This window comes from Mobula hypostoma, chromosome 21 (genome assembly GCF_963921235.1).
Source record: "Mobula hypostoma chromosome 21, sMobHyp1.1, whole genome shotgun sequence".
NCBI classification, from domain to species: Eukaryota; Metazoa; Chordata; class Chondrichthyes; order Myliobatiformes; family Myliobatidae; genus Mobula; species Mobula hypostoma.
In genome coordinates this window covers 47,636,745-47,916,415 of record NC_086117.1, presented here as the reverse complement: position 1 = coordinate 47,916,415, position 279,671 = coordinate 47,636,745, and the positions used below count along the sequence as shown (strand labels likewise).

The window sequence follows — 279,671 nt, the reverse complement described above, 5'->3', positions numbered from 1 at the left end:
GGCAAGTCTTAGTCACTGAAGTTGAAAAGAAACTGGCTCTGTGTCCAAGACTTTCCTTTGTCTTAGTCACTGACCTCAAAAGCCATGAGATGGCCTGCTTTCCTTCCTTTTATTTCTTCTGACCACTGAAGGATGGGAGTTGGAGGGGCTGCTTATCGGGTTGAACATGTGAGAACATCAATGCAGATTGGAGAACCTGGCATTGGAATCGGAACCATTACCTGCTTGTAAAAGAATAGGGGTTGTCATTAGAACAGCAGATTAGGAAAAGAAATGTGCTAATAATCTTGGTTCATAAGTGGAAATGAGCTAATATGAATCCATTATATTTGGTTTTGGATAATTGTTATTGTAAATTCATTAGCAAATTGTCGATGCTTACTTTTTCTGGAGTAGACATATAAGCGATCCAGGAGGCATTCAATCCAGTGCTTACCTTACTGGTCTTGTTGCAACAAATTATTGAAAGCTCTTCTAAACCACTGGATTGGGAAATATTCCAATATTTAACTGAAAGGGGTGACTTTAAACACTTTTAGGCTAATTCAGTGAATCCAACCCACTGGAATAGTGACAAAGTTGAAACATCATACTGGGGTCCCGAACACCTTTTCAATTCTACAAAAATAAAGAGTGATCAAGTTCTGTTAAGGATCTACTGCTTTTTCAATGAACAAAGTAGATACCTGTAGCCTTTGGTGCCATCTCCATGGCAACCTTGAGTTTCCAATATTCTTTGTGTGGAAAAATCAATTTGGCAGGGAGAGGAATAGTGGTAAATACATTTCCATAAAAACAGACAGAAAGGTGCAGGAACAATTGTAAACACACAGTGGGCTATGTAAAATTCAGAGGAAGAGGGTTTCAGGTTGGTGACCTTCAGAAATGATTCATTTGAATTGTCATCTATGTGAGATATTAAATCTTTCTGTCTTCACAGATTTTACCGCATCTGCTAAGTCTTCCCGGCTTTTCATATCCCAATCTTCATGTACTGTATGTCAAAGTAAAAACTTCCATTTTGTTTAGAAACTTGAGCATGAACTGTTATGAGCTGTAAATAGTGGATCACTCTCTACATTAGCAGGCAGATGGGAAACATAAAGCCAAAGGTCCTTCAGTTGCTAAGGGGCAAGGAATCATTAGGGTCATTTTTCAAAGTAAGAGACTTTTAGCGCCTTTCATTGCGGAAAGCTAATTTGCAGCTTTATAAAACACTGTCCAGGCCTCATCTGGATTCAGTTCTGGTCACCCCCATTCCAGGAGGGATGGTGAAGGCTCTGGAGAGGGTGCAGAGGAGGTTTACTAGGATGCCGCCTGAATTAGGGGGCATGTGCTGTCAGGAGCGGATGGACAAGCTGGGGTTCCTTTCTCTGGAGTGGCAGTGACTGAGGGGAAACCTGGCTGAAATTCATAAAATTATGAGAGGCATAGATTGTGTAGAAAGTCAGCTTCTTTTTCCCAGGGCTGAAATATCTACCATTAGAGGGAATGCATTTACTGTAAAGTGGGGAGGGGGTAAATTCAAAGGAGAAGTGTGGGTTAAGTCATTTTACACAGTGGTGGGTGCCTGGAAAGCACTAAAGAGATGGTGGTGGAGGTAGTTACCATAGAGACACTTAAGAGGCCCATGGATAGGCACACAGCTATAGAAATTGGAGGGATATGGACTATGTACTGGCTGAAAGGTTTAGGGATCTGTAGTTTAATTAATTCAGCAGAGCTGAAGAGCCTGTTCCTGTGCTGAACTGTTCCATGTCCTATTGCTCCCAACTTCCTCAGTTGCTGTATATGTTTGTTCAACTTCATACCATTCGGTTGCTTCTGGAATCCACTCTCAGCAACTCATACAAAGTAGTTTACTTCACTGTGGCTAGATTCGCAAGAATCAGATTGACACAACAACACAAAATATTGTAACCATGGATTTACTTGTTCATTAATATGTTAAAGCAAAGCTTGGTATCACACCAACAAGAGTCTAAGCAAATCAGCCCTGTATGGCACAGAAGATTTCTGCTGAGGCTCGCTCAATGGTTCAGTGCTAAATCCAAATCTGCATAATGTTTCTGTGAAACATCACACTTGGGATAGGTCTAAGAGTCTTGCTGTATGTGTGTTTATTCTGAACAGAGAAAGCTTGTGCATTATCAGGCCCAAATGAAACAATTCTAGAAGTGCTGATTAAAAACTCGAGCAAGTTTGAAAAGATTAATGGAGTTAAGTGAAAACACGAGGTTTACCAATTTCTGCTGACAGTGAATCATATTACTTAACAATTTCCACAAACTCATACTCAAATGGGAAGGTGATTCCATGGAGAGTCTTTGTAAGATTCAAAAGTTTTACCTGGGGCACTTTTCAGCTTATTAATGAACTCTATTGCCAAAGCAATGAACAGCTTACATCCTTAAACTCTGTATTCAAATGTAAAAAACTGTGAACCCAGGTAGGATTTTGGGCAAATCAGTATGCTAAGTTAGTTCTCCAAATCTGACCTCAACAGAAGTCTAACAGAAGCTCATATGCCATCTATAAATTTGCTGATGATGCAGCCATTGTTGGCAGAACCTCAGATGGTGATGGGGGCGCACAGGAGCGAGATATACCAGCTGGTTGAGTGGTGTAGCAGCAACGGCCTTCCAATCAATGTCAGTGAGAACAAAGAGCTGATTGTGGACTTCAGAGAGGGTAAGATTGGGGAACTCACATCAGTTCTCATAGAGGGATCAGAAGTGGAGAGAATGAGCAGTTTCAAGTTCCTGGGTGTCAATATCTCTGGGGACCTAAGCTGGATCCAACATAGCGATACTGCTATGAAGAAGGCGAGACGGTGGCTTAGGAGTGAGGGGACGTTTGGTCTGTCACCAAAAACACTCTCAGATTTCTACAGGTGTACTGTGGAGAGCATTCTAACTGCCTGCATCGCTGTCTGGTATGGGTGGGGTATGGGAGGCGGGATTCTACTGCGCAGGATTGAAGTAAGCTGCAGAGAGTTGTAAAATTAGTCAGCTCCATCATGGGTACTAGCCTCCATAGTATCCAGGACGTCTTCAAGGAATGGTGCTTCAAGAAGGTGGTGTCCATCATTAAAGACCTCCATCACCCAGGACACACCCTCTTCTCATCAGGTAGGAGGTACAGAAGCCTGAAGGCACACACTCAGCAATTCAGGAACAGCTTCTTTCCCTCCGCCATCCGATTTCTGAATGGACATTGAACCCATGAACACTACCTCACTACTTTGTTACTTCCTTTTTATTGCACTACTTACTTAAATTAACTATTTTATATAGATACATACTTACTGTAGTTCTCAGTTTTCTTTTTTCTCTATATTATCATTTATTGCATGGTACTGCTGCCACAAAGTTTAAAATTTCACAACATATGCCGATGATGCTAAACCTGATGCTGATTCTAGATAATTATGACAGTAACTCCCAAGGCCCACTGAGAAAGAATAAGTTATAACAGTCTTAAAAACACCACTATTATTCCCTTCCAGTGACACACACACAGCCTGTTCTGATTTGGAGATAAATGATTGTTCTTTCTTCATGGCTGGGTATAATTTCATCCAACAGCTCTACGGAAGTACATTCTGCAGAAGGCCTGCTCTAATTCAAGGCCAAATTCATAAATCACCATATTCTCAAAGGTAATAACTGTTGGTCTGTCAGCCATGCCTACATCCAGTAGATTAATAAAGATCACAACCATAGAGGTACATTGACAGTATTGAAAACTGCTGTGAATTTACAACAGCTGAAGAAATAGTGTGTTTGCGTTATAGGATGGAGTAGTAACCCAGTGCTGTGATCCTCCAATTTAAATCCAAACTACCTCATGAGGGTGAAAATCCCTTCCCTTCATTTGGCTATCATGACTGGATTAAAGCTCATAAATTCTTCAGAAAGCTAGAGAGAATCAATAGGGACCCAGCGCATAGATGCAATCTGAAACCACGATCATAACGCATAGGAGCAGAATTAGTCTGTTCAGCACACTGCGTCCGCTCTGCCATTCCACAATGGCTGATCTATTTTCCCTCTCAACTCCATTTTCCTGCCTCCTCCCTGTAACCTATGACACCCTTGTTAATTAAGCACTTAAAAACCTCTGCTTTAAATATACCCAAAGATTCGGCCTCCACAGCAATGAATTCCACAGATTAACCACCCTCTGGCTAAAGAAATTCCCCCTCATCTCTGTTCTAAAGGCTTGACCTTCTACTTTGAGACTTTCCCCTCTGGTCCTAGGCTCTCCCACTACTGGAAACATCTTCTCCACATCTACTCTCTCAGCCTTTCATTATTTGGCAGGCTTCAATGAGATCCCCTTGCAGTTTTCTAAATTCCAGCGAGTACAGGCTCAAAGCCTTCAAACGTTCCTCAGGCGTTAACCCTTTCACTCTCGGGATCAATCTCGTAATCTCTTCTGGATCCTCTCCAATGCCAGCACATCCTTTCTTTGATATGGGGCCCAAAACTGCTCACAATACTCCAAATGTGACCTGAGAAATGCCTTATAAAGCTTCAGCTTCATATTCTAGTCCTCTTGAAATGAATGCTAACATTGCATTTGCCTTATTTACTGCTGAGAACGTGCAAGTGAAATTTTAGGAATTCCTGGATGAGGACTCCCAAGTCCCTTTGCTCATCGGATTTCAGAATTTGCTCCACATTCAGAAAATAGTCTGTGCCTTTATTCCTTCTACCAAAGTGCATGACAACACACTTCCCTACGTTGTATGTTCTCATCTTAAGGAAAGTGTGTCAGCCTCTTTAATTTCTTTGGTAGCTCAGGAGTTTTGACTTGGCACCAAATATTTGAATAAACTTTAAGAGGTGTGCTCTTTCAGAAGTGTCCTGACTGATTAGATCAGGGTTTGAGATGGCAATTCAAATGCACAGGAATGTGAGAAGCTTCAGGAGGTAGTGGCCTCTGGTCAATAAGTCCTAGGCACATTCCAAGCCATCAGAATTCAGAATCAGGTTTATTATCACCGGCATGTGACGTGTTATTTGTTAACTTAGCAGCAGCAGTTCAATGCAATAAATAATCTAACAGAGAGAAAAAAAATACAGTAATAAATAAAATAAAACATAATAATAAATAAACAAGTAAATCAATTACGTATATTGAATAGATTACTAAAAAATATGCAAATACAGAAATACTGTATATTAAAAAAGTGAGGCAGTGTCCAAAGCTTCAAAGTGAATTTAGGAATCAGATGGCAGAGGGGAAGAAGCTGTTCCTGAATCGCTGAGTGTGTTCCTTCAGGCTTCTGTATCTCCTACCTGATGGTAACTGTGAGAAAAGTGCATGCACTGGGTGCTGGAGGTCCATAATAATGGACGCTGCCTTCCTGAGACACCGCTTCCTAAAGATGTCCTGGGTACTTTGTAGGCTAGTGCCCAAGATGGAGCTGACTAGTTTTACAACCTTCTGCAGCTTCTTTTGGTCCTGTGCAGTAGCCCCTCCATACCAGACAGTGATGCAGCCTGTCAGAATGCTCTCCATGGTACAACTATAGAAGTTTTTGAGTGTATTTGTTGACATGCCAAATCACTTCAAGCTCCTAATAAAGTATAGCCACTGTCTTGCCTTCTTTATGACTACATCAATATGTTGGGACCAGGTTAGATCCTCAGAGACCTTGACACCCAGGAACTTGAAGCTGCTCACTCTCTCACTTCTGATCCCTCTATGAGGATTGGTATGTGTTCCTTCATCTTACTCTTCCTGAAGTCCACAATCAGCTCTTTCATCTTACTGACGTTGAGTGCCAGGTTGTTGCTGCAGCACCATTCCACTAGTTGACATATCTCACTCCTGTACACCCTCTCGTCACCACCTGAGATTCCACCAACAATGGTTGTATCGTCAGCAAATTTATAGATGGTATTTGAGCTATGCCTAGCCACACAGTCATGTGTATACAGAGAGTAGAGCAGTGGGCTAAGCACACACCCCTGAGGTGCGCCAGTGTTGATCATCAGCGAGGACGAATGTTATCACCAATCCACACAGACTGTAGTCTTTCGGTTAGGAAGTCGAGGATCCAATTACAGAGGGAGGTACAGAAGCCCAGGCTCTGCAATTTCTCAGTCAGGATTGTAGGAATGATGGTGTTAAATGCTGAGCTATAGTCGATGAACAGCATCCTGACGTAGGTGTTTGTGTTGTCTAGGTGGTCTAAAGCCGTGTGAAGAGCCATGGAGATTGCGTCTGCCATTGACCTATTGTGACGATAGGCAAACTGCAATGGGTCCAGGTCCTTGCTGAGGCAGGAGTTCAGTCTAGTCATGACCAACTTCTCAAAGCATTTCATCACTGTAGATGTGAGTGCTACTGGGCGATAGTCATTAAGGCAGCCCACATCATTCTTCTTAGGCACTTGTATAATTGTTGCCTTTTTAAAGCAAGTGGGAACTTCTGCCCATAGCAGTGAGAGGTTGAAAATGTCCTTGAATACTCCCGCTAGTTGGTTGGCATTGGTTTTCAGAGCCTTACCAGGTATCTCATCGGGACATTCTGCCTTGCGAGGCTTCACTCTCTTTAAAGTCAGTCTAACATCGGTCTCTGAGACAGAGATCATGGGGTCATCAGTTTCATCAGGGATCCTCACAGCTGTAGTTGTGTTCTCCCTTTCAAAGCGTGCATAGAATGCGTTGATTTCATCTGGTAGTGAAGCATCGCTGCCATTCATGCTGTTGGGTTTCGCTTTGTAGGAAGTAATGTCTTGCAGTCCCTGCCAGAGTTGCCGTGCATCTGATATCACCTCCAACCTCATTCAAAATTGTCCCTTCACCCTTGAAATAGCCCTTCGCAAGGTATTCATAGAACATTAGTTAAGGTACTTAGGTCCCAGATACCTCTGAACTTTGAGACGCTCTATTTGGGGCATGTATTGTTCCTTGAACAGAAGGAAGATATAAAGTTGCTGCAGGCCCTCTTAGCGGCAAGTAAGAAATCAATCACTAGAAAATGGCTAAATCCAATACCACCTACATTAGAAGATTGGTACGAAATTATCTTGGAAATATTTAAAATGGAAAAGTTGACTTACTCCCTGAGAACTCAAAAAGAAACATTTTATCAAATCTGGAATAAATGGATTGAATATATAACCCCAATGCGAGCAGACTTTAGATGACTCTCCTAATGATTTATATTGCTCTTCTCATCAACACAGTAATATTGCTAACGTAAACACCCCTAGTCTAAATGTTTGGTTTTTTTTGGAAAATAGAGAATTAACACAAGTAAAGGGAAAGATTTGGGAAAGGGATAAAAAAAAATGAAAAAATTAAGTAAATAAGTACATAGGGATTGGATAATTATGTCTGCGGGCAGGAACAAGCATGAACAAATTGGGATATAAACACCTACAATGGTTGGTATATAGGCTTGTATGCAACATTTTGGACCATGGAAATGGTCCAGAAGGGTTGTATGGAAACTATTATTACCATTTTTCTTAACAACTAATTTCATTACTTAGCCTAATAGGTTAGATTTACCACAGTACATAATTATCTATTTAAATGTTTATTTTCCTTTTATATCATCTCAATGTGTACTTAAGAATGTATAAATAATTGTAGTTTTATACATATAAAAAAATGGAAAAGGTTATACGTGTGAAAAAAGTACATGATAATTGTGAATTCCTTATCCAAATAAAAATAAAATTAAAAAAAAAAGAAATAGCCCTTCGCAAATCATACCTGGTTTTCTGGTACAGGGCTGGGCTGCCAGACTTGAATGTATCTACAGGAGGTGCTGTATCAAAAAGCCAAAGTCATTCTTCAAAGATCCCTATTATCCGGGCCATGACATCTTCTCACAGCTGCCATCAGGCAGGAGGAGACTGAACTCCCCACCACTGAGTTCAAGCACAGCTGCATCCCTTCAACTATCAGATCTCCTTTCACAATTTCAAGGGCTCAACCAAGCAGTGAAACCCTAATCATTACACGGTGACCATCTTGCACTAAAATATAATTCATTTTCTTGTAGATTAAATTCTGTTTTCTTGTAAAAATAGTGTGTAATTTATGTTTAATTTGTGTTTTTCTTGTGAATGCTGCTTACATGGTGTTATGTCCCTGCGATGCTGCTGCAAGTAAGTTTTTCATTGCACCTCTGCACATGGCAATAAACTCGACTTTCACTTTGAGAATCTCAGTAAAATAATTGGCCACCAGTGATATTTGAAAGAAGTGTGTTAATTGGGAAAGAGAATCATCCTTTACAACAAGGGTACCCTTCTACCATTGGGATAAGAGATTTCTTGAGCCACTCTGTAGTTTGAAGGGTGGCCTGGTGGCGTAGTGATCAGCATCAATGACCCAGCTTCAATTGCTCCCACTGTCTGTAAGGAGTGTGTACGTTCTCCCCGCGACCGCGACCGCATGGCTTTCCTGAGGTGCTCAGTTTCCTCCCGGACCCCAAAGATGTACGGGTTCGTGGGTTAACTGGTCACATGGGTGTAACTGGCTGGGGCAAGCTTGCTGGGCCAGAAGGCTGTTAATGTGCTGTATATCTAAACCTAAATCTAAAACCTTTATTGAGTCACTCAGCATTAGGACTGGCCCTTCAGCCCAACTTGTCCATGCTGAGCGAGATTTCTGTCTCAACTAGTCCCATTTGATCCAAGCTCCCCTAAACCTTTTCTATCCATGTACCTGTCCAAATACCTATTAAACATCATTATTGTACTTGTCTTAACCATGTCCTCTGGCAACATGTTCCATATACAGTCCGCACTACTGTGACGCGGCCCTAAATTACCCCTATGAACTGTGCTCGATTACCCCTATGAACTGTGCTTTTGAAAAGAGAGAGAGAGAGAGTTATTTAATACCAACATCTTATTTTTAAGAGAGAGAGAGAGATGAAGACTGCTTTGAGATCGTGTTGTGAACCCCTAAGGTTCATATTTCCTGTGGACTGTCACTTTAAGGCACGAGGAAGAACTGAGACTAACTTTTGGATTTCTGCTGAGTTCAGAGAGAGAGGGCACCGAGCAGCTCGTAAGTCGCTGTGGTGACCGAGGGCGGTGTTATTTGATGGACATTCGATGTTATGGTTTCTCTGGAGTGTGTTTATACTTCCCAAGGACATGGCCTGCTCGTGCATTCTTACACGGACAGAGGAGGGAGGAGTTATTTGAATGAAAGTTGGTACTCAGTACGGTGAGATAAATAGAAGCTCACATGGTAGACCTGCAACACATGTTTTTGGATACTGAATGAGCTTTGTTGTGCACACAGAAAAGGTAGGTTTTTTGGAGGATCGATCAGTGGCTCTCAAAGTGTGGACAGGGTGGGACCGGTGGGGAGTTGTTCATGTGTCCAACCCTCACCTGGGTTGATTGCTCCACCACAGAAGAACAGTCCCCTTTGTTGTGGTCACAGTCGGTGACTTTTAAAGGATTTCGGAGGACAACGGGAAGATCAACGGCATCAGTTCACTTGAAGATTCAAATCTCTCCCTCTCTCTCTCTCCATCACTACTCAACTCAATACCATGAACTGAACTGAATTACTCATCATCATAAGACTATCTATTTACCCCTAGACTTGAAGAAGATTGGTTTTCCTATATATTCCACACTTACTTATATATAATCATTGCTAATCTGTTTGATTTATCTGCATTTATATTACTGTATTGCGTGGTTACTAATAAATACCATTAGTTAATAGCAATACCAGACTCCAAAGTGTTTTCTATTTCTGCTGGTTCTTTAACCCGTCACGGGGTACATGACACTACCCACTGTGGTTTCTTTTAAATCTCTCTCACCTTAAACTAATGTCCTCTTCTTCTTGATTCTCCAGCACTGGGGAAAAAAAGACAGTACACATTCACCCTATCTGTACTTTCCATCATCTTATAGACCTTTAGCAGTTCACCCCTCCTTCTCTTGCACTCCAAGGAATTAAGTGTCAGATCTGGAATTGCTAACAGTTCCAAAACTCCTTTCTATTCCTCATTTTACTTGGCTGCCTGGAGAGCACAAACCCATTGTTGAAAGATTTAAAATTCAATGAGTGCCACTCAAATCATTTCAGATTTCAAGGGTCCATTTTGAATTGAATTAACCATAAAATAATTCAGCCAATTGAAAATGACACTGATGGTCTCATTATCAAGTTGCCTATAGCAACCATGTTCAGTGACCTGTGTCATAAGCTTTTAAAATATGATGGGCAAGATTCAAGCTGCTAGTCCTCACAGTCAATTATGAAGGTTAATTGAACCTTTTTATTACACCAACGTCATTGAGAATGATTGATGCACTTGGTATTGATCGGTGTCCCTCATAGATTAGAGTAGTAATACACAAATGGTAACATCAGACTGGCAAGACTCCAGTTACAATCTTCAGCAGAATATTTTTGTTCTCAGTCTGGTGAATTCTATCCCCTGCCCTGCTAGAATTTAGGCTTTGATTGAATTACATTGCAATGGTTAAAGGTATTGTCCATTTAGAAGGCATTTTGTTTAAACATTGACTAATGTTGAATGTACACCATCCACCGTAAAGCCTTACTAGAGTCCCGATAATTCTTTCTAACTTGGCTGTTTCCATGGACATTAGGGGGACAGGTGTAGAACAGAAGGTGGGACCATGATCAGGATCCAGGAGCATTGATCTGGAGTGGGTGGCTTGGACAACAAGATCAATTGGCTGAAGGTCAGCACCTTGCAGATGCGCAGGAGGAGATCAGTTTGACGTCACGTCAAGTCATGGGAAATTTGTACCGTTGTGGCCGGGAGCGGGGGTTGGGTTTGAGGATAGGAGAGCAGGAGGAGAGTTTTCCGTGATTGCTCTCAAAATGGAAACAGTGCTCTTCAAAATGACATAGTCTGACATCTCCTGCCGCACAGGAGCCTTGCCCGCTAAATGACGTCATTTGATATGAAAGACACATCAGCTACACAAATGTAAATCATAATTAGTATCACACAGCTGAATTTTCAGAATGGACAAACACAACTCCAAAATGGCCAAAATCATGTTGGCTGTGAGAAAAGTTCATTCCTAGTTGTGCATCACTGAACAGTTGCCAATCAGTTTAATTTCTGTGCCAAAGTCTTCCACAGAAATGTTTTATAAACTAGACTTGAAATACTTAAGAGTCATAAACTGGTGAGATTTTTGAAGATTAGTTTAATCATCAGAACTTATCAGAGCAGGAGTTTCACTGGAGCTTGTTTGTTCATTACGTGCCGTGTCATATGACAAAGATGATCGTGGTCCTTCTGTGACCATGATTACTCTTGGCAATTTTTTCTACAGAAAAAATTTGCTATTGCCTTCTTCTGGGCAGTGTCTTTTCAAGATGGGTGACCCCAGCCATGATCAATACTCTTCAGAAATTGTCTGCCCGGCATCAGTGGTTGCATAACCAGGACTCGTGATATGGACCAACTGCTCATATGACCATCCACCATCTGCTCCCATAGCTTCACGTGACCTTGAACGGGGCAAAGCAGATGCTACACCTTGCCCAAGGATGACCTGCAGGCTAGTGGAGGGACAGAGCGCCTTACACCTCCTTTGGTAGAGAAGTATCTCCACCCTGCCTCCCCGTGACAGCACACAGGGCCATTTCATAAATTAAGTACTTGTGATCTTAAAAAGAAAAGAAAATTATTTTATGGTATACAGAATCTACTGGTGCTTGTGCAAAGAAGAAAATGAGCATAATCTGGAGAGCCTTCCCAAATAAGCAGCTTCTTCCCCTCTGCCATCAGATTTTTGAAAGGCCCATGAACCCTTGGACATGATCTTGTTATTCCTCTTTTGTTCCACTTATTTATTTTGTCTCCAATTGTAACCTAATGTAATTTTTTACATCTTGCACTGTACTGTTGCCTCAGAACAACAAATTTCATGACCTATTTCAGTGCTAATTCTGATTCTGAGTCGGCCATTGTCCATTCCTGCTTGTGGTCCTGTAGATCTGTGCGGCTCGTGCAACCTGTACAGTCAGCTGTTAAAAGAGGTGAAGCGTAGTCTTCCAACTGTGGGTGAGTTTTGCTACTGGGTGACTAGACACAGCAGTGAAAGGAAGGGAAGACCTGAGGGAGGATCTCGGCCCAAATCTATTCATTTCCATAGATAATGCCTGACCTGCCGAGTTCCTCCAGCATTTTGTGTGTGCTGCAATGAAGGGAGGTGTTTGAGAGAGTGCTCCCAAAAGGACGGTGGGATCTCGACAGGGTAGGGAAGAATCATACCTGCAGGAGTCCTGCACCTTGTGTCGCTGGGCAGTCCTTCCTGGCAGCTGGCAGGACGTGTGAAGGTGTAAGTGCTGCCACCCAAGGAAAGCCAAGGTTGTTCATTAGTTGTGCTATTCACACATGAGGAGGGTTTTTACGTCACATTTGGAAAGAGAAAGTAGTGCACATAATTTGTAGAAATGAGCAGTAGTGGCAGTCTCTCCTTGGAGGAAGTCTAAGTTACATAATTAGCTTTAAGAATCAACGGCTTGAAGCGTGCAGCATCTGTTTTGAGACTGTAGCAACGCAGTGAAGGACTGTAGGAGAAAAGAAGCGATAGAGCAGTGGATGGATGTTACTCGGTGTACGGGGAAAGATCAAGCTCCACAGAGCAGTAAGCTGAACAGCACGGCTCTGCGGGGGAAATCCAGTACTCACCGGGCAACGCCACGTGCGCGAAATGGAACGGAAAGAAAGAGAGTCATCAGCACCAAACTCCATATCAACAAGGAGATATTTAAGATGGAAATTACAAGGTTGTTCATTAGTTGTGCTGTTCACACAGTGACAGAATGGGGAGCCTTGTGCTTACAGAGATTAATATAGTCTTGGTCACTGTGAAGTCTGAGTACTTTAGCACATTTATTTGTAACTAATCATACGTAGACATTGCTGAGCACTTTGTAAGCGATGGCTGCTTCCTTAACTGCCAAACCTGAGCTTCAGGGAACACTAATTATTGTTAAAATACACAGCATTTCTTATAAAGGGAAATGTGAAAACACAGAGCAATTATTGTCATTGTAATATTGATCGCAGAACCTTAGCTACACCTGTAACACTGAACAGATATCCTAGATGGGCCAGTAAACAGTATGCAATATCAGCTAGTGATGGCAGGTGTTCTGCAGAGAAAGGGAATCAGATTCATTCTACAAACAAGAGAAAATCTGCAGATGCTGGAAATCCAAGCAACACACCACAAAATGCTGCAGAAACTCAGCGCAGGCCAGGCAGCATCCCTGGAAAAGAGGACAGTCGACGTTTCAGGCCGAGACCTTTCAGCAGGACTGGAGGAAAAAAAGATGAGGAGTGAGGGGGTTTCAAGGTGGGGGGAGGGGAAGAAGAAACGCAAGGTGATGGGTGAAACTGGGAGGGGGACGGGTGAAGTAAAGAGCTGGGAAGTTGATTAGTGAAAGAAATACAGAGCTGGAGAAGGGGGGGGAATCTGATAGGAGAGGACAGAAGGTCATGGAAGAAAGAAAAGGGGGAGGAGCACCAGAGGGAGGTGATGGGCAGGTAAGGAGATAAGGTGAGAGCGGGAAATGGGAATGGGGATTAGAGAAGGTGGGGGGGCATTACCGGATGCTCAAGAAATTGATGTTCACACCTTCAGGTTGGAGGCTACCCAGCCGGAACATAAGGTGTTGCTCCTCCAATCTGAGTGTGGCCTCATTGTGACAGTAGAGATTCATAATGGACATGATGAACAAACAAATATGCAAGACTACTTCATGGTACAACTACAACCTCCCAGTACTTCTTATTTCTCCACAGAGATTTCTTCACTCAGCTTTACGTAATCTGGGAAATATTGTCCAGATCCTACATATTTATAAAGTCTAAGGATTTCATCATTGTATCTCAGATACCCAAATGTATTGCCTTCATGATCCAAGTTTAATTGTACATGTGGGTAAATTGATTTATTATCACATGAACCAAGGTACAATGAAATACTATTTTTTGCATAGAGATCATTCCATTACAACCGTGCATTGAGGCAGTACAAGTGAAAATGGTAACCGAATGCAAAATGATGTGTCACAGCTACAGAGAAAGCCTAGTGCAGGCAGACAATATGGTGCAGGATCATTATGGGATAAATTGTGAAGGCAAGAGGCCATCTTATCGTACTTGGGGAATGTTCAATAAGGCAGACACAATAAAGTGGATTCAATAGATATGCAGGTAATGGGTTTCGATTGGGGAAGACAATGGCTCATCAATTCGGCATCCAGATCCTGCAAAGTCAGAAAAGCTGTTGTTCACCATCCATGAATTGCTTGAGGTTGCTCTAATAATCATCACAAGGCTGGAAACGATAGTGTGTTCTGGTCTCCACAAACCGTGGAGCCACCCAATCACATTTTGGAGTTTGACCAATATGCTCTGTTGTCCAAGTTTAATTTACTGAACTAGTTCCCCATCTGAGCCCACGTGGTGCCACTGGAGATCTCCAGTAATGCTGCTGGACACCTGGTTTAAGGTGGGTATTGAGCCATTTAAAGCTGGTCTGTGAATCTGTGACCAGATCGGTTTGCTGCTCTCGTATTATTTAGATGGGGTTCCAGTGCTCACACAAAGTATCACATCAAAACTTGGTGATGAGGTGAACAGTGAAGAGGGTTATCTGTGATTGCAACAGGATCTAGATCAACTAATAAAGTGGGCCAAGGGATGGCAGATGGAATTTAACATGGATGCGGGAAAAGTGATGCAATTTGGAAAGTTAAACCAAGTAGGACTTCAGGGCTGTGAGGAAAGTTGTAGAACAGAGACCTGGGGATAGAAAGTCGCAATACAGGTGGGCACGGCAGTGAATTTGGCCTTTAGTGCACTTATCTTCACTGTTCAGGGCACCGAGTACAAGTATTGGGATGTCATTTCGCAACTATACAGGACATCAGTGCAACAGTATTGTGAGAAGTTCTGGTTGCCCAGTGGTAGGCTGAATGTCATTAAACTGGAAAAGCATGCAGGGAAGATTCACAAGGATGTTACTGGGACTAGCTGGCCTGAGTTGTGAGGACAGGTGGATAGGCTAGGGCGTTTCCTCTAGGCAGATAGTTTCCTCTAACCATTCCTTAGCTTGCACAGATGCTTGAGTTCAGTCCACTGAGATCCTCCAGTAGATTTTTTATACACCATTGTCCTGAACTTGTTTGTCCCACACTTGAGTCTCAGCTTGTGTCCCATTGCTTCCACACTTGGGGAAGTTACTTGATGCCCTTGAATACTTTGCTCCTTCGGGCCAGCCTGATTGTTTCTCAATCCAGCCTCCTTGTCTGTGGACTCCTGCTCTTGAATGCAGAAAGACGCCATTGGACTGTTTAATATTTTGGAAACACAGAGAAATCTAAAATGTGTGTCTTGTTTATCAAAAGTTTAGCTCAGACTGGGCACATATGCACATCGATACACTCGTGATCAAGCATATGCCATGCAGTGATAACCAGCTTATTCACAACCATGCTATTGGTTGCATGTCCCAGAGAACTGCTAACTAACTAACACTGATGTTAACTGAAAGGAGTGGAGGAGAGTTACAGTGGCAGTCACTCATCACACTCCACCCTCCGAACTACAGTACAGCAGCTGGGATCGTGCTCTTTGCCACTTCCACTGTGAAGGTTTAGTTTCCAATGTGGATCATGGGGTCCGAGTCCATAGGACACTCGGAGCTGCTACGCAGGTTGACTCTGTGGTTAAGAAGGCATACAGTGCACTGGCCTTCATCAATTGTGGGATTAAGTTTAGGAGCCGAGAAGTAATGTTGCAACTATATAGGACCCTGGTCAGACCCCACTTGGAGTACTGTGCTCAGTTCTGGTCGCCTCACTACAGAAAGGATGTGGAAACCATAGAAAGAGTGCAGAGGAGATTAACAAGGATGTTGCCTAGATTGGAGAGCATGCCTAATAAGAATAGGTTGAGTGAAATCGGCCTTTTTTCCTTGGAGCGAAGGAGGATGAGAGGTGACCTGATAAAGGTGTATAAGATGATGAGAGGCATTTATCGTGTGGATAGTCAGATGCTTTTTCCCAGGGCTGGAACGGCTAGCACGAGAGGGCACAGTTTTAAGGTGCTTGGAAGCAGGTACAGAGGAGATGTCAGGGGTAAGTTTTTTATGCAGAGAGTTGTGAGTGCGTGGAATGGGCTGCCGGCAATGGTGGTGGAGGCGGATACGATGGGGTCTTTTAAGAGATTCTTGGACAGGTACATGGAGCTCAGAAAAATAGAGGGCTAAGGGTAACTCTAGGTAATTTCTCAGGTAAGGAGATGTTCAGCACTGCTTTGTGGGCCGAAGGTCCTGTATTGTGCTGGAGATTTTCTATGTTTCTATGTTTCCTTTAAATGCTTTAAGTCTAGATGTGAAATATGGGGTCCCTGCTCCTTTCCATTCCACACTAAACTCCCAGACACCAGTTGTCTAAATCACAAGCTTCTGACTGCAGGAAACAAGGAGGCCCGAGGTGTTAGATGTAGAACAGGGGTTTCAGCCTTTTTTATGCCATGGACCTATACCATTAAACAAGGGGTCTGTGGACTCTAGGTTGGGAACCCCTGATGCGGAAGAACATGGAGATCTGGAGATTCACGGCCATCACTTACACAAACGACAAAACAAGACTGAACTAACACATTTCGTACATTAATGTCCAGGCTATGGAATAAAGGCATTTTCCTGATCACACGTCCTCTTTTAGAATAACAGGAATCAGGTCAATGAATTAATTGTATGGACCACAGAAAAATGCAGCAAAGCACAAATTTTCTATTCAGTTTTCTGAACTTATTAAAGATACACTTGAAAGTATTGTCAGCATAATTGCCAAGCCATTATACATAATTTTTGTCAGACAGAGATTCTGTGACGTGCTCATCAACATTAATTAATTGTAAAATAAATTGTGGCATATTTTACTCCAAGCAGTTTCTCCTAATTAACATTTTGCTGGCTGTACATGTTCTTGCAAAATCCTGCTCCTTAGTGTCAAAAGTTGTGTTATTATGTGCACTTTAACCCTCTTTCCCTGACCGAGTACTGACCATTTTCAGCATTTATTTTCTTATTTTTGTGGATTTAGGGTTTTCAACCTTATCAACATTAAAACCTGGTCGTGCAGCAGCTAGTACTGCTGACTTATCGCTGTTGGGAGCCAGGTCTGGTCCTGGCCTCTGGTGCTCTCTGTGTGGAATTTCGCACATGCACTCAGTTTTCCTTCCCCATCCCGGAGATGAACCAGTAGGTTATTGAGCTGCTGGGATTCACCCTTTATTATAGGTCAGTGGTAAAAATAATCAAAGGGAAATTGAAAGGTTGCAGTAGAAGAAGAAGATGAGGAGGTGGGAAATGAGACTGATGGGATTGTTCCCCAGGACCTGATGGGCTGAAGGGCCTTTCTCTGTGCTATAATTTTCTATGAATCTAGTAAACAATCATCACTACACATAAGGACACATGCGGAAAATACATCAGTCGGGGCAAATATTTTAGTGCACTGGAAAATTAAAATGGGGTCAGTGCTTTGCATCAAGGAGGTGGAAGTGGAGTGAAGGAAGGCTAGAAATGACAAAGGCCTGGGTAGATCTGGGTGAGAGGCTTTCCTCAGTCAGACACACCCTCTGCAGCTCAGCAGACCGTTTCCAGTTCATCGGAACAGACTTACTTGCTGATCAATTTCATTTACGAAACTGCTTTGGAAAGTCTGTGGGTGTGTGGATCTCTGGTGGTGCTGAAGGGCAGTATTGTACAGGGAAATATCTTGCAAAGCACGTTACAACAGTAAACAGTGGATAAGTGCAACAATGCCTCTTTCACGCTATTGAATACACTGCTCGCTACATATTTCTAAGCTTCATTAAACTTGCATTTTTTTATACCAGTACAGAATATACATCAGCCTGCAAAAATATCAGTAGAATTTTTGACTCAGCTAAATGGGATGATCTGGGAACTTAGTCCGAACAAAACAGAGATAGAGCGGACAAAGTATCCTTTACATAATGACCTCAGCGCTGGTGGAAATGATGCAGATACAATTCATTGATCAGAGTCACTCCGCACAGAACAAGAACTAGTCGCTTGGTTGTGCCTGTGGCAACCATGCACAGTGCTGCAAAAAATTCCCTTCTCAAGCACTCGTCAAGGTCCCGTTTGTAGCCTGCTCATAAACCTGCTTCTACTGCCCTTTCAGGAGGGACATCCTGCACCATAACTCTTCTTCGAGAAACCCTCCTCAGCACTTTACTGGTTCGTTGATTAAAGTATGCCCACTGGTAACAGAATATCCTCCAATACCCAAACAGGAGCAGTCCATTAAGACTCTTCATAATTTTGGTAAATTAGAAATGCTAATTTGGTAAATGGTTTTTGATTGTCGCATGTACCAAACTACAGTGAAAAACTCGTCTTGCATATTGTTCATACAGATCAGTTCATTACAACAGCCATCGGGGTAGTACAAGGTAAAACGATAACAGAACGCAGAATAAAGTGTGACAGTTCCAGGCTAAGTGCAGAGCAGGTAAACAATAAGGGTGCAAGATCATAACAGAGTCATAGACCACTGCTGCACAGAGACAAGCCCTTCAGCCTAGGTAGTCTGCGCCAACCTGTTTCTGTGCCTAGTGCCATCTGCCTGCGTCTGGACCAAAGCCCTCCATATCCCGCCCATTGATGTAGCTAACCCAAATTCTCTTGAACATCGCAATTGAACATGCTCCCACCTCTTCCACTGAAGGCTCATTCCACACTCACAACGCACTGAGTGAAAAAATTTCCCCTCAGCACCCCTTTAAATATTTCACCTTTCACCCTAAACATTTGACCCCCCACTCCCCCTGCCCCAGTTCTAGTCTCACCCGACTTCAGGGGAAAAAGTCTGCATGTGCATGTACTTACCCTATCTATAACCCTCATAATTTTGCATACCTCTGCAAGAGGTGATTGATAAGTTCATGGCCTAAGGTAGAAGGAGTCAATTTTAGAAAACCTAGCACATTTATTTTTCAACATAGTCCTTTCCTACATTTATGCATTTAGTCCAGCGGTCGTGGAGTATACGGGTCTTGGATCTCCAGAAAGTGTGCACAGGAGGGGTGATTGATAAGTTTGTGGCCTAAGGTAGAAGGATATGAGTTATACAGCTCTCGTTACATGCACATGCAGTTCAACTCTTTCAGTGATTATGCAGAAAGTTTGAAATTAATAACTCATCAGAGGTGGTTGATAAGTTCATGGCCTAAGGTAGGAGATGAGTTATTAACTTCAATCTTTCTGCATAATCACTGAAGGAGTTGAACTGCATGTGCACGTAACAGGAGCTGTATCACTCATCTCCTTCCACCTTAGGCCATGAACTTATCAATCACACATGCTGTGGACACTTTCTGGAGGTCCAAGATCCATATGCTCCATGATCGCTGGACTAAGTGTGTAAGAGTAGGAGGGGACTATGTTGAAAAATAAGTGTGCTAGGTTTTCTAAAATTGACTCCTTCTACCTTAGGCCATGAACTTATCAATCACCCTCTAAGATCTCCCTTTATTCTCCTTCACTCCAGGGATCAAAGTCCTAACCAATGCAATCTTTCCCTATAACTCAGGTCCTCAAGTCCCAGCAAAGTTCTTGTGAACTTTCTCTGTGCTCTTTCAAGCTTATTGATATCTTATTCAACTTCAACATACCAGCCTGTTCTCAATGCTTTGATTTACAAAGGCCAATGCGCCAGAAGCTCCCTGCCTGTGACACCGCTTTCAAGGAATTGTGGATCAGTATTCACAGATCCTTTGTTCTAACACAAACCTCAGTGCTCTACCGTCCACAGTGAAAGTCCTACCCTGGTTTTTCAAGCCGAAGTGCATCACCTCACACGTGTCTGCATTAAGTTCCATCTGCCATTTTCCAGCTGGTTTAGATCCCGCTGCAAGCTTTGGTAGTCTTCTTCATTGTCTGCTACGTCCCCTATCTTCCAGATCACACTGCAAGTCATGATAGCCTTCCTCGCTGTCTATACGCCCCCTATCTTGGTGTCATCCGCAAATTTGCTGATTCGGTTTACCACATTATCATCTTAAGTCATTAATATAGTTGATCATTATCATTTTAAGTCATTAACATAGTTGATAAAGAACATTGGATCCAGCACCAATCCCTGCGGATCACCACTAGTCACAGGCCCCTCTTCAGAGAGACAGCTTTCTGCATCTTCTCTGCCTTCTTCTGCAAAGCCAATGCTGAATCCAATTTATTACTTCATCCTAAATGACAAATGACTTAACTATCTGGACCAGCCTCTCATGCCTGACTTTGTCAAAAGCCTTGCTAAGTTCCACATAGACAACGTCCACTGCCTTCCCTTCATCATTAGTAATCTGTGAAAAGTCTGTTGGTTAGATATGAGCTACCATACACAAAGGCATGTAGATTATCCCTAATCAGGCCCCCTCTATCCAAATACATATATATCCATTCACTTGGAACACCTTCCAATAATTTAACCACAACTGACGTCAGGCTCACTGGCCTGTAATTTCCTGGTTTATTCATAGCCATAGACAGCAATGGAGCCCAAGTCGTTGTGTATCCTTAAAGCAGAGGTTGGTAGACTGGGCATCAAAGGTTATGGGGAGAAGGCAGGAGAATGGGGGTTGAGAAGGATAATAAATCAGGCACGATGGCTGAGCAGACTCGATGGGCTGAATGGCCTAATTCTGTTCCTATGTCTTATGGTCAATATTTTCATGAACAACAGAAGAACATAATGAAGTAGATGGTGAGGTCATTAGGAAGACATTTAATAGTCTTACAATATTTTAAGACTGCAAATAAAAATATATTTAGAATTTTTGACAGATATTTAAATCATATTGCCTTTATCAAGGATTGAAATTGGAGGCAGTGTATGCAAAAACATTAGCGTTTTCTGGACAGCATTGTCACAGCAGGTGCGGTAGGGTGATACACTCTGAGAAATGTTGAATTTCTGGAATGATTCAAAACTAGCCCAGAAGAAGTTGTGTTCATATTGCAAAGCACTGAAAGAAATAGTAAGGTGATTGCATTCCAATATGACCACCTTGCTTTAACTCTCTCTCCAAAGGTCCCATTTCAACAGCAGCCTCTTGACACTTGTGATACTCCTGAGAAAGAAGACAAACTTATCAGGAGGATAAGTTAGAGCATGGTGATTTTATTTGTAGATTGTTCTTACTCAGTGACCCAAGTGTGCATGCAGAGTCACATTGATGTTTCTGCTTGACTTCCGCTCTCAGTTTTCGGTTTCTTCTACATTCCGGCAGATTTTACAAATAATCAACTTTATCTTACATCTCAATCCGCTCGACGCTTCTTTTGCCACAGAGGTTCACCATGTGGTTTTGATCCTCAGCTTCCAAAACACAAAATGAAATAGTGCTCCTTCAGCATTTGTGGAGTCATACTTTGACATCTCTGTTCTTTCAAAGCTGCACTGATGGCGGAGACCCACTGTCACACAAGCAGCAGACTATTTTCATCCTCATCTGAGGATAAATGTAATCAGGGAACGGCATTTTATAAATGATTAGAGCACGACTGTTAATGCCTTTTCTTTCTGATAAACAAATTAAGTAGATGTTGAGTCCGCACATTGTTTTGTATAATTGAGCAGTATTTTGGGAAGATCAGCATCACATATCTAAGACAGAAGTGTGTGGTTATTGCCAAAGTGCAGAGGGGGAAATCGTGAAATAAATGAACAGTTCACTGACCTTTAGTAAGAACTGTGCAGAATTGAAGGAAATACTATTAATGCTTGACCAATAAGGTCATTAACTAAAGCTCTCAAACTGAAAGCTAACACTGACTTGATGGCTCAGAGTCAGTAACGTAGTACTAAATAAATACTGCTGTCTTACAGTGTCAATCTGAATAGTAGTCTTCTTTCCCAGAAGAAGGATAAATTTAGCAAGAAGTGTTGACTTTTCTGTGCTTTTGCTGACGATTTGACAAGACTGAAATGAGAATCACAATGGCACACCAGTTGGCTGGAACATGCTTCCTCAAGAGCATGGTTGCTGACTCCGTTCCACAACCCACCTGCAAGGGTGCTCAGACTCTGGGGCAGAGCCTGTGCTTGTGGTAGGCCCTGACCCCCCTCACCCCAGACGCAACCCCTGAGGCACCAGAGACCTGTGGCCACTGGAAGTCCAGGCTGAGAGACTCGTTCAGGATATCATGGGTTGGAACCCAAGAACGTTCCTCAGGGCCATATCCAACCTAATCCATGAGGTACTGGGCCCTGCCCCGCACCGGGCAAGATGCCAGGGGATGCTGCACAGAATAGACCAGGGACACATTCATCGTGGAGAGGTAATTGGAGCCAGGGAGGAGGAAGTCAGCCACTTCAGCTGGGAAACATGGAACACTGGATGTATCTTCATCGATGATGATGATATAGTGCAGTCTATATTAGACTCTGTTGACAGTCTTCTCCACTACAAAGGGTATCATGTTAGCGCCTGGCCAACTTGTGGCTCTCAACCTTCAAAGGAAGATCTCTAGATGCCAGCCGGACTTTCTTCCTTGGCTTGGAAGGCTTCGTATTTTGGCAGAGGCAATCAGCGTGCCGGGCATATTGCCTCTGAGCGCACAGGGGGAGGATGACTGGACGTTATTGTGGGCAGTTGCTGCCCAAACCAACTGTGAGCTCCAGGTCATGGAGTTGGAAGAGACAGCTGGAACACCAGGCAGGCCTACACTAGCAGTTGCAACAAGAGGGGATACCCTGAGGGGCTTGAGATGGACCCAGACATGCTGATCCCCTCTCAAATTGTTGGAAGGACGAGGCTGCAGGAAAACCTTGTTCTTGTAGAGCGTTTAACAGGCTGAACGGGAGCCCATCTAAGAGATTTACCATGTAAGCACGTCATCACTGAACTCACCCAGGCTGGGCTTGGAAAGTCAGCTCACACTGCGTAATGAAGTTCCTGCACCCGACGGGGTCACCAGAGCATCTGCCTGGTGAAGGGATACTCTGTTCTGATCTAGAAATTGCTGTGGGAATTGGGGCATTAGAGACTGAGGCTGATGAGACTGTTACGGAGGAGGATATGGGAGATGCTGGCAGTGGGACTGTCTGGGCTGAAGACCGCTGTTACTGTGGTGAGTGCTGACTCCCTTCCTTTGTGTTTGACCTGGGCTTGATGCTCCGAAAGTAATCCTTGCACTGTGTGAGCCATTTCTGCCGACCCAGACTCCACTGACTTTAACTTCTCCTCCTTCTCATCCCTAAGCTTCTAACCCTGACACAGAAGCAGTGAATTAATACTGAATAAATGCTGGTCCTTTACGATCTAAATGGTGGTCTTCTTTCCCAGAACAATGACCAAGGTAAGTAGGGAGAGTTGACATTGTTGAGCTTTTGGTGAAGATTCAGCAGGACTGAAATGAGAGGAAGGGAGTTGTTAACTAAAATCACAATGACAGACTAATTGGCTGGAACATGTAGACTCATGAGTATGTTGTCGACCCCGTTCTACAGCCCGCCTTGCGCGGGCACCCAGACTCTGCGGCAGAGTCCGTGGTTGTGACAATCTAAAAGGTGTAAACTCACACTGGAGCTTTAGCACAGGAGTGAGATACAAACTTTTCAAAGGGATCATTTCAATCTCATCGAGGTCCTCTCCAGACTGAAACATCCCAGAAGATGACCTTGCTAAAAATGATCAGAATTAAAATAAGAGAGTGATTTCTGGTGTCGGGACAAACATAACTTCACTCAAAAGAGATTGTACCAATTTTTGCCAACATTCTGCCATTTAAACTGCCCCTTGCCTTGGTATCCATGTGTTATGTGGGAATCAATGACAAGGCCCAGTCTTGCTGGAATTCCACAGAGTACATTGGGGAATTCATCACATAGTCTTGCTAGAGAGACGGGGCCTTTTGAATGCTGGGCTCATAGGGAGTACAGAGATCTGAGGATCCCTGATTGAGGCAACACAGGTAGATAAGGTGGTGAGGAAAACACCATGACAGTTTTCATTACCTGGGGCAAAGAATGCAAGAGTAGGGAGGATAAGGTACTATGTTATAAAACTTTGTTTACACCACAGCTAGAGTGCTACATGCAGTTCTGGTCAGCACTGTGGGATTTCACAGGGGAGGGTGCAAAGGTGACTCACCAAGACATTACCTGGGATCAACACAACACAATGTAAAAATACTTCATGTCATTAAACAGCTGTTCTATGGGTAACTTATACGTGGTTTCAGTATGAAACTTGCTAGAAGCTACCTCTGCAGAATGGATTCATCATAGTGAAAGGCTACTATCTGTAAACATAAAGTCAAAGAAAAGCACAGAAGCAAGCCATTCAGCCCATCTAGCCTATTTAAACTGCCTACTCCCATTGACTGCACCAGGACAATAGCCCTCCATAGCCCTACCATCCATGTACCTATCCAAACCGCTTGAATATTGAAATAGAGCTTTCATGCACCACTTGCACTTGCACTTCCACACTCTCTTGATCTTCTGAGTGAAGAAATTGCCTCTCATGTTCCCCTTAAACATTTTACCTTTTACCTTTAACCCATGACTTCTGATTGTAGTCTCACCTAACCTCAGTGGAAAAAGCCTGCTTCCATTTGCACCTATACCTCTCATAATGTTGTATACCTTGTTACGTACCCCGTAACTGGGTTGCCAAACCAGCAGAAATGGATCACTCAGTTGGAGTCTGGATTACTAGAACTAAGGAAGTTTTATTAAAGGATCAAGCAACACAGTACTCTAATCAAAAGGATAATAAATGCAACAGTTCAGCAATGATAAACACACATGTACACAGAATTAAGATAACAGGATTAATCAAGCTCTATCGTTGTCTAGGGGTAAATGACCAGTTTCAAAGTGACGCAAAGTTCAGATCAATTTAGTTCAGTTCAGTTCGCAGTAATCGCTGCCGTGGCAATGGACAGTGGGGGGGGGGGGAGGAGAGAGAGAGCAAAACGAATGAATATTCAAGGTTTCCAGACAGACCTTCGCAGTCAGCTTTCGGGCAAGCCCTTTGTGATGTCATCTGAGGTCACTGACCGTGACCCCTCCATTTCTAGATACAATCGTTTCCCTGCGCTGAACCTGGCACCCAGGCAAGGGTGGACACACACCAGGTTCCCGCCGATCGTGCCTTTCCACCCTGTGCGTTTACGGCCCGGTACTTCCCACCGACTTGTGAGAGACACACCGCTTCCAGGGTCTTGTTACCTCGGGTGTCGGGTGTGTCCTGCCTTAGCGAACCTGTCCCTTTTTATCACCCTGCTGGGGTATCGCCTGTCCATCACTTCAAACAGTTCAGGGTTCAAAGGGGGAGCTGCCTCTTGACAGCTCTCCTTCCTTCATTAACATCTCCACTTGCTGCTCCATTATTTTCCTTATCTCTCTCTCTCCTGAAGACAGGTGGCAGACCAACTGCTGATTCCACTGGTGCCAGCACAGGACAGCTGCATCGTAATCTATGTGTATTCTTGTCACAACCTCTATCAAATCTCATCTCAGTCTTCTGCACTCCAAGGAATAAAATGCTAACCCATTCAATCTTTCCTTATAACTCAGGTCCTCCAGTCCCAGCAACATCCTTGTAAATTTTCTCTGTACTTTTTCAACCTTATTTATATCTTTCCAGTGGGTAGGTGACCAAAACTGCAAAAAGCTGCTCCAAATTAGGCCTCACCAAATTTTATACAACTTGAACATAACATCCCATCTCCTGTACTCAATACATTGATTTATGAAGATCAATGTGCCAAAAGCTTTCTTTATGACCCTATCTACCTGTGATGCCACTTTCAGGGAATTATGATCCTGTATTTCCAGATCCCTTTGTTCTTCTGCACTTCTCAATTTCCCACAGTTCACTGTGTAAGACCTACCTTGGTTGGTCCTTCCAAAATGCAACACCTCACACTTGTCTACATTAAATTCTATCTGTCATTTTTCGGCCAATTTCACCAGCTGTTCCAGGTCCTGCTACAAGCTTTCATAGTCTCCCTTGCTGTCCATTACACCCCCAAAGTCGGTGTCATCTGCAAATTTTCAATACACAATACTCCAAACTGGGCCTTACCAACACCTTGTACAACTTCAGCATAATACAATTTCAACATAACATCCAGTCTCCTGTATTCTATACTTTGATTTATGAAGTCCAAGGTGTCAAAAGCATTTTTATGACTCTATCTACCTGTGATACCACTTCCAATGAATCATGGACCTATATCCCCAGATCCCTTTTTTCCATAGCACTCCTCAGTGCTCTACCATCCCACTTGTCTGCATTAAATTCCATCTGCCTTTTCGCAGTCCATTTTTTCAGCTGGTCCAGATCCTGCTGTAAGCACTGAGGGTCTTCATCGCTGTTCATTACACACTCATTCTTGGTGCCACCTGCAAGTTTGCTGATCCAGTTAACCACATTATCATCCAGATCAAGCAACAATGGACCCAGCACCTGTCCCTGTGGCATAGCACTAGTCACAGGCCTCCAGTCAAAGAGGCAACTATCCACTACTACTCTGACTTCGCTCGCAAGGACAATATCTAATCCAGTTTACCACCTCATCTTGAATGCTGAGCAACTGAGCCTTCTTGACCACCCTCCTATGTGGGTCCTTGTCAAATGCCTTGCTAAAGTCCATGTAGACAATATCCACTGCCTTCCCTTCATCAATGCTCCGGGTGACTTCCTCAAAAAACTGTATAAGTTTGGTTAAACATGATCTACCGTGCACGAAGCAATGCTGTCTACCTCTAATCAGTCCATGTCTATCCAATTACTCATATATCTGGTCCCTTAGAGTACCCTCCAATTTCTGTTTAATAAAGCACCAACAGACCTTTGTTTGTGGTTTAATAACATCTGGCAGAGGAAGGGGTCAAAGCAGATAAAATAACGACACTTAAAAGACACCTGGACAGGGGCAGGGTCAGGAATAGGAAAGAGATGGGCCAGATGCAGGCAAATTGGATGAGATCAGACAGGCATCTCTGTCAGCATGGAACTGTGAACTAAAGGACGGGTATTGCTCTTTGACTCTAATAGCTGGGTACTAGCCAGTACCTTAGAGAGTGCATCTTGAATCCTGTTACTTGGATCCTGCTCAGGGAAACAAATTTTCATGAGAAGCCTTCACGTTTTTTAATGGATAAATACGGATATGAGACTCTGCTTCAAATGGTACTTCAGGAACGTTCCCTGGGCAATGTGATGCAGTAGCACAGAGTCCATTGACTGGAAAAGGGAAGAGTGCTGTGTGTGAGAAGAACATGTTTAATATGCCTTGCATTTTAAAATTAATTATATTAGCTTTATTACTTTAATTATTTAAAAGACCTTCATGAGATTGATTTTTAAGTGGCTGATTATCTCAATTGAGTTTTGTAACTGTCAGAAACACTGAGAAACTTTACAAACCCTTGACAACTGACACAGCTGGCGGTGTGGCGTGCTGTCTGTCAATGCGTCTCCCATGGTTATGTGGCGTGAGAAGGGGGATTATTCTCTGCCAGATCATGCACAGATCCATGTCACGCACAGGTTTTGTTTCTGGACATTATCCGCAGCAGGCTGACCCAATGGATCTGGGAAACTGAAGTACCGAACTTGTCCACGTGACAGGAATGAGACAGCCAGGCCAACATTGTCAGCAGATTCTGGCCCATCACCACAAGCTGTATAATGCCACATGCGGAGGTTGCCATGGAGCTGTGGGTCAGGAGCATTCAGCCCACTGACTCTGAGGATTCCAGTGGCAGGTCTGAGGGAGAGCTGTACAGTCAGGAATGCCTCCTTGACGTGAATCTTCACACAGTACTGACCACAGATTTTCCAGGCAGCTGGGCTGCAGGGTGTATGCAGTTGTCTGTCATGTCCTACCCAATATTCAGCTTCCCATCAGTATCACCAAAACAGATATTTGATCACTCTACTCAGACCCCAGACCACAATGGTGGTTATGCTTCCAGAACAGTTTAATGGCTGTGCAACTGCGAATGTATCCTGAGATTTAAAATGTATTATCTAAATGTAACATACGAGGTTGTGTTTTTTGCATCAGTTGAGGAGTGTTGGGAGATGGTTTATCATGGACCATCTGCGATGAAAGGCCACTCTGTGAAAGAGTGTTGGGAGATGGTTAATAATGGACCATCTGGGTTGTTAGCCACTCTGCTGAGGAATGTTGGGAGAAGGTGTCATAGGGGCGGCTGGGAGCGGACCCAATTGCAAGACACAGATACTGAAGTACTAGGAACAGGACAGGACTAGAGTTAGGGGTGTGACTGGATGCAGACTAGGAGCTGGGAGAAGAACACAGACTTGGGCTAGGAATGCAAACAACAGAAATTCTGCAGATGCTGGAAATTCAAGCAACACACATAAAAGTTGCTGATGAACGCAGCAGGCCAGGCAGCATCTCTAGGGAGAAGTGCAGTCGACGTTTCAGGCCTAGACCCTTCGTCAGGACTAACTGAAGGAAGAGTGAGTAAGGGATTTGAAAGTTGGAGGGGGAGGGGGAGATCCAAAATGGATTCAAATCCCTTACTCACTCTTCCTTCAGTTAGTCCTTGGGCTAGGACATTGGTTAGGCAAGCGGGACCAGGACTAGGAACAGGGAACTAGGAGCCTTGGCTTGGTCTCTGAGCTGGAGACTGGACAAGGACCCAGAACCTGGGTCTTGACTCGGGCTCAGACCCCGGAACTAGGCAAGGACATGACATGGCTACAGGACTGGACATGGCTTGGGTTCGAACTCTGAGCCAGAGACTGGACAAGGACCCAGAACCTGGGTCTTGACTTGGACTCGGACTCCGGAACTAGGCGAAGACATGATGTGGTCTTGAGAGACAGGACTAGGCGAGGCTACAGGACAGGACATGGGAACTCCTGGACAGGATGAGAACATGAAGCCTTGACTTGGTACTCAGGAACAGCCAAGCCTTCGACTTGGGATGACAGGAACCTCAGAACCTTGGACTTGCGACAACAGGAACGCAGAACACAGAGCCTTGGTCTTGGGGAGGACAAGAACACAGAGCCTTGGTCTTGATCACAGGAACACGGAGCCTTGGACTTGAGAGATAGGAACATGGAACACAGAACCGGACCTCTCCTTGGGAACAGGACATAGGGCTGGGACTCATACACAGAATGCTGAACACAACGAGACCGTTCCCAACACTAGGTAGCAGCAAACAGCCGAACCTACCTGGCAAAGGCATGGACACAGAGACAGTTCCAACTCAACAATAGACAGTTCCTTATCTAGACACAGCAAGGCTCTGGTCTCACTCCAGTGATTGAACTTGACAAGGTTGCAGGCAAGGCTCCACACACAGGTTGCAGGCAAGGCTTCAGAAGGAAGGGGAAGAGAACAATCCAGCCTCAGGGTAACAGCAAAGACAGCCTGGCTCACCTAACAGAGGCAAGGACAGGAAGGGACAGATCCAACCACAGGGTAATGGCAAAGGCAGCCTGACTTACCCCACAGAGGCAAGGATGGGATAGAGTCACTTATATTCCCAGCCCCGAGACGAGCATCAGGTGCCTATGATTAAGCCCAACTGAAACAAGGGACAGTCGGAAGACCTGGAGTCCAGAGTCCACGGACCGGACCATGAATCGGACCATGGACTTCATGGACCGGACCAGGACAGAAGGTTATTAATAGACCACCTGGGATGTTAGCCACTCTGTTGAAGAGTATTGGGAGATGGTTAATAATGTACCATCTGGGATGAAAGGCCACTCTGATGAAAAGTGTGGGGAGAAGGTTTATTATAGACCATATGAGATGAAAAGCCCTCTGTGCTGAAAAGTGTTAGGAAAAGACTTATAATGGACCATCTGGGATGAAAGGCTGTGGAAGAGTGTTGGAAGATGTTTAATAATAGACCATCTGGGATGTTAGCCACTCTGTGGAAGAGTGTTGGGAGATGGTTAATAATGGACCATCTGGGATGAAAGGCCACTCTGTGGAAGAGTGTTGGGAGAAGGTGTATCATGGACCACTCTGTTGAACAGTGTTAGGAAAAGACTTATAATGGACAAATGGGATGAAAGGCTGTGGAAGAGTGTTGGGAGATGGTTAATAATGGTCCACCTGGGATGAAAGGCCACTCTGTGGAAGAGTGTTGGGAGATGGTTAATAATGGACCATCTGAGATGAAAGGCCACCCTATTGAAGAATGTTGGGAGAAGGTGTATCATGGAGCACCTGAGATGAAAGGCCCACTCTGTTGAACAGTGTCGGGAGAAGGTTAATAATTGACCACCAGGGATGAAAGCTCCACTGTTGCTGGGCTTTCCATGTCCATTGAGAACCTGTGGGACTCTCCTGGGGAGAAGGGAAGGATGAAACATAAAGTAGCTAAGAAACTCAGCGAGAACAGGCACACACGGCAGCTGAGTAAGTGGGTGAGGTGGAAACAGGAGGGATGTTACCCAGATGGTAGGAAGGAATGAGGTGAGGCATAAGAGGAGGATGAAACCCCACCAGCTGAACATCCTGGTTCTCCCTGTAGCCATAACCCTTCCTTCTGGTTCCCGGCATCTGAGAACTTCCAGGCACGGTGACCATTGGTACCTTCAGCAGCACTGAAAATAGTCACCTGCGTTAGGCAGAACATATATTATTCCTGATCTAATTGCTTTTTTCTGCTTTTATTTTTATCAAACAGAGTATAATCACTGTCATTAACATTCATGAAAATAAAACTTCAAAGATTCACTGTTTTAGTACCCTCCAAATTTATATGAATAGACTATAAAAACTGAAGGAAGAAAATAATAGAGTTTAAAAGATGTCTTTCAATGAATGTATTATGTTAATCATAGCCTAATTTATTTATAAAATGCATATAAGCCTTGTTAAACACAGCAGCCGGGTAAGTGATCAAAGGCTCTCTGAGGGCCCTATCCTTTCAATGATTTTGCTTCTGATTATGAACATAAAATGTTCATGTGAAGGTGTGACTGAAGTGTTAAACACAACTAGATGCAGTGCTAGAGATTCACAAGGACATTGCCCGGACCCAAGGGACTGAGTTATGGAGAGAGGCTGATCAGGTTGGAACTTTTCATCATTGTGGTGGTGAAGAATGAGGGGTGAACTTCAAGGTGAATAAAATCACAAGGGGTTTATACAGCATGAATGTGCAGTCTTTCCCAGGGTTGGAGAATCAAGAACTAGAGGGCATAGGTTTAAGGTGAGAAGGGAGAGATTTAATTGGGACCTGAGGGGCAACTTTTGCATCCAGATGGTGGCCAGTGTATGGCATGAACTGCTGGATAAAGTGCCTGAGGCAGGTTCAGAAACATCTAGAAGGTACTTGGATGGGTAGAGGGATTGCAAAGGGGTACAGGATGTGGGGCAAAAGTCATCAGATAGGACTAGCTTAGATGGGAATCTTGGTTAGCGTGGACCAGTTGGGTTGGAGGGCCTTTTTACATGTTATATGACTCTATGAAAATGAAAAAGAGCCCTTCTACACTTGCCTGGATGTGGCATTGTGGAGCATCCGAAAGGAGGATAAAGTAATTCTCTTGGGGGACTTCAAAGCCAGGATCGGTTGGAAAGTCAACCACTGGAAGGGTACCATGGGAAAGTAAGCCATTGGCAGCATCTAGTCTATTGGAATACAGGTTTTCCCCGCCATCTGAAGGTGGAGCGTTCCTATGAAATGTTTCATAAGCTGGAATGTCGTAAAGTGAAGAAGCAATTACCATTTATTTATATGGAAAAATTTTGTGAGCGTTCGCAGACCCTAAAAAAACCTAGCAAATCATGCCAAATAACACATAAAACCTAAAATAACAGTATCATATACAAAGTAGTAAAAGCAGGAATAATTTGATAAATACACAGTCTACATAAAGTAGAAATACTTTTCTACAATCATTGCCGCACTGTTCACGGTAGCGAAAATCTCACGCAAGTGCTCTCAGTGAAACACTCGGCACAAGTGCTCTTGGCAGAAACACTCTCTCCAATAACCCTGAAGCTATGAAGCTGCCAAATCATACCAAATAACGCATAAAAATACACAGCCTATATAAAGTAGAAATAATGTATGTACAGTGTAGTATCACTTACCGGAATCGGGACAGCACAGAGCAGACTGATGATGGTGTGTTAGGCTGAGTCATCAGAGGTTGGGATGGTGCAGTGGACCCCAACCTCCAGGCCGCCGACCGATACCGATCCGCGAAGAAATTGGCAATCGCCTCTGATCTGGGCTGACATTTACGTACCGGGCGGCACCTAATTAATTTGCCTGTTTATTTCAGCTTTTTTCTTAAAGATGTGCTGGGTGCATCCTGGCTACCGCTGCATTCTTCACGGCAATGTATCAGTCCGCGGCCCAGGGGTTGGGACCACTGGGTTGGTGGGACACTGGGGTGTCATCTCATCGTCATCTGTTTCCATTAGGGCAGGCAGATCATTTTCTTCTAAGTCTGCCTGCCTCGATGTCGAAGGTCAAGGTTCGTCATCTGCTGTGGCTGATGTGGAAGGCTTGAAATACGACAGTATGCTTGTCTGCTTAGCCTTGCGCCTTTTTCTATCATACAGTTCTTTGTAAGCACTCAAACCATCTTGCAAATATGCCCTAAACTGACGTACCCTTCAAAATTAAAGCCGTACTTTTCTGCAATTATTGCAGTGAAAATCTTATGCAGTTGCTTCACGTTCAGTTCCTGGACGACTTCACTTTCGGTCTGTTCGCTACTGCATTCAGTTTCGATTGTTATCCTTTCCTTTTCTAATTGCATCAGCTCTTTATCTATCAGTTCTTGGTCATGGGATGCCAAAACCTCTTCAATGTCATCTTTGTCAGCTTCCACAAGCCAAACTTACTTCGTTCACCACTTAATTATGTCTAGTTTTACGCTAAGTGTAACACCCTTACAAGATCTTTTAGGCTTTTCCGATACCTTAGAACTCATCTTGCTAACGGCTGCTCACAGGCACATGTTTAAGCAATGCCGGCTTGAATGCAGTTCCAAGGAAGAGCTTGGCTGCTCGGGGCACATGCTGCCTTTTATTGTGCGCTGCCTTTTTTCGTAACAGTGAAAGCACTTTCTGTCAGCGAAAACAGGTAACTAATTTAGGTCTTCTGTAATAGCAAGGTTTCGTAAAGCGAACTTTCGAAAAGCAGGGGACACCTGTACTACTTCTCACTATACTTTTACCGCTGTACCATTGAGAGAACGCTCATCAACTGCATCTCAGCGTGGTATGGCAATTGTCCCGTATTGGACCGCAAAGCACTCCAGCATGTGGTGAAAACTGCCCAGCGGACTATCGGCACTCAATTGCCCACCATTGAGAACATCTACCATAAACGCTGCCTGGGCAGGGTGAAAAGCATTATCAGGGATGCATCTCACCCTAACCATGGACTTTTTACTCTCCTCCCATCCGGTAGGCACTACAGGAGCCTCCACTCCCGCACCAGCAGACACAGGAAGAGCTTCTTCCCTGAGGCTGTGACCCTGCTGAACCTCACATCACAGCGCTAAGTAGTATTGCATCCCTATTGTACTGTCTCAGTACTTTTATATTTGTGTGCTGTAGTACTTTTTTTATTCGCAGTTATTTTGTAAGTAACACTATTCTTTGCATTTCTAGTCAGATGCTAAATGCATTTCATTGGCTTTGTATCTGTACTCGGCACAATGACAATAAAGTTGAATCTAATCTAATCTAATCTATATGTGCTGAGCATAATCTTATCATCATGAACACACTCAGCCATTTGAAAACAAGAAAGCCACTGGTCCTGTCAGGAAACCAGTGGAGATACTAAAGGAAGATGAACCTGCGATCTGGCACCACATACACACACTCCTCCCGAAGGTCTGGGGAAAGAAACAACTGCCCTCGGAGCTCTAATAGTGACCGTATTCAAGAAGGGAGACGAGGCAGATTGTGGCAATTACAGAGGCATCTCCTGCCCGTCAACAACAGGCAGAGGGCTTGTACATATTCTTGTCAACCAACTCCTTCCACTATCTGAATAAGTGCTCCCTAAATCACAGAGTAGTTTCTGCCTGACTAGAAGTACTGCAGACGTGATTGTCACAGCATGCCAATTACAAGAAAAATGCTGTGAACAAAGGTAACCCTTGTACTTGGCTTTCTTAGGTTTGACGAAGACATTTGATATAGTAGACCACCAAGCTCTCTGGCATATACTATCAAAACATGGGCTGCTCTGACAAGTACTTATTAATACTGAGGCTATTGCATAATGGCAGGTCAGCAAGAGTGGTGCTGAATCAGAACCCTTCACTGTGAAGACAGGAGTCGGACAGGTCTGTATCATCGCACCCACCCTATTTGCCATCTTTATTGCTGTCATCCTTCACCTCATTGGCCAAGAGCTGTCACAGGGAATCCCAATCGTGTACAGAATGGACAGCAGGCTTTTCATCCTCAACCGGTTCAAGGCCGAGAACCACCACCACGAACATAGAGCATCAGTATGTGGATGACAATGCCTTTGCAGTGCACTCTGAAGAACTCCAATGTGTCCTGAAGGTCTTTGCCAAGGGATGTAGGGCCCTGGATCTTCCTTAAATTATAAAATAGACTCAGATCTTATTTCAGCCACCGTCCAACCACTATTTATCCAGCCCTCCGTAAAAGCTGACAATATCACTCTTGAAAATGTCAACCACTTTCCCTACCTTTGGGGCATTCTCTCCTGAAGAGCAGACACTGACTCAGAGCTCAGCCACTGCCTGAGTAGTGTTAGTGGAGCTTAAGCAAGATTATGGAAAAGAGTCTTTGAAGATCGCAGCCTACAGGATCAAACAAAGCTTTTGGTCTATAGAGCGGTTGTCCTTCCCACGTTACTGTATGGAGCTAAATCATGGACCACCTACTGCAGACACCTGAAGGCCTTGGAGCAATACCAGCAAAGAACCTTACGATCGATTTTGAGGATCATCCAGAAGGACATACACAGTAACACAAGCGTACTGGAACAGGCCATTGTGAACAGCATCTCCACCATGATAAATCAACACCAGCTCCGAAGGATAGGTCATGACATTCGGATAGCTAGCTCACGTCTCTCCAAACAGATCCTTTACTTCGAGTTGATGGAAGGTTGGTGAGCCCCTGGGGTGCAAAGGAAATGCTTCAAAGTCAGCATCAAAATCAGTCTGAAGAAATTCAACATTACATCTAAAAGCTGGGAAGGCATTGCACTCAATAGGTACACACGGAGGAAATCTGTTCAAGAGGAGCCGTGCTACATCACAGCAGTCTGCAGTGCCCCAGAGAACAAGCAGCAGGTGCGAAAGGAGAGACCGAACACCCAAAAGACCCAACCGCGAACCACAGCCGCCACTTCCTCGTCCCTACACTGCACCACCATATATGGATCCCAGAATGGTCTCTACGCCACCAGTAGACCCCCTCTTAGGAGAACACCTTAGCTGACTCAAGCGATCTCGTTCCTATGATTCAGTGATTCTAATAACAGTCAGCAAGATAAACAGTGCACATTAATTAAAAATACACCACGAGTTATTTTATTCGTGATAAAGCTGCCAGTGCCAAGCCAAATCACCGCAACTGTGAAGCGCTTCAGTGCCTAGTGATACAGTGGTAGGGATCTCCAGAGACCCAGGCTCAATCCTGACCTCCAGTGGTGTCCATGTGGTTCCACGTGGGGTCCCCCAGGTGCTCCAGTTCCCCTACCTACCCGAAAGGTGTGCAGGTTGGTAGGTTAATTGCGCCTTCTGTGTGATTAAGTGGTTGAAGCTGGGGAGAATTGATGGAAAGGTGGGGACAATTGATGGAAAGGTGGGGAGAATAAAATGGGTCAGGGTATGATTAGTGTGAACATTGGCACTTGATAGTTTACATAGACCAGTGGTGTGAAGAGCCTGTTTCTATGGCTCTGAACAATCAGTCTTCAAAGTGAAAAGACAAGGAACAGAAATTCTCAACAGGAGAGGCGGCATCTGCAGAGACAGGAACTATTTTCATCATTCAGCCTGATAATCTTTCATCACATCGAGGGAAAGTTAAAAATCTAACATGTTTTAAGTTGCAAAGAAGAGGGAAGGTCAGAGGAAACAGAGGGCAGAGAGCCAAGGAGAAGGAACATTGCACATAGTGGTGGCGCTGGCTGAGAGAGGGTGGGGAAAGCTGGTTCATCACTTGGAGGCCATTCACCAGAATTAAAGAGGTTCTGAGCAGGGTGGAAGACAGCTACTGCAAATGGGATGAGGGATAATCCCCCATTGTTAGTTCTATCAGGTACTGGGAAGATGCATACATCACGATGCTCTTCATTGACTACAGAACAGCATGCAGAGTTATCATCCCCTCAAAACTAATCCATAAGCTTCAAGATTTTGGCCTCAGCACCTCTCCTTGTGCAACTTGATCCTCAAATTCCTCACTTGTCGACCCCAGTCTGTTCAGATTGGCAACAACATCAACCTCACAAGCAAGATTTTGGTGAATGATGTTTGCCACTTGATTGTGCCTGATTAAGTAATCAGATTGAGTTAAACTGCTACAAGATCCTGTGCTGTATTGGATTGCTTCTGGTTTTTCTCAGCATTTTCTACATTTATCATCTTGAATTTTTGGTCTTTTATTATATATTTTTGATAATTGTTTTTTGTGTTAACCACCTGGGCCTGTATTGCCACAAGGAATCCTTCTGTTTCGGCGAAGATGTCCCCAACTATGAGCCAGGCATTTGAAATCTAGTCTGCTTAGATCATGGGGATGTCATCCATGGAGGGTCATGCTCTTCCACTGGTTAACTTTTTCTTCAACAGTGACAATGCCTTTATTTTTATTGGGTTGCGTGTTCTCATTTAAGTTTAGTGGTGTATTCTTCTTATCAGAATTACATATGCTTGTGTGGAGTACAGATTCCTGTTTTCATTAATGAAAGTATATCCTTAGAGGTTTTATCTGACTCGTTGTGCAGATTTTTAATCTATGTTATTCCTCTGCCCCCTTCGGTCCTAGGTGGTGTTAATCTAAGTACATTTGAATGTGTTATGACATGCAACCATTGCGCCAGCTTCCGAACTTTAGGCGCTCTAATTCCCTGGAGTATGGATAGCTGGTGAGCCTCCTTTAAAGATTCAGGACAGTTCTGCTAATTGGCAACCATGTTTTGGCTGCCAAGGGTTGAGCATTTAAAGATCACCTGAACTGAGGTTTGGTGTTCAATCGTAATCCTACTTGTGATTTTATCTAGAGTCTGATTTGTGCTCAGATTTTTAATCTTTGCTGCAAGTTCTCTAGCATTTGGGTCCAAGCCATTCTTGTCAAGGACTCTCATCACAGTACGAATGAGACTGTATAGACCCAGCAGGGTATCAGAGTCTTCTATCTGCTGTGACCAGCCACAGCGAAGACATTTCCCAACAGAGCCTGGAGATACATGACCTTCAGGTAACTATGGGTCAACTTTTGTAAGGAGGAGGCCAGAGCTGCCTGGGAGAACCAGTCAGTCCTGCTCTGAGGCCAATACATCTTCCAACTGCGGAGAGAGTCGATGGTGATGTGAGTTCTTGCTGGGGTTTCCTTTTCCGGTGCTTATTAGTGGTTGAACTCCAGCCATCCTGGTTAGATAACCTTCATTATCTCTCTTCTGACTGGGAGAGCCCTGTCTTGGGCCACCGTGCATTGGGAATGCAGGTTGGAGGTTTGTTTGGACTCAGAGGAATTCATGGCCGCCATGAGGGAAGTGTTTCATCACCCCGCTGGAGCCTGGCGAGCCTCAGACTGCCTGATGAAGGTTTGACAGAGGGGTGGTCAGTGGCCAACTATGCTATCGAATTTCGGACTGTGGATCAGGAGAGTGGTTTGAAGGGTAAGACCTTGGGCACACTATACCACCACAGACTCCAAGAGCTAGCAGAGAACTTAGAGGGTCTCAGCGACCTGTCCATCTGTCTCAATAATCGTCTGGCAGAGTATAAGTGGGACTACATCATGAGGTCGAGGAGGGCTAACCTGAGCCTGGACTCAACACATCGCTGTTCCACTCCTCAACCTCAGACCATGACCAGCCCGTCTCCTGCTCGAGATCCAGCTGAGCCCATGCAGATCAGTTGTACAAGACTCTCTGCCAATGAGAGGTCCCAGCGCCGGAGTCAAGATTGCTGATTTTGCTGCAGGGAAAGGACAAATGTCTGAAGCTGCAGCCACCTGGGGAACTGCTAACACCATCCAGTGTTGGGAGGACTGTGACAGTAGCAGCCATTATGTCCAGCCCCACGGTCTCTGGTTTCATGTTGAAGGCAGAGTTTACCTGCGTAAGAACCTGAGGCAGGTAAAGGGGCTTTTGTGGACTCGGGGGCAGCAGGTAATTTTCTGGATTTAGAAACTGCCCATCTGCCGTGATAGTTGAGTCAGTTTTTAGCTGTAACTGTTTTGGACAGCCGCCCACTAATTTCTGGCAGATCCAGCAACAGACTGTGGTGTTGCAAATGAGGTTAGGGAATCATGCGGAAGGCATTAATTTTTACATCATTGACTCTCCACTCCAACCTGATTCTTGGGTACCCTTGTCTATCTCAGCATAACCCATCGGTGGACTGGAGGGAGGGGAGAATTACTGCTTGGTCCAGCCTTTGTATGAGGGTTTGTTTTCGGCTTGGTGTTCCGACCCCCAGACTCTCCCGAGACCAGGAGCCAATGAAGGGACAGACTTGCTCAGGGTAACCTGGAGCATTCAGAAACCGAATCCTACGTTCAAGGGAAGACAAGTCAGTTCCAGCCAATAGAGCCATGCGAGTCCTGATCCAGTCCAGTCAGGGGTGTGCTGGATGAGATCCCTAGTTCACGGGCAAACCCAGGAGTTGCCTGAGCAGTATGAAGCTCTAGCAGCTAAGCCAAGGGGCTCCAGTTGCCTGGTCCCACCTAAGGGTAAGGGTCTATGGAGGTCTTTGGAACCTAGTCCCTGGAGCACAAGGACAATTTGTCGCACCTTGCTGCCAATATCTGAGAAGACAGATGAGAATTTGGACTGTGATTTGGCTTCTATTACCACGAAAAACTCTTGTAAGCTTGTGGAGGAAACCCTGGGGTGTGCCAAATCACCCCGCTACCTAAGGAGCCTCAGGAGTCATCCTCTGAGGAAGGTTCGGAAGACATTGCAGCACCCAAGCCAGTAGAAGTTCCTTCCATTTACAAGGATTTGGAAGAGATCTTCAGTAAGCGAAAGGGCTCTTCACTATATCAACCATACGACTGTGCAATAGGTCTATTGCCAGGTACACGTCCTCTGTGGGGTCGATTATACGTGCTCTCAGGCCCAGAGAGAAGCGCTGCGGAGGAGTATATTAAGGAGACTCTTGCCCTGGGATTTTTTCAGCCCTCCACCTCACCAGCCAGCGCTGGTTTCTTCTCCGTACAGAAGAAGGACGGGAGTCTACGGCCTTGCATTGATTAATGAGGCTGAATCGCATAATGATCAAGAATTGTTACCCTCTTCCACTCAAGAACACTGCTTCTGAGATTCTCCAAGGGGCAAGAGTATTCTCGAAGCTGGACTTGTGGAGTGCATACAGTCTGATTCACATAAAGGAGGGTGACGAGTGGAAAATGGCATTCAAGACACTGACAGAGCATTGAGTACCTGGTCATGCCCTTTGGCCTTGTGAATGCACCAGCTCTTTTCCAGGCCTTTATAAATGACGTGCTCCCAGATGCTCTCCATAAGTATGCCTTTGTCTACTTGGATGACATCCTAATTTTCTTGAAGTCCATGGAGGAGGGCGTCGCTCATGTCAGAGATATCCTAAAGAGGCTTCTTGATCATGGACTTTACGTCAAGCTGGAGAAGTCCAAATTTCTTGTAACCACCACCATTTCATTTTTGAGCTCCACCATCATTTATGGCATTCTCAAGATGGACCCTAGTAAGATGCAGGCAGTAGGAGATTGGCCACCACCATACAGTGTGAAGCAGGTCCAATGATTCCTGGTCTCCTCAAGGGCTATATGGTAGGGAAATTCTAGGCAGTTTCTAGAGTTGGTTACATGGTCGGCAGAACGTTGTGGGCTGAAGGGCCTGTAATGTGTTGTAGATTTCTATGTTTTTTTTCCCCTGGGATTTTCCAACTTTTATTGAAAGTTTATCAGAAACTTCAGCTCAGGGGCAGATGGCACTAACCAAGAGATTCATGGGTCTTTAGTTTGGACTACCAAGGCAGAGGCTGCTTTCACAGGGCTCATGCATGGCTCACGGCAGCTCTAATTTTGATTGCACCCAACATGGAAATGGACATCGGAGTGGGTGCAGTGTTGTCTCAACAGGCACCTTCAGACAAGGTGACTATCCTTGGCAGAGGTGAATTATGGCTTTGGGAATAGAGAGCTGCTCACAGTGAAGTTGGACCTGGAGGAATGGCTTCATTGGCTCAAGGAAGCCAAAAACCATTTTATCATATGGACAGACCACAAGAACCTGACATATATTCAGGAGGCCATGAGACTGAATTCCAGGCAGGCCAGCTGGTCTTTTTTCTTTAACCTTCTTAATTTCATCCTGATCTATCGACCAGGATCTAAGGACCAGAAGCCAGATGCCTTGTCCTGTCAGTTCGATGACTCCGAACGAGAAAAGCAGCCAACTACCATTTTGCCCCGAGCCAAGGTGATAACGCCAATGTGTATGAGGAATCGACTCACTCGCTCGCAAGGCCCAAGTGAAAGGGGAGATTCCTCAGAATGGTCCTCTGGGTTGGCTGTTTGTTCCTAGTCCTGTCCAGTTCCTTCAATGAGGACATGCGCTGAGAATGACCGCTCACCCAGGGATTGCCAAGACCCTCGAGTTCATTAGCAGAAGATATTGGTGGCCTGGAATGGCGAGAGAGGTCTGTCAATATGTACAGGCATGCGAGGTATGTGTTCAGAACAAGGAGCCCCATGCCTAACCTCAAAGGCTCCTTCAACCTCTGCCTGTTCTGGAAGACCATAGGCTGATATCCCTTTGGATTTTGTCACGGGTCCTCCTCCTTCCAAGAGGAAGACTGTTATCATGGCAATTGTTGATATCTTTTTGAAGGCTTGCAAATTCATCACCTTGCTCAGACTTCCATCTGTGGTGGAGACAGCCAAGATTGCCCCACAGCTGGCCTTCAGTATCCATGGTTTTCCAGTGGGCATTGTGTCGGATCGCGGTCCGCAATTTGCATCACGATTCTGGAGGGTGCTGTGCAAACTGATTGAGGCAACAGAGAGTCTTTCCTCTGGATTTCATCCACAGTCCAACAGCCAGACGGAGCGGGTGAACCAGGATATGGGATGTGACCTAAGAGGCCTGGCCTCTGAAAGACCCAATGAATGGAGCGACTGTGACTTTGGCAGCGGTCGCCTACCACATTTTATGGCATTCAGCGCATGGGATATCTCCTTTAGAATGCTAATTTGGGTATTATCTGCCACTTTTCCCTGAGCAGGAGGCAGAAGTTGGGGTTCCTACGGCTGGGAGATGGACGATGGCAAGGGAGATTTTTGTTAGCTTCTACCCAGAAGGCTGAAGTAAAGACTGACTGCAAGAAAAGACAGGGACCAGTTTTGCAGCCTGGGCAACAGGTCTGGCTGTCAAATCAGGACTTACCTCTGTGGGTGGAGTCTTGGGAAGCTAAACCTGGTGGCCTATACCTTGCAGCTCCCTAAGACCAGCAAGATCAACCCCACTTTCCACGTTTCCAAGTTAAAGCCTCTGAACACCAACCTGTCAGCCCCGCCACCACCAGCCCCACCAGGTTTGTTGACGGGAAGCAGGTCTTCACCATGAGAAGAATTTTGGGCTCGCATACTGTTTGAGGTTTGAAGGGTTTTATAGGTACAATTTAATGTCAGAGAAATGTATACAATGTACATACTGAAATACTTTTTCTTCACAACCATCCACAAAAACAGAGGAGTGCCCCAAAGAATGAACAATAGTCAAATGTTAGGACCTCAAGTTCCCCCTCAGCTCCTGCCACCCACGTGTAAGCGGCAGCAAGCAACGATCCCCCCTCCCCCCACCAGCAAAAAAACCGTATCGGCCCCCACCACCGAAAACTCAAGTGTGAGCAAAGCAACAGTAAAGACACAGATTTGCAGTTACCCCAAAGACTATGTTTTTCACTCTGCATTCGACATACCACAGGTTCTCTCTCTCCCTAATCAGGGAGAAAATGAGTCTCTGTTTTCACTGCGAGTGGGGAGACCTAACAACCAACTTGCTGGTTTACGATGTTAAAAGTCGGCCATGTCGCTTCTTTCGAGCTCTGTGCCCAAAGATCCGGGCACACAGCCGTAGATATTCCAACTCCCCCGCCAACACATAGGTCTCCTGTCGTGATGCCAGCCCTGGATCCACCTGTCTCCAAAGGCCCGAGATCCTAGGCTTCCAAAGCAGAGCCGAATACTTAGGCCGAGCCCTCGGCACGCTGAACAACAGCCAGTACTGAAACCCCGAGAACGGGTTCCATTTCCGCAAAGAACTGTAGTCAGCCTGTAACTCTAGGTTAGGGTCTTTAAAAGAACCCTGAAAGGGAAAAATAAAGATGTTACAGATGGAAATAGAGCTGTTTCTGAAGTTGCAAGCAAATGAGTCGTCAGTTAGCGCTATCATCACTCTGCTCCACCTTCTTACAATATGTTCGACAATATCTTGTGGACTGGAAGTATTCAGATCGGAGGAGAGACATTGTAGTCCAGCTCTCATCCGTGACTACAATCATCGTCTCTCTGCGAATCATGGCCAACACAGGAGTCAGCTGTAGGGGAGGGGGTCCCTGTTATGACATGCACCCATCTGAATCAGCTTCCAAGGTTTAGATGCTCTAACCCTGGAGTATGGTTAGCTGGTGCGGCTCCTTTAAAGATTTAGGGCAGTCCTGCTAATTGGCAATCATGTTTTGGCCACCAAGGATTGAGCATTTAATGAGCACCTGAACTGAGGTCCGCTGTTCAATCGTCAGCCAACTCATCACTTCATCTAGTGTTTGTTTTGTGTTCTGATTCTTGATCCAGTTTGAAACCGTGTCTTGATCCTTGCCGTTGGTACTCCAGCATTTGGGTCCAAGTCGTTTTCATCCAGGACTCTCATCACAGAATGTACATAACGCTTTCTGAAATTTGTCATTTCAGTTCTTATTTTTCTTTGCAAATTTCTAGAACAGTTTTGGACCAAGATACATCTTGTCAAAAGAATACATTAATATGGGTATAACCAAAGTGTTTATTGCCTATGTTGTATTTTTTTTTGTTGAGCTGTGTATGGCAGATTTTCTTAAGCCTTGAAATAAATTCTGTCAAAAGTTTTTCCTTTATCACACTATGATCTATTTTCTTTCCTTGTTGATATCCCATATACTTATATGTTTCATATTCATCCATCAGTTGTACTGTATCCTGCTGCTCTGCTTTGTGTTCTACTATCTCTGTGGCACCTTTCTATTTATTGAATGTTCTGCACTTATCTAGTCCAAAGTTCATGTTTATATCTTTTGAAAATAGTTCCACTATTTGAATTCATTGCTTTAGTTTAACTGATGAAGGAGCATATAATTTCAGATCATCCATGTGTAGAAGGTGTGTTAAGGTACAGCTCATTTCATTGTGTCTGATTGGATACCCAAATTTTATATTATTATTTCTATTTTCTCATTTTGGATCTGCATGGTTTGTTGTCTCTTGCACATCGGTTGTGTGTCCATCCTGTTGGGTGCGGTCTTCAGTTGATTCCGTTGTCTTTCTTGTATTTGTCGTGAATGCCCACAAGAAAATGAATCTCAGGGCTGTATATGATGAGATATATATGTACTTTGATAGTAACTTTGAACTGATCTGCCTACAGCACATGTGAACCAAAGAAAATACATTGAACATCAAGAAGGGTTAAATGTTATGGGTATTTTCAATACTTCATGATTTTATTTTTGGATTCCAGGTTCTGTGCCTTTTTTTTTTGCTTTTTGATCCTTTTAAGCTGTCAGCATGATATGTCCTGACAGTCACAATTTTATTTATTTATTCAGGAAAATGTTTGGATTGAATTGTTCAGTTAACAGTCACCATAATGACGGGGACAAAAGTTAGAGGTGGTCCCTGTCTACAGATCTAAACTCCTTTCTATGTTGGCACGTCAGGGAGATTTACTCCCCATCTGCTCAGCTGAAACACCGAATGAACCTGATGCCAGCGTCCTGGGCTGGAGTCGTAAGTGATTTTTTTGCAGAGGGTAACATTTCAAACAGTTCCCTTTGAGATAGGAAGTTGCAACCAGATTCTGAAATATCAGCTACAGAATGCTGGAGGAACTCACTGTCAGGCAGCATCTATGCAGTGGAGTGAACAGTCTATGTTTCGGGCCGAGACCTTGATCAGGACTCTCAGCCCGAAGCAAGAACTATTTACTCCCCTCCATAAATGCTACTTGACCTTTTGAGTTCCTCCACATTTTGTGTACGTTGTACAAGATTTCCTGCATCTGTAGAATCTCGCGTTTCTGAAATATCAGGGTGTTTATCAGTGTACGATGTGTTTTTTTTTTGACTTCCTATCTAAATGCATCAAATTCAATGGATCTAGTTGTAACCTATTGTTTCAAGGCGTAGCAATCTGTGTTTTATCTGATGATGCCTTCCTTGCATGGGACACAGTATAAAACTGGCCACATTTATCTGCCTGATCTGAAAATCCTGATATCAACATGTACGTTCTTGGAAAATATGACATGACTTTACCACAATGAAGGACTTGTGTAGCTAAACAAAATAAAAAGATCCTAATCAATTAGAACTGTAACACATTTTCAAAATGTTTCCCACACCCATTCCGTGCCCAATGGAAAACAGATCGAGCAGTAAATCACACTTTGTTTTCACTATTCAATATTAAAGTTGCAAGCAAAGTGTAACAAATATCAGTTGTATTTGACCTTTTTGAGTAAGAAGGTTAACATCCCAAAGCCAGACTTGGTCTGGGCACAGCCTTTAGGCAGTGCTGCTAAAGTTTGTATACTTCAGAAAAAATGCTGCATTTATCGAGACTAGGTCTGCTTCTTTGAGTAATGTTCAAGGCAGTAAGTAAAGAAATTGTCCAATATTAAATTGGGAGAGTTGTAGAGTTATACAACATAGAAAAAGGACCTTTGGCCCAACTTGCCCATGTCAACCATAGTGTCCACTTCAGCTAATTGTATTTCGTTCATCCCTCCAAATCTTTCCTATCCATGAACCTGCCTGAAAGTTTTTTAAATGTTGTAATTGTACCTTCCTCTGCAACTTTTTCTGACAATTCATTTCATGTACTCCCCACTATCTGTGTAAAAACCTTTCCCAGAAGTCTCCTTTAAACCTTACGTCCACCCACACTACCCCTCAATGAGGCTGTAAGGTCCAGTTAAGGCCGGAGTAGTCCTATTGATGCTGTAAGGCCTAATCAAGGCTGCGGGGCCCCATCGAGGCTGGGAGGCCGTTTTGAGGTTGCTGGGCCTCATTGAGGCTGTAGGGTCCCATCAAGGCCCATGTGCACAATTTTCTGTTGTCTCATTGAATGCTGGGAAGGAGGTCAGACCTTGCTCCTTATCAGGCACAGACCTGCAATAGAAAAGACTGCCATGGAGATGAGGGAATTTTGGGGGTGTCAAGTGGCAAAAACACCCGGGCTAATGAGATGTAAAGACTGGTCAGTCTGACTGATATTGCTGAATTGGGTACTGAACTAATCACACTGAGATGGGCTCAGTGGCAATTTTAACACTTAATGTGGCAGCAACTCAATTCCTTAAAGCATGCAGACACAGTCAAGATTCCAGTTATTGTTCAGACCAAACATCAGATTGGGGAAGAAATGTGATCTAAATGACTTTGACTGTGGAACGATAGTTGGTGCCAGACAGGGTGGTTTGAGATCTCCTAGGGTTCTCATGCACAACAGTCTCTAGAGTTTACAGAGAGTGGTGTGAAAAACAAAAAAAAAAATCTAGTGAGTGACATTTCTGTCGGGGAAAATGATTTATTACTGAAATATGTAAGTCAGAGTAAAATGACCAGATTGGTTCAAGCTGACAGAAAGAGGACAGTAACTCAAATAACTATGTGTTGCAACAGTTCTGTGCAGAAGAGCATCACTGAATGCACATCACATTGAACATTGAAGTGGATGGATTACAGCAGCAGGAGACTACGGACATACACGCAGTGGCCATTTTATTAGGCACTGGAGGCAGCTGATAAAGTGGCCACTGGGTGTAATGCGATTATTGGGGAAGAGTACAGTGAAGCCCATGTTTGTGATTGAATGGCAGTCTGACTCCAGTGGTAGAGCCGTTGTCCCGCAGCCGTAGTGACCTCATCTTGGTTGCTGTCCATGTGGAGTCTTCACGTTCTCCTCGTCACCCCGTAGGCTTCGTCTGGAATGCTCCGGTTTCCTCCCACATCCCAGTAATGTGTCGGGTGGCTGGGTTACTTAGCCCCTGTAAAGTGTTCAGGCGAGTGATCGAATCCGGGGCAGGACGCGGAGAAAAGGTGAGTGGAGAACGGGATTGCTGTGTGAGATGGCATCCAATGATGGGCTGAGATGGTTTAAAGATTGAGCTTGGCAGAGGTGTTCAGGGGGACGGGGATGCCCATATCGGGTCGTCCTTATCTGCTGTAGGGAATCTTGTGGCAAATAATTGAAGAATTTGGTTTTCTAATTGCAGAAATAGTTACAATTAGCTGTGTGACAGATACCCGGCCAAATCCCAGCTGTGCTGGACCATGCCTGGAATGCCCAGAAATAATTGTCCGCTAAATGTCCTCAGTGAAAGGCTAATAGGATGCCTGTTGAGATAGGGATGGAGTCAACCCAATGCAAATATCTGCGTTACTTGCAAAGGACAAGAAACTGAACAAGAATAAAAAGAAGCACCCATTGTTGGGATTCTAACCCAACCAAAAGAAGTTCTGAGATTCCATTAGACCAGTGGTCCCCAACCTCCGGGCTGTGGACCGATACCGATCTGCAAAGCATGCAGGGGTGCAGTGGTAGCCAGAACGCACCCAGAACATCTTTACAAAAAAAGCCGAAATAAACAAGCTAATTAATTAGGTGCCACCCGGCACGTAAATGTCGGCCCAGATCAAAGGCGATGCAATCGGCAATCCCCTCTGAGCTGGGCCGACATTTACGTGCCGGGCAGCACCTAATTAATTAGCTTGTTTATTTCGGCTTTTTTCTTGAAGTTGTGCTGGGCGCGCTCCGGATACCACTGCACCGCTGCACGCTTCGCAGATCGGTATCGGTCCACGGTCCGGAGGTTGGGGACCACTGCATTAGACCACTGCAGGGATCCTAAACCACTAATGAAGATTCTGACCAAAAAAAAAATCATCAACCTGAAGCATGAATTCTGATGCTCTCCCCACAGATGCTGCCTGAGCTGCTGAGTGTTTCCAGCATTTTCTGTTTTTATTTCAGATTTCCAGCATCTTCGGTACATTTTTTTCTACCGCGGATCATTGGTTTGGGCCTCACGCTTCCCAGCAGTATGAATATTTATGGATGGGACAATGGCTGAATCAAGTTTGCTGCTGGCATCTTTTCATTTTGTGTTTACTTTCATTCTAAGGAGGAAAACGTATGAACAAGGATTGATTTAATTCTGTACCTACGGTGTGGCCTGATGTTTATTCTAAAAATATAAATACAATGAGAACAATTTCTTCCACTCCGCCAGCAGTGATCTGAACGGTCCATGAACCCATGAGCACTACCTCACTATTTGTTTTATTTTGCATAATTATTTATTTTTGTAACTTATTGTCATTTAAATGTCTCGCAGTAAAACAACAAATTTCACGACTTATCGGTGGTAATAAATCTGATTCTGGTTCTGACTGGAAAATCAATTTCAAAGAAAGAATACTTAAAAACTAAAGCTTCGAACTCAGCTTCTGCTAAGCATTCCCAATGTCACTTTGAACAGTCAGACATGGAGTGAACGTTCTTCCTTGCTGCAGTTTATGTCAACTTGTTCACTATTTGCCCCCTGAATGATAGATGATATGACCTATAAATATCTAGAGGAAGCAAGCCAATGAGGAAGTCTCAATAACACCCAGTGAGACCAAAAGTGATCTGTCTGCCATTCAAGTTAGCAAAAGGCTAAGTTCTTAAGTGCTTTTATTAGCTCTTTTTGTGTAGGAAGTGCCTCATAGACATACAGAAGCTAAATATTTGATAGGCTACTTGTGATAAATCATATTCCTCTTCCTGTGCTTACATATTGGATTGTAGACCCTACCATGAATTGATATTGAACTTGTTTTCCCAAATAGGAACTGCAGTTCAAATTCCACACATTAAGGTTTAAATTTAATGCTATCTTTATACTGACACTGATGAGCTGAGCACTATGGATTAATATCTTTAATTTTATGTTCGATTAGCAGTACAAATGAGATATTATCTTACACATATCAGTCTAGACATATTGACCCCTAGTGCATCTACTATTTAATCTACCTTTACGTTTCCAACATCGGGGTTTTGGCTGAACAGAACCTTACTGCCTTCACTTCCTGTATCTCAGGAGTACATTGAGGGACACTTGTAGGATATGCTAGAAATTCTTCCTGCTCTGCATCTCTTTCAGAAGTTACACTTGCTGAGAGCAGCTTTGGATTTCTTTGTGGGTTGACAAGGGTCAAGGGCTAAAACCTGTAAAGGTCGTGGACCACTTGAGAAACAGCAGCTGCCCAGGGGTATTCAGCTGCGTGAGAAACAATCTCTAGTCGAGCACGAGATCGAAGAGTGGCTGGAAACTGACCTGATGCCCGAGCAGAATAGGAAGCCCCAAAGGTGTGGTTTTCCAAACTTGGTTATAGTAATGGGTCTTGCCCAAAGCCCCAGTAAAATTCTCTATACATCTCAATTCTCCACACCCTTGGGGAGATCCAGACTGACAGCTGGAGCCAAATGCGGGTTTAGATCCAATGGTCAAGCAAGTACCTCAACCAACCATTTGAGATCCTGTCTCTGAAGACAAATATTGGGTATTTTCTGAAGTAAGCTGTGGGCCTCATCATTAGGGAATGTGTTAGGCTGTTGAGGTATGTTCCTCTGGTGAGTACACCATAGTTAGAGGAAAGAGTGAAAGTGGAAAGGTGTATCTCTGTGTAATGCTTTGTCATAGAAGCCTTTTCCAACACTGATGTGTGATTGTGTGCATCATCCAGCCTCCGGGGGCAGCACCAATCTGATGGAACAACTAAGCAAAACCAAGTCTGTTATACTTCAGTACTTCATTTTATGCAGATTCCACGTAACAGCTCTCTACCATTATGTGGGGTAGCCAATATCTTCTTAACATAGAACATAGAACAATACAGTGCAGAAACAGGCCCTGTAGCACACAGTATCTGTGCAAACCATGATGCTAATTTAAACTGTACATCTGTCTACACTGGTCTGAATCCCTCCATTCCCTGCCTGCCCATCTCCCCGTGTAAACTGCCTCATAAACAAAGCTAAATTAACTGTTTCCACCACCTCCCTTGGCTGCACTTTCCAGGCACCTATTATTCTGTGTAAAAAAAAAAGTCATGTAAATCTCTTTTGAACTTACCCTCCCTGTCACATTAAAATCCATGTCCTCCAGTAACTGCATCTCTACCCCAGGAAAAAGACTCCAACCAACTATCCTATCTATAATTCTCGTAATTTCCTAAACTCCTATCAGTTCTCTCGTAGGCCTCTAACACTCCAGACAAAACAATCCAAGTTTGTCCTACCCCCCCCCTTATAACTGATACTCTTCAATCTGGGCAACATCCTGGTGAACCTCCTCTGCAGCCTCTCCAAAGTCTCCACATCCATTCCTAACATGAGGAGCGGAGACAGGCTAGCCCCTATTGACATCAATGGGACTGTAGTTGTGAAGGTGAGTAGGTTCAAGTTCCTCGGTGTACACTTCACTGAGGATCTCACATATTGGCTGTGTGGTTTAAAAAAAGCACCACAGCGCCTCTTTCACCTCAGACAGTTAAGGAAGCTCGGCTTGAGTCCCCAGATCCTCAGGACTTTCTACAGGGGCACCATCGAGAGCATCCTGATTGGTTGTGTCACCGCCTGGTATGGGAACTGCACTACTCAATCGCAGGGCACCACGGGGAGTGGTGCAGACAGCTCAGTGCATCTGTGGATGGGTACCTTCTTCTATTTAAGACATTTACAGTAACAGGTGCGTAAAAAGGGCCAGAAGATCATCAGGGACTCCAACCACCCCAACTACAAACTGTTTCAGCTGCTACCATCTGACAAACAGTACTGCAGCATTAAGGCCTGGACTAACAGGCTCCAGGATAGCTTCTTTCACCAGGCCATCTGATTTACCAATACACATTGATCTGATTGCATATCTGACTATACATACATGTATACAAAACAATTATACATGCAATCTTAGTATTTGGGCAATGTCTTCCGGCATTTCCTCTCTTTATTGCTTGTACATAGCAACGGAGACGCAACATGAAGATTTTTATACCCTTGGATGTAAGAAATAAAATTATCTTATTTGTAATACAACAACTGTACACAACACTCCAAATGCGGCCTGTACTCCAAATGTCATGTACGACTGCAACATGACATCCCAATTTTTAAAATTAACAGTGTGACCAATGAAAGCGAGCTTGTCAGTGGATTACGACGTACTTTTGCTTCTGTAGGTAACTAATACAAGAGAGAATCATTTGTGTATCCATTGGGTTTGTGTTGCGTGATAACAGAAGGAAGGGAATGTCAATTTAACTCTCCTTGAATCCTGCTCTCTGTCCACCTGGGTCTCCCCCCATGACAGTATGATTGTGTCAGGAAGCTGTTGTCAAGCATGCTGCTGAAGGAAGGTTGCCAAACATGGCTGACCAGGGCCTCCGAACTGGGAACGCTGGACTGGGAGACGGGGGATGTCGCAGCCATTTTTCATGCTGTTCAGGGGAATTTGGAGGATTTGACTGAGGCAGTGTTGGTGGTACTCTTCTGATAGATGAGACTGGATATAGGACCGTTAGAAAATGATGTTGGAGAAATAATAACGGGGGCCAAGGAAATGGCTGAGGAACTAAATGAGTATTTTGCATCAATCTTCACTGTGGAAGACACTAGCAGTGTGCCAGGTGTTGAAGGGTGTGAGGGAAGAGATGTGAGTGCAGATTCTAATAAAGGGGAGAAGGTGCTCAAAAATCTGAAAGATATAAAGATGTGTAAGTCACCGGACCAGATGAACTAGACCCTAGGGTTCTAAAAGAGGTAGTGGTGGAGATTGTAGAAGCATTAGTAATGATCTTTCAAGAATCATTGGACTCTGGCATGGTTTCAGAGGATTGGAAAAGTGCAAATGTCACTCAGAAAGCAGGGAGGCAGCAGAAAGTAAATTATAGACCAGCTAGCCTGACCTCAGTGGTTGAGAAGGTGTTAGAGTCAATTGTTAAGGGTAAGGTTCTGGAGTACTTGGTGACACAGGACAAGATAGGACAAGGTCAGCATGGTTTCCTTAAGGGAAAATCATACCTGAGAAACCTGTTGGAATTCTTTGAGGAGATTACAAGTAGGATAGATAAAGGGGATGTAGCGGATGTTGTATATTTGGATTTTCAGAAGGCCTTTGACAAGGTGCCACACATGAAGCTGCTTAACAAGTTAAGAGCACGTATTACAGGAAAGTTAGAGAACTGGCTGATTGGTAGTTGGCAGTGAGTGGGAATAAAAGGATCCTTTTTGGTTGGCTGCCAGTGACTAATGGTATTCCACAGGAGTCAGTGCTGGGACTGCTTCTTTTTGTGCTGTATATCAATGATTTAGATCATGGAGTAGATGGCTTTGTTGTCAAGTTTGCAGGTGATTATAAAGATTGGCAGAGAGACAGCTAGTGTTGAGGAAACAGGTAGGCTGCAGAAGGACTTAGACAGATTAGGAGAATGGGCAAGAGAGTGGCAAATGAAATACAATGTTGGAAAATGTCTTGGTCATGCACTTTAGTAGAAGAAATAAAGTCCAGACTATTTTCTAAACAGGGAGAAAATCCAAAAATCTGAGATGCAAAGGAACTTGGGAGTCATTGTGCAGAACACCTTAAATGTTAACTTGCAGGTTAATTTGGTGGTGAAGGAAGGCAAATACAATGTTAGCATTCATTTCAAGAGGTCTAGAATATCAGAGCAGGGGTGTAATGCTGAGGATTCGTAAGGCACCGGTGAAGCCTCACCTTGAGTATTGTGAACAGTTTTGGGCTCTTATCTACGAAAAGATGTGCTGGCATTGGAGAGGGTTCAGAGGATTTTCACAAGGGGAAATTCTGGGAATGAAAGGGTTATCATATGAGGAATGATTGATAGCTCTGGGCCTGTGCTCGCCCGAATTTAGAAGGAAGAGGGGGGATCTCATTGAACCTTTCAAATGTTGAAAGGCTGAGACAGAGTAGATGTGAAGATGGCGGGGGAGTCTCGGACAAGAGGGTACAGTCTCAGAATAGAGGGGCATACATTTAAAGCAGAAATGCGGAGAAATTTCTTTAGCTAGAGCAGCGGTCCCCAACCACTGGGCCGCGGACCGGTACCGCGCCGCAAAGCATGCGCTACCGGGTCATGAGGAAGCGATATGATTTGGCGATAGGAGTCAGCTGCACCTTTCCTCATTGCTTGTCACGCCCACTGTTGAGCCATTACGCACGCGAGGTCATTCCTTGCGCGTCATCCATGTCAGCACGGGAAGAAGATCAACTCCTCAAGCTTGCAAATGACGGCGGGCTGGAAAGTCTGTTTGACATAACATCTCTGCCGGCATTCTGGATCAAAGTCAAGGCTAAATATCCTGAGATAGCCACGAAGGCACTGAAAATGTTGCTTTCATTTCCAACATATCTCTGCAATGAATGCAACGAAAACTAAATTGCGGAATAGACTGGACATAAGGAACCCCCTTCGAGTATCGCTGTCTCCCATCACCCCTCGATGGCACCGTCTTGTTGCAGGAAAACAAGCCCAGGGCTCCCACTGATTCAGTGATATTGGTGTGTTGCAATGATTTTATATGTTCATACGGCGAAAATATGCGCTGCGTGTTTAATATCCAAATGTTACTTAAAATATTATGATGCTATTGACTTATCTAACCATTTAACAATTACAGCATGGAAACAGGCCATCTCGGCCCTTCTAGTCCGTGCCGAACGCTACTCTCACGTGGTCCCACCGACCTGCACTCAGCCCATAACCCACCATTTCTTTCCTGTCCATATACCTATCCAATTTTTCTATAAATGATAATATCGAATGGCCTCTACCACTTCTACTGGAATTTCGTTCAAAACTTACTTCAAGCTCCCCTGACAATTGACTTATCACTGTATTCATGCGAGGAAAATATGCGGTGTGTTTAATATTAAATTCGTTAGATAAACCCTTTTGGAAAGGAAATTGAGTGTATTAGCCACTTATCACCGAAATTCCGGTCGTGATTAAGACCCCCCTCCCCCCCCCGATCAGAATCGCCAAAAATGATTTGTAGAAAAAACCCGTACATGCATGCGCGCTGGTGCCCACGCAAGGCTTCATGGTCATTGTAGTCTTTCTTGGGGTAAACCCAGCGTATTTGACTGCTACTCTCGTCTGTTGGCAACCCTACCGCCCCGCCCCGCCTCCGGTCGGCCGGTCCGCAAGAATATTGTCAATGTGAAACCGGTCCGCAGTGCGAGAAAGGTTGGGGACCCGTGAGCTAGAGGGTGGTGAATTTGTACAATTTGTTACTACAGGCAGCTGTGGAGGCCAGGTTATTGGGTATATTTAAGGTAGCGATTGATAGGTTCTTGATTGGCCACAGCATCAAAGGTTATAGGGAAATGGCGGAGCAGACTTGATGGGCCAAATGGTGGAATTCTGCTCCTTTGTCTTTTGGTCTTACGGTCTTATGATAATTGGCTATAGAGCATCTGCTTTGGGTGTCTGAAATCCACCAGTTTTATAACCTGTCTGCTCCAACGAAGTTATGTTTTCAGGACCATGGCTGCAATACTGGTAGTCTTTGCCCTATTGAGGACTTTCAGGTATGTGATACGGTCATGCCAGTGGATACCCATAATGGATCTCATGTGGAAGTGCTCCAGTAGTTTGAGTTGCTTTTGTATACAGTCCACGTTTCACAACCACACAGGAGGCTGGTGAGGAGAACAGCCTTGTACAAGTGGATCTTCATTGTCATCTGGATATTATGCTGCTTAGCACACGTGATCTCAGGCAGCCCAGGCTCTGACCAGCCTTGCAAATCCTGGCATTGATTTCTTTATCCAAGGAACCATCACTGGAGGTGACACTGCCGAGGCGTTTAAATTCCTTTACTGCCCTCAGTGTTTTGCCTTCGATAGTGATGGAAGGCAGCACAGCACTGCATCCAGGAGCAGGCTGAAATAAGGCCTCTGTTTTGTCCAGACTGATGGTGAGGCCAAGCAGACGTGAGGCTTCTGCAGACCTGTCAATGACCAGACTCCATGTGGGACATTGGAACACAGCTGTCCACATTGAATGCTTCAAGGATGGCCCTTTTAATTGTCTTAGATTTGGATTTTAGGTGACACAGATGAAACAATGATCCAACAAGTCTGTACAGTCAATACACCCCGCGTTCAAGGTCCCTGACTATGTGGTTGAGTACCCATGTTGTAAAGGGGTTTAACAGCACAGGGGCCAGCACACACTCTTGCTTCACGCCATTTGGGATATTGAACAGCTCTGAGGCCTCCCCATTTAGAAACATAGAAACATAGAAAATAGGTGCAGGAGTAGGCCATTCGGCCCTTCGAGCCTGCACCGCCATTCAGTATGATCATGGCTGATCATCCAACTCAGAACCCTGTACCAGCCTTCCCTCTATATCCCCGATCCCTTTAGCCACAAGGGTCATATCTAACTCCCTCTTAAATATAGCCAATGAACTGGCCTCAACTGTTTCCTGTGACAGAGAATTCCACAGATTCACCACTCTCTGTGTGAAGAAGTTTTTCCTAATCTCAGTCCTAAAAGGCTTCCCCTCTATCCTCAAACTGTGACCCCTCGTTCTGGACTTCCCCAACATCGGGAACGATCTTCCTGCATCTAGCCTGTCCAATCCCTTTAGGATTTTATTTGAGAGGACAAGGCCAGTCATATCATCGTGGAAGAGCTGAGTAAGACTGATGAACTTGCGTGAGCATCCCAACTTTGCCAAGATTGTCCAGAGCAGTTCTCTGTTAACTGTATCAAAAGCTTCAGTCAGATCGATGAGGAGAATGTACAGATCTAGGTTCCGCTCGATACATTTTTCTTGAACCTGATGGACGGCAAACATCATATCGATGGTGTTTCTTCCAGGATGGAACCCACACTGTATCTTTGGCAGGTTCTTCTCTGATATGGTGGTGATTAGGCGGTTGAGAGTGACAGGGGTTAGAAATAACGATCGACAGTATGAGTTTCCACTGTAGTTACCAGAGTCAGCTTTGCTGCCTTTGTTCTTGAAAAGTGGTACGATCAAAGCATCCCTGAATTCATTGGACATGTCTTTATCTTCCCGGATACTCATCAGAATGTCATGGGAGACCCTTAGTGCAATTGCACCCATGGACGTGAAGATCTTGGCAGGGATTCTGTCCTTCCCAGAGGCTTTTCCGGAATTTAAGTGAGCAATGGCTTATTTGACCTTATCCATTGTCGGACGGAGGTCGAGGCTGTTGGTAGTGGATTTCTGGGGGATGTGATAATGTGTAGCCTGGTCTATGGTAGAGGGCCTGTTGAACAATTTACTGACGTGCTCCCTGCACCCGTCATTAATGTTCTTTTTCTCTCTGAGCTGGACTATGCCATCTGCTGGTAGAAGTGGTGTGTTGCATGGTTTGTGTGGTCCACAGATTGCTTTGGTGGCACTGAGCAGCATCTAAAAGTTCTTGGTGTTTGCATAGCACTGGATTTCCTCTACCTTTCTCTCCCACCATTCAGTGCACATTCTGCATAGCACAGTCTGTACTTGCCTCTGAAGGTGTTTGAAGTGATTTGCGCTTCAGGATGGAAGGAATGTTGTTCCACCATGTGAGAAATGCCTTCTGCTTCCCTTCCAGTATCCTGGTGATATTTTCATCATTTTTGTCAAACCATTCCTGATGAGCTCTCCTTTATTTTGGTCGGAGTGCTGACATTGCTGATTTCATCACTAGCTTCTTGTATTGGCCCCACTCTGTGCTAGCTTCCTTTCAGGGGCCAATGCAACATCGAGACTGTTTGCAAATTGCTCTTGATATTTAAAGGTGCTGTATTTTAGACATAGACATAGACATAGAATAGTACAGCACAGTACAGGCCCTTCAGCCCACAATGTTGTGCCGACCCTCAAACCCTGCCTCCCATATAAGCTCCCACCTTAGATTCCTCCATATACCTGTCTAGTAGTCTCTAAAACTTCACTAGTGTATCTGCCTCTACCACTGACTCAGACAGTGCATTCCACGCACCAACCACTCTCTGAGTAAAAAACCTTCCTCTAATATCCCCCTTGAACTTCCCACCCCTTACCTTAAAGCCATGTCCTCTTGTATTGAGCAGTGGTGCCCTGGGGAAGAGGCGCTGGCTATCCACTCTATCTATTCCTCTTATTATCTTGTACACCTCTATCACGTCTCCTCTCATCCTCCTTCTCTCCAAAGAGTAAAGCCCTAGCTCCCTTAATCTCTGATCATAATGCATACTTTCTAAACCAGGCAGCATCCTGGTGAATCTCCTCTGTACATCTCTTGTCAGTATCAGGAGATTGCCAGGTTGCTTTTGGTTTCTTTCGGTACATTTGGACGATGTACAGTCAGAGAATTGATCTAATCAGGTGAAGATCAGTCCAGCACTCCCACACAAACAGGGGAAAATCTGCAAATGCTGCAAATCCAAACAACATGCACAAAATACTTGAGGAACTCAGCAGGCCAGGCAGCATCTGTGGAAAAAAGTACAGTCGACGTTTCAGGCTGAGACCCTTTGGCACTCCCACACAGATTCTTCTGTGCAGCTCATCATTACTCAAACTTACTAAGTCCTGCGGTGATGGGGAGGGGCAAAGCAACAGTTGATGGTAACCACAGGCAGTCGTAGTTCTAAACCTGCACGTTGGCGACCTGCGGACTCAGGTCAGTTGACTCTGACCCCAGGACAGCAGAGGAAGTCAGCACATTGCAGGTGACTGAGTAATCCCATTCAGGATCAGCAGTGCTCACCCTCGGGGGTTTAAGAGCATGAATCTCCATGGCATCTAATGAACAAATTAAGATCTCCTATCTTCTTGGAGTCTGGCCATGCAAAATAAACATAGATTCTGTCCCATTTCAGTCTGACATTGGCCCCACAAATTCTCTGTCTGGTGAGGAGCTTTGACTGGAGCCAGCAGCCTGTAGGTTACTGACCCCGAGGTCAGGGATAGATTCAGTGTGACGGAAGCCAATTCATTAAGTCATACAAGGTCGTAGAATCATATCACGTTGAAACAGGCCTATTGTTCTATAATGTCCACTGACAGACCCATCTGTTCTAACCCATTTGCCAGCACTTGATCCATAGCCTTTCATACTTTGGTAATTCAATACCCATCAATGTAATTGCTAATTGTTCTGAGAGAACCTATATCCACCAGCCCATTGGATGGTGTGTTCCAGCTTCTAACAGGTGAAAAATTCTTCCCCAAGTCTGTTCTAAATCTCCGACTCGCGACTGAAACTGACTTACTCAAGGCAATGACTTACTAGGGAAAGTCATCATAGCATTATGTCAGGGAGATGTCACAAATCTGAATGAGTTTGTGAGGAGGTGACGATGATGAGTAATGAGGGCCGAGCAGTAGATGTTATCCATGTGGACTTCAGCAAAGCATTTGAACAAAGTCCCTCATCATAGGCTGGTCCAGAAGACTAAGATATATGGGATTCAGTGCGAGCTGGTAAGTTGGATACAAAATTGTCTTGGTCATAGAAGACAAAGGATGGAAATTTTCTTGACTGGCCTTCTGTGACCAATGGTGCCCCACAAGGATAATTGCCAGGATCCGCGTTGTTTATGATCTGCTGTATAAATGATCTGGATGAAAATGTAGGCATTCTCTCTCATGTTTCTCTTTGCTCTTTGTATAATTATTGAATCTCTTGTGAATTTTTCTTACCTTACCTGTCAAAGCTATCTCATGTCCATTTTTGCTGTCCTGATCTCTCTCTTGTGTACTCCTCCATCGCCATATTCCTCAAGGGATTCCTTTAATCCCATCCGCCTATACCGGACATTCCTTCTTTATCCTGATGAGAACCTCAATATTCCGTATACAGCCAGTGTTGCCCTTCAGTCTATTTGGAACAGGCTGGTCCTGAACTCTCCCAACCTCACTTTTGAAAATCTCCCATTCACCACACTCCCTTTTACCTGAAAGAAACCTTTCCCAAACAACCTTTGCCTGTTCCCGTCTCTAGCCATCAGAAATAGTTCCACTCCAGTTTAAAGGCTTTAACTTGTGAATCAGTCCTATCATTTCCATAACTATTATAAAGGTGATAGAACTATGGTCATGGTCCCAAAGTACTACCCCGCTGACACTTCAGAGACGTACCCAGCCTCACTTCCCAAAAGGTCAGGTATTGCCCCCTCTTTAGTAGGGCCATCTACCTATTGTTTGACAAAATTCTCTTGCTCACACTTAACACTTAACAAATTCTACCCAATTCAATCCCAGTTAATATTAGAGAAGTTTAAATAATCTATTATTGCAACCCTATTATTGATGCACCTCCCTGCAGTTTTCCTATACAATTGCTTTTTTAAAATTTCCCATTCATATTTCTAATCTACACTCTTATAGCCTCTCTAGGCATATCACCAGGAATTTCCTCCCTAAACACTTCTCTGATATTCGCTCTAATCAAAAATGCAGCTCCTCTCCTCCCCTCTCTTACACCACCTTTTTCATACCTGTAGCATTCCTCCCCAAACACTGCTCTGACAATCACTCTAATCAAAATGAAGCTCCTCTCCTTTCTCACCACACCTCTTTCATACCTGTGGATATTGAACTACAGTCCTGCCCCTCCTTCAACCGTGTTTCGGTATTATCTCAGATCCATATACTTTTCCATGCTCTGAGTTCATCTGCCTTATCTGTCAGGCATCTTGCATTAAAATAAATCCAGTTTAGTTTCTCAGACCTTCCTCACTCCCTGTCCTGCTCCTGATTGTCCTCTCTACTGAACTCATAGAACACAGAACAGAGAACTTTGCAGGCCCTTCAACCTATAAAGTTGTGCTGAATTTTTAACCTACTCCAAGATCCATCCAACCCTTCCCTGCCACACATAGCCCTCCATTTTTCTTTCATCCGTGTGTCAGTCTAAGAGTCTCTTAAATGTCTGTAATGTACCTGCCTCTACCACCACTCCTGGCAGTTTGATCCATGCACCCACCACTCTCCGTGTATAAAAAGTATTCCTCACTTATACCTTCCCTCAATCATCTTATAGTTATATCCTTTTATATTACACCACCCCCCGCCCCCAAATCCAGGCAGCATCCTAGTAAATCTCCTCTCTAAAACTTCCACGTCCTCCCTAGATAAAGGCAACCAGAACTGAACACAATTATCCAAGTGTGGTCTAATCGGAGTTTTATAGATCTGCAACATTACCTCATGGTTCCTGAACTCAATGCCCCGATTCATGAAGGCCAACCCACCATATGCCTTGCTTTGATGCAATCTCACTGGTTCTCCACTCAGTCCTGGACGACCTGTATAACAGCAACGTCTACATCAGGCTGCTGTTTATTGATTACAGTTTAGCATTCAACACTATCCTACCCTCAGTACATAATCAAAAAGCTTCCAGACCTAGCCCTCTACATATCTCCTCCTTGCTGACAATCAACACAGATATACATCAAGGATGCACGCCCAGCCCACTGCTCTACTCTCTCTACACACAACTCAAACACTATTTATAAACTTACCAATAACATAACTGCTGTTGCCAGAATCTCAGATGGTGCAGAGGAAATGTACAGAAGTGAAATAGATCAACTCGTTAAGTGGTTTTATCACAACCTTGCACTCAGTGTAAGGAAGGTCAAGGAATTGATTGTGGACTTCAGGAAGGGGAAGATGAATGAACATACACTTGTCCTCATTGAGGGGTCAGTAGTGGAAAGGGTGAGCAGTTTCAAGTTCCTGAGTGTCATCTCTGGAGATCTTTCCTCGGCCCAACGTACTGATGCAATTACAAAGAAGGCACTTCAGCAGCTATATTTCATTAGGAGCTTGAAGCAATATAGGGTGTCACCAAACACTCGAGCAAATTTCTACAGATGATTCATGGAGAGCACTCTAACTAGTTGCATCACCATCTGGTATGGAGAGATGACTGCACAGGATTGACAAAAGCAGCAGAGAGTTGCAGACTCAGCCAACTCCACCATGGGCAGCAGCCTCCCTCGCACCGGGGACAGTTTCAAAACGGGATGCCTCAAAAAGGTGGCATCCGTCATTACAGACCCCCATCACCAAGGAAATACCCTCTTTTCTGGGAGGAGGTACAGGGGCTTGGAGACACACACTCAGCATTTTAGGAACAGCTTCTTCCCCTCCACGATCAGGTATCTGAAGGGACGATGAATCCCATGAACGCTACCACATTATTTTTGCTCTCTATTGGCACTGCTTATTTAATTTTTATACATTCGGCATATATTTCCTCTTGTAATTTATGGTTTGTTTGGTATATATTGCACTGTACTGCTGCCTCAAAACATTGAATTTCATGACATCTCAGTGATATTAAACCTGATTCTGATTCTGAGATGGTAGTGATGACCAAAGAGTACTTTTTTTTAGATTATGAGAACACTCAGTCCTCTTTTTGTTGTCATTTAGAAAAGCATACATGCATTAAGAAATGATACAATGTTTCTCCAGAGTGATATCACAGAAAACAGGACAAACCAAAGACTAACACTGACAGAACCACATAATTATAACATATAGTTACAGCAGTGCAAAGCAATACCATAATTTGATGAAGAACAAACCATAGGTGTGGTAAATAAAGTCTCAAAAGTCCCCGAGTCGATCGACTCCCGAGTCCCCGATAGCAGGTGGCAAAAAGGAGATACTCCCTGCCATAAACCTCCAGGCACTGTCAACTTGCCGATACCTTGGAAGCAGCCGACCACAGCCATCCATCCAAAAACTTCAAGCTTCCGACCGGCCTCTCCGATACAGCCTCCCGAGCGCCATCCTCTGCCGAGCGCCTTCGACCTCTTCCTGGCCGCTGAAACATGCAAAGCCGAGGATTTCGGGGCCTTCTGTTCCGGAGATTCCGGTTATCACACGGTAGCAGCGGCAGCGAAGCGGGCATTTCAGAAGTTTTCCAGATGTTCCTCCATACTCTCACGTCTGTCTTCATCAAATCAGAACTGTGCACGGTCCCCTACTTGACAGATAACAGACATCACCACCGAAGTGGCCGCGTGGGCTGCTGTCACGTCGCCATCTTCTCCTCCCTTGATACGTTTGTATGGATTTATTCTTATTTTGCTTTTTGGAAACGTTTTGGTAACCATAGAAAAATAAGGATTAATGTCTGGTTTGGGTTGTTATTCAGTGGAATAGCATGAGACTATAGTATTCTACGTTAGGTTCCACAGGCTGTATCTATTATTATGATGTGCTTTATACAGGAACAAATACCTGGACACAACCTCCACTCTGTGCACTGTTAATACTTTCTAATCAGCTTCTGAAACTAAGTTGTATTCAATTCAATGGAACTGATGTTTAGATTCAGATTCACAATCATTTATCAGATGTACATGGAAACATGCAGGGAAATGCATTGTGTGTGTTCATAACCAACTCCAAGGGTGTGCTGCAAACAGCTTGCAAGTGTTGCTGCACATTCTGCTGCCAACATTTTGCTGTTCAACACGGCAAAAACACACACAGCACAGAACGACACAACCAGCAACAATGACAGCAGCAGAACAGGACAACAACAAGCCCCTTTCCTTCCCTCCCTCCCACCTTCTCACCCACACGGGTCTCCAACCCCAGTACAGGCCTCAGTCCTTAGCCGCAGGCTCTCAGACTCGCAGATCTTGGGTCTCCAATCATCATTCTCTGGCTCAGACCTCAGACTTGCAGACATTGACCCTCCAATCTCCATTCTCTAGCTCAGACCCCCAGACTTTCAGACATTGGCCCTCCAACCTCCATTCTCTGTCCAGATTCCCAGACTTGCAGACATTGGCCCTCCAACCTCCTGTCTCCAGCCCAGACTTGCCCCTTACCTCCATTCTCACCAAGCTCTGGACTTCAACCTTTGGCCCTGCTCTCTAGACTTCACCGATCTCTGACTGTCAACCCCAAAACTCACCAATCACAGGCTTTACCTTCGGGCCTGGTCCCAAGGACTTGCCAATCATGGGTTTTACCTTCAGATCTTGACCAAACCGACCACCAGAATCATTGACCTTCGAGTGCAGAGTGTCTCGGGCCTTGACGTCTGGACTCGCACGGATTTCTGATCCCAGTGGCCTGGGGGGGGGGGGTGGCGGGGGAGATGCTCTATGGCCCTTGTGACTCCTACTTGTACGGACCTCCGACTCGGGAGTCGGTGATCTGGGAATGCAATATTTGCGCTCAATCCACATAGAACCATCTGCAGCATTGTCAGGGATATCATATAATATTGCTCTGAGATACACTCGTTGTTAAGTGTTCCCTGAACCAGTTTTTAATAAATCCTAGCTAGGACCTATAAGGGTCTCCTTGAGCAGGGCCGGCTCAATGCTGGGAACCCAACTTCCAGCTTAGTTGAGTGAAGCGAGATGCGGAAAGTTTAAGGGAAATCTATGAGACATTTTCACACTTTGCACAGAGAATGATAGCGCCTGGAACTAGCTGCCAAGAGTGGTGGTCAAGGTAGGTATGCTAGCAATCTTTACGTGGTACTTAGACAGACACATGAACAGGCGAGGAATGGTAGGACATCGGCCATGTGTAGGCAGAGGGGTTTGGTTTTGATTGGTATCATGGCTGGCATAGACCTGGCGAGCCAAAATGCCTGATCCTGTGCTGAACTCTTCTATGTCCCATGTGCAACTCTTCCTGTTGGATCCCGCAGCCTTCACCCAAACCCCCACATGAAGGATGGCGAGACTTGGCTCACAATCCCCACCACTGATCACTGGCAAAGATTGCCTTATTTTTCGCATGTACATCAAAACATGCAGTGAAATGCATCATTTGTGTCAACGACCAACATCGTGTGCTGTGGGCAGCCGCACGTACCACCATGCTTCTGGCACCAACATAGCACGCCCACAACTTACTATTTATTGTCAGAATGGAGGAGTGTTATGTTTTTGAATTCCAGAAACTAATTGAAAGAAAATTCATGGGAGCTTGGGGTTAATGTGTGTCTATTTCATTTCACTTTAGTAAAGTGCACACCTATGACATGGTGGTGTGCATAATGACGTATGTGGTTCACATACTTCTTACTTTTTTTTATAGGCATCCGTTAGTCTTGTGAGACCATGGATTTGCACCTTGGAAAGTTTCCAGGGCGCAGGTGTGGGCAAGGTTGTATGGAAGGCCGGCAGTTACCCATGCTGCAAGTCTCCCCTCTCCACGCCACTGATGTTGTCCAAGGGAAGGACATTAGGACCCATACAGCTTGGCACCAGTGTCGTCGCAGAGCAATGTGTGGTTGAGTGCCTTGCTCAAGGACACACACGTTGCCTCAACCAAGGCTCGAACTAGCGACCTTCAGATCACTAGACGAACGCCTTAACCACTTGGCCACGTGCCAATGCTTCTTACATATAACTAGTAATGAATTATGTAAACAAACAAAGAATGCTTAATCAAAGAATATACTTACAATATTATTCAAATATTACTGAAATATTTAATCCACAACAGAGAGTGAACTGGAGCACCTGAAGGAAACCAGGCAGTCCCAGGGAGAATATTCAAAGTCATTACAGGCAGTGGTGGCAATTGAAGTCCGATCTTTGAATTGATCGCTGGGGCTGTAAAGTGTTACGTTAAATGCTATGCTACAGTCCACCCTAGTTGGACCTATGACTGGTCTCCTACATTGCATGCCATGGTTTGACCTGACCCATCCATCTCGGACTTGATTGGACATCCAACACTGGATCTCCAGCCTGTCTCGTCTGCACCAACTTGGACTTAGCTACGACTCCTCTATCTGAGCTCGGAATGGCAGAGTAAGGAAAGGTAGATGTAAAAGGCCCTCATAGCAAAACTGCCACTGAATTCTGCTGCACCCATAACAACAGTGCATCAACCCTCTCCCAGGGTGACAATCTTGCCCTAAGCAATGAATAAATGGGAATCATTTACATTTTAAAAATATTTTTTCCCATTTGCAGAAAAGTCAATACCACTGTTGAGATTATGAATCTGAAATATCATCTCTTCCGTCCTCCACAGACATTAGGAAGGCAGAAGAGGCCATGAAATATCCTTGCAACACACATAGAAGTTGCTGGTGAACGCAGCAGGCCAGGCAGCATCTCTAGGAAGAGGTGCAGTTGACGTTTCAGGCCGAGACCCTTCGTCAGGACTAACTGAAGGAAGAGTGAGTAAGGGATATTGTTTGCGTTATGAAATATCCTTGGCAGTAAGTTTAGACCATAAGACTGTAAGACATAGGAACAGAATTAGGCCATTCAACTCATCGAGTCTGCTCTGCCATTCAACCATGGCGGACTTATTTTCCCTTTCGGCCCCATTTGCCTGCTTTATCCCCATAACCTGATCAAGAACCTATGTGCTTCAACTTAATATTTACTGCCATTTCTTCCTTACTGTTTTAAAGATTAATCCCAAAATATTTAATATATTTTGGGGCAAGACAGTGTCTTGAGAATGAGTTGATTCCACTAAGTATCAAAGGGGTAATTTATGTGCACAGGCGAGTGATGTGGATGAGGTTCTACATGATCAATCCTCATCTGTGCTCACCAAGAAGAAGGACATAGAAGATCAAGGGTTCAAAGGTTCAAATGTTCATTTATTATCAAAGCATGTACCTGTATACAACTCTGAAATTCGTCTTCTCCAGATAGCCACGAAACAAAGAAAGAATATGAAAGTCATTCAGAGAGAAACATCAAACCCCGCCTCCACCCGTACAGAAAAGAATGCTATCCCGATCATGAACCCCTCTTTCCACACACAACATGGAACAGGAACATTGACCCCCAAAGAGCAAACCCCCTCACTGCACAAAAAACTCACAGAACATCAACGCCAAACATCCTCGCCTCTAACAACAAAATGGAAAAGGAACAGGTGATAAAAAGGAACAGAGTATAAAAACCATAAGTCTGATAAATTCCACAGTCTATAAACGCAATAGTCCAATCCATAAAAGTAGAACTGCAATACCATCCTATGATATCAAAGGTTTCAAAGGTACGTTTAATGTCAGAGAAATGTATACAATATACATCCTGAAATGCTTTTCTCTATGCAAACATCCACGAAAACTGAGGAGCGCCCCTAAAAGAATGAATGGCATTTAAATGTTAGAACACCAATGTCTCCCCAGATCCCCTCCCTCCTGTGTGTAAGCGGCAGCAAGCAACGATCCCCCCTCCTCCCAATAGCAGAAAAAAGCATTGGCACCCACTACCGAGTACTCAAGTGTGCAGCAAAGATACAGACTTGTAGTACCCCAAAGACTACTCGTTCACCCGGTATTTGACATACCACAGGCTCTCTCTCTCCCTAAAAAGGGAGAAAGGGATGTCTCCATTTCACAGCGAGAAGAGAGACATAACAAACAACTCACTGGTTTATGGTGTTAAAAGTCCGTTGCGAGAAGAGAGACATAACAAACAACTCACTGGTTTATGGTGTTAAAAGTCCGTTGCTTCATCTTTTCCGAGCTCCATGCCCAAAAGATCTCATGTCTCTGGGCACACAGCCATAGATCTTTCGACTCCCACGACAAACTGATCTCCTGCCGTGACACCGACCTTCGATCCGCCTGTCTCCACAGCCATGAAATCTCGGACTTCCGAAGGCGAGCAAAGCTCTTAGGCTGCGCCCTTGGCATGTTGAATAAAGACCAGTCGTGAAACCCTGAGAGTGGGTCCCATTCCCGCAAAGAACCGAAGTCAGCGTGTAACGCTAGGTCAGGGTCTTCAAAAGAACCCTGGAAGGGAAAAATAGAGATATTAAAGATGGAAGTAGAGCTGTTTCCGAAGATCCAAGCAAAGGAGTCACCGTTAGCTGCTGTTGACTCTCCTAAGCTCCTCTCCTTAGTTCATTGAAAGAGAGGGAAAGCATGTGAGGCACAGAGACCTACCCACCTGCCACAGTGAGCCACACAGCCATAGGCTGCTCTCAGAATCCTTCTCCAGCAGTAATCAAAAGGAGGGCAGTCAGCACAGAAATTCTCACGTGCCTTCTGCGTTTGCCTTGATGTCTCAATCTTCCTCGATGCTTTAATTAGCGATTAATGGACTCTTTAAGAGGTGAAACGAAGTTGAAGATTGGCTTGCATGCCGTTTCGAAGTTCTTTCACATCAAGACCGTCCAGGTACACACTCGCTTCCCGAAATTTTCTCGGAGCCAGCAAAGCGCTGGATCACCCAAATGATCTCCAATCTGTAAAATCGCAGGCTCTAACAGTCCAGGGACACAGTTAAGGTGAGAAACAGATGTAAAAGAAGTGAAGAGGCTATTTTTGTGAGCTATCTGGAAGATGTTGACCGAGGGTGTGTTGCAGGCTGGTGCCATCTTGACCGAAGGTACAGAGTTAAGGGAAGGAAACATGGATAATCTGGGGTAGATCAGTATTAAGAAGAAACATGTGTTAGACGTCAGGGGATGTGTAAGGGTTGATAAATCCCAGGACCATGTGAGATCTGTCCCGAGAAAACCAAGGAAGAAGTAGCCGGAACTCTGAGCGGGAATTTTGTATCTTCCTTGGTCACAGGGGAGGTACCAGAAGGCTGAGAGATAGCTAGTGTTTTTCCTTTATTTAAGAGGAGATGTGACGATAAACCTGGTAACTACAGGCCAGTGTGTGTTGCGTTATTGGTAGGGGAATGAATGAAGAAAATCCTAATCCTCGGGTTTTGGATTTCTCTGTATTTGGAAAAGCAGAGACTGATCAGGGATAATCAGCATGCTTTCGTGCAATGGTGGTCCTGCCTCACTAATTTCCTTGGTCTTTTTTTTCACTTGAGGCAACTATAAAGATTGATGAAGACAGCTTGGTAGATGGTTTATGGACTTGAGTAAGGAATTTGACAAGGTCCCGCATGTTAGGCTGACCCAGAAGGTTAAGGCACATGGGATTCAAGGCAAGCTGGCTAATTGGATCCAAAATTGACTTGGTGACAGGAGGCAGAGTGTAATGGATGATGAAAGCCTTTCTGATTAGAAGTCTGTGACCAGCGATGTACCACAGGGATTGGTGCTGGGTCATTTGCTATTTGTTAATGACCTGGACGTGAACATAAGATAAATGATAGGCTTGCAGATGCATCCGAAACTGTTTGTGCTGTAGAGAGAGAGAGGAAGGTTGCTCAACGCTGCAGCAGCATATCTATCAGATGGAAATTTGGTTGGACGTTAATCCCTACAAGTACAAGGTGCTGCATTTTGGAAGCAAATAGGGATAGGGCATTTACAGTAAATGGTAGGTCACTAAGGAATGTGACAAACAGAGAGCCCAAGGACTTTAAGTCTATAGTTCCAAGGTCAAAGAGTACATTTATCATCGAAGTATATATACATTATAAGGATTTACATTGTACATTTATATGTACATTGTAAGGATTTGTCTCCTTACAAGCGGCCACAGAACAAGAAACCTAAAAGAACCCATGAAAAAAAAGACCAACAAACACCCGATGACCGGAGAGAGAGAGAGAGAGAGACAGAGAGAGAGAGAAATAAAAAACAAATTGTGCAAACAATAATAATAAGCAAATAGCATTTAGAATGACAATGAGTCTGCAGACAGGAAGCCTGGAGCAGGACGAGCAGGACATACCCTCAGTGCAGCGCAGAGTGAAGTAATCATCACGGAGCAGTGAGCAGAACTGGCCCAACGCCCTGCCGTTTCAATCCAGCTGGACCGGCGTTTAAATCATCCTAACTTTGGGTTGTTCCTCACTCTAGAACCCAACCCTGTCACTTTGATACACTCTGGGCGTGGACCCTGCCGCCATATTTCCACCCGTACCTGGCCTTTCTGAATCGGCCTGGCGTTTAGGTTGATCAAACGTTGCTCTTGGTTTCGGTGGATCTTCCTCTCCTCTGCTCCCACTTTGCTCCACTCGCCCTGACTTCGCTTCGTACCTGCACGCTCCTCGCCTTCACTCGCTTCTTCATTGTTTGCCGTGATCATTTACCATGATGTTTTACAAAAAGAGGTGTTATTACTGAAGCATTTAGTTGTAGTTCTTGCTTTGTTAACCGTCAGTAAGCTGTTGCCTTCCTTCAGTGGTGCCGTCTTAAACTGGGGGGAAAAAACCATATGCAGTAGTTCCCTAAAAGTTGCAAGGTAGGTTGATAGAGAGATGAGGGAGGAATATGGCTGCTGAAATCAGTCACAATCATAATATTTACGACACTGACAGGGAAGGCAATGAAGGATGTAGGTCTACCCTTGGTAAAAAGGATTAATACACGTTGGTATGGACATGGTGGCCTGTTTCTGTGCTGTACAACTCTGCAATTCTACTGCATAACCAACGTCTAAGACCCTGCTGACCCCGGGCACTCTCTCTTCTCCCACCTCCCACTGGGCAGAAGGTACAGAAACCTGAGTCAAGCTCCAGCAGGATTAATGACAGCTCCTCCTACACTGTTATAAGACAACTGAGGTGCTCCCTAGTACGAGAAGATAGACTCTTGACATCATCATGTACCTCGTTGTGATCTTGTACCTTGTTGCCTGCCTGTACAGTGCTTTCACAGAAGCTGTTGCACTTTATTCTGCGTGTGTTATTGTTTTTCCTTCTTCTGCCTCAGTGCACTGTGTAATGATTTGATGTGCATCAAACAGTGTGCAGGGCAAGTTTTTCACTGCACCTTGGTACAGGTGACAATAATAAACAGATTCCAGTTCCAGTATCTGCCATCCATGTCTTGATCATAAAATCAAAGTCGAGTTGTTGTCATCTGCACAAGAACGTGTATGTGGAGGAGCGATGAAAAACTTTCTGTGTATACAGCAACATCATAGGCACATCGCAATGTATAGCCAACGTTCACAAAAAAAACATCAAATAAGCATAAATTGTGTCCATGTGCCGGGCCCAGGACAGAACATCCAAAATGTCAACGATATCTTAATACTGCAACAGGTCTGCAGCAGATGTGATCTAACTGGGTCTCCACTCTGCTCTGGAGCGCGGAGACAACAGCAAAATATGCTTCAGGCTGCTGTTTATCTATTACTGCTTTGCATTTAACACCATCATTCCCTCAGTAATAATCAACGTTTCAAAACCTGGACCTCTGTACCTCTCTCTGCAGCTAGATCCTTGACTTCCTTGTTGGGAGACCACAGTGAGCACGAGTTGAAAATAATAGCTCATCCTGGCTGAGTATCAACACGAGTGCACCTTAAGACCAACTCTATATCTCTACTCCTTCTATACTCATGACTGCGTGACCAAGCACAGTTCAAACACCAACTATAAATTCACCGATGGCGCCACTGTTGGTAGAATCTCGGATGGCGATGAGGGGGCACACAGGAGTGAAGTACAGTCGACCGGCTGTTGGAGTGGTGCTGCAACAACAACCTTGCAATCAATGTCAGCAAGACCAAGGAACTGATTATGGACTTCAGGGAGGGGAAGGCAGGAGAACACAAAATCCTCACATGAGCCATCTGTTGTCGGCCCCCAACCAACACATATTCCACTCTCCCCTCCTACCCCTCCTCACAGTCCCCCACCCTGCTCTCATGACTATACCCCTTCCCCACACGAAACCACCACGGTGGGCTTCACGGCTGAACAGGTGAGAAGACAGCTGAAACGTCTCAACCCAAGCAAGGCTGCAGGACCGGATGGTGTCAGTACCAGGGTGCTCAAAGCCTGTGCCCCTCAGCTATGTGGAGTACTTCGCCATGTATTCAACCTGAGCCTGAGGCTCCGGAGGGTTCCTGTATTGTGGAAGACATCCTGCCTCGTCCCTGTGTCGAAGACGCCGTGCCCCAGCGGCCTCAATGACTACAGACCGGTGGCATTGACCTCCCACATCATGAAGACCCTGGAGAGACTTGTTCTGGAGCTGCTCCGGCCTATGGTCAGGGCACACTTAGATCCCCTCCAGTTCACCTACCAGCCTCGACTAGGAGTTGAGGATGCCATCGTCTTCCTGCTGAACTGTGCCTACGTCCACCTGGACAAGCCAGCAAGCAGTGTGAGGGTCATGTTTTTTGACTTCTCCAGTGCGTTCAACACCATCCGCCCTGCTCTGCTCGGGGAGAAACTGACAGCGATGCAGGTGGATGCTTCCCTGGTATCATGAATTCTTGATTACCTGACTGGCAGACCATAGTACGTGTGCTTGCAACACTGTGTGTCCGACAGAATGATCAGCAGCACTGGGGCTCCACAGGGAACTGTCTTGTCTCCCTTTCTCTTCACCATTTACACCTCGGACTTCAACTACTGCACAGAGTCTTGTCATCTTCAGAAGTTTTCAGATGACTCTGCCATAGTTGGATGCATCAGCAAGGGAGATGAGGCTGAGTACAGGGCTACAGTAGGAAACTTTGTCACATGGTGTGAGCAGAATTATCTGCAGCTTAATGTGAAAAAGACTAAGGAGCTGGTGATAGACCTGAGGAGAGCTAAGGTACCGGTGACCCCTGTTTCCATCCAGGGGGTCAGTGTGGACATGGTGGAGGATTACAAATACCTGGGGATACGAATTGACAACAAACTGGACTGGTCAAAGAACACGAAGGCTGTCTACAAGAAGGGCCAGAGCCGTCTCTATTTCCTGAGGAGACTGAGATCCTTTAACATCTCCCGGATGATGCTAAGGATGTTCTACAAGTCTGTGGTGGCCAGTGCTATCATGTTTGCTGTTGTGTGCTGGGGCAGCAGGCTGAGGGTGGCAGACACCAACAGAATCAACAAACTCATTCATAAGGCCAGTGATGTTGTGGGGATGGAACTGGACTCTCTGACGGTGGTGTCTGAAAAGAGGATGCTGTCCAAGTTGCATGCCATCTTGGTCAATGTCTCCCATCCACTACATAATGTACTGGGTGGGCACAGGAGTACATTCAGCCAGAGACTCATTCCACTGAGATGCAACACAGAGCGTCATAGGAAGTCATTCCTGCCTGTGGCCATCAAACTTTACAACTCCTCCCTTGGAGGGTCAGACACCCTGTGCCGATAGGCTGGTCCTGGACTTACTGGCATAATTTACATATTATTATTTACTGGCATAATTTACATATTATTTAACTATTTATGGTTCTATTACTATATTATTTATGGGGCAACTGTAACGAAAACCAGTTCCCCCGGGATTAATAAAGTATGACTATGACTATGATGGAAAGCATGAGCAGCTTTAGGTTCCTGGCTATCAGCATCTCAGAGGATCTCTCCTGGGCCCAACACATTGATGCAATCACAAAGAAGGCATGTCAGCAGCTGTACTTCAGTAGGAGCCTGAGGAGATTGGGTGTGTCACTAAACTTCTACAGATGTGTGGTGTAGAGCCTTCTGACTGGTTGCATCATAAGTGGGTATGGAGCCTCCAATGCACAGGAACGCAGAAGGCTGCAGAGGGTTGTGGACTTGACCAACTCAGGCTTTCCTGTCATCAAGGATATCTTCAAGAGGTGGGGCCTCAGGAAAGTGTCATCTTTTATTAAGGACCCTCACCATCGGGACATGCCCTCTTTATGTTACTGCAATCGGGGAGGGAGTACAGGAACCCCAAGGTCCCATTGTAAATGCTTCAGGAACAGCTCCTTCCCTTCTGTCATCATATTTCTGAATGGTTCATGGCCCCAGGAACACCACCTCATTATTTATTTTTTGCATCTTTTAAATTTTGTAACTTATATTTATGTCTTGCGCTCAATTGCTGCTGCAAAAGAACACGTTTCATGACGCATGTCGGTAATATAAACCTGATTCTGAACCTGACACACCACAAGAGATAGTCAGTATGAATTCTGTGTTGGGTAACTCACGTCCTAATTCCCCAAGGCCTGTTTTCCATCTGTACAGCTCCAGTCAGGAGTGTGGTGGAATCCTCTCTGCTTGCCTGGATGGCAAACGCTGCAGCTTCAACAACATGTAAGAAGCTCAACATTATCCTGGACAGAGCAACCCACCCTCCTGTCACCCTTCCCACAACCATTCACTCACTCCACCATTGACACACAGTAGCAGCAGTTTGTACTGTCTACAGAATGGACTGCAAGAACTCACCAAGTCTCCTCAAACAGCACCTTCCAAACCCACCACATCTCCCAGCTAGAAAGACAAGGTAAAGCATTGAAGACCACCACATGAAGTTACCCTCCAAGCCACACACAATCATACCAGTGCTCAAGAAACCAGGGTAAGCTGTCTTAATGACTTTCACCAGGTTGCGCTCATAGGTATGGTGATGAAATGCTTTGAGAGGTTGGTCATAGCTAGAATCAACGTCTGTCTCAGCAAGGACCTGGATCCACTGCAGTTCCCCTATCGTCACAATAGGTCTACAGCAGATGCGATCTCATTGGCTCTTCATGTGGCCTTAGGTCCCTGGAGAATACTAATACTGGTGTCTATTGACTACAGTTCAGCGTTTAACACAATCATTCTGACAGGTTGATCAAAAAGCATCAGAACCTGGGCCTCTGTACCTCCCTCTGCAATTGGATCCTTGGCTTCCTCACCATAAGACCACAGTCTGTGTGGATTGGAAATAACATCTCTGCTTTGCTGATAATCAACACAGGCACACCTCAAGGATGTGTGCTTCGCCCACTGCCTCACTCTCTCTACACCCATGACTGTGTGGCTAGCCACAGTTCAAAGGCCATCTATACATTTGCTGCTGACACAACTATTGTTGGCAGAATTTCAGATGGTGACGAGAGGTGTACAGGAGCAAGATAGATCAGCTGGTTGAGTGGTGTTGCAACAACAACCCTGCACTCAACGTCAGTAACACCAAAGAACTGATTGTAGACTTCAGAAATGGTAAGACGAGGAAACACGCACCAGTCCTCATAAATAAATCAAAAGTGAAAAGGGTGAGCAAATTTCAAATTCCTGGGTGTCAATATATTATATCTGAGGATCAATCCTGGGCCCAACAGGGCTCAGCTATGTTTCATTAGGTGCTTGAGGAGATTTGGTATGTCACCAAAGACACTCACAAATTTCTACAGATATACTGTGGAGAGCATTCTAAATAGCTGCATCACTGTCTGGTATGGTGGGGGGCAGAGCACTGCACAGGACTGGAATAAGCTGCAGAAAATTGTGAACTCAGTCAGCTCCATCATGGGCACTAGCCTCCCCAGTATCCTGGACATCTTCAAGGAGCGATGCCTCAAAAAGGCGGCATCCATCATTAAGGACGCCCATCACCCAGGACACGCCCTCTTCTCATTGCTACCGTCAGGGAAGAGGTACAGGAGCCTGAAGGCACACGCTCAGTGATTCAGGAATAGCTTCTTCCCCTCTGCCATCAGATCTGTGAATGGACATTAAACGCATGAACACTACTTCACTACTTTTCTTTAACCATGTCATTATCTCCAGTTTTGTATGTTTCCCCGTAGCCGTCAGTCTGTGGTTTTGTATTGCCATGTGCTCCTGTCCCCGTTCCTGCTCTACTCCGGCCCCTGTAATACCGAGTACTCCGTCTCTCACCTGTTTCCCATTATTACCTGTATTGCTGCCACCTGTGTCTCATTGTGCTCCACCTATCATCTGCCTCTCTGTTTATTGCTCAGTGTATTTCAGTCCTGTGTTTTCACCTGTTTGTTGCTGGATTGTGCTAGTGAATTTTCCTGAGCCTTTCTAGCATTTGTATCTGTACTCTGTCTGTCTGAATATTGACTCTGCCTGTTTCCCGATTCTGTTTTTCGGATTTCTCTAGATATTTAAATCTCTGTTTGAACTTTGATGCCAGCTTTGTTGCCTCCCCCCCCCCCCCCGGGGATTTGCTACTCAGTAAATATCACAGTGTGCACAGTACTTAGTCTGCAATTGGGTCCCTGATTCACCGTCCTGACAAACTATTATTTTATATATATACATATATAGTAATTCAGTTTTTATTAAGTACAGCTGCTGCATAACATTAAGCTTCACAACATATGCTGGTGATATTAAACTAGATTCTGATTTGGATTCTAGTGTGTAGGTGAGTGGTAGAATGAGGATGTTGATTGTAATTAGAGAGGATGAAAAATGAGATTAATGTAGGGTTATTGTAAGTGAATCAGTGTGGACTTGATGGACTGAGCAGTCTCTTTCTGGGTGCTACGTCTTTGTGACTTGATGACCCTATGACAAGACTGCAACTGGTCTAGAGTCCTAGCTGATGAGGGTACCAAGAGCCAGTGAATAAATCTTCACCTCTTCCTGCTCTGGCCCCCTTGGAGAAGGCTTTGTGCTCTCTCTCTGGTAGAGGGCAGTTTAACATGATACTCTGATGATATTCCGTCCATCTGCACACTCTTAAGATCCTTTGTATTTAAACTCAAAATGTATTTGAATATCTAAGAAAAACAACCTCAGGAGCAGATTGTGAGATTCTCCTTCATCCAAAAATACAGGTGTTCTTCTGTAGATAGGTGTTTTTGAAGGCCTCTGTACCTTGTGTTGTTACAAGGATTAGCTCTGTGAGCAGTGATATGCTGTGTCCTACAATTAATTTTGATGTTATCACCTCAGGTAGTCAGCATTTATTTGAAGCTGGTTGAATTGACACCAACTGGAACCAAACCAAGTTATTAATAACCACATGCTGTGCTGAAAGGAAAGATCTGTTCTCGCAGAAACTAGCTACACCTCTCCGAGCTCCCATCAAAACGCAGCAGCACAGTTTGGCCTTTGCATCAGTTCCCTGCGGTGATGTTGACATTACTTTATCTAAATCGTCAGAAAAAGCAATCACTGACTTCACAGGTTCCCAGCCTCACTCTCGCTGAGGGGTTGACTGTTTCCTTTCAGCTTGTTGAGACTATTGCAAAGTAAGTTTGTCTCTGACCTGGGCTCTTTCAGCAGTCTTGAGTTAAAGTATTATTAGTATGTCTCGGTGCAGTATTTGACTTAAAACTTGGCTTTTGACTCAATACTTTTCCCCATCAACAAGGTCAGTTCTTCCACCAATATGCATCTGAAAGCCTCACCCATGCCCTTTATCACCAAGTTCCCTGCCAGCCTATCAGAACCTAGAGGCTGTCATATTATTGAGTTCATCGTTATATGTAGAATGAGGGTTGTTTTATCTGGAAAGAATACCTGATGGAAGTTTATAAAATTATGGGAGGCATTGACAGAGTGTTCTACTGTGAATGCCGTAAGCAAATGAATCTTATGGTGACATATACAATACATAAGGCCGGCTGGTGTCACAGTGACATCAGCGCCGGACTCCGGAGCGAAGGTTCCGGAGTTCGAACCCAGTCGGGCCACTCCCTGGTGCGCTTTCCATCCGTGCCAGTTTCAGCGTTGAGCTCGCAGCTAGTACTCGTTTAAAAAAAAACGCGTTGTGAGAAGGATGTGGGGAACCACTCAGAGAATCTTTCCTCCAAAGACAACCACTTGAAAAAGTAGACACCAAGGCTCTGTCAGAGTATGGCACACAAAAAAAAATACATAATGTAATGCCCTTGACAAGATTTCTACTGCAATGCTCTAGGAATTTCATTTTAACAGTGTGAACTGCTGGAGGAATGTTTTGGTTTCAGCTGAAGATAAGAAGCCCGGCTGTTCAACTTAGGAAGGTTGTGTCAGCCAATCAGGATGGTGGAATCGGGAAAGAGCAGGGCGAAGAGAGATTTGTGATGGACAGAGTTGGGTTTGAGGCTTTTGGCGGGAACTGTGGAGAAGGGAAGATGCCACTGAACGCCGTTGGAAGGCAAGTCCCCATTTCATGAAGTGCTTCGTACAGATGAAGGGCTCTAAGGAGGAAGGGTCAATACGCCTGAGAGAGAGCCCGTTTGTTCGAGATGGATTTTGAGCAAAGTTTGGAATGTGATGTGTGTCCAGCATGTGAATAAAGACAATGCCAGGGTAACCTCCAACTTTATGTGCACTTTGGACTGGTCTAACTGTAATGGGTCCTTTCATTTTATTTCTCTTTTCTCTTTCCTATTTACTGTTTGATAAAGCTGAAATTTGTAAATATGCTTTCTTTATAATTTTATGCGGTGTACGATTTTAAGCCGAAGGACAATTGTGTATGGGCAGAATTTACGCAGTGTTCATTCAGATTGAAGTTTCTTTAATGGGAGCTTCTCAGCAATTCCATTTGGTGACGCCCCAAATCATACTGACCCTAGACATATATTGTTTATGAAAGGTGCCTTCTCACTGCGGAGTCCCATGGCTGTGAGCAGAGTCGGCTAATGGGCCAAGTTTGCATATGAGCCCGGTGAGGGGGTTACATACCTTGATAACAATTTACTTTGAACTTCAGATAGAGTAGGCAGCCTATATCTTTTTCCAAGGGTTGAATAGTGTAGTGCTAGAGAGCTTGCTTTTAATGTGAGAGTGGTTAAGTTCAGAGGAGGTGTGTGGGGTAGAGATATTACATAGAGAGTAGTGAGTGCCTCGAATATGTTGCCGGGGCGGTAGGTGGAGGCAGATATTATAGAGGTGTTTAAGAACTCTGAGACTGACACATGAATATGCAGAGAATGGAGTGATAGGGACGTTGTGTAGGTAGAAGGGATTATTGAATTGAATTGACTTTATTTCTTACATCTTTCACATACGTGAGGAGTAACAATCTTTAAGTTATGTCTCTGTCTAAATGTGCAATGTGCAATCATAGTAATTTATAATAATTTATAATAAATAGAACAGTCAATGTAACATAGAAGTACACTCAAATCAGCGTGAGTTAACCAGTCTGATGTCCTGGTGGAAGAAGCTGTCCTGGAGCCTGTTGGTCCTGGTTTTTATGCAGCGGTACCATTTTTACAGATGGTAGCAGCTGGAATCGATTGTGGTTAGGGTGACTCGGGTCCCCAATGATCCTTCGGGCCCTTTTTTCACACCTGTCTTTGTAAATGTCCTGAATCATGGGAAGTTCACAACTACAGATGTGCAGGCCTGTCCACACCACTCTCTACAGAGTCCTGTGATTAAGGGAGGTACAGTTCCCATACCAGGTAGTGATGCAGTCAGTCAGGATGCTCTCAATTGTACCCCTGTAGAAAGTTCTTAGAACCTGGGGGCCTGTACCAAACTTCCTCAACTGTCTGAGGTGAAAGAGGCACTGTTGTGCTTCTTTCACCACACAGCTAATGTGTACAGACCACGTGAGGTCCGCGGTGACGTGGATGCCAAAGAACTGTTTACCCTCTCAACCCCAGATCCATTGATGTCAATAGGGGTTAGCCCATCTCCATTCCTTCGGTAATCCACAACCAGCTCCTTCGTTTTTGCGACACTGAGGGAGAGGTTGTTTTCTTGACACCAGTGTGTCAGAGAGATGACTTCTTTCCTGTAGGCCACCTCATTATCGTTTCAGATTAGGTCAATCAATGTAGTGTCATCGGCAAATTTAAGTAGCAGATTGGAGCTGTGGATAGCAACACAGTCATGGGTATACAGGAAGTAAAGGAGGTCATTATCTGAAATTGTGTAGCACTACATCTAAGGCTGGTGGGCCTGTTTCTATGCTGTTCTGTTCGATGTTCTCACACTATAAATGCAGGAATGCATTTCCTCTCTAACTGTAACACTACATTCTGCTGGGAAACATACTCAAAATGCTGGAGGAACTCAGCAGGTCTGCAGCATCTATGGAAAAGTATAAATGTTCTCCGTTTCTGGCCAAGACAAAGGTCAATACTTACCCCATCACCATGGTCAGTTCTTCCACCAAAATGCATCTGAAAGCCTTGCCCATACCCTTTCACACCAAGTTCCCAGCCAGCCTACCTCAACCTGGAGGTTGTCTTATTGTTACATACACATACTTGTGCAACTAGGGTTGCTCTCTCTGGAGACAAGGATCTTGGCCAGGAATGTCGACTGTTTACTCTTTTCCATAGATGCTGCCTGACCTGCTGAGCTCCTCCAGCATTTTGTGTGTGTTGCTCTGGATTTCCAGCATCAGCAGAATTCCTTGTGTTTTCTATATTCTGCATTCAGTTATTACTTTTCTCTTACATTTCCTCAATGTAACAATGCAAAAATAAGTTTTTCACCTCTTCCTGGTACCTGTGACAGTAAAAAACTAATTCCAGTGTCAATTCCAAAAACATCCATCTCAGCCTCACCCTACCCCTTTGCCAACTGAGTTTTTTCAAGCCACCATCAGTTCCCTCCATGATTCCTCTTCTCTCTACCCCTAATTTTTTTACCACTTGTGAACTCCCTCCCTTCCTCAGACGTTGGTGTTTCCCAATCGCTTTATTATCAAGGGCAATGTCTTCTGCCTCTGGGGTCTCAAGCTTTTCTCCCTCCTCTCATCTCTTTCTTAATATTCTCTCTGAGCTCCGTGAAAATTTGTGCTTGAATCTTCATATTATTGGAAATTACAGAGTTTCTACCGATAGAAATTGCTAACTTTATTATTCACCCATTGCGAGTGACCATATCAAGTTTGAGCTTAATATTCAAGGATACACATTGTATCGCAAGGACAGAGGTAGGCAAAGGGGGAGGGGTGGCTCTGTTAGTAAAAATGAAATTGAGTCCTTTGAAAGAGGTGACATAGAGTTGAAAGACATAAATTCCTTGTGGGTAGAGTTAACAAACTACAAGGGTAAAAAGATCCTGATGTGAGTTGCATACAGGACTCTGAACAGTTGCTGGGATGTGGGCTACAAATTACAATGGTAGATTCAAAAGGCATAGAAAAAGGGGAATGCTGTGGGAATCATGGAGGATTTCAATATGCAGGTAAATTGGGAAAATCAGGCTAGTTCTAGATCTCAAGAAAGGGAATTGGTAGGATGCCTACGAGATGGCTTTTTAGAGCAGCTTGTAGTTAAGCCCACTAAGGGAACAGTAGTTCTGCATCGGGTATGATATAATGACCCAGATTTGATTAGGGAGCTTAATGTAAAGGAACCCTTGGAAGACAGTGATCATATGATAAAATTCACCCTGCAATTTGAGAGGGAGAAGCTAAAATCAGATGCATCAGTATTGCAATGAAGTAAATTACAGAGGAATAATAGAGGAGCTGGCCATAGCTGACTGGAAGAGGAAACTGTCAGTGATGATGACAGAACAACAATGGCTGGTGCTTCTGGGGGAAATTTGAAAAGTGCAGGAAAGATACATCCCAAAGATGAAGAAATATCCTAAAGGGAAGATGTGACAACCATAGCTGACAAAGAAAGTGAAAGACAGTGTAAAAGCAAAAGAGAGGGTATATCGTTTAGAAAAATTAATGGGAAATTAGAGGATTGAGAAGTTTTTAAGAACAAACAGAAGGCAACAAAAAAGCCACAAAGAGAGAAAAGACACAATATGAAGGTATTTAAAGTGAAAGAGAGATGAGGATAGACATTGGACTGCTGGAGAGGTGTAATAGGGTACAAAAAATGGTGAACAAACTTAATGAGTATTTATGTCAGTCTTCACTGTGGAAGACACTAGCAGAATGCCAGAAATGCGAGAGTGTCAGAGGGCAGAAGTGTTATTATTAAGGAAAACATGCTTGGGAAGCTGTAAAGACTAAAGGTAGATAAGTCATCTGGACCAGATGGGCTATGCCCCAGGGTTATGAAAAATGTAACTGAAGAGATTGTAGTGGCATTATTAATGATATTTCAAGAATCACTAGATTCTGGAATGGTTCTGGAGGACTGGAAAATTGTAAATGTCACTCCATTCATTAAAAAGGGAGGGAGGCAGAAGAAAGGAAATTGTAGGCCAGTTAGCCTGACTTCAGGGTTGGGAAAATGTTGGAGTCTACTATTAAGGATAAAGTTTTGGGTGTACTTGAAGGCACATAATAAAATAAGCCAAAGTCAGCATGTTTCCTAATGGAAAGATCTTGCCTGACAAAACTGCTAAGAACTTGTTGAGGAAATAACAGGCTGGATAGATAAAGGAGAGTCAGTGGATGTTGTTTATGTGGATTTTCAGAAGGCTTTTGACAAAGTGGTGTCCATGAGGCTGCTAAACAAGATAAAAACCCATGGTATTACAGGAAAGGTACTAGCATAGATATAAGATTGGCTGACTGGCAGGAAGCAAAGAGTAGGAATAAAGAGGGCCTCTTGTGCTTGGCTGCCAGTGACTAGTGGTGTTCTGCAGGGGTCAGTATTGGGACAGCTTATTTTCATGTTATGTGTCAATGATTTGGATGAAGAAATTGATGGCTTCATGGCCAAGTATGCGGATGATACAAAGATAGATGGAGGGGTAGGTAGTGTCGAGGAAACAGGGTGCCTGCAGAAGGATTGAGACAGATTGAGTTTCCTCCAGGTGCTCCTGTTTCCTCCCACTGTCCAAAGACATACTGGTTGGTGGGTTAATTGGTCATAGTAAATTGACCCATGATTAGGTTCAGGTTAAAATTGGCCAAGTATGTGGTATGACTCGAAAGGATGGAAAGGCCTATTCCATGTTGTATCTCAGTAATAAATAAATAAGCAAATACTGTTACTGCATTCTTCTGCCTTCTCTCCATAAGCTTTCACATCTTCACTAATCAGGAACCTATCAACCTCCACCTTCAGTATACCCAGTGACTGGCTTTCACAGCCATCTGTGGCAAAGAAGTTCCAGATTTACCATCCTCCGGTAAAGAAATTCCTCTTCATCCCTATTCTAAATGGATGTCCCTCTATTTTGAAGGCTGTGTCCTCTGGTCCTAAAGTCCCCCACCAAAGGAAACATCATCTTCACAACCACTGTGTCTAGGCCTCATGAACCTGTTCTGCACCGTCACCAATGTCATCACATTCTTTCCTAAATATGTGGCCCAAAACTGCTCGCAATAGTCCAAGTGAGACCTCATCAGTTCCTTATACAGTCTCAGCATTACATTCTTACTTTTAAGTTGTGGCCCTCTTGAAATGAATGCTAATATTACATTTGACTCCTTCACCACCAATTCAACTCACAAATGAATCTTCATTAATTCCTCAATCGCTTTTCACCTCAAAGTTTTGAATTTTCTCCCTGTTTAGAAAATATGCTATGTTTTTGTTCCTTCTACCAACACTGTATTCCATTTGCCACTTCTTTGTCCATTCTCCAAGTCTTTCTGTAGCCTCTCTACTTCCTCAACACTACTTGCCCCTTCACCGTTCTTCATAGCATCTGCAAGCTTGGCTACAAAGCCATCAATTTCATCATCCAAATCGCTGACATATAATGTAAAAAGAAGTGGTCCCAACACAGGTCCCTGTGGAACACCACTAGTCACCGGCAACTAATCCGAAAAGGAGCCCTTTATTCCCACTCTTTGCCTCCTGCCGATCAGCCAATGTTCTATCCATGCTAGTACCTTTCTTGTAATACCATGCTGGCTTTGGCCCATTTCATCATGTGCCTCCCCGTACCCCAAAATCACGTCCTTAACAATCGACTCCAACATCCTCCCAATGCTCAGGTCAGATGAACTGGCCTATAATTTATTTTCTTCTGCTTCCCTCCCTTCCTGAAGAGTGGAGTGATATGTGCTATTTTCCAGTCCTCTGGAACCGCGCAAGACTCTACTGATTCTTGAATGATCATCACTGATGCCTCTACAATCTCTTCAGCCACCTCTTTCAGAACCCTGGGGAGTATTTCATCATTAGGTCCAGGTGACTAATCTACATTCAGACCTTTCAATTTCTCAAGCACCGTCTCCCTAGTAATAGCAACCGCCATTTCTGCCCCTGTTGCTGATCCCCCCCCGTGGGCTCAACCACGAGCTACTCTGTAAAGCTAACTCAGAGGTATTCCACAACTTTTCTCACTTGGGATCCAGCATCAACTTGATTTTCCCAATCTAACTGCATATTGGAATCCCCCAAACTATCTTTTAGCCAGAGGGTGGGGAATCTATGGAATTCATTGCCACAGACGGCTATGCAGGTCAAGTCACTGGGTATATTTAAGATGGATTTTGATAGGCTCTTGTTAATCAGGGCATCAAAGGTTACAGGGAGTTAGCAGGAGAATGGGGTTGAGAGGGATAATAAATCAGCTATGGTGGAATGCTGGAGCAGATTTGATGGGATGATTGGTCTAATTCTGCTCCTATGTCTTATGGTCTCTTGGTAAAGTCACCTAGTGATGTTCATGTACCTGTACTTCACCGAGGCTAATCCCAAGGTCCTCAGCTCCCTCTGGTGGCAACTGCTGGTTTTGTCTTTAGCAACATTCATTTTCAGTCTCCTATATCTGCATAGGTTCTCTGTCTTTGCTTGCCCTCAATCCAACAAGTGAACAATCATGTTCAATTTTAGATCTAATAATGATGAAGCACATAGTGTGTGGCCCCAATTAACTGAATATTGTAGAAAAAATGTTAACATAAAATGTAAGCATTAAAATTCATGAATTACTCAAGTCTTAAGCCTTTGGGAGTTAGCAGGAATCTTTATTTTATTTAGAACAGGACCTTCTGGATCACCCAGCAACCCTTCTATTTAATCCTAGGCTAGCCTATTCGCAGGACAATCTACATTGACCAATTATTTCCCAACCGGTAAGCACCCAGAGGAAACCCATGCGTTCATGGGGAGAACGTACAAACTTTTTACAGGCGGCACCAAAATTGAACTCTGAACCCTGATGCCCTGATCTGCAATAGGGTTGTGCTAACTGCTACGCTGCCGTGGCAACCCGATCTTGCTGAAAATAAGCACGTAGTGAAGATCCCTCAGCTGTTCAGCGAAAAGCTTTGATGATGCAGTTCCAGAGACAGAGATCAATGAAAGAAACACAAAATACTCTGCAGATGCTTTGGTCAAAGCAACACTCACAACACACTGGAGGAACTCAGCAGGTCGGGCAGCATCCGTGGAAACGATCAGTCAACATTTCGGGCCGGAACCCTTTGTCAGGACTGAAGAGGGAAGGGGCAGAGGCCCCGTAAAGAAGGTTTTATTTACCTAGAACCTACCAGCCTTCTCCTTCCCACCCTCCCCCCACCTTCTTTATAGGGTCTGTGCCCCTTCCCCCTTCAGTCCTGATGAAGGGTTCCGGCCTGAAACGTTGACTGATCGTTTCCACGGATGCTGCCCGACCTGCAGAGTTCCTCCAGCGTGTTGTGAGTGATCAGTGAAAGAAATGGGCATTTTTATTGACGTACAATAGACGGCAGCCTATTCAAGATGCACCACAGTTAGATGTTGATAAGGTAACTGTGCTGCCCGAGACCACGAGAACCTGCAGAGAATTGTGGACAGAGTCCAGCACATCCCACTCCCCTCCATGGACTCTCCCTACACGTCTCTTTGCCTTTGCAAAGCATCCAGTATAATCAAAGACCCCACCCACCCTAGACGTTCTATTGTCTCCACTCTCCCATCGGGCGGAAGACACAAAAGCCTGAAAGCACACATCCCTAGTTTTAAGTACAACTTCTACCCCACTGTTATAAGACTTTTGAATAGTTCCCTCATATGATAGGATGGACTTGACCTCATTGTGATCTTGCACCTTACATCTAACTGCAGTGCACTCTGCCCGTACTGTTAAGACTTTATTCTGCACACTGTTCTTGTTTTCCCTTGTACTATTTCTTAGCTGTACCTCGATACGTGTGACAATAATAAACTGATTTACCACTTGAATTTACTTGAGCCAAGACTTTTTGCTTACTGTAAGACTTACGTCTTGCTTACATGATAAATTGAGGTGTGATGTCACAGTTGGTTGTGCCGCAGCCTTGGGATCGAGCTTCCATCCTGACCTCAGCTGTTGTCTGTGTGGAGTTTCCATATTCTCCCTGTTACCTTATGAGTTTCTACCGGATGCCCTGGTTTCCTGCCTCATCCCACAGACGTGCTGGTTGACCGGTGACTCTTAGTTACCGCTTAGGGCACAAAAATTAATGGGAAGTTGATAGGCACGTGTGTGGGGATGAAGCTGCAGGAAATGAGAGGAGAATGTGACTCTTCGTGTCTCTCTACTGAAAGCTAGTATTGGGTTGAATGGCCTCCTTCTGTGTCATAGTAAGCAAGATCAAACATGCAGGGAAAACTTTTGCATTAAATAAGAATTGTGGGCTACTTGTCATGTGCTGTTGAACTTGATATTCTGGATAGATGCAAATATATTTTAAAACTTCCAGAGGCATAGATGGGTTAGACAGTGAAGGTCAGCTTCCCAGGGTGATAAACAGAGTGGTATGTCTATGCATGAGAAACATGCTGCCAGGTGAGCTGGTGGAGGTCAATATAATAGCAACGGTTAAAGTCTAAAGTAAATGTAGGTCATCATATATCATGATGAGATTCCTTTTCTTGCGGGCATTCACAGTAGAACAAAGAAATAGAATAGAATCAACGTAAAGCTATACACAAAGATGGACAAACAACCAATTGTGCAAAGGAAGACAAACTGAGCAAATAATAATAACAGTAAATAAGCAATACTAAGACCATGATTTGTAGTGAGTCCACAAGTCTATCTTAAGTAAATCCATAGTTCGGAGTTGAGGAGAGTGAAGTTATCCTCGCTGGTTCAGAAGCCCAGTGATTGAAAGGTAATAACTGTTCCTGAACCTGCTTTCTTGCGGCAGTGTTCCTTGTAGATGTGCTAAATGTTGGAGAGGACTTTGCCGGTGATGGACTGACCTGATTCCATCACTTTTTGTAGCCCTTTCCATTCCTGGGCATTGGTGTGTCCATACCAGGCCATGATGCAACCAGTCAGGATGCTCTCTACTGTGCATCTATAGAAGTTTCTCAAGTTTTAGTTGATGTGCTGAATCTGCACGAACCTCGAAGAAGGTGGAGGCACTGCCATGCCTTTGTTATTATGGTGCCTGCTTGCTGGTCCCAGGACAGATCCTCAGAAATGATAACGCCAAGGAATTTAAAGTTACTGACCCTCTCCAGCTCCTATGCCCTGATGAGGACTGGCTCATGGACCGCCAGTTTCTTCCTCCTGTAGTCCATAACCAATTCTTTGGCTTTGCTCTTTGAGTGAGAAGTTGTTGCCTTGGCACTATTCAACCGGATTTTCAATTTGTCATCATCTCTGACTCAGCCAGCAACAGTGGTGTCATCAGCACACTTAAATATGGCATTGGAGCTGTAATTAGCCCCACAGTCATAGGTATAAAGTCAGCAGAGCAGGGGGCGAAGCACACAGCCTTTTGGTGCGCCTCTGGTGAGGGAGATTGTGGAGACTTTCAGGTAGCACATGAATATGCAGGGAATAGAGAGATGCAGACCATGGCTGGCAGCTGAGGTCATTTAGAATGGCATCCTGTTTGGCACTACAATTACAAAGTTTAAAAGACATTTAGACAGGAGAATGGACAGGAAAGGTTCAGAAGGGTGTAGACCAAACGTGGGCATAGTGGGTCCAGCTCAAGTAGGTTCATGGGTGAGTTGGGGCTGAAGGTCCTGTTATGTTCTGTATAAATCTACAATTCTGTTACTCTATTACTCAACATGTTTATTGATTATTTGATTTACATTGAAACTTCTGGCATAGTTTTTGTTGTGAACTAGATAATTCTTTGGATTACAGATTTACAATACTACATTTCTTGTTCACTCAACTGAATTACTTCTTTTGTCCTCAAATGCTGCCTCTTCTTAGGTTTTCCTGCACCAAACTCCCTGCAAAAATATCATCTCCACCATTTATGGAGTTGTATGTCACTTAAACAAGAAGTTAGCCAAACCTTGATTCTTTGTGAAGCTGGAGTAATATTGGGGCATTTGTGTCTTTGAGGAGTCTCTAAGTATTTGTACAGGTTTTTCTGGATGCAGAGAAATTAATAAGCTTGAATCTGTTATAAACTATAAATATCTGAAATAGCTGTGAAACAAATTATGGCTGCCGATTATCCAACCTAGCAGTGTTTCATACACCCTGTATAGGGCTTTCCTTGCAGTTAGCAAAGATCCATTACAATTCTAAAAGTTCATTCCACTTTTACGTCTGTCTTGGTGCTGAACATAAAGATATGCCACAAATCAGGAGGGATCTGTCAAAAGGGTCAAGTTGGCCATTGCATGGTTCTAGTAGTGTCCTGGATGAAATCGCTCTTGCCTTTCTGAGAAATTGCGAGCATGGAATCAATTTTTTCTCATTTGTTTTAATGTTTTGCTTAATACACAAATCTCCAGGCAACAGCTTTCGCATTGACAATTCCACTGCATTTGGAAAGCAATCATTTCTTTCCAGGGAGTGGTTGTAGTGATTTCATGTCCTTGTGAGAACTTAACCCTGCTATTACAGACTGTTAATTAATCTTCATTTGAACATATTGGTTCATTCTGTCAAAGCCCATTCATCGAGGGCTACACTTTGCTGTGTCACCCAGGTAAAATCAATGGATGTCACCAGTTTAAAAATTGCAGCGCAAAGATCAAACTTTCCCTTCAAGACAGGATGTGTGGAGCCTGGGAAGAACATGAGTTGAAGTTGTAAACATCTGCTTAGTCCCTAGGAGGGAAACAGGATCTTCTGCGCAAAAAGGCTGCAAAAACCTTCAACCACCCATTTGCACTCATCCCATTTTATTCCCTGCCGATCTGCATTACTGTTGGAATTGGAATTGATTTATTACTATTGCATGTACCGAGATACAGTGAAAAGATTGATTGCACACTGTTCATACAGATCAGATTATTACACAGTGCATTCAGGCAGTACAAGGTAAAATAAAAACAATGCAGAATGAACTACAACAACTACCGAGAAGACGCTGGGCAGGTAGAAAATAAGGTGTAACGAGGTAGGTAGATTGTGAGGTCAAGAGTTCAATTTATCATATTAAGGAACCATATTGTAGTCCTACAGCAGGGTAGCAGCTGTCCCTGAGCCTGTTGCTACAAGCTTTCATGCTTTTGTATCTTCTGCCTGATGGAAGGGGGTGGTGGAGAGCTACTCTTTCTGCATTCCTCGGTGCCTTGGTAAAGGAGACAATGTAATCAAAGATCTAAGACAACCTAGACATTCTCTCTTCTACACCCTACCACTCTGCAGAAGGTAAAAATGCACCAGGCCCAAGGATAGCTTCTGTACCACCATTATAAGCCAATGTATGATAAAATGGACCCTTGGCCTCACAGTCTACCTTGTTTTGGCCCAAGCATGAGAGATTCTGCAGATGCTGCAAATCCAGAGTAACAAACACAAAGTGCTGGGGGAGCTCAGCAGGTCAGGCAGCACCTATGGAAAGGAATAAAGAGTGGACGTTTCAGGCAAAGACCCTGGTGTCACCTGAACTGCTGGTTTCCGCCAGCATTTTGTGTGTATTATTTTGGACTTTCTCTGTAATCATAATATTTTATTCTGCACTCTGTTATTGTTTTACCTTGCACTACCTCAGGGCATTGATGGAGGAAATGACATGTACGGACGGATTGCAAAACAACCTTTTTCTCTGTGCCTCAGTACATGTGACAATAATAAATTAATTTACCTGCTTTATATTCTGTTTCTCACCAAAAATAGGAAGACATTCCAAATGCTTTTGCAATCACATTATAGGCCTGTTCTTCTACTTTCAAAAAATCATGGGCACTTGTCCCAAAGTTCTGCAGTTTCTTCTCAAATTCTTCCCCTTACATGGTTATATACAAATACAGCATCATAATAAACCACGGCACGTAAGTCAGGGATTTGGAAAGCATAGGCACCATTATATAAGACTTTATCAAAGTTTCCCCCTGCCTACTGCCCCATATTGCCACTGGTTATCAATGATCTCAGTCCGGGATGTCAGCCTCTCCATTTCGTGTGTCCACTCACTACATCACTTGTGCAACATGGTCGCAAGGCTTTCCATTTGCAAAATGCACTCTGATAAGTGACTAGCCAAAGCCAGAATGTCTAACTCCTGGAAGTTTGATGGGGAAACAAACCTGCAGGTTCCTTCTCAGATCAGGAACTATCCTAACTTGAGACTCATAATCCATATCCCGACATTGTTGCCAGGCGTAAATCCTGGAACCTCCTAAGTGAGCCACACTGTGGTAGTCACTTCACCACATCACCTGCAACTGGCCAAGAAGATAACGGACGATCAGCTTTGCAAAGCCATTTGAGGATAATCAATCAAGGGTTGTTTTGCTTGTTATGTCTATGAAACCAGGTGACCGTCAAATATCATTTTTTATTGTTAAAGTGCACTTATGTGTTCACCCTGGTAATGCTAAAATAGCTGCCTGTGCTTTTAAGAGAAAACGGTGATGTCATTGTGCACACGCAGAATAGAAAGTAGAGTTGCAAGGTTCAAGAAAGGGTGTTGAATGCTAGTCGTATGGTAAAGAAAGGTATTTAATAATAATCATGTAAATTTGTTTATACTTGTAAATCTAGAATATGGGTAATTTGACATGTTTTACATGTGGATGCTTTAGATTTTTGCAAGTAAGGTATCGGTGCTGGATAGCGAGATTGTGCAAAGTTCTTTATTGGCTTAGTAGGTTAGTCCTTTTAGCAATTTAAACTCCAAGGCAATATATTGTAAAAGTTTATTTTTGTCTTTCTTTATTGTTTCATGACCGAATGTGAATGTAACAAAGTAATGTGAATGTGTTAATCTCTGTGCAGTGTGAGTGAGGAGAACTCGTTTCAGGGTCTAACCTATATGTGTTTGAAAGTTAAGCATGTGTGTGTCAAAAGTTAAGATGAGATGTATTTATTCATATTTTTAATGTGATTCTAATATTGTTGCTATTGTTTTTTTCTAGAATTGCCACTACTATATTGGTTTTGTATATTTTGTTTTATTTACTTTCATACTGCATACGTAACAAGGGTGTGGATTGAAATTAAGCTGAAATTGTAACTGCAGGAACTGTGTTTTTTTAAGCAACACACATCAAAGTTGCTGGTGAACGCAGCAGGCCAGGCAGCATCTCTAGGAAGAGGTACAGTCGACGTTTCGGGCTGAGACCCTTTGTCGGGAACCCTGCTGCGTTCACCAGCAACTTTGATGTGTATTGCTTGAATTTCCAGCTTCCTTGTGTTGTGTTTTTTTAAAATTCATTTTGTCGTTTTTATTTTGATGCTCTCTTCTCCACTAAAACATCTGGAACAGATAAAGGAATTAAAGACCTGAAAAGGTATTTGTTGTCCTATGTGTGTATTTTTCCCCAGGCTACACATATATCAGAGTCACAGAGTTACACTATATGGAAATAGGCCATTCGGCCCAGCATGGTCATACTGACCTTTGTTTACCCATCAACACATCCACTGTAAGCACCTTGTCCCTTTATGCAAAATAGCAAACCTTTTCCTAGTGGGAAGCTTTGCTGGTGCTTCACGAGGTGGGGGTGGGGGAATGCGGGTGGTTGGTGGTTTGAACTAGAGTTGCAGTGGGGATGGGAACCAGAGTGCTAGAACAGATAGTGGAGAGGCTGTGGAGACAGGTTTTATTAAGGCCAAGTGCAAAGTCAGGAATCGAAAGGTGGAGCACAGCAGGACTAATGTTCTGAGCTGCATATATTTCAATGCAGTAAGTATTGTAGTAAAGGCGGATGAGCTCAGAGCATGGATCAGGATGTGGAATCGTAGCCACTGGTGAGACTTAAGGCTGATTTATACTTGTGCGTACGGGCTACGCTGTGGGCCTGATTTATACTTTTGCGTAGCTCTACGCCGTAGTGAGCATGCGTAGTTGTGTCTGCGTCGCTCTGCAGTTCACTGCCAAAACGCTAGTTGGCAGTGTGGTTTCAACGCCACTGTGTTGAGTTTCTTCGTGAGAGACATGGACAAGGAAATGCACTTCAAATATTTTCAGATGTCGGCAGGTAGATTTGACGATTTGGTTCATCCTCTCCAACGATTTATTTCACATCAGTGTACAGACATGGCGGAGAAAAGCAACCGGAAATGCGTAGGAGGAAATGCAATGCTACCAAGCGGACCAATCACAGTTGTTGAGGTCTGCGTCGCCGCGACGTGCGAGTTACATTTTTGGGGAGGTGCACGTCACCCTACGGCATAGGGTGCGTGGTACCTACAGCGTACATTTGACGCACAAGTATAAATCAGCCTTTAGTTGCAGAAAGGGCAGGACTGGCAGCTCAGTGTTCCAGGGTTCCATTGCTTTAGATGTGATAAAGCAGTAGAGATTAAAGGGGGTGTGGCATTACTAGTCAGGGGGAATGTTATGGGCAGTGCTCAGTCTGGACCGAGTGCAGAGTTTGTCCAGTGAGAACTGAGGAACAAGAAAGGTATGACCTTGTTATTCGGATTATATTACAGACCAGCCAACAGTCCATGGGATTTAAAGGAGCAAAGTTGTTGAGAGATTGCAGACTGTCGCAAGAAACATAAGGTTATTATAGTAGGTGATTTTAACTTTCCACATATTGACTGGGACTCTCATAGGAAGGGCTGAATAGGAAAGAGTTTGTCAAATGTGTACAGGAATGTTTCCTTCATCAGTCCATAGGAGTCCCAATGAGAGAATGCTATACTAAATCTCCTATTAGGGAATGTGACAGGACAGGTGACAGTCGTTTGAGTAGGAGAACATTTTGCATCTAGTGACCACAATGCGTTAGTTTCAAGGTAATTATTGAAAAGGGTAAATCTGGTCCTTGGGTTGAAGTTCTAAATTGGAGAAAGGCCAATTTTTATTGTATCAGGAAGGATCTGGCAAGTGTGGATTGGGACAGGCTGTTGGGATAGTCATGTCTTAATGACTTTGGAACTTATAAAACCATTATTAATGACACAGTATTCAAATGAATCTTGTGATTTCAGGTCCCCCAATCCATTTATAAATGGTGTTAAATCTATATACTACTAAAACCCTCATGTTCTGTCTGTCTGTTTGTCTGTTTGTGACCTCCAATTAGCGCAAACGGTGCATTACAGCGGCACTTTTATTGGCTAAATCGGATTAAAATGCTCTAACTTACAGAATGTAGGCAAAATTCAGGGTTATATATTCATATAAAATTGCTCATTCGCCAAAAATCAACAGGCTGGCTTTCACCCGAGACCCAATCGGCCATCATGGAAATCGGGACGCGACAGCCCGACCCATGCGCACGGCCAGCCTCAGCAGCGACACCTACTGGAGCAAAAGGGCAGGGCAGCTCTATTTCGAGGGGTCACGTTCTGCTAATCACCATCAGCATGTGCAGGATTGGGACAGATCTAACAGCCACCCATCAATAAAAGATAATTAAATCTTATTGTAATGACATACTTCGAGACACCCATAAAACCCTTTGCTGCAGTCAAAGGACAGTGGTGACTATTTCACGTCCATTTAGGAGAGTGCCAACCACATCATCAAGAATAATCAGCATCCTTTGGTGTTAGTGCTTCGTATCTTCTATCCAGCATTAGGGTAAAAAAAAATGGTCAGCCTAATTATGCCGTGTGGAAAGGAAAGGGGGACATTATGGTCAAGAGATGACGCCAAACGTCGCTGGGAAGCCGCAAGGAGAAGAAGAGAACAAGAATCGGATGAGGCCAAGGCCGCATTACTCCAGGATCAAAGAGTCAGGACAAAAAAAGATGAGAGAAGAAGAGACAGAGGAGGAGAGGCATGCACGTCTCCAGGATCAGAGACAAACAACAAACAGCAGAAGAGATGAAGAAACGGGGGATGAAAGGGCTGCACATCTCCAGAATGACAACGAGAGGCACGAGGGTGGCAGATAAACCAGAAATGATCCATCACAAGTGTCCTTCGTTAAATGAGGAGCAGCTATATTTGATTTGCTATGCGTCATTCTTCTTTAATAAACTGAGGTTTTCTACTTCAGTTTCCAAAGCAAAGCGACACCAATAGCATTCAGGAAAATTTAATGTTCATTCTGGTCACATCAGACTGCACTACCCTTCTCTCAAAGGGTGCCCCAACGGGTCACCCCGTTGGCTAGTATCTCACTATTGGGATGGACGGAACACTCTGTTTCCCCAGTGCATCGTATGCCAGCCTGTCTAGGGGTATCTTGACTCTCTGAGACTTTCTTATCTCATCATCAGCTCCTTCAGCCTCAGATACATCTTGTGAATCTTCCTGTTTACTAGAGGACGCCTCCTCCATCATTCACTCGTACCTCCTGGTGGCTCTGGTCCTCCATGACTGAACTTAGCTTCCTTCAATTTTAGCAGGTGCTGCCGAACATCTTCAAACTCTGCCAGTGCTAACTGGCAATTTCTCTCCGAAAGACATGTCCTTTGTCAATAATACTCAGTTTATTAAAGAAGTGAGAGACTGTTTCACTTCTGTTTACCCTGGAAAATTAGACACTACCTCACAGGAAAAAGATGGGCAATCAGCTTTCCACGTCTACGGGTAACATCTCTTCCTGAGTAGACCTGGTTGAAGTAGTCTCAGTTACTCCAACATCTGCTTCCGAAAACTCCAGTTTCAAAGACAAGTAACCATTGTACTCATCAGTACTAAATCTCAAGGGCACTAAGTGGCGTCAATGGTAAATGCGTCAAGCATTGGTTGTAAAAGGATCTATAAAGCAAAGTAACTTGAGAACCTGTGTCAAGTATGGCTCTAGCATAAACATCTTCAATCTGTATGGATACATCAGAGCTTGGTCCCACTAAACCTTCAGGAATAGTGTTTTTTCCTTGATGCACTGACTTGAACATATCCTCTCCAAGACGCCAGCCCGTTCCTTTACTGGGTCCCTCCATAGTTTTACTCTTTTCTTCTGTTTGATTAACTGCTGACTTACGTTTTGAAGATTTTCCCTGCGCTCGCAGTCTCACTTGAAATGTCCACCTTCTCCACATTTGTAACAGAAAATACCCGCCACCTCTCTAGGCAGGAGATCCTTTTCAGCAGTGCTCCTCTGTATTGTGAGTCCTACAGCCGGGTCGGGTTTCCCAACGGACGTGTCAAGTTGAGCTGAAACATTAACAGACATCCACTGAGGCAGCTCAGGTCTGCAGGTTTAGCTCTGTGGTACTCATCTCATCACATGGGTGAGTGAGACTGGGATTATTCTTGTTTAATTACTTCACTAGCGACTGTGTTGAAGTGGCTTTTAGGAAAACGTAAGCAGGGCACTTGTACAAGTAAGTAATTGAAGATTTCACAATCGCATTCTAACAGAGTTTGACTTTGGTTTTGTTTTCTCTCAGACATACCCCCACCGCACAATACTGCCATTGACCTCCCAATGATGTCCACTATATTAAAGGAGAAACTCTTTATTAAAAATAATCAAAGTTAGCCTTCACCAGGAGAAAATTCATGCATCTGGCAAGAGTTTGTTTTACATTATGGATTATGGATTTATATTATATTATGGCAGAGGGAGTTCAACCTGGAGAAGTGTGACGTGATTCATCTTGGAAGGTCAAATTTGAAGGCAGAATACAGGGTTAATGACATGATTATTAGCAATGTGGGGGAACAAAGCAATCCTTCGAAGTTGCCACACAAGTTGATAGAGTGGTTAATAATGTGTGCTGGCCTACATAAGTCAGGGGATTAAGTTCAAGAGCCATGAGGTAATGTTGCAGCTTTATAAAACGCTGTTGAGATCACACTTAGAGTACTGTGTTCGGTTCTGGTGGCTTCATTATAGGAAGAATGTGGAAGATTTAGAGAGGGTGCAGAGGAGATTCACCAGGATGCTGTCTGGGTTAGACGGCATGTCTTAGAGAGAGAGAGATAGGTTGAGCTTTTCTCAAGAGAGAGATATAGCTAGTGCTTTTCTCCTTAGAGTGAAGGAGGATGAGCGGTGACTTGATAGAAGTGTACAAGATGATAAGGGGCATAGATAGAGTGGATAGCCAGATTATTTCGCAGGATAGAAATGGATAGAGTAAGAGGGCATAATTTTAAGGTGATTGGGGGAGAGGATAGGGGCTGTCAGAGGTAAGTTATTTTTTAACAGAGTATGGTGAGTGTTCGGAGCGTCCTGCCAGGGGTGGTTGGTGGTCGAGGCAGATACATTAAAGACATTTAAGAAACTCTTAAATAGGCACATAGATGATAGAAAAATGGAGGTCTATGTGGAAGGAAAAGGTTAGATTGATTTTAGAGAAGGTTAAAAAGTCAGCACAACATCATGGGTCGAAGAGCCTGTATTGTGCTGTAGGATTCTGTCTCAACTTGAATTGTCGACTGTTTATTCCTCTCCATAGATACTGCCTGACCTGTTGAGTTCCTCCAATATTTTGTGTGTTGCTCTGGACTTCCTGCACCTGCAGAATCTCCTGTGTTTATTGTTTACTTAGTACTCAGTTGGTCATGGTCTAATCAGACAAATGGAACATTCAGACCTGTTATTTAATGTAATTGTTGATTTGTTCAAAGTTTAAAATTGAAAGTAAAATTTATTATCCAATTCGGTATATGATACCATATACTACCTTGAGTTTCATTTCCTTGCAGGCATTTATATGAAAAAGAAATACAATAGAATTTTATGGAAAACTCTGCATAAACAAAGACTGATAAACTGCCGATGTATAAAAAGCAAGCTGTGCAAATAAAATAGTACTGAGAACATAAGTTGTAAAGAGTCCTTGAAGTCTGTGGGTCATAGAACCAGTTCAGAGTAGTGGTAAGTGAAGTTATTTACACTGGTTTAGAGCCTGCTAATTGTAGGGGAATAATTGTTCCTGGACCTGGTATTGAGGTACCTAAGGTCTCTGTCCCTCATGCTCAATGGTAGTAGTGAGATTAGAGCATGGCCCGGATAGTGTGGGTCATTGATTATGGTTGGGAGCATGGCCTGGATGGTGTGGGTCATTGATGATGGTTGAGAGCATGGCCCGGATAGTGTGGGTCATTGATGATGGTTGAGAGCATGGCCTGGATAGTGTGGGTCATTGATTATGGTTGAGAGCATGGCCTGGATGGTGTGGGTCATTGATGATGGTTGAGAGCATGGCCCGGATAGTGTGGGTCATTGATGATGGTTGAGAGCATGGCCTGGATGGTGTGGGTCATTGATGATGGTTGAGAGCATGCCCTGGATGGTGTGGGTCATTGATGATGGTTGAGAGCATGGCGTGGATAGTGTGGGTCATTGATGATGGTTGAGAGCATGCCCTGGATAGTGTGGGTCATTGATGATGGTTGAGAGCATGGCCTGGATGGTGTGGGTCATTGATGATGGTTGAGAGCATGGCCTGGATGGTGTGGGTCATTGATGATGGTTGAGAGCATGGCCCTGGATAGTGTGAGTCATTGATGATGGTTGAGAGCATGGCCTGGATGGTGTGGGTCATTGATGATGGTTGAGAGCATGCCCTGGATAGTGTGGGTCATTGATGATGGTTGAGAGCATGGCCTGGATGGTGTGGGTCATTGATGATGGTTGAGAGCATGGCCCTGGATAGTGTGGGTCATTGATGATGGTTGAGAGCATGGCCTGGATGGTGTGGGTCATTGATGATGGTTGAGAGCATGGCCTGGATGATGTGGGTCATTGATGATGGTTGAGAGCATGGCCCGGATAGTGTGGGTCATTGATGATGGTTGAGAGCATGGCCCTGGATAGTGTGGGTCATTGATGATGGTTGAGAGCATGGCCCGGATAGTGTGGGTCATTGATGATGGTTGAGAGCATGGCCCGGATAGTGTGGGTCATTGATGATGGTTGAGAGCATGCCCTGGATGGTGTGGGTCATTGATGATGGTTGAGAGCATGGCGTGGATAGTGTGGGTCATTGATGATGGTTGAGAGCATGCCCTGGATAGTGTGGGTCATTGATGATGGTTGAGAGCATGGCCTGGATGGTGTGGGTCATTGATGACGGTTGAGAGCATGGCCTGGATGGTGTGGGTCATTGATGATGGTTGAGAACATGGCCCGGATAGTGTGGGTCATTGATGATGGTTGAGAGCATGGCCCGGATAGTGTGGGTCATTGATGATGGCTGAGAGTATGGCCCGGATAGTGTGGGTCATTGATGATGGTTGAGAGCATGGCCCGGATAGTGTGGGTCATTGATGATGGTTGAGAGCATGGCCCGGATAGTGTGGGTCATTGATGATGGTTGAGAGCATGGCCCGGATAGTGTGGGTCATTGATGATGGCTGAGAGTATGGCCCGGATAGTGTGGGTCATTGATGATGGTTGAGAGCATGGCCTGGATGGTGTGGGTCATTGATGATGGTTGAGAGCATGGCCTGGATAGTGTGGGTCATTGATGATGGTTGAGAGCATGGCCTGGATGGTGTGGGTCATTGATGATGGTTGAGAGCATGGCCTGGATGGTGTGGGTCATTGATGATGGTTGAGAGCATGGCCCGGATAGTGTGGGTCATTGATGATGGTTGAGAGCATGGCCCGGAGAGTGTGGGTCATTGATTATGGTTGAGAGCATGGCGTGGATGGTGTGGGTCATTGATGATGGTTGAGAGCATGGCCCAGATAGTGTGGGTCATTGATTATGGTTGAGAGCATGGCCTGGATGGTGTGGGTCATTGATGATGGTTGAGAACATGGACTGGATGGTGGTGGGTCATTGATGATGGTTGCTGCTTTCTTGTGCAGCACTCAGTTTGAAAGTCCTCAGTGGTATGGGGGTTCTTGCTTGTGAAGAGCTGGCTATATCCAACATTTTCTGTAGCCTCTTCCATTCCTGGCTGTTGGTGTTTCCATACCAAAGCATGATACAAGTTAGGATTCATTGTCAGTTGGTTGTTGTTCAGTCTCTAGTTTTAACTTCTCAAACATAATGTTCAAGGGGGAACAGGATTTTATGTCATTGAGTTTACTGTAGGTGGGAGTACTGGGATTTTCTGATACAAGCCTAGGGAATTCCCACTGCTGCACTACTTGTCCTTCATGAGGAGGTTCATCCAGACCAACACCTTTGACCACAAGTCCATCAGACAGTGGTCAGCATGGAATGTCCTGCAGGCACAGTGCGATGATTCCCTGAACAGACTGTCCAGACCATCTAGCAGATTGCCTCATCACCAGATCTCACCAACAGACACCAAGACCTTGCCTGGCTGGCGGTGAGAGGGGTACTCCCAGTCAACTCCTTACTGTACGCCTAGGACATCACTGCCACTATATGCTGCCTGTGAGATGAAAATAGTAGGGATGAGACTGTACACACCTCTTTGCAGACTGTAACTTTGTGAAGGGGGTGTGGAGAAAGATGCAAGGACCTGTATTAGATTAGATTAGATTTTGAGGACACGCAGTCCTCTTTTATTGTCATTTAGTAATGCATGCATTAAGAAATGATACAATATTCCTCCGGTGTGATATCACAGAAACACAGGACAGACCAAGACTGAAAAACTAACAAAAACCACATAATTATAACATATAGTTACAACAGTGCAGCAATACCATAACTTGATTAAGAACAGGCCATACACAGTAAAAAAGTTCAAAGTCTCTCAAAAGTCCCACATCTCACGCAGACGGGAGAAGGAAGAAAACTCTCCCTGCCATGCCCGACCACAGTCTGACTCTGAGTCGTCCGAAAACTTCAAGCTCTGATCAGCCCTCCGACACCAAGTACCAAGCACCATCTCTGCCGAACGCTTCGACCTCAGCCTCGGTCGCCAGCAGCAGGCAAAGCCAGGGATTTTGGGGCCTTCCCTCCGGAGATTCTCGATCGCACAGTAGCAGCAGCAGCAAACCGGGCATTTCAGAAATTTCTCCAGATGTTCCTCTGCTTCTCACGTCTGTCTTCATCAAATCAGAATTGTGCACGGCGTCCTACTTACAAATACGATATCATTTCACTGGAGAGGCTACGCATGCTGCGTCGCGTCGCCATCTTCTCCTCCCATCCTGAGCTGCCGCGCGACAGAGCTCTGATCTACGAGGGACATAGTGATGGACGTCAAGTGCTGCTGGAAGATAGCCAACTCTGTGAAAAATGCCCTTTGGTCTGTCTGAAAGCTGTTGGTCGGCCAACACATTGATACATGCGCAGTGAAATACGGCTGACTCCCTCAATCCAGGCTACAGGAGTAGGTGTTGAGGGACACACTGAAAATTGGTGCAGCCACAACAAGGGCTCAGTGGGGGATGACGGCATAGGGTTCTTCCGCTACTGGACAGGGAGAGGCTGGGTCGGGTGAGGAAGCCCCCCAGTTATAATAGTAGTGCACTACACTAGTAGTGTAGAATAGTAGTGTACCACGGGTCCACATGAGTGGCAACAGTGCAACAATCTAATTTAACACTAAATGCATGGTCTACAAATGTAAGAATGAAAAGGCATGACACATTTATTATTGTAAATATTATTTTATTATGAATGAAGTTTATTTTGGTTTAAAAAAATTGGAGCTATGCTGCTGCCACTTATGTGGACTGCAGCAAACTTTTTAATCATGTGCTCATTGACCCAAAGCTGCCCCTGTTCGATGCCATCTTCAGTCCAGTGCCTGCTTCACAAGCACCTGTCCTTGGCTGCTGATCCTCGCTGTGGATCCTGGTGCTCATCTGCCTCCATCTGACCTGCAAGGATGTCCTCATTTGACAAAGCTTTCATACCAAAACTTAAAGCTGTTGCAATCCCTTGTACTAATTTACTAATTGGCTTTGGAAACAGCTTGTACATCATTCCTGAGAAGGTAATAAACTGTAAGAGCACAAGACATAGGAGAAGATTTAGGCCATGTGTCCCGTCGAGTCTGCTCCACCATTCATTTACGGCTAATTTATTTTCCCTCTCAACAATATTATCCTGTCTTCTCCCCGTAACTTCTATCACCCTGACTAATCAAGAATCTTAATGTACACAATGACTTTGCTTCCACAGCTTCCTGTGGCAATGAATTTCACAGATTCACCCTCCTCTAGCAAAAAAAATCCTCTTTATCTTTGTTCTAAAGGAATGTCCTCTATTCTGAGCCTGTGCTCTCTAGTCCTAGATCCTCCCATCTCTGGAAACATCCTCTCCACATCCACTCTGTCTGGGCCTTTCAATATTCAGTAGGATTCAATGAGATTCTTCTTCATTCTTCAACACTAACAGCCTTCGAGTCATCAAGTGCTCCTCATATTCTTTAATTCCCTGAATCATTCTTGTAAACCTCTGGACCCTCTCCAAGACCAGCACATCCTTTCTTTGATACGGGGCTCAAAATAATTTGCTAAGATTCTAAATAATGCCACTAAATGTAGTTGTAAAATCTTACTAGTGAGAGGTTACATCACCTCAAATATTTCATTAAACTTTAATAATTTAATCATTTACTGCTTGAACAAAAACAATGAATTGTTATAAAGTCAACATTCTGAAGCTTTCCTTCACTAATAATTCTGCAATTTGTTTAGCAACATCCACAAAATGCTGACAAAAATCAGCAATTCAGGCAGCATTTATGGAGGAGAATAAATCGTTGATGTTTTGGGCCCAAACCCTTCCTCAGGACTGGAAAGGAAGGGGGCAGAATCCAGAATAAGGTGAGGGGAGTGGAACGAGTACAAACTGGCAGGTGATAGGTGAAGCCAGGGGAGGGTGGAGGTGGGTGGGTGAATGAGGGTGGATGAAGTAAGAAGCTGGGAGGTGAGAGGTGGAAGAGGTAAAGGACTGAAGAAGAAGGAATCTGATATGACTCGGTCCAAAACTTTGACTGTTTATTCCGTCCATTGATGCTGCCTGACTTGCTGAGTTCATCCACTATTCAAAGATTTCAAAGTACATTTATTATCAAAGAATTTGTAAATTATACACCTTGAGATTTGTTGGCAGCCACAAAGAAAGAAACCTGAAAGAAGCCAATTCATAAAAAAAAGACCAACACTTTATGTGCAGAGAAAGGGAGATAAAAACACAAATCATGTAAAAAATGGAAGCCAGCAACAACATTCTGAACCAAAAAGAATCCTTAGATCTGAAACCCGGAGCAGCCCAGAGTAGGCCCAAAGACTCGGTCTCAGTTAATCAAATTAGCAGGCACGAAGCACAGCAGCCGGGGCAGTCTTCATAGCCTCAGCGCCATTGAAAGAGGAGTGAACATCATAGGAGAGTGAACGTAATCGGTTCTTGCTGTTTGTGATGCCTGTCTTTCCAGTATATAATTTAAATTATCCAAACAGCGTATGGTACCTTCACCAGGACCTGGGCTCCTCTGCAGTGAAAGGTTCCGGGCCTACAGCACGCCACCCAGCAATACGCTCTGTGCCCAGATTTTCACCGCCCAGCTCAAAGCTGCTCTCAGTCTCTTCAAATCAGTTCATCGCCTGGCGCAATCTAGCCTCACACCTGGGCCGGTTGTATGGATATTGGAACTCCTCTGCCTCGACCTCTCCTCTCCGAATGGCTCGCTCCATCTGAGTTGATTCTGCAACATACCAGCACGACACATCTCTTGAATTTGCTTCACCTTCGCTCGCCTCCTTATTGTTTCTGGTGATAATTTACTATAATTTACTTCAGAAAAGGTGTTATTAGCAATGTTTTGAGTTCCTTCCTTTTGAGCAACCAGTGAGCCGTTACACGCATTCAGTAGCACCCGTCTTAAACCGGAAGTAGGTTTGTGTGTGCAGTATTTTATGTGTTACCAAAGATTTCTAGCTTCTCCAGTTTATTGGGGATGTCAAAAAATAAAATAAAATTCATAGAGTGGTGAAAAATTGCATAGTATTTACAGCAATAGGCCCTCTCATGTCAGCAGTCAAGGGGCTTCTGCAGCTTTGTTTCAGGCGGTCCAGGCATGGATACCATTACAGAGCCCTTTCCATGAATTGTTCCTTTCAACAAATGTTTGTGACACTCGTTTGCAGGAGTTGGTGTGCCTATAAGCATTGAGAGCCTGGTTGGTTGAGACTTCGCTCTTTGGATGCTGGGAAGTTGTTTTCCCACCTGAATGCTTGCTGAGGGTTTGCCTGCAGCTTGTCTGGTATCTGCAAGAGTTGCTCAGTATATCCTGGAAGAAGTAGGGAGAAGTAGGGAGTAAGAAGAAGTCTCTAGGGAGAGAACGAGAGCCGATGTTTCAGGTTAACAAACTATCTACTGCAGTGACTCAGCGAGATGAGCATCATCTGTGTGTGTGTGTGTGTGTGTGTGTGTGTGTCGGGATAGAAAATATAAACACTGGGGAGTGTTTACGACCCAAGATATCGACAATTCCTTCTGCAGATGCTGCTTGACCCGCTGACCTCCTCCAGCAATTGGTTTATTGACCCATATTCCAGCATCTGCAGTTACTGAGTCTCGATGTTGCAGGTCTCTGACCCTTCATTAATGAGGAGTATGTTGTTCTTTTGTTTTCTATCTCTATCTGCTGTTTTTTTTAAAGCATTTGTTACCTTGACAACTTTAGTGTGTGCCCCATCGCAAACTCTGAAAGTACCCTTTGCCTTGTGGTCTGGTGTGGTAACTCGATTGTACAGGAATGTAAGAAGCTGTAGGAAGTGGTGGACTCTGCCCAATACATCACGGGCACTTCCCTCCTCACATCGCTGGTATCCACAGGAAGCTGTGTGTAACCCAGGCTTACGGTCCAGTATGCTATAAAAGAGAAATTAAACTTTAATGAGAATAAATATATCTTAATGATACAAAAGTAAAGTTTTCTAATAATGCAGTCACATGATAACTGATAAAGTAACGAGAATAGCACTGCAGATATAAAATGACTAATTAAACACCAAGATATAATATTAAAGAGCTCCACCTAGTGGAGGGATGAAAACAAGACCTAGAGAATTTCAAAAAAAGAACTTGTGAGAATGAGATGTAATGCCAGAGAAGAGAGGACATAAAATCTGGCAAGAACCACAGCAAGCTATCTTCATCATCATCATCATCATCATCATCAGGTGCCGTGCCCAGTTTGAGCTTTGACTGCCATGGCCCACACACTCCTGTTTCGGGTCAAGTGGATCAATTCACTGGTATTCATTTCCAGTTCCCTGGCTGCTGTCTCCATCATCATTTGTCTTTGTCTTCCTCTTGCTTTCTTCCCTCCAATCTTTCCCATAATTACTGTGCATTCTAACTCCTCTTTCCTAATCATATGTCCAATGAAGTTATCAACAGGAATTCTGCAGATGCTGGAAATTCAAGCAACACACTTAAAAGTTGCTGGTGAACGCAGCAGGCCAGGCAGCATCTCCAGGAAGAGGTACGGTCGATGTTTCAGGCCGAGACCCTTCATCAGGACTAACTGAAGGAAGAGTTAGTAAGAGATTTGAAAGTGGGAGGGGGAGGGGGAGACCCACAATGATAGGAGAAGACAGGAGGGGGAGGGATGGAACCAAGAGCTGGACAGGTGATTGGCAAAGGGGATATGAGAGGATCATGGGACAGGAGGCCCAGGGAGAAAGACAAGGTGGGGGGGAGCCCAGAGGATGGGCAAGGGGTATAGTCAGAGGGACAGAGGGAGAAAAAGGAGAGTGAGAGAAAGAATGTGTGTATAAAAATAAATAACGGATGGGGTACGAGGGGGAGGTTGGGCATTAGCGGAAGTTAGAGAAATCAATGTTCATGCCATCAAGTTGGAGGCTACCCAGACGGAATATAAGGTGTTGTTCCTCCAACCTGAGTGTCACTTCACCTTTACAGTAGAGGAGGCCATGGATAGACATGTCAGAATGGGAATGGGATGTGGAATTAAAATGTGCGGCCACCGGGAGATCCTGCTTTCTCTGGCGGACAGAGCGTAGGTGTTCGGCAAAGTGCTCTCCCAGTCTGCGTCGGGTCTCGCCAATGTATAGAAGGCCACATCAGGAGCACCGGACGCAGTATATCACCCCAGTCGACTCACAGGTGAAGTGTTGCCTCACCTGGAAGGACTGTCTGGGGCCCTGAATGGTGGTAAGGGAGGAAGTGTAAGGGCATGTGTAGCACTTGTTCCCCTTACAAGGATAAGTGCCAGGAGGGAGATCAGTGGGGAGGGATGGTGGGGGGGGGGAACGAATGGACAAGGGAGTGGCATAGGGAGCGATCCCTGCGGAAAGCAGGGAGAGGTGGGGAGGGAAAGATGTGCTTAGTGGTGGGATCCCATTGGAGGTGGCGGAAGTTATGGAGAATAATATGTTGGACCCGGAGGCTGGTGGGGTGGTAGGTGAGGACCAGGGGAACCCTATTCCTAGTGGGGTGGCGGGAGGATGGAGTGAGAGCAGATGTGCGTGAAATGGGGGAGATGCGTTTGAGAGCAGAGTTGATGGTGGTGGAAGGGAAGCCCCTTTCTTTAAAAAAGGAAGCCATCTCCCTCGTCCTGGAATGAAAAGCCTCATCTTGAGAGCAGATGCGGCGGAGACGGAGGAATTGCGAGAAGGGGATGGCATTTTTGTAAGAGACAGGGTGAGAAGAGGAATAGTCCAGATAGCTGTGAGAGTCAGTAGGCTTATAGTAGACATCAGTGGATAAGCTGTCTCCAGAGATAGAGACAGAAAGATCTAGAAAAGGGAGGGAGGTGTCGGAAATGGACCAGGTAAACTTGAAGCCACTTTTCCTTCGCTACATCGACGACTGCATTGGCGTTGCTTCCTGCACGCATGCTGAGCTCCTTGACTTTATTAACTTTGCCTCCAACTTTCACCCTGCCATCAGTTATTTATTTTTATACACACATTCTTTCTCTCACTCTCCTTTTTCTCCCTCTGTCCCTCTGACTATACCCCTTGCCCATCCTCTGGGTTCCCCCCGCCTTGTCTTTCTCCCTGGGCCTCCTGTCCCATGATCCTCTCATATCCCCTTTGCCAATCACCTGTCCAGCTCTTGGCTCCATCCCTCCCCCTCCTGTCTTCTCCTATCATTTTGGATTTGGATCTCCCCCTCCCCCTCCCACTTTCAAATCTCTTACTAACTCTTCCTTCAGTTAGTCCTGACAAAGGGTCTTGGCCTGAAACGTCTACTGTACCTCTTCCTAGAGATGATGCCTGGCCTGCTGCGTTCACCAGCAACTTTGATGTGAGTTGTTCCAATGAAGTTATATTGCCTTTTCATGATCTCATACATTATTTCTCTTTTTGTGTTTGCTCTGTTCATGACATCCTCGTTGGATATACATTTTGTCCATGATATTCTTTGCATCCTCCCCAAAAACCACATCTCTGCTGCTACAATTCATTTCCTCATGTTACTAGATGTTGTCCAACATTCTGAGCTGTATAACATAACTGGATAAACATAACATTTCAGTACTCTGAGGCGGGTTGTCATGCCTAGTTTAGTATTGGTCAGTATACTTTTCATTCTTGCAAAGGTGTCTTTTGCCATCCCTATTCTTCTTCTGATGTCCATGTCACACCTGCCATCTGATGTCACCCAGCTTCCTAAGTAGAAAAAGTTCTTTACTTGTTTTATGTCTTCCCCATTTATTCTCAGCCTGCAGATAGGATTCTCCTTCTTTTTGGATATCACCATACAGTCTGTCTTTTTGCGATTGATAGATAGACCCATTTTTGCACTTTCTTAACAATTATATCAATTAAATTTTGTCGTTCTTCCTCTGTACTTGCAATTAAGAGTGTCATCTGCATATCTGAAATTATTGATGTTTTCACCACCAACTTTGATTCCCAAGATGTCTCTTATTTTTTGTAATATTGTTTCACTGTACACGTTAAATAAATCAGTGGAGAAAACACACCCTTGTCTAATGCCTCTCTTGATTTTCGTAAACTGACTCACTTCTCCATCTATTCTTACAGCGGCAGTTTGTTCCCAGTACAGATTTCTGATTAGGTGGAGATCTTTTGAATCTAGATCTGGAGATTTCTGTAATATTTCAAATAACTTATTGTGCTTCACTTTATCAAATGCTTTTGTGTAGTCAATAAAACAAACAAACAAATCTTTTTGCACTTGAATAGCTCATTCTGATAGTATCCCTAACATCAATATTGCGTTTCTTGTACCTTTGTCTTTCACAAAACCACATTGATTTTCACCTATTTCAGCTTGTATCTTACTTTTAGCTCTTGTCATCAACACTCTAAATTATAGGAACTAGTAAAAGATATAAATTGTTAAAGATGCAATTAGTAGTTGGTATGTTTGCCCTACTTGCTGGTATTCCTCAGGGTGAAACCCAAGAAGAGAGACTATATCGATAAAAGAGTTATTGAAGCTATGGATTTATCACCAGTTATAACGAGACAATATCGGCAGAGATGGAAGTCCAACACCTCTACCGTGTAACCACAAATCAGTTTTGTTTAATCATACCAAGGGATCTGGTCAGCTTTTTTTGCGTATGCAATATCTGAATTGACTTTCCGTAGATGACCCACCATTTCATCCAACGAACCAAGAAACAAGATGGTGAGCCACCCAAGACGAAACAACCAGTGTGGGAGCAGACTGTCTCACAACATGGAGGATTTAACATGGTTGGATGCATAATTTTATTTCTCATTCAAAGGATTTGAATTCGAACATCTGGAAGAACTGATTATTTTTGCAAGGATTCTGATAAGTGACTGAACGAGGTTTCCTTTGTTTAAAAGCGTGATGTTGGAGAACTTGTTGTGAAAGAAGTTAGGCTTTTTTTGGGGGGGGGGTTTGTATTTGAACTTGTAGACCTACTTATCTTAAATGGAAACTGAAGTTAACCAAAATACTTAAAAATAGGAATTAACCATCATAATTAGACTTAATACTTAAAAAAAGAGGAATTCAATTAACTTCCTTACTAAGTAGGGATAAATTAAAAGGCTAATGTTAAACTGTAAAACTTAAAATAGGGAATAAAACTAGATCTAATAAGTTAAAGAAATTAGAGTAATAAAAGTAATTTTAATAAATCCCACTGATTCTAACTAAAAAGGAATTTCATTTTGTTTTGATATCTGAGATTTGGAAACTTAGCAGAATGTTGAATTTTGAATTGTCCTTACTCATGTAAATATTTAGTTCATATTTCCACTTTCTCTTGTCCTATAAGCAAAACACCTTCAGAAATGTGTGTGTTTTCTATTCGCTGCCTCCTTCTGATACCTAAAGCTTTTGGTGGCCCACTAGCACCTGGTGTAGTACTATGTAATTTGATTTTCTCATAAAGAGTGCGGTGACCTGTCACACAAGATCAGATCAGCACTACACAGGGTTACATCTGCCTGAAGAGGGGGATATTTATAAGACCATAAGACATAGGAGCAGAATTAGGCCATTTGGTCCTTTGAGTTATCTGCGCCATTCTATTATGGCTGATTTATTACCCAATTCTCTGGCTTCCTCCTCTTAACCTTTGACGATCTAATCAAGCAGTGCAAACACTAATCCCCATGGCACACCACTAGTCACTCTTTGCCTCTTTCCAGTCAGCCAACTTTCTGTCCATGCTAGTATCTTTCCTGTTATACCATGAGCCCTTATCTTGGTAAGCAGCCTCATGTGTAGCACCTTGTCAAAGGCCTTCGGAAAATCCAAATAAACAACGCTCACTGACTCTCCTTTGTCTATCCTACCTGTTATTTCTCCAAAGAATTCCAACAGATTTGTCAGGCAAGATTCTCCCTTTAGAAATCCATGCTGACTTTGGCTGATTTTATCATGACCCTCCATGCACCCCAAAACCTCATTCTTCATAATAGACTCCAACATCCTTCCAACTGCTGAGGACAGGCTAACTGGCCTATAATTTCCTTTCTTCTGCCTCCCTCCCATCTTAAAGAGTGGAGTGACATTTGCAATTTTCCAGTCCTCAGGAATCATTCTAGACTCTAGTGATTCTTGAAAGATCATTACTAATGCCTCCACGATCTCTTCAGCCACCTCTTTCAGAACCCTGGAGTTTAGACTATCTGGTCTAGAGTGGTAAAGAGAGAGTAGTGAATCAGAGGAATGCTCGGCTACAGAGAGCAGTGGAGGCCAAGTCTGTGCATATCTTTAAGGTGGAAATTGATCGTTTCCTGATCGGTCAGGGCATCAAAGAATACAGCGAGAAGGCAGGTGTATGGGGTTGAGTGGGATCCGGGATCAGCCTTGATGTCTATGGAGCAGACTTGATGGGCTGAGTGGCCTAATTCTGCTCCAATGTCATATGGTCTCATGGCCTTATGGTCCAGGTAACTTAGCTACCTTCAGACCTTTCCATTTCCCAAGCACTTCCTTTGCAATAGCAAATTCACTCACTTCTACCCCCGACACTCTTGCATTTCTGTCATATTGCTAGAGCCTTCCACAGTGAAGACTAACACTAAATACTTATTAAGTTCATCCATATTTTCTTGCTCCTTATTACTTCCTCTCCAGCATCATTTTCCAGCATTCCAATATCCACTCTCATCTCTCCTTTACTCTTAAATATATCTGGAAAAAAACATTTGGTATCCTCTTTTATATATTGTCTAGCTTACCTTCATATTTAATCTTTTCTCTCTTCATGGCTTTTTCATTGCCTTCTGTTTGTTTTTAAAAAACTTGTCAATCCTCTACCTCCTCACTAATCTGTGTTTTATTATATGCCCTCTCTTTTGCTTTTATGCTGTCTTTGACTTCTCGTGTCAGCCACAGTTGCCCCATCCTCCTGACAGAATACTTCTTCTTCTTTGGGATGTATTTATCTTGCACCTTCCGAATTTCCCCCAGGAACATTAGCCATTGCTGTCCTGCCATCATCCCTGCTAGTGTCCCTTCCCATCAAATAATCATCGAAGCTCCCCACCATCTGGGCCATAGCATCTCCTTGCTGTTGCCATTGGGCAGAAGTGTAAAGTTCCACCACAACTGATTCACACCAGCTGCTTCATTCAACCAGTTACTTCTTGAAATACTTGGCAAAACCATAATTACTTTAATCTTCAACTTACTTGACCACTTAACACTAAAATGGACATTGTCTTCTTTGTTATAATTCTGTTTTCCTGTTTAAAAATGCATATAATTTATGTTTAGTTCATGTTGGTTTTGTGAAAGCTGCTTATATGATGCCATGTCCCTGAGAAGCTGCTGCAAATATGTTTGTTGTTGCACCTGTGCTTAGATGTGTAATGCCCCGGTTAAGATTTGTACTGCTATGCTGAAGGTATTTCATTTTAGTAGTTTTGTTAGAGCAGTCTGTGCTGCCTTCAGCTTGCTTGGGTTTGAGCTAAGATAAGGGGCTTTGTTGTTCAACTTACGAATGTGGTGTCAGCCAATCAGGATGGTGGAATTGGGAGAAGGTTCGAGAGAAAACGCTGGGCAGAGAGGTTCCTGTGACGGACACTGGTATGGGTTGAGGTCTTTTAGGCAGGAGCTGGGAGAAGACAGGAGGGAAGATGGCTGAGGACCCCATCCCTGTTGCACAAGGTGCTTTGTGCAGATGAATGTCTTCAAGGAGGAAGGACCTATACTCCCTTTGGGGAGCACATTTGTTCCAGATGGATTTCGAACAACGTTCTTCCACGCAGTGTGTGCTTTCACGCAGACTGTGGGTTCAGCCTGTGAGTTAAAGACAACGTCAAGATGAGCTCCATCTTGTGTGCACATTTGATTGTTTAATTATAATGGGCCCTTCTTGTTTTGTCTTTCTTTTTCTTAATAACAATTTGGTTTAGCTAATATTCATAAATATGCTTTCTTTATAATTGTATGCAGTGAACGATCTTTTATTTCTTACCAATGGATGATTGCAGAGCGCAGTAAATCACACAGCATTCACACAACTGGGGTTCAGGTGGGTGAGGCATCCAAACCTCATGGGTTTGGTGGGACCAAAGTTGTATAAACTCTAGATATACAGAGCCTGAGAAAGGTGGGTTTCTTGCCGCGGAGTCCAGTGGTTGTTAGCGAGGGGCTAACAAGCTGCATTTCCAGGGACACCCAGTAAAAATGGGTTTCATATAACATTGTACGTTTGGCAATAAACTTGAGTTTGTACTATGTTCTCTCTATTCCTCCCACTCCTAGACCTCATCACTGCAATATCTCTGTTTCCTTGTTATTCCAGTACTGACGTAGGACCTTTGACCCAAAGCATCACCTCTGTTTCTCTCCACCCCAATGTCACATAGAACATAGAACAGTACAGCACAGTAACAGGCCCTTTGGCCCACAATGTTGTCCCCTCTGCCTACACAATGTCCGTATCCTTTCATTTCCCTCACTTTCATGTGTCTATATAAGGTATCTAATATATCTGCCACCACCCCAGGCAGCATATTCCAGACACCTATCACTCCCTGTGTTAAAAAACATGTCCCCCACACCTCCATTAAAGGTACCCCCCTCACAAATACATGGCCTTTGGTATTAGACATTTCAACCCTTGCAGAAAGCTATTGTCTATCTCTGCCTCTCATAATCTTATAAACCTCCATCAGATCTCCCCTCAGCCTCCACCGCTCCAGAGAAAACAACCCAAGTTTGCCCAACCTCTCGTTACAGCACCTGCCCTCTAATCCAAGCAATGTCCTGGTAAACCTCTTCTTCGCCCGCTCCAATGCCTCGACATCCTTCCTATGATGGGGCGACCAGTACTGTATGTAATACTCCAAACGCAGCCTAACATGGGTTTTATAAATCTGCAACATAACTTACTGACTTTCCAACTCAATGCCTCGACTAATAAAGGCAAGTATGCATCTGCCTTCTTAACTATCCTATCAACTCGTGTAGCCACTTTCAACAAGCTATGAACTTGGACCCCAAGATCCCTCTGCTCCTCATCACTGTTAAGGATTTTGCATTTAACAGTGTACTGTCTCTTTGCATTTGACCTACTAAGGTGCAACACTTCATATTTGGTCAGGTTAAATTCCATTTGCCATTTCTCCAATCATATCTGCAATTGATCTATATCCTGTTGTATTCTTCGCCAGTCTTCTAAGCTATGCACAACACCGCTAATCATCTGCAAACTTAGTAACGCACCCATCTACATTTACATCCAAGTCAAATGCATCACAAACAGCAGAGGTCCCAGTACAGATCCCTGCAGAATACCATTAGAAAATGCCCCTTTGATTACACTCTGTATCTTCTGTGGGCAAGCCAGTTCTGAATTGAAAAGGCCAATTCACCATCGATCCCATGCATCTTAATTTTCTGGATGAGCCTCTCATGAGGGACCTTGTCAAACACCTTATTAAAATCAATGTAACAACATCCACAGTTCTACCTTCATCAATCACCCTCATCACCACTTGAAGAAACTCAATCAAGTTAGAAGGACACGACTTGCCCAGCGCAAAGCCATGCTGGTTCTCCCTAATTAGGCCATAGTTTTCCAAATGCTCATAAATCACATCCCTAAGAATTCACTCAAGTGACTTCGTTACCACTGACATACTTACTGTTCTATTGTTTCCAGGACTATCCCTGGTTCCCTTTTTGAATAATGGAACAACATTAGCTACTTGCCAGTTCTTTGGACCTCGCCTGTGGCTAGAGAGGACATGAAGATATTGGTCAAGGCCCCAGCAATCTCTCAGTAACCTGGGGAATATCCCATCAGGCCCTGGGGACTTATCCATCCTAATGTTCTTTAAGAGATCCAGCACTACCTTCTCCTTTACGTTGAAGTGCCCTAGCGTAACAGTACGCTCAGCACAGATCTCCCCATTTACTGAGTGGTGTAGTTCACTCTACCCAAAGCAGATTTTTATTCATGTAATGCAGAAACTGGTAGCCTGATGTACTCTACAAATATTAGTCTACCAGCGATGGTAAATAGTATCTCAAATCTAAGTGTAATATTAAGGCGATTAGTGTGACCAACTGCCTCTTAAAGTAGAACCCAACATCCCCATTGTGAGAGGTGGAAACAGGTAAGGTTGGCCAGCAGGGCTGTAGTGAAGCTGTAAAGGCTAATCCCCTGAACAGAGGATACAATGGATTACAGAAACATTGATGAACTCCAACCATACCAACGACTTTGGCAGAGCAGGCGACAAAGGAGAAGGGAGGTCATCACTGGGAGCTAAGGGCCCAACAAGAAGAAGTGGTATAAGACTCTTGATCAATATGATAGAATCTTGACCTACAATCCAGATAGTCATGGTCTTATGCCTGCATTGAACTTCTCTGTAACTACGTATAACACTTTATTTTGAATTCTGTTACTGTTTATCCCTTGTACTACCTCAAAGCACTGATGTGATGAAATGATCCGTATGGAAGGCATGTAGAACAACATTTTTACATTGCACCTTGGTCCATGAGGCAATAATAGACTAATTGCCAATTACCAATGTTAGTTGCTGTTTTCACATGGCCAGTCAGTGATTGATGTACCACAGGCAAAATTACGTTCTCCACTTCAACAAGAATTTAAAATTGATCTGTGTAATCATTGGTCTGATTTGTGGTCTCATTCTTCATGTTGCCTGGTGGCATCAGTTGGGGTTGTGAAACATTTCCAGCACTTAAGTGGGATCTTCCTGAGGAAACTGTGGGAAGAGCTGATTTAGAGCCACATTTTATTCTCCCTTGGTTGCCCTGACTCAGACACATAATATGATAATACTGTTTTCCCTTGCCTTGCCTTGTAAATAATCCTTGAAAGATGGAGAGTATCACCAGATTATTCATCGATGAATTGAATTGGCCTGTGAAGAATCTCCACAGTTGAAATGATGTACTAGCTCTCAGTGACGGAAATTCATATTTCCTTTTAATGCAGGAGTCCATTTAGCATATTGTCCATGCTGGCTTACTGAATGGATGATGCTCTCCCGGATCTCACCTATTTTCTTAGGCCAAGAAGTCTTGGCATGTGTTGCTAATCAATTCTGACACAAAAGCATGAGTAACAGCTGCTGAAGTTGGCCAACTATCTCCTTGACATGTTTTCACAATGAGTAAGATCAAAGCTGGTCTGATCTTAGAAAAGGTAAAAACCTGAAGAAGAATGGAGAATAGTGGCCTAATTTCTCTCAGGAAACTGCAAGTGATGACAGTCTATTTGGTATTTGGCTCTCTCTTTCCCTTAAAGGTACTGAAATACAAGTATCATTCATTAAAACACCATTACTTTATTTTAATTAAGGGTACACAAAAACAGACATTGCAATTATCCCTGTGAAAAACAATTGTTATTTTACAAATGTATACCATGGTCCATGTACTGTGTAACCTGGGTTTAGTGATCATGCCTCTCCACAGTTAGGGCTGCCTATAATCAGGAGAAAAGGAAATGCTTTGTTTTGGTTGTGAATACTTGAAAGAGTAAAAATATCACATTTTACATTTGTTTTGAAAATAGAATTTCCTGAAAAGTATGTCACTATTTTTCCCTTTTCCTTTCAGCACAGTAGCCATGGTATTTAAATAAAGTGAAGATGAATATTTAAACAATCCAAATGTAATCTTTGAGGAGATAATGACTCAAAAAGTTGCATTTAATTCTTTGTGTGTGATTCACAGGCAATTTGCTGAGATTTGTTTCTATTCAAAAGGGACAATTTATAAGAGGAAGGGCTCCTAGCTTTCCTTTGTATTTACATGACTGTGTTCTATTCTAAACAGAACCAACATGTGGTTGACTTTTAAAATACAACACCCTGAAATTGCTAATCAATGGCAAAAAAAAACAATTAATGCTTTCTCAAGTTACACCTCCCTTTCTGTAAAAGGTCACAAACGTCAAGCTCCATGTTCCCAAAGTAAAACTTCCACACTCACATTGAGACATTCAGCTTATACATCTGATAGTTAAACATGAAGCTTCTGTACATTAAACCTTTAAGGACAACTGGTCCGTTTGCTGCCATGGCAACACATCTCCAACATGATGAACGGAATATAGACAATACACTCTGATGACTGTGCAGGCGTAATGATGTACATACAAGGCCACCCCTGCCCTCTGAGCAATATATATAAAGCTATGACCCTAAAAGCAATAGCAACCTATGTTAATTATTGTCAAAATTATCTTTGGTGTTTAAACTGAGTGGAGCTAAACCCATGTAAGGTGAGAGAGCTTTTCTAGCGAGGCTCATACAACCCATTAACTCGAATGCGAGCTAAATTATTGGTGTTTCTGTACACTATGAACCTTTAATGTTTTCGGCTAGTTTGGTTATTTAGTGTTGTCGCTGTGCTCTCTTATTTCTCTGAAGGCCTCTGAAGGTATGTGGTCTCAGTTTCATTTCAACAAATTCAATTGAATACTCATGTCCCTTCCAGTGGTACCAGTTGACACCCTGTTGAAAAACGAATATGAAATTTAGTGCCAAAATAACACATCTTTAATATAACAACCAATCCAACATGGAGGCAAATATTTCACAATTAGGATAGGAAATATTGATAAAGTTAGGCCTAGGTTCGATTAATTCTCCCTTTTTTATATTGGTGGCCATGAAGAAGGCAAATGGAATGTTGACCTTCATTGCTAGAGGGATTGAATTTAAGAGCAGGGAGGTTATGCTGCAACTGTACAGGGTTCTGGTGAGGCCACACTTGGAGTACTGTGTGCTGTACTGGTCTCCTTACTTGAGGAAGGATATACTGGCCTTGGAGGTGGTGCAGAGGAGGTTCACCAGGTTGATTCCAGAGATGGGGGGTTAGACATTGAGAAGAGTTTGAGTTGTCTGGAACTGTACTTGCTGGAATTCAGAAGAATGAGAGATCTTATAGAAACATATAAAATTATGAAAGGGATAGATAAGATAGAGGCAGGATAGGTAAGATAAGGTAGGTGGGACTAGAACTAGGGGACATAGCCCCAAGATTCGGGGGAGTTTTAGGATGAAGATGAGGAGCAACTGCTTTTCCCAGAGGTTGGTGAATCTGTGAAGTTCTCTGCCCAATGAAGCAGTGGAGGCTATCTCAGTAAATATATTAAGACAAGATTGGATAGGTTTTTGCACAGTAGGGGAATTAAGGGTTATGGGGAAAAGGCAGGTAGGTGGAGATAAGTCCATCAGTTAAGCCATGATCTTATTGAATAGCAGAGCAGGCTCGACAGGCCAGACGACCTACTCCTGCTCCTATTGTTTATATTCTTATGAAGTACTGAAGAAGGGTTTCAGCCCAAAACGTTGACTATCTATTCATCTTTATAGATGCAGCCTGACCTGCTGAGCTCCTTCAGATTTGGATTTCCAGCATCTGCAGATGTTTGCATGTTTATTATTCAGTAAAATGATAGTTGTGTTGTGGACTGATGACACCAATTAATTAGATTAAAATTGGACTTGGCTTGGGAGAGCTTTGGGAACTGCAGCCTAGAAAGTTATCTCCTGTGGTTTTACTTTTCCTCTGAAATCCATTCCATTGAAGCTAATGCTGGTGCTAACATACAGCATATATTTTACTCGCCACCTTTAAAGTTTACCTGCTGTTCCTCTGTACGCTCTAAGAGAATTTGTCATAGGTTGCACTAGCAGTGTCCCCCTTGAACCTGGAGATCTACACAGACTGTTACCAACGGGCAATGGTGGTGGGGATGCCTCACTTGTGCAGAGTAGAAGGGGGAGCTGATGCCTCCCGGGTGAAGTGCAACAGGAGGCTTCTGATTCAATTCTGCAGCAGGAGGCAAGTCCTCAAAATCATGTTCAGGTTGATTTTTGAAAGGTCTACATACAAAAAAAAACTGATGGAAAGCTCTTCTTTCTGCATTAGCCAATGTTTAGGCTTTGGTATCAAAGAGTGAAAGAGAGGTGCCCAAACAGTACACTGTTCTAGCTTGGCTCTGTATCTCACATCTACTTTGGCTTTGACCTGGTAAGGAGCTGGATCAAATTGTAGCTACCCTTGATTTCACAGTTATCGCTGCCCTGTTACTAGGCTCCGTAATGACTCTGGGAATGACAGCATCAGCCCATGCACACTCACTTGCCCATAATTAACTCATATGTACCTGGCTGTGGTTTGCAACTCCATATTTCCCATTCAGGTTTACCCTGTGACAGTTCTTGTACCACCAGGCTCCCTTGTAGGACAGAGCACAGTTGGTCACAGCTACGTCATTGTCTCTATCCTTCGTAGAGAATGGCCGATCTTGGTGGTAGGACAGAGAGTCACCTGAGCAGCAAAATGGAGAAACAGTCATTGAATGTGCATGGATTACTCGTTCTTGACCAAAATGAACACTGATACTCATTTAGTTCAATATCTATCTTTTTCGCCACCTTTAAAGTTTACCTGCTGTTCCTCTGTATTCTCCAATATGCAATTTGTATCGACTTTTAGCGTCTGATATAAAGAATTTGTCATAGATTGCATAAGCAGTGTCCCCTTGATCCTGGAGATCTACCCGGAGCTCATAATGTCCTTCTGATGTAATCTTGTGAAGGTTCTCAAGGCCTGGGGAACAGAAATTACATCTATTTTATATTTAACCAAGATAAATTTCATTCCTCTGTCCACCAAAAGCTAATGGGATGGTTGTCAATGAAATTCTACGACTTATCAGAACTGTAACACCTGATAGTTGTCCAGTTTACTTTTCTTGCCATGATCCACTGTTTGATCACAGGAGTCGTGTGAGGGAGGCTCTCTGTTTTGTGGCCAGAAGTGAACAACGCACTGGTTAGAATTCAAACCATTTACAAAAGGGTTTTAATATTCAGAAGGAGGCTATTCAGCCCACTAAGTCTGTTCCAGTTCTCAGAACAAACCCACTAATTAATCACAGTATTTTGTTACATCCTCTTCTTTCATACAATATACCTACCCAGACTCTGCCCTCCCATGCAATGGGCTCAATTTATACTGGCTAATTAATCTACCATCCTCAATATCTTTGGGAATTGGGAGTAATCCAGACCGACTGGAGGAAGTCCGTGCTGTCACAGGGGAGAAGATACAAATTCCATGCAACACAGGATCCAAGGTCAAAATGGACCTGGGCTACTGGTGCTGTGACTGGCAACACATGCATCTGTGCAAACATGCTGCCCAAGAGGTGGACCTAACCTCTGGAGATAAAGTGTGTAAACAGTCTGACATCCATCATAACAGAAACATTGGCAGCTGGGAAGAAAGGGAGAAGCCAAATGCCCAAAGGATAGTAGCCGGTCATTTTTCTGACAGCTGGAGCAGATCGTGGGGCTGGTTACTGAATAATTTGCCATTCAGTAAGATCATGACTATTCTGATGTTTGTCTAATCCCTTTATTCCCTTGGAGTCTAAAAATATTCCATCTCATGCTTGACTCAATCTCTCAACTTCTTCTGACAGAGAGTTTGAACAGCTCCCAATCCCCTGGAGAAAAAAGTTCTTCCTCATTGGCCTCTTATTTAGGTGATCTGTTATTCTGAAAGTAGGTCCCCTAACTCTAGACTTGCCAATTAGGAGAAACCTTCCTAAGGGCATCTGCCTTTGTGAACCCCCTCAGAATCACTGAATCATGGAGTTATACAGCAGTGAAACAGGCCTTTCTGCCCAGCGTCCCCTGCCATCCAAGGAGCCTATCTATGCTAATACATACATTTGGCCTGTATCCCTCCTTTATGCTTTAATAAGGTTTCTCATTCTGCTCTGCATAAACCTCCATAAATGCCAGTAGATGCATCTTTATCATTTTATTCTATTTCATGTTGTCCTGCTCTTTCCCGGTTAATTTTTTTTTGTTATATGCTAACAAGAGGATAATCAGACACATTGAAGAAGAGTCTTTGGTTGCTCGTACCATATGCTAATATGGAAACCAGTGTTTGGAGGCTGTGCATAACAGCGGCCATTTGGCTCTCTCCCACTTGGCATCAACAATCAAATGCAGAATTCTCCTCCAGTAATCTGAAGCGGTGCCCATATCCTATCAACAGTCCGAACAGTATGAGCTGGAAGGCTGGGTTGTTCAGTGATCTGCACATGGTATTAACTTCTTTCAAAGAGGAATACAATAGCAATGTGTTAGGTCTCCTGCGTTTAATTTACTTGTACTGGTCTTTTCAATGCCAGCCTCACTAATATCTTAACTTCACTTCTGGAAGGTCACAATGGTCAGGCAAAAGGCCTCCCAGGCCCTCAGTCTCCAGCATCAGCACCACTATGCCCCAATGCAGCCCTCTCTTACCCTTTCCCTTCTCTTCCCAGGCCTGATCCAGTCCTTAGGCATCTCCTCCTGATAACAGAGAAGATCTGTACTGGATGTGAGGTTTTCATTTGGTGTGGAGCAATAGTTTCACAATGGGCTTTACCCAGTCAGAGGCTCCCAAACCCTTTAACCTTCAGTGTTACTGAATTTCCCAGCGGCAGTCCATGGCAATTTGCCATCCCCCGTTCATGCGAATAAATTTATCCGGGCATGTTTTTGCCAAGGGGCTTGGAGACTGCAAAGGTTTCCCCACATATTCCTGTTATTACTTTATTAAAGAAAACATGTGATCTAGTGCTGTGTTTGATAGAATTTTGGTTTTCTGTCCAGCAGCTTGTTTAAAAAATACACAGAAACTTTGGGACTGGGTTATCATAAGCTAACTCACAACATTGGAATCACTTAACTTTTAGGGGATTAATGGGTTTATAACAGGCTGTCCCGTTTGTATGAAGTGACCTCGCAGTCTCACTAAAGTCAGGCTGGTCTCTCACCTCCTGAATTTTCACAACAATGAAAAGGCAAAGGTGTGATGTATTGAGGTTAAGATGTATGAAGGCTTATTTATTGGGAAATAGTAAATTGGTTTAATGTTATCACATGTACTGAGATATAATAAAAGAACTTTGTTTTCCATACCTTCTATGCAGATAATTTCATCACATCATTGCTTTGAGATAGTACAAGGGAAAACAATAACAGAATGCAGAATGAAGTGTTACACTTAAAGAGAAAATGCAGGACAAGGAGGCAAAAATGTACAAGGTCACAATGAGGTAGAGTGGGAGGTCATGAGTTCATCTCATCATGCTAGAGGACATCGACTATGGGAATACAGATCCATAGTTCATTCAAAGTGGCATCAAAGGGTTGTAAAGCAAGCTTTTGGCACATTGGCCTTCATGAATCAAAGTATTGAGTACAGGGGTATTGTGTGCAGTTTTGGTCACCTTCTTAAGGGAAAGATGTCAATAAGATTGAAGGAGTGCAGAGCAAATTTACAAGGACGTTGCCAGGACTTGACGACCTGAGCAATAGGGAAAGGTTGAATAGGTTAAGACTTTTTTCTGTAGAACGTAGAAGATAGTATAGATAGGGTTGATGCAGGCAGGCTTTTTTCCACGAAGGTTGGGTGAGATTAGATCGAGGTCATTGGGGCGGGGGGGGGGGAACGTTGACTCAGACCATGACAGGCCTGCGTCAGGCATTTTCATGCCTTAAAAGGCGCAGATTGGAAGTCTGTGTGGGGCGCCACTCCTCGCACAGACACAAGAACAATGTGTGGTTAAGTGCCTTGGTCAAGAGCACAAACACGCTGCCACAGCTGAGGCTCGAACTAGCGACCTTGAGATAACTAGACGAACGCCTTAACCACTTGGCCACGTGTTAAGGTCATGGGTTAAGGTTTTAAGGGGAACATGAGGGGGAGCTTCTGCACTTGGAGTGTGATGAGGGTGTGGAATGAGCTGCCAGTGGATGCGGGTTCTATTTCTAGATTTAAGAGAAATTTGGCAGGTACGTGGATGGGAGGGGTATGGAGGGGTATGGTCTGGGTGTAGGTCGATGGGTCGATGGGACATCAGGATTGGATGGGCTGAAGGACCTGTTTCACTGCTGTGGTGTCCTTTGGTTCGGACCATTCAATTGTTTCATAATGGTGGATAGAAACTGCCCTTCAAAAAAACCTATCATAATATTCAAAATATTCAAAAAATATTATAGTGACTATAATATAAAAAGCATGCTAAATTTCTTCTGCCTCCTGAGGAAGTAGAAGCACTGGTGAGCTTTCATGGGCACGGTATCTGCATGGTTGGATCAGGGTTTGCTCTTGGTGATGTTCACTCCAAGATACTTGAAGCTCTGAACCCTGTTGACCTCAGCACCGTGAATATAGACAAGTCAGCGTGCACTGCACCCTCTCTGATTTTAATAGTCAGTGCTTTTGTTTTGCTGATCTTGAGGGAAAGGTTGTTGTCATGACACCATGTCACTAGGCCTTCTGTCTCCTTCCTAAGAAAGCAGGGTTTTTCTGTAGTTTTGACGTAAAATATACTACCTTCTACCATTGGTGAAGAAAGTAACATCAGTAAATTGTCCTCTTTAAAACAATGGTACAACAATCTGATAATTTATGCACACTTACCCAACCAGAACTCGCCTGAAGGATCACCAAATCCAGCGGCGTAATCCTTCCACTTTCTGAAGAAATCCACTTTGCCATTCTCACGCCTCTGAAACACCTGGAATTAATTTATTACTCAGTCAGTCTCAGTTTTTGATCAATTAATAATTGTTACTTTGGAAGCTGTAAAACAGAAAGGCTGTGTTGGTAATGTTACAGAAAGGCTGTCAGTATATACAATACATGTTCATTGTTTGTAAATCAGAATAGAATCAAAATCACAATCAGAATCAGGTTTATTATCTCCACATATGATGTGAAATTTGTTGTTTTGTGGCATCGCTGCAAAGACATAAAATAATTATAATATACAAAATAAATTGGTAGTGCAGAAGAAGGGAATAATGGGGTAGGTTTCATGAGTTCACAAGTCTGATAGTTGACAGGAAGAAGCTGTCCCTGCTCTTGTACCTCCTCCCCGATGGTAATAACAATAAAAGAGAATGTGAAAGGATAGATAGTGAGGGTCCTGAGTAATGGATGACACTTTCTCGAGGAATCACCTCTTGAAGATGTCCTCAGTGGTGAGAGGGTTGCGTTAACTCTTCCAAATTCCAGGTTAAAGTGCGAGGTTTGGAATATTTGGGATGCTAATGTCATGTGACTTCACTCTGTCAGAATGCATGTTGTCCATTGCACTGGGACAGATCTCAGCGACCTGGCATCACCCTCATGCTCTCTGTGCTCTCCCCTGCTGCACCAGTCCTCCCTCCCTTCCACCCATATTCCAGAATCATCATCTGCTGTCTATCCCTCCCATCCTCCATTTTGTGGCCAGAGTAGTGACTGTACCTGAGATCCAAATGCCAAGTGCTCCTGGCAGTCAGCAAGGCCACACAGGAGAAGGCCATGGGACAAATTTACTGGCTGCATAGGCTGTAATGAGTTTCAATCACTTTCACAACCAATGATCTCACTTTAAGGACTCTTCATCTCATTATCTCATGTTCTCTTTATTTATATTTGCATTTGCAAATTTTGTTGTCTTCTGTACTCTGGTTGGTCTTTCATTGATCCTGTTATAGTGACTATAATATAAATTTGCTGAGAATACCCACAAGAAAATGGATCTCAGGATTGTACATGGTGACATACATGTACTTTGACAATAAAATTTACTTTGCGTTACTTTGACACATTTATACCTGATGGGTAGGTTAACTGGACACTGTAAATTGCCCCTAGTGTGTAGAGGAGTAGTGGAGGGTGCAGTAGTTGCAGACTCGTTGAGGAATACAACATAGAAACAGGCCCTTCGGCCCAACTAGTCTGTGCTGACCACTGCTAGTCCCAGTTGCCTACATTTGGCCCATAACCTTCAAAGCCCCTCCCCTCCCAGTATCCATCCAAATACCTCTTAAATGTTGCGACTGTACCCGTCTCAGCCACTTCCTCTGGCAGCTCACACCAAGTACTCACTGCCCTCTGTGTAAAGAAGCTGTTGGGAGTGAAAGGAGTATAAACTGGCCGGTCTACATGGGCCGTGCAGACTCAGTGGTCTGAAGGGCCTGTTTCTGTGGAAGGAGAGACAACTGCTCTTTCAGATCCAATAAAGAGAGTTGAGCAGGTTAGTGGGGGAGGACTTTAGTGGGACAAAGATGATTTCTGTGACAGCACTTACCATCCAGCCCCCTCCATCCGTTGTCATGTCACAGTACACCTGAAGTGGCTGAGAGCGATTGCCATTCAAGAAAATGGTCTGGAGCCCATTGCTGGTCTCCCCATTCAGCAAGGTCTGAGAGCAATCCTTGGGGAATGGATACAAGTACCCAACTACAAAAAGAAGGGGAGGCAGAGTGTAGTGTCAGTAATCCCAGAATACTATTAAACAGGAAATAAAAGTCATATGATAAGGTCAAGACATAGTTGCAACATATTGGTATTTCAATTAATTATTGTGTGTGTACATGTGTTTGAGTACACATTGTTGATAAAATTCAATGGTATGATTTAATGTCAGAGAAAGGATACAGTATACAATCTGAAATCCTTACTCTTCACAGACATCCACGAAACAGAGAGGAAAAAACCCCAAAGAATGAATGACAGGAAAACATTAGAACCCCAAAGATCCCCTCCCCTCCCAGCAACAAAGCATTAACCCTCCGCCCTCCCCCTCCCCAACTTGTTCCAGCAAAGAGCATCAGCCCCACCCCATCACCCACCATGCAAGTAATAACAAGCCCCCAAAGACCATGATATATAAACATTTTATTGTGAAATAGATTGGAGAGCTTGAACTAAAATAAGAAAGGTCATTTGCCACTACCTCCTATGGTAAATATCCAGACATTAACTGGGGTACTTGATCATGCCCTCCTCTTACCTGTTTTGAAGTTGGTCTCTATGGTGCTGCTCCTTTCTGAGCCTGTGTAGGCCTGTAGCTTCACCTTGTAGCTTGTCGATGGATCCAGTTGCATCAGGCTGTATGACCTTTCCGTAGCTCCAAAATACTCCACTTTCTGTTGAAGTAAAGAGCTCAGTAAAAGCAAGGAATTCTTGTAAATGTAGAGGAGAATTGTGTGACATTTATAACTTAGCTGAGGTGCAACAACAATGGATCCAACAAATGCTCCCATTTGCCATCAGTTCTAAAGGGGGGATAGCTAGAACCTTTGTTAAACCAAAGCCGCACAGGCTCTCAGCTTCCTGGTGATCACTGCCACCGCATTGAAATCATGTCTGCTCCTTTGCTCTGGTAGTTGTCCCACTAGACTGCATGGGACCATCTTTCACAGTTGAATCCTCAATCAGCTGTAAGGACACAGATGCCTCCACTGGCAGACCCTCTCCAAGTCACTCAAGCAGCCTGCTTTGGAAGTAGAATGCCAGTTCTTCATTGTTGAAATCCTGGAACAGTCCTCTGGGAACACCACCATCAGAATGACTACAAGCAGTCCCTTCCCAAGGATTTTAGGGATGGGCCGTTAACACTGGCTGAACCAGTAACGAGCCATTCCCAGAAACTAATGACTAAATAAACACAACTTACCATTGGCTCAGGAAACAAAATCATACAAAGGAAAACTTGGAAGGACCAGTTATGTTAGTACAAAAAAGATTCAAAGTGACTAAGGTCAGCGTTAATTTTATTGCTGTGAAGTCAAGTTCAGCAGTTAAGAACTAGAACGACAGAAAAAGAATAAATGGGGTAATTTGGATCAAGACTCAGCTCACGTGAAGGGTTAATGTAGCCAGGGTGGGAAGGTGGTTAGTTTCAGAATTTCTATTTTTTTTACATTTGGAGACTGAGACCCTGATGATGAAAATTCTGCTTAATCGCTTCACTGTTCCAACACAAGGAAATCTGCAGTGCTGGAAATTCAAGCAACACACATAAAAGTTGCTGGTGAACGCAGCAGACCAGGCAGCATCTATTGGAAGAGGTGCAGAGGTATAGATACTGCCTGGCCTGCTGCGTTCACCAGCAACTTTTATGTGTACTGCTCCAACTGCAATGTTGTGCATTTTGACAGTTTGTGAAAGGTTGAGTGGGCTAGGGATTTTCTCTTTGGAGCAATGGAGCATGACAGGAGACTTTTTTATTGAGAAACAGAGCGGAATGGACCCTCCCAGCTCTTCGAGCCATGCTGCCTAGAAGTCCCTCAATTTTTAATCACTGGGCAATTTACAATGACCAAGTAACCTACCAACCAGTATATCTTTGCACTGTGAGAGGAAACCAGAGCACTTGGAGGAAACTCACACAGTCACAGGGAGAATGTACAAACTCCTTACAGCAGCAGTGGGAAGATAGGGGTGTATACAATTATAAGATGCATTGATAGAGTGGACAGCCAGCACCTTTTCTCTCAGGCAGCAATGGCCAATACAAGAGAATATCCATTTCAGGTAAATGGAGGAAAGTATAGAGGAGATGTCAGATATGGGTTTTTCACACTGAGAGAGGTGTGTGCATGGAATAGACTGCTGGGTTGGTGGTAGAGACTGATGCAACAGGGGACATTTAAGAGCCTCTTAAATAGATGAATTGTTGCATGAAAAATGGAGGGTTATGGGCTGTGTAGGAGGGAAGGGTTAGATTGATTATGGAGTAGGTTTATATAGGTCAGCACAACCCATGTTCTATATTATAATGATATAGATGCAAATGTATATAGACAGCCTATTTAGTAAGTCAGGGAATGCCACAAAAGCTGGTGAGGTTGTGGACAATGTGGAAGGTTTGTCCCTCAAAACTAACCAATAAGCTTCAAGACTTTGGCCTCAGTACTTCCCTGTGCAATTGGATCCTTGATTTCCTCACCTGCAGACCCCAGTCAGTTTGGATTGACAGCAACATCTCCTCCACAATCTCCAACAATCAGCACAGTTGCACCACAAAGCTGTGTGCTTAGTTCCCCGCTCTATTTGCTCTACACTTCTGTCTGTGAGGCTAAGCACAGCTCCAATATCATTTTTAAGTTTACTGATGACACCACTGTCATAGGTTGAATCGGAGGTGGTTACAAATCAGCTTTATCAGGGAAGTCAAAGTCAGCTTTAAAGCAAAAGAGGGGGCATACAATACAGCAAAACTTACTGAGAAGTTTGAAGGTTGGGATGCTTTTAAAAAACAACTGAAAGCAACTAATAAAAGATGAAATATGAGGGTAAGCTAGGCAAAAATATCAAGTGGATACAAAAAGTGTTTTCAAATGTATTGCATAAGGAGTAAAAGAGGGATGAGAGTTGATATTGAACTCCTGGAAAATGATGCTGGAGAGGTATGTAGCAATGGGGGACAAACATATGGCAGACTATGCATATGTATTTTGCATCAGTCTTCAGTGTGTAAGACTCTAGCAGTATGCCAGAAATTTGAGTGTCAGGGGCTGAAGTGAATGTCATTACTTTTACGAAGGAGAAGGTGTTTGGGAAGCTGAAAGGTCTGAAGGTAGGTAAGTTACTTGGACCAAATTGATTACACCCCAGGGTTCTGAAAGAAGTGGCTGAAGAGATTGTGCAGGAATTAGTAATGATCTTTTACTAGATTCTGGACTGGTTCTAGAGGATGGAAATTTGCGGACATCACTCCACTCTTTAAGAAGGGAGGGAGGCAGAAGAAAGGACATTGTAGGCCAGTTAGCCTGACTTCAGTGGTTGGGAAGATGTTGGAATCTAATATTAAGGATGAGGTTTCGGGGTACTTGGAGGCACATGATAAAGTAGGCTGCCGGTGACTAGTGATGTCCTGCAGAGGTCAGTATTGGGACCACTTCTTTGCACGTTACAAGTCAAAATTTGGATGATGGAGTTGATACTTTGTGCCCAAAACTCAGAAATCCGAGATGCAAAGGGTCTTGGGAGTTCTTGTGCAGATTCCCTAAAGGTTACCTTATGAATTGTGTTGGTAAGGCCCTGGTAAAGCCTCACTTGGAGTATCGTGAAGAGATTTGGGCCCCTTAATTAAGAAAAGATGTGCTGGCATTCAAGACGGTTCAGAGGAGGTTCACGAGAATGATTCCAGGAATGAAAGGGTTAATGTATGAGGAGTATTTGACGGTCTGGGACTGTACTCACTGGAGCCGAGAAGAATAAGACCGTAAGGTAACTCCCTCATCATTCCTGTGAACCTCCTCCAAAACCTTTCCATTTCCACACCATTTCTTTGATAAGGAGGCTCAAAACTGTTAATACTCCAAGTGAGGTCTTACCAGTGCTTTATAAAGCCTTATCACTGAATCCCTGCTTTTATATTTTAGTCCTCTTGAAATGAATGATAACATTGCATTTGCCTGCCTCACCATTGACTCAACCTGCAAATTAACCTTTTAGGGAATTCTGCACGAAGACTCCCAAGTCCCTTTGCACCTTGGAGTTTTGAATTTTCTTCTCCATTTAGAAAATAGTCTACGCTTTTATTTCTTTTACCAAAGTGCATGACCATACACTTCCTAACGCTGTATTCCATTTGCCAATACTTTGCCCATTCTCCTAATCCGTAGCCTCCTTGCTTCCTCAAAACTACTTGCGCCTCCAACAATCTTCATATCATCTGCAAACTTGGCCACAAAGTCTTCAATCCCATCATCCAAATCATTGACACATAACACAAAAAGAAGTGGTCCCAACAAAGAACCCTGTGGAACACCACTTGTCCACACCAGCAGCCCACCAGAAAAGGCTCCCTTCATTCCCATTCTTTTCCTCCTGCCGATCAGACAATGCTCTATCCATGCTAGTATCTCTCCTATAATGCCATGGGCTCTTAACTTGTTAAGCAGCCTCATGTGTGGCGCCTTGTGAAGGCTTTCTGAAAAGCCGAGTACACAACATCCACCGGTTCTCCTTTGCCTATCCTGTTTGTTATTTCTTGAAAGAATTCCAACAGATTTGTCAGGCAAGATTTTCCTTAAGAAAACCATGCAGACTATGGCCTATTTTACCCTGTGCCTCGAAGTTCCCCGAAATCACATCCTTAACAAATCAACTCCAACATCTTCCCAGCCACTGAGGTCAGATTAGCTGGCCTATAATTTCCTTTCTTCTGCTTCTCTCCCTTCTTGAAAAGTGAAGTGGTATTTGCAGTTTTCCAGTCACTTGAACCGTGTTAGATTCTTTTGATTCTTGAAAGATCATTACTAATGCCTCCACAATCTCTTCAGCCATCCCTTTCAGAACCCTGGGCTGTCGGCCATCTGGTCCATGTGATTTACTGCATCTATACACCTTCAGACCTTTCAGTTTCCTAAGCACATTCTCCCTGGTAATGGCAACTTCAGTCACATATGTTCCCTGACACTCTCGAACTTCTGGCTCACTGCTCGTGACTTCCACAGTGAAGAATGATTATTCAGTTCGTCTGCCATTTCCTCCCCACCCCCACTACCTCTCCAGCATCATTTTCCAGTCGTCCGATATCTACTCTCACCTCTTTTACTCTTTAAATATCTGAGTAAACTTTTGGTATTTCTAATGTTATTGGATAACTTACCTTTGAATTCCATCTTTTCCTTCATATCACTTTTTTAGTTGCCTTCTGTTTGTTTTTAAATGCTTCCAATCCTCTAACTTCTCACTAATTAATGCTCTATTATGTGTCCTCTCTCTGGCTTTTATGTTGGCTTTGACTTCCCTTGCCAGCCATGATTGCATCATCCAGCCTTTTGAATACATCTTCTTTTGGATGTATCTATCCTGACGCCTTCCGAATTGCTTCCAGAAATTCCAATCATTGCTGTTCTGTCATCAACCCTGATATTGTCTCTTTCCAATCAACTTTGGCCAGCTCCTCTTTCATGTCTCTGTAATTCCCTTTACTCCACTGTAATACTGACTTTTGCTTCTCCCTCTCAAATTGCAAGGTGAATTCTATCATATTATGATCACTGTTCCCTAAGGATTCCTTTACCGTAGCTCTCTAATCAATTCTGGTTTATTGCACAACACATAATCCAGAACAGCTGATCTCTTGGTGGGCTCAGCCATGAGCTGCTCTATAAAACCAACTTGGAGGCATTCTACAAATTCTCTCTCTTGGAATCCAGCATCAACCTGATTTTCCCTATCTACCTGCATATTGAATTCCCCATGACTTATAACATGCCCTTTTGGCAAGCCTTTTCTATCTCCTGTTGTAATTTGTACCCCACATCCTGGCTACACTTTGGAGGCCTGAATACAACTCCCATCGGGTGTTTTTACCCTTGGAGTTTCTCACCTCTACTCACAAAGACTCAACACCTTCTGATACTATGTCACCTCTTTCTAATGATTTGATTTCATTTTTTACCAATGGAGTCATCCCACCCCTTCTGCCTTCCTGCCTGCCGTTTTGATATAATCTATACCTTTGGGTGTTAAGCTCCCAGCTATAATCTCTGTCAGCTACAACTTTGTGACGCCCACAACATCATACCTGCCAATCACTAATTGTGCTACAAGTTAATCTGCTTTACTCTGTATACTGTGAGCATTCAAATATAACACCTCCAGTCCTTCATCAACCTTTTCGATTTTGTCCCCCTTTTACATTGCAACTCATCCCACTGACTGCAATCTTGCTCGATCGTCAGCCTGTCCTTGCTAGTCGTCTCACTACTCCTAGCCTCTGTCTGTAAACTAACTACTCCATCCTCAGCCCTTTAAGCTCCTCAGCATACACATCACCGAGGATCTCACATGGTCTGTATATACCAGCTATGTGGTGAAAAAAGCACAACAACGCTTCTTTCATGTCACACGGTTGCAGACATTTGGCATGAGACCCCAAATCCTAAGGACCTTCTACAGGGGCACAATTGAGAGCATCCTGACTGGCTGCATCACTGCCTGGAATGGGAACTGTACTTCCCTCAATCTCAGGGCTCTGTAGAGAGTGGTGCGGACAGCCCAGCGCATCTGTAGATGTGAACTTCCCACTATTCAAGATATTTACAGAGACAGGTGCATAAAAAGGGCCTGAAGGATCATTGGGGACCCGAGTCACCCCAACCACAAACTGTTCCAGCTGTTACCATCCAGGAAACAGTACTGCAGCATAAAAGCCAGGACCAACAGGCTCCGGGACAGCTTCTTCCACCAAGCTATCAGACTGATTAATTCATGCTGACACGACTGTATTTCTATGCTATAATGACTGTCTTGTTGTACATACTATTTATTACAAATGACTATAAATTGCACATCGCACATTTAGACAGAGATGTAACATAAAGATTTTTACTCCTTGTGTAAGTGAAGGATGTAGGAAGTAAAGTCAATTCAATTCAAATCCGGTTCCCATCCCCTGTCATATTAGTTTAAACCCTCTGAAACAGCTCTGACAAACCTGCCTTAAGGACATTGGTCCTCCGCGGGTTGGCGTGTAACCATCCCCTTTGTGCAGGTTTACCTTCCCCAGGAGGGATCTCAATATCCAGAAATCCGAACTCCTGCCCCCTGCACCAGCTCCTGAGCCTCACAGTTAGCTGCTAAATGCTCTTGCTCTTACCCTCACTGGCATGTGGCACAGGCAGCAATCCAGAGGTAATTACCCTGGAGATCCTGCTTTTCAGCTTTCTACCCAGCTCCCTAAAGCTCCCTTTAGCATCTCCTTGCCTCTCCTACCTATGTCATTGGTACCAATATTTACCAAGACTTCTGACTGATCAACCTCTTCCTTAAGAATGCAGTCCAAGACATCCCCAACCTTGGCAGCTGAGAGGCAAAATACCACCCGGGTGTCTGCGTCACATCCACAGAATCTCGTCCCTATTTCTCAAACTATGGACTCATCTATCACTCTGCAGTCCGCTTTCACCCCTCTTCTTTTCTGACCCACAGCGCCAGAGACCCGGTCACTGCAGCTCCGGTCTATCATTTCCTCAGTCTGCTGTAAAAGTCGAAGGTCACCGAGCTGCAGCTCCAGCTCTTTAATTCTGTCTGAGAAACTGCAGCTCTGTGCATTCTCTGCTGGTGTGGTCATCTGGGACGATGCACAGGAAGTCTCACAGAATTCCCACATCTTACACAAAGAACTTACCTGCCCCAGGAGTTATTCTCTCTGCTCTCACTATGCCCAGACAGATGAGGAATGAGGAATGGAGAAGAAACATCAGATACTTACCTTGCCCAAGCTTGATACAGCCAGATCCAGAGCCTCCCCACTCTAACACTGCCCACTCACACATTAGCTGCTCTGCTTGCCCTGTCTTATTTTTATTCGCCCTTGCTAATGAATCCCATTCACTGATTGGCCACAGCTCAATCTCCAAAAACGGCTGCAAAGCACTGCTTTTTTTAATCTGTGTGATGTTGCCTCTTCTCATGCTCCTGTTCACTGATAGGCTGTAAGTCAAGCTCAGAAAAATGCCGTGAAATTCTGATTTTTTAAAATCCTCAATTGGCAAAGGGGGTGGGGGGGGGGATCTCATTGAAACTTATCGAATTTTGAAAGGTCTAGGCAAAGTGGATGTGGAGAGGATGTTTCTTGTGGTAGGACCAGAGGGTATGGCCTCAGAATAGAGGAGTGTCCAATAGAACAGAGATGAGAAGGAATTTCTTCAGCCAGGGGGTGATGAGTCTGTGGAATTCATTGCCATGGATGGCTATGGAGGCCAAGTCATTGAGTATATTTAACTCAGAGGCTGATAGGTTCTTGATTAGTCAGAGCATCGAAGGTTATGGGGAGAAGGCAGGGGAATGTGGTTGAGGAATAAGAAGTAAGCCATGATGGAGCAAACTTGATGGGCCGAGTGGCCTAGTTATTAAGCAGATTATTGACTTCAGGAGCAGGTATCTGGAGACCCATGAGTCAGTCCTCATTGGGGGGATTAGAGGTGGAGAGGGTCAGTGACTTAAAATTCCACTATGTTTTCATTTCAGGGGATGTGCCCTGGGCCCAGCACATAAATGTCATTGCAAAGAAAGTACAGCAGCACCTCTACTTTTGTAGAAGCTTGTGAAGATTCAGCATGTCATCTAAAACTTGATCCTGTTTGACCCCATCTATTGCGTCCGGTGCTCCCGGTGCAGATCGGGGGACCGCTTCGTTGAGCACCTCCGCTCCGTCCGCCAAAACAGATAAGATCTCCCAGTAGCCACCCACTTCTACGCTGCTTCCCACTCCCATTCAGATATGTCCATACATGGCCTCCTCTACTGCCATGATGAGGCTAAATTCAGGTTGGAGGAGCACCAGCTCACATACCGTCTAGGTAGTCTCCAGCCCCTTGGTATGAACATAGAATTCTCCAACCTCCGGTAGTTCCCTCCCCCTCCCTGCTCCTAACTCTATTTCACTCTGCCCCCTCCCCCAGCTGCCTATCACCTCCCTCATGGTTCCACCTTCTTCTACTACCCATTGTGTTTTCCCCTATTCGTTCTTCACCTTTCCTGCCTATCACCTCCCTGTTTCCCCTCCCCCACCCCTTTATCTTTTCCCTTACTGGTTTTTCACCTGGAACCTACCAGCCTTCTCCTTCCCACCCTCCCCCCACCTTCTTTATAGGGCCTCTGCCCATTCTCTCTTCCGTCCTGACAAAGGGTTCTGGCCCGAAACGTTGACTGATCGTTTCGACGGATGCTGCCCGACCTGCTGAGTTCCTCTAGCGTGTTGTGAGTGTTGCTTTGAGTCTATTGTGTTTCTTGTATTTTACTGTGAATGCCCACTGGAAAATGAATCTCAGGATTGTATATGGTGACATATATATTTTTTGATAAATTTACTTTGAACCCTGAACTTTGAGGTTGTCAAAAAATGCAGCAGGGAATTCAACATTTAGAAATAAAGGGGATAGATTTTAACACAGACAAGTGTGTAGTTATGCATTTTGTGGGAAGTTAAGCATTCAAAGGAAAGTTTACAGTAAATGGCAGGATCTTTAGTAGCATTGATGTACAGAGGAATCTTGGGGTGCAAATCTATAGCTCCCTGACAGTGGCCACATAAGTAGATAGGATGGTATGGAAAGCATATCGCCTGCCTGCTTTCATCAGCTGAGACACTGAATATTGGGATGTCATGTGGCAGCTGCATTAAACTTTGTTTTGGCCACATTTGCAGTATTGAGTACAGTTTTAGTTGTCCCATTATAGGAAGGACGTGGAGGCTTTGGAGAGAGTGCAGAAGAGGTTCACCAAGATGTTGCCTACACTGGAGAGTGTTAGCTACAAGGAGAGGTTGGACATATGTGAATAGTTTTCTCTGGAGTATCAGAGGCTGAGGGAAGATCTGAGAGAATGAGAGTCAAAGCCTTTATCCTCGGGTAGAAATGTCAAATACTAGAGGGCATAGGTTGAATGAGAAAGGGAGAGTTTAAAAGAGGTTTGCGAATAAAATTTATACATGTGATTGGTAGGTATCTGGAATGTGCTGCTAGGAGAGGTGGTAGATAGCAGTGTTGAAGAGGGATTTATACAGACTCAGGAACGAGCAGGGAATAGAGGCTATGTGGGCAGATGGGATTAGTTAGATCGGCAACATGGTCAGCACGGATATGATGGGCCAGAGTGCTTGTTCCTGTGCTGTGCTGTTCCATGTTCGAAAGTCACCCCTTTGCCTATCAGAGTTCAGTTAGGTTCAGTTCATACCTGCACGCAGTCAAGAGTTCTGAAGGATGGGGATGTCACTGCCAATATTCCACTTGGTTGTTTCTCGCCACAAGGGACTTACCTGTGTTTTGCCATCTTCGGCTTCGATCGTCAGAATGTAGCCACTGATCTGAACACGGGGAGGATTCCATGAAATGAGGGCATCATTCATTGTAATGCCACTCACTGCTAAATCTCTGGGTGAATCAATGGCTTCAGGGAAAGAATAAAAACAGATGACCATCAATTAGAACAGTTGCTTGCACTTAATCCTTTTTTAACAGAAAACGATCCTTTTAAAATAACAATAAAAAAAGTGTCTAAGTAATTGAAATCTTTTATGTCCAAGAAAGCTTTTAGTACACTGTTTAACATTGTTTAAACTACTGACATCAAAGTTTCCCTAAGTAGTCATCTATGTCTTCGGTGTGTTTCCTCCAGTTACATTTATTAGGGATCTTATTTGTCATAACTTTCTGGTGTTCTTGGATGTATTGTAATTTTATTTTGAGTCTCCTGCACACTCTCCAGACGACTTTACTGTTTGATGAGAAATGCTCTGCAGTGCACTGTGTAAGGACTGCATTTCATAATAGTGAATGAAAAAAATGGTAAGGGAAGCTGGTGCCAGCTACCTGATGAGCAAGGCGAATGGATATATCCGTGGCAGAACAAGGTCAATGAGAGGTGTACTCTACAGCCCAGCCAGTTCACTGATGTCCTTCAGGGAATGGAAGGTGCTCCTGCCCCTGGTCTGGCCGGCATCTGGTTTTTGTATGTAATTATATTCTGACTCTCAATTAGTGCATTCAGGAGAACTTGGGATGGACCCCAAATACAGATTTGCCAGTGCTACCCTCACCAAACACAGACCACCTTGTGCTTCTCTCACTAAATACAAACCTCCCAGTAGCTCCCTCATCAAATATAGATATTTTAGTCTCTCCTTCACTAAATACACACTGCCTGTGTCTCCCTCACCAAATACAGATCACCCAGTGTCTCCCTTACCAAATACAGACCACTTTGAGACTTTTCCCCACGAAATCCAGACACTCAATTACTCCCCCACCAAATGCAGATCTTCCAGAGCTCTCTACACCAAATAAAGACCTCACAGTGCACGCGTCACCAGTTAAAGCCCACCCCCCCCCCACAGTGCCTCCCTCGTCAAATATAGGCAGCCCAGAGCTTCTCTCTACAAAGCTGCAAATGGAAAGAAGGGATGACGTGAGGCAGGCTGGTGACTTTTCCTCATGCAACAGCGAGTATGCTTGGTCATTCTAACTGTGAATGGTTCTCTGTATCACCATTGGCCAGTTCACATTTAGTTTCATGGACACCACGTGAAGATCTGCACTGGAGAGACGGAGAAGGACCTACCAGTGGTGAAGGAGGTTTCAGAGGTAGAACTTCTGAGAGAGTCTTTCATGGCATAGATCAACACTCTGTAGTGGGTCCCCGGCAACAGATGGCTGAGTTCCGACTGGATCAAATTTCCTGAAACCCTCTTTGTTACTGGTGACTCTGATGAGAAAGGATGAAAATCCTGCTTCAGGTGCAATTCAAAGCAGAGTCCATGGCCAATTTCTAAACAGGTTGTTTAAACAATTCTTTCTAGTTGTATAATAATAATTAAATGAAATGCACATGCCGCATTTTAATTTGCTTTGGCTCACCCCGCTTCATGTTGGAATAAGATATTAATGAAGATTTGTCAGGATAAGGAATGCCCCATTTTCATTGGTTGCACTTTCTAAATGGGAATTTGCGGGTCCGAAATTTTCTTGAGAAGGTTGCCCTGGTTTGATCCCTCCATCAGACCGAAGAGCAATAGCAAATAACCTGATTGCTCCACCATTCTCTCAAACTTCTTGCTGCTTTGACTGTTACTGAACACTCCACAAACTTTTACAGATGTACTGTTGGAAGCGTTGTGGCTGGTTACATCGTGATCTAGTTCAGCAACTTGGCAATTCGAATATGCAGGAATGTAAGAAGCTTCAGAGAGCCAGGGACCCATTCCAGTACATCATGTCACATCCCCCCCACCCCTCACCTACATGAGGCACTGCTTCAAGAAGGTAATATCTGAGATCTCAGATCCCCATCAGCCAGGTCACGCCATGTCAGTGATACTACCGGGCAGGAGATACAGAAGCTTGAAGTCCCACATCCGCAGGTCCAAAACAGTTACTTCCCTTTAAACATTTTGTTTATTTATTATTTTTGTGTATGAAGATACAGCATGGAAAAGGCCCTTCCGGCCTTTCGAGCCGAGCCGTCCAGCAACCCCATGGTTTAACCCGAACACAGGACAACTGTCCTAATCACAGGACAATTTAGGATGCCCAATTAACCTTCCAACAGGAAACCAAAGCACCCAGGGCAATCCCACACGGTCACGGGGAGACGTACAAACTCCTTACAGGCAGTGGCAGCAATTAAACCCCAGTCACCGGTATGTAAAGCACTGCGCTAACCGCTACGCCACCATGCTGCCCTTGAACCAACCTTCACAAGCTCAATCACGACCCCAGCATCATTTTGCTCCAGAATATACTTTGCTTTGTCTCATTCTAATTGTGTTCTTTCTTCTTTAATTTTGTATCATTTATGTTTAATCTATAATTTCCTTGTGAACTTAATTTTAGTAACTTAAGTTTTTCCTAGCCTCCCTGCACACATGTACAAATGCAAATGACAATAAATTCAGCTTTGATCTTGGCATTAATTTTGACTCGATCACGTCTACATCTTTTAACCCTCCTTTTACCACCTCACTGATCACTATATTAAAAAAACAGCTGTTTTATGAAGAAATACAGACCATGGGACGTGTTAATTGTCTCCTACAGTTCTTCATTATTCTTTTTCCATCCTTGCTAAATTAAAGCTTTGACCAGGAGTACAGCTTCCACCTTTTATCCTTACAAGTGCTGACCAACCTTATGCATTTTTCTAGTTTCTTCAATTTTTACTTCAAAACTAAATCTGAATGCACAAAACTTTTAAACAATATTCATGCCATTGATCATTGAGGTAATCTATAAAGCTAGAATGGTTTGCAAATGTTCAGGATGAAAGTACTTAGTAGGCTGTGAAACACTATCAGGTGGATTGAAGCTAAGATAGGCGCTATATAAATATAAGTCCTTCAGTCAGTTTTCAATGAAGGAGCCAGGAAATCAGATTAAAGAGCAAACACCATTGAGATAATGCATGCCACTGTTAGATTATTCCTGTCGAAGGTAGCCACTGGGTAGCATATCCAGCAGCCCCTGGTAGCGTAGTGGTTAGCACAACGCTTTACAGTACCAATGACCTGGGTTCCATCCCTACCGCTGCCTGTAAGGATGTTCTCTCCGTGACTACATGAGTTTCCTGTGGGTATTTCTGTCTCCTCCCACAGCCCAAAGACATACTGGCTGGTAGGTTAATCAGTCATTGTAAATTGCCCCGTGATTAGGCTAGGGTTAAGTTGGGGTTGCTGGGCAACACGGCTGGGAGGGCCTACTCCATGCTGTATCTCAATAAATAAATACCCCTTGAAATCATGGATAATTTGTCGGAGAAATCTTCAGGAAGGCAATTTGGATAATACCACAGACTATTTTAGGGGATTTATTGCATGAACCATTGTAAGTCAAAACAGGAATATCAGCATTTTTCCTTATAAGTTATCACTCCATCAGCCTCCATGCCAGGGGTACCAGAAACAGAGAATGCAGGTCAGGCATCATCTGTGGGACGAACATCAGAATTAATGCTTCAGGACAAAGACTGTTCACCTTCAACCTAAAGCAATAACTCTGTTTTTCTATCAACAGATGCTTGACATACTTCGTGCTTCCAGTGTGTTCTGTTTCTGTTCCAGATTTCCAGTATCAAATTCACACGCCAATTTGTAAAGACCCATCCTAAAGATGACTTACAGATAAACATGAACTAATATTGCTTCTTAATTACCTGTCCAGTGATTTGATTGATGTTTAATCACATTGTTTCTCTACAACAAGTGAGAGATTTGCACTTACCATCGTCAGCGCTGTAGGTGATGACATATTCATCAACTGCTACAATACTGGGCTTCCACGCCAGCAGGGCTCCAGACTCCGTTGCATTCAGAACTCTCAAGTCAGATGGACTGTCCAAGGCTGTTAGGGGAAAATTATGCCCAATATCACAAGATATTACTTTCAAATCCACTTTATCTACACTTTCGAAAGCAAAACTGGCTCTCAACTCCTGCCTTTAAGATCTGTTTTAACTTTAATCACATACTTTTTAAATACCTGCAGCCAAATTTGCTGCATGCCCTACCAACGCTTCTCAAGTCTTTTAAATAGTACTTCATCACTTTATATTCCAGAATTTAAAAAATGTTCATATTGCATTCTTTTTCATATCATCAGGATTTTTCACCCAAGAATATTTAGGTAAAGCATGATAATGGATTCTTATTCTACATTGGAAAGTCAGCCTCACCAGTTGTCACACACCCATTCTTCACCCCTGGGCTCTCATCCATCACTTTACGATTTTAAAGGTACAACAAAGGACACTTGACCTCACTTCAATTCAGTGAAGCTCAACTCACTGTCTCCACACTGGTTGAGAACCTCAATTACCAGCGTATTTTCAATCCAGGATATTATTACGGTAATGAGGATGCAGTCATTGTTTGGTTGTTTCTAAATTTTGATGAGCAAGGATACCTTCTTACACGGCTCTCACTTTGATATTCAACAGGGAGCTAGTCTCCATTGCTTGCTCCTTCGAAGATCAATGAGGGAAATAAACCAGCCTGATTTTTTCCACATTCAGACATCGAAACTGTCTCCCTGTACCTACCAAGGGCCAACAGCTTCATGAGTCAATGATAGTATGTTCTACAACTAGTAGTACAGCCAAAAGTAATGGAAAGAGATTGACCTTTCACTTCCCAGGATTGTTGTGGTATAAAAAATATTTTTGAAGATTATTGACACAACACAATCAGAAAATACAGGGGATTCATTGGATTCTGGACTTAAAATACATTGTCAGAGATTCTCTGTCTGATGGACCACAGTTTTCTTGTCATTTTTTTCAGATGGGTATATAACTAAGGAAATTGCTTTTTTTTTGTCAAACATTCCAATACCTCCACTTGTTTTACGCACATCAATCTATAAAGCTGTTGAGCAGAAAACACTATACAAGCACAAGACACAGTATGAAAGTCAGACTCTTGCTAATCCATAAGTATTCTGAAAACATGCTGTCTGTTTGGCAGTGCTGCATTGTTAGTTTTACCTGTCCTCACTGTGCCTGACGTTGGTTCACTGTCATCAAACCCTTTCACAGAGACGACTCTGACTTGATACTGAGTGGCTGGAGTCAGGTTGTGCAGTACAGTTTGAGACCTGCTGCCTTCAACAGTCACAGTGGTGCTTTCACCTGTGAAAATCAGCCCGGAAGGCGAAAATTACTCAGCATGGAGCTAACTTTAAAGGAGGTAATATTGCAAAGACTGGTGAAAACGATTGGACGTGTGCACGCTACTCTTGACGGAGAGTGAGAAAGAGGCCGAGTTGTCAGCTTACCTCCATCAGTGGGCTCATAAATGACCTTGAAATTGTCGACGTGGGCTCTGGGGAGGTCCCACCTGACTAGCACCGTGGTGTCAGTGACGTCTGAAAACTCTAGATGTTTAGGAGATCCCACCCCTGTGTGAGAAAGTTGGAAAAGGCAGACACGTTTTATTCCGTTCTTTAGCAAACGTAGGGGAACGGCTGCCACACTCCCATGTTGAAGAGAGACACTAAAGAGTGGGCATGAGGTCAACTGTTCAAATTCAAGGCAATAATCCTGTGATGCAACCTTTTATCAGAATGACGACTGGCTGAAACACTAATTTTCTCTACAGCTGCTGTCTGGGCCTTTTGAGCAAATCGATCGTTTTCTGTTTTATTTTAGATGTCAGAACTGCACTGCCTGCATTTACTTTCATGTCAATTCAGAAAATTAATTTTCAGCTGTAACACTGGATGAGTCAGAAAAACAGATATGGAGTAGATATGTGGGCAGCAATTCTCGGAACAATTCCTGGAAAAAAGTCATGCACACCAATTGAGGTAGACCTGATAACAGATAGACAACATTGTCAATTGAGGTAGACTGACAACAGACAGACAACATTGTCAATTGAGGTAGACCGACAACAGACAGACAACATTGTCAATTGAGGTAGTCCTGACAACATACAGAAAAAATGTCAATTGAGGTAGACCTGATAACAAATAGACAACATTGTCAATTGAGGTAGACTGACAACAGACAGATAACATTGTCAATTGAGGTAGACCGACAACAGACAGACAACATTGTCAATTGAGGTAGACCGACTACAGACAGCATTGTCAATTGCTTTAGCCTTGCTTCTGAACCATTTTGCTTTATTCTTAAAATCATCTCTTCACTTATATGGAAATGTTGGCTGACATTTTTTGTCCAAACATGAAATGTTAAAATGCAATTCTGCTTGTTAGCACTGTGAGAATATGATGTATATTACTCGGCTGTCCACCACTGCACAAATCAAAAATGTTTACTGGCACACTGCTTGCAGGTGATTATCTGTAAGTAACTTTGCTGGAAAATTCATGTCCAGTTGGCTGCTGTAGAAATGCTATATAGTCATATTTGCTTAAGACTGATGCTTTGGGCACTTGACCTGGAATGAAATTCTATTTCCATTATTTTTAGTTTGTCTTTATTGCGCAGCTTTGTTGTTGCACAGAGATGTACAATTTCATTCTTGGATGCCACATGTATGTTTAATTTCCCAGTTGTTCACTATACAAAGAGCAGGATATCACTAATAGAGGCTCGGTACAGAGCTGAAGTGCATGACAATGCTTTTCTAAATGAAACAAGATGGAAGATGCTTTCTGATTAAAGGTCATTGATGAGAAACATTAGCTCTTTCCCACTACCTGGATGCTGCCTGGCCTTCTGATGATTTCCAACATTTTCTGCTTTAATTTCCAAAACGCTCTAAAACTAGAAAAAAATATGGAGCCACTTGTCAAATGGGAATCTACCTGGTAGCCTTACCATTGGTCCTCCTACACTTACAGACACCACTGCAATTCCTCTGAAAACTCATACATGACATAACAGCAAGGGATGAAATTAAGATGTCAACAACACCATCCCCATCATAAATCTGTTCAGCAGAGTCTGCTTAAATGCCATATTAAACAAGACTAACAAACCTGACACCTCTGCTTAGTAGAGTGCAGGGATAATTATCAGTCAATTACCAAAAACTAACAGCAGTAAATGGGGAAAATGCAGAGGTTTTTGACCGAAAGCCAACAGGTCAGATATTGTAAAGTCCTTTCTATTTGGTGCTGTACTGAGGATCTGAGAAGAGCCACCATGATTCTTGGAGCTTGAGACTAGGTGGAAAGCTCCAGCATGTTTGTCTGACCTGTACTTCTACTCAAACATAGCTCACTATTCCCTCACCACATCATCGCTTCTATCTTCAGTTTCTCCCAAACAACAAATGAATGTTGGTTTAAAACTGCCAATCCTATCGTCCAATAGTTATCAGTCTTTAATTAAAGAGAAAGGGTAGAAATTCATCATCTGTTCTCTGTGTGATACAGTTCACTTCAGTGGAACTGAACATCAAAAGCAAAGTTTAATACTGGCATTGCTACTTCAAGGATTAGCTTCATACCACAGCGCCCAAAGAGTTGGAATGCTAACTGAGGACCTCTGCAACATAATTTGTCTCTTCTAACTCTAGCCACAAGACAACGCAAATACACACATGTTTGTGGTTGTTCCGGAGGCAGAGTGCAGCAGGGTGAGGAAGGACTAAGCTGATCATTGGTCAACACCAACATTTCCGATCCAAATCCCCTTCACCATAGAAATACTGGATAGAAATTAATGTCCTTTCTCTCATTATCTGCGTTTCCTGCTCCAGACAGAGTCTGTGTGCGTGTCCACCATAACTGCTCACCCCTCTGCCATGCACAGCAGAAACAACTCTGCTACAAGACGCCTCTATTTCAAAGAGACACTGCCTAGTCTGCCCCTGCCTTCTAGGTTGAGAGTGAAAACGATCCTAACGAGTTGAGAACAGAAGTGGAGATGTCTGTATGCAAAGTTTTGAAAATAGCTCACTGGAGGCCGGATGTGGTCTGCGTTAATTTATTCCCTTCAGAAGGAAATTTGTCTCATCCTGGGGGAAGAAAAATCATTGGTGAATCAGGTGCAAAAGAGAAAATAAAGGTAGAGGTTCTCAAGAAAATAGCAATACCTGTAGTTGCAATGGTAATTATCGACTGCGATCGTCGTTCCTCTGTAACACCAACTAAGGAAATATTATACTTAGTACCATCTTGCAGCCCTTGGATGTCAATGGTTCGCAGATCACCTGATAGTCTGTAGTCCAGAGGAGGAAATTCATCTTTGGAATCACTGACTGTAACATTAAAGTAATCAAAGGGATTGTCATCTGTTGTCCAAGAAAGTTTGAAGCCACTTGAGGTAACTTCAGAAACGTTTAGGTGATCCACTTCAGGCTCGGACTCTGAGAGAGAAATAAGTTTTGTAAGTTCTTGTCCTTCCTCTTAGGTCTAAATAATAATTCTTGTTAATGGTTCATTGCTAAAGAAGTCAAAGTTGCTTTGGTAAAAGAGAGTAAGGCTAATTAAAAATCTAAGGATGAAGTTTTCCAGTGTGAATAACAATTCAGAGAAGAATTAGGGTAATTTCTATAAATTAATGGGAATATCTGGCGACTTGGTAAACAATCTGAAATAAAAGAAAACGGCCATAAACCTAAAAGGGAAATCAGATAGCAATTGTTCAGGCAGCAGAAGTATGTCTCTAGGACTTCGAGAGATTTAGAAATTATGAACTCCCTATTCCATTTCCCCACTGAGAATGGACCTGCATTGATCTGGCTCCACACAAACCTATTGGTGTGCACAAAGCATCTCAGATCAATTCCCTGTGGAGGTCTTAAGTAGTTACATGTAGAAAACTAATCAATCCAAATGACAGGGCAGAGTGATGAGAAATAGACAAAGCAATTAGGAATGACAAAAGGCACAGATCTTGTAAAAACACAGTTCGAACACCATTGCAGGTTTGGTAAATGCAGCCAACATCAAGCCTGAAGGAAGCATCAAGTTGTACTTCAGACACACAAAGGCAATATTTTGATTGTTAACAACAAAAGGAATTGTAAAGGGATATCAGAGTGTAATCATGAGCAGTTACAATACAAACATGAAGATCAGAAGTCATAACAATTAGCATATCAATGATTAGATCAGGTTTCATTGACTAAAAATTTCTGAACACAGCACATTAAACACAAACAGCAGTTAACACTTTCAGTGTGAGTTCCGTGTTATGGGGATCGACGATCAATACATTTTGAGGAGACTGGTGAACAGGTTAGACATAATCTGACAACAGTTAAAATCATCCTTCTAATTTAACACAGATTTTCACGAGAACACTGAAGCTAGTGTCAAAATATTCACAACAGCCATGCACAAATACAATAGAACACTACATTTTTGACAGGAATTCAATCTGGTTCTTAGACAAGGTCCCTCACCCAGATACCAAGCTATCCCTGAATGTTACTTTTGTCTATTACAGGAGATTTTATTGGTAAGTAGTTTTTCTTATCAAGCAAAATATCCCTGGGAATTAAGTATGTTTATATCATTGGTCCTTATTAGCTTCAAACGTGCTCAGACAGATAAAATTCTCAAAGGCTGAGTAAAACTACCCCTATTGTGATCCAAGCCACTCTTATTTGCAGAATGTAAATGCGTTATTTCTACATTGCTATCCTAAGGCCACACATACGTGTGTTTAGGGATGGTCAATATGGCAATTGGATTGATAATCCCAACTTTCACATGTCAATTGTGCTTTATGTATGGAATTCTGTTCCTGCCCCAATGGAATGAACAAAGTGAAGTTTAAGTAGAATTTGATTGAAGCAATATGAATTGAAATCTACCTCAAATACAGTTTGAAGAACAAAGATTTTATAAAGCCAACTTCTAAAATATTTTATATTACGCTTTTAAATTAAATTCCAATGTCATTTTACTTGTTAATTGACATAATCCAAAACGACTTTCATCCATGGGCCCTTTCCTTAAGATTAATTTAAATTCTTTATTTCTGGAAAAAACACAGCACAATCATTAATGTGAAGACATTGCTGGATGTTCTCAACCTGAATAAAGCTTTCAGAGTGTTAATGCGTTATATAATACAGGACACAAAAACCTTGAGAACAAAGGCATACATAAACAAGTGACAGAGCCCTGAGTGATATATAAAAAAATACCTGTTGCAGTCCTAGTAAAGAGAGGCTTAGAGTGCTGCCCCTTGGCTACACCATATATATTAATATCATAATCAATTCCGGTGATCAGGCCTGTGATGGTAATGGAACGTTGATTGCCTGACACTCTGTGTTCCATTGGCTCCAATAACCTGCCAGAATCTCTAACCACTATTATAAAACTTTCATAGGCCCCGTCCGTGGCATTCCAAGAGACTTTGAATCCATAAGAGTTTATGTTTGAAACCACTAGGTTTTCCATTTTTGATTTTTCCTCTGGAGAAACAGGGAATTATTTTAGGAAGAGCATTAATTTTAAATGTCACAATCACAGTTTGCTTTTTTAATCAAACATCATTTCACAACTATTGCCATCATTCGCAATTTGCAAGTTAAAAGTTCAAATCTGTGTCTATGTACTAAACATTGTAGAGCAAGAAGTAATTAAGTGCAAAGTTAACAGTTGGAAAATAAAGTTGTATTAGCAGGGAGAACATCTCTGGAGCAAACTTTTGAGAAAGAATCAAGTTAGTTGCATGAAATGTGAGCATTTGGAGCAAAACTGACGTTTACAGATTCCTGAGGCCATCAGACAGCTGAATTAAGCCAGACCGACCAGTGAATAATACAACTGATCTCACTCTTCAGAAAGCAAGAGAGAAATCAAATTAAACATCTGGAGCTCTCAGTTTATATCCAAAGCATGTGAACTCGTGTGAATTTCAGGAAACATCAAACATGTGTGTTGGCTTCCATGGTTAATGAGCCAGCAGCACTTGGGTGCACGTCTGGTGCCTGGCCAAGTTCAAAGACCCAAGGGACCACATGTCAACACAAGTCACTTAATTTAGGAGAGGTGAGGTTGAGAAGCATAAATAAAGGTCATAGCTCTTGACCGTGCAAGAAATGGCATCCAAATGTCTAGGAAACAAGCCCACTGAAAGTACCAGATGTATGATGGCTTACTGATAGATACAGCCCGAGTGCCGTACAAAGCTAGTGACAATCTCATGATGCAGCATGCCGCTGTGACAAGTTAAACCCGAATTCAGAAAAAGCAAACTGTTGAAAACCGGTGGTACGGTCTGAAAGACAAGTATACAATTCTGTGCACCAATTAACCTCAAAATATCAACTGGAAGTTTAGCTTGAACATGAACACAAAGCAATTCCAATTGATTATCACCGCCAATAGAAGGCCATCATTGAGTCATCCATGCAGGACGTAATTACAATGTTATTGAAGACACACACAAGGTGGGGTCATAAAACAACTTGTGTAACTTAAAATGCTTCATCAGCATGCAAAATCATATCAGAACAGTAAGTATTGCATGCTTTTCTCTTCCTCTGTTGCAGATATCTAAGGAGACATCTAAAAGAAGTTCAGCATGTCTTTTATTCCCCTTCCCTATATGGCTTCTTACAGGTCTTTGCAATGCCTTTGCTGTAAGATTTGTTGACAGATAACTTATTTGTTCATCACTACACTTGGGAGCCTCAATAAATTCAAACTTTTTATGTATAATGAAGCTATTGGCCAAAAGAGCGAAGGCAGCTTAAATCAGTACATGTCATTTCACCGTTCAAGGTCAGCCTCCCTCGGTATATGTAGTATATTTAAAGTATCTAAATCTATTTAGATACATTTTTAAAGACCATAGTTTATTTTTCTGCTGTGCAGACTTGTGGTGTGCCAAATGACCTAATTCTACTGCTCAGCCTTATAGCACTATAAGACCATAAGATATAAGAGCAGAATTAGGCCAATTGGCAGAGCAAACTTGGTGGGCCAAATGGTTTAATTCTGCTCCTGAATCTTATGGTCTTATAAGACTTAGGAGCAGAATTAGTCCATTCAGCAAATCGTGTCTAAACAGCAAAAAATAAGTTAAATAGTCTGTGAGGTGACAAGCAAAACACTTTGTTTAGTCTACAAGGATAACAAAGAAAAAATCTGGAATATCCATTTATGAACAAAAATTGTTGAAATAAATCACTCTCATGTGCAAGTTCAAATATAATTGATTGAATTGAACAGATTTCCCTCTGAGTATGGAAGGCCAAATTTATGGAAGGCCACAAGAGCAGATTTTTGAATTTTGTATCTTCCAAGGATCACTACTGGATTCTGGAAGACTGGAAAATCGCAAATGTCACTCCACTCTGTTAGAAGGGATGGGAGACAAAAGACAGGGAATTATCAGCCAGTCAGCCTGATGTCAGTGGTTGGGAAGATGTTCGAATCCATTATCAAGGATGAGTTTTCAGGATATTTGGAGACATATAGTGAAATAGGCTGTAGTTAGCATGGTTTTCTTAAGGGGAAATCTTGCCTAACAAATCCGTTGGAATTCTTTGAGGAAGTAACAGGCAGGATAGACAAAGGAGAGTTAATGAATGTTGCTTACTTGGATTTTCAGAAGGTCTTTGACAAGGCGCCGCACGTGAGGCTACTAAACAAGATAAGAGACCATGGCAGTACAGGAAAGGTATGAGCATGGATAAGATTGGTTGATTGGCAGGAGGCAAAGAGTGGGAATAAAGTTAGCCATTTCTGGTTGGCTGCCGGTGACTAGTGATGTTCCTCAGGGATTGGTGTTGGGTCCGCGACTTTCATGTTATATATCAATGATCTGGATGACAGAATTGATGGCTTTGTGGCCAGTTTGCAGTTGAATGAATGATAGGTGGAGGGGCAGGCAGTGTTGAGGAAACATGGAGTCTGCAGAAGGACTTGCATTGATAAAGAGAATGGGCAAAAATTTGCCGATGGAATTCAGTGTAAGGAAGTATATGGTCATGCACTTCAGCAGAAGAAATAAAAGCATAGATTTTTTTCTAATTGGGGAGCAAATTCAGAAATTGGAGTTACAAAGGAACTTCGCAGTGCGGGTGCAGGATTCCCTAAAGGCCAACTTGCAAGTCGAGTCGGTAGTAAAGAGGCAAATGCAATGTTAGCATTCATTTCAAGTGGACTAGGAAAAGAAAGCAAGGATGTAATGCTGAGACTTTATAAGGCATTGGATAGACTACATCTGAAGTACTGTGAGTAGTTTTGAGCCCTATATCTGAGAAAGTCAGTGCCGCTGTTGAACGGGTCCAGAGGAGGTTCACGACAATGATCGCAGGAATGAAAGGGTTGATATATGAGGTGCATTTGATGATTCTAGAAATGTACTTACTGGAGTTTCAAAGAATGAGAGTGGATCTCATTGGAACCTACTGAATATTGAAAGGTCTAGATAGAGTGAATATGTAGAAAATGTTTCCTATAGAGGGGAGAATAAGACCAGAGGGCACATCCTTAGTATACAATAATGTCCCTTTAAAACAGAGACGAGGAGGAATTTGGTGGTGCCTTCAAAAATGGACTGGGAGGAAAGTCACCATCCTTTACCGATATCACTAGTGAGAGCTTTGCTTTAATCTGGGCGTACACCTGGACAGAGTTTGCCTTATTACTGATAGTAATAAACCTATTATATTATTAAAGCAGTAGATGGGAAGATCTTTTGACCTTCAGTCGAAAATGCTTGTGCACAGATATAAACACAATTTGACATTAATTCTACCAATCTGAAACCTGCTTCCGAGAATATATCTCACCCTGACATATTTGGCTTCTCTGGAGATGGTCGCTGTCTCTGTATGTTATACGCTCCTTGTGTCCCGTAACTGTATTAAGCCCAATCTACCCCACATCTCTGAGCTGAAGGTGTTTTCAGTATGTTAGTCAGGACACCTGAGAATAAGGAGAAACAGGAATAGAAAGAAGGAAAGCATGCAAAGGTAAGCGTGTGAGATTTTTCCAGGCGTATTGGGAGCCGTTAGTGCGGTTGCTAATGACAGTAATGCAGCAAGCAACAGTTACATTTTAAAAGGGGAGAATTATTCTTACAGTAAGTCTAAATAAACCATGAAACTGGGAGCCTGCGTTGCACCTGATGATATACCTGTAGCAGTGACCGCAGTGAGTGGTTGCGTGCGCCAGCCTTCAGTTACACCAGTAATGTTAATCTGGTATCCAGTGCCTTCTACTAGGCCTGAGATGTCAGTAGTTCGTGTTTTCCCTGATAAAACATGCTGTATTGGGTCAAACGAGTTTTCAGAATCTTTAACATCTATGATAAAATATTCAAATGCCCCGTCTTCAGCTGTCCAAGAGAGTGTGAATCCTTCTGAGGTAATCTCTGAAACAACTAGGCTGTCAAGTTCAGGTTCTTCTTCTGAGGGAAGGAAGATTTATGGAAATATTTATTTTAGTCACACTCTTTGATGCAAGATACCATTTTAGAGCAAATGTTCCTGAATTCTAATTTCAAAATGAAGACTGTGATAGCTCAGTACAAAACTCATGCACACAAACCAACAAGAGATAGTAACAGCTGTGAGTAAAAAATGCCAGGATTTAAGCTGGCCCCTCCCACAAAACATCTGTAATTGTCACCGGTCAAAATAAAACTTTAAGGCACGGTATTTGTAAACCATTTGTTTTGGCCTATAAAGATGCTAAACTGAATGACAGTAACAAAGACAAGTTCTCTCTTTTCTGTTTAGAAATTCAGCCTTGGATAGCAGTGCTCAACACAGTGTATAGTAGTGGCTGCATGTTCTGGACTGCTTCTCAAACTTTTGGAACCACATTTCGGGAGTAGCGATGAATTGCCAGCCAGCGCTACATAATGAGTGTCGTGCTGCTGACTGTGGGTCAATTTCTAGACACATGATTTTAGCCGCAAGCAGAAGGAAATGGTTAAGATGGAAAGAAAATTGCAAGTGCAAGTTTGAAAAGAATGAGTGAGCTTGTCCATGAGTCATGTTCTATAACAATGATGCTTGGCTTGCTAAGGCAATAATATTGAATTAGTTGTTTGGCAGAAGGTGGGAAACTCTCATTAGATGACAGGTCTGTCATTTTTACCAGACACAGTTAACTTGCTTCCACGTTTCTTAAATAATCCACAACTAACAGAAAGATGGCTTAATATTTCACAACCGTAAGTGCTCCACGGTGGTTTAAAGAAAATCCTGGAACAAGATTTTGACTCTTAATTTCCAATTATTTTCTATTTCAGTCACATCAACATCAATTCTGAAATCCAGTCCAAAAGGTCAATGTTTTTATTTGTATTTCTATTTATTGAGATACGATAGGCCCTTCTGGCTCCTTCGAGCCACGCTGCCTGGCAACCCCCCGATTCAGGATTGAAGGGCGCCCTTTCAGAACAGAAATGTGAAAAAATTTTTTTAGTCAGAGGGTGGTGAATCTATGGAATTTGTTGCCACGGGCAGCAGTGGAGGCCAAGTCATTGGGTGTATTTAAGGCAGAGATTGATAGGTATCTGAGTAGCCAGGGCATCAAAGGTTATGGTGAGAAGGCGGGGCAGTGGGACTAAATAGGATAAAATGGATCAGCTCATGATAAAATGGCGGAGCAGACTCGATGGGCCGAATGGCCTACTTCTGCTCCTTTGTCTTATGGTCTTAGGTCTTATGGTCTAATCCTAGCCTAATCATGGGACAATTTACAATGACTAGTTAACCTACCAACCAGTATGTGTTTGGAAACTGGAGTACCCGCAGGAAACACACGCGGTCACGGGGAAAACGTGAAACTCCTTACAGGCAGCAGCGGGAATAGAACTCAAGTCACCAGCTTTGTAAGGCATTGTGCTAACCACTACACTACTGTGCTGCCCCATGTTACTGGGGAAGAATTCTTTTTCAAATTGCATATTGAAATAAATATATCTTAGGTTCTAATATAAACTCTACTCTGTCCAAAAGAATACAAATGCAGCCTCAATAAATTTTACCATAATTAGAGGTTTAAGTACATAGATTAGATCTTTGCAGCTTGGTTTTAAGTATGTTTGTACCTCAAGTATGAGCCAGTTCTGCTTCAGTTACTAATGAGTTGTAAATGGGCACATACAGTCAGAATTGTAAATTATTCTTCTCTCCTCTGGGCACAACTGATTTGAAAATGCTGTTATTGGTTCAGGGTCATTAACACGTTTATTACAGCACAGTAGACAGTGATTCAGCCTTTCCTGCAGCAGAATAGTCGCATCAGTATCATTCCCCTTAGCTCCCTGACTATGTAATTCATTCTCACCATCTTCTCCTTTCGATGTTTTTATCACTTACCTAAACTAATGGGCAGCCTGCAGTAGGCAATTAACTGACCCACCTGCCTTAGAGATGTGGAAGGAAACCTGGACACCTGAAAGAAGCTCAGAGTGGCTCAAGCCGTGAGGAAATGGCACTACCTGCTACAACCTTGTGCCTCGCCTGACACAGTGGCACAGTCTGGTGGAGAATGAGGCTTGAAACATTAAGCCAGCTTTCGCTGTCAGATGCTGGACCACTTGTCTGGGTTTGCATGTATTTGTTCTTCCAATTTCTGCTATTTGTTGTTTTCCTTTTCATTTTCCTAAGAGTTGAATTTGCTTCACTCAGATTGACAAAGGGCCAGAAGATTTAATTAAAAATAGATTTTGGCAACTAGCTATGACAGTAGTTGTTACAAAGCTAATTACAATGTGTTGCCCTCAGCCAATACATCACATTTAAGTAAAGCATAGCAATACAGTAAAACACAGAGACACTTCTGCCGGTAGAAACTAGAGACTGTTGGAAGCAACATCCCAACTCTCCTTCAAGATGCATGGCATTCTAAATCTCCGCCCATGAATCACAGCTACTCATCACTGTGTGGAAGCAACATTCACAAAAAAGCAGATTCTGTGCTGCCAGACAGTATTGGCATCCTTTTGTTGGATGAATCTTCGCAGTCATTTGGATTACATGCATGCTGTGAGCAAATCCGATTTTCTACCTGTTTAATGCCAACACTATTAAATCACTCGGCTTCAGAAACTGCTGCAAATTTGGTGACAATTGAAACCTAAAGTAACTGTAATCTGGAAGTAATGAGATTTTGAGAAATCACTACTTAATTTGATTTCTCAATATCTACTTGCTTATAGGATTTATTAAGAAGCAGTTACTCAGTTTTAGCCCATGTCGCTTGGAATTTGCTTTCACTTCTGTGTAACTTCCATCATCATCTTGAGCTGGAAAGTTGCTGTGAGACAATAGTGTTGGCCAAGCAGAGTTAGTCATTCACAGGGAGTGTCTTTTTTATGTTGTGAAGTACCTGAGCACTCTATAATTGATACATGCTCCATTTAAGAGAAAGGGCCCAGATTCTGAATTTCAAATGTTCTGCAAAACGTGCACTGCCTCATTAGTAAAATAAGACTCCAGCCAATAGGGTGTTGTGGCAAAACTGAAGATAATGGACCAGAATTTGCTGGGAAAATTGTAGTGACTTAAATACTTTTGCTGATGGTAGACCATAAATTATTCAGCAAAATGTGTTGGGGAAGCTGTACCCCCACGAGGAGTGAAGGACTGACAAATTGTCAGACTCAAAGGTGTCAAAGGGACAGCGTTGCCTCTGTGTATCAATACTGATTAGTACTGATGGAAGAAAGGAGAAGAGAGAACGTCTGGGAAAGGTGCAGTTTTGATTACGCTGGCTGCTTCATTTTCCCCTCTAAGGACTCTGTCTACATGATATTTATTTATTTAGATACACAGCTTGGAACAGCCCCTTCCAGCCTAACAATGCACACTGCCTAGCAGCCCGCCAATTGAACCCTAGTCCAATCATAGGACAATTTACAATGATCAATTTACCTACTAACTGGTATGTCCTTGGACTGTTGGGAGGGAACTGGAGCACCCGGCGAAAACCCACACGGAATTGAACTCCAAACTCCAGAGTGACCCAAGCTGTAAGAGTGCTGCGCTAACCGCTGCTCTGCCACGTTATCCATTCTTGCTGCATCACGCAAAAACCTGAAAGCACGTAGCGCCAGGGTCAAGGACAGACTCTAATCTGTTGTTAGGACGAGCTGGACTTCTGACCTCACAACCTACATCGTTACGATCTTGCATCTTACTGTTTACTTGCACTACATTTTCTGGGCAGCTATTAGATTTTATTCTGCATTGATTTGACTTTATCTTTTCGACCTCAATACACAGTGTAATGATTTGATCTTTATGAACAGATTGCCAGACAAGCTTTTCACTACTATCTCGGTGCATAAGAACATAAACCGTACGACATAGGAGCAGAATTAGGCCATTCAGCCCATTGAGTCTGCTCCACCTTTCCAACATGGCTGATCCCACTCAACCCCATACACTTGCCTTCTTGCCATATCCTTTGATGCCCTGATCGATCAGGAAACGATCAACTTCCACTTTAAATATACCCATGGACTTGGCCTCCCCCATAGTTCTAAAAGTTCACAAGCTGCTCTAAAAAGCCATCTCGTAGGCATTCAACAAATTCCCTCTTTTGTGATCCTACACCAACTTGGTTTTCCAAATCCCCTTGCATTTTGAAATCCTGCATTTCAAGTGTGACATTCCTCTTATTACATGCCCTTTCAAGCTCCTTTTGAAATCTGAACCCCACATCTTGGCTACTATTTGGAGACCTATATATGATTCCTATAATGGTTTTTTTAACCCTTGCAGTTTCTTAACTCCACCCAGAAAGACTCAACATTCTCTGACCCTATGTCACCTCTTTCTAGAGATGTAATTCCAGCTCTTACCAACAGTGCCACACCACCCTCTATGCCCTTCTAACTGTCCTTTCGAGACTAAGTATATCCTTTGACGTTAAACTCCCAACTATGACCTTCTTTCACTCATGACTCAGTGATGCCCACAACGTCATACCAACCAATCTTTAACTGAGCCACGAGTGCGTCCACCTTATTCCCCGAACGCTACATGCATTTCAGTACAGCACCTTCAGTCCTGCATTCTTTGCCCTTTTGAAATTTGCCTCTGTGGTACAATTTAATGCGACAATAATAAACCAACACCAATTCTAAATCAATTTGCTGACACCAGGACTATATGACGTGTAATTATTTCATTCATCTTTTCCTTGGGCCTACCTTATGTTCTCTTGATCAAATCAATCTTCCCTTCCGTTTACTTCATAATCTCTTCCCTATTTCTTTCTATTTTCTACTCTGATGATCAGATTTTTCCGTTGGTCTTTATGTCTCATTCCTGATATTCCCCCGGTCCTGGCAATGCATGGATTAATTGACTTGGGGAACAACATTATTCATAATTATCAGAAATTTGCAGCAAAATTATTTTTCAGTTGAAAGGTGGTGGTACTGGGGGGTAGTATTGAGGATGAGGGAGCAGCTTACCTAATGCAGCACCCAGCATATTCTGAGCCATTATATTAAGACACAAATCACCAGAAAAAAGTATCTAAAATGTTAAGCTATTACTGACATTGAGCACAAACACATTAAGAGATTCCCTTTGTTAGAGTCACAAAGAGCATTTCGGTCGATGGAAAGAAATCCCATACATCAAAGGGGGCCAGATTCTGTGGAAACATTTGCTTGATGATATTTAGAGAAAACGGAGAGAGAGTAAAAATGATTTTGCGATGAAGTATCGATACCTGTCAATGCAACAGTGGTCACAGGGTTTGTGCGTCGGCCATTAGCAATGCCGTATAAATAAACCACATAATTAGTACCAGTAATGAGATTGGAGAGCTCAGTGTTTCGCATGCTTCCTGGTACCGTGTACTCCAGTGGATCTGAGAATCGGTCAGAATCTATAAGTTCTATAACAAAGCTTTCAAATGCCTCATCCTTTCCCGTCCAAGAGAGGCTGAAGCTGTTTGCAGTAATGTCTGAAACCACTAGGTTGCTGACTTCGGGGTCTGCTTCTATAGGGATTGTTTTGGAAATAAAACTTCAGCACTTTTAAAGCAATATAACAAAAGAATACAGATTAGCTTAATATCAGATAACACAGTCTAACATTCAAGTTGATGCTTACTACAATTACGAACAGATAATTCTAGATTATTCTGTATTGTCTGGTGAGATGCTAGAATCTGTGATCTCAGTGGAATTTCAGTTTAGCAGCTATTATTGATCAGGATGTTCAAAATAACCAACATTTTTGTATAGTTGCACCTGATTTATTTTATGATCCTGAAATGCCTTTAGTGCATTACATTAACGTATCAAGTTTCCCCTTGTGGCATTATTTCTGCAAGTTGTAATCTTAAGCAAAGTATTAGCTGTGATTTCTTGTTTACAAATTCTGTACGAATTTAGGGCTACACTGATTCGATATGATGTATGCAACCACCTTTGTTGCTGCTAATTGGACCTGTGGAGGAACAGAGGGATCTTGAAGTCCACATACATCCCTCAAAGTAGTGTAATGCCCTGGTTCATTTTTTTTTACTGTTATGCAGTTTTGTGTTTGATTTTTTTGCTGTTTTCTGCAGGCTGCTTGTTTGGGTTACTGTTGAAGATAAGAGATAGGAGAATAGTGTGTCATGCAATTAGGATGGCTGGACTAAGGGGAGACTTTTGTTAAGGAGATGAAGAGAGAAGAGGTCGTAGGTTCAAATTGGAGTGGGGCAGTGATTTGACAAAGCCCGGGGTGAGATCGAAGGAGGATAGGCAAAGGGGAAACCGTGAGCTCCAACTTGTGCACATTAGACTGTTCCATTAAAGTGGGCCCTTTTCTTTTTTTGTTCTTTCTTTGCTAACTCTTTAGTTAAATTAAGAATTATAAAGCTAAAGCTTTTAATTGTATGCGATATACTGCCTGTAATTTTGTGGCACTTATTTGTAGCAGGGTAACGAATCACACAGCATCCACACAAACGGGGGTTTTGGGGTGGGCTCGCTCTTCAATCTCACAAGTTTGGTGGGGCTGGAGATTGTCTTCCCTAGACTTACGCAGCCGAGGAAACCAGAGTGTTTCATTTGTCATGCAGGTTGATAGATGGTTAAGAAGGTGCACAGGGTGTTGGCCTTCATTAATCAGCAGATTGCGTTCAAGAGCCAAGAGGTAATGTGGCAACTGCATACATCTCTGGTCAGACCACACTTGGAGTACCATGTTGGGTTCAGGTCGTCTCATTATAAGAAGGATGCGGAAGCTTTGGAGAGGATGCTGCATGGATTAATGAACGTGCTTCATGTGGAAAGGTTGAGTGAGCTAAAGCTTCTTGTTTTGGAGCGAAGGAGGATGAGAGGCAGATTGATAGGGTGGCAATAATTAATACCGGGGGACATCCTTTCAAGGGGAGTGGAGGAAAGTTTAGAGGAGGTGTCAGGGACAGGGTATTTACATGGAAAGTGGTTATTGTCTGGGCTTGGTGGTTGAGGCTGATACATTGGGTGCATTCAAAAGACTCCTAGAAAGGTGGATGGGTGAAACAAAAATGGGGGGTTATGGGCTGTGTAGGAGAGAGGGATTAGTTTGATCATGGAGTAGGTTTATATTGGTCGACACAACAATGTGAGCTGAATGGTTCTCACTGAGCTATATTATTATATATTCTATACTCTATGAGCTATGGAGCTATGATGTTGTGGCCATTACAGAGACTTGGATGGCTCAGGGGCAGGAATAGTTACTTCAAGGTCCAGGCTTTAGATGTTTCAGAAAGGACAGGAAGGGAGGCAAAAGAGGTGGGGGCGTGGCACTGTTGATCAGAGATAGTGTCACGGCTGTAGAAAAGGAGGAAGACATGGAGGGATTGTCTACGGAGTCTCTGTGAGCGGAAGTGAGGAACAGGAAGGCGTCAATAACTGTACTGGGTGTTTTTTATAGACCACCCAATAGTAACAGGGACATCAAGGAGCTGATAGGGAGACAGATTCTGGAAAGGTATAATAATAATAGGGTTAACACGAGGAAATCTGCAGATGCTGGAATTTTTAAAGTTGCTGGTGAATGCAGCAGGCCAGGCAGCATCTCTAGGAAGAGGTACAGTCGACGTTTCGGGCCGAGACCCTTCGTCAGTACTAACTGAAAGAAGAGCTAGTAAGAGATTGTTATTGTGGTGGGAGATTTTAATTTCCCAAATATCGATTGGCATGTCCCTAGCGTGAGGGGCTTAGAATGGGGTGGAGTTTGGTAAGTGTGTTCAAGAAAGTTTCTTGACACAATATGTAGATAAGCCTAGAAGAGGAGAGGTTGTACTTGAAGTGGTATTGGGAAATGAACCTGGTCAGGTGTCAGATCTCTCAATGGAAGAGCATTTTGGAGATAGTGATCACTATTCTATCTCCTTTACCATAGCATTGGAGAGGGATAGGAACAGATAAGTTAGGAAAGTGTTTAATTAGAGTAAGGGAAAATATGAGGCTATCAGGCAAGAACTTAAAAGCATAAATTCGGAACAGATGTTCTCTGGGAAATGTGGCAAATGTTCAGCAGATATTTGCGTGGCGTTCTGCATAGGTACATTTCAATGAGACAGGAAAAGGATGGTGTACAAAGGCTGTTGTAAATCTAGTCAAGAAGAAAAGAAGAGTTTACGGAAGGTTCAAAAATCTAGGTAATGATAAAGATTTAGAAGATTATAAGGTTAATAGGAAAGAGCTTAAGAAAGAAATTAGGAGAGCCAGAAGGAGCCATGAGAAGGCCTTGGTGGACAGTGATAGAGATTTAGAAGATTATAAGGCTTGTAGGAAGAAGCTTATGAAAGAAATTAGGAGAGCCAGAAGGAGCCGTGAGAAGGCCTTGGTGGACAGGATTAAGGAAAACCTCAAGGCATTCTATATGTATGTGAAGAGCAAGAGATACAATGTAAGAGAATAGGACCAATCAAGTGTGACAGTGGAAAAGTGTGTATGGAACCAGGGGAGATAGCAGATGTACTTAATGAGTACATTGCATCAGTATTCACTACAGAAAAGGATCTTGGCGATTGTAGGGATGACTTGCAGTGGACTTGAGCATTTAGATATTAAGAAAGAGGATATGCTGGAGCTTTTGGAAAGCATCAAGTTGGATAAGTCACCGGGACCAGATGAGATGTACCCCAGGCTACTGTGGGAGGTGAGGGAGGAGATTACTGAGCCTTTGTCGATGATCTTTGCATCATCAATGGGGATGGGAGAGGTTCAGAGGATTAGAGGGTTGCAGATGTTGTTTCATTATTCAAGTAAAGGAGTAGAGATAGCCCAGGAAGTTATAGACCAGTGAGTCCTACTTCAGTGGTTGGTAAGTTGATGGAGAAGATTCTGAGAAGCAGGATTTATGAACATTTGGAGAGGCATAATATAATTAGGAATAGTCAGCATGGCTTTGTGAAAGGCAGGTCATGCCTTACGAGCCTGATTGAATTTTTCGAGGATGTGACTAAACACATTGATGAAGGTAGAGCAGTAGGTGTAGTGTATATGGATTTCAGCAAGACATTTGACAAGGTACACCATGCAAGGCTTATTGAGAAAGTAAGGATGCATGGGATCCATGGGGATCTTGCTTTGTGGATCCAGAACTTTCTTGCACACAGAAGGCAAAGAGTAGTTGTAGACGGGTCATATTCTGCATGGAGGTCAGTGACCAGTGGTGTACCTCAGGGATCTGTTCTGGAACCCCTACTCTTCATGATTTTTAAATGACCTAGATGAGGAAGTGGAGGGATGGGTTAGTAAATTTGCTGATGAGACAAAGGCTGGAGGTGTTGTGGATAGTGTGAAGGGCTGTCAGAAGTTACAGCGGGACATTGATAGGATGCAAAACTGGGCTGAGAGGTGGCAGATGGAGTTCAACCCAGATAAGTGTGAGGTGGTTCATTTTGGTAGGTCAAATATGATGTCAGTATATAATATTAATGGTAAGACTCTTGGCAGTGTGGAGGATCAGAGCGATCTTGGGGTCTCGAGTCCACAGGACACTCAAAGCTTCTGCGCAGGTTGACTCTGTGGTTAAGAAAGCATACGGAGCATTGGCCTTCATCAATCGTGGGATTGAGTTTAGGAGCCGAGAGGTAATGTTGCAACTATATAGGACCCTGGTCAGACCCCACTTGGAGTACTGTGCTCAGTTCTGGTCGCCTCACTACAGGAAGGATGTGGAAACCATAGAAAGGGTGCAGAGGAGACTTACAAGGATGTTGCTTGGATTGGGGAGCATGCCTTATGGGAATAGGTTGAGTGAACTCGGCCTTTTTTCCATGAAGCGACGGAGGATGAGAGGTGACCTGATAGAGGTGTATAAGATGATGAGAGACATTGGTCGTGTGGATAGTCAGAGGCTTTTTCCCAGGGTTGAAATGACTAGCACGAGAGGGTATAGTTTTAAGGTGCTTGGAGGTAGGTGCAGAGGAGATGTCAGGGGTAAGTTTTTTACGCAGAGAGTGGTGAGTGCGTGGAATGGGCACCCGGCGATGGTGGTGGAGGCAGATACGATAGGGTCTTTCAAGAGACTCCTGGACAGGTACATGGAGCTCAGAAAATTAGAGGGTATGGGTAACCCTAGGTAATTTCTAAGGTAAGGACAGGTACGGTACAGCTTTGTGGGCCAAAAGGCCTGTATTGTGTTGTAGGTTTTCTATGTTTCCATGTTTCTGTGTTTCTAAGAAAATGTGATTGAGTCTAATTGAAAAGAGCATCAGGATTTGTAAATAACATGTTTGTCAAAAATATACATATGAACCTTTAACAAACACTGAATATATAACACATGTTCATCTAACAGCTATAATCTGGTGTAAATGTATGCATAAATTATTTATAGCACACTGTTCTCTTAGTCTGTTAACTTGGAATACCAAACCCTTTCAATAATTCTTCCAAAATGCAAGGTTGATTTTGAAACTTTGAAAAGTCACCCATGGTGTTTAGAACACAAGGAAGAACAGCTGACAATCCTGAATCACGGCTGAGATTAATCGGAAGAAGTGCGGGTGACAGTTTAAATACTTACTAATTTCAATATGGTTAAATAAGCATATATGCTATCAAAAATTGGCTACTTGAAGAAAATTAAAGATGTAGAATGAAATGACAGCCAGAAATCTCCAGCAGCAACATAAATACCTGTTGTAGCAACAGCACTAAACGTGTGCATATGCTGTCCTTGATAAAGGCCAGTGAGGTAAATGACATAGTCAGTGCTGGCTGAGAGCTTTGTGATGTCAATAGAGCGCAGGTTCCCTGAGACATTGTGCTCCGAGGTCTCAAAGATCCTGTCAGGATCCGTGATGTCAACTACAAAGCTTTCAAAGGCGCCATTTGCTGTCCAAGAGACAGTGAAACCATCTGAGGTAAGATTGGTAATCATTAAGTTGCTAATTTCGGGTTTACTTGCTGAGGAAAGGAAATAATTGATTGGAAAAAATAATCAGTGCACAAGCAAATAACAACTCTTCCCCACATGCAAGATTGTGTCATTAACTTCATCATCTGAGCCTAAATCACCAAAGAATCAAGATCTGTAAAATCTCATAAGTTTCTGAACTACATCAACCATCATTGGTAAATACAAGCAGAATAGAAATGAGTTCATTGAAAGTGGTTCCATTGTGCTGATGATTCTCATAACTTTTGATATATTTATACATATCAGTTCATTACCACCTTCTTGAGGGCAACTAGGGATTGGCTGGCCTCGCTGGCAATGCCCACATCCCGTAAATGAAAAAATAAGTAATTATACAGTATATATAAAAACATATGTTCTTCTTTCTATATTTTAAAAGGTGAATCATATACAAAAAAAAAGATTAATTCAGAAAGGATTTTGTTATTTATAAAGTCAAAATTGCGGCCTTTTAAAAAAGATTTATGCTGCAAGCTTAATCAGTATGATATATTCTGAATTTCAGCATTTGGTCGTGCGGATAGCCAGAGGCTTTTTCTCAGGGCTGAAATGGCTAACACGAGGGGGCATAGTTTTAAAGTGCTTGGAAGTAGGTACAGAGGGGATGTCAGGGGTAAGTTTTTCACACAGAGAGTGGTGGGTGCGTGGAAATGCACTGCTGGCGAAGGTGGTGGAAGTGGATACAATAGGCTCTTTTAAGAGACTCTTAGATAGGTACATGGAACTTAGCAAAATAGAGGGAAATTCTAGGCAGTTTCTGGAGTAGGTTACATGGTCGGCACAACCCTGTGGGCTGAATGGCCTGTAATGTGCTGTCAATTTCTATGTTCTATTTGATAGACTGCGGTTATGGATAAACTACTTGTATGACTCACTCCTGGTCCTATGTGTTGTTAGGTCTGCATGGGTTCTGTCAGTTCTGGCAGTGAGCAGCTCTGTCATGCAGACCAGAGTGCATCTGGGGTTTAGTCCTGATCACTGTTTTTGGGATGAGTTGACTTCACGGGGAGTCAAGCAAAGAGCACCCCGCATCCTGAGACTTGGAGTACACTGGATTATGATTCCTGCTCTCCCTTGCTGACCCAGTGACCCATTCTGGAACAGCAGCAGCCGAAGCAGGGCAGCTTCATGTGCTTGGCTGTGACGTCTCAGTGACAGAACAGCCTAGAGGCATTTTCAGAGTGTCACGATGAGGAGCTACAAGGTGGCTAAAATCTGTGGAACTATAACTTACTGGGCAATGGCAGAAGAGCTTTAAACCTGCTAAGTGTCAGGTAATGCATTTGGGGGTGTGTGATAAGGGTAGGATATAACCATGAATGGTAGGGTCCCTAGGGAAGATTTAAGAACAAACAGGATTGTCCAAAGGGCTTTGAAGGTTGTGGTAGATGGTGACAAAGGCAAATAAGATACTTACATTCATTATCATGTACCCTCATGTGCCAAGTTCCAGAGGGTCCTGGCACAACATTATAGTACATTGGTTAGGCCACAGATGAAGCACTGTGTTCAGTTTTAGCTGTCACACTATAGGAAAGATATGACCGCACTGGTGAGAGTACTGAAGAGATTCACCAGATTGGTTCCTGGTTTGGAATGTGTTAGTTATGTCAAAATAACTGGTTGGCCTGTGCATCACCTCCTTGAATTAGTTAAGGTAGAAAGTGGGAGACTTTATGCCATGGAAGAAGGCCAGATGACATAGGCTTAAAGTGAGGAGAAAGAAATTTAGAGAGGATCTCGGGAAAAATGTTTTCATTTGGAGGGTGGTTGGAATCTGGACTCCAATGCCTGAGGGGTAGTTCTGGTAGAAACTTCATAGCTAAGTGGCATCTGAACAAACACTTGAATTACGAAGGTAAGGTGAGTGTTGGGGTCATATGCTGGTACATGGCGGCAGTATAGATTGATATCTGATATTAGCATAGACACGATGGGTCAAAGGGTCAGCTTCAATTTTGTGCGACTCTATCTCGTCACTACTCCACTAAAAGAGGCACGGAGAAGAAATCTCCAAAGCAGAACCTATCAGCTGGTCATCTGAAATGGCTACTGATATAGTCCTTAAAGGTTTCAAATGGGTAACGCTAGCACAATTAAGTGTTTTAGATGAGGAATCAAACAGACCTGAAACTTAACATTGTACTTTTTTTTGCACTACAGTCAATACTATTCAGTCAAATTACTTTATTTTATAAAAGCCATTTTACCTAATATTGTGCAAACATGATGCTTGTGAAGTGTCATTTATAAATGTAACTGCTTTGTTTAATCCTCGTTTCAACCACAAAACTGTTCGCATATTTAGGCGACACTCACTTGATGAGGATTGAATGTAATTATATTGTAGCATAAGACGCTTTTGATGTTAATTGATAACACGCACACACACACATTAAAGCAGATATTATAATCCATTGCTCCATTGCAGCAATGGTTTCGCACATCCCATGCAACCATGCGGCTTTGCAGTTTGCCTACAGGCTTGCAAACTGACTCACTTCTTATTTTTGTACGTATATTTTACTTCCATAACATAGGAAATGATAAATTCCTATATGAATTAGTGTTTTGGACAATGCCAAAGCTCTTGTTCCACAATGAACAGTTAGTAGGTATCCAAGGAACTGAATGTCACAACCACAACACTGACATTGATATGCTAATTATTAGAAGTAGAACATTGATGGTTAAGTAGTTATAACGATCTTCATCACCGGTAGGTTTGCCACCCTTCAAGTTTATTGACTGAGCTTCTCTAAAATTTTGACTGCAAAATAGCAGGACTAGTGTGTGAGTTTGAAAATAAGTCCACTTTTGCACTTTGTAAATTAATCCGATTTTCAGCGTTTTTCTGACGAACGAATAGCGGGAACCACAGTCAAATTCCACTCAACAAAAAATGGCAGTCCTACAATTGACAGAGGTTGTGAGTGTCCACGGATGGAAAGGGAAAGCAATGGCAAACAAGTCATGTCCTAGAAATAAAAATGTTTTGCCACTTTAATACAGGCAGAGAGGCACACTAAAGATCTGTCTAGGTGTCAAACCTTCAGGGGGAGAAAAGTCAACGTTGTTAGTACGGTACGGTGTTGCCACTGATGCAGAGTTTCTGATGCAGCTCCTGTTGTACAGAAATAGAAGAGCAAAACAACACTTAAAATCATGCAGTTTTAGGATGGTTGAGATGCATTCCAACATTTGAGCAGCCACTCAGCACAGACTAGTTTCTAAAAATCCCCTATGAAATTAGTGAATGATTTGAGGGAGGCGAGCGACATTCAGAACCTGCAATGAAAATAAACCCAGAAAGGCTGAAATGAAAAAGAAAGATAACAGAACCACTGCTTCATCTTTGTGTGAAGAATAAGAATTGAGAAATAAATATTGAAGTACCTGTGTGAGCTTCAGTGTAAAGTGGCTTTGTTGGCTGACCATGGATTATACCATGGAGGGAAATCTCATAGTCAGTAGCAGCAGGCAGGTCTGGGATATCCAGGGACCGCTGATCACCTGGCAGTGTGTATACTTGTGGATTGAACAACCCATCAGAGTCTTTAATTTCTACAACAAAGTTTTCATACGGGCCACCAGCTGTCCAGGAGAGTCTGAGACTGCCAGAGGTAACATCTGACACTGTTAAGTTGTCAAGTTCGGAGTCTGGTAAAGTAAAGAATTATATAAAATATTATTATCAGCTGCAAAAGAAAAATACCAAGAGAAGCAAGTTACCAATCACTAACACACCGCTGGAGAATAGTGAGAGATGGACGGAATGTCAATATTAGTGAAGGAAAAAAATAAGGCAGTAATTTATAATTGAAGTTACATATTTATAAATCACAAGAAGCAGACACAATAGAATTAATCTGAAAATTATCCAAATAATGAGGTAGGTCTGTAACAGTGGGTTAGTATAACATAGAATGATGTGTGAGAAGGCAGCAGATTCCATTCAGTGTCACTGTGATCAGAAATAGAAAATTAGTTAATTCATCTGTGAATTAATAAATATGAATAAGTGTATGTACATTTGATATTATTACACATTCATACTAACTGTGCCCTTCTCCACCAAGACGTAGTACTGGTGTCAATAGAAATGTCCAAAATAAGCATGCAGCAAGGAAGTGATCTGTTATTCTGTGTTTGCAACGGACTCCATCTATTTAAGACAATTTGTCGATGTTGCACCTTCATTCTAAAACATAAAATGGGTAACTTTACATCGCATTTCTCAAATATTCCCAAACTAAGTTTACTCAGAGTGCATGATTATTAATATAAAGAAGAGCTTCATTGAAAAGCAGATGGGGACAAGATTCTGGTGGGTCATCTTCTAGTGTAGAAATGAACTGAAGTGTTCGGGTGAGTGTCCCAGGGAGATCAGAATGCACCGACGTACTAGCGAGAACTAGAGTGGAAAGAAATTCTGCTGCTCAGTCTCCTTCATGCACAGGGTGTGTTCACTGCTGACCACTCTTAGACTTGTCTCTGATTGTGTCTTCCTTTTGCGCTGTCTTGTTTTCACAGTCTTTTCTTTTTCTCTCTCTTCTGGATCTTGTATAACTTGTGAATAAATTATATTCTGAGTGTGTCTGTACCTACGTATCTGCACTACTGTTCTTTCACTTTGTCTGCACCTCGCCACTAATTGTGCACATAGCAATGAACTAACTCAGCTTGACTCGGAAGTGACCATGATATCTGCTCTGCAGAGAATTAGACCTCAGCTCTCCTAGGATGGGCAAAGAGGGATAATTATCCAAGTAATTGATTTGGATGGAATGCTATCGAACTGCCTGGTGGGACAGGACCTTGAATTTGGAAGTGTGCACACAAGTTTCTGGCAGAGCAGGTTCCCCCACTGGAAGTCAGTGTTACCAATGCAATCTGACCAGTTTGTGCTTTCAGAATGGGAGGGAGCAGGAGGAAAAACTTCACACAACAGCAGGTACTTTGCGCAGTGAGTGACAGCGGTCTCTCTTAGCTTTGTCGTGTGAAGCATGAAGACTATTTTCCATGGGATGAAGACAGGAAGGGTGCTTTTAGTGACGCTCTCTCCCATGCCTTGTTAAATAGTCACAGACCAGCTCTCCTTGGTCTGCTAGTGATTCCAGTTTCATGAGGGGATATGGTAAAAGTGCATTTTTTCATATTTATCTTGTCAGCAATCAAATAATACTGGGAGATTTTTCTTTATGTCTAAACGAACAAAGTTTAGACAACTGCACAAATTTCCATTGAACCGGTGTTGTTAACTTCACTCACCTCAACACCGACCTATTCTACAACCTATGGACTCAACTTTCAAGGACTCTGCAACTCACGTTGTCAGTATTATTTATTTATTGTTTTGTAGTAATTGCACAGTTTGTTGTCTTGTGCATGTAGGTTGTTTGTCCGTCTCAGTCTGTGTGTAGCTTTTCAGTGGTTCTATTGTATTTCTGTGTTCTGTGAATGCTCGCAAGAAAAACATTCTCAGGGGTATATGGTGACATTCAGGACACTTACTTTGATAATAAATTTCCTCCGAATTTGAACTCAAGTTTGATCCTAGAACTACATTCTAAATAATAATGCTTTTGGAACTAACACTACATTGGATGTGTCTTGTGAATAGATCAAACATCAGAGTTACCCTGCTTGAAACAAAGGAATCTATGCTATAGACTATTCATCCAGACAACATGCATCAACCAATGACTGATACACTGGGACGGCTGGAAATGTGTCCTTGTTAGTTGCAGTTTCTTTGCTTCCACAACAGGACATGTTACTGCTCAGTGTTAGGGAATGACTAATCTAATGAGTGAACGTTAAGTTTGCTGAAGGCAGTCATGGGCGTGGTGGGGTACATAGGGGGCAATTCTTCCTCCCTGTCACAAGGCATCATGGAAAGTAGTGAAGAGTTGTGAGGAATACCTGTTCTTGCAATCTCAGTCAGTGGTCGTGACAGATGACCTTGAACAACTCCATATAGATCAACCTTGTAATCAGTACCAGGTACCAGCCCTTGGATATCAGCTGTATGTTGACCAGGCAGGCGGGAAATCTTCAAAGGCCTGCCCGATCCTTTAACATCCTTTACTATCAATAGAAAACTATCAAAGGCTCCAATGTGGGCGGCCCAGGATAGCCGGAAGCTGGTGGAGGTCACATTTGTTACCACAAGGTTTTCTGGTTTGGCGATGTCTGTGCTTGGAGAATGTGCAGTGGTGTTGTCAAGGGGTTCTGTAATAGACGTCTTTAGATTAGAATCAAGCAGTTAATCAGTTGGGATAACTTCCTTCACAAGATGACTACAGGATGTCAGTACATCCTCAGGTATTGCCTCCACCCAGGGTTACCATGTGTTGGTACATGCAAGGGGAATTATTTTTCTTGAACTGCTTCTGACCACACCTCCTCGCCAACAACCTCACACAGAAAAGTCACATTCAAGTTGCAAGCAACACACACAAAATGCTGGTAGAACACAGCAGGCCGGGCAGCACCTACAGGGAGGGGTACAGTTATTGTTTTTCTGATTTTTTGATCTTATGTTTTTGGAGCCAAGGGACATATTTTTGATTAAATAACCCTCTACAAAATTAACTAATGGTTGACTTTACTGAAGGAATATACCTTTGCATTTAATGTGTTAATCTCACCCACCCACTTTTGCCCCTGAAAATTATAATATTGTACATCCATCTTAAGTTTTTGGAACCTAGGAACACATTTTTTTTCTAAATAACTCTCTAAATCACGGGTTCCCAACCTTTTTTAATGCCATGGACCCCTACCGTTAACTGATGGGTCTGTGAACCCTAGAATGGGAACCACGGTCCACGGCATTCATTAATACGTTGACTTTTCTGAGGGAACATATCTTTACACTTATTACAAAGATTTAACACAAACTCACTAACAGAGCACAGTAGGACTGTGGTTACATTACTGAGTGATTACTTCAATACCTGGACTAGAGATCTGGAGATTTGAGTTCAGATCCCACCAGAGCAGCCAGAGTAATGAAATACAGCCATGAAGCACTGCTTTCGTTCTTTAAATTTTGTCTGGGACACTAATATCCTTCAAGGAAAGAAATCCACTGAATCCTTTGTTACTCCATGCCATAGTAACAATGATGATCAGCACTCTGGCAGGGCCTATCAGGCCCTCAGTTCTGGGTTGGTTATGGATGGCCCTGCTGTTGTTAGAAGAAAGTCTGCACTTGGGATTCCACTCTCCTGCACAAGGATTTCTTATTTTTTTTTAAATCCATCCCCCCTCTACTCCCTCCCTACTCTCCAGCTACCCCTGAATACATCTCCACAAAGAAATCTCTGTTGTTTACTTTTCTGTGCATCAGACTGCGGCCAAGTCCTGCTGGCCTGCAGTCAGGCCACAGAAGCATGTCACTACTTGAAGTGGCGCGGCCCAGTCATACTTTCCGCTGGACTTCACTGGAGAACAATTAAACGCGGGAAGCCTTGCTGATGTCCCGTTCCCCTCAATATCACACCACTGTAGCCAGCTACAGCACTTGCCTGTCACCCAGATTGTGATGTAACCGGATACAAACTGAACTGGCTTTCTCTGGGATTAACCAGGACATTGTATGGTCATAAACAACCAGCGCATTGTAACTGCTGGCCAATAATTAATGTGTCCATCTACTGAAAAGGCAGAATACAAATTAACCCTAGAACAATACGGCACAGAAACGAGCCCTTCAGCCCACGATATCTGTGCTGGCCACGGTGCTAACTCTAGAGAATCCCATCTGGCTGCATAGGTTCTATGTTGCAACATCAAATCCCTCAGTCCTACTATATTGATTAACTTGTTGCTTGTTCTCCTGATACTTTTGTTTGACAACTATTCAATTAAGGTCAAAAATTTCAGTCCAGTCTACAGCTGCCTTGCTCTTCAGCTCTCTCGTTCACTCTCTGAACTTCCCTGTCTCCTTGTCTCCTTAAAAGCATCGATCGCCTGGTCTCCCTTTGTAGTAGCCTATGTGTTAAAAGGAATTAAGGGATTGGACATGCTGGAGGCAGGAAGCATGTTCCCGCTGATGGGTGAGTCCAGAACCAGAGGCCACAGTTTAAGAATAAGGGGTAGATAATTTAGAACGGAGTTGAGGAAAAACTTTTTCACACAGAGGGTTGTGGTTCTGTGGAATGCTCTGCCTCAGAAGGCAGTGGAGGCCAATTCTCTGGATTCTTTCAAGAAAGAGTTAGCTAGAGCTCTTAAAGATAGTGGTGTGAAGGGATATGGGAAGAAGGCAGGAAAAGGGTACTGATTGTGGATGATCAGCCATGATCACAGTGAATGGCGGTGCTGGCTCGAAGGGCTGAATGGCCTACTCCTGCACCTATTGTCTATTGGCTATTGTCTAAAAGCTTGTTCATCCGCACTTCCAGCAAAGGTGCCAAATAATGCCATTGTTAAAGGAAATGCACATTTTAACTGACTTCTGCGGTAGATTGATATTGTTGCACGTTTAGACCAAAGTTTTATGATAATACTGACTTATTGCAGCTCTTCTTACCAGATGAAATATTTTCTCTTTACCCAAAGAACTCCAAGCCATTGATAAGATCACCCTTCAGTCAGTGAAATAAAAGCTGACTTCATGCATCTTTTCACCATTTAAATCCTGACATCATTCTGGCACAGCAGCATTGAATCTCCTCCAAAGCCAATATATCTTGCCTGAGCTTCAGAGAGCATAGTGCTCCAGATGGCAAGTGACCAAGGCTTTGTACAATTGCAACACTACCTCTTCCTGGCTTATTCTAACCCCTTGAGATCAAGACGAGCACTTCATTCGACTCCTAAACCAGTGTGTGTAGTTATGCACAAGTGTTAAGGAGCAGTGTGCAGAAATTTGTCCATACAAGAACATAAAAAGTAGGAAAAGGCTGGAACACTCAACCTTCCAAGCTTGCTGCACCGGTCAATATGATCATGGCCAATGAGACCTAGACCCCAACTCCTCCTCTGTGACAGTTCCTCTTTCCCCTCCATTCTCCAGTCATTTCAATATGTATCAATCCCCCCACCACCCATGATCTATCTCTGCAATCCTCCATGATTGGGAATTCCAGAAATTCACCACCCTCTTGAGTAGTAGTTCCTACACACCTCAGTTGTCGAATACAACTCTCTGATCTTGTAACTGTCCCTTGCTTGAGATCCTCCCACTAGTGAAAATATCTCAATGTTTGCCCTGTTATGTCCCTTCAGATTACACACACAATGCTGGAGGAACTTTGCAGGCAGGCATCTACGAAGGAAGATGAACAGCTGACGTTTCAGAAGGGTCTCTGCTTAAAACTTCGACAGTTCATTTCCCTCCATAGATGCTGCCTGACCTGCTGAGTTCCTCCAGTATTTTTTATTTGTGCCCAGAGCCTGAAGAATAGCTTGTGTACCCTCAGAATCATTTATGTTTCAATAAGGACAAGGTCACCTCTCATTTTTCTAATCTCCAAAGAATATAGACAGAGCTTCTGTAGATGTTGGGACAACCCTTTAAATCCAGGAATTAGCCAGGGGTCTTTTTGACCACTTCTAATGTCACTATATCCTTTCTTAAATAGTGGGACCAAAGATGAGCTCCATCTGTGGCCTCACTAACAGCCCACAGAACTGGAACAAAACCTTCTCATTTCTAAACTTCATCCCTCTTGCAATGAAGGTCAATGTACCATTTCCTTTCCTAAGCTTTTGGTGCACAAGAACACTTGCATCCCTCTGTCCATCACGATCTTTCTCCACTTAGATAACCGACTGCCTTTAGCTTCCTCTTCCCTAAGTGCATGGCCTGATACTTTCCGCCTTGAAAGGCTAATGTTCATATTACAATAGCAGAGTAACATGGATTAAATAGACTCAAAACGATGAAAGTACCGGGTTATCAGAAAAATTCTGCTTGTTCTCCGAATCTCTTTAAAGGAGTATAGTCCCCTGTCCCAACCCAGTCTTGCTATATGTGACTACAATCCACAGCGTTGTAAATGAATCTTCAGTGTACTTAATTCGAGGGCAAGGTAGTACAGCTTCACCCTCTTTTCGCTAAATGAAGTAATTTTGCCTCTCTTGGATCTGACGCATATAATCTCACATTCATCCTGGCATTGCCTATTGGGCTGAATCATGGTGGACCAGACCCATTTCGGGCTGCAGCCCCACCCTACCCCTGCTCTTGCTGGCTCATTGCCCATTGCTGGCTCCAGTCCTGCATGTCTCACCACCACGGCCACCCAGCGACGTGGAGTGATCAGTGGGCCGGGACTGGTGACCAGAACACAGGTAGTGGAAGCAAGGCCCTGATTGGTGAGGTGACTGTACTCAAATGCTCCTCTTTACCGATCACTGATCATCAGAGGCATTTAGGGCTAGTCAAATACAACATCTAACAATTAAAGAAACATTAATTGCAAATTTAAAAGTAAAAAAAAAACATCTGTTTGAAAGAGATTTATATTAATGAATCAACATATTAACATTGAGGCAAAACAGAACAAAACGCTAATCTTCTGATTGAAGTGGAAAAGGATCTAGTGCTTTCCCGGTGTATGTGATGAATTAACTCTTCTCGGGTATCGATTATAACCGATGTTTCGATGCATCATCCCTGATGAAGATGCCAGAGTCTGTCATCGAAACGTCGGTTCTAATTGATGCCTGTACCCAGCTGGAAGCCAGTCTGAGTGAAGGTTTGCAGCCTTATGAAGCTGAGGGGCCAGATGTGAAGAATATCCATCCCTTTAGCTCATTACATTACAGATCATTATTATCCAGCATTATCACCATCTGGGACATGCCTTCTTCGCATTATCACCATCAGGGAGGAGGTAAAGGAGCATCACTTCCCACACTCACTGTTTGACCAGCTTCCTCTGCTCCACCAACAGATTTCTGAATGGTCCAAGAACCCATGAACACCACCACATGGTCACTCTTCTGCAATATTTGCGTATTTACTTTTGTATCTTATGGCAATTTCTTTTATGCTTTGCATTTACTGCTGCTGCAAAACAGCACATTTCACAACACATGTCGGTGGTAGTAAACCTGATTGTGACTCCAATTCTGATCGGCCCAGATACAGCACTGTGTCCATGGGTGGAGATGGTGCAGATGCAGGGACACACATTACAGTGTCACCAGCCACTACTTTTCTAAGGAGCTGTCAGCTAGACATCAACACACACGAATTCGATAAATCCAACTGTATCCCTCTGGAATCTTCTTTTCCCTACAGTGCAACTAGTTGCATTCCCCAACTTGTCATCTATAAATCTGGATAAATAAAACTCTCCTCCCTGAAATGCAGAGTAAAAATCTAAGACCCCAACAGAGCTCCACAGGGAGTCACTACTTGTCATATTCTGCCACTTAAACCTTGTCCAATCATTCCTTCCCTACCTCACAAACCATTTCACAGATACACAGACTTTCTTTGTTGCTAATAACTTCTTGTGTGGCATTTGGCCAAAAGTAATGCATTTTAAACTATTAACAGCCACAACTTGAAGTATAAAATTAAAAGTAATATATTTGGTACTGATCATCTGAAGACTGGGAATGATTACTGTCAAAGCTCATTGCCTTATAGCTATTATGTGCAATAAATGCCAGATGATGGATTATATTTTGATGTATTTTTATTAGCATGGACTGTCATTTTCCCCTCATAGTTAGAATTTCCACTTATGAATTCACAGCAATAAGGCGGCAATTTGTAAAAGTATGAAACTTTAATCCTTGAATAAAAGGAATATCAAATGTTTTAACATTTAATGACTAACATTCCAATTAGCACTAAGAACCAATTCAGCATCTTTACCCTCCAATGACTGTTGTGTGGCAGTGTATATTTGCCTCATATATGAATTCTACAGCAATGCCATTTCAAATACAACAATTTAAAGTCCTTCAAGAAGCCTTCATGAATTTGATTTTTTACTAACACCAACCTCAATAAATACGAAATGTTGCTTTGGATGCTGACTGCTAAAGCACCATGACAAGAATACAATCCTGCAAATATGCTGTGCAACATTCCGTAACTTGGTCGAGAATCTCCTAACCAAAGAGCCTCTGCTACCTACAAGAACCCTCTCCATTCAGAAACTGACTGACATTCATATTTGCCAAAGTTCGCTCAGTTTCTCCTTTTATTGGAGCTATGGTAAGGTACTTAAATAGATAATGAGAGCAGAAATAATTGGGAATTTATAATGGAATAGCCAAAGTGGGAGGCAGAATTGCACCGTAAAATCTTGTGTTGTGCTTCAGCAACAAAAACGTTATTGAATGATGACTGAGGTACTGGGTTGGAAATATATTGCATGCAATAAGAATTATATCAATGGATTATATTAAGTCATCCTATCTCCCTGGAGTCTTGGAATATTGGTTCATTGGCAACCAACCAAACTTCATCCACAAGGAAATAAAATTCCGTGGAAGAGTCTCTTAGCTCAACTTGCTTTCCTTAAAAACCCTGTTACCAATTCAGTGTGGTCCATTCAACGTTTCTTAGTTATTGTCTTCCTCCCTTAAGCAGGATCATCTAATGGAAAGCGTGTGGATGTCTTTCCAAATGACTATTTGTGGGACATGAACTGGCTATCATATTTCCTTTGCATAACACCATCATAATACAATAAAAAGTAATTCGCATGAACTACCTCAAGATGTTTTGACGAATAAATGTTTGCAAATAAATACTGCTTGTCAAAACATTTGGGCGCCTTCCTAAAAAGTTAAAGGAATGACATATTTTAGAGTGAAAGATACACTTTGTCCTTTAGATTTAGAAGCTGCAGGGTAAAATTGCATGCCCAGATGTTAAATCTGTAAGTACCGCGGTTGGTCTTTCCCATGGGCATTGGGGAGCGCTTTGGTAAATGACTAAGCTATTCCAATTGGAAAGCTTTGGGCTGATCTCCTCTGTGTCTTGAGTGCTTGCATGAATTCAGCGCACATGCTCAGTGGCCATTTTGTCAGGTGTCTCCTGTACTTAAAAAAGCGGACACTGAGTATATATTCATGGTCTTCTGCTGCTGTAGCCCATCCATTTCAAGGTTCAGCGTGTTGTGAATTCAGAGATGCCATTCTGCACACCCTTGTTGTGATGTGTGGTTATTTGAGTTACTGTCACCTTCCTGTCATCTTGAATCAGTCTGGGCATTCTCCTCTGACCTCTCATTAACAAACTGTTCCACCCACAGAACTGCTGCTCACTGGATTTCTTTGTTTCTCGCACCATTCTCTGTTAGCTCCACAGGCTGCAGTGTGTGAAAATCCCAGGAGATCAGCAGTTTCTGAGATACCCAAACCACCCCGTCTGGCACCAACAACCATTCCATAGTCAAAGTCCCTTAGGTCACATTTTATCTCCATTCTGATGTATGGTCTGAACATCAACGGAACCTCTTGACCATGCCTGCATGCTCTCACTTCTACAGTCAGAAGTTCCCACCCGCTTTATAAAGGCAACATTTATACCAGTGCCCAAGAAGAGCAGCGTGAGCTGCTTTAATGACTATTGTCCAGTGGTGTTCACATCTACGGTGATGACATGCTTTGAGGGGTTGGTCATGGTAGAATGAACTCCTGTCTCAGCAAGAGCCTGGACCCACTGTAATTTGCCTATCGCCACAATAGGTCTACGGCAGATGCAATCTCAGTGGCTCTTCACGTGGCGTTAGATCGCCTGGACAATACGAACACAATATCTGGATGCTCTTTGTTGACTAAACCTCAGTGTTTTAACACCATCATTCCTACAGTGCTGATCGATAAGCTGCAGAACTTGGGCCTCTGTGCCTCCCACTGCAGTTGGATCCTCAACTTCCTAAGTGGAAGACCACAATCTGTGCGGTTTGGTGATAATATCTCCTCCTCTCTGACGATCAACACTGGCGCACCTCAGGGGTGTGTGCTTAGCCCACTGCTCTACTCTCTCTATCCCTATGATTGTGTGGCTAGTTATAGCCCAAATATCATCTATAAATCTGCTGTTTATACAACTGTTGTTGGTAGAATCTCAGATGGAGATGAGAGGGTGTACAGGAGTGAGGTATACCAACTAGCTGAGTGGTGTCACAGCAACAATCTTGCACTCATTGTCAATAAGACGAAATAGCTGATTATGGACTTCAGGAAGGGTAAGATGAGGGAACACAAACCAATCCTTATAGAAGGATCAGAAGTGGAGAGAGTGAGTAATTTCAAGTTCCTGGGTGTCAAGATCTCTGAGGACCTAACCTGGTCCCAACATATCGATGCAGCTATAAAGAAGGCAAGACAGTGGCTATATTTCATTAGGAGTCTGAAGCGATTTGGTTTGTCACCTAAAACACGTGAAAACGTCTATAGTTGTACCATGGAGAGCATTCTGACGGGCTGTTTCACTGTCTGATATTGGGGAGGAGGCAGGAGGGGGCTGCTACACAGGACTGAAAGAAGCTTCATAAAGTTGCAAGATTAGCCAGCTCCATCTTGAGTACCAGCCTCAAGACATCTTCAAGGAGCGGTGCCTCAGAACGATCATTATTAAGGACCCCCACCAACCACCACATGCCCTCTTCCCATTGTTACCTTCAGGAAGGAGGTACAGAAGCCTGAAGGCACACACTCAGCAACTCAGGAACAACTTCTTTCCCTCTGCCATCCAATTCCTAAATGGACATTGAACCCTTGAACACTAACTCACCTTTTATATATATATATATATAATTTCTGTTTTGCACAATTTTTAATCTAACTATTTAATATTCATATATATATACTTACTGTAATTGATTTACATTTCTACTTTTTTTTCTATGTTATTATATATTGCATTGAACTGATGCTGCTAAGTTAGCAAATTTCACGAGAAATCCAGTGATAATAATCCTGATTCTGGTACATTGAGCTATTAGGAACTTGGCCAATGCACTCCAGACACAACAACCAATGGAGCAAGGCCTGGAAGTCAAAGGTGAGATCTTCCTGATTGTCAGACTCAACTAGTTGCTGGAATCTGGCCGGATAACTGAAAATATCAAGGAATGCCAAAAATGCCAGTTCAATATTCAGGTCGATTTGAATCTATCCCTAGCCTGTGTATTGGAATAAGATCAGTTTCTACTGGAGATGTAATTTCTCTACTTTTCTATATGGTATGTCATGTAAAATATTTCCTGGCCATTGGTCCTTAAAGTCAGTGCCAATGATTACACATTGTAAGGCTGTTGCAGTTCCAGGTGCCAGGCTATTCATGTTTGTCCATGATTTTGTGCTTTCCTGGATTACCTTCGCAAGAATTGGCTTCACCCACATACAAAGCAAAGCAGGGGATTCAGAGGACACACTTCAGAAGCAGTTCTGTACCTTTGGCCGCTATACCACACAATACCGGGGAGGAATTTCTTCCCCCTCCGCTCTCTCTCATTACTTGCAACCTCAGGTCTAAAATTACGATTGATAAGTAAGGGCATGCTTTGAGTAACGGCGTTGTTAAAAAAAGGGAGTTGCATACACATTCAGAATGAGAGGAAGAAGAAAAAAAAGAGGGAAGTATTGTGAATAAAACCAATACCTGTTGTGGCTTCTGCACTCAAAGGATCTGAACGCCAATTTCCCACAAATCCGTATAAATATACCTTATATTGTGTACTATCCAAGAGACCAGTTACATCGGTGCTACGTACATCACCATAAAGGGACATTTCCAGTGGTCCGTGCAACCCAGTGTAATCTGTGGCCACTATCAAAAAGGCATCAAAAGATCCATTTTGCAAAGTCCATGAAAGCTTAATACTTTCGGAGGTAGTGTTTATCACAGTAAGGTTTCCCAGTCTACTATGCAACACCCCTTTCTCTGAACCAACTGTGGGCTCAGGGTTAAAACCTCCATCTTTGTGTAGCCGAGAATTGTCGCCTGTTGTCTGATTTATTTGGCCATCAACTGCGTTGATTAAGTCAGCTAAAAACAATGTGGAAGGAATAATGTTTCAAAATACAGTGTCAGGAAGAGAGCAAGAACAATCAACATGCTTCCAGTTACACACACCACTGTCAGTACTTGCCAATGATGTATTTGGGTTAAAAGATATAATTTACCTTACCAGTTCACTTTAGCAATTGTGTTTGATGTACTTAAGGGATTAACTTGGTATGCAAGTGAATGGCGACCAATGTTGCAATTAAATCACCATCAGTTAATTGTAACTGGAAACAATCTAACAATCTGCTTTAAGATAAAACTGTAACTACAACACACAACCATCAAGCACAGCAGCTAGTGACTCCAGGAACAGGCACCTGTTATGTCAGCACACAGCTCATTATTAAGACAAATGATACTGGGGGAAATTAGAATTGGAAGAGATGATTGATTAATCAAGTTCAAAATCTTCACCGTTTAGGACTAGACCAGATTTACAAAACCAACACGATATTAATAACATGGTTACGTCTCAAACCAGCATGCTTTTGTCTGCTTCCAACCTCAAAAATTTCTTCTAAGTCAAAAGACCAGAAGGCAGTCAGCGCTCCTACAAGTAAGCACAAGCAGGACAAAGGAATATCATTCCTTCAGTTTCATGCGGTTTTTAGTCCATTAGCTTACAATGTACACTCTGTGGACGAAACCTGAAACATTTTTGACCATTCAGTGCACTAAATAGGGCTGCAACACGGGGCGAAAACCGCCCACAGGCCAATTCTCACGACAATTAACAAGTCATGCAGGCTCAGGTCTTTTATTCACAAGGAGCATGCTTTTCAAACCTCAAGCTGGAGCCAGTTCGCAGGGAGAATCTTCCAGCGGATCTGGCGAGCACGTTACTGCTCAGTCATGCGGGCAAGGGCACAACGGTGGCAGGGATTCTCTACACACCACGAGCTTTAGTAGAGTTTTAGCAACACGACAAAACGCAAGCCAGTTTGGAGGCAAAAATCAAAAGTCTAAATACCTGTGGTGGCTAAAATATTCAGCGGCTCTGAGCGTTGACCACCGGCAATTCCGTAAAGAGTTATTTTATAAGGAGTGGAAGGCATTAGGCCTTTTAGTTCGAAAGTTAGCACATCACCAGGAGTGGAGATCTCTGTCACATCACTGGTTCCAAATGCACTCCTATACTTTATGACAAAATTGTCATAGGATCCTGTTTCTGTCATCCAGGAAAGATGGATACCATCCGAGGTCACTTTAGAAACAGTTAGGTTACTGATTTGACTGTCACCAGTCCCAGAAAACTCGGGCACAGAAGCTTCTAATATCACGGAAACTGGGACTGTGGAGCTTCCATACGGAGGAGACGTGACAGCCTCCTCTGACATCACTACAAAAAGGCAGTTCAAACATTTATTTAGTACAATTCTGTGCAGAGTACTGCTGGAGGAAAGACTGCTAAAGCTGTGAATGAATGATTCAAAGTAGTCTGTGAGCGGCTGGATCTAAAATCTCAGTTACATTGCAGTTCTTAAAAGAATTGAGTTGCCTGAAAAAGATGCCATTGAATGAATTAGCTTTCATGTTGTTTCCTGCAAGTGACCTGATTAGATAGAAATAAGAGAGAGAAAATCATGTTAGAAACAATCACTTTCTTTTGGTAACAGTCTGGAAATGCACTCTAAAGGTGAACGTATCTGGGAAGTTGATGGGCATGCAGTGAACTTGACTCTGCTGGAACCAGCTTAATCAAAGGGGTGAAATGACCATCTTTTGACTTATTAATCAACCCTGAGGCCCTGCACACGCTGTCTCAAACACATGAGCCCCTAATGAGCTCAGGACCCTGAACTGTTGGCGGTGGCTCAGAAAGTCAGATTTCCTTTAAAGTTTGAAGCTTATTTGCAAAATCAGGATTCAAAATGGAGGTTTCTTGCCGAAGCTTAAGTGTTTGGAGGTTCAGCGTACAGCTGAAAACCTTGTATGCCTCTTCCATCAAGGCTAGATCCTCGCAAGGGATGAGGTAATTCCATCTGGCTCCCCCAACCTGTGTCAATATTTAACAGGTCAAATTCATCTCAAGTGCAAAGCACTGGATGAGCAGGGGTAGGTCAGGTAAACCTCTCTATGCCTTATCGGGAATGTCGTTGACCACAGGATGTAATCTCCTGAGTTAGTGACATTAGGTACGATAATCACACTGGTTATCTTGCCTCAAAGATTTTTTTGAAAATCTATCTCCCTTTTGAGCAGCTGCTCTTGATTAAATATTTTTCAGGATTCATTGAGAGCAACCATTAAACACTAGGGTATATTGTTTGGAATGAATTTGGAAGAATAAAGTATTGTCAAACAAAATGGGGATTAGTGTAAAATCATGGGAACATTGTTACCTGTAATAAAACTATTTCGGAACTTCTTTCCAATATTTTTTGTTCTTGAGTCACTTATTTTTTTAATGGGACAGGCACATGGAAGATGAATGTTAAATATGGCACCTTTTAGGAGAATTACTCTGCTGACGTTTAATATCAAAGGTATCCAACAAATAGATTTCTTATTTCTAATATAGTTACATAAAAGTGGGTGGTCATTAAAAATGGAGCATCTCACAGCGGGTGGTGAATCTCTGGAATTCTCTGGCCTGGAGGACCTTGGAAAGTAGTCAAAGAGGAATAAGAGGAAGATCAGAGAATTGAGAAGGAGGGGAAACTTGCACAGAAGAGGAAGCCCTGGGGTAGAGCAGTCATATTGAATACTGGGGCAGGCTCAAAGGGCTGATTGACTTCCTCCTGCTCGGGAGCTCGTGCAGGTTTCGTTACCATACCAACCTGAAATGAAGTTAATTTCTGTGTGTTACACGAAAGCTTTGTGCGTCAGGTTTGCAAAATCACAGACCAGACTTCTATCACAGACTTGTGAAAATTTCAGTATCATTCAGAATTCCCTTTCCTGGCAACAAATAAATTATTAAACAAAATTCCATAAGCACTTTACAATGCACAGTTTGTTCTGCTGTTACGCATGTGCATGGATGCAGAAACTGTTATTGATACACAGCATTAGTTAGTTAGTAGAGATGGATAAAGTACTGATATAAAATAATGCCAGCAGAACTTTTTCATGATGGTAGGACTTGAATGCTCCTACAAGGCCAATATTTATGCTGGATAAAGCAACACTCTTTTTGCACATGTCATTGTATGCTAAACAGCGTTTGGAATCCAAGTGCTGAAAGAGGTATACCTGGAGTGCAAGTAGTAGCATCCAAGACCTGGAAACAGATTAAGAGCAATATTGACTCACTGTTGCACTTTCATTTAGTGAGCAAGGCTCCAGCTGAAATATTTTTGGGTGTTACCATGAACAACTGGGATGAGTGAGGAACGTTAGTATTCTAACATCTACACCCAGCAGGAGCAGATGGAAGCTAACTGCAGGAAAGCTCACATATTTTAGTGAATCCTAGGTCCCTCAAGGATTCCTGAAATATGCTGCAGCACATGACCTGCCTTTTCATGTATGACAGCAGCAAGCAGATGACTGGACTATCAGTGAACAATGCTAAGATGTAGCTATGGTATCTGGCGAGTACCTGTAGTGACAGATCCAACCAAGGGCTCTGTTCTCGCTGTGCCTCGAAGAGCCATAAGCGTCACCACATACTCAGTGCTGGGCTTCAGATCAGTGAGCGCGACTGCATTTTGATCTCCCTTCACAATGACCTGCTGCGTTTCTCCATGTGTTTTAGGATTATAATTCACGACAAACATGTCAATAGGAGCTAAGGGTGCTTCCCAAGTCACTGAGGTGCTTCTGGGAGTTACCTCAGAAAATTTAAGACCTCGCAGTGGTTCAAGGCCTGTGGAATTTATTTTTCAAAAAATAAAGAATTGCATGTGAATTTTATAACACTTCCATGTTATATACTCTTCAGAAAGAGGAGCATAAACTAAAAATATACATCGTAAAGGTAGTTTCTTAATTCACCCCATATTAGCTTGGCAAACAGTTAACCTTTATTTCCATTCCCTGTGAGGTAAACCTGAGCAGTTTAACACACTTTGGAAATACATTATCTCAAAGTGGGCTTTGTTTCAGACTCACTGATGGTCACCGTTGGTGTAACTCTTAAAATCACATCAACAGTGATCAGCAGTGAGACGGAAACTCCAAAAGGAAACCTGAGAAGATTATTTTGCCTCTCAGCTTGCAGGGATCCCCATGAAATGTTATTGTAAAACACTTTTTGCAGATTTTAAAACATTAATTACGTTATAGGAAAATGAAAAAGAACTTTTAAGATCATTAGTTTGTGTTTAGGATTTTAAAATCATGTCAAGTTATTGTGGTCTAAAATAAGCCAATAGTTATTTTCAAATTCTTACGTAATTCTTTGGTGTGATTCTATCTTGGATTGAGTGTTTTTTTTCTATGAAGATATACTTCATAGGACTTGCCTAAATGTGACTGTGTGGTTAACACTAAAGAAGCATTTCCATTTGGTTTATAACTGAACGCATCTTTGCAGGAATTTGGATGGGGTCTGACGTCACAAATAAAATAGAGGTTTCTCTAAATAGGAGTCCATTATATTGGTAAACAGAGAAAATGTAGGTTTACAGTTTCAGAGAAAATTCTTCCTTGTTTTTTTATTTGCTAAAGAGGCTGCCATCTGAGCAACAATTCAACTTTGATCTTTCTATATATGATAGGAATTATTGTGTTTCTGACATTTTATTGCATGCCTGCTTTATGTGGGATCACATCCACCCTCAATTTTACCAACATTGGAGAAACATATTTATTTATGATATTTATCTTTTACTGTCTGACCGTGAAGATTATACTAGGGTGTACAACTTAACCTGTGGCAAATTTCTGTTGGGATGTTGGTCTATTGAGTTAAGACCATAGCATTCACTAGGCCTGGTATTGTTAATAACAAGGCTTCAGTTAAATACCTAGAATGCTCAGAGCAAAGCATCAGAGTGGGTGTGTTCAGCATAGCTAGGGATGGTGACTGGTGTCCAGAAGAACAGTAAGAAGAAATTTCAGAGTCTAGAGGAGGAGCCTGGAAAATCAGTGCTGGAGACATCACGACATCACATAGAGTCAGTTTAGGGGACAATTTAGAGGGTGCAGAATATCCTGAAGATGAAGCAGTATTCCAAAGGGAGGATGAGGCAACTGTGGATGACAGGGGAAGTCAAAGAAGGCATAATAACGAAAGAGAGGGCATGTAGTATAGTAAAAACTAGTGGGAAGTTGAAGATTGGGAAGCTTTTAAAAACCAACAGAAGGCAACTAAAGAAAGCCGTAAGGAGAGGAGAGATAAAATACGAATGTAAGCCAGCCAATAATATAAAAGAGGTTACCAAAAGATTTTTTTCAGATGTATAAAGATGTAAAAGAGAGGTGGGAATGGATATTAGACCATGGGAAAATGATATTGAAGAGGTAGTAATGGGGGGGGGGTCAAAGAAATAGCGGACAAACTTAATAAGTATTTTCTGTCAGTCTTCACTGCGGAAGACACTAGCAGTATGCCAGAAATTCAAGAGTGTTTGGGGGCAGAAGTGACTGTAATTACTATTACTAAGGAGAAGGTGCTTGGGAAACTGAGAGGTCTGAAGAAAGATAACTTGGACCAGATGGATTACACCCAAGGATTCTGAAAGTTGTAGCTAAAGCAATTGTGGACGCATTAGTAATCTTTCAAGATTCTGGAATGTTTCTAGTGAACTGGAAAATTGCAAATATCACTCCATTCTTCAAGAAGGCACAGAGGCAGAAGAAAGGAAATTATAGGCCAGTTAGCCTGTCTTCAGTGGTTGGGAATTTGTTAGAGTCCATTATTAAGAGTGAGTTTTGGGGTACTTGGAGGCACATGATAAAGTAGGCCAAAATGAGTATGGTTTCCTTAAGGTATGGTTGTCTTGCCTGACAAATCTGTTGGAATTCTTTGAGAAAATAACAGGGAGGATAAATAAAGTGGAATTAGTGGATGTTGTGTGCTTGAATTTTCAGAGGGCCTTTGATAAGTTGCCACATGAGACTGCTTAACAGGAGCCCATGGTATTACAGGAAAGAAACTAGCATGGATAGAAGATTGGCAGGATGCAAAGAGTGGGAATAAAGGGAACCTTTTCTGGTTGGCTGCTGGTGATTAGTGGCGTTCCATAGGGGTTGCTGTTGGGACTGCTTTTTTCTCATTATATGTCAATGATTTGGATGACTGAATTGATTGCTTTGTGGCCAAGTTTGTAAACTTTACGAAGATAGGTGGTGGGGCAAGTAGTGCTGAAGAAGCAGGTGTCTGCAGAAGGACTTATGGAGATCGGGAGAATGGGCAAAGAAGGGCAAAGAAGTGGCAAATGGAATATAGAGTAGGGAAGTGTACAGTCATGCATTTTGGTAGAAGGAATAAACTATTTTCCATAAATTCATAAGTCAGACGTGCAGAAGGACTTGAGAATCCCTACGGTTTAACTTGTAGGTTGAGTCTGTGGTAAGGAAGGCCAATGCAATGTTAGCATTCACTTAAAGAGGACTAAAATATAAGAGCAAGACTGTTATGCTCAGGCTTTATAAGGCATTGGTCAGAATGCACTTGCAGTATTATGAGCAGTTTTGGGCTACTTATCTAAGAAAGGCAGTGTTGACATTGGAGACGGTCCGGAGGAGGTTCATGAGAATGACTCTGGGAATGAAAGGGTTAGCGTATGAGGAGCATTTGATGGCTCTGTGCCTGTACCCACTGTAGTTTAGAATAATGAGGGGGGAGCTCATTGGAAACGTATCAAATACTAAAAGGCCTCGATTGCATGGATGTGGAAAGGATGTTTCCTATAGTGGCCGAGTCTAGGCCCAGAGGGTGCAGTCTCAGAATAGAGGGATATCCATTTAGAACAGAGATGAGAAGAAATTTAATCAGCAAAATGGTGGTGATTCTGTGGAATTCATTGCCACGGATGGCTGTGGAGGTGAAGTCGTTGAGTATGTTTAAAGTGGAGTTTGATAGGTTCTTAATTAGTCATGGCAGCAAAGGTTACAGGCAGAAGGCAGGAGAAGGAGTTGAGAAGGATAATAAATCAGTCATGATGGAATGGTGGGGCAGACTTGAAAGGCCAAGTGGCCTAATTCTGCACCTATGTCTTATGTGGAAGGATAGAAGACAATGTCAGAAAACAAAACCCCATCCACTTTTACACATATCAGTAATTCCTCCATGCTCCAATCTCCTCTAACAGCAGCATACAAATTCTCAGCGACTCCATTCGCTAGATTTTTCAGTAATGTGTAATGAATGAACTCAAAGGTCAAGAAAGCATTGCTTCCAATGAGAGAGCTGATGCTGTTTAAATTCTGTCAGTGGAAGCTTTCTGTGAACTCTCTCTAAAGGGAAACAGTTGCAGACCGAGCGTCTGGCACTCCAAAGATTTCCAGCTAGGAATAATAATCTCTTAATATTTTAAATAATTTCCATCTTCCACTTTCTGCCATATTCAACAGCCTTAAAAGTTCGAGATGACTGGAATAAGGGAGCTGCTCTTATCCTTAAGTAAACATTGAATTTGCTCCCTGCCACACAGACATGAACAAATACGTAAGTCTGGCTATTTTGCTTGGCACGTCATCTGCGGCTCTCACACCATGTGGTAGATTTGGCACATGTAACAAATAAATCTTCGGCTTTCTGCTAGTTTATACAGCACTCATAACACAGTGTAGTGGCTAGTCTGGCTTCTTTCTGCTCCTTTCATTTAACAATAGAACTGCTCTATCCATGAATCATTTTCAACCACAATCTTACATAAACATTAAAATAAAATTTGAGTGTGGATACCCAGAATGTTCATATCTACATGATGAATAATTGCTGAATATTGTACGAACTGTTTTTGCTTGATGGCATTGCAAGCTAACCTATCATTTGGTTCCAATATCAAACCCAGTGGTGCGTTCTATGCATTATCGGATATTAAATTTAGTACTGTCTAAATTTCAGAATTCAAAGTGAAAATTAGTAAGTCTATATCTAACATATTTGCAAATACTTAGTGAGTTAATTCTACAAAGGCAAGCTATTGGCAGGATTACTTGCATTGGCAAATCTGCAATCATCTGAAACGCACTCTGTCCTGACAAGAGTTTAGTAAGGTTTGACTACTGTAAGATTGTATATTCAGCCAGCTGAATGATTTGCTGCCAGTTTTCAAGGACTAGCCTTGTAAACCATGGATACCCATCACACTGTAGGAGAAGTAATCATGACCTCCCTCCACCCCAGAAAAGATGAGCTAATGTAAGTTAAATTTGAAGTCTTTCAGAGTAAATAGTTGGAGCATCATTGGATAGCTCGTCAGGAAGGTGATGGCTTTTAGTGGAGCAACCTGTTTGAAGATAAGATCCCGCCTTGTATTAGTCTCCATTGCTTTCAATGGTCAGCAAGATCAGGAGTAGCTCCCACCCTAATTTCACAGTTTAGGAATGAACAGTCTTGGTGAAGGAGACTCTGTGGAGATAACACATTGATGAAGTATTTGGCTCAGGAGCAGGTAACAGAAATTAGGCAGTTAATACGGTAATGATACCGGGCGATTAAGAAGCAAACAGCAAGGGGTCTAAACACTGCTGGAGTGTGTATTCGTACCTGTGGAGGCGCTGGTGGTGGAGGCACTGCTCTTCAGTTGACCTCTCTGTGCTATGAGTATAATGGTGTACTCAGCCGCAGGTTGGAGGCCAGACAGGATGTACGACACAGCCTCGGCAGGCACTATTTCTTCATTCCTCTCACCAGACGATGAGATATAGATGATGTAGTACCGGTCAATTACTGCCAGGGGCCGTTTCCATTCCACAGTAATGCTGTTCTCTGTCGTCTTGGTCACTCTCAGGTCTTTCGGACTATCCAAGTCTGCGGTGACAGGAAGTAAGAACTGTGTGAGTGACCCCATTTCCTTGATGCCTAAACTGGGGGGGCGGGATTTACCGTCCAATATGGTAGTGGGCCACATGGGCCAGAAGTTCACACCAGCTCCATGGTTCTGTGTGGAAATAGTGGATCTTGCTGAAGGACAATGGTAACACTGCAGAGTGCAAATTCTGTTCACGGTGACACCGTCCTGGCCAGGAAGTATGCCCCAACTCTGCTGGGCCAAACCTGGGAGCACCTGACCTAATGGCACCACTACACTGTCTTGTAAACTGCAGCAACTCAGGATGGAAGATGCCACCAGCTCCTTCAGTGCAGGTAGGACTGGGGCATAAAGGCTCGTATCAATGAATAGAACGAAACTTAGAGTTGGCTTTGGTAACTCCGAATAATAAAGAGAGATATACAAGATTGGTGCTTGTCCTTGGAAGGCTTAAGACTCACTAACCTGCAACACCACCCTGAAGACCTATGATTTAGATGAGGTACCTGTGAACTAACTAGCATTAATGACATTTAAGCAAACAAGACCACAAGGCAAAGAGATTGTCATAGTCATAGTCATACTTTATTGATCCCGGGGGAAATTGGAGCAGAATAAGGCAAATTGGCCCATCAAATCTGCTCTGACTTTTTCCCCAACCCCATTCTCCTACTTTCTCCCCTTACCAATCCACTGCTATAAAACTTTTGAATAACTGGGTTCTCATACTAAAATAAACTTTTGGCATTGCAGAATTTCAATCACAAATCAATCGTAAAATTATTTTGGTGTTATGCAATGAAAACAGATTTTCTTTAAATTTTCTGGAGTAAAATGTAATGATTTACACATTATTTTGCATAGAAAGCTGAACAGTGGTTTCAGGCATGTATGACCTGTGTTTCCTTGTGTCCTTCTGAGCCATATGCCCTTGTGAATGTCTACCCCAAGACAACATCCTGTTGCGTAAAACCCTTTCTGACCTTTGATTTTTCAGGCTATTCCAACTCCACCCTTCTGTACCTGCTGATGCATTCTTTCAGTTCTCAGATCCTATTCTGACTCCTCCTTTTTTGGATCTGTTAGGAGCTATACACGACTCCATTCATTTACCCCATCCACCACCACCATGCCAACTCCCCATCACTTATTTAATTGCTGGTCCTAAATGCAGTGTGATTTTTGGCCAACCACCTCTTCCCCCCACCCTTAGTAAACCCCCTGCCCCCCATCTCAAGACTTGGTCCCTCATTCTCTTCACTATCACCCCACCCACTTCTCTTTGAGCTTTGTCCCACACCGCTTCAGTTCAAGGTACTGATCCCAATCCTTTCTCGCCTCTCCCACCTCTGACAAAGCTTGTGATCCCAGATCCAGGTCTGAGCTGACCAATTTCCTCTCTACAACATCCTGGCCCAAAGCAATAGGCTTGTGGTTGCCCTCCGTCCAGCCACTGCAACCTGGCCTGTGGGTCTAGAACTGGGGTAGTAAGAAGGTGGATAATGGCTATTCATTAATGCACTAGGCAACATCAATGCCCAGCTGTAATACCGCTTTGCAAAAGCAAAAGGATCCAATTGAACTTCCAGGCTGGCAATTCCTTTCTAGTATTTATTACACTGAACAGAGTTCACTGCAAAAGGGGAATGTACCTATTTCTCCCTCAGACACAATAAATCTCACGTGACAATAGTAGAAATCTTGACAGGGATCTTCCTCCCAAGTGGAATTAGATTCATTCCAAAGTTGCTTTGCAACGCCTTACACTCATAAAAGTATTAAACATCTGTTTCCTCTTTTAAAACTATTCAAACCATTTTTTTTATTCTTTAAGACAGTAGAAAATAGAGGTTCCATTTGATAGTTTCCATTGACATCATAGAACAGTATAGGATCAGGCCCTTCATCCCATCACATTTATGCTGACCATTGTGCTAAACTAACTAATCCCATCTGCCTGCATGTTTTCCATGTCCCCTTGTTCCTTGTCTGTTCATGTACCTGTATAAATGCCTTGGTTATTGCATCTGCTTCCACCACCTTGCCTGCCTGCATGTTAGTGGGCAACAGACTCTGGCTGTCTGCCCTATCTATGCCTCTCACAGGTTTATAGACTTTTACATTCATCCCTTGGAGCAATTCTGAAAGCTCAGACAGAAAGAAGAAACTTGAAAAGTTACAGCACAGTACAGGTCCTTCAGCCGATAATGTTGTGCCAATCTTTCCAATCTAGCCCTTCTCTCCTACACAGCCCTCCATTTTTCTATTATCCATGTGTCTATCTAAGAGCTTCCTAAATATCCCCAATGTATCTGCCTCTACCTCCAACCCTGACAGCAGGTTCCACACACTCAGCATTCTCTGTGTAAAACATTTTCTTCTGAAATTCCCCCTATACTTTCCTCCAATCACCTTAAAATTATGCCTCCTTGTATTAGCCATTTCTTCTCTGGGAAGAAGTCTCTAGATCTATAGTCTACTCAATCTATGCCTCTTATTATCTTGTACATCTCTATCAGGTCACATCTCATCTTCCTTTGCTCCAAAGAGGAAAGCCCTAGCTCACTCAATCTATCCTCATAAGGCACACTCACCAATCCAGGCACCATCCTGTGAGTATCTTCTGCAATGTCTCTAAAATCTTCCACACCCTTCCTGGAATTGGGCGACCAGAAATAAACACAATATTCCAAGAGCAGCTTAACCAGAGCTTTATCGAGCTGCAACATTACCTCGCAGCCTTTGAACTCAGTCCCCCAACTAGTGAAGGCCAATACACCATACACCTTCTTAACAACACTATCAAGTTCCATGACAACTTTAAGGGATTTATGGATGTGGATCCCACACTGCAAAGATTCCTACCATTAACCCTGTATTCTGCCTTCAAATTTGACCTTCCAAAGTGAATCAGTTCACACTTTCCCACATTGAACTCCATCATGTAAGTCATGTCTATCAACAATTTGCAGCAGCTAGTGACCGGGGGAGATGGTCTCTTGACCCTTGATTCTGATCCTGCTTTGAGCAGTGATTTATGTCTGTTGTAGCCAGATTCCCTTGAGGAAGATGAGGATAAGATTTGGTAATGTCTGTGAAGAATGTTATAACCCCCAGAAGGTACAAAAGTGATTTAGGAGCCTTGAGAATCTACTTTGTGAAAGAAAATTAAAGAGATTGGGATCATTTATTTAGAAGAAGTTTTAATAGAAGCAGTAAGTAATATAACCTATTTGAGGGGGATTTATAAAGATACTAGGGAGCTTACTGTAATATTTAAAAGTTTGTACTTTGGTTATTCAGCATAGCAGGAACAGTGAGATCGATAAAAAGAAATTATTTTACCTGCCTTTCTGTCCAGTTTTTTTTGTTTGAACTGCGCTGCGCTTATGTTTCAGCCACGAAGTTGAGAAAGAGGAAAGCTAACACACAATCTGTTTGCTCAGAGCCTGTGATGATAAATGTGCAGGGCTAACAACCGTTGAAGTTCCCTCCTTACAAGGATTGATCCCGATGAGCGTCTCTTGTATTGAGGTGATGTCAGCAACTTGAAATGAATTTCAGGAACCCTAATGCATGGGACAAGTTTATAGAACTTGCCAGTGTCAACATTTACCCAGATTATCCACTCCAACCACATAATCTGTGTTACTGTACAACGTTCAGTCAGCTCAGTTTACAGCATTGGAGACCAGAGTCTTACCAGTTGCCACGTTGATAGTAGCAGGGGCACTCTCTCTGTTGTCCTTAATGGCACTAACTCCAAATCCATATTCTGTACCCGGCAGAAGATCTGAATAATAAAATGGTTTGCATTTAATCAGTCATTATGCATAACAATAATACTGGAGAAGATTGCTCTTGTTTAAGTTCTAATGATGAAATACAACAGAATTCAAATGGAGGGGAGTCCTGGAATGGTCAAACTGGAATGAATGTTTCAGCACTTATTGTATTTCTATTCACGTTTTAGTTTCTGCTAAATTTTATCTTAATTTTGATACCTTCAGGATAAAATCATTGATATAACAGTGTTAGTGGCATGTTTCCCTGCTTTACATTTTTCATTATCACATTGAAGGAAGCCATTGATCTATTCAGTCTGCCATTTTCCAGAGCAATCCAGTTCTCATGACTTCTTTCTAACTTGTTCTCTCTCCCATGCCCAATAAATTCCACCCAATTCCACTGACACCGGAGGCAACTTTCAGAAATCCAAGAGCCTACCAAGCTGCATGTCTTAGTGATGGGGGAGGATCTGGAGGAAACCAGAGGATTTGCAGAAAGCTAGTTTGTCAGAGGGAGAACAGACATCCTCCACACAGGCAGCACCGGGGGACAGGATTGAATCGAGGTTACTGGAGATGAGGGGTAGCAGCTCCACCCGCTGAATTTAAATTAGAGTTTGGGAACGCTGCTCCATTTAGGCTCCATTAAGTTTGGAGAAACATCTATGAATCCCTCAAGCGGCTGATGCAAACTGATTCAGTTGATTAAATTCTAAGAACATCCACGCACCAGTGAGGGTAAGAATAGGTTGATTTGGCAGAAGGATTCATGGCTGAGGAACTGCTACAGGGGGCAGGGTTTCAGATTTGTGGAAGAAATAAAAGCGTATATTAACTCCTAACTGGGGAGAAAATTCTAAACTCTGAGGTGCAAGGGGTCCTGGTAGACCTTGTACAGGATTTCATAAAGGTTACTTGCAAGTTGAGTTGGTGGTGAGCAAGGCAATTGTGATATTAGCATTCATTTTGAGAGGATTAGAATATAAAAGTAAAGATGTTAAGTTGAGGCTTTATAAAGCACTGGTAAGGCCTCACTTGGAGTATTGTGAGCAGTTTTGGGCCTCTAATCTAAGAAATGATATGCTGGCATTGGAGAAAGTTCAAAGGAGTTCACGAAAATGATTTCAGGATTGAAAGACCTATCATATGAGAAATGTTTTATGGCTCTGGGCCTGGACACACTGAAATTCAGAAGAAAGAAGGGTGACCTCATTGAAACCTATCAAACGTTGAAAGGCCTCGATAGATTGGATGTGGAGAGGATGCTTCCTATGTTGGGGGGAGTTTAAGACCAGAGTACACAGCCTCAGAATAGAGGGACTTCCTTTTAGAATGGAGATGAGAGGATTTTTTCTAGCCGGAGAATGGTGAATCTGTGGAATTCATTTCCACGGGTGGCTGTGGAGGCTAAGTCTTTGAGTATATTTAAGGCAGAGGTTGATAGATTCTCAACTATTCAGGTCCTGAAGGAATATGGGGAGAAGACAGGAGATTGGGGGAGAAGACAGGAGATTGGGGCTGAGAAGGAAAATGGGTCAGCCATAATGAAATAGCAGACATTATTGGATAGGCTCAACAGCCTAATTCTGCTCCTACATCATATGGTCTAATGGTCTTATCTGAGAGAGAATTAGTAGGAGGAACTTGCCCAACAGAATGGAGATAAAAATCAGTTTCAAAGTAGATCTGCCTTCAGTTCACATTGTGATACAAGGAAAAGCTTATTTTATCCCAAAGTATTCCAGAAACAACTCATTCCAAACCACCAGCCCTGTAAAGATGGAAGGCAAATACCAAAAAAGCAATACAATTATTTTTCTGGAAGAAAAGGTTAAATGAAGGCTGGGCTGTGAGTTTATTTCCCTGGTGCAACGGAGTGAATTTTACCTCTGGGAAGGCTAACCCTGGTTTTTCTGTTTAATGCAAGCCAGCAGATATTAAAGTGCTGAATTTTACACCAGTTTTATATAGTGCGAAGAATATTATTACCGGAAATCTTAATGGTGGTGGCTCGTTGAGTACTTCTCTGGACTGTAGTTTCCATATGTTCTCCTCCTGCCAGCGGAGAAAACTTCACTTTGTAATCTGTGGCTCCTGCTCTGCTATTCTTCCACTGCAAGGTGATGCTGTACTCTGTCTGAGACACATTTCGGAGGTTCCTTGGAGGGTCAAGGTCTAGATATAAAAAAGACAGGGAAGGAAGAAGATTTGAAGGAGTTCTGAAGGAAGCTGAGATACACTTAAATGTCTTTACTCATATGCTGTTCCCCAGCGATCTAGTCATAGTTGGTTGAACTAAGCACTGTGGGAAGTAGTGACAGCACATTCTACTCTGCTGCTACCGTTCAACTGCTCTGTCCCTAATGGAACCAGATTTTGGATGTGGAGTATCATACAGTGCCATGACATCTCAGTGTGGGTGGTGCTACCCATGGGGTGGAGGTTCATGGCCATATACATTACTGCGTTTACATCCAACCCAAGGTAAATCCAGGGATCTTAATTTCTGGCTTTGCTCTAATCTAAGAAAATAGTTACTTCTTTAAGACAACATCAATGGAAACATATAAGAGGTTCCTTTTAATCCACTTACCTTTCACCTGTTCCCTGGATATTATCTCACGTGCTCCTTATTGTGTTGAAGCAATTGCACAATTAAGCCATGTTTCCTGCATTATCTGAATTATATTTTGCTTTGAGAGTTGACATTCACAGACATAGAACATCGGATTTAATAACACAGTACAGTGTGGGGCTTTTGGCCCACAACATCGTACCAACCTGTATACAGTTAACTTGCTCCATGATCATTCTAACATTTCCCTCCTGCACAGCCATAACCCTCCATTTTTTCTCATCTATGTGCCTATTTAAAAGTTTTTTAAATGCTCCCCATGTACTGGCCTCAACCATCACTCTTGACGGTGTGCTCCAGGCAGTTACTACTCTCCGAGTGAAACTTTCCTCCACTCACCTTAAATGGATGCCCTCTGGTATTGGTTATTGCTGGCTGTCCTTTCATCTATACCTCTCATAATCTTATAGACCTCTATCGAGTTGCCTCTTATCCTCCATTGCTCCAAAACGAAAAGCCCCAGCTCACTCAGCCTTTCCTCATGACTGAGTGTGCCAGAGTCCTCGGCACATACAGTACATGTAGCTATGGTGTCTCAGACTTCTGCATACTATTGTATTCTGGGGGTTGACTCAGCAGAGGAAAGTTGCAGTGGTTGGGCCTTTGGAACCGAGTCTGGCTCTGTGACACATAGGGGAAGGGGGGAGAGAAGGCACACTGTGGTGATAGGGGATTTGTTAGTTAGAGGATTGGATGGAAAATACCATAACAACCCCATTTCAGACCCAGCCTGGCGAACACCCCTGCTACAGCTAGACTGAGTCATTCATGGACCCAGTAGAATTTGAGCATCTCCAATCAGTGCTTGCCAGCCAGGAAGTCACAATGGGTAGATGTGAGTACATGCGCAGATCTGGACCATCCTATCATCATCGGCACTCATCAAGACCATGCAGCTGAACGTGCAAATCCCTGCTCTTGAGTCTCCAGCCAAAATAGAGGTGTCACCTGCTTGTCCTTTTCCGGTTCCCCATGATTCCCATGGTGGCATCCTGAATCAACTGGTGCTGACTGATTTGGTGGCAACCCAGGGACGTGTAGAGGGTTTCTTACCCAGTGTTCACTGGCTTTTGGACTGCAATCCACCAAGCTCCCCTCTGCAAAATAGCCTATGTAATTTCTCTCCTCTCTGGCAAAGCTCTTGTCTGGTCTACCGCACTCTGGGAAAAGAACTCTCCTGGTTGTGCAGATGTAACCGTCTTCAGCAGGGAGGTGAAGAGAGTCTGACTACCCAGTCAGAGGACGAGAGCTGGCCAGCCGACTCCTCCACCTTCGTCAGGGTAGGCATAGCGTGGCTGATTACACAATCAAGTTCTGCACCCTAGCAGTCATAACACGTTCCACACTAGGTTATCAGGTGAAACTGAAGATGAATAGGCAGCCAGAGGCTGAGTTGAAGGTCTTGAGAACCTTAATGATATCTCCATCTGGGTTGACAATCCTTTAGAACACAGCTGCCCAATCTGGGGTCCATGGACCCCTTGCTCATTGTAGTTGGTCTATGGCATAAAAAAGGTTGGGATGGGAATCCCTGGTTTAGAATTTTCCCTATAACGTGCCTACCACTGTCATCAGGCTCACTGGCTGTAGTTAACTAGTTTACCCTGGTACCCTACTTAAACAAAAGAACAACGTTCAGTATCCTCCAGCCTCGATGGATAACAAAGGTGCATATTTTCCTTTAGGGTCTCAGTAATCTCCTCACTTGCTTTCCATAGTATCCTTGGATAGATCTCATTCAGTCCTAAGATCTATCTACTCTGCGTTCCAAAATATCTAGCACCCCCACCCTGTTCATATTGACATGATGTACCCCTCTTTGAACTCATAATCTTCCACATCCTTTTCTTTGGTGAATACAGTATTCATTATGTCCTCACCCACACCCCCTGGCTTTGCATACAGATTACCCCTTTGGACCTTCAGGAAACTCTTTCCCTGGCAGCCTTATTGCTCCTGATACACTTAATCCCTTAATCCGACTTGCTATGGCTCCCTCTTGTCTTCCTAATCTCTTTCTTAAATTCTCTGCTTTGCTCTCTATATTCCCATTGCCTATACATGTCATATATTTTCTCTTTTTTTCTGATCAAACATGCAATAATATTTGTCAACCAAGGCTGCCTAATCTTGCCATCTTTGCTTTTCACCCTGACTGGAAAATACTACCCATGTGCTTTCAACTTTCTTTGAAAAGAGAAAGTCTTGTCAGATGTCGATTTTACCACATACATCTTCTCCCAATCTACTTCCACCAGGTCCTCTCTCATGCTTTTGAACTTGGCCTTCCCAGAATTTAGGACCTTTACTTGAGAACCTACCTTAATCCTTTCTTTTATGACTTTGAATCTTACAGAATTATGGTTATTTACTAGAAGAAAAATGCTATGAACAATTGCAACAAATAACCTCATTATTTTGAAAATATGGACTTGCCTGTTGTGAATGTGTTGGTGGCTGGAACACTCTTCATATCCCCACGTTTGGAAACCAGCGACACTTCATATTCGGTGTCAGGTTGAAGCTCAGCAATGGAATAGGTTGTCTCAATGTCAGGAAGGTCGACCACTGCCTTCTCGCCGCCTATAGTCCCGTAGAACAGGCTGATTCCCTCAATGTGTGCCGCTGGGTTGCGCCAGGTGATGTGAGCAGTTGTGTCTGTGACCTTGTTCACTTCCACTTGGCTTGGTGCATCAATCACTGTGTAAAACGGATCATTTACCATGTTAGGCACGGAACATTATCACTGGAGCTGAACAAGTGGCTTTTCACAAACGAGTGTCTCTTGCTTCACACCAGGGTCCAAATGCAATAATACTGGACCCATTTTAGAGGCAAAAACCAATGTAATTTCAATAATATTTCACTTATTACTTAATTTAAATATGGAACCAGATTATCATCAAGAGGGCTATTGCCTTAACTTGAATTTGTTTTGTTGGAAATATTGAAAACAGAAGTTCTACACTCATTTCACACTTGAGTCCTGGTTTTATTGGCTTGCTTAGATTATGGAATACCAAGATCCTTTCGGATAGTGAACTTCATAATCAGGGCTCCTTAAAGCAGCTAATAGATTCTGTTCAAAAAAGAATAGAATGGAATTGAATTGAATTGACTTTATTACTTACATCCTTCATATACACGAGGAGTAAAAATCTTTACGTTACATCTCTGTCTAAATGTGCAATGTGCAATTTATAGTAATTTATAATAAATATTATGTGCAACAGGACAGCCAAGATAACATAGAAATACAGTTGTGCCAGCATGAATTAACCGGTCTGATGACCTGGTGGAAGAAGCTGTCCCAGAGCCTGTTGGTCCTGGCTTTTATGCTGAGGTACTGTTTCCCGGATGGTAGCAGCTGGAACAGTTTGTGGTTGGGGTGACTCGGGTCCCCAATGATCCTTTGGGCCCTTTTTACACACCTGCCTTTGTAAATGTCCTGAATAGTGGAAAGTTCACATCTACAGATGCGCTGGGCTGTCCGCACCACTCTCTGCAGAGTCCTGCCATTGAGAGAAGTACAGTTCCCATACCAGGCCTGATGCAGCCAGTCAGGATGTTCTAGCTATTTTCTAACAGACACCACATTAGTGTGTTCTAGAGTTTGAGGGATCCACCCATGGCTTTAATGCCATAAGCCTGCCCTTACCTCCAAACTATATCTACCCTCTGCTGATGACTCCAGCTTCCAGGATTGATTGCCTGGGTCAAACTGCTGAAAAGCACTACCGATGACCATTGTCAAGGTACAGTACCTTATTGGTCTGTCTACCCAGCCTGACTCCCTCAGTTCAGATCCTTCTGCCTCTACACCCCTCTACCCAATGGCATTTCCTGGGCCTGATGCTTGAGCTGAAGTTGAAGCAATGGTACTGAGGAGCCTGGGAGCATGGGCACCAATAAATGGGGAAGGAACTGAGGAAGAAGGTGAGTTAGTGTGCGTTAATTCAACGTCAAGATCTTCAAAATTCAATAATTGTGCTTTATTTAAAGATTCTCCAACAGCGTTTCTCCAAGTATAAATTACATAATCTAGGGAAGATTCCCAGTTATTATCAATGAGCACATTATTAAGAGGGCATTTGCACTAATAGTTACAGGACTTAAGTGTTTGTTGCAAGTTTGATGACCATTTTATGTGCAAGTTCTTCAAAGTAGTGGTGAAGTGTACAATAGAGTGACAAATATTTGTGAAGATTAAATTCACGGCATCTCATTTAATGTCCTGAACTTGGCATTTAGCTTGTAATTCAGTCCCATGTTGTAAAATTGCAGCTCATTGTGTTCCTCTGCTGACTTATTCATTGTCTTTTCATAAATTGTGTACTTGCTGCATGTACGTGAATGCCATGTGTTGCATTTATACATATGTAAGTTACTGGTGTTTGCTGTATTTTAACCCCTTTAGAATTGGGGTAAGGTTTTCTTCTACAGTGATCACAGGACAATTTTAAATCATCCCCCAAAGAGTTTAAAATTGACAACAACCTGAGTGGGAGATTCAAAATAAAATATTAGTCCCTCATTCCCCTGTCATTCATATTTTTTATATTCTGTACATTTTCTTCCACCTTAAAATTCAGCTTTGAATGAGTATCTTATGTGCTCAGATAGAACTCAGTGAGCAGTTTCAAATTGCAATGCAGAAGACTTTTCTGGAATATAATAATTTCTATGGTAGTATTCAGAGGTCCTAATTTCAGGGGAATTATTACCTTTTACAACGGAAAATTAATAATAAAGTTACTGGACTAGTAACCCTGAGATTTGTCCACCTGTGGGCAGCCACAAAACAAAGAAACACCATGGAACCCATTTAAAGAAAACATCAAATGCCAAATGAGTGAAAAAAGAACAAATCACGCAATCAGCAAAACATGAGCAAATAACACACAGGTTATTAAACATCAAACCATGGAGTTTTCCCTTAACGGACCAGGAGCCACAGCCACTGAGTTAGTTCAGTTTAGCGCTGTGTTGCTGACTGCATTCCACAGCTGGAGAGACAGTTCTGCACCGAATCACCTTGATCAAATCCCGCAAATAGTAAAGAAGTTAAACCTAAAGACATGGAACATGAGCCTCAAAGCAAGTCCACAGCCGCGGAGTGCATTTAGCATTCAGGAAGTTAAACATCAAGCCACGGAGTCCCCCGAGTAAGAGCTCCACGGCCACGAGTGACGCTGCCAATGCCACCGAAGCTTCCAGCATGGGAGACAAGACTCCTGCACCTTGCTCTGGCAGCAGTGAGAGGGAGACAGGCAGGACGGTGCTAAACACCCGCTCGTCTTCCACTCTCGTCCTTGTCAATTTCAATCTTGCTCAACATTTTAATCGGCGCGGAGTAAGCCAGCCACGGCGTTGGGAAAGGACAGACGCACACTCTGCTCCCAACCTTGCTGAATTCCCCAAGAGATTGCAAAAACGTCAGATCATTCAGCGGACCCAAAGATACATCCTCAAAATGGAAGTTACATGCTGTAAGTGTAATGATCTCTTTTTGCTGCTGCCATCAGGAAGGAGGTACAGGAGACTTAGATCCTTGAGGAACAGTTACCACCCTTCAACCATCAGGCTTTGAACCAGTGTGGATAACTTCACTCACCTCAACACTGAACTAACTCCACGACCTATGGACTCACTTTCAAGAAGTCTACAACTCACGTTGTCAAAATGATTGAGTGATCTATTTATTAACCCATTTATTTATTGATGAATCTATTAATCTACTTATATTTATGTATTTTTATATTTGCTCTGTTTGCCCTCTTTTGCACATTGATTGTTTGTCAGTCTCTGTAGTTTTTCATTGATTCCATTGAATTTCTTTGTGCTACTGTGAATGTTTTTAAGAAAATTGATCCCAGGGTAGTATATGGTAGCATATGTATATTTTGACAATAAATTTACTTTGAACTTTGAACTGGTGTGTGAGGGTGAGTGTGAGTGTGTGAGTGTGTGTGTGAGTGTGTCAGTGTGTGTGTGTGTGTATGAGAGTGTGTGTGTGTGAGAGAGAGAGAGTGTGTGCGTGTGTGTGTGTGTGTGTGTGTGTGTGTATGTACATTTAAGGCCCAGAGCCATCACATCTGCATTTTAGTGTTACTTGATTTAATAAAAAGTATGTCTGTTTGAAATATGTTTTTGGTAATTTCTGCCTTAGAAAACAAACACAGTTTAAATATTCATGAAGACTTCTTTCACTTAATTACAACATGGCAAGCATACTGATCCACAAAAGATGCTTCACAAGCTAAAGTTTCTATGTTAAAAATTGTGAACGAGTGAACCTATGGGTTAATTTTCATTGACAGACACGCAATGCCTGTTTCTTTTCAATTTTATTTGCAAGAGCAAAAGATAATCACAGGGTTGACAGCTATTCAGTCATAAGAGTGAGGCACTGCAAGGACCATTTACTTGTATCATTTTAGGGCTTTGTAATTTCTTCCGCTGGGTGATCTCTCTTTGCTTGAAGGACTTACATTTGGAGTACCAAATGTACTTTTTACCCTAACCCCTTGTCACATGCTACAAATATAACCAAGAGCCAACTTTATCTATCCTTACCATAAATATCCGATTTATAAAAACATTAGAAATATTAGCAGAAAGGACCCAACCAGCCCCTGTGTAATTGCTCCGCCAGGCACTAAGACTCTTTAAACAAAGCATCACTTTCTCAAATACCCTACCTCCCTCAATCTCTAAAAAAAAACTGTTGTTCTCGGTCTTGAATACATTTAGTGGATGAACCTCCACAATCCTCTGTAGTCAAGAATTCCAAATATTCACTGAGATCGCCTCTCAGCCTTCTAAGATTAAGAGAGCACAGACCTGCTCGTCTTCATCCCTGGTCATACAACAAACTCACAATCCTGACCATCAGTCTGGTGAAACTTTGTGATGATCTCTCTATTGCACTCTATACCCAGCTACCTAATACTTCAGCAACACACACACACACACACACACACACACACACACACACACACAGACACAGACACACACACACACACACACACACACACACACACACACACACACACACACACACACACACACACACACACACACACACACACACACACACACACACACACACACACACTGGAGGAGCTCAGCAGGTTAGGCTGCAACAATGGATATTTGATGCCTTGGGCTGAGACCCTTCGTCAGGGTTTCCAGCATCTGCAGAATCTCTTCTATACCCAATAGAATTTTTTCTATACCCAATTAAAATTAATTGCAGCTTAATGTGAAAAAGACTAAGGAGCTGGTGGTAGACCTGAGGAGAGCTAAGGTACCGGTGACCCCTGTTTCCATCCAGGGGGTCAGTGTGGACATGGTGGAGGATTACAAATACCTGGGGATAGGAATTGACAATAAACTGGACTGGTCAAAGAACACTGAGGCTGTCTACAAGAAGGGTCAGATCCGTCTCTATTTCCTGAGGAGACTGAGGTCCTTTAACATCTGCCGGACGATGCTGAGGATGTTCTACGAGTCTGTGGTGGCCAGTGCTATTATGTTTGCTATTGTGTGCTGGGGCAGCAGGCTGAGGGTAGCAGACACCAACAGAATCAACAAACTCATTCGTAAGGCCAGTGATGTTGTGGGGATGGAACTGGACTCTCTCACGGTGGCGTCTGAAAAGAGGATGCTGTCTAAGTTGCATGCCATCTTGGACAATGTCTCCCATCCACTACATAATGTACTGGGTGGGCACAGGAGTACATTCAGCCAGAGACTCATTCCACCGAGATGCAGCACAGAGCGTCATAGAAAGTCATTCCTGCCTGTGGCCATCAAACTTTACAACTCCTCCCTTGGAGGGTCAGACACCCTGAGCCAATAGGCTGGTCCTGGACTTATTTCATAATTTACATATTACTATTTAACTATTTATGGTTCTATTACTATTTATTATTTATGGTGCAACTGTAACGAAAACCAATTTCCCCCGGGATCAGTAAAGTATGACTATGACTATGACTATATTTCAGGAAGGGTCTTACTAATGATCTAAATAAATGGAGCACGACGTCTCAACACATCTTGCAATACAGTTTGCTTTTCCAATTGAATGTTGAAGCTGTATATCAAAAATCCCAGCCTTTTTTATGTCATAGACCAATACCATTAGGCAAAGTGTCCACAGACCCCAGGCTGGGAACCCCCGCTGTATATTAACACTTAGTTTTTTGTACACAAGGAAATCCAGGTTTTTTTTCCCCAATGGCAAAGATGTTTCTTTTCCTCAATGGCAACAAATTTTGTACATTCTCCATTTAAAAATTATTCTATTTCTCTATCAAGGTGGACCATAAAATTTTTTCCACATAAGTAGTAATATTCTCTTTTGGTTAACTTCATCCACATTTTGCCTAACCATAGCCATCTGAAGTCTGTCACAATGCTCACTGTCATGAGAGACAAACCAAAGTGAAATATACTGTACTTTGTCCACTCCTCTAAACCAGCGAATGAGACTGAGAACAGCTAGCACCTTGCCACAGATCCCTATACCACTCCATTTGTCCCAACTCCCACGTGATTTATTTCTTCTCTTTGTGTTCTTTCCATTAATAAACACCGTGCCAGCATTTTAGCACTAGTTGTTATCTAATTGAAGATATGGGGAATGGGAATAGAAGAGGAATTGAGGCCAGCATCAGCCATGGTCACAGTGAATACCGGGACAGGCTTAAAGTGCCAGGTGGTCTACACCTGCTCCTAGTTTCTGTTGTTCTCATCCTGAAAGTCTGAATATACCACAATTGATTTATCCTTGTTTACTTCAACAATTTCAGGTTTCAGTGAATTGTCAAACATGATCTTTTTTCATAGATTCAGGCTGACTCTGCTCAATTCTATAATTATTTTCCATGTTTTTTGTTTCCACTTCCTCAGTTATCGATTCCAACATTTCCATAACACTCATGTCAAGTTAACTGGTTTATTATTTTTAGCTGTAAACACCAGAGATTCTGTGGAGAAAAACACATGCAGTGTTGGAGGAACTTTGACATTACCCTGATATCAGGTAGAGGGAAGAAGCTAGAATAAGAAGGGATGAATTGAGAAGCTGGGAGGCAGGTTTTCCTGGTGGCCACCCATTTTAATTCTACTTCCCATTCCCATTCTGACATATCAGTCCATGGCCTCCTCTTCAGCCATGATGAGACTGCTCTCTGGTTGGAGGAGCAACACCACATTTTCCATCTGGGTTTCCTCTAACTTGACGACATGAACATCAATTTTTCTAACTTCCAGTAATTTCTCCTCACTCCTCCCTTCTTCCATTCCCCATTCTGGCTCCCCCTCTTACCCCTTATTTTCTCCTTTATCTTCCCTTCACCTCTCTCTGGTGCCCCACCCCTCCCCGTCACCTGATTTCATCTATCACCTGCTAACCTCTGCTCCTTCCCCTTCCCCTACCTACTGGCTTCTTTGTCCATCACTTCCACCCTCTTGGAGGGTCTTGACTCAAAATGTCGACTGTTCATTCATTTCCATTGATGCTATCTGACCTGCCGAGATCCTCCAGCATTTTGTGTGGGTTGTTATTATTCCCAGTTTTCCTTTTCTCTCTCTCTCCCTTGTGTTACTTTAATTCGGAGGAAACCAGGCTAAAATCAATGAAAATTTGAGAGGTGAAAAGCAGAGAGTCCATTGTCACTGTGGCCATTGCCTTCAAACTCCAAGGATACAGGTTTCATAGAACATAGAACAGTACAATCCAGTGCAGGCCCTTTGGCATACGATGTTGTGCTCAACTTTTAACTAAGGTCAACTTAACCCTTTTCTCCCATAAGCCTCCATTTTTCATTCATCCATGTCCCTATCTAAGAGTCTCTTCAATGTCCCCAATGTCCTTACAAGCATTCCATGTATTTATATTCTAAAGGGAGGATGAGGTAACTGCAGCTATCCAGAGCCATCAAAGACAGCAGAAAAGCAAAAGAGACAGCATACAATATAGCAAAAATTACTGAGAAGCTGGAGAATTGGGATGCTTTTAAAACCAACAGAAGACAAATAAAAAAACAGTAAGGAGAAAAATGAAGATGAAATATGAAGGTACAGATCCATCTGTCCCTGTACCTTGTACTCTACCTCCAATATGACCGTGTAAAGAGCATCACTTCACACTTTTCTGGATTGAACTCCATCTGCCATTTTCAGCCCAGATCTGCATCCTTTCTATGTTCCATTGCAACCTACAGCAACCTTCTACACCATTCTCAACACCCACCATCCTTCATGCTATCTTCACGTTTACTAATCCGCCCTTCACTAAGTCATTTATAAAAATCACAAAGAGCAGGGGTTCCCAGAACAGATCCCTGAAAAACACTGCTAGTGAGAGACCTCCAGGTAGAATACATTCCATCTACTACCACCCTCTGTGTGCGGTGGGCAAGCCAATTCCAAATCGATGCAGCCTATTCTCCTTGGTTTCCAGGCCTCCTGACTTTCTACCATGCCTACCATGAGGAACCTAGTCAATTCCCTTTCCAAAATCCATATACACCACATCCACCGCACTTCCTTCATCAATTTGTTTTGTCACTTCCTTCAAAAAGCGAATCAGGGTCATAAGGCTTGTCCAGCCCCTCTCAAATCCATGCTCATTATTCTTAATCAGATTATACTTCTCCAAATGTTCAGAAGTCCTGCCTCCAAGAATCATCCGCTATAGTCTACCTCTCACTGATGTAAGACTCACTAGATTATAATTCCCAGGGTTTCCCCATTACCTTTCTTGAACAAAAGAATAACATTTGCCATCCTCCAATTTTCTGGCACTACTCCTGTGGCCAGTGAGGTCACAAAAATCATCACCAAAGCCGCAGCAATCACTTCCCTCACTTCCTATAGTAGCTGGGGTATATTCCATCTGTCTCCAGAGACTTTTATATCCTAAAGTTTATCAAAAGTTCTGGTCCATCCTCTTTCTTAGTGTTGATATGTTCCAGCATATCAGCCTGTTCTACGCTGACCTCGCATTTGTCAAAGTCCCTCTGACTGTCAAATACTGAAACAAAATATTCATTAAGGACCTCCCCAACCTCCTCCAGCTCCAGGCACGTTTCCTCTTCCATCCCTGATCGCCCCTGCCCTCGATCCAGTTATACACCTGTTCTTCACGTGTGTAGAACACCTTGGGGTTTTCCTTAATCCTACTGGGCAAGGCCTTCTCATGACCCCTTCAACTTTCCTCAGTCCCTTCTTAACCTCCTTCCTGGCAAACTTGTAACTCTCTAAAGCCTTGTCTGATCTTTGCTTTCTAAACCTGAAGTATGCATATTTCTGCTTGAATAAATATTCCACCTGTCTTGTCAAACATGGTCCTTCACCTTACCATCCTTTCCTTGCCTTAACGGGACTAGCCTTTCCAGAACTTCACGCAAATGCTCCCTAAACAACCTCCACAGTTCCATTGTACATATGCCTGAGAACATCCGTTCCCAATCTAAGCTCCCAATTTCCTGCTCAATGGCACTATCATTAGATTAGATTAGATTCAACTTTATTGTCATTGTACCGAGTACAGATACAAAGCCAATGAAGTGCATTTAGCATCTGACCAGAAATGCAAAGAATAGTGTTATTTACAAAATAACTGCGAATAAAAAAGTGCTACAGCACACAAATATAAAAGTACTGAGACAGTACAATACGGATGCAATACTGCTTAGCGCTGTGATGTGAGGTTCAACAGGGTCACAGCCTCAGGGAAGAAGCTCTTCCTGTGTCTGCTGGTGTGGGAGCGGAGGCTCCTGTAGCACCTACCGGATGGGAGGAGAGTAAAAAGGTCATGGTTAGGGTGAGATGCATCCTTGATAATACTTTTTGCCCTGCCCAGGTAGCGTTTATTGTAGATGTTCTCAATGGTGGACAATTGGGTGCCGAATATCCACTGGGCAGCTTTCACCACACACTGGAGTGCTTTGTGGTCCGATACGGGACAATTGCCATACCACACTGAGATACAGTTAGTGAGTATGCTCTCAGTGGTACAGTGGTAAAAGTCGGTCAGTATCCTGGGACAGAGGTGAGCTTTCTTCATGCTCCGCAGGAAATAAAGGCCCTGTTGCGCCTTTTTGATCAGGATGGAAGAGCTCAGGGACCAGGTGAGATCCTCGGAAATGTGGACATCAAGGAATTTGAAGCTTGATACACGCTCCACTACAGTTCTGTTAATGTGGATGGAGACGTGAGTGTGACTCCTGGCATGCCTGAAGTCCACAATGATCTCCTTGGTCTTCTGGGTGTTAAGGGCCAGGTTGTTGTCGGCACATCACGTGGTCAGGTGCTGGACCTCGTCCCTATAGGCCATCTCACCATCCCCTCTGATCAGACCAACCACCATGGTGTCGTCTGCGAACTTGATTATGGAGTTAGAACCATGTACAGGAACGCAGTCATAGGTGAAAAGGGAGTACAGAAGAGGGCTCAGCACACAGCCTTGAGGCACGCCAGTGTTCAGGGCGAGAGTGGAGGAGGAGTGGTTGTCGAACTTAACTGATTGGGGTCTGTTAGTCAGAAAGTCCAAGGTTCAATTGCAGAGGGATGAGCTGATACCCTGATCAGCTTGGAGGGGATCACAGTACTGAATGCTAATTTTTACTATTTTTAATATTTTTAGTATTTAAGATTTGTAATCCAGGGAGCGGGAAGCACAGAATCAAATATCGCTGTGATGATTGTACATTCTAGTATCAATTGTCTGGCGACAATAAAGTATAAAATATAAGTATAACTAAAGTCAATGAACAGCATTCTGATGTAAGAGTTGGGGCTGTCCAGGTGGGTCAGGGCAGAGTGAAGTGCCGTGGAGATGGCATCCTCTGTTGACCTGTTGGTGTGATAGGAAAATTGATAAGTAGTCCAGGGTAGTGGGCAGACAGGATTTCAGATGTAATAGAACCAGTCTCTCAAAGCACTTTGCAATGATGGGGGTGAGTGCATTAGCCCTCCCCCAATTAAATATTGTCCCATACTGTCACGGCTAAATGTTAGGGCTAAATGTCTCTGATGTTCATCAGTTCAAAAGACCTTTCAGTCCTAATAGTTGCTCCAATACTGTCTCTACTAATCCCGTTTCCTCCATATTTGTTCCTCCCTAATTTATAGGAGTCTTTCTGTCCCCTTCTCCAGAACAGCCCACCATCCATGACTTGTTTATTTCCCAGATCTCCTTGTCTTTTCAACACGAAAGCAGACTGAGCAGCACTAAAACAAGACATCTGTGTTAAACATGTCATGTGCACCTTCTACTACATTTCAAACTCCTGGCTCCGTTGATGTCAGTGAGCACTGTTTTGGACAAGGAGTTGAGCGTATATTGTAACAAGTTTAATTTACATCAATAATCTCAGCTCCCAATTAATCTCTCCAGTTGTGGCTCACTGACTTCGTCCTCATGAAACAAACAGCATCAATCTGAGAGTCACAAAAAGAAAAAAAAATTTACATGATTTAGTGTTTCGTAATGATATCCATTTTTAAAAAAGGGCCAGTGTTTATTTTTGCAAAGATTTGTTATTAGTATTTGTTGCTGAGTTCTGTTTCTCTATCCTAAATGTTACCATAAAATTGACACGAATATTTTAAACTTGACTCCACTTGATGGAATTAATAAGATTATTCAGTAAAACTGTGATTATACGGTACCCTGGGACCTTGTTGACGCCAAGTTGGTACATTTTCAGACGGCTGGATGCTATTCCCATTAATCTCCCAACACACTTAACTTCACTCTAACATGTAAATAAAAGTTAGACCCAAGTAAATAAATAGTGTGACCAGTTTCCTAGTGAACTTTTAGGGTTTAAAGGGAATGGGAGTAAAACCCAATGAAGTTTAGCTTGCCTTGATATTCTAGACCAAGTTCCTGGCACACTCCCAGTGACACTCCAACACTCCATCTCACACTCCGAAACTCCATCTCACACTCCGGACAAACACGTGAACCGAGTGCTGAACCATTGGAATTCCAAGCAGACCGATGCAGAATTATCAGGGTTTTATTGTATTTGTGACGCTATGCATACTATCGTAGATAGTCATGGCGAGAAAGGGAAGAGCTGGAAAATGATTGAAAATGTAGGGACGATGGGTGAACTGGGCTGTTTGTGAGACAGGGTGCGGTGGCAGAACCTTGGATTAATTATGGAAGGTAGAGTTGGCTGGAGTTAACAAAGCCAAGGATGAAGGTTTCTGTGCTCAGTAAGCTGAAAGAGGGAAAGGTTCATACAGTGCTCTAGAGAGAAGGAGAGGGTCTTCATAATGTGACACATCAGAATCAAAACTTGAACATAGGTTCAAAGGCACAAGAGAGACTTCAGTTACTGTGACACTGGAACAACACACACAAAATGTTGGAGAAACTCTTCCAGGTCAGGCAGCACCTATGGAGGGAAATGGACAGCTGACATTATGGTTTGAGACCCTTCACCTGGACTGGAAAGTAAGGGGGTGGAATTCAGAATAAACACTAGGGGAGGGGAGGAGCAAGAGTGAGCAGGTTGTAGGCAAGTCCAGGTGAGAGGTCTGGAAAGGAAGCGGTCAGACGGTCTAGGCATATGAAATGGGCTCATGTCAAAGTGTCACTGTACTTATGACTGAAGAGCAACGTGCTGGGAAGAAATAAGAGGAAGCTAAATGTGGAAATGTGGATCTTTGGAGACCACAGAGATAACTCTGTGAGAATAGGACATGTACTGTATCTACAGCATTAGAATCTGGTATGCTTTTGAAGTGGTTTTGCAGTCTGAAACCTTAATATTTTAAGTTGTTCCAATCCAAGTATTGAGTTGAAACACTAGGCTAGGCAGATACAATAGAGACCACTTGAACCTTCACCCATTATCACCAGTTTATTGATGGTCAATCACTCACTCTTTCCCAGTTAAACCTAATATTCTGCACCATTTCTACACAGCATAGGGAAGATGCATTTGGTGTGGTTTTGCCTGTGCTTGAGATTTACTGCTCTAAAAAGGATCGCATTTCAAAGATCCTGCGCATGCAGCCACGTTGAGAGAGTCCTAGTTCAGGCAAAATACAGAGTTCAGTTTTGGGACAGCCCAGAAGGGAATTAAATATCCATCCCTGGACATTTCCCAGATCCAATCTTGTCAGCTATGCCTGGTATTTAATTTCTGCAGCAAATATATTAAACATATTAGAAATTTACCTGAATCATCAGGATCCACTATTTCTGGAGTCAGGACTTTATGAGGTATGAAATTATAGATTTGCTCATCTGAAATGGCTCCAGGCTAATACACTGGCCGAACATAACTGCATTAATTGGAGTTTCATTTATGGCTAGATGCAAAACTAAATTTATTATCCTCAGCCAATTGCTTGCAAGATTTTCAATAATATTTCTGTCAGCAGTAGAGTTTTAAACCAGATAATGCTGATCATGTGTTTTCTTAAGATTGACTTATTATTTGTGAACATTGGGTCTCACAGATGTCTTCAATGTGTTAAGAAAAAGACTACGATACAAAGGTGTTCCCAGTTAAATTGTGCCAGAAACAGACTAGCTTTACAAAATGCGTGTATTTTGTTAACTGTCGCAGTATAGAACAACACCCAGATTAATTTACCAATGCAACACTCCCTGTTCTCAGAGCATTACCCCTGGTCTCTTAAGTTTGGCTTTCAACACCCCCCCCCCAAAAAACTCTGGCACATCAGGATGTTTTGGGGGTCATACCTTGGCACCTGACTTCTTCAGTGTGAATCCTCTGTGCTCATGGGTGAATCTGTATCATCACTGTGAGCACAGGAAAAGTTTCTAGATTAACACTTTGTTAAGGCCATCAGCCTCCTGTGACACATTCTCCAACCAACTGCACTTGGAATGGGGACCTGATTCTGTGCCATATAAACTGGTCCACAAGTTAAAGTGCTCATAGATTGATAGAGTAATGCAGCAGAGAAACAGGCCTTTTCACCCAACTCCATGCTGACAAGGTACCTTCCTGAGCTAGAGAATTTTCCTACAATTAGCCTAGATCCCTCTAAACCCTTCCTATCCATGTACCTGCCCAAATGTCTCAAATTGTACCTGGCTTTACCAGTTTCTCTGGTTAGTCATTCCAGGTACTCACTGCTTTCTCAGATCACCTGAAAATCTTTTTTCCTTTACCAATGTCCTCTAGTTGTAGACTCCTCTACCCTGGGTTTAAAATGAGAGGGGAAAGATTTGACAGACAGTTTTTTTACACAGCAGCTGGTGGACATTTGGAATGAGCTGCGAAAGAAAATGGTAGAGCCAGGTATAATGTTTAAAAGACATTTGGACAGGTACTTGGATAGGAAAGGTTCAGAAGGAAATGAGCCTAAGGCGGGCAAACGGGATTAGGGTAGGAAGGCATCTTGGATAGCATGGGCGAGTTGGGCTGCTTAACTCCATGAATCTATGAACATGACCTGATTTAATGCTTCCTCACCTACTAGGTTCTCTTTCCAAGATACTTAGTGGCGCTTGGAGCTAAGTTGCCTGCTTGGTTGCAGACTTTGACCATTCGTCTGAGCATTCTTTATTAGTCGATAGTGCAGTTGCTCCAGTTTGCACTTCCCCAGGGCTGACAGCCCAGCACTCATTGTAGTGGGTCGGAGCACAAGGAATCCTTCATTGACACTGCAATCAAAAATGCTATTCACAAAGTGGATACACTGAGCATACCTGAATACATTGAGTAACTTGAATTAGTGAAGGTAATGAAGAGGAGCGGGAACAGAGAAGAAATAGCCAACAAAGCCGTGATTTAAATTCACCGTGAAAGACAGCGGGAAGTGATGCTGATTGACATCTACAGAGTGATGAACTAGTTAGGGAGTTTCAGTGCAACGTTTCAGTGAAAGACAACGTTTAAGCTGTAGAGCAGCATGTGATCTTTGACCCTCAACTGAGGCAGACAATTCACTCTTTATCTCTTAGGATGTTAAGGATTATTGCACTAGAATTGTCAGAATCAAGATCTTTTATCAATATTTAGAAGAAGCTTTTTCTCAATCAATAATAAGTACCTTCTATTCACTGCACATGGTTGAAGGAAAACTGAAGTGCAGTTTAGATCTAAGAGTTCAGACATTTAACAGAGTGCTGAGATTAAAATATCCACACGAAAGCAAAAACTGAAGTCTCATAACATTTCTAAAAATTACAGAGCAAGCAGTTTTTAAACTATTTCTTTTACTCAGAGAAACACAATCCATGAATGAAAAGATAATTGTTTCAGGACTGGAGATTCTGCTCACCAGGAATTAAAGCTCAGGGCATCATTAAAAGATAATACTTTCAGAGATTTTCTGGAGAAATCTGCAATACAGCACACCGTACAGCACACATGGGCTTGTTTCCATGACAACAGGAAAGATGTGCTCTTAGGTTTCTAATGGTGCACTGTGATAAACTATGGGAAAGGTCTTTTGAACTATAATTCAGATTTATCCCACTTTAATCACCTCTGGGAATAGAAGGTATTTTATTCTTACACTGATCCAGACAGACAGCTGAACAGGTTTGAAGGTAATCAGGCGGAGGGTGAAGCTTTACTCACTTGTGGTCAATTTCCGTTTAGCTGCTGGCCCGCGGGTATTATTTTTCACTACATGAAGGCTGACTTCATACTCCTCCCCTGGAGCCAGGCCGGTCTGCACAAATGAGACTTCTGACCGCTCCAGACTGTTCAGAATCTCACCGTTATCTTCCTTCTGTAACCAAAAGAACATTTATTGAATCAGAAAAGTGCAAACAAAGTGTCAGAAGCAGTCGTTGAGAAACGCTTAGCTGAGCTATTTTATCGTAGCAGGGTTTGGCAACAGTGATCGTGGACTTCTATAAAGCAGGTGAGTTTGGTATTGCAGATGGAAAGGCAATAAGATGCCTGCAAGATGTTGATGGCAAAGTTATGTCTCTTTCAATATGGCTGACAGTTAATTAGATCCGAGAATATTATAGTGCAGAAGCAAAGCTGAGCATCCTGATTTACATCTTTTAAAGACCATTCATGTTTTAATATGATCTATGATAAAGGAGGCCATTCAGTCCATTGTCTATGCTGGCTCTCTCCCATACTTTCTGTCATTTCCTTTAACCTCTTCTCTATCTCTTTTTTTTTGGCGTGTGCCTGCATGCGTGCGAGTCTGTGATAATGCCTTTTTCATGGCTTTTTACAAGGTGAGGAGTGAGAGAGAGACTGTGTGACACACCACTCTTCACACAGACATTTTTGCAAAATTTTTCCCTTTTTATTTTACGAGGTCGAGTTGCGATCTCGACACTCAACCTGGCATGGATGGAAAGTGTACTCAGGAGTGGACTCGACTGGCTTCGAACCTGGGAACCTCTGCTCCCGGGTCCGGCACCGATGTCATTGTGCCACCAGCCATCCCTACCCCTTCTCTACCACAAGCCTGCCTACCTCCCCTCTGACTCCCTTCTGAGTCCCCTCTGACTCTCCCGCCACCCACTACACTCAAGGTGACAGCCTACCCACCTCCCCTCTGACTCTCCTGCTGCCACCTCCTACACTCAGGGTGACTCACAGCAGCCAGTTATCCTATCGGCATGTGTTTGGTATGTGGGGGGGGGGGTAACTAAATTATCCAGGGAAAACCAACGGCAGGGAAAACGTGCAAGATCCGTGCCGACTGCACCGGAGGTTAAGGCCGAACCTGGAGTTGTGCACCAGCTGCAACACTCCACAATCTATTTCTTTGTGTTGTCCTTGGGTTGGACCAAGGGAGTCGGTAGAGGGCTACAGACTCGGCCAGATCCACCCTGGGCACAACACTCCCCACCATCAAGGACAACTTCAAAAGGCAGTGTCTCAGGAAGGTGGCATGCATCATTAAGGACCCCCACCGTCTGGGGCAGGCCCAATTATCATTACTACGACTGGGGAGGAGGTACAGGAACTTGAAAACCCATAATCAATGATCAGTATCTTCCCCTCTGCCTTCAGGTTTCCCAACAGTCCATGAACCCTACCTCGCCATTCCTCGTTTGTACTATTAAATTATTTTTTCTGTAATTTATCGAAGTTTTTATGCCTTTGCACTATGCTGCTGCCACAAAACTAATATTATGACGTAAGTCATGTGATCATAAATCTGATTCTGATTCCAGCAATTTTTTTCCTCTGCAGGTGTTTATCCTTCAAAAGGCTGCTATTGAACATTTTCATTTTTTTTACAATAATAATCTTTATTCCTTATAAAAAACACAAAGGAAGAAACAGTGCAAAACTTTCTACATCTGTGGTCATTATTTTCAGTAACGTTTAGTTGCTTTTTAAACCACCTCACCATTGCCACCCACGTGTCACATGGACCATCCCCTGGGGCGACGCACCATTTCAATGCTTGAGGGATCTGCCCCCGTCTCACTCAGCACCCCCACCGCCACATGCAGCAGCTGAAGGACCTTGCTCTGCGGTCCTTCCAAACAGAACCTCTGCGTTTGCTGCTCCAGGCTTCAGTGCTTCCCCCAGCAGGTACTGGGGTGGGCCAGATGACAGCATTCCCTGTACTGGAAACCAGCAAGTGTCAGGCATCTCCCACGAACTTGATGCCCTTCCAGCAGGACTTGGCGTGCATCTCTGGGAACAGCCTGTCGACCAGGAAGTCCTCCGTCCGTCTGCCTATTTAGGTAGCGCCCAACCATTTGTTATGCTCACTCCAGCTTTACATGTCATCTCCAGTCGACATGCTAACCACTTTGCACTGGTGCCTCCAGGCATGACGTTTCAACTGGTTTCTCTTATTGCATCTGAATATCACATTCTATTTTCAGGCAAATTATTGAGTTAGCTGAGGCTCATTGGATTGGTGCCATTCATCTGTTGCAGTATGTAACACTAGGAAATGAGAGTTTTGGTCATGTCTTTTTTTGGTACAAGTATTTCGCACCTGCCCGTGTTCCATTTGACTAAGTATATATGATAGGGTCTGGCGGGAGTTTTGTGAAAGAAAATGATATCGTGTTACTTGTTCTTAAGGGAGGGAACTAGCTGGGTGGCCGAGGATGGAAGATGTTTGCATTGACTCACTGCTTAGGGTACGTGCTGGAAAGTCTGACTGCCAGCGGGGACTTAGTAGGCTCAATGGGCTCCTGTTCAGTCGCAGGGAAAGTGAGACATCTTCTCTGCAGTGTCGGAGGCCAAGGGGCAGCATTGTAGAAGTACAGGAAGTTGTAAGAGGCATAGATAGGGGAGGCAGTGAGAATCTCTTACCCAGGTTGTAAATGTGAAATAGTAGAGGGTGTAGCTTTGAACTGAGGGGGAAAATTTGACGGATTTCCCCATCCCACTGCAGTCTCCAGTGCAGTCTGCATAGAACTTGCACGTTTTCCCTGCCATTGGCTTTCCCTGGATAATTTAATTGCCCCCCCCCCCACATACCAAACACATGCTGATAGGATAACTGGCTGCTGGGTGTAGCAGGTGGCGGCAGGAGAGTCAGAGGGGAGGTAGGTAGACTGTCACCTCGAGTGTAGTAGGTGGCGGGAGAGTCCGAGGGGAGGTAGGTGGGCTGTCACACGGAGTGTAGTGGGTGGTGGGGGAATCAGAAGGCAAGTTTTACTACACCTGGGTGGTCTGGAATGTGCTGCCAAAGGAAGTGGTGGAAGCAGAATATGGCAGCAACCTTTAAGGGGCAGTTAAAGAGACAAATAAACATAATGCAGGGATGCAGATGGATTAGTTGGATTGACAGCATGGTCAGCACAGACCTGGTGGGCTGGAAGGCCTGTTTCTGTTCTAAGAGAAAAGGCACCATTATATAAGGCTTTAGCAGACAGAGCTGTGTGCTGGTCTGTATCACTGACTTCATTAAAGAGTGGGGAGCAGTTCAGGAGTAAGAGCGGGATCTGCAAACATAACACTATATGTCAAAGCTATTAATGAATAACGTACCTCATGTCATTTGCTTTCGAAATCAATATTACAAAGAAACTAACTTTTTTGAGTTCCCTTCTTTACTGAGGAAGAAATATGTGATTTACAATCCCTGACAATTTATCCTCGGGCACCTACGCTAAATGTGGAGTAGACTGGGATTTCGTTATACTCCACTTCTGAAACTCTGATAATGCACAGCATAGTATGCATAATATTATGTATATTTAGTGCTTATGATAAGGACGACTTTTCTCATGTGGAATAAATAAAAGGTTTGGAATTCAAAAACATGGTTATCAGCGGGTGATAAGAACATGACTCAATTAAATAACTCGATATATTTTGTGAGCATGGTATTTTAACATTTGACTTACAGGGGCTTTGAAAATCATCTCCCAGCCATCAAACCCAATTTCTATAGGGTCCCACTCCACCTCGACAGAGGTCTCGCGAATGGACTTGAACTTCAATCCATCTGGTGTGGGTAGATCTGCAGGCAGGAAATATTTATAGAAATTTTACACAAAGCACTGTCCATTAAAAAAATTATATATTGAGAGAGTTAACGTCAAACAAATGTGAAGTCACCACACAAGTTGTAAAGAGACCTTCACTGCTGAGATCTCCTTGATGCATTCCGTGAAGTCAGTGATGTGGCTTCACCAGGAAAATTAATACAGATGATGACCAAATCGTTCATCAATAATTAAATTGATACAAACTGCAGCAGCATTTGCAAAATACTTTATGAAGTCCTTTAAATATAAACCTTGTTAAGGAATCCAGTTAGAGAAAATTACAGCTAATATTAAACCACAGATATAAATACATGAAGAAACAAATACAGAAAGTATCGGAAGCACCAGGTAGCCCAGACAACATTGCAGAGAGAGAATTACAGTCAATGATTTCCTCTCCATGGATGCGGTTTGACCTGCTGAGCACTTCCTGGCATTTTTCTGGTTTTGCTTTGATTTGCAGTGATAGATTTTTTTGCATCAAGTATTTGAAGAAATATGAGAACTGCATTATTTAAACAACTGGAGCTTAGAAATCATTCCTCACTTGAAATATTTACTGCAAATTGTTGACTCGTTGCAATTGTGTTTGACTTGGATTACTCAGTAATTATGCCAATTATTTTCAAAAGTAATGTTTCTATATTACAGCTTGGATTACTTTTACTGCCTGAAATTACAGAAGAGTTTGTTTAGAAAAGAATTCAAGGCAAAGCATTTCATGTGGTTTATAAACAGTCTATAGTAGGGGAGATCAGTAAAAAAAAATCAACCAAGGGTTAGGGTTAGGGTTAGGGTTAGGGTTTTCATTAGTCACGATGCACCTTTGGTAAAGTTGTTGATCAGATTTCTTATTGTAAAACTCAGATATACTTAAACTAATTTAATAACAAAGATAGTTATTATTTTGTGCAGTGTCCTTTGTGGCATGTCAGAGTTTTTGAGTGAGTGATGGAACGGAACTAGTTAGAGAATACAAGAGAGGGTATAATGAGTTTTACATCAGAGAGATTTCTACTAACCTATTACCTGTGAGATTGGTATCTTAGACCATCCATGTAGCTTCGACAGAGTTGAACTCATTCTCATTTAATAGCACATTAAGTAAGAACACACATTGAAAATTAAGAAGATTCTGCTGGTTCTACTGTAATATATAAGTGAAAAGCAAGAAAACAATGTAGGCTCCAAGGAGTGGGTTAATCACGAAGTAAGCTTCCCACTTTTCTCACAAGTGCCAACTTTCTGTAAAATCACTCCTACACGCAGGCATATTTTGAGACGTACTTTCCCCCTGAATTTTCACAGAAACTAATTTCCATATCCTTGGATGCAAAACCTGACATGAACCAATGCAATCAGTTGAGCTTTAAGAAAAAATGTTTTAAAAAGAGTTCTACTGTAATTAATCCTTCAAACATCTGAAAATAATTTGATCAGGACAGAAAAAATATTGATATACAACAAACTGTAATCTTCTCCATTTATGGTGGCATCCTTCATCATTAGAAATCTGATCTTAAGTAAATTAAATTCTCTTTTTAAAAATGTTTAACTAATTTCTAGTTAATCTGATGTATACTATCCATTTCTTTGCAAACTAAAAGCAACTTTACATTTAGAATATATTTTTGTGTCCGCACACTCAAAGGAACCAGCTCAGTTTTTGACATCTTATAAGGTTACCAAAGGGAAAGGTTGGAAGAAATTCTGAATGGTGATAATTCACACTAGGATCAAGAGCAATGAGAGATCAGGTCCTGTGTAAATGTATGATATAAAACAGGGTTTCCGAGTGTTTCCAGAATTTTCTGTTTTTATTTTAGATTTCTGTCATCTGCAGGTTTTGTTTTTGATTTTCATCTGCATCTACTGTGACATTTTCATCGTTAGATCATGGAAACTCAGGTTGTGTTGAAAAACAGATTATGCTCAGAATTCCACAATGGTTTACATTAAACTGCAAACCAAAACAAAACGGCATTCTTGAGTAGAAACTCGAGGATAATTTGTATGAACCTGAGTCCTAGGATTTTTTTTTTACGTTATTCTCCCTCTTTTCCACTTGATAACTTGTGCCCATTTTTAGGTCATACTTTTTAATATTCAGATACAAGTCTTCAGCATTGCCAAATGATGACAAATATAAATCAAAATCTTTACAAAAATAATCTGTCAGTGTAATAAATAACCCAATAATTTGGCAGTAAAAGGCTATTCTGGGTTGTTTTCAGATTCTCAGCAAACATCAGTTTATGAAGCTGTCCTGCCTGTCACCTCTCTGATCAAAAGTGTCATTAGAGCATAATTTTTCTGATCACCATATTATGTTATTTACGTAAGGGCACAACATGGCTGAAATGGTTTGCACTTAACTCTTTCGTAACAAATCTTCTATATTTGTGATCAAATTGAATCAATCTGCACACTTCAAGTCTAATACATTGTTTTCCTTTGTATTTTGTCAGTGGTATACTATCTGTTAATATTAATTGACAACTTTAAATGGCTTAAAGTCTATTTATTAAACAATATGTTAAGTTATTGTATTAAATAAAATAAACTCAACTGGAAGTGTTAAAGCCTAGATGTAAGTGTCAGGAATGAGTAACATTTAATACACTAAAAATAATTACAGAAATGCCAATCATCTCCTTGCTGAAATTGAATTTTTATAATGTTCATCAGAAGTAAGCTAATGTTTTCTTAAAGTTGTAGAGTCAAGAATTGAATGCATACCTAACTGCTTGCATTGTAACATTGCCAATAATAGCTTTTAGTATTAGTTTTTCCAATTAGTAGCACAAGGCTACTTGAAGCAATAAGGAGCAGTAACGTTTTCCTGTCTATACTTAAATTGCCCATAATTTTGCAGTCAAAGCAGTTTGTCAGCTAAACTTGGATTAACTTTTAAAACTATTATTATGGGTAAAGATAACAATCTGGTCCTAATTTTTGCATATCTTCAATTTCAACCCGTGCTCTCTCTGCACTCCACTGCTGTCAGGAAGTTGTAATATTTCAACTGGAAAAATATTGTTTTCTGATCTGTAGCTCCCAGTCAGAGCAATTACTTTGAATAGACATCTGTCCAAGGATATAAATTTATTTCTCTCAATGACCAACTTGATACGTTCATTGTTATCATGTTAAATGAGGCTTATAGGACTTTTCCTTTGTACCAACGCTGTTAACAAGTCACAGAACTTGAAAATTCATAGCCCAGATAACTGGTGACACTCACGTGTTGCGACCCTGGCACTGACGGGAATGCTTCTCTCATTATTAAGGATAGCATAAACGCTGATTAGGTATTCAATCCCCGGCTCTAATTCCCGGATGGTAGATGACATCTGGTCACCAGGCACTCGGAGTTCCAGCTTCAGACCCCCTGGAGAGGTGGGGACATAGGTGATGAGGTACTCGTTGACTCTAACCTCATTCTGCCACTCCACATCCACTGTCTGGGGAGTCACCTCAGTTACCTGCAGGTCTTTGGGTGGCGAAACTGTAGGAAGAAAGAAAATACATGGTAATGTTATTGATGCAACAAGTTCGGATATGAAAATCTGACATAATTTTCTAAACTTAGAGGTTCACACAAAAGACCAGCACGTTATCTAATGTTGTTGTTGAACAGGGTGAGTAAGACATGATAGAAATGATGATTATACATTAGGCAGAGTAAGGAGAAAACCATGAATTATGGAATGATCTGTGCAACCTATTTCAGTAATATCAACAGCCAAGCACGCATCCTTGAGGTGCGTCAGTGTTGATTGTCAGTGAGAAGGAGGTGTTATTTCCCATCCGCGTAGATTGTGGTCTCTCGGTGAATCCATTTGCAGATGAAGGTACAGAGGCCCAGGTTTTGGCAGCTTTTTGATTAGCTCTGAGGGGTTGATTGTGTTGAATGCTGAGCTATAGTCAATAAACAGCAGCCTGATGTAAGTATTCCTATTGTCCAGGTGATTCGGGTCAAGTGGGAGAGCCAGTGAGATTGAATGCACTGTAGACTTATAATGATGATAAGCACATTGCAGCTGGCCTAGGTCCTTGCTGAGACAGGAGTTAATTCTGGCCATGATCAGCCTCCCAAAGCACTTCATCACAGTATATGTGGGTGCAACTGAGCAATAGTCATTGCTCAGTTTCGGTTTTGCTTTGTAGGAGGTGATGGCCTGCAAACCCTGCCAGATCTGACGTGCATCCGATTCTAGCCTCTATCTCTAGCCTCAATCAGAATTTTTTTTTCCACTTTAGGCTAGATTATGCTCAGTCAAGGATTGATCGATGGGAAGCTCCTCCTTATATTTAAAGTATTTCCCAGAAGTGCGAATCTTTATACATGATAAGGCACGTGTTCTCTAGTACTTTTGTCAGATGATATTACTAAGCAGTAAGAAACACAGATGGTGCCATTCATGGTTTTAAAATTCTGCAGTGTACTAGTTAAGCTTAAATATCCCAGACAGAAACTGGATCTGGAAACGACAGGACAATATAAGATGAAGTCAGTTATGTCTTTTTGAAAAGACAAGAGCAGTTACAAATATGAAACAGTGCACTGAAATCCCTGCCATGGATTGCTAGTAATTCTTCCATTATCATCTTTATTATGGTAACTTCTGCCTTATTTCAGATCGTCTGCACCCAGATTTATTTATAGGTAAATAAAACATCACTTGTGATTTTCTTCAAACTTTGAGCACTTAGGGAGCAGGTTTGACTGTGAAGTACGTTCTCATATTTCAGTTGCTGCTACAGAAAGGATAAAATGGATACCGAAGTAAATGTGGGTTTCAAATTTGTTTAATACTTCATTTAAAGATTTGTTACCCAAGTTGTCTTGAAGCAGCATTCTCCATTAAAGTTTGACTAGCCTGGTTTCCTAAAGGAGACTCTGATGAAATCAGGTCACCAGCAGTGTACAATAAATTAACACCTTGTATCAGTTATCAGTAAGGCTGTAATCACGAAGTCACGGTTCAGGTGTCTCTTTGGCTATCATACCCCTTCTGGCACTCTGAAAGAGTAATTCTGGCTCCCTGCTCTCCTGTTCTTTCAGGTACTTAGCCAACTCCGATTTTATGTCTGCGGCAAGATGAGACAGAATTAGCTTTTTCCCTGTTGCAATAGCTATCAATTGGTTGAACTTGTTGACTAGATGTCAAACTTAAGTTTTGTTTTATCCTCGGGCAAGCCTGTCTAAAGGGATTTACTGGAAATCATTTGGCCGTTTCTAATGAATCGCACATGAGGAGTCTTGCGTTATATGGAGTTGTTAATCACTGGTAGGGGAGATAAGGCAGACCCTGAGCAGGTGCAATAGTAAGGTTTCTACAAGCGATTTCTAGAGCCCCTCCATGGCTGGATCGTGACATGTCCCTGGTGAGCTTGATACCCCTTCTTGCCTCGTCAGAATTTTGGGGTTAGTGCGGAAGACACAAGCAGAGCTGCTTATTGTTAATTGCTAATAAACATTACTATGAATTACACAAAACACTGAGCTTGGTTTATTACTGGAGAATCAAATAGAGAAATCCCGAGTTTTGCTCTTTTAATGGAATTAGACTAGATTTGTAGCTGTAGTTAAAAGTTGAATTAGATCTGTAGTTAAAGAGTTAAACAACTTACTCATATTACTAATTTCTTTGTTATTTTAGTTAAGAATCAAATAAAGTTACTATTTGTCAAACTATTTGTGGAGCTATGTGCTTCACTGTTGATTTGGTCGCTTTAGGGTAAGCAAAAGAAAGCAGAGCTCTGTTTTAAGAAACATCTACTGTTGAAATTGCTTCCACTGTTCTATCAGCCAATGCTTTACAGACCATAGTGACTTAATCTATGTAGCTAAAATGTACTGGTGGAAATGTAAATGAACAGCCTCTTACAATGAACAAAGAGTCTTTCATAATGAAGAGGCTCTTTGACCTCAGATGATGTGAATTAACAGCTTAGGCAAAGTCTTGATGAAGCACTTGAGTGCTTCTCATACCAGAGATCCTCTTTCCTCTGAACAAATGATTTAAGGTAGGAGAAACAATCCAGGTGTGGATAGAAAGGTATAAGCTTTATGGAACAGAAGAATGTGATGCTCTGCAGTTAGAGGGAGATCACAGAGTGTGTTGGAGCCAGTCTTTGTGGACCTTGCGTGCCAGATTTATAAAAACAACTGGGGCCTGTCAGGAAGCAGAAAATTGCTTGCGTTATTGGGTTATTGCTTCACCAATATATAGAAGTGAGCTGTAAGTGGAGCAGCCACTGTGGGAGCGGCCATTGTTGCAGCGGGCCAGTGTTAAGTTGGTCAGGCTTTGGCTGAACAGGCTTGGACGAGAACAGGCACAGGCTAGAACTTAAAGTTAGATGTTAGAAGCATAACAAGTGTAGGTAGGGTGAGAGTTCAGGCAGGGGAATGCTTTTGTGAGATGTGGGATTTTAGGGTACCTGACAGTCTTCCTGATGACTACTGTTGCAGGAAATGTATCCAATGGCAACTCCTGACTGAAAAGGTCAAGGAACTGGAACTGGAGCTGGATGTACTCAGGATAACCCAGAGGGTGAAAACCTCAGAAATGAGGCTTTTACTGTGGTGGTCACACCCAGAGTTCTGGCTTCAGATGGTAGAGGAGTGACCACCAGGCGATGTAAGGGGAGTAGGAAGTCAATGCAGAGTTCCCCTGTGGCCATTCCCCTCAAAAACAAGAATATCCCTTTGGAAACTGCTGGGGGTGGGGGGTGGGGGATGACCTATCAGGGTACAGCAGCCGCAGCAAGGGCCAGTGGCACTGTGGCCAGCTCTGAGTCTCAACAGGGCAGGGTAGAGTCAGGGAGAGAGATAGTGATTGAAGACTCAATAGTTAGGGGGATGGACAGCAGATTCCGTGGCCACGAAGGAGAAACCAGGGCGGTGTGTTGTTAGGGTCCAGGACGTCTCAGAGCAGCTGCAGATGATTCTCTAGAGGGAGGGTGAGTAACCAGAGGTCACGGTACACATTGGCACCAATGACATAGGTAGAAAGAGGGAAGAGGCTGAAGAACAGGACCTCCAGGGTTATAATCTCAGAATTACTCCCAGTACCACGTGCTGGTCAGGGCAAGAATAGGTTGACAGTGTGGCTGAGGAACTGGTGCAGGAGGCAGGGTTTCAGATTTGAATTGAATTGACTTTATTTCTTACATCCTTCACATATACGAGGAGTAAAAACCTTTATGTTACGTCTCCATCTAAATGTGCAATGTGCAATCATAGTAATTTATAATATTTTATAATAAATAGAACAGTCAATGTAATATAGAGTACACTCAAGTCAGCTTGGGTTCATCGGTCTGATGGCCTGGTGGAAGAAGCCGGCCTGGGGCCTGTTGGTCTTGGCTTTTATGCTGCGGTACTATTTCCCAGATGATTGCAGCTGGGTCGGCTTGGGTTCCCAATGATCTTACAGGCCCTTTTTACACACCTGTCCTTGTAAATGTCCTGAATCATGGGAAGTTCACAACTACAGATGCGCTGGGCTGTCCGCACCACTCTCTGCAGAGTCCTGCGATAAAGGGAGGTATGATTCCCCTACCAGGCAGTGATGCAGCCAGTCAGGATGCTATGGCTATTTTCTAACAGCTACCATATCCGTGTGTTCTGGAGTCTGAGGGATCTACCGATGACTTTAGTGCCATAAGCCTGTAGATTGTATCAATTGTAGAAAGCCCCTGTAGAAAGTTCTTCGGATTTGGGGGCCCATAGCAAACTTCCTCAACCATCTGAGGTGAAAGAGGTGCTGTTGTGCTTTTTTCACCACACAGCTGGTATGCACAGACCACGTGAGGTCCTCGGTGATGTGGATCATTGGGATCTCTTCTGGGAAAGGTATGTCTTGCACAAAAAGGATGGGTTAGTATCCATGCGGACAGGTTTGCTAGAGCTGTTGGGGAGGGTTTAAGCTAATTTGGAAGTGGGGTGGGAACCATTGATAGTGCTGAGTATGGGGCAATGGGTATGCAAGTCAATGCAGTGTGTAGTGAGACTGTGAGGAAGGACAGGCAGACGATAGGGCAAAATTACAGGTAGTACGATGAGTTGCAGTGTGTCAATGGGACAAAGTTGAAAAGGATGATGAGCACTGGACTAAAGGTGTTATGTTTGTCTGCACACAGTATAGGAACACAGTAGATGACCTTGTCGTGCATTTAGACATTGGCAGGTACGATGTTATGGGCATCACTGAGTCGTGGATTATAGCTGGGAGCTTATCATCCAAGGATACACGTTGTATTGAAATGAAGGCAGCTAGGCAGAGGGGGGGTGGGGTGGCTTTGTTGGTAAAAATTATAATCAAATCAAATTAAATTTTTAAGAATAGGATCGGAAGATGCAAAATCATTATGGATAGAGGTAAGAAACTGCAAGGGCAAAAAGACCATGATGGGAGCCACATGAAGACATCCGAATGGTAGTCAGGATGTGGGATATAAATTACAACAGGAGATAGAAAAGGCATGTAATAAGAGCATTGTTACAATAATCATGGGGGTTGGGGTTTCAATATACAGGTAGATTGGGAAAATCACCCTAGCAGTTTGAGAGGGAGAAGATAAAGTCAAATGTACCAGTATTAAAGTGAAGTAAAGGGAATTTACAGAGGCTTGAGAGAGGAGCTGGCCAAGGTTGATTGGAAGGTGACACACTCAAGGATGACGGCAGGATAGCAATGGCTTGAGTTTCTGCAGGCAGTTTGGAAGGTGCAGGATAGACACATGCCAAAGATGACGAAGTATTCTAAAGGATGGATGAGGCAACCGTGGCTGACAAGGAAAGGGAAAAGCAGCATAAAAGCAAAAGAGAGAGCATGCTATTTTACAAAAAATAGTAGGAAGTTAGAGGATTTTTCAGATATATAGGGAGTAAAAGAGAGGCAAGAGTGGATTTCGAACCACTGGAACATGACACCAGAGAGGGGAACAAAGAAATGGTGGATGAGCTAATAAGTATTTTGTGTCAACCTTCACTATGGAAGACACCAGCAGTATGCCAGAAACTTGAGACTGTCAGGGGGCAGAAGTGAGTGTAGTTGCTATTACTAAGAAGAAGTTGCTTGGGAAGCTGAAAGGTCTGAAGGTAGTTATGTCTCCGGGGCAGATGGAATACACCCCATTTTCTGAAATAGCTGAAGAGATTGTGGAGACATTAGTAATTATCTTTCAAGAATCACTATATTCTAGAATGGTTCCAGAGAACTGGAAACTTACAGATGTCACTCTACTCTTTAAGAAGGGAGAGAGGCAGAAGAAAGGAAATTAGAGGCTAGTTATGCTGACTTCAGTGGTTGGGAAGATGTTGGAGTCCATTATTAAGGATGAGGTTTTCGGGCACTTGGAGACACATGATAAAGCAGGCCAAAGCCAGCATGGCTTCCTTCACAGGAAGTCTAACCCGACAAATCTGTTGGAATTCTTTAAGGAAATAACAGGCTGGATAGACAGAGGAGAGCCAGTGGGTGATATTTTCTTGGATTTTCAGAGAGCCTTTGTAAGGTGCCACACATGAGTCTGCCTATAAGAGTCCATTTATAACAGAGGATTGCATTGAAACCAACTGAATATCGAAAGACCTAGATAGAGTAGGTGTAGAGAGGATGTTTCCTATAGTGGGTGAGTCTAGAACCAGAGGGCAAACCTCAAAATAGAAGGACATTCCTTTGGAACAGAGATGAAGAGGAAATTGCTTTAGCCAGAGTGTGGTAAATCTGTGGAATTCATTGCCACGAACTGCTGTGGAGGTCAAATCATTGATTATATTTAATGTGGAGGTTGATGAGTTCTTGTTTATTTCGGGCATCAAAGTTTACAGGGCGAAGGAAGGAGCGTAGGATTGACAGGGATAATAAAAATCTGCCGTGGCGGAATGGTGGAGCAGACTCAATGGGCCGAATGGCCTAATTCTACTGCTAGCCTTATGGTCTCACGGTCTAATATGTCAAACTGTTCCTTGTATTGGCTCTATGCTAAATATGATCATGCACATTACCAGTAGATTCTTGTATTCCACAATTATTTAATATCCAAAGACCTGTGGTTGTCAGCCTTGAATTCACTCAATGACTAACCGTCCACAGTCATATTGGACAGAAAGTTTCAGATTCACAAAGCTCTGTAAAAGACATTTTGTCACACCCCAGATATCAGAGGTCAGCCAGTGGTCATGAATCCATGCCCCAATATCTAGACCCTCCAGTAGAGTACGTACCCAGTCAATGCCTCTTGTTTGTGGATATCCTTCTTAAATTGGAATGCAAACATATAACTGAGAGTGGGAGGGAGTGGGAAGGGAAGGAAGAGGGTATAGGGAAGGTCTTGCAAAGATAGAAAAAATAATTTGAATAGACATCAGGAAAGTTAATTTTCCCACCATGATAAATGGGTGCAACAGATTCAGAGTAAGATCCACGTCAACTAATTTGTTCCAAACAAATCTAATATGAGTTTGGTTAAGGCAAGGATTACAGGTCCCAGGATACAAACTATGATCAAGTCTTCAGGAAGGAAACACAAATTCATCATGTATTGTTTATTTTAAATCCAGAACCATAGGAGATGCTGAAACAAAGAGACAGAATAGAACAAAGAGTGCCACCATTTTGTCATTGTTGGCTATTCTGGAAAATTATTGGAAGATGATTGGCCTTGTGTTTCATTGGATTGTGTATAAGTTGTATTTATGAAGTGCAGAGACTTTGGCATGGTCTACTATACAGAAGGAAATCTTTCTCGGATGTACATGAAAGTTTTTTCTGCACATTTCTAAAACAGACAGAGGCCAATCCAATGGCTCCCCTAAATTTTTTTTCTCTTTTATTTAAATATATATACTTCCTGCATTTTGTACACTGAAAAGTCTTAGTTCGAATGGAATGAGATGCATAAGACCAAGGCAGCAAGGGTGTTTCAGATTTTAAGAAAGAGTTTATAGACAACCCACAGCAGTTTTACCCTATGACCACAGTATAACATGTACTGCAGTTACACAGTAGAAGGCACAATGTCGCTCCCCAACAATTCTTTTATTTGTGTGAGGCAATTAAAGGTAATAAGCAAAATTGATCCCGAAGGAAATAGATATTTGTCTAAAAAATCTATCTTGTGGAACCAAATCTTTCTGGATGCATATTGGCTAGGTATGGCAACTACTCTGGCTGTGAATGCAAGAAACTACGGAAAGTTGTGCACACAGCTCAGTACATCGCAGAAACCTTCCTCCACTCCATGGACTCTGTCTATACTTCTCACTGTCTCAGTGAAACAGCCAGCATAATCAAGGTCTCTACCACCCCTCTCCCATGAGGCAGAAGACACAAAAGCTTGAAACCATGTACATTAGGCTCAAGGACAGACCCTGGAATGGATCTCTTGTACAATGAGATATACTCTTGATCTCACAGTCCATCTTGTTACGATAAAATGGACTCCTCACAATCTGCCTCATTGTGATTTTACATTTTATTGCCTACCTGCACTGCACTTTCTCTGTAGCTGTCACACTTTACTCTGCTTTATCTTGTTCTGGCTTAGTGCACTGTGTAATGATTTGTTCTGTATGAACGTTATGCAAGACAAACTTTTCAATGTATCTTGGTACATGTGTCAATAATTCACCAATACCAATCCTTACCAGCAGAGCAATCTTCATTGACGTAACCTTCATTACAGATGCATTGACCTTCAACACAACGACCTCGTTCATTGCAGTTATTGGGACAGGCACGTTCTCCGCAGTCTATTCCTCTGTAATCAGAATCGCAGACACACTGTCCATTGACGCAACGGCCGCGGTTGTTGCAGTTGTTAGGACAGACCAGTTCGCCACAGTCCTCACCGGTGAAGCCGTGATCGCAGACACACTGACCATTGACGCAGCGGCCGTTGTTACTACAGTCATTTGGACAGGACAGTTGCCCGCAGTCTTCTCCGGCGAAACCTTCGTCACAGACGCAGCGGCCATTGACACATCGCCCGCGATCGTAGCACTCATTGGGACAAGTCAGTTCACTACAGTCTTCTCCTTTGTAGCCCTCCTCGCAGATACACTGGCCACTGACACAGCTGCCACGGTTGTTACAGTTGTTCGGACAGGCCAGTTCGCTACAGTCTTCGCCGGTGAAGCTGTGATCGCAGACACACTGACCATTGACACAGGTGCCATGGTTACTACAGTCATTTGGGCAGGACAGTTGCCCGCAGTCTTGGCCGGCGAAACCTTCGTCACAGATGCAGCGCCCATTAACACATCGGCCGCGGTCGTGGCAACTGCTTGGACAAGCCAGTTCCCCGCAGTCTTCACCGGTGAAGCCTTCATGGCAGATGCACTCTCCGTCGACACAGACGCCTTGGCTGTTGCAGTTGTTCAGACAGGCCAACTCGCTGCAGTCCTCTCCCGTGTAGCCCTCATTGCACACGCATTGACCGTTGACGCAAAGGCCGCTGTTGCTGCAGTTGTTCAGGCAGAGAAGTTCTCCACAATCTTCACCCGTAAATCCCTCATCACAGTAACATACGCCTTCGATACATCGTCCGCGGTCGTAGCAGTCTTTGGGGCAAATAATTTCTGAGCAGTCAACGTCAGTGAAGCCTTCATTGCAGACACACTCACCGTCCACACAGCGGCCACGGTTATAGCAGTTATTGAGACAGGCCAGATCCTTGCAGTCTTCTCCTGTTAAACCTTCAACACACACACATTTTCCATCAACGCAGACGCCTTGACCGCTGCAATTGTTTGGGCACAGCTCCTGGCTACAGTCTTCTCCAGCATAACCTTCAAAGCAATGACAAACTCCGTCTATGCATCGTCCTTGATCACTGCAGTCATTAGGGCAAGAGTCGACAATGCTACAGTCATCCCCGGTGAATCCTGAGTCACACACACACTTGCCATCAATGCATGTGCCTCTGTCATTGCAGTTTGCTGGGCAATCAGGTTCACTGCAGTTTTCTCCCTTCCAGCCAGGGTTACATAAACAGCCACAGCTGTGTTTACTGTAGTTCCCATGTGCCCCACAGAAAGGCTTTACATCGACACGTCCTGAACAAAGACAAGAGCATGGTGTGACATGATTTTCATCAAGTTTGTAATTGCAGTTAAAGAACTTTTAACATTTAATTAATGATCTATTTAATGAATAAAATGTAAAATTAATAACAAATTAGAATAGGTTGAAAATAAATATCTACCAGTTTTAGCGCGTGCACAGTTGCATATGTATTTTAGCATTTGTGAAATTAAATATACATGAGTAGTTTTTAGCATTTGTAAAATTAAATATTTACCAGTAGTTTTAAACACATATACATTTTAGTATTTGTGAAATTAAACATATTCTAGTAGTTTTAAGCATTGTTCACAGATGTATATGCTTCATAATTATTCAATGGTAACACTTGCTTGCCATTCTCTTACCCTTTCCTTGCTGTGCGCCATTCTCACAGCAACCTCCATTCGCACATTGTTGCCGTAGCGATGACACATGACCTTCCAATGCCTCCAGCCTGCTGAGCAGGTCGCGGATGTCCGGCCCCGCCGCGCAGCCGCAGGCCTGCCGTGGGATGTTGATCCGGTGAGTGAAGACGATTTGATTTTCGCCGTCAGCTGTGTGCTCGATGTGTTGGTCGCTGGAGTCGGCTTTGGGTCTTGCAATGCCATCGGGGGACTCCAGGTCTACTGAACAAAGAGAGCCAAGGGGGACGTTGATGTTGTAGACGTGGTTGAAGTTAATGGGTTGTGCTCCAAATGGTAATGTGGCATTCTCTTCTTTTGGTGGTGGAATGTCTCTCTTCTGCCTAATTATTTTCTTAATAAGTCCACCATGGGTTTGTTCCAGCAAAATAGTTGTTATGACGCAAACTAAGGCATGCCACCAAAGCCCCATTTTGGTGGTTTGGAATCTTCTTTCCGTGCACAGTCTGTTTGTTCTCCAATATTAAACACAATGATAAAATATGTAAGCTTCAATTCCTGCTTGATGCAATTTGCCTGCAAAAACATCAGAAAGAGGAGAGTGAAAGAACATTCCAGATAAATGCAACTCTTCCTTGACACATCTGAGAAAGTTTTTAGATATGATTATATTTGCAACCTTTTTGAGGCATTGAAATGAAGCAAAGAAATCCTTTCAATAAAGGTCAAACAAGCAAACGAGTCTCCATTTAAATTATGCTAACTGGGAGGGAAATTGATTTAAAGTATTGATGAAGCTACAGCAATGGCAGTTCCAATCTCCCCGTGACTGAAACTTTCTGTGACCTCAATGTTATGGATTTGCAGTCTCAAATTAATTGCAAATAGAGAAACCACAGGTGTGACAGAGATGCATTAATGTGTCACAGCAAAGCAGAGCGAAAATAAATAATGTGACAAGCATTGAGAAATCGCTCTCCCCTCTCAGCCCTTAATCTGGTTGGCATGATGAATGGGTTATAAATCGAAAGAGCATCTGACATGGTTTTATTAGTAACCAAACAATGTAATTTGCCAACTTGGAGGTCTGAGGAAGGTTTATCTTAAATTGCCAGTAAGATGGTGCTGTACTGTTCCATGTTCTATGGTTTTATTGGTTTTATATGTTGTTACATAAATTAACACTTGAGGCCATAATCACAGGCGAAGCGGTTAGTCATTTAGGACTAAGTTAAGAATAACTTGTTCTGGGGATTGTGAATGCATGAAATTGTCTCCCCTAGACCCTGAAACCAGCTGAGGATACTCAGAGCTCAGTCACTGGTGACAATGAAGGTGCAGATTTCAATTTCAATCAAAGGACAGGGAAGTTGAAATTGGAGATCAATTGTGATTTTCATTGAATGGCAGGGGAGGTTTCAGCAACTAAATAACTCTTCCCTGCTCCCAGTTATTGTGTTTTTATGATAGGGCTTTGATGTTTATTGCACTTTTAATAAATCGTTACAACATGCAGAAGTTAACTTTGATCTCCATTAGAATCTAGAGATGCATTGAGATAAAGGAACTGATGTGAGACACCCCTCCCCCACACCGCTGTGGCTTCACATGTTCTAAAGTACAGCTGCAACCCATAACCTCGATGCGAACCTTTTAATCCTCTTCTCTGGATCTGTAAGCATTAGTGACATCCTATTAGCTCATCCAGGAGTCAGACAATGATAGGGCATGAAGCAGGTTCGTCAGCCCATTGATAGCCGTACTGACCTAATTCCGTATGAATCCCACTTTTGGTCTCCCTACACTCCCATCCACTCCCCCAGATCCTACCACTCACTGGACACTAGGGGTAAGCACAAGTGTTTAAGGCAGATGAAGATCAGTATTGTAAGGCTGTATCACTGAGGGCTGTGAGAAATAGGGACAAGAGAAGTCAGGGCCAGTATAGACCATCCGTGGAGCCAGCCAGAGAGTCCCTCTGGTTCCTACTTCCTCATGTCCGTCTGCAGTCTCGGAGGGAGCTACTGAGGTAGAAACGCCTCCAAGCCGATTTCCACTCAGTGGGCTCCCCACAAGTGGAAAAGTGATCCTGTTCGGATGGAAAGCACAGCCAGAGCAAGGGGTGCGGGAGACCAGTGGTGCTGACGAACCCTGTCCTCAGCTACACAGGCTGATGAAGCTCTCACACTGAGCGTTCCTTAGAACCAATACACACTTGTGCACACTACAAAAACTGTAAAAAAAAACCTAAAATGACCTTTATCCAACAAAAGCACGCTCAGTGGGCCCAAAAACACGAGATCAAAATGTAAATTACAGGCTTCAATCACACGCAGATTAGTAGCAGAAGTATGCTGAAGAGAAAAAAGCAGTTTCGTGAACAGTCTGCAGGGCGTCGCTGTTAGTCACATTGATTGTTGGCGCCATCTTGCTCGAAGTCACTATCACTAAACACAGTGTCACTAAACCTCAATGGTGTGTGTCCTGGATCACTACACTTACAACCAGACATTATACTGAGCATGACTACACCTAGACGGAAACAACAGAAATTCTGCAGATGCTGGAAATTCAAGCAACATACATCAAAGTTGCTGATGAACGCAGCAGGCCAAGCAGCATCTATAGGAAGAGGCGCAGTCGACGTTTCAGGCCGAGACCCTTCGTCAGGACTAACTGAAGGAAGAGTGAGTAAGGGATTTGAAAGCTGGAGGGGGAGGGGGAGATGCAAAATGATAGGAGAAGACAGGAGGGGGAGGGATGGAGCCGAGAGCTGGACAGGTGATAGGCAGAAGGGATACGAGAGGATCATGGGACAGGAGGTCCGGGAAGAAAGACGGGGGGGGTGACCCAGAGGATGGGCAAGAGGTATATTCAGAGGGACAGAGGGAGAAAAAGGAGAGTGAGAGAAAGAATGTGTGCATAAAAAAGAGTAACAGATGGGGTACGAGGGGGAGGTGGGGCCTAGCGGAAGTTAGAGAAGTCAATGTTCATGCCATCAGGTTGGAGGCTACCCATACGGAATATAAGGTGTTGTTCCTCCAACCTGAGTGTGGCTTCATCTTTACAGTAGAGGAGGCTGTGGATAGACATGTCAGAATGGGAATGGGATGTGGAATTAAAATGTGTGGCCACTGGGAGATCCTGCTTTCTCTGGCGGACAGAACGTAGATGTTCAGCAAAGCGGTCTCCCAGTCCTAGACGGTGTGTGTACTTAACTCCGAAATGGGCTCAGCTGCTGACAGATCTAGGCAGGTCCCAGTGGAAGGTCATCCCCAACCTGTATTAGTAGTGTTGACTGAGGCAGCTACATGAACACTGGAATATCTCACCTGTACCTTTTTCCTGAGGTACTCAGAGAGCGGAGACCACAGTTTAATATTTCATCCAAAAGGGTGCAACCCTGATGCAGAACCTCAGTTCCACACTGGATTAAAATCAAATATAATTTCTACGGTCACTTTGCTTGATTGGAAACTATTACTAAGGAATATAGACATGAGCCAGTTGTAGAACTGGTAAGGAATTCTGTTCACTGATCAAAGGGCATAGTTTAAGAATAAAGGGTCACATGATAAAGACAAAGGTGATGTGAAATGATTCCTTTCAGATGTCTTGAGCCTCTGTAGGTCTTTTCCTCATAATGTTTTATGAATATATTTAAAGGTCTATAACATGGTATCTATCTATCTGGAGGATCAAAGTAAATTTATTTGCAAAGTACTATATACTACCTTGTGATTTATTTTCTTGTGGGCACTCACAGGAGATCAGAGAAATATAAGAGAATCAATCAAAAACTGCACACAAAGACGGTCAAAAATCAATGGGGAAAAGGAGACAAGATTTGCACACAAACTAACAAACAAATAAATAAATAATACAGAAAACATGAGTTTGTTGAGTCCTTGAAAATGAGTCTTTAGGTTGTAGAATCAGTTCAGAGTTGAGGTGAATGAAGCTCTTCATATTTGCCCAGGAGCCTACTGGTTAAAGGGTAATAACTGTTCCTGAACCTGGTGGTGTGGGACCTGAAGCTTCTGTACTTCATTTCAATGACAGAAGAGAGCATGGCCTGGATGGTTGGGGTGGGGGTGTTTGGTGATGGGTGCTATTTTCTTGTGGCAAGCCCTTTGTAAACGTGCTGAATGGTGGGGAGGGTTTGCCGGTGATGTGTCCATTGACTTTTTGTAGACCTTTCCGTTCTTGGGCATTGGTGTTTCCCTACCAGGTTGTGAAGCAACCAGTCACTATGCTGGGCATCTATAGAAGTTTGTGGAAGTTTTAGATGGCATGCTGAAGCTGTGCTGATTTCTATGAAGGCAGAGGCTTTTCGTACTCACTTATACGCTGACCCCAGGAAACATCCTCTAATATGATGTACACCAAGGAATTTAATGCTACTGACCCTTTCCACCTCTGGTTCCATGGAGCTCCAGTTTACTTCTCCTGTAGTCAATAATCAGCTCTTTGGTTTTGCTGACAATGAGTGAAAGGTTGTTGCTAGGGTACCACTCAACTCGATTTTCAATCTCCCTCCTATGTGCCAATTTGCTACTACTATTGATTCAGCCAACAGCAGTGGTATGATCAGCAAACTGAAATACGGTATTGGAGCTGTACGTAGCTACACAGTCGTAAGTATACTGTAAAACAAGTAGAACGAGGGCTAAGCACACAGCCATGTGATGCTCCTGTGCTGATGGTGAATGTGGAGGAAATTGACTGGGGTCTGCAAGTGAGAAAATTGAGGATCCAGTTGCACAAGGAGGTATCAAGGCCCAAGTTGTGGAGCTCTTTGATTAGTTTTGAGGGGATGACAGTGTTGAATGCTGACCTCTAGTCAATAAAGAGTGTCCAGATCATGATCCATGTGGCCCAGAGCTGAGTGAAGAGCCAATGGAATGGCATCTGCTGTTGACCTGCTGTGATGGCAGCCAAATTAAAGTGGATCCAAGTCACTCCCCAGGCAGGAGAAGATATGCTTCATGATCAGCCTCTCAAAGCCCTTCATCACAATGGATGTGAGTGCTAGCCATTGATGCAGGTTACCACACTCTGCTTGGGCAGAGTTGGAATGATCCTTGGCTAGCAAGGGGTCAGAGGTTACCAGGGTTAGGTATAAATATAGCGTGGAGCTTACAGTCAGTTGTGATCTTATGGTGGTGGGGTTTCGAGATATCTCCTCCAACTCTGCGTTTGCATATTTCTCTGATTGGTCTTATACCAAAAAAGTGGTATTATCCCATAAGAACAGAGAGCCTTTTAAAGAAGCAACCCATTAAAGTACTATATACAATAAAGAAAGGTCATTACAACATTTAACTGAGCAATTTAAATACATTACTTGCCAATTAATAATTTTCCGATTGCATTGAATTGGTTACAACACATTGCCTTCTCACTGCTGCTTTTCTCACCTGCAAACTTTCATGCAAGTTTTGATTCAATGAACCATTGCATAGACTTTCAGCCCTGTTTCCAAGACGCACCTAACAGGCACTTAAACTGGCAGCAATCTTAAAATGGGTGCATCAATAGCCATTCCTGAAATAACCTTGACAAAATTTATGAGAGAATTTTATGAGAAAATTCCAAATGCAAATACTATGATTAAATCTTCCTAAAACATGAAAAGTCAGTAAATTTGTCATAAAAGTCTGAACAGTTGGACCTTGAAGTTCCTTCCTCCACAATGTCCTCTTTTCACAACTGTTTAATTATTAATGTGCAATAAATGATTCTGGGTATGAACTGATCTGCAAATTTGGCAGCAGGTGGCTAAATTTTACACATGTGCAAAAGACAGAACAATTTTAATTGGAAACAGTTTTACTTATTGCCCAAGCTAATATTGTACTTGAACTGTTGCAAGAGTGAAGTGAAATTCATTCCTTAAAATAGTTTTGCACAGTGAACAAGGTTTGAATTGTAAAGAAATAGTGTGAGCTTGTCTGCTGTTTCATGGTGACATGGAATATATATCCACATTATCTATTCTAACCCTACAACCACAACACAGTAAGTTCTCCAGACACAAGTGTTGGTGTAGAGTCAGACACAAGTGTTGGTGTAGAGTCAGACACTTTCTGCGGTAGGGTTAGACACAAGTAGTGGTGTAGGGTTAGACACAAGTGATGGTGTAGAGAGTCAGACACAAGTGGTGTTGTAGGGTCAGACACAAGTGATGGTGTAGAGTCAGACACAATCTCTGGTGGTGAGGAAACTGCTTAGAATCAAGCACAAGGAGTGGTGAGGAATGAGGCACAAACTCTACTTTATTAAGCAAAACCTATCAGTCATTTGCGTACGGACATTGAAAATTAAGTTTGTACAAATGAAAGTAAGTACCTCTTTCCTCAATCTACAGTAGTCCCTAACCCAGGGTAAACACTTAATCCTCTTACTTTTTAAAATTTAGCTTATTTGTTGGTTTCTGTTATTTTTAAAAAGGTTTGTGATTTTTTTTTCAGGAGACGAGACAGATGCACTTCCTGCCAGCTTTGTCCTTTCATTTAAATACAAACAAGATAAACAAATACCTTGGGCATGTACCAAAAGGCTGCATTGGAGTAGTCATCCAATTACAGATCCAGATCTTTACAGTGCTACAACATACAGTAATACATTTCTGTCATACCATTGTTGGTTGTTGTTTTAACTACTGTCCCCATCCCCATCACACCCCACACTTTGCTCTGTTTTCACTGGTTGGGTTATGCAGCATTTCATTGGATTTAGAACACTTACAGTTACATGTTCTGATTATCTTTACTTAGCCCAGACTCCTTCCGTATTCATTTGGATGATTTTCATCTTTCACTCAAACATACGGAGACACGAGCACAACTTCCAGGCTGAAACTGTGCAACAATGTGTTGCTCAAGTGCTGTGCTATTGAAGATTGCATCTTATTGGTGAGGTGAAATTATACCTACTTTATAGAGGACACAATCTCAAACAGCAGAGAAGTTTTCACAATGTCCCTGTCAATAATAATCTCTCAACCATCCAGTCATTAATTCCTGGATATCTGTAGGTCATTGCTGTGTACAGATTGGCTGGACAGTTTCTTGCTAATTGGGTCTCTTGTTCATTTCCTGCATAGATGCAGCCTGGCATACTAAGTTCCAAAAGCATTACATATTTGTTGCTCAAGACCTCTACCATCTATAGAATCTCTTGTGTTTTACATTTTCTAAACGTTGGCGCACTTTGAGCACCATTGTTAGCATAATGGTATTACAGCTTGGGTTGTCGGAGTTTGGAGCTCAATCCCGCCATTCTCCCAAAGGTATTTTTACGTCCTCCCTGTGTAATGTGTGTGTTTTCTCCAGGAGTTCCAGTTTCCTCCCACAGTCCAAAGTCATACTGGATAGTAGGTTGACTGGTCATTGTAAATTGTCCTATGATTAGGCTCGGGTTAAATCGGGAGCTGCTGGGTGGTGTTGCTTATGTAGCCCCCCTGGCCACCCTCAGGGTCGCTCAGCTCGCTGTCGTCTAGGGAAACAGCCTCGGCCCCGCCAAACTGGGTAATTAGTTTGTGTAGATGCTGTGTGAGGTACCCCACCCCACCCAAATAACAGACAATACACCAGATACAATTAAATGATATACAGTTTATAGATATCACTGGAAATATATAATTAAAAGAGAATAAAATATAAAAGGAAAATAAAAGGCGCCACACTTATCAAAGTTCAATCTCTTCGTGCACAAAAAAACCCGTTGGAACTCAAAGACCTTCTTCTTCACCCTGCGACCCCCTTGGACCACCTCGACCGGCTGCCTGGGACCAACTACGGTGGTCGACCAGACGCTCCACACGAATCCGTCTCCGTCTCCTCGCCGAATGTCCCGCTCAGGGTCCGACCCCGTTAGCGGACTCACAGCACCTCGTCCATCCTCTGTCTCGCTCTCCCGCCTTCTCCCCCAAAACCCCCTCGCAAACAGTATCTTCAAATACACCAAAACCATAACAACTATCCCAATTGGTTAATAACGTATTTCTTATCACCCTCTAAACCACAATAATCTGCTAGCGCAAACTTTCTCAGCACTTAACACAACAAAGCCGCATTCCCCAGATTAACATAACAAAGACGCCATTTTAATTAGCCTCTGCAGTAACATAAAAATCGAAACCCCCTTACACTTATAAGGGCACGTTCTGCACTAGCTCTAAACAAAATAACCTGTTGCAAAGCATCATGAGATGCCCTCCTGTTGTGAAAGGCAGCTGCTGAAAGACTTTTCTGTTTCAGGAGTGTTGGCTCAAGCCTTTTGACTGCCTTTTTCTGATAATAGACAATCTGAACTTTGCCGTCGCCAGTTAACGTTCTGGGGCAATGGAGCATATATCTTAAATAGAATGAATCTGATGTTTTCTGGCTCCTCACTTACATCAGAGATTGAGATGCTGAAGTTATGTAGAGGCTCAACAAACAGTGAGTTCTTCATACAGATCTGATAGTTTGCCAGAACTGAACAAAGTCTAGCTGACTAGATCATTTGGTTCTTTCTCTGAGCACAATTATAAAACAACGTAACTGGCTAGATGACTAAGATAACATTTCAGGATGATAACAATTCTTCAATACTCACTGAGCTGAAACATTAACTCTGTTTCCCTTTCCATGTCTCACCTCCTGTGTATTACTAGCAATTCCAGTTTTTATTTCAGACTTCAAGCATCCGCAAGGTTTTCTGCTAGTTTTGCACCTGATCTGCACATAAGTGTCACAATTCCAGGGTTTCCATCACATGTTTTAGATACTGCATTGTGAGAACACTGTATCTATATTGAGTGGATCATGATTTTACTCAAGAGTGCACATCCACTTGTCTGCTCAGTTGGATCTGATTATCACTCTCAGTTAGTAGATTGTTACACAAGAACAGCTAAGGCGGAAATTGATTGAACATGTTCAAAATCTACAGCTCTGAGTTGACTTCTGCTCTACGAGCTGAGGATTTGTGTTCATATCAAGCTTCTAACTCCTTATTCACCTTTATTTGATGAATTCAGAATCAGATTTATTACCACGGACGTATGTTATGCAATTTGTTGTTTTCTGCCACAAGGACCAGACATAAAATTTACAAAATAAATAAGTTACAAATGGATTAAATAGTGCAAAAGATGAATAATGAGGTAGTGTTCATGGGTTCGTAGACTGTTTGGAAATCTGATGGTGGAGAGGCAAAAGTTGTTGCTGAAACACTGGGTGTGGTCTTCGGGCTCCTGTACCTCCTCCCCAACAGCAGTGATGAGAAGAGGGGAGGGTGAAGATCCTCAGTGACGGATGTCACCTTCTTGAGGCACCACTTCCTGAAGATGTTCTCAATGACAGGGAGGGTTGAATCCATGATGAAACTGGCTGAACCTACAGCCTTTTGCAGCCTAATGCGTATTTTAATATCTAGAATTAAATTAGGATGAAGTTGATCTGCTTTGAAGATAATGCAATATTGATTGGAAATACTCTCCTTCCAATTTTTCAATATGGTAGGACCTATGCAGCCTCTGTGCCAACAATACAATTTATGGAAAGTCATAGGGTCATAGAACAGTACAGCACAGAGAAAAGCCTTTTGGCCCATTTAGTCTGTGTCGAACCATTAATCTGCCTAGATTCATCAACCAGCACCCAGAACATAGACCTCCATACCCTTGCCATCTATGTACCTATCCAAATCTCTCTTAAATATTGAAATCAACCCCACATTCACCAGCTTGTTCCACACTCTGAGTGAAGACGTTCCCCCTCATGTTCCCCTTAACATTTCACCACTCACCCTTAACACATGACCTCTTGTTGTAGTTTCACCCAACCTCAGTGGAACAGGCCTGAATGCCTTTACCCTATCTATACACCTCTTAATCTTGTATACCTCTATCAAATCTCCCCTACACTTTTTGCATTCTAGGAAATAAAATCTGAACCTATTTAACCTTTTCCCTATAACTGATGTCCTCAAATGCTGAAGTTTAAAATATGTTAGTCGCATCTCGCAAAGTTACCTTTTAGGCATGGTATCTTCAGATTGTTAGCTCACAGAATTTCAGAGTTGTAGAAAATTGAATGAGAATGTGGAGAAGAATAATACCATTTACATAGCTTTCATTATGTTGACACATCAGAGTGATATCAAATTAACTCTTTAAACAAACAATATTGCTATTCAGATTGATTAGCACAAAATATATAAGTGTTTTATTTTTCAGTTATAGGGACTGAATAATGAAAATCTACATTGGATGTTATAAGATGCATTAGAGTTATGAGCTTGGATTTATGTTCAAGGGCAAAAGAAGCTCGGGTCCCTGAACATTAGTGCATTAGTTATGTGAGTAAAATTACAGAGGAGAAGAGGAAAATGATGAATTGTAACTCCCTTTAATTATAAATAGAAGCTCAAAGTCAGAAATTGTAAAGCCACCTTTGAAGCCTACTAATTAATGTCGATGGGTCCTCGGGCAAAGTCAACGGTGACTTACTTCAAAGACATTGACAATTGCCTTTGCTGTTTTGAATTAAACAGATCAAGGAGTAATTTAGCAATTAGACAATTTATTCAAGACAGATAAAACATTACATCAACCAAGCAGCTGATATATGAAAGTTTTTTTACTTGGAGTATTCTCATTTCAGCTTGTCCTAACACATGCAAGTGTTAGAGCCTATGGCCAGATATCTCCTGTTGCTGGAGCTGATTTACTGCCCTCCTCTTGCATGTCATTTTGTTCCCCATTTCTCCATGGAAATCGTGCAGAGTTCTCATCTCCCCCCACCTACTCTCCCCGTAACCTCTGTTTGAACTTAGAAGAGCTTCTTTTCCATGGCTAGTTACAGCACGGTTGCTGGGCGAATGCCCTAGAGTTCGAAAGGAAACTGGGACAACTACAATGATAGAGGTGGCAATGCAGCCAGGAGAAGATATGCCATTCAAATATCATTCATTCTTTGAAGAAAGAATGTATTATATTACAGTTATTGTTGTTATGTAGCCATAATGAAATTGTCACTGCCCTTTAACTGTTCTGACATTTTCTGACCGGTAACATCTCGTATTTTCAATCTCCTGTACTTTACCTCAAGTATTCACTTCTGCTATTTATTAGCTGTGTATGAGTATTAGAGCATTTCAAAATTTCATCAATGAGGAGGGATTTCTTTACCCAGAGAGTGGTGAATCTGTGGAATTCATTGCCACAGGCAGCTGTGGAGGCCAAGTCATTAGGTATATGTAAAGCAGAGTTTGACAGTTTCTTGATAAGTAAGCGTATCAAAGGGTATGGGGAGAAGGCAGGAGAATGTGGTTGAGAGGGAAAGTAAATCAGCTATGATTGAATTGCGGAGCAGGATCAATGGGCCAAATAGCCTAATTCTGCTCCTATGTCCTGTGGCCTTAATATCTTACCATTCTCTGCATCCAATACCTATCCCTGATATTTCCACCACCCTATACTTTCCTTCAATCAACTTAAAATTATGGGCTTGCATATTAGTCATGAACGACCTGGGAAAAAAGGTGCTGGCTGTCCTCTCTATCTATACCCCTTATGACCTTATACACATCCATCAAGTTGCCTCTCATCCTCCTTTGAGAGGAGAAGAGAATGTAGAGGTTGAAAGGTTCTTGATTAGTCAGGGCTTCAAATGTCATGGGGAGAAAGCAGAAGAATGGGTTGAGAGGAATAATAAATCAGCCATGATGGAATGGCACAACAGAGTTGATAGGCTGAATGGCCTAATTCTGCTCCGATGTCTTATGGTCTTACGTAACCGCTGACTTAGACACTAAAGTAACTTCCTCCATTTTGATTTCCTTACAACATGCCAGCTGTCACACAATGTGCTCCAGCAGAGAAAGCATGTGGGAAATGTAGGAAATGATCAGTGTAACTCTATTCATAATTCTGTAGCCATTTACTATGATGTGATTGCAAACACGTCTTTGCCAATATCCACTTTATTATTAACCAGGCTTTTTCACTCTGTAAAATTCTCCTCCATTTATTATTAAGCCATTGGGAATATGACCATGAGGAGCTCATTGCCAACCAGGCATCTTTCGTTTGTGATATTCCCATTCATCTATTATTAAACTATTGAGCAAAGCTTAGAGTTTCATGGGATTAAATTGCACATTAACTTTATAAGCATTTAGAACATTGGTGAAATTACATTAATGAAATTCCCTGCTCTGGCATGTTAGAAGAGCTAAGTCTTTGTTAAAATATTGACAAATGGATCGGAATCTGAATGAGTCCTTAATGTACAAAGATTGGGGCTTATTTTGTCGCAAAGCTACTGATCAGCTTCCCAGAAGACATTTGAGGCAGTGAGGAGCATTTTTCAAGTCTTCAGAGGTTTCTAAAAAAATGGTTTGTGTTCCAAGAGGTAGTACCAATATTTGGAAATAAAATTATCATGGAATATTACCAGGTAGGAAGTTATCTAAAGATTTAAGTACATTTATTATCAAAATACATTTATGTTACCATATACTACCTTGAGATTCATTTTCTTGCGGACATTTACTGGAAAAGAGATACAATAAAATTTAGAAAGAACTATACTTAGACAAAGGCTGACAACTAATGTGTAAAATAAGACAAACTGTAGAAATAAAGCAAAATACTGAGAACATGAGTTGTAAAGAGTCTACTCAGCCTTCTAAGAGTGTTGATTGAGAGAGCTATCCAATTGCTCCCATTCAAGACTTATTTACTTACTGCCCGTTATGCTGCTGGTGTTTAGGACAACTATGAAGGTCCTCCACCTCTATCTGTCCATGGTCCTGGTCTCGATGGTGTTCAAGGCTTCCTTCATTGTGCCAGTAGCTTCCTCTCAGTTTTCACCACTGTCAGCCGTACAAGTCCTGGGTGGAGACTCAGGAATACTGTTGCACCCAGTAGTAGTCAGATACTTCTGTAACCCTCTCACCGTGGCTTGCAACAAACTTGGCTTGTTAGCTGACTCTGGTTACATGACTCAACGTTGCATGGGTTACAGGCAGAAGGCCACCTTCAACAAGCAACACATGTCTCGGATCGGTATAATTTGGATTCAACCAGACAGAAAAGTTAGGTTATTCCGATCATGGAACGAAAATCATGGTGAATGCAAATTTATCATTCACCAGGAAATAACAGACCTCATACCAGCATAAAATTAAAGCGGGAGTATATTTACCAATATTTCGACTTTAACAGTCAGTTAATAGAAAAAGGAAAGGGGCCTATTACAGTTAAACCATTCTAAATGTGCACATGAATGTTGGAAGCTCGTTTCTGAAGTAGTCGGGTATATTGCTTTACTCACGGTGCTGAACCCATGTTACCAGTTTGAACTTCCCTCGAAGAATGTTACAAACAAACTGGCTAACTTGAAACTACTGGCACGTCCTCCTTAGAACCATTCGGCTGCACAAAGCACTCCTTGCAATAGTGTTCCCCCTTCAGGTGGGATCCTTCAAGTGTCTTCCATTGTACTCTTCTCCACACCGCCTTCTCTTCCACCCCCTCCCAACCAAAGAGACAAACCCAGACCACTGCCCCTCAGAAATCTGATCCCGCCCAGCTCTCTGGAATGTTGCATGGTATCCCATTGGACAGAATGTTACCAAAACAAACCAGACTGGCTGACACAACATTTCCAAGTTGAGCAAATGGCTCCTTATCTTAGCTGAAGTCAAAACACTAGTCTACGAAGCTTAACTAACAGAACACATTGTGTTTTCAGAAAAACACTGCTAAAATAAAATACCTAATAGCATAGCAGCAGAAATACAGTAAAACACATCTTTACCCAGGGCATTACACTTCATTGCAGTTTCTGTAACAGTTTTGTTTGACCAATCAGGGTTGTTAACCCTGAGCTGAACCCCTGAACGGGGACTCTGGCCTCTACCCTTTGACCTGTTTGGTGTGGGTGACCTTACCCTGACTCCAGAGAGTATAGCTCTCCGGGTCATTGAACCACTCTGGCCTCCAAACCACAACAAGGTTGTGGTCCTCTTGGAGGTTCCATTTTAGAGCTTAATGTCAAAACAAGTGTTCATTTTTGCCGCAATTAAAATATGGAGAAAGTTAGAAGATCAAAATGGTCAAAGTTCTTTGAAAGAAAATGATATGGATTGCATTATGATTCAGGAGCTGTGGTCATTCAAAGTAGATTTATTCAAGCCTAGTTCATTTCCCTTCTAAGGCTACTTTCATTCTTAAATAAATGCGGTACTCTGTACATGCAAGTCCCCAAATTTTGCTGATTAATCCCATTTTCTTTATTTTCAGGGTTACGACAATATGGTGGCCAAAATTTTGAACCTGGCTATGAAGGCCCAACAGGTCATCTAATCCTGCAGCTCATTAGCAGAATGGAAGCAGTAAACCAATGAGGGTGTTAGCAAGGACTAGGCCCGAAGCTGCAGCATTGCCTGTTTACAGCCACACAGGAGAAGGACTTTGGAGTCTCTCCACTGGAGTGCCGGAGTGGTAGGCTGTTGCAACCAAACTGGGGTTTGTGCTTCCCCCCAGTGTTCACTCAGCAAAAAACAAGACTGCAGACTGCTGCAATATTCATGCTTGCCGAATGAGATTTGACTGATTTTACTCGAGTACTGAGGTATAATTACTGCTGAACAATATCCCTGTTCTTAAGAAATCATTTTATATATGTGTCGTCATTTTATCAGATTAAGATTTTGATAGTTTAAAACTAATGAAAACAAATCTCTATAGAGAGTTTACGTACTATTATTCATATCCATATACATAGCTGTTTCTTTTAAAATTTTGAAAAAGTTAAAGAAACTAAGTTCTGCTTGTTTTCTAATTTGATGCATGTTTGAATTCTTCAACATGACTTACAATGTGGATTGTAGACTTCTGGAGGAGGAAATCAGAGGTCCGTGAGCCAGTACTTGTCAGAGGAGTAGATGTGGAGAAGATCAGGAACTTTAAATGCCTGGGTATCACTATCTCAGAGGACTTGATCTAGACCCATCATATGAACGTAATTGCAAAGAAAGCACAACAACACCTCTACTTCCTTAGGAGTCTGTGGAGACTCAGCATGTCATCAAAAACTGTGCAAACGTCTATAGACGTGTGGTGGAAAATGTATTGACTGGCTGTATCACAGCCTGGTATGGGAATACCAACGCCTTTAGCGGAAAATCCTACAAAATGTAGTAGAATTAGCCCCAGTACATCATGGGTAAATCCCTCCCAACCACTGAGCTCATCTACATGAAATGTTGTCATAGAAAAGCAGAATTCATGATCAAACCCTCTCACCACCCAGGCCATGATCTTTTCTCGCTGCTGCCATCAGGTAGAAGGTACAGGTGCCTCAGGACTCGCACCACCAGCTTCAAGAACAGTTACTAACCCTCAACTATCAGGCTCTTAAACAAAAGGGGATAACTACACTCATCCGATTTCTTGTGTTCCCACAACCGATGATCTCATGTTAATGACTCTTTATCTTATTTCTTCATGCTTTCGTTGTTTATTGCTATGTATTAATATTTTCATTTGGACAGTTTGTTGTTCATTGATCCTGTTTACAGTTACTGTTCTCTGGATTTGCTGAGTATGCCCACAGGAAAAACAATCTCAAGGGTTGTGTGTGGTGACACGTATGTACTCTGATAATAAATTTTACTTTGAACTGTGAACTTTTGGTTAAATCACAGGTTCCCCCACCCCCACCCCCGAGGCAAGTGCCTTGTGGCTTGGAATATCACAAATGGAAAAGACTACACTCTGCCATTTTTCTCTGAAGTCAGTGACATCTACCATCCCTGGTACTGCTGACTGACTAGAAATATTTAAATACCAGACCTTTGTCATGCAGACAGATAAAGTTTAGACTGGGATGTTGAGCACTGTTTGCTATTAAAGTATTTTAGAATATAAACAAGTCATTGGTGTAGCACTGGTGTCTGTGCATACGGTCAATGGGTAGCTCTTCATTTTGTTCCGCCTAACTTTGTAAACTCCATGTTAACTATACAAAAATCTTCCCTCTTACAGAGCCCAGACATTCCTCCTTCTATCCAGGTTCATGTTTAGATTATTAAATTTGTAAGAGGAAAGAATTGCCTGAAGTGATAAATGTTCGGCAGGGCAATAAGTCGAGATGGCTGAAATGTCCCACTCATCAGCTTATCCTTCTGGGGTGACAGAGAGACGCATATACGTGATGCATTATCTGTTCTTCAAACCACTACATCAGACTTTATTAAAGCATCGTTTCCTTATCTGAAGCAAGAAAACCAAATCTAATAAACAGAGTTTATGGAGCAGGAGGAAAAGGAGTCTATTTCAAACAATTAAAAATAAAAGTTTAATAGTTCAATGAAAACTCTCCAGTGGTGTCATTTGCCGCCTATGAATAAAATTGTTGTTAAAATCTACAGTTTGTCATGCATTTGTTTCCATGGATAATCCGAACATGGTTTCATGCAGTGCTAACTTTACTTAATATTATATTTTCCACTACTCTTCCCCACCCCCACTGCATTTAACGCATCAACTTTCCATGAGTGTGATCTGCAAACAGCAGATCACCCAAGGACAACTCTTCTTTCCCACTGTGCTATGGCCAGACTGCTTACTGATACGTGAGGATACACTGATAGGAACTCATCCTGCACCTTTGCAGAAGCTTTTCTTTGCTGCTCCAGTATGCCTTCTGCTGAACATTTATTTGAAAAAGAAATGAGCAAAACAAGACATGCTCGTCCTTCTGAGGCTCCAGCCACACCTTGGATAGAATGAATCACAATGGTAAACGCCTCAGCATGGGGAGTAGTTCAGCCCATAAGAACTGAAATAGAAGTGCCTAGCCTGAGAAAGTAGGGGAATGAAAGATCACACAGATTTCCATTGAATCATTCTCTGGAAACTATCAAAGGTTGGAAATGATATTTATCACACCTGTTAACCTGCTACCGTGACACTATATTTTCCTTTGGGATCAAGGAAGTATCTATCTATCACACTTCTGAGTCAATCACCTCTTTCACATCCCATTCCCTGTGGTACTGCCATGTTCTCGAACCCTAATCTTTTATCTCCTTTATTGTCATTACAGCATTTCTTTCTGAACTACTTAATTTTCACTGTTATCATTTGCACCATTCTGTTACTTTTGCACTCATCACGGTGTTTGCTCTTGTGTTTTTTTATTGCGTGTATGTTAAGTTTTTTTAACTCCAAAACTAATCAAAAGAAAAACATGGAGCCGGGGATAATGTGTCTAACTTCATTCTTACTTTAAATAAGGAAACCTCGTAGGACATGCTGGCGTAATGACGTATGTCATTCATGTTCTTTTACATATAACCCGTTATGAATTATGTAAACAACAAAGAAACCTTAATCAAATGTTTACAATATTACTGACATATTAAATACATAAGACTCCTCCACATACACAGTATACTATACAGTACAACTACAATATAGACATCCACAGCATAGTAAATTTTAAATTGTCCCATTCAGGACTAAAGATTTAATCACTGAGGAGGATTTCTTACTCTTGTGGAATAACATCTTTCATGACAAGTTGGGGGGTGGGAGGGTTCACTCTGTTGGCAGGTGAGACTTGTGGTTGTGAAACAATCTCAGGTTCCAGGGCTTCCTCCATGGTGGTTGTAGAAGTTGACCCTGGGACTGCAGAAAGTGGCTCTGAAAGCTCTCCACACCTTTCTTCTCCAACAATTGATTCTGATCTTCTCAACTGATCGATGTGTTGCCTGCAGATGATATCAGATGGCAGGACTACACACCAGGAGTGAAACATTGAACTTCCTTTTTTGAGAAACCTTCAATTTGTCTCAGCTGTTTGTCCTGCATACTACTTCTGAGACTGGGTTAGAGGAGATCCAAACGTGAAAGCAAAGGACAACCCTGGAACAGCATAGTTGGTGATTTGTTGGGCTCCACCCAACCTTGGAAAAAATTCCTTCACCCTCTGTGCAACCTAACTCACTGGTTACTTTATCATGGATGGTATAAGGAACCAGATGAGCTTTGTAAAACGCAAACAACAGGAATTCAACAGATGCTGGAAATTCAAGCAACGCACATCAAAGTTGCTGGTGAACGCAGCAGGCCAGGCAGCATCTCTAGGAAGAGGTACAGTCGACGTTTCAGGCCGAGACCCTTCGTCAGGACTAACCGAAGGAAGAGTTAGTAAGAGATTTGAAAGTGGGAGGGGGAGGGGGAGATCCAAAATGATAGGGGAAGACAGGAGGGGGAGGGATGGAGCCAAGAGCTGGACAGGTGATTGGCAAAAGGGATATGAGAGGATCATGGGACAGGAGGCCCAGGGAGAAAGACAAGGGGGGGGGGGAACTCAGAGGATGGGCAAGGTGTATAGTCAGAGGGACAGAGGGAGAAAAGGAGAGTGAGAGAAAGTTGTGAACAATCTATGTTCCGTACCTATTCTGGCTGAACAATTTATGTTCCGTACTTATTCTGGTGAACAATCTATGTTCCGTACCTATTCTGGTGAACAATCTATGTTCCGTACCTATTCTGGTAGAACAATCTATGTTCCGTACCTGTTCTGGTATCTGTCCCCCACTTTTCCTTCGCTACATCGACGATTGCATTGGCGCTGCTTCCTGCATGCATGCTGAGCTCATTGACTTTATTAACATTGCCTCCAACTTTCACCCTGCCCTCAAGTTTACCTGGTCCATTTCAGACACCTCCCTCCCCTTTCCAGATCTTTCTGTCTCTATCTCTGGAGACAGCTTATCTACTGATATCTACTATAAGCCTACTGACTCTCACAGCTATCTGGACTATTCCTCTTCTCACCCTGTCTCTTGCAAAAATGCCATCCCCTTCTCGCAATTCCTCCGTCTCCGCCGCATCTGCTCTCAGGATGAGGCTTTTCATTCCAGGAAGAGGGAGATGTCCTCCTTTTTTAAAGAAAGGGGCTTCCCTTCCTCCACTATCAACTCTGCTCTCAAACGCATCTCCCCCATTTCATGCACATCTGCTCTCACTCCATCCTCCCGCCACCCCACTAGGAATAGGGTTCCCCTGGTCCTTACCTACCACCCCACCAGCCTCCGGGTCCAACATATTATTCTCCGTAACTTCCGCCACATCCAACGGGATCCCACCACTAAGCACATCTTTCCCTCCCCACCTCTCTCTGCTTTCCGCAGGGATCGCTCCCTAAGTGACTCCCTTGTCCATTCATCCCCCCCATCCCTCCCCACTGATCTCCCTCCTGGCACTTATCCTTGTAAGCGGAACAAGTGCTACACATGCCCTTACACTTCCTCCCTTACCAACATTCAGGGCCCCAGACAGTCCTTCCAGGTGAGGCGACACTTCACCTGTGAGTCGGCTGGGGTGATATACTGTATCCGGTGCTCCCGACGTGGCCTTCTATATATTGGAGAGACCTGACGCAGACTGGGAGACCACTTTGCTGAACACCTACGCTCTGTCCGCCAGAGAAAGCAGGATCTCCCAGTGGCCACACATTTTAATTCCACATCCCATTTCCATTCTGACATGTCTATCCACGGCCTCCTCTACTGTAAAGATGAAGCCACACTCAGGTTGGAGGAACAACACCTTATATTCTGTCTGGGTAGCCTCCAACCTGATGGCATGAACATTGACTTCTCTAACTTCCGCTAATGCCCCACCTCCCCCTTGTACCCCATCCGTTATTTATATTTATACACACATTCTTTCTCTCACTCTGCTTTTTCTCCCTCTGTCCCTCTGAATATACCCCTTGCCCATCCTCTGGGTTCCCCGCCCCCCTTGTCTTTCTCCCTGGGCCTCCTGTCCCATGATCCTCTCATATCCCCTTTGCCAATCACCTGTCCAGCTTTTGGCTCCATCCTCCCCCTTCTGTCTTCTCCTATCATTTTGGATCCCCTTCCCACGTTCAAATCGCTTACTAACTCTTCCTTCAGTTAGTCCTGACGAAGGATCTCAACCTGAAACGTGGACTGTGCCTCTTCCTAGAGATGCTGCCTGGCCTGCTGTGTTCACCAGCAACTTTGATGTGTGGAGCTTTGTAAAACTTGCGTTTCGTTTAACATTATTTAACCCCTGATATGTTTAAATTTTCTAATGCTATCCTTGAACACTGCTGTGGAATCATCCAGTACCTTTCTTAATTTGCTTTCAGTTGACTCTGTCGCGGGGAGTGTGGCATGCAAATGGTGGATGGATTGCCAGTCAAGCTCACAATTTCCACAGGAATTATCTTTTCTCCAATATAAGTTCTTAGTTGGATACCTGTGGGCTTCATTTTAGTATCTTTGAATTACCACTCAAACTCATTTTGTGCAATGAGCAAAACAGCCAAGCCGGTGTCCAATTCCAATTTAATTAATTTGCTTTTTCACTTCTGGTGTAAGCCATATTGCTTGTCTGTTGTTAGTTTTCACAATGTAAATCTCAAGGCTACTCAGTCCTGTGTCACTCTCATCATTATCAGACTTTTCCTGAAGATTAGTGCTCTTTTTGAAACTGCAACTTTACTTATAAATTTTTTTCTCTTCCCTACGCAGTCCATTTATTTTTGTCTGCCTGGTGTGGTCTTTGTACTGGTCCTACTTCATTGCATTTGCTTCTCCGCAGGTTTTGCCTTTAAACCTGCGTTGGTCTGGTGTATACGAGCCTTTGCCACAACAGTAACACAATTTCTTTTGCCAGATAGGTTTCTGCTTAGACATTGCAATTCTGCTCATGCCTATTTTCATTTCTGACTGCAGCTTAATTGTATCTCTGTTTGCCTTTTCCATTGATACAGCAGTTTCAACTGCTCTTTTAAATGTGAGTTGTGCTTCAGTTAGGAGCCATTTTTAATGCTTTCTTGTAAGATTGTACAAACTAAATGATCTCTCGGTGTATCACTAATCCCATCACTGAAGTGACAATGCTCCAACAACGTCTTTGCTTCAGTCACATAGACTGACATGGATTTCAATTTGATTCTGCAGTCTAAGGTGTTTTGCAATCAACAATGGTTTTGGTTCTAAATGTTCCTGCATTACTCTTATGATATCAGCAAAGCTGATCTCAGCCAGTTTGGTTGGAGCAGACAAACTTCTAAGCATACTGTATGCTCTTCTGCTCAATGCACTCAGCAAAACAGGCACCCATTTCTCATTGGCTATTTCATTTGCTTCAAAATTTTGCTCAGTTCACTCAATATACATCAGTCAGTTATCTTTTGTGCAATTGAACATCTCTATCTTTCAGATGTAGCCATCCATTTCTGCTTTTTATTATTATTATTATTATCATCATCATTATCTTTATCATCCTCATCATCATATCTGGTACTCACTGTTTATGAATCCATGAATTCTGTCCATTTTCTGCTTTAAAAAAAAAATTGACCATCTCTCTCCTCTCGCAAAGAACACGTGCTGTGCTTTTTTAAAAACTCAAACGTCTCGCTGCACCTCACCAGGTAGGTATGTCTTGAATTTGTTTTAAAACTTACCCATTGCCACTGTTAGATTTTTGTAACTTCAAAACTAATCAAAAGGAAAGCACAGAGCCAAGGTTAACATGTCTATCTTCATTTTTTACTTTAAGTGAGCCATGCACACATGACTAAGTGGTATAATGACGTATGCTATATACATACATACATATATATATATATATATATATATAACCCTTAATGAATTACATAAACAACAAAGAATGCTCAATAAAGCAATATAGTTACAATATTACTCAAATATTACTGATATATATTAACTAAACAACAATGTACATTGTTTACCCTTTGAGCTTCACATGAGCAAAGAATTTGATCACACCCTGGTGTATGTGACAATGAACTAATCTGAACCTGGATCTGATGGATAATGCATAGGAAAGATATTGAGGTAGATGCTATGCAGGTGGCTACAGGGCGATTCAGAATCAGAATCGGAATTAGATTTAATATCACTGACATCTACTGTAATTTTTTGGTTTTGTAGCAGCAATACAGAGCAAGACATAAAATTACAATAAGTTACAGAAATAAGTAAATAGTGCAAAAGATGCATAAAAAAGTAATGTTCATGGGAAGTGCATCAAGTAGAAAGTTAAGGTTTTCAAAGCTAATAAAAAGTTTCTAAACAATACCTTCTCCAAACAGATAGATGCCTCAAAGTATTGCAGACTCTGCTGACTACATTGTTACATTGGAAATCAGATGCGATCACAACATTTCCAAGAAAACTTTCACCCTGCAGCAATATTTAATCAAACAATCCTAAACTCAGAAATTGCTGTGTTCATTTGCTGCTCACATTAACATTCATCATGGTCAACACACATTTTATTAACCACAATAAACAGCAGGTTGTCTCCAGATTGTTTGTTCTGTTTTAAATTGCATCATATTTTTGGTTTACGGATCAACTATTAACCTAAATGAATGGTTGGCAACTGCTTCCTTGACAATGGCAATCTGTGCCTGGTTGTACAGTATGGAGATGAAAGAGGGACAGTCGATGATAACAAATTCTTTAAACTTCATTCTTTGCCCAAAGCTACAGAGATGTGAACCAGAAGATCCAGCCAGATGTTTATGCATCACAATAAATATCAGGACAGTTACTCATTAGATAGGGCCAGCTCGAACATAAAAAAGTACAGCACAAGACCAGGTCCTTTGGCCCACAATGTTCTGCTGAACTAATTAAACTGTTATTTAAACACCTAACTAAACTAATTCCTTCTGCCAAAAAAGAAGTCCCTATCCCTCCAGTCTCTGCACATTTGCATGTCTCTTTAAGATCCTCCTAAATGCCTCTGTTGTATTTGCCTACACTACCACCCCGACAGCTCATTCCATACACCCACCACTCTCTGTGTAAAAATTGTTAACTATTGTTGCTAACTAACTTGCCAGCTAACAATTGTGTGTGTTAATAATTTAAAAGAAGGGAAATGTTGAAAAAAAAGAATTCGAGCTATTCTCAGTCTTTATCATTCTCTCAATAACTTCATACAACTTGATTTCACTAGGATCTCAGTGAAGCCTTTCTGTTTGAATGTTAGTCTTCTCTTCTTGCAGCAGATGTATGAAAAGAATCCTAAGAAGTTGCTCAGTCCACAACGTTCTTAAAGTTGGATGTAGGGAGGACATTTTCCCCCTGAGGAGTCTAAACCTAAGAAGGCATTGTCTGAGAGTAAGGGGGAGGCCATTCAGGACTGGCATGAGGAGAAATATCTTCAGATAAAGTCTTAGAATTGAAGAGTCACACAGTATGGAGACAGACCCTCTAAACTACCTTGTCCATACTGACCAAGCTGTCTAGTTATTCTATTCCGATTGCCCACATTTGGCCCCATATCTCTCTAAACCTTACCTATCCACATGCCTGCCCAACTCTCTTTTAAATTGGAACATAAAAACTGACTGTAAAAGCTTTTATAGATATGTAAAAAGGAAAAGACTGGTAAAGACAAATGTAGGTCCCCTACAGACAGAAACAGGTGAATTGATTATGGGGAGCAAGGACATGGCAGACTAATTGAATAATTACTTTGGTTCTGTCTTCACTAAGGAGGACATAAATAATCTTCCAGAAATAGTAGGGGACAGAGGGTCCAGTGAGATGGAGGAACTGAGCGAAATACATGTTAGTAGGGAAGTGGTGTTAGGTAAATTGAAGGGATTGAAGGCGGATAAATCCCCAGGGCCAGATGGTCTGCATCTTAGAGTGCTTAAGGAAGTAGCCCAAGAAATAGTGGATACATTAGTGATAATTTTTCAAAACTCGTTAGATTCTGGACTAGTTCCTGAGGATTGGAGGGTGGCTAATGTAACCCCACTTTTTAAAAAAGGAGGGAGAGAGAAACCGGGGAATTATAGACCGGTTAACCTAACGTCGGTGGTGGGGAAACTGCTGGAGTCAGTTATCAAGGATGTGATAACAGCACATTTGGAAAGCGATGAAATCATCGGACAAAGTCAGCACGGATTTGTGAAAGGAAAATCATGTCTGACGAATCTCATAGAATTTTTTGAGGATGTAACTAGTAGAGTGGATAGGGGAGAACCAGTGGATGTGGTATATTTGGATTTTCAAAAGGTTTTTGACAAGGTCCCACACAGGAGATTAGTGTGCAAACTTAAAGCACACAGTATTGGGGGTAAGGTATTGATGTGGATAGAGAATTGGTTAGCAGACAGGAAGCAAAGAGTGGGAATAAACGGGACCTTTTCAGAATAGCAGGCGGTGACTAGTGGGGTACCGCAAGGCTCAGTGCTGGGACCCCAGTTGTTTACAATATATATTAATGACTTGGATGAGGGAATTAAATGCAGCATCTCCAAGTTTGCGGATGACACGAAGCTGGGTGGCAGTGTTAGCTGTGAAGAGGATGCTAAGAGGATGCAGAGTGACTTGGATAGGTTGAGTGAGTGGGCAAATTCATGGCAGATGCAATTTAATGTGGATAAATGTGAAGTTATCCACTTTGGTGGCAAAAATAGGAAAACAGATTATTATCTGAATGGTGGCTGATTAGGAAAAGGGAAGGTGCAATGAGACCTGGGTGTCATTATACACCAGTCATTGAAAGTGGGCATGCAGGTACAGCAGGCGGTGAAAAAGGCGAATGGTATGCTGGCATTTATAGCGAGAGGATTCGAGTACAAGAGCAGGGAGGTACTACTGCAGTTGTACAAGGCCTTGGTGAGACCACACCTGGAGTATTGTGTGCAGTTTTGGTCCCCTAATCTGAGGAAAGACATCCTTGCCATAGAGGGAGTACAAAGAAGGTTCACCAGATTGATTCCTGGGATGGCAGGACCTTCATATGAAGAAAGACTGGATGAACTGGGCTTGTACTCATTGGAATTTAGAAGATTGAGGGGGGATCTGATTGAAACGTATAAAATCCTAAAGAGATTGGACAGGCTAGATGCAGGAAGATTGTTCCCGATGTTGGGGAAGTCCAGAACAAGGGGTCACAGTTTGAGGATAAAGGAGAAGCCTTTTAGGACCGAGATTAGGAAAAACTTCTTCACACAGAGAGTGGTGAATCTGTGGAATTCTCTGCCACAGGAAACAGTTGAGGCCAGTTCATTGGCTATATTTAAGAGGGAGTTAGATATGGCCCTTGTGGCTAAAGGGATCAGGGGGTATGGAGGGAAGGCTGGTACAGGGTTCTGAGTTGGATGATCAGCCATGATCATACTGAATGGTGGTGCAGGCTCGAAGGGCCGAATGGCCTACTCCTGCACCTATTTTCTATGTTTCTATGTTATTGCACCTGCCTCAACCACTTCATTCCATACAGTCACTACCTTTTGCAGGACCAAAAGGTCACCCCTCAATCTTCTACACTCCAATAAAAAAAAGTCCAGCCTCTTCCTAGAACACAGGCCCTTGAGTCCTGGCAACGTTCTCATAACTTTCAGACATGAAGGCTTGAAAGTTTTAGACAGAGTGGACGTGCACAGGGTGTTTCCAATGGTAGAGAGTCCAGGGCCTGAGGACACAGCCTTAGAATAGAAGGATATCCCTTTAGAATAGAGATGAGGAGGATTGTTTTTAGCCCGAGGTGGTGAATCTGTGGAATTCCTTGCCACAGATGGTCATGTCATTTAGTATATTTAAAGTGGAGGTTGATAAGTATTTAATTAGTAATGGCATCAAAGATTATGGTGGAAAGGCAGGAGAATGGGGTTCAAATGGAAAAAAAATCAGCCATGATCAGACCTGATGGGCCGAATAGCCAAATTCCATTCCTTTGTTTTGTGTTCGTCACACATTTGTCTTCCTACAAATGATCAAGCTAGGGTTTCTCACGAGTTGCAGGTGTGGTGATTGACTCCCTGACACTGTTCATTGGTTTCCTGAGCACTCTTAAAACCCTTTGACCTTAAACTTCATTTCTTCATTCTTACTCAGTCTTTGTGACAGTTTGTAACCAAGCTAATGGTTTAGCAAAGCTAGACAGGATTAGAGTTCTGTGTGCAAGCCCAGTTCCAGGAATTTGCCCGTTACAGGTCAGGACACTAAACAGATCCTTCTCACAATTTATTCAACTTTCCATTCAGGGACCTCAGAGAGAAACGCGTGCCCATGATTTCCAAGCAGGAGCTTTGACAGGCAAGGCTCCAATTCAAAATGTTCCAACCAGGCAAGAGCAACATATTGAAAGCACTGAGGTGTGCAGAAACTAACATTATCAGCTTTGAAGTATGCCAATGTACAAATGTTTGTACTTCACAGGAGAATTATCACTCAGCTACCACATAAAGAGAAGTTGGAGCAGATCATGGAGTCACAGAGGGAAACAACGTGTCAATTCTTATCATCAAGTCCCATCTAGTCCCTTTCACTGGAACTTAGTCCATCGTCTGCTATTTTAAAAACGCAAACAACAGGAATTCTGCAGATGCTGGAAATTCAAGCAACACACATCAAAGTGGCTGGTGAACGCAGCAGGCCAGGCAGCATCTGTAGGAAGAGGTACAGTCGACGTTTTGGGCCGAGACCCTTCGTCAGGACTAACTGAAGGAAGAGCTAGTAAGAGATTTGAAAGTGGGAGGGGGAGGGGGAGATCCAAAATGATAGGAGAAGACATGAGGGGGAGGGATGGAGCCAAGAGCTGGACAGGTGATTGGCAAAAGGGATACGAGAGGATCATGGGACAGGAGGCCTAGGAAGAAAGAAAAGGGGGAGGGGGGGAACCCAGAGGATGGGCAAAGGGTGAGTTCAGAGGGACAGAGGGAGAAAAAGGAGAGAGAGAGAGAAAGAATGTGTGTATAAAAATAAATAACGGATGGGGTACGAGGGGGAGATGGGGCATTAGCGGAAGTTAGAGAAGTCAATGTTCATGCCATCAGGTTGGAGGCTACCCGGACGGAATATAAGGTGTTGGTCCTCCAACCTGAGTGTGGCTTCATCTTTACAGTAGAGGAGGCCGTGGATAGACATGTCAGAATGGGAATGGGACGTGGAATTAAAATGTGTGACCACCGGAAGATCCTGTGGACAGAGCGTAGGTGTTCAGCGAAATGATCTCCCAGTCTGCGTTGGGTCTCGCCAATGTATAGAAGGCCACATCGGGAGCACTGAACGCAAAGTATCACCCCAGCCGACTCACAGGTGAAGTGTCGCCTCACCTGGAAGGACTGTCTGAGGCCCTGAATGGTGGTAAGGGAGGAAGTGTAAGGGCATGTGTAGCACTTGTTCCGCTTACAAGGATAAGTGCCAGGAGGGAGATCAGTGGGGAGGGATGGGGGGGGGGACGAATGGACAAGGGAGTCGCATAGGGAGTGATCCTTGCAGAAAGCAGAGGTGGGGAGGGAAAGATGTGCGTAGTGGTGGGATCCTGTTGGAGGTGGCGAAAGTTATGGAGAATAATATGTTGGACCCGGAGGCTGGTGGGGTGGTAGGTGAGGACCAGGGGAACCCTATTCCTAGTGGGGTGACGGGAGGATGGAGGGAGAGCAGATGTGCGTGAAACGGGGGAGATGCGTTTGAGAGCAGAGTTGATGGTGGTGAAAGGGAAGCCCCTTTCTTTAAAAAAGGAGGACATCTCCCTCGTCCTGGAATGAAAAGCCTCATCCTGAGAGCAGATGCGGCGGAGACGGAGGAATTACGAGAAGGGGATGGCATTTTTGCAAGAGACAGGGTGAGAAGAGGAATAGTCCAGATAGCTGTGAGAGTCAGTAGGCTTATAGTAGACATCAGTAGATAAGCTGTCTCCAGAGATAGAGACAGAAAGATCTAGAAAGGGGAGGCTGCTATTTCTTGGCAATTCAATTAATTATCCAGGTGAGGGCCTCTTCCCCCACCACCCACTTAGGCAGTGTGTTCCAGATTATATTTCTTCCTCAGATCCCCTGTAAACCCCTCACCCCTCAACTTCATCCTAAACTCTCTGATCTTGGACACCTCTGCCATGGGGAAAAGTTCTTAGTATGTATTCTATCGATGTTGCTCATAATTCTGTACACCTCTACTCTCCCTCAGTCCCTCTGCTCCAAGGAAAACAGACCTCGTTTCTCTCCAAAACTGAAACACTCTACCTCAGGCAACATCTTGGTGAACCTCCTCTGCACTCTCTCCATTGCAGTCATATCCTTCCTACAGTGCAATGACCAGAACTCCACATCAAGTTCAAGTATAACTGATTGTCTTTCAACTATAGACACGTATATTGCCAAATGAAACAATGATCCTCTGGACCGAGGTGCACAACACAGTAGGTATAACTCACACACAACACAGGTGCACAATACATGACATATCATTTACACAGATAACACATAAAGTAATATCACCACAAATAAAGTAACAAAAATAAGTATCATTTATGATACAAGTTAAAAAGTAAAGAGTATAATGTTTCTGGTGCTTCATGTGTGATGAGACCTGGGTGATGGCAGAGAGTTCAGTTGTCTTATGGCCTGGGGGAAGAAGCTGTTTCCCTTCCTAACAATTCTTGTTATAATGATATGGTACCTCCTGATGGTAAAGGTGGAGGTGGTGTTCAAAGAGATTATTGTTGGATGGATGGGAGGGATCATTAAGGGCACTGTGTACACAACACTCCAGATAAATATCTCTGATATTTAGAAGAGAGATCCCAATGATCCTCTCAGCAGTTTTTGCAATCCTTTGTAGGGACTTGTGCTTGGATACCTTGCAGTTCCTATACCAGACAGTGAAGTAGCTGGTCAGGATATTCTCGATGGCACTCCCGTAAAATGGGGTGGGGCCTTGCTCACCTCAATCTCCTCAGGAAGTGGAGACGCTGCTGTGCTTTCTTGACCAAAGAGGTGATGAGGTGAGGGACCAGGTGAGATTGTCTGCCATGGCATTCCAAGAAACTTTGTGCTCCTAATTCCCTCCATGGAAGAGCTGTTTATGTGCAGTGAAGCTGGGAAGGGGGAAAGATGCCCCCTTCCTTACCGGTCCTGAATAAGGGTCTCGGCCTGAAACGTCAACTGTTTATGCATTTCTATAGATGCTGCCTGACCTGCTGAGTTCCTCCAGCATTTTGTGTGTGTTGCTCTGGATTTCCAGCATCTGCGGAATGACTTGTGTTTATGAAATAGTATAATATTTAACTCACAGAAAGTGAGGCCATGTGGAGCGCAGTGAAATAGCATAAAATTTAACAGACAGGCAATTACGTCTACAGCCAGGGAAGTGAATTTTGAATTCTAACATGGCGCCCAACTAAAAAGTTAATTAGGTACATTTATTCAGGTGTAATTAGTCCACTCATCATCACTCCTCACTGAATCTCTCTGCAGAAGTTGGAAAGGATTTGGAGGGCACAGGCTGTTTTGTTATGGATCCAGGAAGTAAACGAACAATCAAGTGGCCAGGTAAAGTCAGGCACCAAGAAATCAAATCCAACTGTGCAAAAGTCACCCCCAGTGCAAAGGGAACCCGATGTGTGACCTCCGCCAGTGTATATCTTCTGAATAAGGACTGTGTGTTGATTTTACCAAGAATTTTTATTTTACTGAGATACAGCATGGAATAGGTCAATCCAGCCCTTCTGCTGCAATCCAGTCCCCCAGTTTAATCCTGGCCTAATCACAGGACAATTTACAATGACCAATTGACCTACCAACCGGAGGAAACCCACGCGGTCACGGGGAGAGCGTACAAACTCCTTACAGACAGCGGCAGGAATTGAACCCAGGTCACTGGTACTGTAAAGTGTTGTCCTAACCCCTACGCTAACATGCCACCCCAGCTCTGCAAGTAAAAGTGTTATGAAACTAATTAAAGGTAATTTGTAATTTACCATATATTGTGGCTCTGTTTCTTAACCCTAAAAACTGTAAGATAAGTGAGGCTGGTGATTTATAACCCACTTTATTTTACTGAAGTGCCTGCCATTGTATCCTATGGGTGATTGGAGAAGCCAGTCTAGTGTAGATAGCAGAAGGTGTTTATCCTCAGGTGAAACTAGTAACACTGAATTCAAGATGCAGACTTGAAGTTTGCACAATTACTTACAACCCAATCCTTTCTGATGCTGTTTAAGGACATTCCCTCTTGCTGCCTTATGTAGTTTTTAACCTTGTTATGTAACATTTCTCTACTTTACATTACTTAGGAAATCACTTATGAAGTTTTTGACTTTTCCATCCTACCTCACAAGCACAAAATTATCAGCTGAATACATATAGAAATTGTTATCTCGGTGTGAGCTATCAAGGCAGACAGCTGCTTCTACTCAGAGCTCCTCAATTAGTTATACATCACTGTCTAATTAACTCCTGCAAAATATACACTGAGATATCAATTATGTCAAATCTAATGGGCTTCTCCAACATCGTTAATTTCAATATGTATCCGGAAGCTAAAATCTGCTCAATTTTACCTTTTCTGGGTAAGAATATATGACGATGCAGAGATGGAATTGTCAAGCCAATTATCTTCAAGGCTGGATTTCAGGCATGTGTTCTTTCAATCGTAAACTATTCATTTTAAAATGGTGCCCCTCCTTTCAGGAAGGATTCTAGACTCATGTGAATATAGCAAATATTAATTCAAACAAGAACCAGTCTTCAGTTCTGAATGTGGATTGTAAATTGCAAGGAGTAAATTGAAGTTAAATGCACATGTTCGCACTTCCTATGGAGCACAGGGTGTCCACAAACTAAAACTTAGTGGTAGGGATCCCTGGCATTAAAAAAATGGTTGGGAACTCCTGGACTAAAAGACATGGTTTGCAAAATAGTGACGTTTGACCAGGAGACGTTTCCATATCCATCAGCCAAACTTTAAGGCAATGGGATTGTGTTAATTGGCTTACATCAAACCAGACAACATGGCTAAGTTACTTGCCCTATTGTGACTTGAGTTCAAGCTGGTAGATTGGTTTAAGTTTATCACTTAGCATATTAAACATGGTCATAATCAATATCTGATCTATTGTGCACTCAGAGAGTTACCTTGCATAGACAATACTCTTAGACATCTAGCTCTCTCCCTTGAAAGATTTTTAGAATATCTATGTCAATTAGTTTGCCCCAGCAGGGGTGTCAACCCAAAATATTGAAGTAAACGATGTCATTGTAACTATTGAAGTTGTATTCAATCACTTGCTGTTACCTTTGAACGTAAAGGTATAAAATGTGATGTGCCTTTGAGTTTGTGAGACTCTGCTGAGAGTATCTCCACAAGAATTAGTGCTTGCTGTGATGAATAAAGACCTCTGTATCACCAGCTTCTATGTCACTCCATTGACTTTGATTACAGTCACAACATTTTAGACTGGTTCTTCTTTGAATTAATACTTGTTATATTCACATAATACAGAATGCTCCCTAAAACACCCCATCAGCAACACTTTTGTACAAGATGAACACTTCTGGTGATATATCAGAAGCAGCAAAAAACTCTGCTCTGTGTTGCAGAGTAACTATCAAAACAGAATGTATCAAGTTCTGTGAATAATGCCCTGATCCTAGTTAAAATTTGCAAAAACCTTCAAACTATTATGCAGAGAAATTCTTTCACATTTTAGAGATATAATTAAAGATAATTGTGGTGTGTAAGACATTACCTTTGCTTCAAGCAAATAGCGCAGTTTAGTCACTGACTAGTGGGGGCTCATAAAATACTCCAAAACAGATGTCCACCTCTTCATCTGTAGACAACTAATGAAAACCAAAAGGAATCTTCCACAAAGCGTCAGCATGACTATTAACCTACATACAAAAATTTACACCTCAAAAGACATGGCTTATTGTCTGCCAAATGTTAATTGATGGAAAAGGGGTTACTCTCAATTTATAGGCTTAAAATTTTAATTTATTGATAACCAACAGGGCTGGCATGAATATGGAAAGATGTTGACAGTCACCACTTTCTACAGTGAGTTGACCTCGTTTCAATATTTCTACTGAAAGATTAGAACCACGTGTGTTCTTAAGTACCTGGAATTGTATACAGTGTTGGTATTCATTTATACAGTCAATGGAGGGGAGGCTGGTTTGCATGATGGACTTGGCCACACATAACTCTCTCATCTTGGGTAGAGCACTTGCTACATACAAAGCTGGAAAGGGTGCTTTCTATGGTGCAACTTTGCGTCAGGGTTTGAGAGCAACATTACTTTCAGCTTTTAATGTGTTTTTATTCCCCCAAGTCAGTGGTTCCTCAATTAATGTATCTTCTCAACTCATTGATCCTACTTGTACCTCTGGGACAGATGTAAAACTCTTTCTTACATTATTTAGTAAAGAGTAGAAGAGTTCTCCTTATTGTTATTAATATTAATTGAGTGGTAAGTATCTTGATATGTCCTGAATATTTCAGTAGGGTCAGTTTGATATAAGCCTTTATTTAAAATTAAGCACCATGATATTTATTGTGATGTGACAGGAGATTGAATTAATTGCTAACATGGCATTATATAGTGAGCATCGTGTTGTTAATGCTACTTGAGACCTTAAACTAGACTATTGAATCATGCCATCAAACTGTTATTTTTATAAAGAAACATCAGTTAGCACAACACTGTCTATGAATGAATACTCTGTCTAACCAGAATACAATGCACATTCCTGTTTTAACTACAGACATATTGGCTTCCTGTTTTAAATTCAGACTGACGGTGCTTCCACTGGTTTCTCTGAAGCTAACTTTAATTGACTTTATTTCTTGCCAACTGCCCTCTTTCATCTGGTGTTAAAAAGTCAGTGTAATGTTGTAGTTGCCAATTATTAAGCTAAATCTTTTGAAGGTAAAAGTGTTGCTCGAAGGTGATGTGAGGTGCACCTGCTTCCTTTGCACTGTCAATTTTCTTTTTGGTTTCTTAATTTCTCCAAAGCTGTCATATCAAATATCAGCTAAAACAGCGAAGTATTACAGCACAGATTCAGGTCATCCATCCTGACAAGTCCATGCAGGAATTCATCCTTCAGATGGGCCTGCTCCCGCCTCTCTTCAACAAAACACACTGGGACAGAACCTGCTGGGAATCACCGACAGTTCTTCACTGAGTTGCCAGCATTTAAGCCCACACTAAGAGACAAGATGTCAGGGATTCCTGAACAATTGCCAAAGTTTCAAACTTGCCAGTTGTACACAGCAATATTCAGCTGTCTTCCAGCAATGCATTCTCCAAAGAACACAGATCTACTGCAGTTCCTCCCTAATCCACTGTGGTTATGTTGAGGAATGTGCCCGTTAAACCACTGCAGGGACATTCTCTTTAACTGGAAATGATTGACTGCAATTGAGAACAGAAGTATATAGTAAAATACAGTTACTTTGTATTAAATTGAGTTTGCTTTTGTTTTCAATTGCTTACTGGTACATTAAACAACTTTAAAAATATTTAATAACATTTAACCCTTGTACTTATAGACTCAGAATCACATAGAAACAGGTCCTTTGGGTCAATTGGTCCATGCCAATCAACAGTCCCACCTATGCTAGACTGATTTGCCCACATTTGGCCAACATTCCTCTAAACCAGGGGTTCCCAACCTTTTTTATGCTATGGACCAATACCATTAAGCAAGAGGTCCATGGACTCCAGGTTGGGAACTTCTGCTCTAAACCTTCCCTATCCATGTACCTATCCACGGTCTATTAAATATTGTTAATCTACCTGCGTTTAACTACTTCCTCTCATATTTTATTCCATATACCTACCACCCCCTGAGTGAAAAGGTTGCCCCTCAGGCTCCTATTAAAACTCTCTGCTCTCACCCTAAACCTGTACCTTTTGGTTCTTGATTCCCCAACAATGGGGAAAAGACTGTGTGCATTCACCCAATGTCACCCATGATTTTATAAACTTCCATAAGATCACATCTCAGTATCCTACATTCAAAGTCCCAGTCTGTTGAGCATCTCTCTATAACTCAGTCCCTCCTAGTTTAATTATTTTTTAATACTTAGTGGATATTGCTGGATGACAGGAACACTCAAATCCTTGAGAAGGTTAACAGTTTGTAAAACTTTGGACAATGGGTGTGTTGCCCTTCAAAACTGCTTCCTGTTACTTTGTTGTGAGGGTGATGTGTGTTCATTCTGGTTTACTCAGGTGACAGCGTCACTTTCTGCCTTTGGACCTGCTACCTCTTTAAAGTCAATGATGTTTACCTACAAGCCAACGTTGGCGGAGGTGTAAATGGCAAATCAATAGCTCAGGTGTGTGCCAGCTGCTGTCCGAGTCAGTTCACCACTGGTAGCAAGCTCTGGCCCAAAAACTTAATACTTCTCTTACTTCTTGTTTCATCAGCTGGATTAGATTCCTTTTTCAGCATCTAAACCTTTTCTCAGTTACCCTGTGTTTGTAAATTCCTCATTCTAGCCATTTCCTGGGTGAAGTGGCTTCTCCTAAATCCCCCTAACATACTCACTAATGATTATCATACGTTTAAGACTCCAAGTCTGACCTCACTTGTAAGTGCCTTCAGTATGAGCACACTGTCAAATATTTTTTGGTCATCCCTCAGACCCTTCTAGAGGTTTCTTTCATAGCTGTAAAACTTCTTTGACTTTTCATCAGAAAACTCGGAACACAGTTTTGAGCATGTGGGGCAAAGAGTGGTCTAACCAGGGTCTTGTAAAGTTTAGTTTAACATCGCTGTTCTGTAGTGATGTCTTTAAGGAAACAAGCTCACGTGCTTTGCTTGTTCTGTTTATGTGCGCATCAGTCTTTATTACATCGGGGAAAGTGTATTATGGCCCTGGTTTCTTTCTGACCTGATGTTACCAACATTATCCCCCAAATAAAGTGATACCATTATGCCCAGTAGTACATTTGGTGGTGATCTTGTGATTTTTCTACCCTATCACCTCTGGGCTGCACCCTCCAAATATCTGGACCTGCCTCTCAGTTTTTTTGCACTACCTTACTTTCCATTTTCTACTTTCTATTTATGATTTATAATTTAAATTTTTAATATTTACTATCGATTTGTACTCCGGGAGTGGGAAATGCAGAATCAAATATCGCTGTAATGATTGTACGTTCTAGTATCAATTGTTTGGCGACAATAAAGTATAAAGTATGTCCTCTGTCCCATCTGGACTAAGTGACCTTATTCTTCCAATTAAGGTCAAAGTGTTGTAGAGTACTACAACTCTACAGGCCCTTCATCCTGTCTAGTCCATTTCCACCTGATCTTCTGCCTAGTCCTACTTACTTGCACCTGGACTATATCCTTCCTACCCATGTACCGATCAAAACTTCTCTTAAACGTTACCACACTCACACCACTCTCTGAGTGAAGTTTCCCCTTAAATATCTTACCTTTCACCCTAGATCTATGGCCCCTAGTTCTAGTCTACATGCATTTATTATATCTGTACCCCTCTTAATTTGTATGCCTCTATAAAATTTCACTTCATTCTCCTGCACGCCAGGAAGTAAAGTCTTCAGCTATTCAACCTTTCCTCATAACCCAGGTCCTCAAGTCCCAGCAACATCCTTGTAAATTTTCTCTGCATTCTTTTAGTTATGTTGATATCTTTCCTGTAGGTAGATGACCAGAACTGCACCCCATAATCCGAATTATTTTTCTGATTTGATGGAGATAGACGTGAAAGCACAGAGGAACATCTGGAGAAATTTCTGAAACGCCCGTCCGCTGCTGTCGTTACTGTGTGGCCGGGAATCTTGCGGAAGCTAGGCCTCAAAATCCCCGGCCTTGCCTGCTTTTGGCGACCGAGAAAGAGGTCGAATCGCTCGGACAGAGGTGGTGCTCAGTACACGGTGTCGGAGGGCTGATCAGAGCTCGAAGTTTTTGGATGACTCAGAGTTGGATTGTGGTCAGCATGGCAGGGAGAGTCTTTCTTCCCTCTCCCGTCTGGGTGAGATGTGGGACATTTGAGAGATTTTGAACTTTACTGTGCTCACGAACTTTCTTCATCAAGTCATGGTATTGTGCACTGTTGTAACTATATGTGTAGTTATGTGGTTTTGTCAGTTATTTTCAGTCTTGGTCTGTCCTGTGTTTTTGTGATATCACACCGGAGGAAATAATGCATCATTTCTTAATGCATGCATTACTAAATAGCAATAAAAGGGGACTACGTGTCTTCAGAATCTAAATTAGTCCCTACCAATGTCTTACACAACTTCAAAATAACGTTCCAACTCCTCTACTCAGTACTTCGATTTACGAAGGCCAATGTGCCAAAGGTGTCCTTATGGTCCTACCTACCTGTGATGTGACACCACTTTCAAGGAATTATGGATCTGTAATCCCAGATTCCTCTGTTCTACCACACTCCTCATTGCCCTGCTGTTCACTGTGGAAGCCCCACCCTGGTTTGTTCTCCCAAAGTGGAACACCTCACACCAACTTTGTGATTTATTTTGAACTTCATTTTTCATTTATTGCCCATTCCAAAGTTCTTGTTGCCATCAGCTTTTTTTGTTTGTGAACGAAATCCCCACATTCGGGGTCAGAGGCAGATGGTGTGATTTTGCTTGATCTGAAGCAGAGGCAAAGGAGCGACGCTGGGAGCTGCAAGGTTATATAGCTTAGCTGTATATTGGTTAAATTTGCTAAGCCACCCGAGAGCCCATGACTTTGTTCCGTTAGAAATCTAACAGAAGTGGAAAAAGAAGAACAGCTTAGTGCACAACCACGTCAGCTCTGTTTAGTTGGACGTTGCAGGTATTAAATACAAACAGATGGCAGAAAGGACGTTCTCCTATGGCTACATTTTAAATATTTAATGGGAATCCAGGGTCAAATTTCCCTTCATGCAGATCTTGGAATAAATTCTTCGTTGCTACAATAGCTGCACTGATTCTTCAGTGGGAGTTCAATGGGTTTGAAGACGCTGAAACTAAAAGCAATGTTTGACAGAACTGAACCATTTTTTCCTTCACCAGAGATGGTTTATTCAGTGATTTACAGTGTTGCAGGGAAAGAGTATTTCATAAAACACACTGTTTATGGTTTCAAATGCTGACATGATCACCTCTCTCAAGAATGCTCTCAAGCCATGGTCACAGAAATTCCTCACTATAATCATAGATATCATGTGCTCTTTCTCCATGGACACACGGACACAGGTGTAAGCCTGGAAGGGAGTCGGGCAACCAGCTCGAGCAGAACTCTTGACTGCCCGCTTCCTGGATCCATGAATGGGCACCTTGGCCAGGCCCAGGAACAAACCAAACAGGAGATTCCTCCCTGCCCCCTCACAATTGATGACCAAGGTTTAGGACCTTGTGGAGATGCAGCCAGAACTTGAGGGCCTTCAGATACACAGAAAAAGGCTGCAACCTCTCACACTCCATTTATACATGGTACACTGTCTCCTCCCAGCCACACAAGCAACAGTTGTTTGGGAAGTCCATGACTGATCTAATAATCTGTTGCACCGTAGCGCTTTCCATCCCAGGTCCCAAATATAAAGGAGGGAGAGAACAGAACTGTACTGCACACTTCTTACCAAAGTCACATAAATCAGAATTACTATTCTAATCAGAAAGCTGCCAAGGGATCAGTTGCAAGTAACACTGCCATCAATGTCTGAGTCAGGCATCTATCTGGCTGAAATAAAGGTGCCATACACCAGTGGCAGCTCAGTGGTTCTTGACGGATTTCCTCCTCTTAATTTGAGCCTGACCTCTAATATCCGATTGGTATTGTTTAATCATTCTGCTTTGTTCTTACAATTACTTGTGTGATATATTGGACAAATAATCAATTCTTTCTTACAGTTTCTAAAATAGTCTAGGGTTTATTTGGCATAAGATAATCTCCACCCTGTTTCATACTTCCACACAAAAGCAGTAAATGGACTAACGCTTCAAATTTCCATTTGCTTTGCAATTAATCGGTTGATTCCATCGTGGTGGGTGGTATAAATGACACAACTATACAGACATGGCTGTGAAGGGATCACTGTTCGCTCCTCAGGGAGGGAGCCCACCCTTCATTCGACCACTATCTATTACAGAACCTTACTAGGTCAAAGGTGATGGGCAGTACACGCAGTTTGCTGTCGAGAGAGTAATTAGAAACCAGATTTCTTTTGCAGACAGACTCACGGAACAGATTTTTTTCCAAGTTAGAAATGCCAAAAAGTCTTTGATACAAGTCTGAGCTGTTCACTAAATCTTGAAAACAGTTGAATCTGCATACAATCTACTTGACCATAAGGAAAATATGGGATCGTTGTACCTGTCTTGTGTGTGGCGGGAGGGGAGGTGTGGAACAAGGGGCTGAGAGGCAAATTACTTTTAGTGTGAGCTGTTGGAAGCCTGATTCTACTGGTTAACCTCTCCTTGTGCTGTTCTCTGTTTCACTATCTCAGGACAACTCTTGGGGTCAGTGTGAAAGTTCATTTAACTCACTGATACAGCAAGTCAGCAAAAGAAATTCTAATTATTGGAAAACAGAAATTCCTCTGGCTTGATCCAACTCTTTGCTTCCATGAAAGTGATTTTTCTTCAGTTGCTTTTCTTCCCATTTTAATTTAATTTCTGTACAATCTAACTTTTGTCAGAAAAAAAATCTGTGCTTGTAGCCCACTGAGTACTGCTTTAATTCAGCAACAGTTCCTCTTAGCAATTGGAGGAAACAAAGCGTGAGCAATGAACAAAATGCTGGAGACAAAATACCTGGTTATTTGACCATCACATTTGCCCTATTCTTCAAAGCTTCCAGAACATCAGAATGTTTATTGTGGAAAGTTCACTTCTCAGGTGAGAAATAAGGTTGATGCTCATTCCATGCCACTACGTTGATGAGAGATGTTGATGTAGGCTTTTGGGTGATGGCCAAGAAAAACTGTTGTTCTCCTCTGTCAATAGCCTTCACCTGAGTTGACCACATTGGAGAGTTGGAGTGCTAACAGCCATGAATTTCTATTTTCTCAGTTATCCAAAGGTAAATGGGAAGACTAGGTGTCTTCCTTGCCAAAGGAACAGGAGTAGAGGTATGGAAAAGAGGCAGGAAGCATATGTTAGGAAATATGAATACATTGTAGCTTCGGACAGAGCACTCAACTTATCTAGCATAAGCAGTAGATCACTTGTATATTCTGCTCCAACAAGGAAGCTCTATTTAATTGATTAGGTCTAATGTTAAGACAGGCTGCTTCATTCAAAGCTTTTCGTGTATTAACGTGTCCTTTCCGTTCTCAAACTAGTCCTCCCATGAACACTTCATCCAAAGTGTCCAGCCTTTTGTAATACAGACTTTGAAACTCGTCTGAATCAGATGGGACCACAAAGTGTGAGAGGGCACACATCAGCCTTTTAAAAACCCTGCAAAAGAAAAGGTGAGTTTCCTTTCTGGTGACAAACCCTCACAATGCATACTTGCAGACATCTAAATAGGAGTAAATTGTTCCAAGAGTGAAACTGATATATTAATATTTCACCATTTCCTGGCATTTTGAGCTGTGGACAGTAGACTTCCAGACAAATGGAAAAAAATGGAATTCTGACCATTTTGGTACAGGGGATTAAAGGCATGTATGAGATCTTGAATTAAATCAGGCTCCCAGTCAAAGCTGCCAAGTAAGATTTACTCAGAATTCTGGCTTGAGCTCATACTTTCCTACAACTGTGGAACAAGCAATCTCTCTGTCCTTGGTACTGTATGCAATGAATGCAGCCATTTCTTTTATAATGCTTTACTTAAAATGGCCCCTTTTTTATTGTTGCAATTAAGTCCTTTGGTTTTTTATGTTCCCTCTGATTATTACACATTAATGTTAATTTATGACGATTGCAAGTTTACATCTTCCATCAATTATTTGTTTCCTGATGAGCTCACACTACATTAATTGAACAAATTCTAAAGCTAATACAGCTGGCAGCATAGATATAACATTCATCAGGACTGGTGTTATGAATTGCATTCATGAACCTTAATGCTGATCTTGCTGACAGTCTGTGGAGAAAAGCATCTGAAAAAGCACCCCCTCTTCTACCCAGACAAATAACGAACAGGAAGTCCACAACTTGCATGGTCTCCTAGATTTGGCAAACCATCCAGATCTGGAAATGCCTCACTGGTTCTTCATCATAACTGGGTCTAAATCTTCGAACATCGGACGAAATTACTGTGGGTGTACCTTCACGAAAAGGACTCATTCGGTTCGCAGACCCATCTCAACACCACCTTCTCTGGGACAGACAGAGACTTCAATACATGTCAGATCCTGAAAAGTAATTACTAAACTAGACACAGTAGATACCAACGATTTGACGTCTTTGCTGAGATAACTATATATATAGTATTTGTCTCCATTTTTACTTATTACTCCTTATGTTAGGTATCCTTTACGACTTAACTCAATAATCCTGCAATGCTTGTGCCAAGACCATGTTTCCTCTGTTTCCTTAAACAACAGACTTTCTTAGTGATTTTCACCAGCAGTAAAATAGAAGGATGAGGAGTGTGAGCACATACCACCATTGAGTCTTGGGTTGAGATCATTGCTCTTATCAGATTTATTTTCTTCCTGGTTACTACTCCTTTCCAGCTCTGTAACCTGTTTCTGCTTTGCAACTGTGCAAGAACTTAGTGCTTCCTCCCCGCCCCCCCAGCTTTGGCACCCCTCAGAACCCCTGCCGTTGGCCGTACTTTCATCTGCCAAGACCTGAGGACCTGGAATGTTGGCCCTATGTCTTGCATGTCTTTTTCTTTCTTAATGGAGATCTATTTCAAAGGTTTCTCAGAATCAGAATCCAGATCAGGTTTATCATCACCAATATAACAATGACATGAAATTTGTTGCTTTGTGGAAGCAAGACTGTGCAAGGACATAAAATTGGTATAAAGTACAAAATAAATGTTTCCATAAAGGGAGTGGTGTGGCAGTGCTCACAGGTGTCATCACAACATCTCATTACATTAAATGCAAGTTGGTTTGGTTGAAGTAAATCGAGTTTCCCAGCAGTTGCCATATCAGGCTTGCTTCTCGCTCCTTCACCGCAGGGGTCATGTTAAAACCCTTGCATGCTGATAACAGAATGGAATATCATGAATGAGGGCACACACACCACCGCCCTCTTCCACCACATCACTTCTGCAACAATTAATGTGAATAACTAGAAGCTGCAATGTAATGGAGATTCTCAGCAGGTCGGGTAGCTCCTGTGCACAGAAACGGAGACAACACGAGAAACTGCAGGTACTGAATCTCCAGCAACATTCAGAGGGAGGAATACTGTGGGTCATGGCATATCAGTTTTGACACAGGGTTTGGACGTGAAACGCTGGTGGTTACTTGCCCCTCCACAGATGCTGTTCGAGTCACTGAGTTGCTCCAGTACACCCGTTTGTTGAAACAGAGATAATGTTTAACATCTAGTTCCCCCAAAGCATCCTCTTCCCTCCCTTAGCTGGCTGTGAGTTTTGCTCAGCACCACACAATGCTGGAGGTTCTCAGCAGGCCAGGCAGCATCTATGGAAAAGAGTACAGTTGACGTTTCGGGCCAAGACCCTTCATCGGGACAGACACATGAAATGCTGGACCAATGAAGGTTCTTGGCCCGAAACGTCAACTGTACTCTTTTCCATAGATGCTGCCTGGCCTGCTGAGTACCTCCAGCATTTTGTGTGTGTTGCTTCGACTTCCAGCATCAGCAGATTTTCCCTTGTTAGTGGGTGTTGGTCAGCTGGTCTGTATTGGTCTCCTCTCTCTCACAGGCATTCCCTCTGTTCTATTCACCCCTCCTCTCTGCAAAGAAAGCATCCCTCTTTCCTACTGACTCTCTCTTTCTGTTCTGAGCAGTGATGGGCCTGAGATATTTATACTGTTTCTTCACCTTACCCCCTCAGACACTGCCTGCCCCACTGAGTATTTCCAGTACTTTCAATTTTTATTTCAGATTTCCAACATCTGCAGCTTTTTATGTGGGGTGGGAGTCTGTATTTAATTCTACTCATTGGGATAGAGTGAGCTCACTCCCTCTGGACACTTGAAACGGGGGTGGGGGTGGTGTTGGTGGAGGGGATTATTACTAAAATTCAAACACGGTGAGGAAGGTTAGAGTGGGTGAACAAATCCAAGCAGACAGGCCAGAAATGAACGCGTCGCTGGAGGCGCAGGCACCGATTCTAAATTGCCCACCGCACATCCGATACACGTGCCTGCCATGTTGATAGAGGATGTAGACAAGGCGCCGCGTTCATGCCATTGTCAAGATATAATCCGAACACCGGTCACACAGCAACACTCCAACTATACAATTGAATCAATCGGACAAGGGGAAATAGGGACAATTCAGTCACAGTCACACGTTGCGTAGGCACCCCAAGCGAAAATCAGGAATGTTGTATGTCCGGGAAGTATTTGCTCTTCAGCGCTCCTCTCGCGGGATAATTTACCGGGCTACCGCAGTTCAGGGAACCATTATCAGTCAATTTGAAAAAGTTGGGCTATGATAAACTCCTTTGGCTACGCAAGGTTTTTAAAAAATCAAAATAACCCAAAGTATCAGGCTTTAAAATTAGATCAAACCAGGGAGCAAGCAGCGTATTTTCCCACAGGCATGCTAACACCATAAACAGCGCAAAAGGATGCAAATCAAACAAAAGCCGGGCGGGTTGTCTGCGCCGAGGGCTGGATTCTGACATCTGTTACCCTTTCAAAGGGTCCTTTAAAATCTGGTTGCGAGGCAGGCTATTCGCACTACCAATTCTAAAAGAAGGCTTGCTTCTAATGTGAAAGTTCAAGATTTAAGTAAAAATCCGCGCAATTTAATGCACCGGGAAGGATGCACTGTAGTTTCAAAGCAGCAGACACTGTAAAGGGTTTACACACACAGAATGCTGGAGGAACCCGGCAGGTCAGGCTATGGAAATGAATAAACAGTCGACGTTTCGGACAGAGAATATTGGTGCAGTATTTCCCCCCTTTCTCTCTCGGCTGGGCTTCATCACCTCTAGATCATTGAAAGAGGCAGGTAGACAGAGTTGTCTGACGAATGGGGAGGGGGTCAACCGCCCCACCCTGCCTCTTGTATTGCGGCTTTCTCGCCGGTGCCCCTGGACTGACACGACCACAGGTTCCCTGTGAAACAGGGGGCTCCGCGGACACCTTGCTCAATAGTATTGGTCCCTGGCATCAAAAAACATTGGAAACCCGAGCAAAAGCAACCGGCTTGGCAGGGATCCGATGGCTCCGGGGCGTGAAACAGAAAGCGAGAGAGCAAACCTGTCCAGCAGCAGGGCAGGAATCATTGCGGAGGGGCGAGCGCAGGCAGGACAATTAGAAAAAACAAATTAAAGTAAAATAAAGCGATGAAATGATATCTGGTGTTTTGGTGGTTTGGTCTCTCCCGGCTAAACTCACACAGGTCAGTCGCTCAAGGCATCAGTCTCGTCGCGCAGAGAGGCAGACGCTGTAGGAGAGCGACTGTGTGTGAGAATGAGTGCGTGAGAGAGGGGTGTGAGTGAGAATGTGTGTGTGTGTGTGTGTGTGTGTGTGTGTGAGAATGATTGTGCGTCTATCTGTGTCGGCTTGCGTCTTTATCGGAGTGTGCGTGGTGATGTGTGTTGTGAGTGAGACCTTGTCTGTGAGTGAGCTTGTGTGTGTGTGTGTGTGTGTGTGTGTGAGAGAGAGAGAGAGAGAGTGTGTGTTTGTGTGTGTGTGTGAGTGTGTGTGTGTGTGTGTCTGTGTATGTATGAGAAAGAATGTGTGTGTGTGTGTGTGTCTGTGTCTGTGTATGTGTGTGAGAGAGAGTGTGTGCGTGTGTGTGTGCGTGTGTGTGTGTGTCTATGTATGTGTGAGAAAGAGTGTGTGTGTTTGTGTGTGTGCGTGTGTGTGTGTGTGTGTCTGTGTATGTGTGAGAAAGTGTGTGTGTTTGTGTGTGTGCGTGTGTGTGTGTGTGTGTGTCTCTGTATGTGTGTGAGAGAGAGTGTGTGTGTGTGTGTGTTTGTGCGTGTGTGTGTGTGTGTGTGTGTGTCTGTGTCTGTGTGAGAAAGTGTGAGAAAGAGTGTGTGTGTTTGTGTGTGTGCGTGTGTGTGTGTCTCTGTGTATGTGTGTGAGAGAGAGTGTGTGTTTGTGCGTGTGTGTGTGTGCGTGTGTGTGTGTGTGCGTGTGTGTGAAAGGATCAGAGCCGATGGATGCCTGCCGCCTCGGCCTCAGTAAAGGGAACGTGAACGAGATCTGAAGAGACAGAATTGATCCCCAATCCCGGGATGTGCCCTCTGGCAGAGAGAAGGTCATGAAACTAGTGAACTGTCAGCCTGAGCACTTCAGGCTTCGGTGAAAAGAGTCGGAACAGAGTTCAGTGCCGGACTCCCCGCAGAGGGCAGCCAGGTTGGCGTTTCTGCCTCAGCATCCCCGGCCAGCCGTGCAGCAGGGAGCCAGTGATCCAGGGCTGTGTCAGCGGTCCGAAAGCCGGGTCCCTCCTGACGCGGGCTCACTGCCGTGCAATAAATCGGTCCGCCCGCCGGCCAGCCAAGCAGGCAAGAAAGAGAAGCAATCCACTTCAGCAGGGTGAGTCGCCTGGTAGCAGCAACTGTGTCAGCACAGCAGCTTTCTAAACTGTCTGATCGAGTCACTCATTTGAGGAGGCTCGGCTGTAGCCACAAAGTCTTCATGTGCTGGAGGCTATACTGAGCGAAATACGCAGGTGCCTTGCATAAACTCTCCCCGTTTTGTATTAATAGAAAGATTCCTCATAAATTCTGCCTGTTCCACCCTCCATCTCCACAATGACCACACCAGAGGAAAGACTTACAATTCAATACGAGGGGGGAGAAAGGACAAAAAATTTCCTCTTCAGCAATTCCTGCACCGTCAGCATTACTCCGGGTCTCTCACCAGGGACCGCGCGCGTTTAAAGCAAGGTACCACGCTGATTAAAATCAGAGATTTCAAATCACAGTTAAAGAACCAGCACAGATACTGAAGTTCGGAGCAGTTTAAGAGAAATTCTTCCTTACCTTAAGTTGTGCTGGGTGCAAATCATTCAGCCCCTACAGCGAGCAGACTTAAATAATTCAATCCCTTTGCCTCTTAAAAACTTGTCCTTCTCGCTCTGAGCTGCAGACTTGGGCTTGCATTGAAGATAGAACTGGCACCACCGGGACGTGTGTAGGTGCTCAGCGACAAAGCTGCAACCCCACCTTTCTAATATAGAAACTGCAGAGTGTGGATAGTCAGCCAAGCCAGCACCCTCTCCGTTTATATAGTATCTCTGAAAGCAATGAACTTTGGCATCTTCTCAGTAATAAGATGCCTTTAGGCTGACTGTAGAAGTGATGAATTAAAGCTGCAGCCACACAGTTTTTTTGGAAGATTGTTTTAACATACCATTTATGGTGAACCACAAAGGTTCCTACTGCTACATCCCTCCCCTCTTCCCAGCCTCCTCCCCACCGCCCCCTTCCCAGGCACACCGCCCGACCCACCAGTGACTCAGCTCAAAGGAAGAATTCTCATTCCTCGTGAAAGTTCCAAGACCAATCGATTCCGAGGTGGTCGGCTATCTGATCACAAAAGGGACTCTCAACTCAGGAACGGTTTTAATAGGAGCCGGTTCCTGCAGCACATGGCTAACTTCACGTTTCTTTTTGTTAAAGCTGTTATTACTGAGTATTGGGTATATCGTCAGGAAGGTGTTCAGGCAGGAGACAAGAGGGAAAGTGAGTGACCAGGCAACTCTTACCGCTTGCCCTCGAATGAACTATCGAATGACTGCCCAAAGGCTTTAACACCTTGGTGACCATTGCTGGGGCTCGCTGCACACCTTACGTACAAAGGTGACCGACTGCAAACGTTCAGCGTTACATTTGATACTCAGTTAAAGCAGTATTTTTAACAGCCAGTTGTTGTTATGGGGAGACACGCCGCGTGGAAACTCCTCGGCACATTGAATAGCTGGGTAAATGGGTTTAAACCAAATAACAGCGACAACGTTTGTTTGGCGCACCAGCCTTACTCATCTTTTCATTACAACAGTGCGCAGACACAGTAGAAAGGGAAACGATAACAGAATGCGAAAAGAATGTGACACTTACAGAGAAAATACAGTGCCGGCAGGCAGCAAGGTGCAAGGTCATAACGAAGTAGATTATGAGGTTAAATGTCCTTTTTATTGTACTAAGCGATCATTCAATAGTCCATAACAGCGAGATAGTCTCCTTGAGTCTGGTGGTATGCGCTCTCAGGCGTTTGTATCTTCTGTCTCATGGTGGGGTGGGGGGACAAGGGTGGGTGTTATTTTTTATTATGTTCGCCGCTTTACTGAGACAGTGACAACTATAGCCAGAATCCATTGAGGGGAGGATGCTTTCCGTGATGTGCGGAGCTGTGTCCGCAACTCTACAGCTTCTTGTAGTCACGGACAGAGCAATTGCCGTACCAAGCTGTGATGTATACCGATAGGATCCTGTCTATGGTGCATCGATTTAAAAACAACTATTGATGGTCGAAAGGGGCGTGCTGAATTTCTTCAGCCTCCTGAGGAGCAACCATTTACAATAACCTATTTTGTGCTCTCCCCCTCAAGGCTCAGCAACTCTCCTCGATTCTCTCACTCACCTACATACTGGGGGCTTTGCAATGACCACCTAACGTGCCAAATGCAAGCCCTTGTTATCTGGGAGGAAGCCAGGACAGGCACAAACGCCACAGGGAGCAGGTACGAATAGCACCTGAGGTCAGGGCTGAAATCCAGCGCTGCCAGACAGCTGCTTTACTGACTATGCCAATCTGCCGTTTTAGCACATGGTTGGTCAGCAGCTAAAGGGCACCATTCTTTGTATGGCATAGGTTAAGAGAGGTTAAGGCAAATCTCTAATGCAAATAAAAATGACACATATTCTCAGTTTTTTGACGCTATGGAAACTTTCTTCAGAACAAGTTAATATCCCGGCGGTGATTCTCGCAGATTCCAATGCACTGAGGCCTTTATCTATTCAAACATTTTTACAATGACGACTAAGTAAAGCTTTTGCAATACTCCTCTTCAAAAATGTTCCAGTTATTGCAGGTCGACGATTTGGGGGTGTTTATTTTAGAAACTGCAACCGTTGCTATGTGAAAAACAGTTGAGCATTCCAGATGTTTCTGTGCGAGCTGTTGACAACTGATCCCAGTTATGATCGAGATAATGAAACTGAACTGAGAAGTTGAGTATTTTAGGTGAGATATCGATGAGCGTGTGTTCTCAGCTTCATTAATGCAAGAGGAAGCATTCCCTTGGTCAGTACACACTACTGGCAACAGTATTCCAGGGAATTTCCTAGTGATGTCAATGACAGGCACATCAATGACATCGACCTAGAAGCGGAATTTCCTCTGGGAAGTCTGCACCAAAAATAAAGATATATTAGCAAATATATTTCAAAACTTGAGTTAATTCTGTTGACAGCTGGTTTCCTTGGGTATTGACAATCTTTTGAAATTCTTTTGTGCTTTCTGTTTTTACAAAGATCAAAGTTCACAAAGTTTACTATTAATGTATGTACAGTATACCACATACAGCCTTGAGGCCTTCTTGCAGGCAGCCTCAAAACAAAGAAACAAAATAGAACCCACAAGAAAAAGAACACACAACAAAGAGCACCAAACACCCAATGTGCTTAAAAAATAGAACAAACTGTGCAAAAAAAAAGGTGAACAAATAACACACAGAAGCTGAACTGCAACATACTATCTGGGTGTCTCGTTCACATTCACAGAATCTCATGTCTACTCCTCTAACTATGGAATCCCCTATCACTACTGCAATTCTCTTCTCCACCCTTCCTTCTGAACCACAGCAACAGACTCAGTGCCAGAGACCTGGTGGCTGTGGCTCCACCACCACCCCCCAACCCCGATTGTTCGTCCCCCCTCTCAATAATATCCATATACCTATTATTGAGGGGAATGGCCACAGAGGTACTCTGCACTGGCTGCCCATTTCCTTTCTCTCTCCTGTCACCCGGACCTGTCCTGCAACTTAGGCATAACTACTTCCACGCAGCTCCTATCTATCACCTCCTCAGCTTCCCATACGAGCTGAAAGTTATTGATCCGCTGCTCCAGTTCCTTAACACATTCTCTGAGGAACTACAGCTCGGTGCACCTGGGGCAGGTGTGGTCATCCAGGATGCCGGAGGTCTCCCAGAATTACCACGCCTTTCACAGAGAACACAACACAGTCCCTGGAGCTGTTCTCACTGCACTCAATAACGAAGAATGCAGAAAGGGAAACCTACCTCACCCAAGCCTTATGAGCCAAAGCCTCTTCACTCTAACACTGTTCACTCCAGCAATGGCCACTCCGGTTGTCCCAACCTTATTTGTATTTGCCCTTGCAAATGAGTTGCAATTCAGTTGGGCTGTCGGAAAAAGCTGAAAGCCTGTGAACACTTCTTTTTAAATCACTCACCCTGACCTATGTGCAGCTTCCTCTTACAAGTTTAATAGATTAACAGGATAGATTGTTGACAGCACTGATGTACAGAGGGATCTTATCCATGTCTATAGCTCACCAAAAGTGATCATGTACATAGACAGGACAGTGAAGAAAGCCAGTGGTATGCTTGCCTTTATACATCTGGGCATTAAGCATAAGAGAAAGGAAGTCACTTTGCAGCTGTATAAAACTTCAGTTAATCCACACTTGGAGTATTGTTTTCTTTCTTTATTCAGTTATACAACATGGAGTAGGCCCTTCCAGCCCTTTGAGCTGATATCTGCAGCCCTAAATTAATCCCTAAGTTTATCCCTAAATTAACCATAGGACAATCTACAATGACTAATTAACCTACCTAGTATGTCTTTGGACTGTGGGAGGAAACCAGAGTGCCCGAGGAAAACACACACATTCCACGGGGAGAACTATACAGTCTCCTTATCGATGATGCCCGAATTGAACTTGGACTTCGGACTGAGCTATAATAGTGTCAAGTTAATGGCTGTGTTAACCGTGGTTGCCCCATTACAGGAGGAATGTGGAGGCTTTGGAGAGCATGCAGAACAGATTACCAGGATGCTCCCCTCTTTGTCAATTCCCCCCTCTGTTCCACTTCTTACATCTTCTCCTCACCTGCCTATCACCTGCTTGGTGCCCCACCTCCTTCCCTTTCTCACATGATCCGCTCTCCTCTCCTACTGGATTCCTTCTTCTCCAGCTCTTTACCTTTTCCACCTATCACCTCCCAGCTTGTTACTTCGTCCCCCACTTCCCCACCCACCTGGCTTCACCTATCACCTGCTAGCTTGTTCTCATTCTCCTCTCCCCCTGCCTTCTTATTCTGACATCTTCCCCCTTCCTTTGCAGTCCTGATGAAAGGTCCTGGCCTTTATTCATTTCCATGGACACTACCTCGCCTGCTGAGTTTGTGTGTGTTGCTCTGGATGTCCATCATCTGCTGAATCCCTAGTGTGCTGTCTGGAATAGTAAGTATGAGCTATAAATGGAGATTGGACAAACGTGAGCTGTTTTATCTGGAGTACTGGAGGCCAAGTGTAGATCTGCTAAAGATAGATTATGAGAGGTATAGACAGGGAAGACAGGCAGGACCTATTTTTCAGGGCTGATATAACAAATACTAGAGGATTTTTTGTAAATGAAAGGTGATGTGTGGGGTAAGTTTGTTACACAGCACATATTAGGTGCCCGGAATGGGCTTCCAGAAGACGTGGTGGAAGTGGATGTGATAGTGGTGTTTAAGAGGCTGTTAGCTAGACACAAGAATATGCGGTTAAGAGCACTGCATGGTTAAGTGCCTTGCTCAAGGACACAACATGACCCCTTGGCTGGGGCTTGAACTCACGACCTTCAGGTCGCTAGTCGAATGCCTTAGCCACTTGGCCACGTGCCCACATATATGAGCAGAAGAGAATTAGTTTGATTTAGTATTGTCTTCAGTACAGGCAGTGTGGGCTGAATGGCCTGTTCCTGTGTTAACGGAGCCATTTTAAAGGTAGTTCAAAGTCTTTGACAGTGGTTGGCTATCAAGCTTTCCTGTAGGTGGGGCACCAGGGTGCTCTGCTTGAGGGAGGCCTGCTCTATCTAGTGTGCTTCCCCAGTGAAGGATTAGTTCAATCAACCCTCCGCATCCAGGAAGGCAGGGACAATGGACAGAGAACCCTAGCCATGAAACACATTCTGTTTAATTTAGATCATTATGAAATAAATATCAATTCTCTAATTTTTTTTTCTGTCTCTTTCAATCTCTTTAGGGGTGGCACGGCAGCATGGTGGTTCGCACAGTGCTTTACAGTACTATCGACCCAGTATCAATTCCCGCTACTGTCTGTAAGGAGTTTGTACGATCTCCCCCGTAACTGCGTGGGTTTCCTCCGGGTGCTCTGGTTTCCTCCCCACAGTCCAAAGATGTACCAGGTGGTAGGTTAATTGGTCGTTGTAAATTGTCCGGTGAGTTAAGTTCGGTGATCGCTGGGCGGTGCGGTTCAAATGGCTGGAAGGGCCTATTCCGTGCTGTATCTCAACGAATAAATAAACAATCAGTTTTCTTTTGCTCTCTACTTGCTGGCTTATATATATGCTTCGGCTGAGAATTAATTCACACATCCTGCTCCAGGCTGTGTGTGCCTCAGTGAAGATTTTTCAGCAGTTGATACGCAGTTTTTTGCCCTGTTTACATGAGGTGCCAAATCCCGTGTGTATGATGCCTAGCTGAGATGGCTTTCAGCAAGCAGAAAGTCTGTGGGCAAGCGTAAGAGTGAAGTTGGAACTGTTTGTTCACTGACGAGACCATATGTTCCACTTTCATGTGTCAAGAATTTCAACAAGGATGCATGGTAACCTGCCTCAGTACTATCACAGTAGAAGCACGCACAACAAGACTGTTCTGCTCACCCAGCCTGTTCCAGTTCTTTGAGTGATTAGCCTCAAATCCCTGTCCTTTCTCCAGAGCCTGCAGACCTGTCCTTGTCCAATTCTCCACCGAAGTTATTGCTACTTTGATGTTCTGATGGACTGGTCAGAGTACCATCAAGTGGGCAAGTTTACCCAGACTGAATAGCTGTGGTCGCCATAGCAAAATCAGATTCAGGTTTATGATCGCTGATATACTCTTACACCATGAAATTTGCAACAGCAGTACAGTGCAAGATAAAAAAAACTCTACGTTCCAATAAAAATAAATCAACCAAGCAATCAATAAATAAATAAATAGTGTGAAAGAGAGTATTCATTGATTCATGGGCTGTTCAGAAATCTGACGGCAGAGGGGAGACAACAATCTGTAGGAGTCTGTGGTGTAAACCCTATGTCCAATGTGAAGTGATGTTATTGACTGGAATTAATGGCATTTTAGTGTTTTGGAAATCTAAGTGATTCAGAGATTCAGTCATGCTTCAAGAAGTAATAATTGTTTAAAACTTATTTTAAAACAAAGTAAATGTTTTGGTCAAAATAAAAGTTCGGCAAATAAACTCTCTCTTGATGCAAAACCCATTAGATGAAGCACATAAGTTGGTGCAAGGTACATAATTGACACTGCAGGCAACAGGTATAAACATGAATTTTATTTTTGTTACTACGTTACTCTCCCATGAATATATTTTGAAATCAGTGGAACTATTCATCCTTCACCAGTCCCTAATTTGCATCGCTCTGACTTGGTTAATTAGAGCATGTGGGTTGAATTGGCAAAGGCTTTGAACAAGGCATTGGAAGTGAATGAAACTTGGAGTTGAATACATTCAACCGCATCTCGTTAGTTGTTTCCTGTAATTACAAGTAGAACTTGTATTTTTAATTAGTTGTTTCATATAAACTCTCAAAGCTCAGAGCACTCCATGTAAAATTAATTGCTTCTGCAGAACTGGTGTGGAAATTTCTTGGTGCTTGTTTTATAAGTGCAAAATAGGCATCTTATTATCCAACATGATCGTTGTTACATTTAACAATCATTATGGCCTTGACTTTTAATAGCCTCCCTTCTCACTAATAGCCAGGACATAATCTTCTCGAATGGAGAAGGTTCAAAGGTCACAATGGCAGATGGTGGCTGATCTTCTGCAGTGAAGAGTGACAGTGACCTGCTTCTGAGGGCACAGAGACGGAGATGGTATTGGTGTTGGTATAGCAACTGGTACTGGAATTGTGATTAGTTTATTAGTAACACATGTACCAAGATACAGTGAAAAGGTTGTCTTGCCTACCATTCATTCATATAGATCAAATCATGACAAAATACATTGAGCGAGCTAGATTAGGTTAAAACAGCAACAGTGTAAAAAGTACCGGAGAAGTTCAGAGCAGGTAGTGAAAGATCGTAACAAGATCAGTTGGCTCCTCATCCTTCTTTGCTCCCTAGAACTAAAGTCCTCCAGTCCAGGCAGCATCCCAATGAAGCACCTCTGAACTCTCTCCCAATATAATCACATCCTTCATATGTTGTGATGACCAGACCTACAGGCAAAACTTCCAGTGTGGCTTAACTAGTGTTTAATAAAGTTGAAACTTACTATCACAACTCATATTTTGTGCTCTGACTTGTAAAGGCACAAAGCCTTCTTCATCACTCTAGACTTAGGCTACCACATTCAAGAAACTGTGGACTTCAACCCCAAGCCTCTAAATACCCAACCATTTACTGAATATGTTCCACCCCTATTTGACATCCCAGAATATGTCAGGAGTGTGTTTCATCTGCCTTTGCTCTGTCCAGTTTTCCATCTGATTTGTATCTCTTGCTGTAGACTTAAATAAGCTTCCTCATTTTCATAACACCATCTACTTTTGTGTCATTTAGAGAAGAGGTATAACATGATCAAGAAGTCTGCAAACAGCAACTAGGATATAAGGGGTGAAGCAGTTGTTGTGGTGAGATCAGGTAGTGGCATAGTACCACAGCTTCCGAAGATGACAGCGTGCTTGGACACAGCGGCTTCTATGGGGGTCAGCCAAAGGAGTGATTATCTTTTTTAAACATTTTTTTTATGATTGCAAGCCCCAGCTGTACATTAAGAACTTAAAGTATTGTAGTTTACCCCATCAACGAGTTGCTTGTTGGCGGCGAAACTGAAGGAGCTGAACTTGGTTTGGATCGTGATGCTGCCTGTGACGGAGAGGCATCTGTGTGTGAGGGAGGTGTGCAGTCTAACAGAGAGCGATTGTCTTTGTCGCTTTACTTGTGATTGCAAGATGCTGTTGGGCTTTGGTGACGTTGAGTGCTACAAGTCCAATTCATTGGTTTATTGGCAGCCGGTGGGGGAGGACGGCAGGGAACTGCATGGCCTTGCTTATAGCAAGGACTAGGCCTCAAGCCGCGGTGTTGCCTGTTTTCAGCCACCTGAGGAAGCATTGGAGTCGCTGCACCAGAGTGCCAGAGGTGGCGCAGCATCCATGCTGGAGTCGATACTGCCCTCCAGTGTTCGCTTGGCAGAAGACAAGCTGTATTGTGATTGACTGCAGACTGCTGCAACATTCATGGGCTCAGGGACTTGGACCTTTTGTGTTGCTGTATTTTACTGCTGCCTTTTATGTACTTACTATCTGATGTGTGCCTTAAGATTGTTGGTACTATGTTTTGCACCCTGGTTCCAGAGTAATGCTGTTGCATTTAGCTGTATTCATAGGTATGGTTGAATGATAATTAAATTTGAAATTGAACAGCTTGTTCCAGAAACCCAGGTTCAGACCTGAGCTTGGGTGCTGTCCGTGTAGAATTTGTAGATTCATCTTTTAAATGTGGCTGTTTCCCCCATGTGTACGATCTCCATTAACATTGAGAGGTTAATTGACCACTGTGAATTGCCCCAAGGGTTGAGGTGAATGGCAGAGTTTACTGGGGAGATAATGAGAATGTGGGACAAACAATTGGGCTTAGTGTAAATGGGTGGTCAATGGTCAGCCCAGAGTTGATGGGCTGAAATGGCTTTTTAGGTGTTGTGTCTTTCTGTGACCATGACCAGTACAATGGGGAGGAGGTGGGATGAAGTACACAGTAATGATGACAGCAGTGTAGAAGAAGCAGTGGAGGTAATTATTGTGATGAGTAATGCAGGTGATGGTGGGTATTGTGGCTGGCATGGACTGATTGGGCTGAAGGGCCTAGATCTGGACCATATTGCTCTATGACTCTATGATAGAAATATATGCAGAGAACAAAGAACACTGTTCTTTCCTTGACAGGCTTGACGAGGTCACTACAGATATGCCCATGGCAAGATACCCGGCTAAGTCTCCCCACTGGCAACAAAACTATTGCCGAGAGTGATTTCCACTCTTATTCCCTCTGGACCATCTGGACCAAGAGTTTTAATTGTTTTTTAGAGAATCTGGACCTGTGGGTGAACCTCTTCCAGCCACTTCCTCAGCTCAGGAAAGTCCCTGGCATGCGTATGCTCCCACCCCCTGCAAAGTGGACTTTGGGAGGAATGACAAAGTGGCTAAAGGGAAATTCTGTGGTTGCCTAAAATATTGCAGGCTTTCAGGAGAAAAGGAGAGCAAGACATATCAATATTCTGTCAGTGTTGACTGCTGAACAGGACATAGGCAGAGCACTCAACTCTTCTTTGCGAACAACGCCTCGGATTATTAATATCTATTAATCCGACTGAACAGGATCCTGGTTTAAGGTTGTATCTGAAAGATGGTATGTTGAATAATGAAGCAAGCCTTCAGTTCTGCACCAGAGCATCAGCTGGAGTCGTGTGTTCAAATCCTGGTGCGGGACCTACCCAACACAAAACTTCATCTGACTGCAAAGGTGAAATGCTAATGTGTTATAAAACAAAATTAATTCTTCCACATTATTGCTGAAGAATTCTGTATTGTATGGTCTTTAATGTTCAGAATTTGCATGTATCTTTTATATTTTTTCCTCTCCTGTTCTCAATTTTGCTGGTGCATCGCGCATTGGTTTCTTGTAATAAAGCTATCACAGTCGTGAATATATTGGACAGTCAAAACATGTAACTCGTTGGTATTTTTTTTGTAAAGGTAATTGATTGAAGCTGAACCATCTGAACAAATAAATGTCAATTCTTCTGAGAGTGAGTGAGGTGTTGTTGCCTGCAGCTGATTTGTAGGTGTCTGAGGAAAGCAGATTTGCTGCAAATGACTAATTCTGTATTCATCAAATTAGTACAAAGTTTCTCAGACGTGAAGCTAGGTTTTTGTTTGTACTGGTGGAAGGGGTCTGCATTCATCTCAGCTACTTGTCTTGGCATATCAGAGATAAATCACGTGAGTTTATTAGTCTACTACAGAGAGGGAAAACAATGAATTTGTTACTGAATGAAATTAAATGTCAGACTTGCATTCATATTACACATTTCGTGCTTTCATGGTGTCCCAGAATGTACTTTAAAATCAAGTGATGGAAAGAAATACTACGGTTGCTTCCTACAAAGAAGTTCTTGAGTAATTGTCTGTTAATGACCAGGTAATCAAACAGAATAAACTAAAATTGAAACAGGTATTGCAGCAAACAATAATACCCCAGTACTGTAAAATAGGAAAATGATTTGGCGATTGATTTTTTTTCTTGCCTTGTAGCTTAGCTATAGCATCATTTCATTTCATTATTTGAGCTTGAGCTCCCTTTATATTTTTACCTTGTCTGTGCATTATGCAGAAGTGCTTAGAAATCTAATAAGGTACTGAGAGAAACCCCTTGACCCCTGGAGACTTCTGAGATTTCTTTCAGCTTGCTTAAGGCTCCAGGGAACATAGCATGAAATCCTAAGCCATAATACGTAGAGTAGTGATTGAATAAAAGCTGACTCTGTCGTCTTGTTATGGAGAGGCACCAAATGGCTCACAGATAAATTCTTACAAGTGTAGTCTGAGGGGTCCTCATTATATTCTGTAATCACTAGAGTTTCCTATGAAGCAATAAAGGTAATGCTGGAGGCTCTGAGGAAAACAGATTCTGCTGTATTTATTTTAATTACAAAGATTTGATTGCAGAGGTATAGGCTTGACCCTCCAGTGAAGAACCAAGAAAATCTGTACTGTCAGATTTCTTGACTTTCAGATGAAATGTGAAGCCGGGCTCTCCTTGCCAGATGAATATCTAAGATTACAACTCCAAGGTTCACCTGATCAGTATTTTTTCCTCCCTTCTTATGTAGTCCCTCAGGATCAAGGGTGCCTCTGGTTTGTGTAGGTTCTGAGGTTTTATGGTGGGTAATGAGGCCAGTGTGGGAACTGCAGACCTTCCCATAGATGAGGCAGTAAAAGGTAGTATCTGCTGGGGTGGATGCTCCCTGATGGGACAGGTGGTACCGACTGGACAGGTGTTACCTGGTAGGCGAATGTTACTTGAGAGGGCGAGTGGCACCTGATGGGGCAGATGTAATTGGATGGGATGAGTGGTTTCTGATGGGACAGGTGGTATCTGTTAGAATAGATGGAATCTGAAGGGGACAGGCAGAATCTGATGGAGCAGATGGTATCTGTTGAAGTGAGTAATGGG

The 279,671-nt window shown here is 43.0% G+C and overlaps 1 protein-coding gene and 1 long non-coding RNA gene across 13 annotated transcripts; one reads left to right on the top strand and one right to left on the bottom strand.

Annotated features, from left to right (window-relative positions):
- Positions 1–112,293: 112,293 nt before the first annotated feature.
- tncb (tenascin Cb) lies at positions 112,294–268,578 on the bottom strand. 11 transcript variants are annotated; one of them, XM_063073937.1, is made up of 29 exons: positions 236,057–236,440; positions 223,318–223,890; positions 221,533–222,942; positions 213,115–213,378; positions 209,727–209,842; positions 206,011–206,164; positions 190,850–191,113; positions 187,768–187,953; positions 185,694–185,783; positions 181,726–181,989; positions 176,665–176,931; positions 174,091–174,459; positions 172,713–173,099; positions 163,046–163,354; positions 160,517–160,780; positions 145,864–146,136; positions 141,911–142,183; positions 139,847–140,119; positions 137,112–137,234; positions 136,822–136,965; positions 135,561–135,680; positions 132,907–133,050; positions 131,606–131,736; positions 121,835–121,970; positions 121,130–121,281; positions 119,470–119,566; positions 115,426–115,587; positions 115,142–115,305; positions 112,294–113,480 (listed from the first exon to the last, which is right to left on the bottom strand). In XM_063073937.1, the coding sequence occupies exons 2-29, from the start codon at positions 223,784–223,786 to the stop codon at positions 113,361–113,363; spliced, it is 7,125 nt and encodes a 2,374-aa protein (XP_062930007.1). In that variant the 5' UTR covers positions 223,787–223,890; positions 236,057–236,440; the 3' UTR covers positions 112,294–113,360. The 11 variants fall into 11 exon arrangements, with proteins under 11 accessions (XP_062930007.1, XP_062930008.1, XP_062930009.1 ...); XM_063073938.1 differs by lacking the exons at positions 141,911–142,183; positions 145,864–146,136; positions 236,057–236,440 and adding an exon at positions 268,221–268,578; XM_063073939.1 differs by lacking the exons at positions 141,911–142,183; positions 145,864–146,136; positions 236,057–236,440 and adding an exon at positions 268,221–268,578 and having other exon boundaries at positions 139,847–140,011.
- LOC134359993 (uncharacterized) lies at positions 267,272–275,373 on the top strand. Of its 2 annotated transcripts, XR_010021230.1 has the most exons (4): positions 267,272–267,771; positions 269,789–269,920; positions 272,552–272,670; positions 273,457–275,373. It is a non-coding gene; the product is annotated as an uncharacterized LOC134359993 (long non-coding RNA). The 2 variants fall into 2 exon arrangements; XR_010021229.1 differs by lacking the exon at positions 269,789–269,920.
- The last annotated feature ends 4,298 nt before the right edge of the window (positions 275,374–279,671 follow it).

Bases quoted from the DNA above. Each gene is read 5' to 3' on its own strand.
- tncb (XM_063073937.1), bottom strand. From the start codon at position 223,786: ATGGGGCTTTGGTGGCATGCCTTAGTTTGCGTCATAACAACTATTTTG. The intron at 209,843-213,114 runs GTGAGTGTCACC...TCCTGCCTGCAG, and splicing joins CAGTGCCAGGGTCGCAACAC to ATCTACCCACACCAGATGGA. The intron at 173,100-174,090 runs GTATTTAGACTT...CATTGTTTTTAG, and splicing joins GAATATTTTAGCCACCACAG to CTGACTTAATCAACGCAGTT.